We start from the raw sequence: 229,531 nt of genomic DNA, 5'->3' as shown, positions 1-229,531 counted from the left end.
ATGGACTCTGTGTGCAATTCTAGTGTTAATATGATTTTTGAATGACTACCTCATCTCTGTACTCCACACACATCTGTAAGGTCCCTTAGTTGAGCAGTGAATTTCAACCACAAAGACCAGGGAAGTTGACTGAGTGAAAAGAAGTCTGTACAGAATAAAAATATTCCAAAACATGCATCCTGTTTGCAACAAGGCACTAAATTAATACTGCAAAAGATGTGACAAAGTAATGAACTACTAGTCCTGAATACAAAGTGTTATGTTTGGGGAAAATCCAATACAACATTACTGAATACCACTCTCCATATTTTCAAGAATAGTGGTGGCTGCATCATGTTATGGGTATGCTTGTAATCATTAAGGACTGGGGAGTTTTTCAGGATAATAAAGAAACGAAATGGAGCTAAGCACAGGCAAAATCCTAGAGGAAAACCTGGTTCAGTCTGCTTTCCACTAGACACCGAGATTAATTCACCTTTCAGCAGGACAATAACCTAAAACACAGTTGCTTACAAAGACAGTACATGTTTCTGAGTGGCCGAGTCACAGTTTTGACTTAATTCTGCTTGAAAATCTATGGAAAGATTTGAAAATGGTTGTCTAGCATTGGTCAACAACCAATTTGACAGAGCTTGAAGAATTTAGAAAAAAATCATGGGCAAATATTGAACAATCCAGTTGTGCAAAACTTTTAGAGACTTACCCAGAAAGATTGTAATTGCTGCCTTAAAGGCTACCAAAGGTGATTGTAACATGTATTCATAGGGTGTGAATACTTCTGTAAATTAGATATTTATGTATTTTGTTTACAGTAAACGAGCAAAAAATTATAAAAACATGTTTTCACTAGATGGGTGAGAGAAAAACATATTTAATCTATTTGGAAATCAGGCTGTAACACAACAAAATGTTGAATAAGTCAAGCGGTATGAATACTTTCTGAAGGTACTGTGGATGTAATATAGCAGTACTAAAAATGCCTATTCAACTCACCCCCCCCAAAAAAATTGTTTGTGCCATGACAGTAAAAGGCATATAAACGGTTTATAATCTGTTTATAAGCCTTATGGCGAATCAAGTAAAGATTAACTGAAGTATCCATCCATTTATCCAAAGAGCCTGCAGCAAGAATAAAAAAACATATTTTATCCATTCTATGTAGATTTTATGAATATTCCCCTTACTCATTACTACTCGTCAATCAGGGAAGACCATGTGTAGTGTTTCTTAATTAGAGTAGCCAAGATTAGCAATTTGGTCAATTCATAGAATGTTATTTTGGCCAAGTGGATTTATCAGCAATATTGAGATGTGGCCTCTGCTGAGCAATAAATCCAAGCTGCAGACACTTTTTATTTTTCCTTTATTTAACTAGCAAGGCAGTTAAGAACAAATTCTTATTTACAATGACGGCCTAGGAACAGTGGGTTACTGCCTTGTTCAGGGGCAGAACGACAGATTTTTACCTTGTCAGCTCGGGGATTCGATCTAGCAAACTTTCGGTTACTGGCCCAACGCTCTAGGATACCTGGGGCCTAAGGTTGTGTAAATGGTATGGTGTGTGTTGCAAACATTGATGGAACTATTTTCTCTCTTTTCTTCAAATGACATTTCAAAAGACATTCAAATGGCATTGCTTTTTGTAATTTAAAAGGAAAGTGTCGTTTTTGGATGAGTAGTGTCAATTTCTCTTTGATTGGGTCGTCACTAGCTAGCTACCCCAGCCACAAAGTCATAAAACCCGCCTATTTCTACAATTGATCTTCTTAAAATGTAATTTGAAACATAACCTTAACCCTAACTTTAAACACACTGCTAACCGTATGCCTAAACCTAACCATTTGTATTCATGAATTTTGACTGTATAGCCAATTGTGACCTTGTAGCTGTGGTAACTAGTGGAAACCCTTTGATAGGGGTGTTCGTTCGTTGTCTAATCGGGTGGGGGTTCTTATAGATTTTTCTTTATTTTTATTCATAATACAAATCAACAACTTACATTTCTACAGCATACAAAACAGAACGCAGGTATTAACAATAAAATAATAAAACATACAAAAAATATCAGTGAAATAAAAAATAAAAAAACAATTCTAGTGCAATTGTAATCACTCTGAAAAAATATCATTATAATGATTCAGGAAAATGTTATTCTCGTTGTTGTTCACAAGGGATAATGTTTTAATAAGATAGTTCAATTCAATCATAGAAATATGTAATTTTGGTATAGAATTTTGGAATTTTTGTTTGTGTATGAAGTATTTGGCAACAAGAATAAAAAATGTACAATAATTTCAGTCGTCTTGTTATCATTGCAATGGTAACATATTATATCGTTCATGTCAAAAACATAGGCAGTGTTCATAATGGTAAATAAGTATTTTGCAAGGTTTTTCCAAAATTCTGACACAAATTTACATTCAAAGAACAAGTGAGACAGATTCTCACCTTCTTTTTCACAGAAAACGCAGATATCATCAATAGCCACAAATTTGGATATCATAGAATTACATGGATATATCTTATGTAAAATTTTGAAATGCACTTACTTAACTTTGTTTGGTATACAGTATTTGTACGGCCTTAACCATGCATTTTTCCAGACAACGTCAAGAATAAGCATGTGTTGGATTTTGTTGACATAAATTACACTTTCAAGATAAACTGGTTGAAAAGATGTTTGATCAATACTGATTCAATATGGTATTTCATTCCAAATAATGTTTTTAATAAGTTGGGAGGTCTTCAATTTTTACTGAAACGTAATTATATTCCTGAAAGATTACCTGCTAAATTGGCTAGGTTTCACCAACAAGCTTTAATGGCCTGGAAAATATGTTTCCTGCACAATTTTTCCCCACATAAAGCTCTTTTGGGGAATAATTCAGACATAACTATAAGGAATAAGTCATTGTTCTACCCCAGCTGGCATGAGAGGAATATTGACTTTGTTCTTGATATTTTCGACAACAAGGGTAATATTCTCACATATGAACAATTTATAACATTGAAAGAGTTTCCAATACCTTTCAGAGTTATTTCTGTGATCAAAGCCGTTCCCAGTGGTCTAACTACACTAATGAAAACTCAGCTTAGTTTTGGGAATGATCACAACGTTTATCCAGAACTCAGATTGGAAGGTGTGGGCTTACTTGAGAGATCTTGTTGTAATAAATATATAAGACAACTTCTTCATTCACGAAACCAACTTACACCGAGAGGAAAGTTTTTCTGGTTCTTATCATAGATATCCGTTCTGATTGTGACTCTGTGACGTCATTCGCTAATGTGTTTTTGTGTGCATGTTACTCACAGCTAACTTTACTGGCGATATATAGTTATCTTTTAGTTAGCTAGCCAATTTGCTATCTAGTAGGTAACGTTAAGCAACTAGGAAATAAACCCTGGCAAACGAGCGTATGCCTTGCCTAAAATAAAGTTACTTAACCGGCCAAAACATTTAGCTAGGTAAACTAAGGTTACCTAGTGTAATTGCGCATGGCTAAATAATTTGTCGTTAGTTAGCCTTCGCTTGCTATCTAACATGACAAAAACTGCCGACTTCTTTTAATTAAATATGTTTTGTGTTCACTTTTTTGGGGGGGGGGGTTAAGGAACGCAGTTAAGCAAACACTAATGTGAAAAGCAAACGTAGCTGGAGCAAGAAGGGCTGTGTTTGGAGAGCTTTCCAACTTTCCCAATGCCAGCAAAGCGGTGCCGTTCAAGGTGTGTTGTCTTACCCGGCGTTGTTTGGTCCATTGTCTGTCTGATTTCACTAGTTACTCTTTTGCACACTAGTATTTCTACTTGCACATCGATCACTCCAGTGTTAATTTGCTGAATTGTAATTACTTCGCTACTATGGCCTATTTATTGCCTTACCTCCTTACGCTATTTGCACACAGTATATAGACTTTATCTATTGTGGTGTTAATTGTACGTTTGTTTATTCCATGTGTAACTCTGTTGTTTTGTCACACTGCTTTGCTTTATCTTGGCCAGGTCGCAGTTGTAAATGAGAACTTGTTCTCAACTGGCCTACCTGGCTAAATAAAGGTAAAATAAAAAAAGGTTCTCAAACATGCTTCTCTATACTCTCTACAGAAGACTGTTCCTGCCAAGGCCTCAACCAAACAATCTATGAACCAACAAGACCAGCCAGCAGCTGTTCGGCCTAAACGTTCCCCAGTGCCTCAGCCTGAAGTGTCTGCTAATGTGTCCATGAAAGAGGCATTGTGCCAGGCGTTCTCAGTAGCTCTGCTTGCTGTAGAAAACATTGACGAAGGGGATTCAGACCTGCCACAACTGTGCTCTGAATATATAAAGGATATCTATGGATATCTGCAGCGCCTTGAGGTAACTTTTTTTTTTTTTTTCTCTCTCTCTAGGCTAACATGGTGATGACTCATTAAATATTTTGTACGGGTCTCTAAGACAATCTTGAAATGTCTTTTGCAACAGACCCAGCAGTCTGTCCAGCCCAAGTACATGAATGGCTATGAGATCAATGGACGCATGCGTGCTCTCCTGATTGACTGGCTGATTCAGGTGCACTCCAGGTTCCAGCTATTGCAGGAGACTCTCTATCTGACGGTGGCCGTCCTGGATCGCTTTCTTCAGGTAAGCCTTGTAAAAAATAAAATGGTGTATCCATGTTTATATATATTTTTTAACCCGCTCTACTATCTAGGTGCAAACTATTGGCCGCAAGAAGCTCCAGCTGGTTGGTGTGACTGCCATGTTGTTGGCTTCCAAGTATGAAGAGATGTATTCCCCGGAGATTTGCGATTTTGTTTACATCACAGACAATGCATTCACCAAGGCCCATATTCGGGAGATGGAGCAGCTGATTCTGCAAAGTCTGAACTTTGAGCTTGGATGGCCTCTACCCCTACACTTCCTCAGGAGAGCCTCCAAGGCTGGCAATGTAGGCTACTCAATGACATGTTTTCATACAATTTTCTTTATGGGTGTGGTTATTCAAATCACCCCATCAACATTAACTGCAATTATTTGTTAGAGGTGGAAAAGCCAACCACTGACAGGTTACCAGAAGGTTACAGTAATACCAGTCGTCTTTTCAGGCTGATGTTGAGAAGCACACCTTAGCCAAATACCTCATGGAACTGACCCTCCTTGACTATGACATGGTGCACTACCACCCTTCTGAGATTGCTGCTGCTGCCTTGTGCCTCTCCCAGCTGCTGATTGATGAGCTCAACTGGGTACGGTACTGTTTTGTGGCAATTATTGGCATGGTCCACTCAGTGTATCAGAAATGAATTACAAAATTCAACCTGGTGTCTAACTGATTTGGTGCTAGCAACAGATATGGTTGATGTTTTTACTATTGTTTCCACTCCCTGTGCAGACTCCAACACAGGAGCATTACTCTACCTATAATGAGAACCACCTCAAGCCAATCATGGAGCACATCGCCAGAAACATAGTTTCTGTCAATGAAGGGAGAACAAAGCTTCAGGTAAGTGGTCCTCTGATGGCTTGACCTTGTTGTAGTGATCTAATCTTGTGCAATTGGCTTTGGGTAAATTGATACATGTTAGCTCTTGGAAAAAACCATTGAGTAATTGTGTTCCAGGCTGTCAAGAACAAGTATGCAAGCAGCCGACTAATGAGGATCAGCCTCATCCCTCAGCTGACGTCTACCTTTGTAAATGACATGGCTGCTGCTCTGCTCCCAGAACCTAAACCCTAATGTCATGATGTGAATGTGTACTGCTGCACTTTTTATTTTTAAGAAAATCCGTTGTGAGATGGCCTTTTTGGACTGCTGCTTTTAAGTACATTTAACTTTGTACAAATAAACCTTGTTTTGAACCCTTTTAAATATAATCTAGGTGTTTTGGTTGTTATGCTTTTAAACATGGCTGTGTAGCAATTCAGTTTTAGTTGCTGTTGAAAATGTCATTAAAAGCCACGCAGCCTGGTGGTTTCAATTTTATTCTTACGGAGTATCGACGGGTAAACGCCACCTGTAGTCAAAGTACAATAACTTGTTCCAATAACCATATGGGCCTGCCATTTTTATTCATAAGACATTTAACTTTACATCAGCATAATCATGAAGTTCATTAGTCTGAACAGCTTGTTCCTACTGCAGGATTTATAGCCCAGTGTTCCTGAACACACAGCTACACCAGGATGTTGCATAGTCCCAGATCTGTTTGCATGTACAGTTTTGTCGACACGATAATTACTAGGGAAAGGAGTTTCCTAACCAGCTAGGGCAGAACAGGATAAAGAGGCTAGTTAAAGCATTTATGCAAAAAACACTAACATCTACTTTATAATGCAGATTTAGTACATGCTTGACTCTTGATATTGCACAACTCAAGCCTGAAAAAGCTGTTTTAGGGCTCTCTTCAATCCATAATGCTGAAGATGTGAATGGAAAATGCGTCATGTCGGCTCAATCGGGATTTACCTTTATTTCAACAGAGCGTCCAAGATGCTTTTATGGATTGAATCCAGACCTAAATTATTTGATGATGCATAAAAGCTGTGGAAACCAGAAAGAAAAGATCGTTCAGTGCCATAAGCGTGTGAAGTCAGTGGAATTTTTACTTTCACCTGAAAGAAACGCCATTCACCGTCTAATGACCCATACTGTGCACTTAAATCTACATGGAAATGAAAATATCAAAAGCAGAGAACTTTGAATAAAAATTAAATCCTGCAGTGAAACACTTAATTTAAATTGTAACAAAGTATTGACTTAATTCCTAAATGTCAAAAGATGCACATACAGGCATTTTAGATCTGTAAACAAATTATCCTCCAGTAACTAGGCCCATCGCTAGTTTGGCAATCTTTCAAAACATCCAAGGATTACTAGCTGTGGCAGGAGTTAAGTCTGTCCAAGTTAGTACCTGTAGCTACTGATAAAGTGCTTATAAACCAGACAATATACAGTGTGGCCCTACAGTTCTGGAAATAAGAGCGGGGAGATTCCTGAAGACATTTACCTTTGTCACACTGCATTTCCTTTTCCCGAAAGTGATTGCATCCGTTTAGTTGACTAATAAGAATTGGTTAACAAACACATTCGATCATTGTTTTTCTAGGGAAATGCATTGCCGAAGTTTATAAAATCACAGTGCAATGAACTATTAATGTCCATTTTATGCAGAAATTTGTCAACAGATTTCTATAGCCAATACCATCTGTAAATTCATCTTAGCAGCACAAATCCCCATTGAAAACTATATTGAACTAAAACAGACAGTGGCTTCTTGGAAACAACCCCGAATTCATGTTAAAACCCTTTCATTTCCAAAATGAGAAATGTAATTACAACCTGGTTCCACATATCATGCATCCAAAATATCACCATGAAACCATAGCGAAGTGAAAAAGGGAAGGGAGAATGTAGAAAGCTATATAAATACAATAAATAGTTTTGTTCAGTGCTCACAGGGATTGAGTAGCAATTTGCCCCTGGACAAAAAAGTATTGTCCTCAGATCCCCATAAAAATAGAACTTCATTGCAAGCCTGACGCTCCTCTTGTCTGTCCAGAATAACAGGAAGTTACATCCAGAAGAAGGCTACAATGCAGGAGTGGAGAAAATGTCAGTTTCTCTCTTCTCGGTCTCACAAAATCTCTGTTTTGTTTGGTAGCTCTATCTCCGGTCTGTACTTCTCTCCTGGTGATTGACAGTCAGCTGTTCTTCATGCAGCTCCTAGATCTTGCTGACATAGTTGTTGGGGAACAGGCCTTGCTTTGCCCGTAGCCTCCCCGTCCACCAGCCAGAAGCATCTGATCAAGAAAGAAGACTTAGTTTACAGTGGGACTAAAGTGTTACATTTAAAAAAAATGTGAAAGCGTTAAATTGCAAATGTTTTGTGCACCCCGCACCAAACAAAATCCAATAATTTTCCCTTTGTGCGATGACGGTATGATTTCTGCCTCCTGTATATTACCTTCCTTGATGATGTCGATGACGTCGTCTGCATTGAAGCTGAGCTCATCTGTGTCCTGAGCATCATAGGCATAAAGGGCTTTGCACTGGGGCACCTGGGGCTTGGGTTTGGGGGCAGGTTTGGGTCGCCCCCCACCTGGGGGTGGTCTACTGACCGACTGTCTTTGGACACTGAGGAATAAAGATAAAGACAACACGAGCGAGCCTTAGTTATCAAAGAAAAGAAAGTCTCCTATCCTTCATTAGTGTGACACTATTCTACTGGCTGACTAGAACACTACAGTCAGTCATTAGGAAAGCTTCTGGTTATTGTGTGGCTTTAGCAAAGGATGTGAAGTTATCGATATTGGGATGAAAGAACATACCATGTGAGTTTGTGTGTTAGTTATTATTGGATTGGTATGTGCTTACTCCATTGTTTCTTTCAAAGACACATAACTAAATAGAAGTTGATATGCACAGCTCTACCACAAGATGGCGAGCCATCCCATAGATTTGTCTCAGTACCAACACTATTGGTGCCTTTCCAATTAGGATTTACCCCAGTGTTTTACCCAGAAGGCTCAGACTTTTTTGTTTCCATCTACGCGGGCTGGCACCCATGTCTCACTGGGCCATGGCTCCGGCGGACCTGCTCTGCATTGGAGCTAAGGCAAGGCCCTGGGTACTTTTCAGCTGGTACTTACAGTACATAACAATGGCTAACAGTGAACTTTAACACCTTCTCACAAAGCAATAGTTTTGAAAGATGCAGAGGTGGTTGATTATGCACACCACAAGTCTTTAGTGTCATACTAAAGACTAGTTATTGTGGAAACACAATAACAGAGCTCACATTAGCATAACACACTGGTAACTCCATGGTGTGGGGCTAAGTCTCATTGGAAATCACCACATGGTATTATGGGGTGTAAAATACTGGAAAGTAGTTTGTAAATACAGTGAATTCACTTGAGAAGGCTAGAGATGAAAAATACACACACACACAACCCCTTCACGAAGTCAACCAATAAGCAAACTATCACACCAAATTAATCACCAATAAAAAGTTATATCTTGCTTCCCCAAGATTTGTATCCAGGATATCTCAAAACCATTGAGACGTACCCAATAAAGGTTTTCCATGTTAGCTGACACCAGACCCAATTTTGGGAGAAAAAAGTAAGCCCAGTAATTTTCAAGCAGTGGGATCTAGCGATATTATATGAGAATAGATTCCATATCAGGAATCCATATCATGCCTTTGAAGGTATAATTCTGGAGCAAAATGACTCTTCAACAACAGAATGATTGATAGCATGTTACTGGGCTCAGACTTTTTTCTGTAGTTTCGTCCAATCAGATGATAGGTTTTGCCTTCTTCTGATTCAACATCAGCTGTTAGAGAGATGTCTACAAGCAAGAAGGAGAGCATCTAGCTACAGGAGAGCCAGGGAGAGATACACATCATGCCAGTGAGCTGCGCCTGGCTTGGCTAAGGCCTGAACCATCATCCAACACACCGCAAACACTCAGACTCACATTCCTCCATTCGAAGCTGTCCGGGCGCCTCCGTTACTATAAAGGAATACATCATCCAAGTTACAGCAGGACACTGTGTGTGTGTGTGTGTGCGTGTGCGCTCACACACTGAAACAGCACTGCACCATACTCATCCTCAGTATTTACATGTTTATGTAAGAGCAAACGTATCTGTATATTAAGTTATTATAGTTATCAGTTCTTAGGGCTCTGTATTGGGAGGTAATCAGGGCTATTGCTACCAGTACTCACCCTGCCGCCCCCTGGTCAGGGACCTTCAGACAGTCCAGGTTTGGCTGGTTGGGCTTAGGATGGCTGCTGCCTCTCTCCTTCAGAATGACGTTGTTGGATAGAAAGGGGCGGGACCCATTGCCTGTTGACGGAGGCCTCTGATTGGAATGCTGTGAGGTGTTCCTCTGATTGGCTATGTGGTTGGTGTTTTTCGGACCACCATTCTGATAGGCAACTGTGACAGAGGAAGATGGTTGTCATCAAGTGGAAACAGCTAACTGTTGCTAACTGCTTTATTATGTTCAGGGGTGAGGGCCTACATCAGCTAATGATTATTCTACCTGGAGGCCCAGGGGCAGCCCGTGTGGGAGTGTTCTGATGGGTTCTGGACACGTTGGAGCGACTCTGAGTGAAGCTTTTCTTGGTGGGACCTACAAAGGGGACTAAGTCAGTAAACAGCATGTTTCAGACAACACTAAGAAAACACCATGTCGATTGAATCCTGATGTGGAGGGATGGTACACCCTACTCCTGTAATACTCACGTGTGTTCTTGGGCAGCCCGGCTCCAATGCTGACCTGCAGCGTCTTACTGGAGGGCTTTGTGACAGCCACGTCCCCCTGGCCCTGGACAAACATCACCTGTCTGGAGCCGCCTCCACTCAGGAAACCCCAGTTCTCCTTCTTCAGCTTCAGCTCCAGTCTGAGAGACAGAGCAGAGAGATCTCCCTTACAACCACTGACTCAAACCATCCACTGGAAACTGCCAGAGAAATGTCATCCGTTATCTCAGTACCAAATCAAAAGCAGTATTTCCAGAACTACCCCAGAGTATTGTAAATAATGTTGACCAAAGCTTTGTCTACATCCGCTCCACCGATATATAACACTGTCTGTTTAAATGCATGTTTGTGTTTTCAGCACGTACGTGGTGCCAAACTTGAGCGGCAGCTTCCTCTGGGTCCTCTCCTCGAACCTGCGGGCCAGCAGGCTGATGAACTCGGTCTTAAAGGTGCACTCCAGCAGGCTGTCATACTCCTGCTCATGCAGGATCAGCAGGTCGTCCTGCATCGTGCTGAGGGACAGGGACAGACCAATCATTTGGGACTGGGGGAGCAACTTTGTGACATGCACTGTAATGTGACAGATATTAATAAAGTTTGATTTGAACTGATAGAGAGTGATTGTGAATTCGACATTCGATTCTATCGTCAGGTAAATATAGTACATTTGCATGTAAACGGCCCAGATGAATTATTTTATTTTACCAGGCAGGTCAATTAAGAACACATTTTTATTTAAAATGACGGCCATTTGTTTTGTTGAAGTCACCGGTAAAGACAAATAATACTGACAGCATCAGCCCAGAGGTCAGCATAGCTAAATTATTACGACCCACATTACGTCATGACCCACTAAGCTTGACATTTGCATATAACCAGCGAGAGACAAAGCAGCAGGTAACTAAGGAGAGAGGGAAACCTGTTCCTGCAACTCACACAGCGATGCACTGTTTCCCCCCAATGAACTAAAGTCTTCTCCAATGAGCTTTTTACAATGCCTGCTTTCCCTCCCAGCACCACCTGGTTCATATTACCCACAACCCCCCAATCACTCACACAGACTCAAAAGCCTCTACAAAGTCTTCTATAATGTCCCCACCAAAAACAAAGCCCCATGCAAATCATGTGCAACATTCAACAAGCTAAATGATCATACAAGTTCCAAAGTTACACTCATAATCTAGTTGAGTGTTAAACACGGCTTTGACCAGTCAAGTTTTTTTTCTTTCTTTTTTTCTCGCTGGTTATATGCAAATGTCAAGCTTAGTGGGTCACAGAGTAATGTGGGTCGTAATAATTGACCTGACCTCTGGGCTGATGCTGTCAGTATTATTTGTCTTTACTGGTGACTTCAACAAAACAAATGGCCGTCATTGTAAATAAGTTCTTAATTGACCTGCCTGGTAAAATAAAGGCAGAATAAAATAATTACTCTGAAGCGTACTTTGTAGTTGTGTTCATATTCATATAGCCTTTACACACCCACAAGAGCAGATATATAAAAGAAGAGGTTTGAATCTTTTCCATGTTTGTAATACCCCATGTGTGACATTTAAAGGAACATGAAGACTTGAGTGATCGTACATCCAGACTTTGTAGCTTCTGCAGATAGCTGTAGCTTAACATGGTGGGTTTCTGTGAGCTGACAGAACAATCTCATGTGTACTGGGGGGCTGATTCCTGAGCTGTTTATCAACTTCCCTATTGAGACCCAGTGAGTAGTATCTTTTGTACTTGAACATACCGAAACCCAGATACCATGAATGTACAACCGTTTGGATGACATCACTGACAAGACCAATAGTCTTTATGTACAGTACATTGTGCAACTATCTGTTTGTGACTGCTGGTGAAAAGCGTTACACTTTAACTAGCTGACTTTGCGAGGCCTTGAGTCTGCTGGTCCTGTGTGTTCTTACTGCCTAAGGGGAATAAACACTAAACAGTCAGTATGGGACTAGGCAGACTCTGCCAGCCTCTCCTGGCGCCTAGAACCTGGGTCATAATATCTGGGGCTTACCTGAGAGACACAGCCAGGATCTTCTCCACATCAATCCGCCTCTTCAGCACCTCGTTCACCTGACCTTTCTCAGGGCCCTGCTTCACCTTTTCTCTCCCAATCAGGTACATACACTTCGGGGTCAGGATCAAGTCTCTCTTAATGCCCTGGAAACACATATGGACAGAGAGGAGACAAATTGTCATTGGACTAACAATATCAGAAACAAACAAACAGAGAATTCTGCTGTTCAAGACACCTACTTTGAAGCGACGGTCGTATTTTGTGACTTTGTCAGCGAAGTCAATCTTTTCCCTCTTGGCCAGGAACTGTCGTAGCTCAGGCCTGTCGTCCATACCGAGGTAGTCCCCCACAAAGTTCCTATTGAGGCTGTGTCTCCTCCTCTCCTTCCTGTTCACCAGCAGGTCAGAGGCTGGGAATGGACACACAGGGACAGGCAGTCAGACAAGAATGCATACATACAGTCTCAATTCAGTTCATTTTTAGAAGCATTAGACCAGAACCTTGACACTGTTTGACATCTAAGTTTGAATATTAATCATGATGATTAGACTATTTCGTTTTTTTCAAAACATGATTGTCACTCACCTTCCTCCCTCATCTGAACGTATTTCTTGCGGGCCACATACTTGCGCCAGGCTTTCTGGATGGCCCTGGCGTGGCTGTCAAACTTACGTTCCCTCGTCTCCTCCAACAGGAAGAGCTGTAGAAAGAGGCACAGATATGAAAACATTTATACCTGAACAACCTGTAACAGCAAAACATACTGTGCATACCTCAGTGTACAGACCCACCCAAATACAATGACAGGGATGACTGAACAGACATACTGTTAATGCTTGTAGAAATCTGAATAGACAAACACAATTGCAAGTTGTCAGGTTTTTTCAAATTCCTATGAGTATATAATAGCATAACACTATAATGTTCTCTCCAAAGCAAAAAGTGAACTGTTTTGATAACACTTTGACTAAATGGGTTATGGATAGATAAGCCATCCAGTGAAAGGAGCCTTGCCTAATACACTATTTTCTCCAATGTCCAGACCCATATACAGTAGTAACAGTGCTATGGGTGGGTGTGCTATCAAGTCCTAAGCCCACCCTGGCTCTGCTCCCTCCCTCTCATTTCCTGATGGCTCCCCAGACACCCAGCATCAAATCTCCCCCTGCCCTGTCCCAGACTAAACATCATGCCCACTCACACATGCCCAATGCAGCCCTGGCACTGCCACACCCCTGGTACAGGTCACACAGGCTCAGTCTTGTCCTATCACTTTACATCAAATTACCCTTTAGTTACTAAACACATTCAAACTAGATCCGAATGTCAAATCAAATCAAAGTTTATTGGTCACATGCACACGGTACAGTGAAATGCCTGCTTGTTAACGCTCCTCAACAATGCAGTAAAATAACAATAACAATCACAAATTTAAAAATGGTATAAAAAAAAGAGTAATAAAAACAAGTATGAGTAGTATGTTCATAATAGAATATAAAGTATGATTGATTTATAAAAATGAAGACTGCTTTATACATGTTAAAATAAAATGGGAAAAAACAATAGTGAGGATAAAAATTACTATGAAAGGAAGGAGATGACTGTTAAAGAGACTGTGGAGCCAGTGTTTAACCTGGGCTGGGAGTGTACTTAAGCCATCCAGACCTTTAACTCTGAGCAGCACCTGACATTGTGAAACCTCTGACAGTGTCTCACAGGGTTATCCATTAGCACCTTATGAGACAGTCTACTCTGAAGAGAGAGTGATTCTACTCTTGGCCTGGACTCAAACTATGTCATCTAATTGTATGAAGAGAAAAAATAATTATTTAGCCATGAACTAATGACTTTGTGTCAGCGTCTTATCAGAGGGAGGTTTGTTTTGAGAAGCCTGGCAGCTGGGTAATCGCAGGGTCCGCCCCTGTGTGATATTTGTGTTTCATAAGCACACCTCAGTCACATCGGCTAAGGAGGGCAATGAGGGGGGAGGGGGGATAGGGAACTTGGCAGTCTGCTGCTGAAATCACACAAGGCCTGATTCAGGACTATGTAATGTATCTTCACGCATGTGTGTACAGATGTCAATAAGTGATCTCACGGGCTAGCCACAAGCACAGCTTTCATTGGAGCAGTGGGAAAAAGTGCAGTTACGGTGGAAAAAACACCCTCCAATGTCCCACCACCTCCTTGACCACAGACTCGCACTTGTGTAGGAGTTCCAGTGTAGTGTTGACTCAACAGCTCTGACGTGGGCACCAGAGCTGTGTCTAACCCCCTCCTTCCTGCTCCCCAATCACAGATATACTGACATGTTCCTGCATACTACTTTACTACCTTTTATGGTGTTCAATCTAAAAACTCTTGAGTTCTCTCCCTGACAACAGAATTATTGCATACCAACGCACATGCCAACAACACCATGGCAGCCTGCAGCCTATGAGAGGTCTAATTCTACGCCTGTTCTAACCTATTAGAAGAAAGTTAGGTAGGTGGTATTTTCATTGGACGAAGGCAGGTTGGTGGTACAGTTTCATGGAATGGGTTACTTGAATGGGTATACTTACTGGAAGAGGCCAGTTTACAGTACATATTCACTGTACATATTCCCTGTATGTTGGCAGGTCAGAGAGGAGTGGTTTAACTGTATGTAGGCAGGTCAGAGAGAGGAGTAGTCTAACTGTATATAGGCAGGTCAGAGAGGGGCGGTCTAACTATGTAGGCAGGTCAGAGAGGGGCGGTCTAACTGTATATAGGCAGGTCAGAGAGGGGCGGTCTAACTGTATATAGGCAGATCAGAGAGAGGAATGGTCTAACTATATGTAGGCAGGTCAGAGAGGCGCGGTCTAACTGTATGTAGGCAGGTCAGAGAGGGGAATGGTCTAACTATATGTAGGCAGGTCAGAGAGCAGCGGTCTAACTGTATATGTAGGCAGGTCAGAGAGAAGAATGGTCTAACTATATGTAGGCAGGTCAGAGAGGGGTGAGTCTTACCGACTCAGGTGCTTTGATGAAGACCTTTGTGCATCCAAGCTGGAACTGGTCCTGGTCCATGTTGACTGCACGTAGGAGATGAAGAACACCCTGCTTCTCATCTCCACGCCATGTAGGCCACGACTCCTTAGTCAGGATGGCATACCTGAGGAACATAATGAGGGAGAGAGAGATAATTAGATGAAGAGAAAAATTGAGAGAAAAATCCACAACTAAACACTCATTTTGAACATTTGGACATGTTGTTGCAGCATTTGCGAGAGATTAAGCATATACTATTGCTATCCTTGTCCTATATGATGCAAGGGAGAAGAAAGAGGCCTGGGGCGCATTAAGAAAATACATTCACCACACCACAAGTCTAACAATACAGTAACCAAACTCTAAACTCAGCAGTGATTTTTCACGATGACTCTTATACAGTATGTGTATAAATCCAACAACAGAAGCCCTGACTTCTCCCTGTGTTCTATAGCAGTGGTTCTCATCAGCAGGCTCAGCACACCCCACAGCCTGTTCCTTCGAGCCTGCCAACACTAACATTAGCAAAGTGAGCACTTCCCGACTGCCTGCAAATGCCGACCCTGTGTCCTTTTCCTGAGAGAGATGAGAGAGAGACCGCCCTACCCTATGCTGCTGACTGGGATAGGGGCATACAAAACCAACCGCTATTCTTATTCTGGGAGGGCAGGGCAGGGCAGGGCAGATAGTGTCACACGAAAGAGACTCATACAGTTGAAGTCAGAAGTTTACATACACCTTAGCCAAATACATTTAAACTCAGTTTTTCACACTCCCTGACATTTAATCCTAGTAAAAAGTCCCTGTCATAGGTCAGTTAGGATCACCACTTTATTTTAAGAATGTGAAATGTCAGAATAATAGTAGAGAGAATGATTTATTTCAGCTTTTATTTCTTTCATCACATTCCCAGTGGATCAGACGATTCCTCCTGACAGAGCTGGTGTAACTGAATCAGGTTTGTAGGCCTCCTTGCTCACACACGCTTTTTCAGTTCTGCCCACACATTTTCTATAGGTTTGAGGTCAAGGCTTTGTGATGGCCACTCCAATACCTTGACTTTGTTGTCCTTAAGCCATTTTGCCACAAAGTATGCTTGGGGTCATTGTCCATTTGGAAGACCCATTTGCGACCAAGCTTTAACTTCCTGACTGATGTCTTGAGATGTTGCTTCAATATATTCACATAATTTTCCTTCCTCATGAGGCCATCTATTTTGTGAAGTGCACCAGTCCCTCCTGCAGCAAAGCACCCCCACAACATGGTGCTGCCACCCCCGTGCTTCACGGTTGGGATGGTGTTCTTCGGCTTGCAAGCCTCTCCATTTTTCATCCAAACATAACGATGGTTATTATGGCCAAACAGTTCTATTTTTGTTTCATCAGACCAGAGGAGATTCTCCAAAAAGTACGATCTTTGTCCCCATGTGCAGTTGCAAACCGTAGTCTGGCTTTTTTATGGCGGGTTTGGAGCAGTGGTTTCTTCCTTGCCGAGCGGCCTTTCAGGTTATGTTGATATAGGAATCGTTTTACTGTGGATATAGATACTTTTGTACCTGTTTCCTCCAGCATCTTCACAAGGTCCTTTGCTGTTGTTCTGGGATTGATTTGCACTTTTCGCACCAAAGTACGTTCATCTCTAGGAGACAGAACGCGTCTTCTTCCTGAGCGGTATGACGGCTGCGTGGTCCCATGGTGTTTATATTTGCGTACTATTGTTTGTACAGATGAACGTGGTACCTTCAGGCGTTTGGAAATTTCTCCCAAGGATGAACCAGACTTGTGGAGGGCTCCAATTTTTTTTCTGAGGTTTTGGCTGATTTCTTTTGATTTTCCCATGATGTCAAGCAAAGAGGCACTGAGTTTGAAGGTAGGCCTTAAAATACATCCACAGGTACACCTCCAAATGACTCAAATGATGTCAATTAGCCTATCAGAAGCTTCGAAAGCCATGACATTTTCTGGAATTTTCCAAGCTGTTTAAAGGCACAGTCAACTTAGTGTATGTAAACTTCTAATCCACTGGAATTGTGATACAGTGAATTATAAGTGAAATAATCTGTCTGTAAACAATTGTTGGGAAAATGACCTGTGTCATGCACAAAGTAGATGTCCTAACCGACTTGCCAAAACTATAGTTTGTTAACAAGAAATTTGTGGAGTGGTTGAAAAACGAGTTTTAAATGACTCCAACCTAAGTGTATGTAAACCTCCGACTTCAACTGTACATATAAACTCAGCAGAAAAAGAAACGTCCTCTCACTGTCAACTGCGTTTATTTGTATTTGTATAATATTTGTATGAACATAAGATTCAACAACTGAGACATAAACTGAACAAGTTCCACAGACATGTGACTAACAGAAATGGAATAATGTGTCCCTGAACAAAGGAGGGGTCAAAAATCAAAAGTTTCAGTCAGTATCTGGTGTTGCCACCAGCTGCATTAAGTATTGCAGTGCATCTCCTCCTCATGGACTGCACCAGATTTGCCAATTCTTGCTGTGAGATGTTACCCCACTCTTCCACCAAGGCACCTGCAAGTTCCCGAACATTTCTGTGGGGGGGGGGGGGGGGGGGATTGAGATCCGGGCTCTTCGCTGGCCATGGCAGGACACTGACATTCTTGTCTTGCAGAAAATCACGCACAGAACGAGCAGTGGCATTGTCAAGCTGGAGGGTCATGTCAGGATGAGTCTGCAGGAAGGGCACCACATGAGGGAGGAGGATGTCTTCCCTGTAACGCACAGCGTTGAGATTGCCTGCAATGACAACAAGCTCAGTCCGATGATGCTGTGACACACCGCCCCAGACCATGACGGACCCTCCACCTCCAAATCGATCCCGCTCCAGAGTATAGGCCTCGGTATAACGCTCATTCCTTCGACGATAAACGTGAATCCGACCATCACCCCTGGTGAGACAAAACTGCAACTCGTCAGTGAAGAGCACTTTTTGCCAGTCCTGTCTGGTCCAGCGACGGTGGGTTTGTGCCCATAGGCGACGTTGTTGCCAATGATTTCTGGTGAGGACCTGCCTTACAACAGGTCTACAAGCCCTCAGTCCAGCCTCTTTCAGCCTATTGCGGACAGCCTGAGCACTGATGGAGGGATTGTGCGTTCCTGGTGTAACTCGGGCAGTTGTTGTTGCCATCCTGTACCTGTCCCGCAGGTGTGATGTTCAGATGTACCGATCCTGTGCAGGTGTTGTTACATGTGGTCTGCCACTGCGAGAACAATCAGCTGTCCATCCTGTCTCCCTGTAGCGCTGTCTTAGGCGTCTCACAGTACATCTGCAGTCCTCATGCCTCCTTGCAGCATGCCTAAGGCACGTTCAAGCAGATGAGCAGGGACCCTGGGCATCTTTCTTTTGGTGTTTTTCAGAGTCAGTAGAAAGGCCTCTTTAGTGTCCTAAGTTTTCATTACTGTGACCTTAATTGCCTACCATCTGTAAGCTGTTAGTGTCTTAGCGACCGTTCCACAGGTGCATGTTCATTAATTGTTTATGGTTCATTGTACAAGCATGGGAAACAGTGTTTAAACCCTTTACAATGAAGATCTGTGAAGTTATTTGGATTTTTACAAATAATCTTTGAAAGACAGGGTCCTGAAAAATGGACGTTTCTTTTTTTGTTGAGTTTATATATTCTTAGTTCCATTCCTTTTCTTAGATTTGTGTGTATATGTTATGAAATTGTTAGATATTACTTGTCGAAACTAGAAGCACAAGCATTTCGCTACACCCGCAATAACATCTGCTAAACACGTGTATGTGACCAATAAAATTTGATTTACACTGAAAGTGTAGAATTCATTCATTCCTTTATGCCACTCTCCCCCAGAAGGAAGGGCCTTACCTGTTGAGGAACTTCCTGAAGACTCTGCGGTAGGCATAGCCAGCGCGCCTCACCCTGATGTTCTCCTTCAGGCCCAGGTACTCCACTTGGTGCTTTACCCTGAAGAAAGAAGAGAGAAAGGGGAATACAGGGTCAGTCTGGCTGGGATGTATGAAGAAGGTTGGTCAGATGCCTCAACCAACCCTTCACCACAAAGATATAGCAGTGAAGACGGTCATCTGTCAGCATCTACCTACCTCCATTTCTAAGATAAATCTAAATAAATCAATTATATTTTATAATGAACCTCATGGTGAGGCTATAACATAATTGATATGTTCCAACACTAAGGATACTGTAAGGAATTAAAGAATGCACCCAGGCTTCCTGTGAAAACAGCAGTCCTGGTGCTAATTAGGCAGCCGACCTGAGCCCAGCTCACAACAGGAAGACCATTAGGCCCCAACAACACAGCACCCTGCATCAGTACATCTCGTACCCAGCCAGGGAAGAAAGAGCGAGAAGGAAAAACAGAGGGAGTTAGAGTAAGAGTGTCTCAGAGACTTCCTCCATCACGCAGTCTTAAAGAGGCCAGAACAGGGAAATACAATACCAGTGAGTGATTCAACAAGCAGACCTAACAACATTGAGTTATGTGATATCCTGCTCAATATCAATTGACAATCTCTAGAACGGACTGTAAATTATGTAATAAAAACCGGTTTTGTTTGACACTTTCACACACATCTCAAAGACTATGTGTTTTGCAGTTCCCTGACATTTCAGTGTTCAGACACTCACCGGCTCTCCTCCCAGTCCTTAGGCTTCTTGGTCTCATTGGGTTTGATGCAGCGGATGTAGTGAGGGGTGCACTTCATCAGCGTCTGGACCAGGTCATTCGCTTGTTTCTGAACGGAGAAGTAGGAGGAAGAAGAGGAGGAGGGAGAGGATGAAGAATAGTTTGTGTTTAAAACATATAAACTGTATCTACATGTTGTTGCTGAATCACTGTTTGTACTCAAAGCTGTAGTGTTCAGGGACACAGCACCGATGCGACTGATTACAAGGCGGTATCTTTGTGCTTGAGAGATACTGATGGGTGTTAGAGAGAGAACATGGCACCACGTCCCTGATTAAAACTGTCATCACTGGAACACAGAGATGACACTAAAACAACACTGGAGTGAATTAGCTTTTCATCTGCAGGCTCTGGATTTGCACCTGACAGAGTGATAAGGTCAGGTAGGCGCGTGGCCCATAGATACACCCATGTCACTGATGTACGGCGTACAAGCACACGTCTCACAGCAGCTCAACACACCTTGATTTTACTTCCCGCTGTCGTTGGCCTGCCTTTCTTTTCGGCGTTGAGGTTATCTGGAAACAGGGCCCTGATGAAAGCTCTGTAGAGGAGAACCAGGGTGTAATAAGGACTGATAGACAGCATTGGCAATGTATATAGAAGACCAGGCTAAGACTGTTTTCCACTTGAGTTTTCTTAGAAGCAGCAAACTCAGGTCTGTGGAATCTCTGAGCTGGCTGCCAGTGGCTCAGCTCACATTGTTGTTTAGCTTCAGGGAACTGAGCTGAAGTTTGTATAACTGTGGTTTTTAGCTGCTCTCCTGCCAAACTGTGACTTTCACTTCCTCGAAATGTGCATTTTTATTGCACTGTGACTGGAAAGTTATACCAGCAAATATGGTATTTTCTTTATACTCTTTCCTTTTAATCATGCTACAATCAGAATGTCCTCACTCACAACATGGTCTCTTAACCCATGATGGATGTGTGCTGGTCAGAATGTAGCACATAGTTGCCGGGATTCCAGAACCTCTCAATAGTTCTGATCGTAACCTTTCTGTTTATCACTTGAAGTGCTCAAAGTGCTCATTTTGCAGTCCTCAAATAAACCTGCTGTAAATAACAACTAACAAGGTTCAAGTTCAAGAAATCTACTGCTTAAGGAATTATTTATTTGTTGTTGACAAACATATTAGTCAAGTAAAACAAATACAGGGACTGTCAGGACACAAAATGTGCAAACGTTTACACATGAGGGCTACCATCTTTCCCTGCATGAGTATTTGTCTGGTCTTAAACTTTTTAATCAAGGCCATGTGGACATAAGGGAGGATCAGTGGGGTTTGTGTGTGCAGATGGACCAGCAGCACGCTAACAATGTCCAGCTGACTATAATGATATTTTCTTTCTTCTCTGAGCAGACCTGCTGTGCTAAGGAATGAGGCTCCTTTCCCTCCACACATTTGTGTCTGTGTGTCTATAAGTGTGTGTGTGTGTGTGTGGGGAGTGGGGGGGGGGGGGGGGGTCTTGGCATGGCCCACCCTGCAGGCCCCCCTGCAGGCTACACACAAAAGGGCTTTAGAGGCTGTGGGGGCTGTTTGCACAGATGGCCACTGGCGGCTGAATGGAGGCCTAGGAACGCACAAGACGGTCAGGGGAGTCTACTCCTCAATGTAGCTCCCTAGGGAGACAGTAAGACACTCGCCAGACCTTAGAAGTCCTGAGCAAACCCCCAAGAGAGGGGAGAGCACCTCCAGCCCTGCACACTCCTATTGAACTGCCTTTCCAGCTGCACTAGTAATCTGCAAGTCTCCTTCAGATGCATCCATTCATATACATCATAATAGATGATCTCTCTTTGTGGACTTCTAAACAAAATGCTCACCCCGGTCTCAGAAAGAACAGTTAGCTGCATATGCTCTCTAATACTTGCATAAGTGACTTACATTTCGCTGCTTTGCATCAACTCGATGAGGTCACTGAAGAGGACGTCACGGTTCCTTTCACAGAAGCCCTCTGCGTCGTAGGACACCTGGAGGAGAGATGTTAGAGGGTTAGTGACGATCACAGCACACAGTTAACCCATTCAGATAGCAGTTAGTACCGTCAGCTCAGTCCAGGTGCCCTATCAAAATTAACAGAGAATGTTAAGAGCAGCAACAAAGAATTAATTGACAAAAGAGAATCGATTGATGACAGGTTCTCTGCAAGACCACCAATGTTACATTTTTAAGCTTGCTTCCCAACTACAGCTTCATATACAGAGTGTGTATAGATCATTGGTATAGCCACTATAGTCTGGGGTGGTACTGTAGGAATGTTCTAAGCCATGATGACTTAGGACCCCTCCAAGCCATTATGACATAGTTCATTAGGACTTGTGGCATGTGTACCAGACTGAGACCCAAACGCATCTGAAGCACACAGCACAGACCATGAGAATGAAAGTGAGAGAGAAATGGAGAAAGAGTGAGAAAAGGACTGGAAGAAGAGAGACGACATGAGAAGAAAGAGCACAACAGTATGAAAGACAGAATGAGAGAAAGATAGGGGGAGAGACGAGAGATGAGGAGAGCGGGATAAGGAGAGGAGAGGAGAAGAGGTATACTGTAGTGTTGCAGACCTTGCCAGCGTAGTGGTGGATGATGAAGCCTTGGTTCCAGCTGTTGAAGTGTTCATGGGAGTTGATGGCCACCCTCAGCTTCTGCAGCATGGTCTGGTCCGCCCCCTCGCCCACCGCGTGCATGGTGGCACACACGTCATCCAGGATACTCATGATGCCAGGGGGGTTCTGGAAGGAGAACCAAAGAGATGAGCACAGAGAATAACCTCAGCCATGACATCAGATCTAAAACATTAACATATCCCCCATGACCATCTTGATTATAACTGACAATGCCAACTTTCTCCACACACTAGTACACTCTTTCTGAATTCCACATAAATACATCAATGTCAGCGATAGACTAAAGTGATAAACATGGGTTACAGTATTCGTTGTGTACTCCACCAGCTCAAAGCATAACAGCAGAGCCAATTCACAATTAGCGACCGCATTGCATCTCAGAACATCACACACCCACACTGAATGATGTCATCACAACACACACAGCTGCTGCCCTATCTGGCTCCACACAGTGTCCATGGACACGGCAGCCAGTGGCCTTCACTGGTGACAGTCGTTGCAGTGTCTCTGGCTCTTTAGTTGTGGCAAAGTCACAAACAGAGAACACAGGTTTTTGTCACTAGTGGAAATGCAGCTCTGGTAAAGTTACCACAGTCACAGATTTAGCCAACTGGGCTTGGTCTAAAACAGAGGAGTCAGAGACTGGACACAGACTCCCTGCTTGGCTGCCTCAGATTTCAGCTTGTTTAAGGGTCGCCCTTGTTGTGGATTTCATGGATTAAGCCTCTCAGCGGGACGGATAAATCAAATTAAGAGGCAAGTCGGCACGTTTGAGGATGTTAAGACTGCCGGTCATGGGAAGAGTGGGGAGGCTTCAGTGGCCCTACTGTAACTCAATTGGCAGAGTGTTTGCTCTTATTTGGAGCATTTAGACGGCAGGCATAACAAACTACAGATCTATCTAAAGTAGTTTCACAACTGTTTCCTGTTATCCCATTTATATATGTGACTTCACGGTATGCATTCAATTAATAGTGGGCACTGGGGACTCTGCTTACCAGTTTGCTCTCAATGAGATCGCAGACAATCTTGTTGTTAAAGTATTCAATAGGAGTCCACCGGATGCCTTCTTGTACATACTCCTCCTAGAGAGAGAGGGGGGAGGAGAGTGATTGGTCTGACGATGATTCTCTACTTAAACATGAGACAACTAACTTCTGCTGGTGAAAAGGTGTGAGAACAATGAGTGAAATGCCCAAAACATTACCTGCTCAGCTTTAAGCGTGAGCTCAATGAAGATCTGTTGCAGTTTCTCATTCACAAAGTTGATGCAGAACTGCTCAAAGCCATTTTTCTACACAGAAAGAGATGATGCATTAGTGATAAACCAGAGAGTCTGTGAGAGTGAAGTCATCCGTACGGACACAGAGAGCTGGGGAACTCCTCTGGGCTTCCTGAATGGGCCCTGTTTATGAGGTGAGGATATCTACCAGTCAGCCTGGCGTGGCTGGAGGAAAACATCTCCACAATACTTTACACCACAATAGACCTGGGACCTGAGACTAATGTTTTATCTAAAGAAACCCAATATTTCCCTTCTCAGGCCCTCTGAGCACTGAGGTTTATTTTCTCTGTGCTTTGTTCGTAATAGGCTTGTGTATTAACATAAGGACTGTGGACGGACCCAACCACTGTTTAGATAACAGTTGTATGCTATCTAAACATACAGCTTAACATTAGCTCATGTTAGGTATCAGAGGACAGGTACATCATGGTTTGAGACTGTAGCCACGCTACGTTTCATTATTTAATCAAGGCCAGTCCTTTTCAGGGGGCATCAGTGAGACCCCCAATAATGCAACCTAAACAAACAGCTAATCAGATTAGAAAAGTCCATTAAAGAATGCTGTCCCAATCAAGAGATGGGACATAATCCGGACACTTTACAAAATCGGTCTGATCCGGTGTCTTTAAGCTGTTTAACTACCCAAACTTTACTATGATTACTGAGATGTAGTGACCATGTATCCCCTTATGCTATGATTTCCATATGTAAATCATAAAACATAAAAGGGAAAATCTACAGAAAACTTACTTGGAATATTTCAAATCCATAGATATCCAGCACGCCAATATTAAACTCTTGATGAACCTTCACGATGGCTTTGTTGATGGACTGAAACAGAAAACAAATGCTTTGTTACATTTGCCCATTTAAGAGGGGAGAGGACCGGGTATTATTCTAAAGGTCAACAGGTCATGGAGAAGGAGTGTCCATTCATACCTCTACTAGGAAGTCAAAAACACGTGAGTGCAGGGCCTTGGACAGGGCGTCCCGTGTGTAACACGCCTGCTCCACATTCAGTGTCACGTCGATGGACTCCATGGAACTGCCCCACTTGCTGTCCATCTTCCTGCTGGTCAACTTCTCCTTCAGCCGCTTCTGGTCAATCCCCAGCAAAAACGCAGGGAAGGCCAGGACTGCAGAGAGAGAGAGAGACAAGAGAGAATGAAGAAAGAAACATTCTACAGATGTGTGGCACACACCCTCCTCATGAAACAAAACACCAGTACATTCTGAATACGTTGGATACAATAAAACAAAGGGTTCAACAACAAAACGGAAAGCAATCACGTCTGGTGATGACTCATTGCTCCCTCCTCCCTGCCATAGCCACAACAACTGGGTTCTCCTAGCAGAGGCCTGAGCATGCGGAGGGCCATTAGGACTCTCCTGAGAGCCCCTCCCTGCCTCATTACACTGAGTCACTTCCCCCAGAAGGAAACTGCTCTCAGTCTCTGGGTCTGACAGTGTCTGAGAATGCATCAGACAGATCAAATAGCCACCGTTTGGGAAATGAGGGTGTGACCGACTGTACTCCATACCACAGCACAGGCCAAGTCTATCCTCAGGACCATGCTGCATCTCCTACTGTAGCCCTCTCCCTCAAAGAGGATATAGATAGTATCAATGACGAGCAGCCAGTTCATCTATACCCAAAATAATGATCCATACAAGTCAGATGGATGGTTAGAGGTTTATATGTACAGTACAAGGGAGTGTTTTTTCTAGTGGATCTGAGGCAGGGATTTGTTTGGCTGAGCGTGAGCAGATGTTTATGTCGACTTATGTTGGTGTGGTTTTATATGGGGAACCAGGGGTCTTGATATGTGAAACACATTGTAGTCAGACAGGAAGTGAGATAGGGGGGAGAGGAAACGCAGAGACTCTACACAACGCCGCTTTGTACCTGGCTAACCAGAGGTGCTACATTGCATAATTCAGCCTGGATGGGTGGCTGTGAGGTGGGCAAGGAAGTAGAGAAGAAGGGAGGGAGGGAGGAAGGGGAAGAGAGGGGCGGGGCGGGGGGAGAGTAGGAGTGGGGCAGGAAGAGGCTGCATTTCTCTGAGTAATTTTAGTCTGTGATGTAATGTGCTCAGACATTGAAAATGTTTTTTTATTTTCTCTGGTAATTCAGCGTGGCCTGGAGCTTGGCTGCAGCCCTGCATTAACACAATGAAGCTTTGGGGAGTGAAAACAGTCAGCACAGCGTCCTGAGGAATGTGCTTCCTAACCTAACCTGTCCCACAAAGAGCAGCCCAGGACACTGGAGAGGAACGCTAGGGGGACATGCCAGTCTGCAGGTTGGAGACACAGAGAGACAGTCTGACCCCTTTCTCCCTTCCCACACCCTGTTGACTCCCCTCAGATGTGAAAAGGACTGGATTGGTGCAAGCAACAAGCTCTACCTAGCCCTCTACATAAACAAAGTTACAAGGGTTGGTACGTACACTCCTCGCTCTCAACAGCGGCGTAGTTCCCTGCTTCCCTGAAGTTGATGTTCCCAAGGTGCAGGACTCCGGCTACGATCTGCAGCACCAGGCCACGGTCCTCCCCTGAGATGCCAATCACCTCCATGGCATGCTGGTAGAGGACAGGAGACAGAACAGGAGACATGAACCCAGGGTTGAAACGCAGGTTTACAGTGGCTTGCAAAAGTATTCACCCCCCTTGGCATTTCTCCTATTTTGTTACCTTACAACCTGGAATTAAAATAGATTTTTTTGAGGGGGGGGTTTGTATCATTTGATTTACACAACATGCCTACCACTTTGAAGATGCATAACTATTCACCCCCCCAAAGTCAATACTTTGTACTTCCACCTTTTGCAGCAATTACAGCTGCAAGTCTCTTGGGGTATGTCTCTATAAGCTTGGCACATCTAGCCACTGGGATTTTTGCCCATTCTTCAAGGCAAAACTGCTCCAGCTCCTTCAAGTTGGATGGGTTCCGCTGGTATACAGCAATCTTTAAGTCATACCACAGATTCTCAATTGGATTGAGGTCTGGGCTTTGACTAGGCCATTCTAAGACATTTAAATGTTTCCCCTTAAACCACTCGAGTGTTGCTTTAGCAGTTGCTGGAAGGTGAACCTCTGTCCCAGTCTCAAATCTCTGGAAGACTGAAACAGGTTTCCCTCAAGAATTTCCCTGTATTTAGCACCATCCATCATTCCTTCAATTCTGACCAGTTTCCAAGTCAGCTGCCGATGAAAAACATCGGCATGATGCTGCCACCACCATGCTTCACGGGGATGGTATTCTCTTGGTGATGAGAGGTGTTGGGTTTGCACCTGACATAGTGGTTTCCAATGATTGCCAAAAAGCTACATTTTAGTCTCATCTGACCAGAGTACCTTCTTCCATATGTTTGGGGAGTCTCCCACGTGCTTTTTAGCGAAAACGAAAGATGTTTGCTTATTCTTTTCTTTAAGCAATGGCTTTTTTCTTGCCACTCTTCCGTAAAGCCCAGCTCTGTGGAGTGTACGGCTTAAAGTGGTCCAATGGACAGATACTCCAATCTCCACTGTGGAGCTTTGCAGCTCCTTCAGGGTTATCTTTGTTGCCTCTCTGATTAATGCCCTCCTTGCCTGGTCCGTGAGTTTTGGTGGGCGGACCTCTCTTGGCAGGTTTGTTGTGGTTCCATATTCTTTCAATTTTTTAATAATGGATTTAAAATGGTGCTCTGTGGGATATTCAAAGTTTTGAATATTTTTTATAACCCAACCTTGATATGTACTTCTCCACAACTTTGTCCCTGACCTGTTTGGAGAGCTCCTTGGTCTTCATAGTGCCGCTTGCTTAGTGGTGCCCCTTGCTTAGTGGTGTTGCAGACTCTGGGGCCTTTCAGAACAGGTGTAAATATACTGAGATCACGTGACAGATCATGTGACACTTAAATAAAGTCAACCTGTGTGCAATCTAACTAATTATGTGACTTCTGAAGGTAATTTGTTGCACCAGATCATATTTAGGGGCTTCATAGCAAAGGGGGTGAATACATATGCACGCACAACTTTTCAGTTTTTTTTATTTAGAAACAAGTAATTTTTTTCATTTCACTTCACTAATTTGGACTATTTTGTGTATGTCCATTACATGAAATCCAAATAAAAATCTATTTAAATTACATGTTGTAATGCAACAGAATAGGAAAAAACGCCAAGGGGGTGAATACTTTTGCAAGACACTGTACTTACTGCTGTGGTACCTAAACTATGTCCTCTAATTACTCCTGTTGTGGTTTCACTGGTAAAACAAAAACAGGTGCAGTACAGGGTGGAGAATGGAAGAGAGGCCGAGAAGAAGAGAAAGAAAGGCAGAGAGAGAGAGAGAGAACAATAACAATGGAAATATACCAAGTAAATGTACCATAGTTTCCTGAAAATCACTTTTGTCGTTGATGTCATCCACTTTGTAGGATCCAGACTGATTGAGGTAATTGTAATAATCTAGGCTTGTGATTCCGAGGCTGCTCTTCTGTTCTCCAGTGGCTCCCTCTATCAACTGCACAAACAGAAGACAGTGTTAGATGATTACACTTCTGTCAAGTAAGAACCTGTATACAGTAATTCTAGACTCAAAGGTCTACAGGAGCTTTCAACCTGTGAACTCACATTGTCTTTCCTCACATTTCTACATGTCAGACGTCTTTTAGACAGGCAGCACCATATACACATGCTCATTAAGTGATCAGCACCACACGTTTTACACCCAATTTAGAGTTGAATGCTTTATTCTCCTTTCACGTGTCAAGAAAGTTGCATTATGGAAGTTTGACCGCGACCTCTCTTCCAGAGACCTCAAGTGGTACACAGTGAGAATAACTCGACCAGCTTTCAGGAACCAAATAGCACATCAAATCAAAGTTTATTTGTCACGTCCGCTGAATATAACAGGTGTAGAACTTAGTGAAATGCTTACTTACAGGCTCTAACCAATAATGCAAAAAAGGTATTAGGTGAACAATAGGTAGGTAAAGAAATAAAACAACAGTAAAAAGACAGGCTGTATACAGTAGCGAGGCTACATACAGACACCGGTTAGTCAGGCTGATTGAGGTAGTATGTACATGTAGATATGGTTAAAGTGACTATGCATATATGATGAACAGAGAGTAGCAGTAGCGTAAAAGAGGGATTTGCAGGTGGTGGGTGGGACACAATGCAGATAGCCCGGTTAGCCAATGTGCGGGAGCACTGGTTGGTCAGTCCAATTGAGGTAGTATGTACATGAATGTATAGTTAAAGTAACTATGCATATATGATAAACAGAGAGTAGCAGCAGCGTAAAAAGGGGGGGGGGGGGGGGGGGGGGGGGGGGGGGGCACACAATGCAAATAGTCCGGGTAGCCATTTGATTACCTGTTCAGGAGTCTTATGGCTTGGGGGTAAAAACTGTTGAGAAGCCTTTTTGTCCTAGACTTGGCACTCCGGTACCGCTTGCCATGCGGTAGTAGAGAGAACAGTCTATGACTGAGGTGGCTGGGGTCTTTGACAATTTTTAGGGCCTTCCTCTGACACCGTCTGGTGTAGAGGTCCTGGATGGCAGGCAGCTTAGCCCCAGTGATGTACTGGGCCGTACGCACTACCCTCTGTAGTGCCTTGCGGTCAGAGGCTGAGCAATTGCCGTACCAGGCAGTGATGCAACCAGTCAGGATGCTCTCGAGGTTGCAGCTGTAGAACCTTTTGAGGATCTCAGGACCCATGCCAAATCTTTTTAGTTTTCTGAGGTGGAATAGGCTTTGTCGTGCCCTCTTCACGACTGTCTTGGTGTGTTTGGACCATTCTAGTTTGTTGTTGATGTGGACACCAAGGAACTTGAAGCTCTCAACCTGCTCCACTGCAGCCCCGTCGATGAGAATGGGGGCGTGCTCGGTCCTCCTTTTCCTGTAGTCCACAATCATCTCCTTAGTCTTGGTCACGTTGAGGGATAGGTTGTTATTCTAGCACCACCCGGCCAGGTCTCTGACTTCCTCCCAATAGGCTGTGTCGTTGTTGTCGGTGATCAGGCTTACCACTGTTGTGTCGTCTGCAAACTTAATGATGGTGTTGGAGTCATGCCTGGCCATGCAGTCGTGGGTGAACAGGGAGTACAGGAGGGGACTGAGCACACACCCCTGGGGAGCTCCAGTGTTGAGGATCAGCGTGGCACATGTGTTGCTACCTACCCTCACCACCTGGGGGCGGCCCGTCAGGAAGTCGAGGATCCAGATGCAGAGGGAGTTGTTTATTCCCAGGATCCTTAGCTTAGTGATGAGCTTTGAGGGTACTATGGTGTTGAACGCTGAGCTGTAGTCAATGAATAGCATTCTCACATAAGTGTTCCTTTTGTCCAGGTGGGAAAAGGCAGTGTGGAGTGCAATAGAGATTGCATCATCTGTGGATCTATTTGGGCGGTATGCAAATTGGAGTGGGTCTAGGGTTTCTGGGATAATGGTGTTGATGTGAGCCATTACCAACCTTTCAATGCACTTCATGGCTATGGACGTGAGTGCTACAGGTCTGTAGTCATTTAGGCAGCAGGTTGCCTTTGTGTTCTTGGGCACAGGGACTATGGTGGTCTGCTTGAAACATGTTGGGATTACATACTCAATCAGGAACATGTTGAAAATGTCAGTGAAGACACCTGCCAGTTGGTCAGCACATGCCTGGAGCACACATCCTGGTAATCCGTCTGGCCCCGCAGCCTTGTGTATGTTGACCTGGTTAAAGGTCTTACTCACGTCGGCTATGGAGAGCGTGATCACACAGTCGTCCAGAACAGCTGATGCTCTCATGCATGCCTCAGTGTTGCTTGCTTCGAAGCCAACATAGAAGTGATTTAGCTCATCTGGTAGGCTCGTGTCACTGGGCAGCTCGCGGCTGTGCTTCCCTTTGTAGTCTGTAATAGTTTGCAAGCCCTGCCACATAAGACGAGCGTCGGAGCCAGTGTAGTATGATTTAATCTTAGCCCTGTATTGACGCTTTGCCTGTTTGATGGTTCGTCGCAGGGCATAGCAGGATTTCTTGTAAGCTTCCGGGTTAGAGTCCCGCACCTTGAAAGCGGCAGCTCTACCCTTTAGCTCAGTGCGAATGTTGCCTGTAATCCATGGCTTCTGGTTGGGGTATATACGTACAGTCACTGTGGAGACGACGTCCTCGATACAATTATTGATAAAGCTAGTGACTGATGTGGTGTGCTCCTCAATGCCATCGGAAGAATCCCGGAACATATTCCAGTCTGTGCTAGCAAAACAGTCCTATAGTTTAGCATCTGCTTCATCTAACCACTTTTTTAAAGACCGAGTCACTGGTGCTTCCTGCTTAATTTTTGCTTGTAAGCGGGAATCAGGAGGATAGAGTTGTGGTCGGATTTACCAAATGGAGGGTGAGGGAGAGCTTTGTACGCGTCTCTGTGTGTGGAGTACAGGTGATCTAGAATTTTTCCCCCTCTGGTTGCACATTTAACATGTTGATGGAAATTTGGTAGAACTGATTTAAGTTTCCCTGCATTAAAGTCTCCGGCCAGTAGGAGCGCTGCCTCTGGCTGAGTGGTTTCCTGTTAGCTTATTTCCTTATACAGCTGACTGAGTGCGGTCTTAATGCCAGCATCTGTCTGTGGTGGTAAATATACAGCCACGAAAAGTATAGCTGAAAACTCTCTAGGAAAGTAGTGTGGCCTGCAATTTATCACAATATACTTAACTTCAGGCGAGCAAAATCTAGAGACTTCCTTAGATTTCGTGCACCAGCTGTTGTTTACAAATATGCACAGAACGCCCCCCCCCCCTCGTCTTAACGGAGTGTACTTGTTACTGTCAGTGTCCTGAAAGCTGAATTTTACTCATGGACACTGCGAGACAATTCCTGTACACATTTCCCCAGTTCTAAAATGTGCATAAACACTTTTTTTAAAACAGGAAAATTATAAAAACACACCATGTTACCGGAGTCCCTCACCTGATAGAATATATGGAAGCTTCTCTCTCCAGGATTCCTCATGACGACGCGTGATTTCTCCAACAGGAAGTTGGAGATTTTCCCTCCATCTGGCTCGCCGCCGGAGCTGAACTGGATCTCAAAGTATTTCCCCTGAAGGAGGAGAGTGTGGCGCTTTAGTATCAGCGAAGGCCTTGCTAAAGCTAAAAACCCAGACCTCTCCGAGCAGGAAATAACAACCATCACATGAGTTGTACTTCGGGTGCACACCTGCAGCCCAGTGGTGTGTGTGTACTAAGGCTTGAATCCTTTCTCTCTCTCCCTTGCCCTTTCCTTCTTTCCTCCAGACAGGTCTGTCCTCTGTAATGTCTATCCCATTCCCAGCCAGTCTGAAGCCCCAGAGTGCACAGACACTATTCACACAGGGAGACTTCCTCAACCATTTCTCAGACCATGAGTCAAACCTCATTTACTTTCCCCAAACTAAACCAGGAAAACTAAGAACAGAGACAATACTGCCTTGTCTGTCAACCTGAATGCAATACTTACCACTAAGCTCTGTTGTGAATTCTGTAAGTGGATAAACTGGCTTTAGAGGGCACTAAAGTCTGCCTTTAAAACCTCTCTCCAAGCCAACGGTCTTTAAAAGTATAGTATGTGTTTTGTCTATGTGCATCTTTACTGGTAGTGGAGTGCCCACTCTTTCTGGACAGTGTGTCCCCACAGCCATGGTTCACCAGGCCACACGAGGCTAGCAGCCCCAGCCAAGAGGAGACAGGAGAAGGCAGTAACACAGCTTATAAAAAGAGGAGCACACTGTAATTCACCATCTCCTTTTTTCTCTTCTCTATTTGCAATGGACGTCCTTGTGTTTGCTTTGGTTCCAGAAACAACCGTGAAGCAGCTTCAAATCATTCCAGGGCAGAACACAGTGCCAACCATTTGATGTTAGGCGCCCCCATTCCGCTAATAAAAAAAAGAGAGATTTGGAAAGATGTGGAACCCTTACAAATCTGCTGGAGTTGTTGTTCCTCACTGTCTTGGCGTTCCCGAAGGCCTCCAGGAGGGGGTTGGACTGGAGGATGATGTCTTTGATGTGCTGTGAGGGAGCAGACAGACAGTAGGCTCGTTTTAGTGACTGACAGGTAGGGTATAGAGACAGTTGGTAGGGAGACACTACTACACTCTGCAGTGATCAACATCCCTGCTGGCAGATCAACATGCACCGTCTCTGGAACTTTCCAACGTCGCTCCGCTCTCATAGTGTCTGGAGCACATTATCTTTCCCATGATCCATCTGCATATCAGGAGCCCATGAATTTTAAAATCAGCACAGTTTCGTGGAGACCAAACTATTATCCTCTCTATTAATCAATGTGGAATGGTAGCATTTCTTTGAATCGTTTTGCGTCCCTGAACTATTGTCCTCTATGAAGAAAAACACTTTAGTGGCATGCGGTTCTAGTGTAACAGCTTTTTGTACTTACCCCAGTGCTCAGTTAAACCTTACATACAGTTGAAGTTGGAAGTTTACATAAACTAGTTTTAATGACCCCAACCAAAGTGTTTCACCACTCCACAAATGTCTTGTTAACTAACTATAGTTTTGGCAAGTCGGTAAGGACATCTACTTTGTGCATGACAAGTTTTTCCAAGAATTGTTTACAGACAGATTATTTCACTTATAATTCACTGTATCACAATTCCAGTGGGTTAGACGTTTACATACACTAAGTTGACTGTGCCTTTAAACAGCTTGGAAAATTCCAGAAAATTATGTCATGGCTTTAGAAGCTTCTGACAGGCTAATTGACATCATTTGAGTCAACTGGAGGTGTACCTGTGGATGCATTTTAAGGCCTACCTTCAAAATCAGTGCCTCTTTGCTTGACATCATGGGAAAATCAAATGAAATCAGCCAAGACCTCAGAAAAAAAATTGGAGACCTCCACAAGTCTGGTTCATCCTTGGGAGAAATTTCCAAACGCCTGAAGGTACCACGTTCATCTGTACAAACAATAGTACGCAAGTATAAACACCATGGGACCACACAGCCGTCATACCGCTCAGGAAGGAGACATGTTCGGTCTCCTAGAGATGAACATACTTTGGTGCGAAAAGTGCAAATCAATCCCAGAACAACAGCAAAGGACCTTGTGAAGATGCTGGAGGAAACCGGTACAAAAGGATCTATATCCACAGTAAAACAAGTCCTATATCGACATAACTTGAAAGGCCTCTCAGCAAGGAAGAAGCCACTGCTCCAAATCCGCCATAAAAAAGGCAGACTACGGTTTGCAACTGCACATGGGCACAAAGATTGTACTTTTTCTAGAAATGTCCTCTGGTCTGATGAAACAAAAATAGAACTGTTTGGCCATAATAACCATCGTTATGTTTGGAGGCAAAAGGGGGAGTCTTGCAAGCTGAAGAACACTGACTGGGAGACTAGTCAGGGTCGAAGGAAAGATTAACGGAGCAAAGTGCTGAGAGATCCTTGATGAAATCCTGCTCCAGAGCACTCAGGACCTCAGACTGAAGGCGAAGGTTCACCTTCCAACAGGACAACGACCCTAAGCACACAGCCAAGACAATGCAGGAGTGGCTTCGGGACAAGTCTCTGAATGTCCTTGAGTGGCTCAGCCAGAGCCCGATCGAACATCTCTGGAAAGACCTGAAAATAGCCATGTAGCGACGCTCCCCTTCCAACTTGACAGAGCTTTAGAGGATCTGCAGAGAAGAATGGGAGAAACTCCCAAGGGATAACAGGTGTACCAAGCTTGTAGTGTCATACTCGCTGTCAAAGGTGCTTCAACAAAGTACTGAGTAAAGGTTCTGAATACTTATGCAAATGTAATCCGTTTTTTTATTTGTAATACATTTGCAAAAAAATCAAGAAATCTGTTTTTGCTTTGTCATTACGGGGTATTGTATGTAGATTGATGAGGAAAAAACTAACAATTTAATCTATTTCAGAAAAAGGCTGTAACGTAACAAAATTTTGTCTGAATACATTTTCGGAATGGACTGTACATGGAAAATGTACAGTAAATAGTCATACACCCTTTTCCACATGACTCTGAGAGCGTGATAGCTAATATTAGCTTTGAACTTGAAACCTTGACTAAAGTACAATAATTCCAGGGTGGAAAAAGCACTATACTAATCAGACTGAAAAAATGACTACCATCACAATTGCGTCTGAGTGGAAGCATCTTGTGATCCAGCTTATATTCCTACAGACTGGAAATTCCAAGCCCTTTTCAGTGGGCCAATAATACCAGGGAGGCTGGTGGAGAGGGGTGGCTTGTGGACAGGACATCTGCTGAGTAGTGTGGGGGCCAGATGGCTGCTGGGGGGTTGGGAACGAGGGTATTTGGGGGTTGGATGGGCTGCTGATGGACTGATAATGATAATGGGAGATTGGAGGGAGGGATGGCAGGAGATGGTTTTGGTGGTGCGGAAAAGGGAGGTTTAGACAGGAAACAGCAACCGGTCATTAGGATGGACTGACCTCATAAGGTACATTGTAAATGACAGTGGATGTGTGTGTGAGATCGTCTGAAATGAATCACATTTTCACAACTGTAGTTGAGCTGTGTTTCACGGTGTAAAATGGAAGTAGCTTCTCTGGACTCACCTGCACTTTGGGTCCTCCTCCGGATACTCTGGAGATGTAGCCCATGATGTATTTGGCTGCTACAGTCTTCCCTGCACCACTCTCTCCACTGAAACACAAAGTAGAGAGGGTAGAACGGTCCATATAACATGGCAGTCCTCTGAAACACAAAGTACAATTCAAGGATGCCCACGTTGTTAGTTAAAGGCTGTCAGTAACCAGATGCTGTAATTACTCTGCTTGCCTTGCTATTCAAGAGGACGTCCCTCTTAGCACACTTGGCAACACAAAGTTCTGGAAATAACAAGTAAATGAGAGTATACACTTTCTCTGTGGAAATTCAACTGAACTCTGTAGCTGAAAAAGCAGTTGTAGATTTATGGTACCAGACAGTAGCATGCTAAATAACATCTCCTCTAAGCCTAGTTTTAAGAGGGTCAGTAGGGGTTTACCAAAATGCTCCTTTATTGTCTCTTCTTATCCCCAATTAGCATGAAGGTGGCCTACTATTGAAGGAGGGTATTTCTCTTTTCTCTTCTCTTCAATGTGCGGTGTAGGAACAGAAGTTGACTCAGTCAAAATGCTCTTCCTCTAATTCTCCCAGCTGAGCCAAACCCTTCACTTCAAAGCAACTTTTTTCACACATCCAGAATTACCAGGTGAAACGCCATCTCTTGACTTCCTGTCCACAGAGACTCCACTTCCTATGTTCACTCAGCTCTCCTTCTCTTTGGTTGATGCCAACCAAAATCAGACTCATCTCAGCAGTAAACCTCCCACTCTAGAAGGGGCTATCATATTTGCCCAGTTTCTTTTATTCCTTCTCTTTCCTCAACCTCTCCTATTTTTCCTCCTGTCCTTTCACTTCACCAGGGTCATACTTATTTAGACATATGTGGTTTGGCAGTGGATGACAGGAGTCTGTGTTTTTATTTCATTTTTGAAGGGGAGTCATGTCGGTAATGCCCTTCTGAGACGACCCAGCTGCAGACCGTTAGAGGACGCCATAAGAAGTCATCAAAGCAACTCTATATGCTTATTCATCTCACTAAGCCGATACTGGACTCTGCTCCTCTATAGTATTCAGTCTAGCTTGTTACACAGCTATTCAAAACAACTATAACAGTTCTAGATATAGTGGTCACTACAATGCACTCAAAAACAATCAGTACACTGACTAGTGACCAAAAGTGATTCAATGTTCCCTCTAATCTTTGTCAATAAGCATTTGTAGGACCTTGACCCTTAAGAGAACCCATCTGCACACGTGGACTTATGGGCATGTTCTTTTCAGCTGGAGCAGGCTAGGGGCCGGAGTTTGAATCACATCCTATTTTTACCCTCCTGAGGGGTGCGCCCATTGTTGTAATTACACAGCACGTAGATGCTTAACACATTGTTGACTTCCTCTCCCATTTATTGGCCAAACAAGGACAGAAGGAGAGTCATGTCGTTATAGACGGCTTACTGTAAAGTACTACATTCAGCGCTGAATCACTGGGCTCACTGATGTCACTCACAGCTCAGCTTGACAAAGAAAGCACCTGAAGTGATCATTACAGACATCAGCTATGAGTGAAACGGAATGCATGCTGAGTATGATGTGGAACGACGGATACCAGTTACGGCAGATTTGTATGATTAGGCACATTGTGTTCCCAAGCCACTACCGAATGACACACACACACAAACACACACACACACACACACACACACACACACACACACACACACACACGAGGTGTGACTGAAGTCTGGCTTCATTTCGACTTGTTGGATAGCATCATTTCCTGCAACTGAAGGGTCCTTCCATTAACAGTGACAAAAAACTTAGATGGATTCTCCATTTCCCATGTCATTGTTTCCATTACCAAGCCTTTCATATCAATGGGGGAGAAAAGAACCTTCCCTACATAACTAATAAGCAGAAGAAAACTGTTATATGAACAGAGGGTAGAATATAGTGTGTCATTACACACTACATTTCAGGCCACCCTTTGCGGGATAGAGCTGTAAACTCACCGGCCAGAGCCTTGGTAAAAAAGGACGGCAAAAACTGTGCAGAACACAAATGGTGCTATGTGATTTGAAATATTGCAACATCAGTGTTTGTAGAAGCGCAAGCACTTCTATATTTCATATGGCATCATTTGTGTTTTAACCACTCGGAGATAGTTACTACATTTTTTAAAACTATTTTATAATAATACTCTACATCTTTATTGCCCTTTGTAACTTAGCTTTCCTCTCCCAAAAATTTGAGTGCAGAAAAATCAGTGAAGTCAGACATTGACAGAAAGCCCAGTCAACACCACTTGACCACGTCAGATGACTCATGACATGTTGAATGACTTCTTTAATAAGTGGGAAAGAAAAATGTCCAACACAGTACAGTGCTGACCACACTGCCTGGACAGCAATTTCATGGAGGGCTTTGTTTGCTGATCTGGTGCATCACAAATCCACTTCCATTCCTTTTATGTGGGAATCTGTACTGGCAGCTGTCTAAACAACGGGAGGAAAGTGCTGAACCAGTGGCCATTCGCCATGAGGTAAGCACTACAGTAACCGTCCTGGCCCCGGGCCTCAGGTGACTGGCCCACAACATAAAGCCCCAACTATGAGACAACACTTTGTACAGTCATGTTACCCACTATAGGCTTCACAACACTAGGGAAGGATCTCTGGACTACCACTAGCTTCCAGGAATCCAGGGCTGTGACCAAACACATTTTAATGGCCAGTTAGGCCATTTTACATTTCCTTCTTGACCACTGCTTGGTAAGACCGACTTTGGTTTGGTTCAATCATATTGCTTTCAAATGTCAAGTATTTTCAGCTGAGTAGTCTAAAGAGGAAAGGAAGCTGTTTTTGGGGCATGGCCAAAGAGTCCATAACATTTTCTCTGTCTGTGATCATCTGTCTGTCTGAGGCGAATAATCCGTATCCGAGTGTAATATACAGCATACTCTCAAATGTGTTAATTGTCACTACTCATCCGCTCTCAATCCATAACAGCAGAGGAACAGTCCCTCCCCCTTCCTGTACCGTGAGAGAGGACTCATGCATGAGCAACAAAGTACTATGCATGTGCAATTCCTGTTTTATAAAAGCAGGAAGCTAATGCATAAATAGACGCTGTGTTTTGTTTTCATTCTACATCCTGAGAAATGCTTCTAAAATCAACCAGCTGCCACAAGAAAAGAGCCTTGAGGACATATATTTAGTCTTGAAGGTGTATTTTCCCAGTGTGCCTTTCCCAGCAGGCTGTGATATGAGGAGGGTGGATTAAGACTGGTTGAAGAACCCAGACTGAGCAGGGCACTGTCAGTCACCAGCACTCCTCCCAGTCAGGTGGTGGATCCTGTTGGGTCTGTTGGTTCCCTTCCCATCTATTATCATCACATTCAACAGTAGCACTCTTCCACCTGTGTCACCATGCAGTCTCCTCCTATCCCTCCCTGCCTCTTGACTTCTGCCTCTTGACTTCTGCCTCATTCACAGGTATTTCCCACATACCAGCTCTGTTGTTATGGTTGTCAGTTGTCACCCTTTCTCCCCATACACAAACACTGAAAGGGAGGGGAGGTGCCTGAGACATAATAACGAGAAAAGCAGGCAGGCTGACTCACCTGATGATGACACACTGGTTCTCCCTGTCGATCATCATGTTTCTGTACATGTTGTCTGCCAGGGCGTAGATGTGAGGAGGGTTCTCATACTGGGCCTGGGGGTTCAACAGAGATCATGATATAAGAATATCTCGTAAAAAAACTGGGTGGGTCCATTTTCTTGGTCCTAAGTGGAAAACTGACTGTAAAGGCAAGACTGTAAAGAAGTAAGAGTAATTAATGTAATGAAGTAATAAAGTCAGAGGGCTAACTGTTTTTATCAAGCATAGTTAACGTCCGATTTGGCAGCCAAGGCCACTTTCAGTACGCTGGCCAAGAACACTTTAAATAATACAGACTTGAACAGGCTGTACTGAAGGCATTGCCAGGCCTTTTCAATGGGTAAGGCAAGTTTCTAAATCTGCTTCAACTGAGGGGTGCTGCTGGAAAAGGTATTTGAAGCACACCTAACCCAGTTAATTTAAAACTTTGTTCTTTCTACTGATAACATCATCTTAAAAACATGACTTATCTTAACTTTTCCAAGTATGAGGTGACGTTGTGCAAACAATTAGGATACAAGTTGAATACATACAGAGTTTTATTTTTACCCCCCCCAAAAAACCTATTGGTACCCTGTCTCACTGTCTCATACTCCTGTCTAAAGAGAAAAGGCTGCTCACCGCGCCCTGATACATCTCCACTTCCTTGTCCCCAAAGTATGGCATCTGTTTGAACGGGTTAACAGAGATGAGCACAGGGCCAATGTAAGTCTGTAGAGGTTAAGGGTCATACTAACATATGTACCAGTAATATCAACTGTTCAGGTCCCTGTGACTCACATGGTCAAAGGAAAAAAACAACACTAAGAATTCCCAGAGCTCACTAGTCATCTGCACGAGCACCAATGACAACCCTCCACTCATTTTACTCTTTAAGACAATGCAGTTTCAGAACATATTTATAAATCTTGACGTAGTCCCTCTTGGAGAAAAATGACCTAACTGTGAGTAATTGGGCCCATGACATCATTGCAATGTGCATCTGTGTGGTAGCACTGGAGTGTGTGGTGATTGGACCCAAGCCTTGTAAAGACAGTGTTCACACATCAGAGCGAACAGCCCAGCAGTGTAGTGATGTGAGGTTTTGGCCCTGTAGCCCAAAGCAGCTCCAGGCACATAAAGCTGGTATTGAGGGCGCCCTGCAGTGACCCCAACCCCAGTACGTCACTGGCTGGAACACTCTGTGTTGATGCTATTTTCTGACCACAATCAGAGGATTGACTCAGAGTTTTCAATCTAAAATGGCCAACATCCACTCAACTCTATAATCCAAAAGACTGCCAGGACACAGATGAGGTTTTAATTAATGAGCTCCTTCAAGAACTTTCAACATCTTCCATCAAAAGGGTCATTCAGAGACCCAAACATTTCAACACTACTTGGATACATTATATGGGCACAAGAACAAAACTTTAAACCTCAATATATTCTTGAGGTCTGTAAGAGTGAAGCTGAATACTCTTCTTAGGGATTGTATAGGCCTACAGGCCTGGGGCATTTACAGATCTGGCCCTGAATGCTCTCAGCACAGCCAAACAAAACCATTACTGTTGTAGGAAAGTAGCTGCACTGCTTACATTCACTATGCATTTCTCAGCAACCCTTCCCCCCAACCTCTTTCCATATTGCTGCATGGTGAGATTAAACCAGAGTAAACCTGATTAAGATCCATTCCAGCCTGGAGGTGAAGGAAGCTGAAGTCAGGGGTCCAGATAGGGGCGCAAAGAGGCCCGTCTCCCCCTCTCCACTGGCGATACATGGTAGGAGTAGCCCAGTGTCTGGAGCCTCAAACACTAGATCATTAATCTGAGTTATTACAACACTGTGAATGGTCACTCAGCTATTCTGGGAACAGTGGGAGTGTGTCTACGGCAGGGCTTAGCCATTCTTCATCGAGGTGTGAACTGTGTGTGAATGTGAAGGATACAAAGATGTAGTCGTCCATGTATCTCTTCTTGAGGTTGTCCACAATGGCGTCCTCGTTGATCTTGGAGAGGAGCACCATGTCGTCCACTCCACTCTGCTTGACATTGTGGCTCTGCCAGTGGTACCGGTAGTGGCCCCGGCTCCCCTGGAACACACAGAACACAATACACATCTGTTAGTGCCTTCAGACTACTAGTGCCTTCAGACTGCTTGAAGCCGCATCAAACTATAAAAAGGACAGAATAATATCTAGGCTAGGAGTTTTTCCTGACTGCGTGACCTGACCAGGAAAAAAAATCATGGCCCTATAATCTCATAGAAACTTAATTAGCAGAAGCTTACCTTTACCTAGGACTGAAATCATCACATTTGGTGAGAGTACTGGAGTAGGCAGCCAAAACTTTTAGCAGAAAACTGTCCAACAACTGAAATGAACTTGGGCTTTCCCCTGAGTAACTCATTTTCACCCATGCAGAGTTTTGATATTTTTTTAAACTTCTAATAGGTGCAAGGTCAAGATTCCAAAAAGTGCTTTCAGTGTGTTTTTGGCTCTTTGATGTTGTGTTCTGACTACTGTCAGACCTTTCCCTTTACCTCCCTCTCCTACCTCCGTTCCAGTTGGATTTGTTTTGCTGAGAGCGGGTCTCCAGAAAGCTTATGGCATTCATCATGTGCTGTGAGTCAATGTCATCTGGCTACTGAGGAAAGGATTACAATGTGCTGTGTAGAGTGAGTCTTATTCTCCTGGATGGAGAACCAATCAAAGCCACAGACCAGATCCAGAACATTAGTCAACACTGGACACATCTCAATGCCATTTAACGCATTGTTTGCCTCCTGATTCCACTGAGAAAAAGCATTTTAAATCCCTCCTATTCTATTTTAGTTTACCTTTGAACTGGAGGGCAGCTTTACATACGGCTGAACGATTTGTATTTCTATGCCTGTTTTTTCTTCCTGGTTCTGGAATGCTTTGTTTAAACTTTTGAAGTGGTTCAGATTGGAAAGGGCTGGTGCATAGATTAGATGGCAGCAACACTTCCATATTTCAGATTCCATAGGCTACAACAGACTGAATGGTGCAATGTGACAATCACTTGTTAAATGGCAATTTGTGGTTTAAGACAAAAAGTACAGATGCACTAAGATGTACTTTTTCTACCAAAGCAACACAGAGCAAAACCATGGTGAAATTACAGTAAAATAAAGTAACGCACAGTAGATTTAATACACCAATGGAAAGCCATGGTAACTTTCAGTAATTGACTTCTACAAAGTCGAGCAGAGAGACTGCTCAAATGAACCCTTAACGTTCTCAGGGGTGGCTCAATTTTTTTACACCAACAAAATAAATACCACAACCTCTCTTTACAGACTCACTCTTAGCATGGAACATAGTGAGTAATGTTAATAGCTTCTCAGACTATTTCTATGTGCATTTTCACTCAGGAGCCAAGACATAAATTACTGCTCCATTAATTTTCCAGACGGTTCCCATTATCATGTTTTACTACTTTTTTTAAAACAGAAGAGGAAAAGGCTGCTTTCTCTTCTCATTGGCACGCTAAGCAGGGTGCATTACATGTGATTCCATACCCTGGGAGCTCATAAACACCTCGATGGAGATGATGTGTGAATGAAGAGAATATTGATGGGACACTGGGAAATTGGTGTCTCAGGAATTTGAAGATATACAGTGCATTCGGAAAGTATTCAGACCCCTTCTCCACATTTTGTTATGTTCCAGCCTTATTCTAAAACAGATTAAATCATTTTTTAATAATAGGTGAAATAGACATCTTACCCGCCAATGCCTAAATCTACCCGCATTTGGCACGTGGCAGGTGTTAATTTTAGGCCCTGCTTCCAAATCAAGGTAAACTTTTGGTTTTATTAATTTATTACCACGAGGCCGACCGATGTAACTGCTAAACTGCTTGCTGACTGTACTGCATGATTGTAGCAGGTTTATTAACATGTTAGTTCTAGTAGCTATGTTGACTATGACGTTAGCTAATATGGTGACAACGATGTAGGCTGTGTGTAGCGATTATGATATGAAGGTTTGGCTTAGAAATATTTTTCCAACTAGTCACAGACAGCTGTTTTGTTATACTGCATTTCCATGTTTGAGTACATCACAATCAAAGTATGTGAGTCTGTCTGAGTAAGGGTGAGTCAGACTCTTGATAAAGCATGAGCCAAGTCAGAGGATCACAGAGCCCTTTACACAAGATAAACAGTCCAGTCTTCCAGGCAGCGATCATAAACATTCAGAAAAAAAGGACTAGTTGATCAATAACATATAATAATGTCATATTATACTGAGCTTCTCTGTTATATTTCCATACTCATCTGAAATCCAACACATCAGCTTCATCTCATTGTTATGCTTTAACGCAGTAGCAATGACATTAACTGCATTGAGCTTGGAATCCACTACAGATGTCGCAGTTGAGCCCACTACAAATATGCATAAAACAGCCCAGATCTATAGCACAACCCCAGGCAAATCCTACACCATGTATGCTGTAGGACACAACCCTACATCCACAAATGAAAATGAAGTACCACCCTAGGCTATTTAGAGTGCTATATTTATCCTGTTGCTGCTTTGTTGGGAATGATAATGTTCTACTTGAAGAGGGAGAGGACGTAAGCCGGAAACACAGGAGCCAAAAGTTCAGAGTATTTTCCATGGGGATTAGAGGAGAACATTGGGTACTTTGAGATGTTTTCAATAATTTTCTAACACACCAATAAAATAGTTTATAAATATTGATAATAATGTATAATGGCTTATTGATAACAGTGGTTATAAAGCCAATCATTGACTGCTTGTTGGATGCTGTGCCATTAACAGCTAATGTATGGCTCTGGTTGTTTTGACTGAGATCTAGCCTAGAGCAGGATGCTGTTCTCTCTGGTAAGTGATTCCCCAGGTTAGTGGAAAAGTTGAGGTGAGTCAGTCAGTGCTGGAGGTCGGAGAGCATACAGTCCCTTAGGGGGACAGATGGGACTGGGAGCTACCAATAATATCTGACTTCACTTTGAGCACATCTTAACAACCACCTTCTACACACAGACCGCCCTTAGTAACAGCATACTACAGAGCATCAGTCATAACTAATGATCTTTGCTTCTGTACAGTTCCAGTCACATATTATGTGTTTCACAGATGTCAAAACAACCTTGATCCCAGGAAGTATGATTGGGACCTCTGTCCAAAGAGATCTAGGATTAACCTGATTCATTACTTGATCTCATTCGCTCTCTGAAATAACAATCAACTCCTTAAAGTCTCCCAGGTTTGGGACCAGACCTTTTCCTTAAAGTTATCCCGACAGCAGTTGAGGAATTTCTGCACCAGCCCCAGATTCATAATGTCAGGCTTTTTTTCATGCAAATACCATTACCATATATGGAGAGTGCTGAGCAGAGCTGAGTTGGAGAAATGGCTGGGTTTGATTCAGTACAACAGGCGGCACATCCCCCCCCATTCCCCACTTTTACTCTGTTCTCCTTTTCCAACCTTGGATTTGACACAGAGCCCACCATGTGTTAAGAAGACCACTTTCTGGGTGCTGCACTCTACTACAGAACTGGATCTCTTTCCAGTAACAATCTTGGTGGATATTGCTTGGGATGTGGCCAGAATCAGGCTACAAATGTATTTTGTTCATGCAAGGGTTTTACTCAGTGTTGGATAAGTGCATACATGTGCTACCATGTAGCAGTTCAGTTGACCTGATTTCTGAAAGCAGCTCCATTCTGAGTCAGGTTTCCCTTCCCAGAGAAGGATTAGGATTTTATAAAAGATGTTTGATTTAATTTAAACAGATTTGAGAAGCTTTGGACAGATGCACATATACTAAGTCTTACAGTATGAAATGCCATCATGCATTTTGTTGATTAAAAAATCCCAACCCCCCCACCACCCCAAACCTTGAAGAAAATACTCTGTGATCCTCCACACCACCCACACTATATCTAGCACTGGAAGGCATGATGTCAGTTAGTACTTCCTGTCTCCATGATCCCGGGTCACAGCCAGGTCACACAGCCATACATCAGCTATGACCTTTGCAGTTGTAACATCCATCTTTGGTGCGTACTAATTGATTCTTGAAGAATATAACTTATAAATGCCTCATGAGCTTAGTTCAACTGTCGTACCCCTTCAGAACCCAAAATATCAGCTTGTTTTACTTCAATGTTTGTAAACAAAGTAAATGTAAACAAACACTGTATAGCCTCAAAACATGGTTAAAACTAATGTTGATATCATGGATGTCAACATTATATTTGCGAGTGGTTTCTCCAGCCATCTCAAGTTTTTACCGAAAAAGGGGCGCATTGTTATTATTTCAACTGCGGATTGCCCCTTTAACAGACATAAACTCAATAGAACTAAATCAAGGCCAACACTAAGCAGTGCTTCCACCTGGACTCTATCACTGCTCTGGATTAACTGCTGAATCTGCAATTTTAAAAACCATTCATTTCAGAGCAGTGCCAGGAACAGAGTGCTGACAGAGAGTAAACCTTCCACAAGTCAAGAGGAGAAAACAAAGCAATCAAAGAGAGAGGTTGAAAAACCCTGGATGATGATTGAAAATACTGTGGTGATTCTAATATTAGAGACAGTAGTCTGAACAGTCAGAATCATCATCCGGGGTATTTCAAGATGGGAAAAGAGAACTAACAATAAGCAGCAGTGTGGGGCTGTTGCCATGCACAGCTACTCCATGGGATGGGATATTCATTAGGGTCACAGAGCACCCTAGACAGCAGCCTCTTCCTCAGCTGGATCTGGACCCAGACTGGACCATGGTCACCATGGCAGCAACACCCAGGATACAGCCAACTTCACCACTGCTCAGCACCATGCCAGTAGAGGAGACATCCATGCCAAGCCTAAGAACACTACCCAGACTTGGACTAATAGTTGTCTCGCGTCGATAAGTAAAAACATTTCTGACCCTGTCTGAGTCTCTTAGCCTGGCACCCATAACTCCCCATTAATAAAAATACCCAGAGCCCAATGCCAATGAAAACAGTCCCCGCTACCAAAGCTCATGGGCATGAAAATGACTTACACCGATTAGTCAATTCAGTGTTTGTCTGAGAGACATTAACACCTGTAAACATGCAGTTTGGTCTATATCTATTAGGTGTAGGTGGTAGACATGAGAATCCAGGCTGCAGTGCTTCTCTCATTCTGCTGTGCAGCTTACCCTTAAGTCATCTGCTTAGAAAAGATATACCAACATCAATAATGCAGAGAAAACCACCAATACTCCTTAACTGGCTAAGTTCTTATACTGTTTATCTGGGCCAGGGCTGACGTACACGTTGAATAAGCTTTTATGTAAGACAAGTGAAAAGAGGCCCTATTTTTCAAAGAGTTTGTTACACAATTGTACTAAATAAACTCTAGATAGTAGCTGAGGGTAGTGTGAACTGGAGAGAGCTGTAGCCTGCAGGGCAGGGCTAGGTAGGGCTGGGCTGGGAAGGGCTAGGTAGAGCTGGGCTGGGCAGGGCTAGGTAGGGCTGGGTAGCTGGGTGCCTGTGTCCTCCCCAGGGAGAACAAACAGAGAGGTAAGGAGAGGTGTAAGCTGAGACAGGAGGAATCTCTCTTTTGTAACCTCTCCTCCTATGTACTGAATCCATGGAAACTCATGTGAAATGTCATATTTCATGAGAATACATCTACGGTTTATAAGTCCCCCTTAAATACATGACAATGTTTATGATAAGATTCACTTCTAGCCACACAAAAACAATAATTAAATGTAATATCAAATGCTATGGTATAGGGTGGAACTTAGAAAGACTAAAAAAAGCTAGATGTCATTGTGGGTAGGCCTACTCTTTTAAGAACAGCCACACTATTTTTCTTGCAGCTTGAACGTAAACAAACCATTTGCAGCAGGCTCTCATTCGTACCAATGATTTTCTGTGCCACACAGTGGCTGCTATTTGTCCAGACCAGTCTCAGGTTTCAGTCACACAGCTTCCAGCTAGGAGCCCTCCTATAGGAAGGGAATTTTTGCAATTGTTCAGCGCCTATAATAGAAATTATATATTTTTGCAAAGACAATATCTCCCTGGTCTCAGTTTTTGTATGGCGGTTTGCGCTCTCTGTCAAAGAGAACCTTCCGTCCTTCTTTTTCAGCTTTCCATACATTACCGGGTAGATGCGTGCCACACATAGATTTCCCTGAACTAGATCTCCTAAGTGGGTCCCATGGCACTGCTTAACATTGCTGTGGCAACAACATTCACTCTCTCTAAAATCAGGTAGACTTCAATTATCTCCTGTAAACATGGCTGATAAGAAAATGCCATTGTGTGAGGTGTGACACTTGCAGGGATACCCTCCCATTCCCAACAAGTAATACCATACTGCAGAGTTCCCCAATAGGCCCCAAATTCGGCCCCTGGGTGATTTTATTTGTCCCCCCCCCCAAAAAAAACATTTGATGTTGGACATAAGACTGTAAAAAAATGTTAATAAAATAAATCACCAGGAAATCAGCTGGAAGTCATTTTAAATTTAGGATATCTGTTCCCAAGTTTTCCTACGCATAAATAGAGAGGCATATGTGATTTTATCCCAATGTAATCAAGGTTTGAAATCTTTTTGTTTTTGTCAAATACTATCTGTTTGGGATTCTTGCGGTGTTCCGGCCCCCCGTCCATCCACTCAAGGATAAATCGTCCCACAGCTGAATGTAATTGGGGACCCCTGCTATACGGTCATTCAATATCCCTTTACTGTGGAACACATCTGGGTGGTCTGACATTCATACTCATTCATAAGGGATATGGGTAGCACTCTCGAGGAGTCAATATTGGAATAAAACGTCAAGCTATAACACTGCCAGTTAGCAACATGTTTTTATAGTATAAATTACCACTAAATTATGTTTTCTCAAAGAAAACCCCTATGACTGAAGGATTATACCAAATACTGCTTCTCAGCTGTGAAATCACCTGCTAGTCAGGAGCCAACCACTTCTCATAAATGCAATACACCCTTCAATATCCACTGGGTATCTTGAAGATAGACCTTTAGAAATCTTTCATGACATGGTAAAGACTCCATCCTCAGGGTCTGAGACACCAAACTTCTTAGTGATGCAGGAGGTATCTCCTCTTGTGATAAGACTGTTGCCAGGAGGAGAGTCAATTGCCATAAACAGAAAAACCATCCTCTGAATTAGTGAGGCTTTAGCCCAGAAGCAGTCATGGGTTATGGTCTGGACTAATTGGCCCATTGAAACAGATATATGACAAAGGACCTCCCAGGCCTAGACAGGAGAACTCCTGAATGGGAGAAGGAGAAGAAGGAGGGCCACTCACTAGAAAACACATCAATGCAGCAGGAGTTGTTTTTACAATGTGTACCAAAACTGTCTGGGTCCTGGGCCCAGTACTGCTGTGGCATAACACGGCTGAAATGAGCCCAGAAGCCTCAAGTTACTGTGGGATAGGACTGTGAAGGTCAGACACTGTTAAATGGTGTGGCTGGAGCAAAGATAGGTTGATGTATATTCTCTAAGACACGTTGAGTGCTTTCAGCGTCTGGATTTTTATCACCGCAAAGGAGAGTGAGAGAGATATCTTCGACAGTGACAGAACAGGAGGGATACAGGCGGTGGTGGTGGTGGTGTGACACGTCAGAAAGAAATGTCAAAGAGAACCTCGTCATAAGGGGTGTGGCTGGCTGGGTGTGTAGAAAAGCATGCCTTGTGCTTGTTCATGGTATAAATAGAATAAGGGCCCAGTTTATACATTGGATGTATGGTTCATTTTCCTCCTTTGGCTCCACCAAGTTCATTCCTCCGCTCATGAACCAGTCCTTTCAGGGGGCAAATAGATGCCTGACAATAGAGGTCAACCGATTATGATTTTTCAACAGCGATACCGATTATTGGAGAACCAAAAAAAGCCGATACCGATAACAAATCGGCCGATTTAGATAGGATAGTAATAATGACAATTACAACAATACTGAATGAACAATTAACACTTTTATTTTAACTTAATATAAATACATAAATAAAATCTATTTAGTCTCAAATTAATAATGAAACATGCTCAATTTGGTTTAAATAATGCAAAAACATAGTGTTGGAGAAGAAAGTAAAAGTGCAATATGTGCCATGTAAAAAAGCTAACGTTTAAGTTCCTTGCTCAGAACATATGAAAGCTGGTGGTTCAATATTCCCAGTTAAGAAGTTTTAGGTTGTAGTTATTATAGGAATTATGACGCGTCGACTATTTCTCTCTATACCATTTGCATTTCATATACCTTTGACTATTTTATGTTCTAATAGACACTTTAGTATTGCCAGCCTAATCTCAGGAGTTGATAGGCTTGAAGTCATAAACAGCGCTGTGCTTCAAGCATTGCTAAGAGCTGCTGGCAAACGCAGTAAAGTTTGAATGAATGCTCCTGCCTACCACTGCTCAGTCAGACTGCTCTATCAAATCATAGACTTAATTATAATAAACACACAGAAATAAGATCCTTAGGTCATTAATATGGTCAAATTGTTGTTATGAAAACTTGAAATCGACAATGCAGATTAATTCGGTCGACCTCTACCTGACGTAGTGAGCAGTCCAACAGGGCAACAGCAGAGAACGCATTCATTTCACTAAGAGGACACAAAGACACATAAACCGCCTGTGTCAATAACATCAGCTGTGTGATAAGCTGTCAGACAGAGGTGAACTTACACAAAGCGACTTCTATACAAGTCAATATTTGTTTTTTGGGCCCCGCTGCTGCTGTGTACGTATACAGAGAGGAAGCCACACTAGGTGCCAAATGTATAGTAAGTCCACTACTAGAGTGGATAAATTATAGCCTGCCATAAAACTGCCCTGCCTAAACAAAGTTTGACAGATTCATACAGATGCACAACAGCTTTTAAGAGATATTAGCAGCCCACAAAAGGGAAGCATAACTGAGAAGTTAATCAAAGCCAGACATGTGGGAGCTTTATTAAATACTAGCAAGAACACAACCTCTCTTTCTGCCATCTATTTTTGGCCTGAATAAAAAAGAAATGTGATTATTCAACATAGTCAAACTCAAATTCAACTGGGTGCATGAAAAAAAAACAGGGATGTCCTGGTAACAGTAGAGCCAGATTGGGTGATCATTTATCCTAAATGCTAACATCTAGCATGGCTCCCAGGAAGGTAGCATCAGAGAGATGAAAGGCTGTGTGTACTCCTGATGGCATAGAAAACAGGCAGACTAACGATGCTGGCTAGAGCATCTTACTCCCAGCCACTCCGGGAAATGGGTGCTGGCTGACGACCAAGAGCAGCACAACTCCCATCTGAGCTGACGTTAAACACTCAGGAAGTCATCAACAACGGCCTCTCCCCAGAAAGCATTCCACCCTCCCCAAGTATGGCCTAATAACCTGGCTCACCCAACAGAACACTGGTAATAACCTGGCTCACCCAACAGAACACTGGTAATAACCTGGCTCACCCAACAGAACACTGGTAATAACCTGGCTCATCCAACAGAACACTGGTAATAACCTGGCTCACCCAACAGAACACTGGTAATAACCTGGCTCACCCAACAGAACACTGGTAATAACCTGGCTCACCCAACAGAACACCGGCACAGACCTTTACTTTACACACCCATCCATTTACAGTCTGTCTGGGACTGGGTATGAGGCTGCCGTCTATCACTGCGTTTCCACACCACATGCCCAGAGAGTACTAATATAAAATACTTATTTTTGGAATCCTTTGTTTAGTCACCGACTTACTTTGTGTCTGAACAGCCCAAGCAGCTGACCAGGTCTAAAAAATAAATGGAAGAGAGCTCAAACTCAGTCACTGCTACAGACACACACCGAAAAGTGATCCCAAATACAGCTTTATGACTTACTGTTCTGAATATACACAATGAATCCAATGACAAACATTTACATTCCACAAAGACAACCTTAATGAATCACAATCAGCTTCACTGTCACAAAATCACACACCAGATTTCACTGCAATCCTTTACACACATTTCTCATAAAATGTTCTTTCAAAGGGTTTTGGTGCAGTAAAAATGTGAAAAGAATAAAAATGATAGATGTTGCAGTAGGCTGTTTGTAGTCCTCTCCAGCTTTGAAGGGAACAATATAACACAGTTCTAATTATTTCCAGCTGACAATCTCTTGATTCTCTGATATTAATCTTATATTGTGTTGATCACTATAGAATTGCAGAGCTACATCACACCCTTTAGATATTTTCATTGAGGGTTACAGTTGATATTTGGTTCAGGGATATGGACAGTTAAGACATATATACATACATACATACATACATAACCAGTCAAAAGTTTGGACACACCTACTCATTCAAGGGTTTTTCTTTATTTGTACTATTTTCTACATTGTAGAATAATAGTGAAGACATTAAAAATATGATATGACACATATGGAATCATGTAGTAACCAAAAAAAGTGTTAAACAAATCAAAATATATTTTATATTCTTCAAAGTAGCCCCCCTTTGCCTTGATGACAGCTTTGCACACTCTTGGCATTCTCTCAACCAGCTTCATGAGGATTGCTTTTCCAACGGAGTTCTCAAATATGCTAAGCACTTGTTGGCTGCTTTTCCTTCACTCTGTGGTCCAACTCATCCCAAAGTATCTCAATTGTGTTGAGGTCAGGTGATTGTGGAGGCCAGGTCATCTGATGCAGCATTCCATCACTCTCCTTGGTCAAATAGCTCTTACACAGCCTGGAGGTGTATTTTGGGTCATTGTCCTGTTGAAAAACAAATGATAGTCCCACTACACGCAAACCAGATGGGATGGCGTATCGCTGCAGAATGCTGTGGTAGCCATGCTGGTTAAGTGTGCCTTGAATTCTAAATAAATCACAGACTATGTCACCAGCAAAGCACCCCCACACCATCACAACTCCTGCTCCATGGTTCACGGTGGGAACCACACATGCCGAGATCATCCGTTCATCTACTCTGTGTCTCACAAAGACACGGCGGATGGAACCAAAATGATCACATTTGGACTCATCAGACCAAAGGACAGATTTCCACTGGTCTAATGTCCATTGCTCGTGTTTCTTGGCCTAAGCAAGTCTCTTCTTATTATTGGTGTCCTTTAGTAGTGGTTTCTTTGCAGCAATTCAACCATGTCTCCACTGAACAGTGGATGTTGAGATGTGTCTTAACTCTGTGAAGCATTTATTTGGTCTACAATTTCTGAGGCTGGTAACACTAATGAACTCTGCAGCTGAGGTAACTCTGGGTCTTCCTTTCCTGTGGCGGTCCTCATGAGAGCCAGTTTCATCAAAGCACTTGATGGCTTTCAAAGTTCTTGAAATTTCCCGGATTGACTGACCTTCATGTCTGTCGTTTCTCTTTGATTATTTGAGCTGTTCTTGCCATAATATGGACTTGGTATTTTACCGAATATGGCTATCTTCTGTCACAACACAACTGATTGGCTCAAAACGCATTAAGGAAAGAAATTCCAAATTAACTTTTAACAAGGCACACCTGTTAATTTAAATGCATTCCAGGTGATTACCTCATGAAGCTGGTTGAGAGAATGCCAAGAGTGTGCAAAGCTGTCATCAAGGCCAAAAGGGTGGCTATTTTGAATAATCTCAAATATAAAATATTTGAATTGTTTAACACTTTTTTGGTTACTACATGATTCCTTGTGTTATTTCATAGTTTTTGATGTCTTCACTATTATTCTACAATGTAGAAAATAGCCAAAATAAAGAAAAACACTGGAATGAGTAGGTGTCCAAACTTTTGACTGGTACTGTAGCTAATGAGATTATGGGTATTACTGGCACAATACAGTGGGAAACTGTGTGGCACAATAGTATACAATTTATGATTATAGGAAAGCCATAATTAGACTTAATCTGAGAAGCGATGCAGGGTGAAAACAATGGTGACCTAGGGTACGGTGACAGACTGAGATGGGTTGATAAAGTCTCCATGGGGCAGTGCTGGAGCCCAAACACTGAATCAGAGGCCTATGATCTTTTGACATAATGCGACAGTGGGAAGGAAACAAGCTGAACAGATAAATGGAACTCAGCTCTGACAGAGCGTGACATTCTTTCATTTCCACAGCTGTCCTAACGGGTGAGAAAACACATGCAAATAGAAGTTTCAGATAGGACTTTTTAATTTTTTGTTAGGTCAGAGCTTGCTGAACAGAGTTCCACCTACTTAGTGTGGGAGACTGTAGACAGTGGATATCTGTTGAAAATTACAAAGTTAAAGCAACCAACCACAAAATAAGGAAAAACAGATCATGCAAATTAGGACATCTAGAGCATGTACTTGTCTCTCACTATGGTGCTACTTGTTTATTATTAAGCAATAAGGCCCGAGGGGGTGTGGTATATAGCCAATATACCATGGCTAAGGGCTGTTCTTACCCACTAATGAACTCAGAGTGCCTGGATACAGCCCTTAGCCATGGTTAGTTGGCCAAATACCACAAACCCCCGAGGTGCCTTACTGCTATTAGAAACTGGTTACCAATGCAGTAAATATTTGTTTTGTAATACCTGTAGTATACGGTCTAATATGCCACATCTGTCAGCCAATCAGCATTCAGGGCTCAAACCACCCATTTAATAATAAGAATTATTAGTTATGCCTAGTTATGCACCTGTAACACTAAAGTGACATTAACATGCGACTGATGATTAATATGTGTACCCAGGAAAGAGATGGATAGACCTGGGAGATGAGCTATCCTTTTACTGGAACGCAGGCATCCCCCATGGAATTCAGGGCATGTTTGTCTGTATGCTAGTGAGCAAACAGAACCCTGTCAATTCAGCTCAGATCCACAGACAAGACAGAAAAGATCCAGAGGCAGACAGAAGACTCCAACTGTGCTCAATGGGGCTGATATCATGGTAACTACTTTTGGAAAATATGAAAATTATAGTGACAAATGTTGTGAAATCTTTGTCTCACAGCATGAAATTGCCTAAAATATATGTCAAACCTACATACTTCAAGGAAAAACATGAGTTTCCATTTACTACACATGACACCTATAAAACATAGCAGCTGTTTAATTGTGGCCCAGACTAGAACAGGTGGGTATTGTCTGAGAGAGAGAAGATATCACATCAGCCTAGAAGTCTGATCAAAAGTGGCCTCCTCTGCATGGGACCAAAGAGCTGCCTGGTACAGTCCTCCCCATCCCTCACTGGGGTAATGGGAGACATTCGCTGTGAGAACAGACTGTGCTCTCCATTGGGCTGCAGCCCCAGTGAGGGTAGCCTGCTGGGCTCCCAGTCCTGTGGGTAGTGGTGCGAGAGCCAGGCTCACAAACGGTGTGCTGTACCAAGGGCTGGGCAGCAGGAAACCTGGGTAAGCCAAAAGAGAAGAGGGGAGCTGACAGTGAGCTGGCCGGGACACACAGACCCAGATCACTTTACAGAGGGGAAAATGCAGCTGGCTGTTCCTCACCTGACCACCACATTCACAGCTGGCCCAGGTTGCTGAGGGATGTGTTTCAAATTTCAAAGAATATTAAAGGCCTGCATTAGGGAAAGGGAAAGGGGGATACCTAGTCAGTTGTCCAACAATGTATTCAACTGTAATGAGTATTCCACATTTAACCTAACCCCTGTGAATCAGAGAAGTGCGGGGGGCTGCCTTAATCGACATCCACGTCGTCGGCACCCGGGAAACAGTGGGTTAACTGCCTTGCTCAGGGGCAGAACGACAGATTTTTACCTTGCCAGCTCGGGGATTCGATCCAGCAACCTTCCAGTTACTGGCCCACTGTGCCATCACTGAACCGACTGAGGAAAGCAGAAAATAAAATAATGATTTATGGAAACGTTCACTACACAAAGGTGAGGAAGAAAATGGGTATACAGCCTCCCGGGTGGCGCAGTGGTCTAGGGCACTGCATCGCAGCGCTAGCTGTGCCACCAGAGACTCTGGGTTCGCACCCAGGCTCTGTCGCAGCCGGCCGCGACCGGGAGGTCCGTGGGGCGACGCACAATTGGCCTAGCGTCGTCCGGGTTAGGGAGGGTTTGGCCGACAAGCATATCCTTGTCTCATCGTGCACCAGCGACTCCTGGGGCGGGCCGGGCGCAGTGCGCGCTAACCAAGGTAGCCAGGTGCACAGTGTTTCCTCAGACACATTGGTGCGGCTGGCTTCCGGGTTGGAGGCGCGCTGTGTTAAGAAGCAGTGCGGCTTGGTTGGGTTGTGTTTCGGAGGACGCATGGCTTTCGACCTTTGTCTCTCCCGAGCCCGTACGGGAGTTGTAGCGATGAGACAAGATAGTAATTACTAACAATTGGATACCACGAAATTGGGGAGAAAAGGGGGTAAAATTAAAAATTAAATAAAAGAAGAAAAAAAAAAAAAAAAAAATGGGTATACAATTGGATCTAAAAGGAGAATCCTCTATATTTTTGCTTGCTCCAAAACCAATAGATTGACAGGTAACCCTACATTATAAAAGGTGTCAATGTTAGCAGGTGGTATTTAGTTAGCAGGTGGTATTAGTTTGCACAAAGGGAACATTTACTTGTCAGTAAAGAACAATGGGATTTTGGTTTGGAGAACAAACTGCCACCATGATCAACTACTGAGGAATACTAAGTAAGTGCCAAACAGAGGAAGTTGCTGTGTTAATGGCATCATGAATGGACACCATGAAGTGGTATCCTCTAATGTGATGCACTTTAAAAGACATGGCAGGATGTGGCATCACATCAGACAGCATATCTGTTTGAAGACAGAAAGGTCAACATCAGCTCTTCATAAAACGAATGAAAATGTTAAACTTTCAATAAAAAGCTCAATTAAAGAAATGCTCATTTTAGCCAGTTTTATGTTTAATTCGTCCTTTTAACTTTTCATTTTGCACAAACAAACCACAAGGGGTTACAACCAATGAGTAAATATCATTCAGAGGAGCTTCAGTGAGAACATTGTCAGAATAGTAAGGCTAAGACAAGCGTTTAACATCCATTAATAAATCTGATTCTTGATCCAGTCTGATTCTGCCATCTGTTCTGGAAGTCAGTGAGTCGGAACTTAGAACCTGTGTGATGGCTTATGGAACGCCACGAACATGAAGATGGAGTTTTGTAACAAAGACCAATATGTGTGGGATTGATAAAGAGGAGAGTGTAGGTTTACTGGATCTCTGTGAACAAATTGAACAAGTTCCCCAGAAGGGGCGTTCGCCCTGTTCTAGAGAAGGGCTCGAATTCCTGCAAAAATCTTTTCAGCATTGCAGGGTGAAAAAAAAAAAAAAAATGGAGCACATGCTTTGAAATGGGGGGATATTACTGAGCATTCACCTCCCTGCAGGAAAAGCTGATAAAAACCATATGCTGTCATACTGACCTAGTATTCAGCATCTGGCAGAGTGGGGCCTGTGAGTGATGCTACCGCCTGGTGCTCCAGACAGTCAGAGTGACAGACTGCTTCTCTCCACACAAGCCAAATATTAGAGTTCCCTCAATGTGGCCCCAAAAAGCCTTTAAAAAAAAGGAAGAGTTTTGCACTGAGTAACTGCAGTGTGTTTCGCATTGGTGCATTACGTTCATTCTTTATCTCTGACATCAGACTAAAGAGAGGAGAATATCTGGGGAAGGTTTATTATTTGACAGAAAGTCTGTTTATGACGAGCCAGGTTCTGACACATCCAGATGACGTACTATGATCTTGCACACAAAACAGCTACCTACTTTTGGAGCAAACCTGGAAAAACAATTGCTCCTTTCATGTCCAATTATTCCAGTGCTGCAAAATGTTAAGACGCAAGACGTATTAGATGTATTCCACCTGGTTCATTGAAAGGATACATTCAGTTGTGTCCAACAGTTTCATATAGTTTTGAATTCAACCTTTCCATTCTCTGATTACTGAATATTATGCTGTATAAACCTGTCACTGATGAAGGGATCTGTATATACAGTACATATGTTCTACTGTCATTAATGCTACCTCACAAGAAGGAAACCAGTCCATTTCCTTCTGGTCATTCAGCATGAAATTCAGCACCCATGCCAGGGAACCGCCCACAAGCGCTAGTCTAAATAAGAATATCTCCAACTTCAGCAGATCTAGAGGACTTGGGTTCACCGCAGCATATTACCTCTGAAGTGAGTCAGATTGTGCCTCAAGGCTAAAAGTTGTCTAATGCTGGCTCATCTAGATGTGTGCACAGCATGCTAAATCTATCTATCTATCCTCATATTTGGGTTTATTCGTTGGAATCTACTACAGAAGGATGAAGATAATGTTTTTAAAACCATCATGAGCCTACAGAGAGGGGGTCGTCCAGTCATCAAACAATGTATATGCATGCATTTTATGGTACCCTCATACAGGAGGACAATGGGTAAACCATTTGAATTCAATCAATTTTGACAGCACCTCTTTTGATTTGAACTTAACCTTCCATACGTATTTGCCCATTGTAGAAATGGTCAGAAAGAGAAAGAGTGCTTCAAAAGATAAAGGTGCTCAAAGTTGACCTTTTTTGCATACCCCACCTTACTATTAGATATCCATGTCTTCATCACTGGAAATTATACAGTTGAAATTTATATCATTTAAAAGCTTGCAAACAGGGTTGTCAAACTGTTGAATAATTTCATTTTTTTGTGTTGTGCCCGCCCTCGATTGAGACACACAACATGCTCTTGAATACAGGCTAATAAACGTACTAAAATGGGAATACAATTTTAAAAATTTGACTTTCAAATGGTATCACAAAGATGGTTGGAGGTCCACAAATCAGACAACGTTGACTTAAAATGGTAATATCTGTTTTACATTGTACTGTCAATCCTCCATAGGAAACCTATTGAAATTTGAAATCATAGATAATAGAATAGAGATGACCATTTAAGTTGACATTGGATGGTGAGTGGGCCGGCGGTCCTCTTTGTGGTAGTAATTAGAAGTAAAAATGTAATTTCAAATTTCAACGGTGGACCAGTTAAATTGCATTTGTCTGAAGGGATAAGATTGATATTTCCATGATCGGGCACAACAAAAAATATCAGATGATGTAGGGTCTAAGAAATGATCAAATAGTTTGACAACCCCGTTCGTATGTTTTTAAATTATATCAAACTAAACCGTTTATCTTTTCCAGTGATGAAGACATGGATGTCACATGGTATGGTGGGGTATGCAAAATGGTCAAATCTGAGCACCTCTATCACCCGAATGTTTTGTCATTCAGGTCCAAAAAGTAACTTTCTGACCACTTCTTCCATGGGCAAACATGTATGGAAAGTTTTGTTTAAATCAAAAGGGATACTGTCAAAAAGTGATTGAAATCATATGGATTTACCCCAACGGAAGATCACGTAAAAGAGTTATATTGGAACTCCTGTAATTGTAACATTGTTCTAATACAGTGCATTCGGAAAGTATTCAGACCCCTTGACTTTTCCCACTTTGTTACATTACAGCCTTATTCTAAAATTGATTAAAAAAAAATGCTCAATCTACACACAATACCCCATAAAGACAAAGTGAAAACAGGTTTAGACATTTTTGCAAATTTATTAAAAAACAGAAATACCTAATTTACATAAGTATTCAGACCATTTGCTATGAGACTCGAAGTTGACCTCAGGTGCATCCTGTTTCCATTTATCATCCTTGAGATGTTTCTACAACTTGATTGGAGTCCACCTGTGGTAAATTCAATTGATTGGACATGATTTAGAAAGGCACACACCTGTCTATATAAAGGTCCAACAGTTGACAGTGCATGTCAGAGCAAACACCAAGCCATGAGGTCGAAGGAATTGTCCTTAGAGCTCCGAAATAGGATTGTGTTGAGGCACAGATCTGGGGAAGGGTACCAAAAAATGTCTGCAGCATTGAATGTCCCCAAGAACACAGTGGCCTATATCATTCTTAAATGGAAGATGTTTGGAACCACCAAGTATCTTCCTAGAGCTGCCAGCCCGGCCAAACTGAGCAATCGGGGGAGAAGGGCCTTGGTCAGGGAGGTGACCAAAAACTCGATGGTCAATCTGACAGAGCTCCAGAGTTCCTCTGTGGAGATGGGAGAACCTTCCAGAAGGACAACCATCTCTGCAGCACTCCACCAATCAGGCCTTTATGGTAGAGTGGCCAGACAGAAGCCACACCTCAGTAAAAGGCACATGACCACCCACTTGGAGTTTGCTAAAAGGCACCTAAAGGACTCAGAACGTGAGAAATAAGATTCTCTGGTCTGATGAAACCAAGATTGAACTCTTTGGCCTTAATGCCAAGCGGCACGTCTGGAGGAAACCTGGCAGGATCCCTACGGTGAAGCATGGTGGTGGCAGCATCATGCTGTGGGGATGTTTCTCAGCGACAGGGCCTGGGAGACTAGTCAGGATCGAGGGAAAGATGAACGGAGCAAAGTACAGAGAGATCCTTGATGAAAACCTGCTCCAGAGCGCTCAGGACCTCAGACTGGGGAGAAGGTTCATCTTCCATCAGGACAACAACCCTAGCACACAGCCAAAACAACACAGGAGTGGCTAAAGGTCTCAACGTCCTTGAGTGGCCCAGCCAGAGCTCGGACTTGAACATCTCTGGAGAGACCTGATAAAGGCTGTGCAGCGACACTCCCCATCCAACCTGACAGAGCTTGAGAGGCTCTGCAGAGAAGAATGTGAGGAACTCCCCAAATACAGGTGTGCCAAGCTTGTAGCGTTATACCCAAGAAGACTCGAGGATGTAATCACTGCCAAAGGTGCTTCAACAAAGTCCTGAGTAAAGGGTCTGAATACTTATGTAAATGTGATCCGTTTTTTATTTTATTTTGTATACATTTTCAAAATGTTCTAAAAACCAGTTTTTGCTTTGTCTTTATGGGGTATTGTGTGTAGATCGTTGAAGGAAAGAAAACAATTTAATAAATGTTAGAATAAGCCTGTAACGTAACAAAATGTGGAAAAAGTCAATGGGTCTTAATACTTTCCCGAATGCACTATATAACTTTACGTTTTCAGCTCGACTGTTAGCCAAGGTACATAGCTCAGTTACGTGGTACTGATGGTTTGTTCCTTGGATTCCCTTGTGGGAAACCAGATCTACAGGCTCCATACACTGAGCAATGGGAGCAGAGCAGACTGCATAACAGGGTTGACCTGTTCTAGAGAGACAACACGTGGGATATGGACCTTCCTAACACCTTCCTAATGTTTTGTACACTGTGTATATACTGTCATTACCAACCCTGCCCTATGTCCATATCCCACGTGTTGTCTCTCTAGAACAGGTCAACCCTGTTATGCAGTCTGTGCACTGGGAGCAGAGCAGTGTATGGAGCCTGTAGATCCAGTTTCCCACAAGAGAATCCAAGGAACAAACCCTCAGTACCACATAACTGAGCTCTGTACCCATCTCCCCCCCCCGTTTTTCCCTCAGAACAGCCTCAATTCACCGGGGCATGGACTTCACAAGGTGTCGAAAGCATTCCACAGGGATGCTGGCCCATATTGACTCAAATATTTCCCACAGTTGTGTCAAGTTGGCTGGATGTCCTTTTGGTGGTGGACCATTCTTGATACACACGGGAAACTGTTGATTGTGAAAAACCCAGCAGTGTTGCAGTTCTTGACACACTCAAACCGGTGCACCTGGTACCTACTACCATACCCTGTTCAAAGGCACTTAAATATTTTCTCTTTCCCATTCACTCTCTGAATGGCACACATACACAATCCATGCCTTAGTTGTCTCAAGGCTTAAAAATCCTTCTTTAACCTGTCTTCTCCCCTTCATATACACTGATTTAAGTTGATTTAACAAGTGACATCAATAAGGGATCATAGCTTTCACCTGGATTCGACTGGTCATTCTGTCATGGAAAGAGCAGGTGTTCCTAATGTTTTGTACACTCAGTGTACAGTACATGACATTACAAGTCAAGCAAAGTCATTCAGTGGATTTGGGCAATTCAAGCAGAACAAATGATTAAAAAAAAGATTTATCCTTAATTAAATCAAAATAATGCAGTTGACTTGTTGGATTCAATAAACAGTACTTTAGCTGATACCCACAGTGGGATATCTGCCACAATGGCAATGGCCTCATGAACTGTGGTCTAAACACAAAGGAAGAGGCCACGCAACAGGGACAACTTTATCCATAACTCTCTGGGATGACATTCAGTAAACAGGAGAAACCGGTCTCCATGTGGATAACACACAGGCTGTTCTCTGTCTCCTCTTCCATGACCAACCTGTTTTATTCAAAGTAGGGCCGTGCCAACACTGTACCTAGGACATGGGAGCTGCATGTGACTGTCTGTCAGTATAGGTGGTTGCTATAGGGACTGTATCTGCAGGCCACCTTTCTTTTACACCCCCCCGAGATGTATACTTTTATGGTAAGCTAGATGAAAGTTGTTGAGTAGACAACAATTACAAATTAGAAGTTTTTTTCCATTATGCAATATTGGCTTAGTTGTGAGCAGTGTGACCCACCTGTATCACAGAGAGTAAACAAACAAGTTTAACAACAAACAGGGCAGACTGTTTCCACTGGGCCCTCTTGATCTCAAGAGATCCAAGATCCAGTTTTCATCTTTAGCATGTCTCACTAAGGCTTTGGTATCAGAAAAAAAAAACATTTTATTGGTTTAATGTTTTACTATATCTCTGTCCACATACAAAATCCTGCTCAGTTAGTGAGGGAGGGCGAGAGAGAGTGTGAGGGAGAACTTTTATCATAAACATATGGTAGGTAGGTTACTCCTCAAATAGGAGGGAAAATAGTGGATTGGATTGTTGTTGCATTCTTATCAACATTCCATACAACCTGCTAGATCGGATTGAGACTAGAAGAGGCATTTAGTCCAAGTTGTTCTTTGAATTTAACTTTACACTGTAGCAAAACAAAATCTAATGATTTCAATTCCTGTCTACTTAAATATATAATTCCGTGAAATAGGCACTCATACATCTCGCTATGTTATTATTAAAAATAGGCAACTTCACATCAGCCTGTAAAAATGACTCTTGCAGCACCTTAGTAGGCTATGACTCATGACGACATTACCTTGTTGAATGACTAGCTAAACATTTCTTAAAATATTCTGGTGTCAATTTACAGGATGCAATTTCAACCTTATTTTACAATTTAGACAAATTATATGGTCATTAGACTAAAACCTAAGAATATATTTCATAAAAGTACATTGTCGCCTTGCATTGACCATTTAATCTGTGCAATAGGAATATGCTGATCTTGCGATTTATAAAAATGTTGACATGATATTTAACGTCATTGTGTCACGAATCCATCAGACCTCCATATATTTAAAAATCTATAAAGAACTTTCACGTCCCTTTCAAGAAGAGACATTATCGTGTTCCTTCATATCCATATGACATGTTATCCAGAAAAAAATGGTCTGTAAAAGCTAAGTTATCTTACCATTCTTTCTCCTTCCCCAAACAGTTACAATGTATCCTTGTATTCCGTATTGAATAGGGGCTGTCTCAGTAGTCGTCTATTACTAAAAAATGTAAAACGTTGTTGTTTTGCAGTTGGCCAGCTAAGAAAACAAACAAGACAAAGTCTAAATAAACAATAGGATCGCAGACGCCTTCCAAGCAAGAACACACAGATTCTCCTCAGGACCAGCTTCCTCTGTCCATTCTGTAGCTATAGTCTAAACATGAATCGACATAGGAACTGAACTCAGGCTCTCGAATGCTGCTGTTGTATGTTTGAGCGGTGAAGTTAAACTTCGAGGCTGGTATCTGACTGAACAGCCTGACCAAACAATCCATAAATGGAAAATTCGTCTTTAGCCCTCAGCCAATAGGAGAGAGGTCTGGAAGCGTCACTCCAGAGGGAATCACACCAGATGATTTTGGGTACGTTGGAGAACGCATTTGCTGTGGCTAAAAATTGTAGCGATATCAAATCAGACAAAGAAGAGTTTTGAATTTGATAAGAATTTATTCTGAAAGAGGACCATATTGTACAAGCATTATACACGGTATAATACTTTTAGATCACTCGTGGGATAGCTTTTACAAGTTTACAAGTTCTAAATTGAGCAGAAAAAGTTTCATGTTCCTTTGATATTGCCATTCCGTTTATTTTTAATCGTGAAAAACTCCCAATTCTTTAACGATTAAAAGCATACTCATAACATCATGCAGCCACCACTATGCTTGAAAATGTGGAGAGTTGTACTCAATAATGTGTTGTATTGAGGACAAAAAGTGAATTGCTTTGGCCAAATTTTTTGCAGTATTACTTTAGAGCCTTGTTGCAAGCAGGATGCATGTTTTGGAATATAACAAGCTTCCTTCTTTTCACTCTGTCTATTAGGTTAGTATTGTGAAGTAACTACAATGTTGTTGAGCCATCCTCAGTTTTCTCCTGTCACAGCCATTAAACTCTGAAACGGTTTTAAAGTCACCATTGGCCTCATGGTGAAATCCCTGAGCGGCTTCCTTTCTCTCCAGCAACTGAGTTAGGAAGGATGCTTGTATTTTTGTAGTGACTGGGAGTATTGATACACCATCCAAAGTGTAATTAATAATTTCACCATGCTCAAAGGGATATTCAATTACTTTTTTTGTACCCATCTACCCGTAGGTCCCCTTCTTTGCGAAGGAATTGAAAAACCTCCCTGGTCTTCGTGGTTGAATCTGTGTTTGAAATTCACTGCACAACTGAGGGACCTTACAGGTAAGAAATGAGGTAGTCATAAAAAATCATGTTAAACAATATTATTGCACACAGAGTGAGTCCATGCAACTTATTGTGTGACTTGTTAAGCACATTTCTACTCCTGAACTTCTTTAAGGCTTGCCATAACAAAGGGGTTGAATACTTATTGACTCAAGATTGTAATTAATTTGTTAAAAAAAAAAAAAAAAAACATAATTCCACTTTGACATTATGGGGTATTGAGTGTAGGTCAGTGACAAAAAAAAATCTAAATTGAATCCATTTTAAATCCAGGCTGTAACACAACAAAATGTGGAAAAAGTCAAGGGGTGTGAAAACTTTCTGAAGGCACTGTAAGTAACATAACCCAAATAATAATCATGTGAATGAACGTTAAAATGACATTTAATGAGTTCTCATGTGTCAGATAAAACAACTGTGTGAACACAAATAACTGTAGCAGTGGGATGAAGACAAAGCACTAATTTTTCACTGTGTCAAATATAGAAAGAGTTCCCAATTAATTTATTCCATTGTAAGTATTGAATATAAACCATTATATAGAGTGTGTTTACACAGGCATCTCAATTCTGATATTTTCCCACTAATTGTTCTTTTAACTTCTTTGGGACTGGGGGGCAGTATTGAGTAGCTTGGATAAAAAGGTGCCCAGAGTAAACTGCCTGCTACTCAGGCCTAAAAGCTAGAATATGCATGTAATTAGTAGATTTTGATAGAAAACACTCTGAAGTTTCTAAAACTGTTTGAATGATGTCTGTGAGTATAACAGAACTCACATGGCAGGCAAAAACCTGAGAAAAAATCCAACCAGGAAGTGGGAAATCTGAGGTTTGTAGTTTTTCAAGTCATTGTCTATCGAATATACAGTGTCTATGTGGTCATATTGCACTTCCTAAGGCTTCCACTAGATGTCAACAGTCTTTAGAACCTTGTTTGAGGCGTCTACTGTGAAGGAGGGGGGAATGAGAGCTGTTTGAGTCAGGGATCTGGCAGAGTGCCATGAGCTCAGTCTCGCGCGCTCCCGTGAGAGTTAGCTGCGTTCCATTGCATTTCTACAGACAAAGGAATTCTCCGGTTGAAACATTATTGAAGATTTATGTTAAAAACATCCTAAAGATTGATTCTAAACTTCGTTTGACATGTTTCTACGAACTGTAATATGACTTTTCGTCTGAACTTTCGCCTGGACTTGCCCGCGCCTCCTGAGTTTGGATTTGTATACTAAACGCGCGAACAAAAGGAGGTATTTGGACATAAATTACGGACTTTATCGAACAAATCAAACATTTATTGTCGAACTGGGATTCCTGTGAGTGCATTCTGATGAAGATCATCAAAGGTAAGTGAATATGGTAATGCTATTTCTGACTTCTGTTGACTCCACAACATGGCGGGTATCTGTATGGCTTGTTTTTTGTGTCTGAGAGCCGTACTCAGATTTTTGCATGGTGTGCTTTTTCCGTAAAGCTTTTTTGAAATCTGACAAAGTGGTTGCATTAAGGAGAAGTGGATCTAAAATGCCATGCATAACACTTGTATCTTTTAGCAATGTTTATTATGAGTATTTCTGTAAATTGATGTGGCTCTCTGCAAAATCACCGGATGTTTTGGAACTACTGAACATAACGCGCCAATGTAAACTGAGATTTTGGGATATAAATATGAACTTTATCGAACAAAACATACATGAATTGTGTAACATGAAGTCCTCTGAGTGTCATCTGATGAAGATCATCAAAGGTTAGTGATTAATTTTATCTCTATTTCTGTTTTTGTGACTCCTCTCTTTGACTTGAAAAATGGCTGTGTTTTTCTGTGACTAGGTGCTGACCTAACATAATCGTTTGGTGTGCTTTCGTCGTAAAGCCTTTTTGAAATCGCACACTGTGGCTGGATTTACAACAAGTTTATCTTTAAAATGGTGTAAAATACTTGTATGTTTGAGGAATTTTAATTATGGGATTTCTGTTGTTTTGAATTTGGCGCCCTGCAATTTCACTGGCTGTTGGGTAGGTAGGACGCTACCGTCCCGAATATCCCAGAGAGGTTAACCAATCACATCAGACCTTTTCATATCAGCGCCAGTTCAGAGCTAATCTAATTGGTCAAAATATCAGAATTGGGCTTCCTGGGTAAATGCAGTCTAACATGGTGGATCTGTTGAGTTGGTAAACACAGCCTTGTGCCCTGTCAGTGCCAGGTGTGGGAGATTAATTGTAATTAAGGGTATGGCCTTCAGTGTATAACCTGGCTGTTTTCTGTGGCAGATTCCCATTACCATGAGAAGGTTGGAGTGCATAGGGAAGATGGGATTGTCCAAATTCAGAAAGGGCGCTGCTCATTTCGACTCCCACCGTACCTTCTCCGCTATGCAATCTGGTTTCCGAGCTGGTCGTGGGTGCACCTCAGCCACGCTCAAGGTTCTAAACAACATCATAACCGCCATCAATAAAAGACAATACTGTGCAGCCGTATTCATCGACCTGGCCAAAGCTTTCGACTCTGCCAATAAGAATGCGGTGATTGACAGACTCAACAGCCTTGGTTTCTCAAATGACTGCCTCGCCTGGTTCACCAACTACTTCTCAGATAGACTTCAGTGTGTCAAATCGGGGGGCCTGTTGTCTGGACCTCTGGCAGTCTCTATGGGGGTGCCACAGGGTTCAAATCTCAGGCCGACTCTTTTCTCTGTATACATCAATGATGTCGCTCTTGCTGCTGGTGATTCTCTGATCCACCTCTATGCAGACGACACCATTTTGTATACATCTGGACTTTCTTTGGACACTGTGTTAACTAACCTCCAGACGAGCTTCAATGCCAAACAACACTCCTTCCGTGGCCTCCAACTGCTCTTAAATGCAAGTAAAACTAAATGCATGCTCTTCAACCGATCGCTGCCCGCACCTGCCCGCACGTCTAGCATCACTAGTCTGGACGGTTCTGACTTAGAATATGTGGACAACTACAAATATCTAGGTATCTGGTTAGACTGTAAACACTCCTTCCAGACTCACATCAAGCATCTCCAATCCAAAATTAAATCTAGAATCGGCGTCCTATTTCGCAACAAAGCATCCTTCACTCATGCTGCGAAACATACCCTCGTAAAACTGACTATCCTACCGATCCTTGATGTCATTTACAAAATAGCCTCCAACACTCTACTCAGCAAATTGGATGTAGTCTATCACTGTGCCATCCGTTTTGTCATCAAAGCCCCATATACTACCCACCACTGCGACCTGTATGCTCTCGTTGGCTGGCCCTCGCTACATATTCGTCGCCAAACCCACTGGCTCCAGGTCATCTATAAGTCTTTGCTAGGTAAAGCCCCACCTTATCTCAGCTCACTGGTCACCATAGCAGCACCCACCCGTAGCACGCGCTCCAGAGGTATATTTCACTGTTCACCCCCAAAGCCAATTCCTCCTTTGGCCGCCGTTCCTTCCAGTTCTCTGCTGCTAATGACTGGAACGAACTGCAAAAACACTGAAGCTGGAGACTCATATCTCCCTCACTAACGTTAAGCATCAGCTGTCAGAGCAGCTTACAGATCATTGCACCTGTACATAGCCCATCTGTAAATAGCCCACCCAACTACCTCATCCCCATATTGTTATTTATTTATTTATTGCTCCTTTGCACCCCAGTATCTCTACTTGCACATTCATCTTCTGCACATCTATCACTCCAGTGTTTAATTTCTCATTTCTAAATTCTAAATTCTAGGCCACTACGGCCTATTTATTGCCTTACCTCACTAATCTTACTTCATTTGCACACACTGTATATAGACTTTTCTATTGTGTTATTGACTGTACGTTTGTTTATTCCATGTGCAACTCTGTGTTGTTGTTTGTGTCGTACTGTTTTGCTTTATCTTGGCCAGGTCGCAGTTGTAAATGAGAACTTGTTCTCAACTAGCCTACCTGGTTAAATAAAGGTGAAATAAAATACATAAATATGTGTGGTTATGGCAAGGTTGCCTGCATGCTAGTTGGACCTGCTCTCCTTCTCCCTGGGCATGTCCCTCTGAGGTGTTGTGCAAAGTATTTTTTTTTAAATTTATTTTACCCTTATTTTACCAGGTAAGTTGACTGAGAAACACATTCTCATTTACAGCAACAACCTGGGGAACAGTTACGGGGAGAGGAGGGGGGATGAAGGAACCAATTGTAAACTGGGGATGACTAGGTGACCGGGATGGTATGAGGGCCAGATTGAGAATTTAGCCAGGACACTGGGGTTAACACCCCTACTCTTATGATAAGTGCCATGGGATTTTTAGTTACCACAGAATCAGGACACCTGTTTAACCTAACATCCCATCCGAAAGACGGCACCCTACACAGGGCATTGTCCCAAATCACTGCCCTGGGGCATTGGGATATTTATTAATAAAAACATTTAGACCAGAGGAAAGGGTGTTTCCTACTGGCCCTCCAACACCACTTCCAGCAGCATCTGGTCTCCCATTCAGGACCAACTCTGCTTAGCTTCAGAAGCAAGCCAGCAGTGGGATGCAGGATGGTATGCTGCTGGCATAATATTGATCAGATCTGTGGGTGTCATGGCCCAGGCCTTTATTGAATTGTGGATTTAAAATGTTGTCTTGTTTTTCTTGTCCCTGATCATATGACACAGTTTCTCACAGCCACATTTCTAATGTAATTTGGTTGATGGATATTTGTAAAGCTTTTGCAAGTCCACTCCGTGTCTGCTCATCTACAGTCAGCAATGTGGGAAGTGAGGTGGCAGGTAGCCTAGCAATTAAAAGCATCAGATTTGACTCCCTGAGCCAACTGTAAACAATCTGTTGATGTGCCCTTATTGGTCCTGTAAGTCGCTCTGGATAAGGGTGTCTGCTAAATTTCTAAAACGTAAATGAGGGTGCAGGGAGGGGTGTGGTCAGACTGCTCGCTCTGTAACCTGTCTGACAGGCTTAACAATGGAACGCAGGCTGCCCATGACATTAGCTGTTTTTGAGAGGATCAAAACTGCAATGTATCATGGGTAAATTGTAACTGACTGATATATAAATAAGTAGTTATTTATAATGCAAGGTGATTTATAGATCACCTTGCAGTAGTTTTGATTCTCTCAAACATGGCCAATCTGTAACAGGTCATGCTGCATTTCCAACATCCTTGTCAGACACGTGTGCGTGTCAAAAACCTGTAGAACCTCATTGGTGAAAGACAACAATCGCTGATGAAGAGCAAAGATTATGGATATACTAACAAGATACATGTCTCTTCGCCCCAACTATGGGAGTCAATGTCCACAAAGCAGCACGGGGAGCTGTTTAGCTCCCGCCTATCCTTTCTTTGGATTGGTGGATACATCTCATTATGTAATCTTTTTTTAAATATTCCATGAGTGTTGTTGACATCAACCACCTGTATTTCAATAGGGACACTACTAGCCTCATACCACTTCTGTGGGACATCAAAGATATTGTTGTTAAAAACAAGTCTGTTCTTTCCTAAGTGGTTTGAAAGAAATAGTATATTTGTGTTTGATTTATTTGATAAAGGAAATATACTCTCTTATAGAAAGTTCTTAAACATATAACTTCCCAATACATTATAAAGAATGTAATTCTATATGCAAAGCAATACCTTCAGGACTTACTCAATTAATGAAATCTAATTTGTGTTTTGGAGAACGTGTCAAGATAGAGGCACAATTTATGTTAGAAGGTTGCTCCCTGCTGGATAAGAAATGCAATAACACATTCATAAGATAACTTTTTCACTCAAAGAACAAGATCTCTCTTAGAGGGAAATTCTTCTGGATTGCATATATTACTGAAATTGAATGGAGGAAAGCTTTGTTGCTCAGTCACAAATTTTGTATATCAAATAAAGTAAAAGAAATTCACGTTAAAATCTTGCACAAAATATACCCTTGCAATAACTTGTCTAAATTCATGGATTTAGAGGTAATTTAGCTTTTCTGTGATAAAGGGGAATCTATAATACACGTTTTATGAGTGGGACTCTGAAGTTATTTTGGAGCGAGTTAATTTACATTTTTAATTTCATCAATAAGACCAATGTATTTACAATGAAAGATGTAATTTTATTATTTAAATGAAAACTTACTAAATGAGTCACTAATTTCCTCATATTCTGTTAAATTTTATATACACAAACAAATATTTGAAATCTGTCCCAAAATGCTAAATATTTTTACTTGAAATCCAATATTTAATAACATTTTATTTTAGGTACCTTAACTTTTGAAAGTCAATTCTTGTGATTTTATTTTTTTACTTTTAATGTTATTTTATGTTTATTCAGAGAAAATACATGTGTAGTGATGTCCTATGTTTGTATTATAATTTAAAATGTAATATTATATATAAATTATACAACAACAACAAAAATACTAGCCTCATACCGACAACTGATATTGTTTTTTCTCAAAGTTGCCGGGATGTCACCTCCTACTTACCAGTACACTCGTAACAACTTAAGCATTACGAAACTTCTATTCGATCAAATAAACCTCACGTAGCAAATAAGCCATACATTTTTTGTTGTCAATTCGACACATTGACCTCCACAAAAACTCATTGCTTGGTGGACGAAACAAAAAACGTCACCCGTTGGTGGGAGACTGATTTTCTGCGGAGTTGGGCCCTTCTGAAGAGCTGGGTGCATGGCAATGACAGGAAAAAAGGTAAGTAGCGCCATCTGCAGGGCAAAAGTTAAGCACAAACTTTGCCCAGAGAAATTTGATGCTGCAAAATGGTAGGGGAACGGGGGAATTTAGAAATGTTCTTATTGTTACATTTACTTTGAGAATATTTGGAATCACGACTCTGTCGTATCCAAAAACAAATGTTTTAGTCTTATCTACAGTACATTGTATGGAATAGTATATATTTACATAATGGGAATTGTCCTATGCTGATCATTAATGGACAAAATGTCGAGACTGTAACGGTTCTCCTCTTCGTCTGAGGAGGAGTAGGAAATATCGGACCAATGTGCAGCGTGGTAAGTGTCCATAATTAGATTTTTAATAAATCAAATGAACACAGAACAAAATCACAAACAAACAACCGAAACAGTCCTGTATGGTGAAACAGACACAGAAATAAACTACCCACAACCCATAGTGGGAAAACAGGCTACCTAAGTATGATTCTCAATCAGAGACAACGATCGACACCTGCCTCTGATTGAGAACCATACTAGGCCAAACACATAGAATATAACATACAGAACAAAACATAGAATAACAACATAGAATGCCCACCCCAACTCACGCCCTGACCAAACTAAAATAAAGACATAAAAAAGGAACTAAGGTCAGAACGTGACAGAGACTTACATGATTAACTCTTAAAATAAGATTATTTTTTTAAACGAAATGTATAGTACAACTAATCAGCGAAATAGTTTACTTCTTTTAACTATACCAGTCACATTACCTACTCACACCACACACGTCTGCTCATTCTGTCTTCCTGTCACAGGCAGCTCTATTTCCTCATTCTGTAAATCAAGAACAAGTTATTATTGTAAGTATCATCAAGCTGATGATTATGTTGGGGAAATGTCAAGATAGGCAATTATTTTCACAAGCTAGTCAAACTTCAATGATTGGGTTTGTGGGTACAATCAAGGAGCTTGATTCTACTGTAACGTTGGAAACCTTATTTTCTCAAAGGGAAAACGTAGCTAATTTATCAAGAAGACAAAGAAGTAGAGATACCACTGCAATGTGAAGAGGGTCTTGGAAAAATTTACCTGAGTCAAGACAACACAGTCGATTAACTGCACTTCTGATGTCAATGAGAAGGAATGTGATGGCTTTAAGGGCAAAACACCAAGTACCAAATCATATATCACATTTAAAAAAGTGCATTATTTTCATGTGTTCGCAATTTTACCTCAACATTTCTATTTCCTTTTCATTTGTGAAGAGATCCTTTATTGTGGCATTTTCTAAATCAATGAGTGAGTTCACATTTCCATTTCCACAAATTCACATTTCCTAAATGATCCAGTATGAGGAAACCAACTCATGTAAAATCTGATAAATATACACATGTATTCAATACAACTTATTTGATTGATATTATTTTCAGATCAATAGTTTAATCATTCTCTATTTCTGTTTAGGAAGATATGGTTAAAATGAAAATGTGTTCTTTCTCCATAGTAGTGAAAGACGTGCCTGATCTGGAAACTCAGGTCACCAAACAGGAACGAGAATCAATCAACCTTACATGCCATTTCACAGCTGCAAAAGATTATTCTGACAAGCCATTCTCCGTGTACTGGATCAAGACCATCAGCGAAGAAAGCACTTGTCTTTATTCATTTTCTGATGAAAGCCATGATGCACAAACCTATAACCATCACTGTCTCACTGATAAGGACTTGCTTAAAAGAGTGACACATACTTCATATCCCTCCCAAAATGGACGCAACTATCATCACCTTAAGATGAACAATGTCACACATTCGGACAGTGGACAGTATGTGTGTGCCTTAAAAGTACAAGTACAAGGTGAAAAATGGTACTGTGAGGTAATCACTAATATGACAGTCACTGTGAAAGAGAATGAAGAATTCAACAACCACACCTCCAAGAATGAAATATCTCCGTTAAATAGTGAGTTACAGTACATTGTTAACACTAAACAATCTTATGCTCATGAATGAATAATACCTAATTGATCTTCATTCTAAATGCTTTGTGTTTTAGATCCTTTCATACCACTGTATGTGGTGGGAGCCCTTTTCTTCTGCTTATTTGTTACTACCATTGTCATTGTCATGAGGAAAAAGACCAAGATTTCCCAAGGTGTATAAAAAACAACCTACTGTATGTACTATCATGAAGTATGTATTTTTTCAATCATAGTCATTGTTATTGGCCTTCTCTTTTTCTCTTTTTCCTCTCCAGCAGAATCTCACACTCTGAGGATGAAAAGGTATGTTTTAGTTTAAAAAAAAACATTTCCTATAAACCTGACACTCTAGAGTCTAGACCCAAACTGTTACAGACCTATATCCATCCTGCCCTGCTTTTCTAAAGTCTTCGAAAGCCAAGTTAACAAACATATCACCGACCATTTCGAATCCCACTGCACCTTCTCCACTATGCAATCTGGTTTCCGAGCTGGTCATGGGTGCACCTCAGCCACGCTCAAGGTCCTATACGACATCATAACCGCCATAGATAAAAGACAGCACTGTGCAGCCGTTTTCATCGACCAGGCCAAGGCTTTCGACTCTGTCAATCACCACATTCTTATCATCAGACTCAATAGTCTTGGTTTCTCAAATGACTGCCTCGCCTTGTTCACCAACTACTTCTCAGATAGAGTTCAGTATGTCAAATTGGAGGGCCTGTTGTCCGGACCTCTGCAGTCTCTATGGGGGTGCAACGGGGTTCAGTTCTCGGGCCGACTCTTTTCTCTGTATATATCAATGATGTCGCTCTTGCTGCTGGTGATTCTCTGATCCACCTCTACGCAGACGACACTATTCTGTATACATCTGGCCCGTCCTTGGACACTGTGTTAACAAACCTCCAAACGAGCTTCAATGCCAAACAACACTCCTTCCGTGGCCTCCAACTGCTCTTAAATGCAAGTAAAACTAAATGCATGCTCTTCAACCGATTGCTGCCTGCACCTGCCTGCCCGCCTAGCATCACTACTCTGGATGGTTCTGACTTAGAATATGTGGACAACTACAAATATCTAGGTATCTGGTTAGACTGTAAACACTCCTTCCAGACTCACATCAAGCATCTCCAATCCGAAATTAAATCTAGAATCGGCGTCCTATTTCACAACAAAGTCTCCTTCACTCATGCTGCCGAACATGCCCTCGTAAAACTGACTATCCTACCGATCCTTGACTTCGGCGATGTCATTTACAAAATAGCCTCCAACACTCTACTCAGCAAATTGGATGTAGTCTATCATGGTGCCATCTGTTTTGTCACCAAAGCCCCATATACTACCCACCACTGCGACCTGTATGCTCTCGTTGGCTGGGCCTCGCTACATATTCGTTGCCAAACCCACTGGCTCCAGGTCATCTACAATTGAAGTTGTAAGTTTACATACACCTTAGCCAAATATATTTAAACTCAGTTTTTCACAATTCCTGACATTTAATCCTAGTAAGAATTCCCTGTCTTAGGTCAGTTAGGATCACTACTTTATTTTAAGAATGTGAAATGTCAGAATAATAGTAGAGAGAATGATTTATTTCAGCTTTTATTTATTTCATCACATTCCCAGTGGGTCAGAAGTTACATACACTCAATTAGTATTTGGTAGCATTGCCTTTAAATTGTGGGTCAAACGTTTTGGATAGCCTTCCACAAGCTTCCCACAATAAGTTGGGTGAATTTTGGCCCATTCCTCTTGACAGAGCTGGTGTAACTGAGTCAGGTTTGTAGGCCTCCTTGCTCACACACGCTTTTTCAGTTCTGCCCAAAAATGTTCTATAGGATTGAGGTCAGGGCTTTGTGATGGCCACTCCAATACCTTGACTTTGTTGTCCTTAAGCCATTTTGTCACAACTTTGGAAGTATGCTTGGGGTCATTGTCCATTTGGAAGACTCATTTGCGACCAAGCTTTAACTCCCTGACTGATGTCTTGAGATGTTGCTTCAATAAATCCACATCATTTTCCTTCCTCATGATGCCATCTATTTTGTGACGTGCACCAGTCCCTCCTCCAGCAAAGCACCCCCACAACATGATGCTGCCACCCCAGTGCTTCACGGTTGGGATGGTGTTCTTCGGCTTGCAAGCCTCCCCCTTTTTCTTCCAAGCATAATGATGGTCATTATGGCCAAACAGTTCTATTTTTGTTTCATCAGACCAGAGGACATTTCTCCAAAAAGTAAGATCTTTGTCCCCATGTGCAGTTGCAAACCGTAGTCTGGCTTTTTTTATGGCGGTTTTGGGGCAGTGGTTTCTTCTTTGCTGAGCGGCCTTTCAGGTTATGTCGATATCGGACTCGTTTTACTGTGGATATAGATACTTTTGTACCTGTTTCCTCCAGCATCTTCACAAGGTCCTTTGCTGTTGTTCTGGGATTGATTTGCACTTTTAGCACCAAAGTATGTTCATCTCAAGGAGACAGAACACATCTCCTTCCTGAGTGGTATGACGGCTGTGTGGTCCCATGGTGTTTATATTTGCGTACTATTGTTTGTACAGATGAACGTGGTACCTTTAGGCATTTGGAAATTGCTCCCAAGGATGAACCAGACTTGTGGAGGTCTACAAATTTTTTTTTTCTGAGGTTTCTTTTGATTTTCCCATGATGTCAAGCAAAGAGGCACTGAGTTTGAAGGTAGGCCTTGAAATACATTCACAGGTACACCTCCAATTGACTCAAATTATGTCAATTAGCCTATCAGACGCTTCTAAAGCCATGACATAATTTTCTGGAATTTTCCAAGCTGTTTAACTTCTCTAGGATAGGGGGCAGAGTTTTCACTTTGGGAAAAATAGCGTGCCCAATTTCAACTTCGTTCTACTCATCCCTAGAATATAAGATATGCATATTATTAGTAGATTTGGATAGAAAACACTCTGAAGTTTCTAAAACTGTTTGAATCATATCTGTAAGTATAACAGAACTTATGTAGCAGGCAAAACCCCGAGGACTAACCATTATTATTATTATTATTTTTTTAAGTCACTGTCTGTTCAATGGGTTTTCATTGGGAAGCCATATTTCTAATCACTCTGTTCTCAGTTCCTACTGCTTCCACTGGATGTTACCAGTCTTGGGAAATAGGTTGAGGTTATTCATTTGTGCAATGAAGAAGAAGGCCATCAGGAAGTAGAGTAAAGGTACAGTCAATTTAGTGTATGTAACTGTCTGACCCACTGGAATTGTGATACAGTGAATTATAAGTGAAATAATCTGTTTGTAAACAATTGTTGGAAAAATTACTTGTGTCATGCACAAAGTAGATCCTAACCGACTTGCCAAAACCATAGTTTGTTAACAAGAAATTTGTTGAGTGGTTGAAAAACGAGTTTTAATGACTCCAACATAAGTGTATGTAAACTTCCCGACTTCAACTGTAGATGGAAACAGAAAAGTCTGAGAGTTCTGGGTAAAACACTGGGGTAAATCCTGTATGGAAATGCACCACTTCAGGGAGGTAGTCTGGAAATACTCCTGGTCATCCCCAAAGCCAATTCCTCCTTTGACCGCCTTTCCTTCCAGTTCTCTGCTGCCAATGACTGGAACGAATTGCAAATATCACTGAAGCTGGAGACTTATATCTCCCTCACTAACTTTCAGAATCAGCTGTCAGAGCAGCTTAACGATCACTGTACCTATACGTAGCCCATCTGTAAATAGCACACCCAACTACCTCATCCCCATAATATATTTTTTTGTTGTTGCTCTTTTGCACCCCAGTATCTCTACTTGCACATCATCATCTGCACATCTATCACTCCAGTGTTAATGCTAAATTGTAATTATTTTGCCGCTATGGCCTATTTATTGCCTTACCTCCCTAACCTTACTACATTTGCACACACTGTACATAGATTTTTCTATTGTGTTATTGACTGTACATTAGTTTATCCCATGTGTAACTCTGTGTTGTTGTTTTTGTCACACTGCTTTGCTTTATCTTGGCCAGGTCGCAGTTGTAAATGAGAACTTGTTCTCAACTGGCCTACCTGGTTAAATAAAGGTTATAAAAATTTAAAAAAAAACATGCTACTAATGATTTAATACAATACACATTTATTCTAGAATGATAATACTTATTATTGATCTATTACAGAGATCAAGATGGAGAGCAGACGCATGACTCAGACTGTGAGTGTGCATTGTGCATGTTTATTCCATAATAGGAATGTGTGAATTTGTTCATAGAAATACAGTGCTGCTGACTGCAGCTCAAACCCATCTAATTCCACTACTTCCTCTTTCTGGGTGTAGGCTCCCCATATGCTGTGAGCAGAAGAGAGGAGGAGGGGCCCTAATCACTTCTGAAGATGACTGAAGTGAGAGATCCTGTTACTGCACAGAACAGGGCCAAGGAACACTGCACAGAACAGGGCTGAGGAACATGCTGATGTTGCTGCCGAGCCCTATTCTGTGGTGATGCTCAATACTGAATATGAGGCCTTTGACCCCCAGGCCACACAGACGTCATGCACCTGACCACCTCAGGATTGGAACGAAAGTATGAATTACTAACAACCAATAGTTACTCATATCATGTAGATATTGTGTTTAGACCGGGGTTGGGGTGGGGCCACCAGGGGTTTGTTTGTTTAAAGAGCAGCAGTAAAATTACAATAGCGAGGCTATATACAGGGGGTACTGGTAAAGAGTCAATATGCGGGGGCACCGGTTAGTCTAAGTAATTGAGGTAATATGTACATTTAGGTAGAGTTATTAAAGTGACTATGCATAGATAATATGCTGCAATTGTTTATGTGTCGGGGGGCTAGGATCAGTCTTCTATATCTGGAGTATTTATCCTGTCTTATCCGGAGTCCTGTGTGAATTTAAGTATGCTCCCTTTAACTCTCTCTTTTTCTCTCTTCTCTCAGGGGATCTGAGCAGTAGGACCATGCCTCAAGACTACCTGGCCTGATGACTCCTTGCTGTCCCCAGTCCACCTGGTTGTGCTGCTGCTCCAGTTTCAACTGTTCTGCCTGTGGCTATGGAACCCTGACCTGTTCACCGGACGTGCTACCTTGTCCCGGACCTGCTGTTTTTGACTCTCTCTCTCTACCGCACCTGCTGTCTCTAACTCTGAAGGATCGGCTATGAAAACCAGCTGACATCTACTCCTGAGGTGCTGACCTGTTGCACCCTCTACAACCTCTGTGATTATTATTATTTGACCCTACTGGTTATATGTGAACGTTTGAACATCTTGGCCATGTACTGTTATAATCTCAACCCGGCCCAGCCAGAAGAGGACTGGCCACCCCTCAGAGCCTGGTTCCTCTCTAGGTTTCTTCCTAGGTTCCTGCCTTTCTAGGGAATTTTTCCTAGCCACCGTGCTTCTACATCTGCATTGCTTGCTGTTTGGGGTTATAGGCTGGGTTTCTGTATAGCACTTTGTGACATCGGCTGATGTAAAAAGGGCTTTATAAATACATTTCATTGAGGGGGGGGGGGGGGAAATGCAAATAGTCCGGGTAGCTATTTGATTAGATGTTCTGGAGTCTTATGGCTTGGGGGTAGAATCTGTTCAGAATCCTTTTGGACCTAGACTTGGCACTCCGGTACCGCTTGCCGTGCGGTAGCAGAGAGAACAGTCTATGACTAGGGTGGCTGGAGTCTTTGACAATTTTTAGGTCCTTCCTCTGACACCGCCTGGTATAGAGGTCCTGGATGTCAGGAAGCTTAGCCCCAGTGATGTACTGGGCCATACGCACTACCCTCTGTAGTGCCTTGTGGTCGGGTGCCGAGCAGTTGCCATACCAGGCAGTGATGCAACCAGTCAGGATGCTCTCGATGGTGCAGCTGTAGAACCATTTGAGGATCTGAGGACCCATGCCAAATATTTTCAGTCTCCTGAGGGGGAATAGGTTTTGTTGTGCCCTCTTTGTGCTCTCTTGTCTTGGTGTGCTTGGACCGTGTTAGTTTGTTGGTGATGTGGACACTAAGGAACTTGACGCTCTCAACCTGCTCCACTACAGCCCCGTCGATGAGAATGGGAGGCGTGATCGGTACTCTTTTTACTGTAGTCCTTTTCCGTCGTTGTCGGTGTTCAGGCCTACCACTGTTGTGTCATCGGCAAACTTAATGATGGTGTTGGATCCACTCATGCTGGATTGAACATTTTCATTAAATGGTGGTAGTGCTTAGTCCTACAGTTGTGCTTAATGTTTCTCTGATAGTGTGTGATACTGTATGTTTGATTGCCTAATTATTATGTAACATTGAATAAACATTGCATAAATAAAATTAATGGGATTTTTTATTTTGATATGCAATCTTTGCAATATCAATTTGATTATCAATTGGGGAAAGTGTATAATGAGCCCCAAGTCGACATATGAATGGATCAGATGATGCTTGAGGAATCAAGAGCGAGAGAAATCACTTTATGGGGCTCTCCCATGCCCTCAGTTGTAGGTCAAAAGGCCCCTACGTTTATATTTTCAAAATTGTATAGTCTGGAAAGCAGTCAGTTAAAACTGGTCCCAGGTCTGTACTTGGGGGTGCAACATAGCCCGCCCCGAAACTCCTCCCCTGTCTGTATCTGATTCCTCCCGAAGGTAAACATGGCCGCTGTGTCTATAAAGCGAAAGGATAGCAAAGCTTTGGATATAATGCTGCTAGCTAGCTAAATTCGAAAGTTATCACTGCTGTATGCCATCAGGGTTTACGTTGTGGAGTTCTTCTCCAGCAAGCTAATGAATGAACCAACGTTCTGCAGCAAGGCGTTCGCAAAGTTCTGCAAATGGAATGCTTGCTAGATAGCTAGCTCTACCAAGTTGTTTCACGAACTAAAACTTGCTTGCTAGCAGCGAACTGCAATGTTAGCTTACTAGCTCGCTAGGAGGATAACCATAGCTCGCCAGCACAGCACAACAGCTGTGTGTTGACACGAAAGGGGATAGCCAGCCCGCTATCTCAGCCTGATCCAAATGGAGAAATCTATCTCGAAAAATGGATTGTATTTGACTACTTGACATATTCAGCAGTTTATTTTTGAGCTGTTGTGCTATCCAGCTTAGACGTTAGCTAAATTTTGACATTATTTTCTCACTGAAGTCTTGGGAGTATCCATTAATCAACTTTAGTTGTTGGACTCAAGCTATTAATAATGTTTTCTGTGAAGCCCATGAAACCAACCTTTAAATCCTACCTTCCGCCTTTACAGGTGAGTAACCTTACTTTACTAGCTACGTTATTTGTCCTCAGTATACTGTAACTTGTACTACTGAGTAGTTAGCTAGGTAGGATTACTTGTTAATTCACTAGCTACTGTATATGCTGTGCATTTAGCTTGCTTATTATAGACTAACAAACGGTCTCTGTTTTACTTTTCATGCAGACTGAACTGAAACAAATTCCACAGCCACCTATCAAGAAGTTAGAGGCCAGGTTACTTCCAGGTGAGTTTACAGTTCCCTCTGCCACAGCTAACTTGTTGCCTCTGCCTGTCCTATTTAACCAACAACTATGTTATGAGTATGTAGAGGCTACATAAATTAAACCACCCATCAAAATATCTCACTCCTGAAAAATAACCTGTAAAGGCTGATCTCATCCAGTTATAGTCTTCTCATGTTAATGTAAAAGATGACTGATATTTAAATGACCAGCCAGTGAAAACTCCTGTATCTCTTCAGCTAAATGTAATTTCTTGTTTTGAATGTGTTCTCTGTCAGTGTACCTCACTTGTGGTTTTGCCTACAGGTCATTTGCATCCCTAATTGTCACATCATTAGGCTGTGGTAATCTAATCCAACTGAGTCTATTTTCTCTGGGCTGTCTCAAGTCAACATGGCAGTGCCTACCTGGCCTCCTTTTCATCACTGCAACTAATGGTGCATAATTTAGCCTTAGTTAACAATGGGCTGGTTCATATATTCCTTCCTGCCTTTGCAGTCACAAACCCAGCTCAGAGGATGCGAGTTGGTTAATGACTGTCTTAAGGAGAATACAATAAGATATTCACAAGGGTATTTCCTGTTCATAGGGCATCAGTGACTAAAAGCTATTTACCACAGTGTGTTTTTCTCCACCAATGAGTTTTTAATGTGTGGCAGGGCCTCAGGTTTGTTGACTTTTTTTTACATTAAGTTGGCAGTGTTTGTGTGAGCTAAACTGACACCCAACCTCTCCAAATTACATTTTGCTCCAGTATATTAAGATATACAAGGAGACATTAGAAAGAAAATTAAAATTCTGTATATGTATCTAACCATCACTCATCAAACTGTGTAAAGGGGGGGGGGGGCGGCATGACCCTCCCACTCAATTCATGTTGCCCCCCCCATAAACTATTGTTCCAAAAAAGCCAGGATGTGTAACAACATTCTTTGGCATTTCGGTTCATTCATGGCTGTTATGGAGGCAGAAGCTCACTGATATAATGGAGCAATATAGAGAAACACTTGACCATATAACCTTGAAGTATCATTAGGCCTATATCTGAGTCTAAGGAAAAGTAATGAACCAGAGGTTGTGCTGTGGGACTAATTTCCCTTTGAGGCGTTCACTCCTTATAATTAAGCAACAGAGGATAGACCTTCCCTCATTCTAGAAGCAATTAGCATATTTTTTTTTTTTACGCTGCTGAAATAAAACCAAAACGTTGTACTTTATTGCTATTTTCTCTGCTTTGCAGGGCTCTATGTTTGCATACACAAAGGAATTTAGGAGCGCAATGAAAAATATTTTATGTAATAATGCTAGAATCTTTCATTTTTAGGATCGCACAGTAAAATATTTGGGCGCATATGTGAGTAAAACAGGTGCACTGTATAGCCCTGCTTTGGTTGTATACTTCTACTCTTTTCTATTTCTCTGCTCTATTTCAGCTGATCCTTTTAAGATGCTGGTATGTTTTATAGAGGGATAGCCGCTGTTCTTTGACTGGAGGTTTAGCTAGTGTTATTGCTGGGTTCTGCCAGTGTCTTTAAATGAATGCTGGCAGTGAAAGTAAACATGACGCCCTCACGCAATGCCACCTGGCCTTGCTTTACAAAATAAGGTAGTCACCTCCTCTCCCTCAACTGGACTACAAACAGTTTAGCCTACATTGAATCTCAGGTTTGATTTTACACCATGGCCTATGTTCTGATCTTTAGTTCATGGCTCTGTGAAGGTGGCCCTGAATGGAGAGACTTTGGCTTTATTTGTGGGCTTCCCAGCTCCTCGGCAGTGTTGCTATGCGACTTGAATGTGACCCATTCAAAGGGGTCTCTGATTGAATGATCCATTCAAGTCCACACCACACTGACCAGACAGAGGACCACAGTGGGGCTAACTCAACAAATCATCTCAACTGTCCTCTCTCTTCTATCTTCCCTTCTCTCTGTTCATCGGTCCTACCCCTTTCATTTCTGTAGCTTTCTGTTTATCTCTCTGTCCTCCTCAGATTCTCTCTTCATCCCTGGCTGGTCCTTTGCTGGCTGCCCAGCTCTAATTAGTGAACTGTCTGGTTGTGATTCTCCCTCTTCTCTCTGAATATTTTTATTTTTCTCCTCCTCTAGGCGTAGTTCTCTCTCTCGTCCCCCACTCGCTTTCTCTCTCTCCTACTCTCTCTTTGTATGTGACGTGTGTTTCTGGAGTGTGTGTATGGGTGTGCAAATATAGACGACCAACATTGACTGTCTTGTTTAGGCTCCTCGCTGACACACTGTCACCTTCATGACACACATTCATCTGAACTGTAGGCATCTGTAATGATAGTTAGACAGGTACTTTAATAGATGTCCCACTGTTGTTTTCTCAGTAGGAGAATGTGAGCTGAGGCCTCTCCTGAGGCGGTGGAAAAATGTGCCTGGCAGTGGTGTTTGCATGAGGCAAAGCGCACTCTCTGTACTCCCAAACACATTCTCACCTCTCTGGCCTCGTACTAATGCTGTCCTCCGTCTCTCTTCACCACTTAGTTTGTCAGCACGAGAGTTCTGCTCCGTTAATCACACAACCTAGGCTAATGTGGGCAAAGTCATGAGTTTCTCAAAATGACATGTCTTATCGCTATCCATCAACAATGTCAAATCAAATTTATTTGTCACATACACATGGTTAGCAGGTGTTAATGCAAGTGTAGCGAAACGCTTGTGCTTCTAGTTCCGACCATGCAGTAATATCTAACAAGTAATATAACCTAACAATTTCACAACACCTACCTTATACACACAAGTGTAAAGGAATTAATACGAATATGTACATAAAAATATATAAATGAGTGATGGCCGAACGGCATAGGCAAGATGGTATAGAGTACAGTGTATATACATATGAGATGAGTAATGTAGAGTATGAGAACATTATTTAAAGTGGCTAGTGATACATTTATTTACATCAAGATGCAGTAGATGGTATGTGATGGTGTTACTGGCGCACTGTACTCTACTATTGTACAGGTGGAATGCTGACGCATATCTGTCCCTTTAACTGCCGTCTTTGTGTTGTAACTGAGGAATTTCTCCCTAGTTTCGTGTGACTCAGAGGGGATTGTGATAATCACTGTATACAGAGACCATGTTGTGTCTCTGAGCCTGTGTCCCTCGCCACCAGCTGTCCAAACTGTGATCTGGTCTGCTAGGTGCTGTACACAAACACAGGCGGCCTGCTTTGAAAGCTACAAAACCCCAGGAAGCAAAGCCAGGTTGTGGTTAGTTGGGTCAGTTGGCAGGTCTGATCACATTAATAGCCCTATTCGATTTAGGGGTTTGTGGACTTAGTCAAAAAGGAGATCCTCATCCAAGGAAGCGTTTGTTTCCTCCAGTATGGTTACATGATATACATGTTTTTGACATGCCAATCACACACAGGATAGGCCTTGTGATTCTTCTGGATCTGTGTTACCACTGGTCACATGATAGACCACGACCTTGGCCAACTGACATTTATCTGAATAGGCACTGAAACTAGCCAACTCTGTGATAAACAGAGAGTGCTATGATGTAAGCGGTTGATGACATGACCACAGTACTGTTTGTTAGATGTTGTGGTAACCCAGGTTACTTACTGGCAGAGTTGCTGTCCAGTGGGGGTTAAAGGCTGCAGTCCAGGCTGTGTGTGGCTGTACTGTATTCTTGTGTCAGACCCGTCAGCATTCTGCCTCCACAAAAGAGTTGTTAACTCAGCAAGCCTGCAGATTATTAGACCCAGCTTTGGAAGTGAACACGGTAGTGATGGATGGGGGTGATGGTGGGCGCTTGCTGACTTGTCCCACAATTACAAGAGCGGCAACCTATTTCTTCAGTCTCTCTCTCTGTTCCTTGTCTGATCTTAATCCATGCTGAGAAACATGACAGTAGATCTCCACCTTACTATCCCCACTCCCCGTCTTCAATAAGACTCACAGGCCATAACGTTTTATTGTTACATTCTTGTGCATACATTAAATAACTTGTAATGCAGTGACATGGGTCGTATAATGTAGCTTGTAAACAATGTTTTACATGGATTACAGGCAAGAACAAATACACCTAGCCTTGGGCAAAATGTGTAAGTAACATGTTCACATTTGTTTATTCGTCCTATACAAGGAGTAGCCTACACAGTGCAAGATTCACCTGGAAGTCAGCATTTCATTCCACTTTGTACTCCATCTTTATATCAATGTACGGTCAGGCTCTAATTTGGATGTACGGTCAGGCTCTAATTTGGATGTACGGTCAGGCTCTAATTTGGATGTACGGTCAGGCTCTAATTTGGATGCACGGTCAGGCTCTAATTTGGATGCACGGTCAGGCTCTAATTTGGATGTACGGTCAGGCTCTAATTTGGATGTACGGTCAGGCTCTAATTTGGATGCACGGTCAGGCTCTAATTTGGATGTCCGGTCAGGCTCTAATTTGCTCATAGACAATGCAGTGTATATAACGAATGCATCAAAAGAAACCAGCTAAATAGAAAGTGACAGATTATAGTTGTGCTGAAGGGGTTAAGCTCACGCTGACTGAGGAAAAGCTGTCATTTTGACATTTGAGGATCCTGTTTGCAGTGCTGGGCCTGGTTCTTTGGCTGTTCCCTGCCTGTCCTACGGTAACCCTCTGCAAAGCAGCTCCAGCTGTTATGGATGGGCTGGCCTATAGTCTAGCGACGCTGCAGTGTCACTCACAACCATACTGCCACGATATAAAATGAGAGGGAATCACAACTGCACTGCATTCATGTACTAGTCTATCATACAGTCTCTTCTACTTTAGGTCTTCACTTCATACATTGGTAAATTCATGCTTAATCTATCATGAAATGCCAGGAATTTTGCACTATGCAAAGGTAGCAGCTGCATTCATTGAACTGGTCATTGTTTAGATTTCAAATGTTTGAGAGAGACAACGGTTTGTCATAAACATTCATGTCCATCAAAGTTGCCTGCGATTTTGTGAGCTCATTACCGTCAGACCTCTTAGGTTCAGTGACACAGGAAACGGCAACATCAATAAAATCAACATTCATGGTTTAGTCTAGAAAGTTACGGCCTAGTTTAGGACTGGGTACACCGGTCTTTGATTAAGAGGGGTTTTGATCTGGATGTAAAACTTGACCTCGATCCATATGCTGGGTTCTCAGTTCTCCTAATGGCAGATCATTTTCCCAGGAGGAGGACAGCTAGGCCTACCTGATCCCCATTCTCTGGCTCATGGGGTTTCCCTGGCAAGCCTGTAGTGCATGGGCTGAGTCTGAACTCCCACTGAATGGCCAGAGAGCGAGAAGGATCCTGGAGTAGAAACAGTCAGCAGTGTATGTGACTCATCATGAGCTCTTTTTTATATTGAAAAATAAATACCTCTTGGAGCTGTGTGCATCTGGGCTATGGAGGTAATTAAAAACATCTGTTTGTGAGGAGGAGAGAAGTCCTGTAAATGGAGGTAATCCTCTTGAGTTCAGACACCAGGTTGTCAGGCTGTGGGTTTTTGTGTTGTGTCCTGAGATGCTACTGGAACCAAAGAGGGGTTAAAGAGTCGAGGTCACAACGGGCTACTAGGCCTATAAGTTAGGTAACAGAGAGTGTTGTGTTGACCTCCTCTGTCATGATGCGTTCTAGCTATTCTTTGACAGGTATTTCCATCACCCTGACCCAATGCCTCAGACTGGAATGTGGGATCATTAGAGCCAATTCGAGGGCCTGAGAGGAGAAATGCACAGATCACTCTCCAGCAGCGTAACAGGATGCCTCTGGCTGGATGGCAGAAGCCTGAATGAGACTAGGAGATAGACAGTTTAGTACGTGATCATTCCACTTCCATAGCACATTTTCCCAAGCTTCATTCATGTCATATTACTCAGCCATCTGTCCCTGTTTTGTTTCATTGCTATAAGACTTAAAATAACTGTGTGGTTAACACTCACCTTCTATTTATGTCCCTTTTAGGCCTATGTTTTCTACCTCTTTTCTTTGAAACCTAAATGTCATAGTTCATGTTACTTCCTGTTTGTCATCCTCAGGGGAGATTGTGGTGAACGAAGTGAGCTTTGTGAGGAAGTGCATCGGAGCAGATAGCAGCCATGGTGACCTGTGGGGGAAGCTGATATGCACCAACTTCAAGGTTTCCTTCATCACCCATGATGCCCTCCCCATGCAGGTATGTTTTCAATGTGAGTGCACTCCAGTGAAGGCTGCTGAGGGGAGGATGGCTCATAATAATAACTGGAACAGCGCGAATGGAATGGCATCACATGGAAACCGTGTGTTTGATGTATTTGGTACCATTCCACTGAATCCGCTCCAGCCATTACCACGAGCCCGTCCTCCCTAATTATGGTGCCACCAACCTCCTGTGGTGCACTCTGTGTGCCTCTCTCCCAAAAATGACCGTAGCTCTATGGGCTGGTTACCCAGACACGGATTAATCCGAGACCATTTCCATTCAAATGTATTTTTAGTCCACGACTAGTCTTAATCTGTGTCCTGGGAGACTGACCTTACATGATCACACCTGAGTTTATTGGAGAAAGTGTGGTCAAGCTTGTCACACGATAAGCAACATGTGGGATAGGCCTGTTGTCTGTTGTAAAATACCCATCAACAAAAAGGTTTCTAGGACACTGCCGTCTTTCTTCCAGTGTCAGATGTTTTATGTGACTTCCCACCCTGTGCTTTTAGAACACCTGTTTTATGTTAAGCTTATTTTGATGCCTTCACCTCTTAAACAACTTAAGTGAGTCATCCCAGATCTGTTTACTTGAGAAACAAAAGTTTATAGGAATCATGGAAGGATTGCACTACTCTTGGAAATTTAGCCTTGATTGTCATTGATTGCAAAGTTGTGGATTTGCCTTTCAGTGCAAATGGGGTAACTTTTAGATTCACAGATTTGCTCAAAAGTTGTCAATGATCTCCATTCATCAGCTGATTCCATGTTAATCATTACATTTCACTGAAATACAAAAACAACTGCATCATCATCATCAGTGTTCCTGGCAGAGCAATTCCAGATGGTTCAAATGTTCTCTCAGCTGTTGATAACATGTGGTGCAGTCCCACTCTGCTCCAGTTAAAACCTCTGGTCTCCCTGGAACTATTGTGTGCTTTTTTTCCCCAGGTACCTCCACTCCTCACCATGTTGATCTCTGTGTTGTTCTCTCAGAGGTTCCAGGTTGCCAACCGACTGCTTGGAGAGCACGATGTTCCCCTGGCGTGTGTTGAGCAGGTGGTGACAGGTAAGACCATGTGTTATTATGCTAACCTAGGTGACGCGATGGCAAACAAACTCAAACAGAAATCTCCACCAAAATATAACTCTCAGTGGAAAGTAGCCTACTCATATGACACTGGCAGTCCCTTTAGTCCAGAAATAAAGAGCAGTTTAGGTTCCTGACAGGTGATGTTTATTTGTATTTTTTATAGCCTGTGTAAAATAAATTACCTATGAAACACATTGCCCCCCACGCTTCTGTCTTTATGACCAATATAGTGGATTTTGTCAGACACCCCACACTTGGACGGCTACAGCTGTAATGCTTCATCTACACCCAGCTGTTAAATTATGAATGCACAATGGGCAGGTTGTGCTCTCCTTTGAAATCCCCTTGAATGTTTTTTCTGATGGCTGAGGGACCGGTCGGATCTCTCAGATCCAATCACGTCCCATCTGGCTGACCTCAGTCTGTGTTAAGGTTTTATTTGACTGTCCTCTACCGGGCTGATTTTAGACACACACCATTGTCTTAAACCAGTTTTGGTGACTGCCTGCCTGCTCCCTCTGGTCACCGATCTGTTTTTAGTATCTCCATAGATGAGGTCATAGCCCAGACAGAGGGCCCTGGCTGAAAAGCCTATTCCGGATTAATCTTGTTTGTGTAACTCATAGCCTCACTCTCTGCTGACATGGCTGGGAGCATGGGGCTCTTGTGCTGAGCTGATAGAGCATGAAGCAATGTTTTTTACTCGGTACGCCCTCAACAAAGGTCCTTTATGAGAGCCTTGGCTTGGCAAAAACACTGACCCAATGCTCCACCCACCACAAACGAGGCATAGGTCTTATCCTTGTCTTGTAAGGTTGTGAAAGTGTGTGCAGGTGGTGGTACACAGGCCAAGACTAGATTCCTGGTGTGCCATGGAAACATGCATATCATCCCCTTCTCGTTGTAAGATCATTAAATACTGAACAAAAATATAAACGCAACAGGCAACAATTACAGTTCATATAAGGAAATCAATGAATTTAAATAAATTCATTAGGCCCAATTGTCGTACTTGAGAAAAAAGTAAAGATACCTTAATAGAAAATTACTCAAGTAAGAGTCACCCAGTAAAATCCTACTTTAGTAAAAGTCTAAAAGTATTTGGTTTTCAATATACTTAAGTATCAAAAGTAAATGTAATTCCTTATATTAAGCAAACCAGACAGCACCACCTTCTTGTTTTTTTATTTATTTACGGATAGCCAGGAGCAAGCTCCAACCCTTAGACATCATTTACAAATAAAGCATGTGTTTAGTGAGTCCTCCAGATCAGGGGCAGTAGGGATGACCAGGGATGTTGTCTCGATAAGCGTGTGAATTAGACCATTTTCCTGTACTATTGTTTAGTAATGTAGTGAAGTAAAAGTTGTCAAAAATATAAGTAGTAAAGTACAGATACCCCAAAAAAATACTTAAGTAGTATTTTTACTTAAGTACTTTACACCACTGGATTTCACAATAAAAAAAAATAAAAAAAAAATAAATAAAATGTTTTACCCCCTTTTTCTCCCCAATTTCGTGGTATCCAATTGTTAGTCGTTACTGTCTTGTCTCATCGCTACAACTCCCGCACGGACTCGGGAGAGGCGAAGGTCGAGAGCCATGCGTCCTCCGAAACACAACCCAACCAAGCCGCACTGCTGCTTAACACAGCGCGCATCCAACCCGGAAGCCAGCCGCACCAATGTGTCGGAGGAAACATCGTACACCTAGCGACCTGGTCAGCGTGTACTGCGCCCGGCCCGCCACAGGAATCGCTAGTGCGCGATGAGACAAGAATATCCCTGCCGGCCAAACCCTCCCTAACCCGGACGACGCTAGGCCAATTGTGCGTCGCCCCATGGGCCTCCCGGTCGCGGCCGGCTGCGACAGAGCCTGGGCTCGAACCCAGAGTCTCTGGTGGCACCCGGGAGGCCAAAATATGTACATATTTGATCAATATACTCACATACCCAAGCTGTGTTCAAATACCCGTAATAATATACTGTATACTACATACTTGATTTTTATATACTTCATACTATATGCTATTAGTTCATTTTAGTACATTGTAAACAAACCGTAACCTTTCAGTTGAGCTTCGCATGTCTACCGGAAGTTGATGCTGTTGCTATGCAGCCTCTTGCTAGCTTGTTAGCATAGCAAATTACTAGTTTTGATATTTTACAACTTCAGGTGTTTGGATTCAGACTGTTCAGAGCGCACACTACCCGCTCTCGACTAGGAGCAGGGTTAATCTGAGCGTTCTGACCTCACAACCGTAGTCAAGCACCCAAGCTAACTGGCTAAAGTTGGCTAGCTTGTTAGCTACTTCCAGACACAAATAAGAGAACACCTCACTCTAACCATTTTACTCACCCTAGCAGAGCTGGTTATTCAAAGTGTTGGTGACTGTAACTGTGCTGCTGGCAACAATAGCCAGAATTAAATGTCCATTGAGAACGTACAACGACTATACCATTTAGCTAAGAATGACGTGAATAATCAAGTTAATAAACGTTGGATAGTTAGTTAGATTATAGTTAATATACTGCCTGACAAGTCCGATGTATACGTTGCCAATTAACGTTAGGTAACGTTAACTAGCTAACATACCGGTACATACTGCTGTAATGTTGTGCGGTTCATAAGGATAGCATAACTAACAAATTGTCAGCCAACATAATGTAACTTATTTGAAGTCATTACTTTATAACAAGTAATGCTCAACATTTTCTTAAAATTTGTCATTAATTAAATTAATGAATTTGTATCTTGAGACCAATAAGCATACTACATACTCAATTTAATACACATAGTGTGGTTATGCTGAGTAAATATACTAATCTTGATTAGTGAACCGCGGATGTATTGAGCTTGTGATTTCTTTCATGTCATTGTTAGCCAGTTTAGGGGTGGCAGGTAGCCTAGGGGTTAGTGTTGGGCCAGTAACCGAAAGATTGCTAGATCGAATCCTGACATGGTAAAAATCTGGCATTCTGCCCCTGAGCAAGGCAGTTAACCCACTAGCTAACATACCAGTACATACTGCTTTAATGCTAGGCTGTCATTATACATAAGAATTTGTTCTTAACTGACTTGCCCAGTTAAATAAATCAAATAAAATTGTGCCAGTTCACAATAGCATCTCTGAATTCTTTATTAGATTGGAATTTTGCTGTCAGCAGGGAAATGCTACCCAGTTATATCCATGATTTAGATTTTTTCCCCATATTCGAGCCGAATTGGTAGAATGCTCTTGCGCTTCTTTTAGTGCCTCTATTGCTTTGCTATAGTTGACCGTTTCTATGATTGTTATTTCTGCGCCTCTTTCAATGGTGTCAAGAGTTTAGATTTTCTCACTCACGGGTTTTAATATATGCCAAAACAAAATCCAAGATAGTGTTACCCACTTCCCAGGAGAGAAGTTATGGTATTTGTGCCTTTCAGTTGGTCACGGCACTTGATTCCTTTGTATTAGAACTAATACTGAAGCGTCTGCCAATGTTCTACTGGAGAATATGGAAGACCTAATGTCTTATACCAGTGTCACGCTTCAAATATAACTGCTGTTGACAACACATATTACCAAAATTAGGGTCCATCATATAAATCTCTCGTCAATACACACACTCAGGAAACATACACACAAAACAAACAGTATTTGGTTAGGAATGTCTTCCTTTGATATAATTTTAAAATTAGTTATTTCTTCTCCAAAATATGTTTTTATTACTATATGTAATTTTACATTTTGTAGCAACATGGTAGTTTCTCCTATGCAAATTTCAGTGTAAGGTTTAAAGTTATAGCTGGTATGACTTTAAAAAATATATATATATAAATAAATAAAATAATCTACCTCCGGTCCCTGTCCTGGAATGACATAGCTCATGCATTTATATCTTACGATTGTAACCCATGGCATATTTCTTCATGACTTTGTCCTGGTATCGCTATAGTACCTCAGGATCTTATTCTGGAATCGCTTTCATCAGGACTCGGTCCTGGCATCCAACACGTGACCTATTCAGAGAACAGGATTTTCTAAAAGTTCTTAGAACAGGTTTTTATAAGTTCCCAGAACTTTCCCCTATCGGAGGTTGCGTTTAAGAAAATCAGTCTCACCCTTAATTTATTTTGTCTGTTTGGAATGGCAAATCCACTCACGCTCCCTGCCGGTCCGAGAGGGTCCCTTTTCTGCTCCGCTTAGTCGGAGTGTGGTGCTCCCTGCCATGTCTAACGCAACCTCGGTCTCCTCAGGAGCAATCAGCAAGCGGAGTTAGCCATCCCATCCTTGTCGCCAAATTGTCAGATAAATTCTATAGGAAGAGAGACTGCAGATTCTTTCAAACAACAATTTTATTCTTAGATTTGCAAAAATTAAGCAATCAACCATCACTAAGAATAGTCAGAGTTGAAAGCTCTACAAACCGAGTTGGCTCTCAGCTTTTATAGGAAAGTCCAACCTCATTGTCTGTGGCAGTTAGCAGATGTGTGCAATCAGGGGTGAGGAACATGGTGTATAAAAGGCGTTTAGTTTGTCTCTGTAGATTAAGATAGCTGACGTTGCCACTATTGTCTGTTCCTTCCTGCATGTTTCCATACAGAGGAGTTCCTACAGATAGTACAAACGGGATGTCACATACTGCAGTCACACCCAGCTCTTATCTGCACGCCCAGACTTATAACTAAGTCCCACAAGACAACAAGCCTGCATCAGGGAAAAAACCCACTAGCATATAACAATGGACAATTATCTAAGTAAAAACAGCATAGTATGTCTAATTTAGTAATTTTCCACGACAACATTACTATAGTCAGTATGCCAATTGCACACACTGTCAACTTGAAACATCTGTGGTGTTGTGACAACTGCACATTTTAGTGTTCTTTTATTGTCCCCAGCACAAGTTGCACCTGTGTATTGATCATGCTGTTTAATCAGCTTCTTAATATGCCACACCTATAAAGTGGATGGATTATCTTGGCAAAGGAGAAATACTCACTAACAGAGATGTAAACAAAATTTGAGAAATACGTTTTTTGTGCGTATGAAAAATCTCTAGGCTCTTTTATTTAATCTCATGAAAAATGGGACCAACACTTTACATGTTGTGTTTTATAACTTTGTTCAGTATATTTTAGAGGGTGAAATAAACAGTTGAGTCTTGTGGAAGATGTTTTACCATATGTAATACTCGAGGAACCTCTGAAAAATATTATTCTGTATTCAGAATAACATAAGTATATTTAGAGTATTATCCCATAAAGGGTCATCCGAACATGAAGAATGAGGTTCCTCATTTGTTTTTAGACAGCTGAGGTCTGGTGGATCAATTTCAGTTCCAACTTGGTTGAATTTCTCTGAAGCTCTGTGGTGACATAGATAATCAGTTTTTCTGTGGAATCTTTGGTCACTCAGCTTCCCACTTCCCACATGTACATTACCCCACACCTATACTAGCGTTGTCCCAGATCTTTACTGTATGTGCTTTAGCCCAAGTCTTCTAAAAAAAACATTAGTCCTACAGACCTGGGACCAGGCTACTACACTTACATTTACATTTAAGTCATTTAGCAGACGCTCTTATCCAGAGCGACTTACAAGTACATACATTCATACTTTTTTTGTACTGGTCCCCCGTGTACTGTTACTATTTGACTATCCATTAGCCCTAATAAGCACTCTCGCCCCTGGTCTTTGTTTTATGTTTGTTCCTCTCAGTGAACGATGCTAAGGGGAAGCAGAAGGTTCTGTGTTCCAACCAAAAGCTGAAGTTTAATCCCACCGAGCTCATCCTTTACTGCAAGGATTTCCGAATCATCAGGTTCCGCTTTGACGAGGCTGGGCCCCAGAGCGCCAAGAAGGTTTGTGATATAAGCTTTCTGAACAAAATGGACACTGTTGATGTATGCACACTATATAAATTGACATGGTGTTGACTCTTGAATTGAACCTGAGGCTAGATACCAGCCATCTAGCATGGTAATCCTCCAACTCAACTCTGCCTCACCACTACAGTGGATTAGTTTCTAAGAGGATTTCACTGGTAATTCACTGTGGAATGGAATGCCTCTGCTGTCAGTATAGCTGTTCCTTAAAAAATATATATTTAAAAAAATAATCTCTTGTTAGTCTACATGATTATCAGAGTTCAATCCCATTATGTGAGTATGAGAGCAAACATGCTGGCAATGACACTAGATAATCCTTTATTTTGGATGAGTAAAAATGCCATGTAGCATGTCCTCTCCCAGAAAACCAAACAGCTGTATGTGTATGGTAACACCATTGACAAACACACTGAGGCGGCTTTTGGAGAGCGTCTCCTTGGAGCCGCTCTCTCTCTGTCTTTCCTCCCCACCCCTCTTCTCCCTTCTCTACCCCACTTCTCCTTTCTCCTCTCCACTTCTCTCCACCCTGTTGAGCTGCTCTCTGATGAGGGGATTAGAGTCTGTCTCCCTGGTCTGTGTTTCTTTCATCCTCCCTTCCATCTGGCTGGCTGAGAGCCTGAGATTGGCCAGAATTAGCTCAGCCTGACTCAGGAGTCAGGGTGGCATTGTCAGCATGTTGTTATTATCAGCATGTATTGCTTTACATTTGTATTGCCTTTTTATGGTACTTTTCTTTTTTTTCTTTTTTCCAAGTAAGAAAAGGAAGTCAATGAGATTATGCTTAGATGTGTACAGGATGACTTGATACACATGTCATGGAGTGCTGCACAACAGCTGTTGTTGCTAGGCAACCTATGTAATAACGAGTGTCAAATGAACATTCCACATTGACTCTGACTCATCTCTCTGAGCGAGTGGTGGATTATAGTCACAGATGTATCATGTCTTTAGAGTGGAACCAAAGCACTGCTCAAAGGGCCCCAGGACCCGCATGTGAAGCGTTGTTTGTTTTACTCACTGGTTTGTTTTACTCACTGCTTGTTTTTGTTTGGTGTGAAACAACGACTTCCCTAATTTCTGACAGCAAAGCCAACAAACTAACAGGCCTGGTAAGAGCATTCATCTGGAGTTACTGAGCCCTGTGGGCCTGTTGAGCTCATGCTAGACAATGTGAGGCTGTGTGCAGGGAGAAGGGAGCCGGGTAGGAGGGAGAAGGAGCCACCCTGTGTATAACCTGCAAGCCCCTTGGAACGTGAAGCCTGGATAGAGGCGTTTTTAAAGTCACCACAAAAAACAACCAGGGAACAAAACATCCTTTCAGCCCTCTAGTTTCTGATCACTCTGCAAACACAGATGCTGTTGCACTCCGGGTTCTGGTCCAAGGTCTCAGAAGCCAGGGGGCTGTAAGTTAATTCTAATGTGTTATGTGGAGGAAGGCCTCCAAGAGTTCTTAGCAGCAGCCCTGAGACCTCTGCATGGCCGTGGCAGGGAGACCGCAGACCTCATATCTTCCAGACAGCCTGCGTCTATGTACACACGTGACCTTAGATCTCCAGCCAGAGCGCATGGTGCATGCCACATGGGAGCAGTTTGTCAGAGAAGGGCAGAGCTAGCGCTTGAAGCGCCTCAACACACACCTGAAAGATATTGAACTAAGAAGTAACTATCAACATTACCTGGCTACTCTACCTTCCAGGGAGGGGAACCCATGACAATTTGATTTGTTGTGTCTTGGGCACTGTTATGACAGCTGTTTTAAAGTCCAATGCTAACTCCTGGTTGTTTCTGATTACACATGGTGTTTTTTATGAATGGGTGTTTCCGCTGTAAGTATTGGAATGGTACGGAGTGGGATTTACTGCACTCCCTGTGCCTATTTCTATATGGGGACACACAGTGTAATTACTGTGGGGAGCTAAACCAGGGCTCGGTCCTTGTTTTTCTTTGTGACATATGGAATGAAGCCATTCTATAATAGCTTATTATACCGAAGGAAATTACAGAGTTGGGAGCAGTCTCTCTCAAATACACACGGAGACGCTTGTGCGCGCACACACACATACATGAACACAAAAGTTCTTTGCGTCCTGTGTTTTGGTTGCAGCTCCTCCAATGAATGGACAGCATTATGTAATTCTATGCCGCTGCCTGATGGAAAGCTCCAAACGCCAGACTCAGCCCTCTATCCCAATAGTAATAGGCGTTCTGCTAAGGTTTGCGTTCCTAGGTTTCACTTAAATGAGATCCTGGCTGCCACGCTTAAGTCTGAATTCTTTGAGCAACTTAGCTACCCAGATAGTCCCAAGGCACACTTACAAATACATGATTATGGTTCAATGGTTGAAGTCTTTCAAATGTTTGCCCTTGCTTTTCAACGTTTGCCTTTCATTAGAAATAGTGAGACATACATTTTATGTCTTCGTCACTCACTTAAAATGAAATGCATCATGTGGTGAAATTACTTGTATATTTATGGTCAAATTCAAGGTTGACAATCTATTTTACTCTTCATAGTATTCCTGTGTGAGAGTACTATCTACCCTTCAAGGTGCAGAAAACATGACGTGGTGCCTCAGCTGTTGAGAATGTCTGGGCTAAATAATACCTTCAGCTGTTTAAATGGTAGAATCTTGTAGTAACGGTAGAGGCCCCTTGAAGCGAAGGCACAGCTTGAAGTGTTATTGAAAGTTTCCATGCAGGTTCCTGAGTCTTTAGCCAATAAAAGCATCTCCTCCAAATGAATAAAAACAACTCCTGTAAAAGGTGAACAGAAAAAACACTGGCCGTGGTCAGCAGACTCCGAGGCAGCCAGAACGTGCCTCAAAGTGCATTTCAAAGACACAACTCATTGAAAAGGGACAGCACATCCTATGGAGTCACTGACACCTGTCTCCATTCACAATACAGAATAATCTGGTGTCACATCTCAAAGATTATAGCAGACCATCTCCCTTAGATTGTGGTGTTGGGGCCAGGAGTTTTTTCCAGACTCCCTGACCTGACAAGTGGTGCATTTCCATAGTGGATTTACCCCAGTGTTTTACCCAGAAGCCTCAGACTTTTCTGTTTCCATCTACAGTTGAAGTTGAAAGTTTACATCAAATCAAATTTATTTAAAATCAAATGTATGTATATAGCCCTTCTTACATCAGCTGATATATCAAAGTGCTGTACAGAAATCCAGCCTAAAACCCCAAACAGCAAGCGATGCAGGTGTAGAAGCACGGTGGCTAGGAAAAACTCCCTAGAAAGGTTAAAACCTAGGAAGAAACCTAGAGAGGAACCAGGCTATGAGGGGTGGCCAGTACTCTTCTGGCTGTGCCGGTGGAGATTATAACAGAACATGGCCAAGATGTTCATAAATGACCAGCATGGTCAAATAATAGTAATCACAGTGAACAGGTCAGGGTTCCATAGCCGCAGGCAGAACAGTTGAAACTGGAGCAGCAGCACGGCCAGGTGGACTGGGGACAACAAGGAGTCATCATGCCAGGTAGTCCTGAGGCATGGTCCTAGGGCTCAGGTCCTCCGAGAGAGAGAAAGAAAGATACATACACTTAGGTTGGAGTCATTAAAACTCGTTTTTCAACCACTCCACAAATTTCTTGTTAACAAACTATAGTTTTGGCAAGTCGGTTAGGACATCTACTTTGTGCATGACACATGTACTTTTTCCAACAATTGTTTACAGACAGATTAATTCACTGTATCACAATTCCAGTGGGTCAGAAGTTTACATGCACTAAGTTGACTGTGCTTTTAAACAGCTTGGAAAATTCCAGAAAAGGATGTCATGGCTTTAGAAGCTTCTGATAGGCTAATTGACATTATTTGAGTCAATTGGAGGTGTACCTGTGGATGTATTTCAAGGCCTACCTTCAAACTCGGTGCCTCTTTGCTTGACATCATGGGAAAATCAAAAGAAATCAGCCAGGACCTCAGAAAAACATTGGAGACCACAAGTCTGGTTCATCCTTGGGAGCAATTTCCAAATGCCTGAAGGTACCACGTTCATCTGTACAAACAATAGTATGCAAGTATAAACACCATGGGACCATGCAGCCGTCATACCGCTCAGGAAGGAGACACGTTCTGTCTCCTAGAACAACCCAGAACAACAGCAAAGGACCTTGTGAAGATGCTGGAGGAAACGGGTACAAAAGTATCTATATCCACAGTAAAACGAGTCCTATATCAACATAACCTGAAAGGCCGCTCAGCAAGGAAGAAACCACTGCTCCAAAACCGCCATTAAAAAAAGCCAGACTACGGTTTGCAACTGCACATGGGGACAAAGACCGTACTTTTTGGAGAAATGTCAGGAAGTTAAAGCTTGGTTGCAAATGGGTCTTCCAAATGTACAATGACTCTAAGCCATTTTGCCACAACTTTGGAAGTATGCTTAAGGACAATGAAGTCAAGGTATTGGAGTGGCCATCACAAAGCCCTGACCTCAATTCTACAGAAAATTTGTGGCCAGAACCGGTAAAGCGCGTGCAAGCAAGGAGGCCGACAAACCTGACTCAGTTACACCAGCTCTGTCAGGAGGAATGGGCCAAAATTCACCCAACTTATTGTGGGAAGCTTGTGGAAGGCTATCCAAAATGTTTAACAATTTTAAAGGCGCTATTGCGCCTTCACCACACTGTCTGCGCGGGTAGACCATTTCAGTTTGTCTGTGATTTGTATGCAGAGAAACCTAAAACGTTCCACCTTCTCCACTGCTGTCACTTCGATGTGGATAGGGGGGTGTTCCCTCTGCTGTTTCCTGAAGTCCACGATCATCTCGTTTGTTTTGTTTACATTGAGTGAGAGGTTGTTTTCCTGACACCACACTCCGAGTGCCCTCACCACCTCCCTGTAGGTTGTCTCGTCGTTGTTGGTAATCAAGCCTACTTCTGTTGTCTGCAAACTTGATGATTGAGTTGGAGGTGTGCATCGCCACGCAGTCATGTGTGAACAGGGAGTACAGGAGGGGGTTGAGCATGTGCGGCCCCAGTGTTGAGGGTCAGCGAAGTGGAGATGTTTCCTACCTTCACCACCTGGGGGCGGCCCGTCAGGAAGTCCTGGACCCAATTGTACAGGGCGGGGTTGAGACCCAGGGCCTCCAGCTTGATGATGAGTTTGGAGGGTATTATGGTGTTGAATGCAGAGCTGTAGTCAATGAACAGCTTTCTTACATAGGTATTCCTTTTGTTCAGATGGGATAGGGCAGTGTGATGGCGATTGTGTCGTCTGTGGACCTGTTGGGGCGATCTGAAGTGGGTCTAGGGTGACAGGTAAGGTGGAGATGATATGATCCTTGACTAGTCTCTCAAAGCACTTCATGATGAGAGAGGTGAGTGCTACGTGGAGGTAGTCATTTAGTTCAGTCTTTGCCTTCTTGGGTACAGGAACAATGGTAGCCATCTTGAAGCATGTGGGGACAACAGACTGGGATAGGGAGTGATTGAATATGTCCGTAAACACACCAGCTAGCTGGTCTGCGCATGCTCTGAGGACACGGCTAGTGATGTCGTCTGGGCCAGCAGCCTTGCGAGGGTTACACGTTTAAATGTTTTACTCGCATCGTCCACAGAGAAGAGGGGGGGGGGGGCGCAGTCTTTGTTAGCAGGCCACGCCGGTGGCACTGTTATCCTCAAACCGGGCACAGAAGGTGTTTAGTTTGTCTGGGAGTGTGACCTTGGTGTGATTTCCTGTAGACTGCCACATTCATTGAATCAAATGGCTCATTCATCACAAAGCCCACTGATACTGCCAACTAATTTTATGACATTTTCATTGGCAAGATAAGCAAACTTAGGGATGACATGCCAGGAACAAACGCTGACACTACACATCCAAGTATATCAGACCAAATTATGAAAGACAAGAATTGTACTTTTTGAATTCTGTAAAGTCAGTGTGGAAGAGGTGAAAAAATTGTCTATCAACAATGACAAGCCACCGGGGTCTGACAATCTGGATGGACAATTACTGAGGATAATAGCAGAAAATATTGCCACTCCTATTTGCCACATCTTCAATTTAAGCTTACTAGAAAGTGTGTGCCCTCACGCCTGGAGGGAAGCTAAAGTCATTCCGCTACCCAAGAATAGTAAAGCCCCCTTTACTGGCTCAAATAGAAGACCAATCAGCCTGTTACCAACCCTTAGTCAACTTCTGCAAAAAATTGTGTTTGACCAGATACAATGCTATTTCACAGTAAACAAATTGACAATGGAATTTCAGCACGCTTATAGGGAAGGAGCACAGCACTTACACAAATGACTGATGACTGGCTGAGAGAAACTGATGACAAAATGATTGGGGGGGCTGTCTTGTTAGTGCAGCTTTTGACATTATTGATCATATTCTGCTGCTGGAGAAACGTATGTGTTATGGCTTTACACCCCCTGCTATAATGTGGATAAAGAGTTACTTGTCTAACAGAACACAGAGGGTGTTCTTTAATGGAAGCCTCTCAAACATAATCCAATTAGAATCAGGAATTCCCCTGCTGTTTATGCCCCTTGCTTTTTTCAATTTTTACTAATGACATGCCACTGACTTTGAGTAAAGCCAGAGTGTCTATGTATGCGGATGACTCAACACTATACACATCAGCTACTACAGCGCCTGAAATGACTGCAACACGCAACAAAGAGCTGCAGTTAGTTTGAGTGGGTGGAAAGGAATAAGTTAGCCTAAAAGCATTGTATTTGAAACAAAACACTCACTAAACCCTAAACCTCAACTAAATCTTGTAATAAATAATGTGGAAATTGAGCAAGTTGAGATGACTAAACTGCTTGGAGTAACCCTAGATTGTAAACTATCATGGTCAAAACATATTGATGCAGTAGTAGCTAAGATGGGGAGAAGTCTGTCCAAAATAAAGCGATGCTCTGCCTTCTTAACACTATCAACAAGGCCCTAGTTTTGTTGCACCTTGAGTCGTGTGGTCAGGTGCCTGAAAAAAGGACTGAGGAAAATTTAAAATTGGCTCAGAACAGGGCAGCACGGCTGGACCTTGGATGTACACAGAGTGACAGAGAGCTAATATGCATGTCAATCTCTCCTGGCTCAAAGTGGAGGAGAGATTGACTTCATCACTACTTTTATTTATGAGAGGTATTGACATGTTGAATGCACTGAGCTGTCTGTCTAAACTACTGGCACACAGCTCAGACACCCATGCATACCCCACAAGACATGCCACAAGAGGTCTCTTCACAGTCCAGAACAGACTATGGGAAGGCACACAGTACTACAGAGAGCCATGACAACATGGAGCTCTATTCCACATCAAGTAACTGATGCAAGCAGTAACATTTGATTTAAAAAAAACAGATTAAAAAAAAACATATGTAACAGCGGGGACTGTGAAGCAACACAAACATTGGCACAGACGCATGCATACACACACATGAAAACATACATTGATTTAGTACTGTAGATATGTGGTGGAGTAGGGGCCTGAGGGCACACAGTGTGTTGTGAATGTATTGTAATGTTTTTTTTAAATTGCATAAACTGCCTTAATTTTGCTGGACCCCAGGAAGAGTAGCTGCTGCCAAAGCAGAAGCTAATGGGGATCCATAATAAATACAAATACATAAGTCTTGTGTCTGAGCCGTTGAATTGTGATTCCACCTTGTCCCTATACTCGCATTTCGCTTGTTTGATTGTTTTGATTCTTCAGAGGTTGTTTATTCTGCTCTTCACAAGTCCTCACTGCCAGCCCTAGCTATGGAAACAAGTTTCCTCGTATAATATAAAGGTGTATACAATGGTGTTACAGTCAAAAAGCAGCAAAGCAGCAAAACTTCCAGGCTCGTATAACTAGGCCCTACAGTGCATTCGGAAAGTGTTCAGACCCCTTGACTTTTTCTACATTTTGTTACGTTACAGCCTTATTCTAAAATGGATTAAATAGTTTTTTTTCTCCTCATTAATCTACACACAATACCCCATAATGACAAAGCAAAAACAGGTTTTTAGAAATCTTTACAAATGTATTAAAAATAAATCTATTTCTTTTATTTTTTATAAATTTGCAAAGAAATCGAAACCTGTTTTCGCTTTGTCATTGAGGTTTGTGTGTAGATTGCTGAGGAAAAAATGAATGTTATCCATTTTAGAATAAGGCTGTAGCGTAAAAAAATGTGGAAAAAGTCAAGGGGTCTGAATACTTTCCGAAGACACTGTACTGTATATTTGCCTGGACCTGTTCAGTTCCTTCCTTTTGAAGTCATGTGTTTGCCCCACCCTGTGATTTTAAGGTTTGCCTGGCCATCGCTCACTACTCCCAGCCCGCTGATCCCCAGCTGCTGTTTGGCTTCGAGTACGTAGGGAAGCAATACTATGGATCCTTGGGTAGGTATACAGTACATTGCTTAATCATCTGGTTCTGAGTGAAAAGGCTTTGACACACCCTTATTCCCTGTGGCCTACCAAACTGTTCTAGCTATCAATAGCATCCCCACTGTACATGACATGTGAGGAACCTAAAGGAAAACATGCTGAATACACTGTTAACAGAACAATGTGATCAATTGAGTTTTGTTGGAACACCGGGGCATTGGTTGTATCAAATGTGGCTCTTCAATAAAGAACATATATTTACAGTTGTTGCAATGTTTGAGTTGAAGGAAACACAGCAAGCAGGTGTGTGTGTCTTTAATTAGCAAGCGCTCATTGCTACATGTTCAGGGGAGCGAGTTAATGGAGTAGATCCCGGAGGAGGACTGCAGATGCCCCTGTTTGACCGGCCTTCTGAATGGGACAGAGAGATCAAGAGAACGGGTGCAGCGGAGTGGAGGGTGTGCTCCATCAACGAGGGCTACGTCGTCTCACCCAGGTGGGGCCCACATAGTTTAGGGGAGTGAGGAGGGAGGGCTACTGCAGGCCTGAGCTCATTTTCTAAATGACAGCATGGATTATTACCAGATTTGGATTATGATTAACGTAGCTCATTAGTGTCCTAATCCTCATCAGGCAGAACTGTAGTACTTTATGTAACACACTTAGGTAATGGCTTACATTGACACTTTATGTAATAGAATCTTTGTTGAGATGGAAATGTAGTAATTGCTTCACTTGCTGCCACAGATTTTGAGTTATTTCTTTTCATATTGTGGTGAACCATTCAGAATCTGCTGTGGCTAATATGGCGCCTGACTCAGTGGCATCAAATGTTAACCTCTTGCTGTTTGGAGCATCTATGTAATGCATATTTCCCTCTTATCTTTCTCTCTCCAGTCTCCCAGAGTACTTTGTGGTCCCAGTGTCCCTGGCGGATCAAGACCTGAAGCAGTACTTGTGTTTTTTCACTGCTCACCGCATCCCTGTGAGTGGCCAGCCTCTCATCTCAAAAAACAACAGCTTTTGCTTAATAAAAGCCTTTCTCGCTGTTTTAGACAGAATTCCCTAGACAGACTGTTTCTGTCAAGCATTAATGACGCCGATTTGTTAAGTGCTTTGAGAGGAGTGATTGCATTTGAGTGTAAGTGAGAGAACGAGGGAGGCTGTTTGTGTGTGACTGCTGAACCATGACAAGGTGGTGTTTTCCCCTTAGTTGTGGTGCTGGAATCACCCCAACGGCAGTGCCCTGGTGCGCATGGCCAGCATCAGTGACCCACTGCAGCAGAGGAAGCTGGACCAGAGGTACATTAAGACTGAATAGAATATTAATGAAAACATTTTATTTGTTGTTTTCATATTGTTCACTACAACCATCTGTTTTCAATTTCCTTTCAAATTGTGTGATTATCATGTCAGCACTGTGATTTGCTATTTTGGCATAATTGACAAGTGAGATTGGCAAACTATTCTGTCCAGACTCGCAGTACCAAATAAATAAATTAACTGCTTGTCAAATAAGCAGTGCCGTTAAGACCATTTCCAACAGTCTTTTCCTGCTCTGTGCTGTGGTAGGATCTGTAGTGCCATAACAAAGAGCCACCCACAGCGCAGTGACGTCCTCAAGTCCGACCTGGACAAGAACCTGCCCAACATCCAGGACATCCAGGCTGCGTTTGTCAAAGTGCGGCAGATCTGTGTCATCGGTAAGGAATTGAAATCAATCAAATTAATGTTGTGATCTATTTGTTTTTTTATGAAGGCACTTTGTTGTTCTTAGGCTTTTATTGAAAGCATTCTGAAAGCGCCTGGGATATTTAACTGTTTGTTTGTGTGCAGAGCCCTTTGAGGAGTCTGAGGAGAAGTGGCTGTCGTCCATGGAAAGCTCTCGATGGCTGGAGTATGTCAGGTATGTACAAATACTGAGACACCACTGGCTCAGCAGGTTGGCTCACCTTGCTGTTTGCACTGGCATTGCCGCTGTCCTGTCCTGCATGAAGTTTCATTTAGAAAAGTACTAGCATTGACAAACGCTCCAGCTGGTTCTCTCTCTACCATCTGGTATATATATATATATATATATATATATATATATTAGTCCTTTTATTTCCACTTTTTAAAGGTGGTAATATTTACGGCGCAAGTACAGGATCATTTTGGTTGGACTCAATTTTTGGTCAGATTTAATGAATGTCGTACTTAAGATGTATGCGTAAATGTTACATATTTGTACCTAGAGTAAAGTCAACTGTATCCTTTCATATTCCTGGCTCTAGGGCCTTCCTGAAGCATTCAGCCGAGGTAGTCTACTTGCTGGAGGGAAAACATGTGTCTGTCATTCTGCAAGGTAAAGAAATACATGGTTTTGTCCTTTAGTTGTCTGTCTCTCTGTATGTTTCCTGTCTGTGTGTGTCTTGTCGGTCTTACTACCTGTATTTCTCTCTTCTTTTCTGTCTCTCTTCTCTCTCCAGAGGAAGAAGACAGGGACCTGAGCTGTGTGGTGTCCTCTCTGGTACAACTGATGCTGGACCCTCACTTCCGTAGCCTCACTGGCTTCCAGAGCCTGGTGCAGAAGGAGTGGGTGATGGCTGGCCATCGCTTCCTCGACCGGTGCAACCATTTGAAGAAGAATGACAAAGAGGAGGTAGGCTCTGTCTATTTGCATACTTGAAATGGAGCTTGACATGGAGTTGTACTTTGAAATGTTGTCATTGTTTTGTGCCCAGTGATTTTAATAATTTATCATTTTAGTCATTTAGCAAACACTCTTAACCTTAATTGCTCCTGTAAGTCGCACTGAATAAGTGCCTTGCTCAAGGGCACATCAACAGATTGTTCACCTAGTTGGCTCAGGGAGTCAAACCAGCAACCTTTCGATTACTGGCCAAACGCTTTTAATCGCTAGACTACCTGCCGCCCTTAATCACAATATTCTTTACCTTTCCCGCTCTTCCTCTCCTCCCATCCCCTCAGTCTCCTCTGTTCCAGCTGTTCCTGGACTGTGTGTGGCAGATTATAAATCAGTACCCAGCAGCCTTTGAGTTCACTGAGACCTACCTGACTGTGCTCAGTGACAGCATGTGGATCCCTGTCTTCAGCACCTTCCTCTTCAACTGTCCCCAGCAGCGCACTGAGAACAGCATGGTGAGGAGCTCACACACACACACACACACACACAAAAAGAGACAAAAACAGGAAGTTCCCCCTCAACCCTCACAACATAGTTGCGGTTGTATTGAACTCCGTCAACGCACCTCTGATATGATACAGCTCAGAACTGTGTGCAGCTGTGAGAAGTATTAGTAACCTTACCTGTCCTCCTCCACAGGACTTTGCTCAGAGTAAGTGCATCTCTGTGGGGGAGGAGAAGGCCCTGCGTTTCCCCCCTGTCTGGGACTGGTCACAGCAGTTCACCCCCAAAGACCAGGCCCTTTTCAACAACCCCATGTATGTTGGCAAAGGTGCCACCTGTGTTCAGAACGGAGCAGTGAAGTCCTTCAGACGCACTAAGGTCAGTTTGCTCTCTTTGTTTGAGAATGCAAATGAATACAATGAGAGTTCTCAACCACCCCTTAACAGGATAAGTACATTTCAATTCTAGATGGGTAAATTAGGGAGCTTTGCAAGAAAAGCTATGCAAGACTATCCAGGGACAGTCCCAGATGCCTGGAAATAACCTGAATTCATGAAGATCAAAATGTCATGTTCCTCAAAGTAAAATCAACACCATCTACATGCATGTACATTCTAAATTAAATAACTTGTAAATGAGTGTGTTCCTTTCTCTTCCAGAAAAACTACAGTTCTACACTCCGAGGGATGCCCTCTTCCCTGAGGAACATCCTGATGGACGGCCATGACAGCCTCACCCTGACCAGACGGAACTCCCTCGTGTCGCGGCTCAAACCAGACTTCTCCCAGATCAGAGAGGTGGTGGAGAGCCCAACAGAGCGCTTCTTCAGGGACTGGGTCTCCCGGCCCGCAGACCTACAGGGGATGCTCATCCCCCAGCTCCTGCCTTCACACCTGGCCCTGTGGAGGCTCTACTTCCTGCGCTGGGTCCCTGAAGCCAGCATCCCCAAGGGCGGCCCTGTAACCGCATACCACAAGCTCTCCCAGCTGGCTGATGAGGTAGAGAAGTTGCAGAGCCAGCTACGCCAGTACAAGGGGGCCACTCCGGCCAGCACCCCGACCTCCAACGCCCCCCCATCAGACCATAGCAGGATGTACTTTAAGGCCGGTTCCACCCACGAGCCCTCTTCAACTCCAGAGTACCTCAGCTCCTCCTTCCCCTTTTCTCCCGTGGGGAACATGTGCCGCCGCAGCATCCTGGGCACTCCTCTCAGCAAGTTCCTGAACGGGGCAAAGATATGGCTCTCCACTGAAACTCTGGCCAATGAGGCACTCTGAGGTCCCGTGGCTAAAGTTCTCACTCAAATCAATGCTTTTAGTCCAGAAGGGATGTCCTATCATGCTAGAGGCTGGAGGCTAGCTCAGTTTAATGTGATGTGACTGTTTGTTTTTGCACAAGATGATTCATCTTTGCTTAAATCGCACATTTCTTCAGGGTTTTGCCAGGGTTGCTCTCTGTAGGAAGTCAATTTTCATTTCCATTTTCAAGTTTTAGATTCAGTTGAGTATGTAGAAGAATGTTAGTGGAATATGATTTTGTAGTGACATGGATGAAGCGCTGATGACACTTTGCGACGGAAAAAAGGAGCTATGAGGAGGAGTTAAATCTGTGGTAGACACTTATCGCTTTATTTGTATCACTTAATATAGTTTAGTATTTCTAGAGACCTTCTGGTAAGGTACTGCATTAATTCTAGAATGAATATTAACCAAATCATGAATAGTGAAAGGAGAAGGACAGACGAGGCTATTTACTATTAGGCCTTCTTGCAGGAAATGATCATCAATCACGTAACACACCAATAAAATGCCAGGGAACTGGCACTGGAAAATGCCTTCACCGTTTGAGACAAGAAATTTGTGGACATTCATCAATCAACTTTTTCCTTGATGGCTTTGGCATTGAAATGCATCAGTATCTGGACATGTATGATTTGGAGCTGTGGGCAGTAAAGAACTGCTGGGCATGCTGGATACCTGTCTTATCATTACTGTACACCCGCATAGCCTGAACTGATGCTGCTAATGGCTGGACGCCTCCTGAACTGATGCTCAGACAATCAGCATGTCTATTCACCATAGTCAGGTGATGTGTTTCAGAGTGGGTTTGAAGTGGAGACATGTAAACAGTTGGAATCTGTTTTCTCTAATGAGCCCTCATTGCTCCTTCACCTGATATTAACAAGACAAATCCCAAATAAGAAGTGAAGCTGTATGAAATAACTACTGGTAATGGTAAATTGACAAATAATATACTGTTTTTATTGCTATTCTAATTATGGTACTTACTGTTTTTTAGCCCCTACTTCTAGTTTATATACCATGAATGCACAGCCCTTGTTTTAGTTTACCACTAATTCACACCATTGGTGCACTCAGCACTGGTATTGTATGACAATTGTGCTCTTCATTTGACACAATTTGATATTGATCAACAGTGCACATATTTATTCAGTTATGCAAATGTTCTAAAACAGGGATGTAGGAAATTCTCAGTGCCTTTTTAGATGGAAATGTGGGTTTACTTACTGTGTTCAATGTACCGGTTCACTTCTATCACTTATTCTACTATGCATGTTGTTACACCCAGAGTAATGACATTAGGAGAGACGGAGTACTTCAAAAGCTGCATCTGGAAGCCAAATTGAAGTGCTTGATCTGAAGTAACACCATGTTGGGATTAATGTTATGTTTTACCTTTGCTCTGTGGAGTGTCACTGTGTTAGATCAAGTTTGGAGATACACATTTATGGTATTGCAGAGCACTTGTTGGACAATTGAGTGGTCTGTAGTGCAATGTTGACCCTCTCCCCCCTTAAAAAGCACTGTCAACACTCTCTGACCACAGGGGATCACAGCTGTAAGGCAAAATGTCAATGTAAAGGAATTTAGAGCAAATAAAAATGTCAAATGTCTGAAGTTTTTTTTTTTGTTATTGGGGGGGTAGATATTTGTGAATATTCTTCTACTCGGTATTTCAGACACCCAATAAGGTGGCTGCAATGCTTGTGTCTGGATTGGAAAGCTGTCAAAAATGAGACGATTAGCAATGTCTGCAACACAGATTTATAAGGGAAACTGAAGATATTTCACATGATATTCAAATTAAAATATTAACCATGCTATATGCAGGTCTGATATTAGTCAAATCAGGTCATACTACAGTCAGTGTATGTATAATAAAATGCAAAGCTACTGTACACACTAACTCAAATCAATAAGGCCACCAGCACCCCCTGCTGTAATACTGGAGCATCAACCGGGAAAATTGCAAAAACAACACGTCACAATAACATGCCGGTACTGTAAATCTGAGAAAGTACTGCATTTGTAATTCAAGAACCTCCTAAAGTATCCCAATGAGAGACCCATAATGTGCTAAAATACTACTTGTTTTCATTGCCTAAGGATTGCCATTTAAAGAGGAACAAGGCAATGTGTGTTCCCGAAGGGAAATAGATAATTCCCTAATTTGTGCATACAGACATTCGGGGGAAAATGGCAATTCAAGTATTCCTAGCAGAAGGTAAACGTGTGTGTGTTTTTTATTGGCCATGAAGCTCAAATTTATGAAAATGATAGGATTTATATGCCTCAAAATCATCCAGGAAATTGAATTTACTATGTGTGACGTCATCTAGGAGCGCCACTGGGTTTTCGTCTGCTGGCCTCCGAAATGGGCTCGACTAATCAGCCCTGATTTCATCCACATTTCCTTATCATATTAACTGTTCCGAAAGCGTAAGGCAGTCGAGGCATATCCACAATGATATTTGGAGGTAAGTGCACGAGAAGACAGGAAGTTGTGGCGTTTGGAGATACTATATTTGACCGATAATAACATGATAAATGGCTATTCTGCTAACTAGCTAGCCATTACTAGTGTTCGCTGATGTCCAGCCATACATTCTGACGTTGCCTGGCCTTCTCACTTCACTATTATTTTCATCCCACGAAAGTTAACTTTTCTAACTATGCCAACAACAGTATGTAATTGTCATCTAATTATTTGATCATGTTTTGTAGCCAGTATTAGTATTCTCAATCTTGTTTGAATGACATGAGGAAACACCCAACTAGATTGCTATTTTTGACTCCCATCCCAACTCAAATTTCAGTTTTAGCCAGAGAACTAGCAAGAGAGCTTAATCAATTTGATATCAGATGTGGAAATGTTTCTAAGATATAGTGCAGTTTGTCCAATGTTCTACATTTAGAATAACAAAAACATGATCTATGCCTAGAGAGCATGGCTCCTATTCAAAGAAGATGAAAACAGCATCTTTCACCAAGTAGGCCTACTGTAGCGAATAACGCAAATTTCTTTATGGACATGCCAAAAATAGGCTATATTCGGGGGAAATGTTAGCACTATATTTATGAAAATATCAAGCACCCTGCTGTCTTCAGCTCCTCTGCACGTAGAAAGTGAGGCATGTGATGTGAATGTGGGTAATTTAAGACGTTTATATAAGGTTTTATAAAGAATGGGAGGATATGTGTGGGTGGAAGAGGGTTTGTTGTGTAGGTGTTTGTGCATGCCTGGGTGTTTTAACAGTCTCAAATCTGTCTTCACCCTTACCTTTCCCTCCCATGGCTTCCCACTAATAATCCAATTGATTGTGGAGAAAATACACAGCAGTGTCATGGGACGAGACAATATAATTAGGCAAGCTGAAAAAAAAGGGTTCTGAATAATCTGGAAGCATTTCTGGTTGCAGCAGCTGAGGTGTAGAGAAGTCTCTCCATTACTCTTTTACTCACTCTCCCTATCTCTCGTGTGCTGTGATTCACTATGCCATACAGTTCAGCAAGTAACAACTTGTTGCCATGGGGAGAAAGCAATATGGCACAGACCATAAAATGAGCTGAAGTGTGTGCCTAATCTTTATGGTGCTGTTGGTTTTCTCACCTCCTGTCATCACACGGCGGCCTAATTATTCAAGGAAATAATATCCAGAGTTAAAAGCTGCAATATGTAACTTTTTGGGCGACCTGACCAAATTCACATAGAAGTGTGATATAGATTTGTCATTCTCATTGAAAGCAAATCTAAGAAGCGGTAGATGTGTTCTATGTGCGCTATTTCTAGTCAAATCAAATTTTATTGGTCACACATACATGGTTAGCAGATGTTATTGCAAGTATAGAGAAATGCTTGTAGTGCTTATTCGTCCCTAAAGTTTTGTTTTTGCATCTTTTACTTTTGGTTATAGAAACTATACTTCAAAGCGGTTAGAAGATACAGTGATTCTCTAAACTATACTTGCTTGTTATGTCACCAAACTGAAATCAGGCGAACTATTAGAATTTTAGCAACCAGGAAGTGGCGGCGCAATTTCTGCATGGTGCATCTTTAACTGAAATTCAGTTTCTTTGGTTTGTTTGTGTCCATCATTTTGTGGATCTCCTGTGCCTAGGTCTGGAAACACAAGTTTCCTTTCGTCTACAATCTCTCTCAAACATCTTGGCACTCTAAGCCTGGCTTGTGACGTGGGTCCAGTATGTATCGATGTAGTATGTTAAGGTGAATCCTTGGGGTCGTCTGACGGCTGGTCACACAGTCTTTCTCTGTGTTTCAAGGTGAGGCGGTGGACGAGGTCAGCTTCAGGTTCTCAGAGCTGGTTCCTGTGGTGCTGATTGCCTGGCCAACAGGCTCCACTCCCCGTGCTGCACAATAAAGAGCCTTTCACGCCCAGACAAGACTACACGGCACCGCCATGAAGCCAGGTCACGAGCGCAATCAGGAGTGCCTGCCTCCCAAGAAGAGGGATCTCAACAACAGCACCAGTAGTAGTAGTGCGGGAGGAGGGGCAGGCAGTGGGGTGGGGGGAGGAGGTGGTGGGAGAGGGGGGGAGGAAGTGGCCTCCACTCAGAGCTCAGGGGTCGGTAGTGACACTCAGGGAGGAGGCACAGCAGAAGAGTGGCTGCGTGCACAGCATGGTCTACACTATGGAGTAGAGAGTGCTGAGAGCCTCCAAGGGCTGCCCGTTGACCAGTACAGCATGCTCTATAGGGTGGCTCTCCCCTCTGTCTCCTACTCCCAGACTAGTCTACACCCAGTGTTAAGCCATATCTCTCCAGCTTACACTGTCCCCTCATCTCTCCTACAGCATCATCCAGGGATCTCCTATCCCCCTCTAGGCTATGCCCAGATCCCCCACTCCTCTTTCCAGTTTGTCTCCCCATACGGTGCAGTCCCTTATGCAGTTCCCCCTGGCTTTGTCCCCAGCTCCCTGATCTCTCCCTCGGGCACCCTCTCCCAGCCCCACCTGGTCCCCTACCAGTCAGTCATCCAGGAGGGGGTGGTCTCCCCTCCTACCCAGGCCCATGTATCTGCCCATGCCTTTGCAAAAGTGGGGTCGTCTGGAGGTGTCCCGCTGATGCTGACCTCGGAGCAGGCTGCCCAGCACCAGCAGCACCTGGGCGCGCTGCCCGCCGCAGAGCTCAGTCCTCGGGAAGTGCCAGTCTTTTACCACTCTCAGGGCACCAGGGCTGCGCCTGCCCCCTGGGACCCCTACAGCGGGGAGCAGGAGACAGACAGGGATAGAGAGTTGAATGGAGGGGAGAGGGAGCAGGCAGCCAGGGAGATGCTCCAGGACTCAGTCTACATTGCCAGAAATGCACGGCTGCTGCAGGCAGCATCCGCCTCTGTAGCACTGGAGCACGCACAGGACAGAAGCCTGAAGAGCCGCAGGCTGGACGAGAGGGCTTCGCCTGGGCAGCGCAGCACCCCAGACACTGACCTGGAGGTAAGACTTGAAGTTTTGTTGTAATTACTTACACGCATGTATTTACTTATTTTAAGTTATTTCAAATCTACTCCATAAGGCAAATAAATGTTTTATTTTAAATTTTCGAATAAGGAGAGTTTTGATTTGATTATGAATTGTCCAAAATTCTGACTTTATTTAGTGCACTTGACTTTTTATAGTGTCTGCTGTGACACAATATCCATGTTCCCCTCCACTTCCTTCCTTTATTACTTTGTTGAGGGTGTGCTGATCATTGGGCAACCAGTCACATCCACACACTGCCTGCTGCTTCTAGGAAAGACAAAAAATTCTCTGGTTTGTGGTCTCGACTAGAGTTGATAGGAAACCACTGCTTTCTGAGGCTTAATAATGGTGGTTGAGAGGAGGTACAGGAGGACAAAACTTCAGTCTTTTTTTCCTTTTTCTCAGACACAACAATTTATTACATTTAAAGATAAAAAGGTTGATTGATTGAAATGTGTTAATAAGATTTATCTTTTGTCATCCTCAAGGTTCAGCAGGTCGTTGGTCGCCTAGCCTCTCCTGTCCAAGGTGTGAGTGGAGGCCGCAAAGAGGTGTCCTTTGGTCCCCTGAACCTATCCCAGGGCTCTCAGAGAGGCAGAGAGGCTCATGGGGAGGCAGGTGAGAGTGCTGGCCGGACAGCGTACGCGATCCACCCTGCGGTGTATGGAGACCCCCGAATGACGGCCCATCAACAGCAGGCAGGGCAGCCAGGCCACGCGGTCATCTTGGCCAATGGACAGACAGTCCTGGTCCCCTTAGACTATCACCACCTCCCCCACCAACATCAACAGCCACCCCAGCACTACCCCAGCCAGACCAATGATGACACCTCTGCTGTCACCATGGCCTCCCCCACCCCCACCCCCTACTCTAAAGCCTCTGAGTCTCCAGCCAGAGTGGGCCTCCCAGACAGGGCTGTGGTGGATCTGGCCGCCGTGGAGCAGCACCCCCAGCAGCCTTTTTCTGTCCCAGTCACGGCAGCCCTCACGCAGGCCCTGGTGCCCACCCCTGCCCCCTCCAATCCCTCCCATTTCATGAAGGGGGCCATCATCCAGCTAGCCACGGGGGAGCTGAAGCGCGTGGAGGACCTGCAGACTCAGGACTTTGTGCGGAGTGCTGAGGTGAGCGGGGGGCTGAAGATCGACTCCAGCATGGTGGTGGACATCAGGACCAGCCAGCAGAGACCCGGCCTGGTGGCGCTGCACTTCACAGTTGGCGAGCAGCAGAGCAAGGTGACCATCGACGTGCCCCCGGAGCACCCCTTCTTTGTGTTTGGCCAGGGCTGGTCCTCCTGCAGCCCAGAGCGCACGGCCCAGCTCTATGGCCTGGCCTGCCACCACCTGCAGGTAGGAGACGTGTGTGTGTCCATCACTCTGCAGCAGCCGCCCCAGCAACAGAAACAGCCCCTGCAGCAGCAACAACAGCAGCAGCAGCAGCAGACCCAAGCCAGGACTTCCACCAAAGCCAACTCCACATCAGGGGCCATCGGCCAGCCCATGGGGCCCCCTGCCCCCCAGCAGCCCAGGCCACAGCCTCACTTCAGGATGGAACGCATCCACAGAGAGAGGGAGAGGGGGGATAAAGAGGAGCCCATGCAACTAGGGGGTGTTGGGCAGAGTGAGATGCCTACCAGACCAAATAGGACTTCAGCAGAGCACACTAGGAGCCAGAGCAGTTACTATTTGCACACGGAGGGTTCTGCTCGTCCAGGGGCGGGGGTGGGAGTGGTGTCGACAGTGTCGAGCGCGTCTCAGAGGCGCTGGTCCGCCCCTGGCCTTCAGAGATGCATGAAGGTGGAGGAAGGGGCGCACCCTCAGCTGGGCTCCTCTCGACCCTCCTTCATCCCACAGGAGGTCAAACTGTCCATTGAGGGGCGCTCTAACGCTGGGAAGTAGCACCAACCACAGCACAGAAGAGACTGTCAGAGGAGTGAAAACATCAGAAAGGGGGAAAGGGGGAGTGGGAATGTAGCCTCAGAATGTTTGATATTTTGCACACCTAATAAGATTACAAGCTCTTTGTTTTCAGAGGAACTACCTGGTCTTGTGGCTGGTCAGGTCCGCTCTATTTGGCAGTCAGTCAGGACAGCTCCTGGTCCAGTGATCAGGAGATTGGGTCTCTGCTCTCCCAGGCTGACAGGGAGCGGATGCAGAAGCAGGGAGTGTATGTAGCTGGTGAATCACCTACCAAAGTCCTCAGACTGCATCTTCCTTCCTTCCTCCCTACCGCCCTACCAACCCCTCAGAACCATCCTTATCGCAGGTGAACCAACCCTCAGAACCATCCTTATCGCAGGTGAACCAACCCTCAGAACCATCCTTATCACAGGTGATCGCATTCACTGGACTTTCTCTCTTCTTTGACCAAACCATCTCTGGAAACCCAAGACTGGGGAGAATATATAGCCCATGTCTGGTAGACAGACACAGGGTCTGACAGTGACAAGAACATAGCTATCCTATTATGCTCTGTCTCTCCCCACATTTCTATTTTCGTCTGTTACCTTCAAAAGCGTTCTCCAAAAAGAAGAAAAGACTAAAGACACACTTGCGGTGCTGAATTGCTGGTATCGGCACATAGATGCTTTTCCCTCTAATGATGTTGGTTCTCTTGATGCAGACTCTTGACGTGTGTCATCGTCACTTAGTGTGCTTCTCTAGTAGGAGCAGAGGACTTCTACTAAGGCACAGACACTCTCCCTCATCTCCCTGCCTCTCCTCGTAGGGCCCAGTCTGAGAGGGTCTGAGAGGAGGGCAGGCAGCCTTAGAGGTCTTTCAATCAGCTCCTTCAATCAACCAATCAGAACCTAGGAAACCGCTCACTCCTTTCGTAAGGCACCAACCACGCTTCCCCGTTTTTCATTTTACACCCCAACCCCACTTTGTGCCACGGTTACATGTCAGTTTTCCTTTCGAAAGAAACCAAAAGAGATCATGCATTCCAGCATCATAGTGATTATCAGAGTGACCACAAGACAACACTTATCTTCCCGAATGCAGCCCTTCCTGCCTGCTATACCTCTCAGCATTCCTCTGGCTTGTGACTGTTTACTGTATTGTATTAGTAGGCACCACTACTGGAGGCACGGGCTGGTCTCCACCAATGTCACCTGTGGGAATGATGCCTGTATGGAGCAGTACTGGCTGCAGGCAACTGGCATGCTCAGGCTGCAGCCCGTCATGGACGGTGAGGGCCAGAGAGTGAAACCTCCCCATAGAGCCATGTTGGCCCTCTCAGTGCAGCAGCCCCTGGGCCTATGAGGGGGAACCCTGTGTGTGTTGGAGGGGATGAAGTTGGACCTGCTTCATACCTTTTTCACACTATTGTCCCAACACAAACTGGGGGGATCTTTTGGCTTGCTTTCCAGTGAATATAATTGGTTTAAGGTTAGCCTGCCATTTTCCAGCCTGGTTTAGGTTGTTCATAGCTAGCTAACTATGTGCCTCTGCTCGTTTAAAAGCAGGATGGCACTAGATATGATATCTGGCCAGGTCAGCTTACACGACGGTGTGAAATGGGTATATGAGACCAGTCAATCCTTGCTCAGTTACCAAAATCAAAGCAATAGTGGCGTTCCTGTTTATTTGGGGTTTTCTGTGTATTTTGTTATTGTTTTTATATAAATATACAGCTTGCGTATCAGACCTAATACTATCTTTAACCCTGACCTGAAACGTTCCTGCTTTTCAAAGGTGATGCACAATTTGTCTCTGAAATGTTTTGATCTTTGTATGGTTATTACAGATTCACAATCAAAGCATGCCTTTTGAAATAATTTTTATTTAAAAAACCAGGCATTTCTTCTGGAGAGAATAGTCTCCTTTTTGATGGACTGAAGGTTCGGGCTCTGATCATCACTGATAGTATTCATTATGGTTTTATATGGTTAACCTATATAGTTACTCTATATGGTTTTATTCAAGTGCATCTCCCAGAGAGGCTTGACTCCAAATCAATGGTGAGCATCTTAACTGTCCTCTGTTTTGTCCTCTCCATTGTCTTTTAATCTACTTGTGTACATGTAGAATTGTTTTATTCTGTCCATGGCAATATTATTTCCAGTTGACCTTAATATTGTCTTGTATTGCACATAGAAAACTTCACCTGTTGATTCACACTGACCTTGTAATGGGAATTACAAATAGTTTATTTTTTTTATGAAGGGATTTTTTTGTTTGTAGCTATTACATTTTTTGAAGTGTTCTTAAGGTAGTTTTGGCAATAGAGAAACTGACTTGCATGGTTGACACTGTTTACAAATTAGCCAAGAAAAAATGCTGCAGTTTCCTTTTTCGGACACAGATTTTAGTCACAAACTTCAAGTGGATAAAATCAAGATGAAGTGCAATTAGAGCAGATGTAAAAATCACCCAGACATTTAGTTTGATATGTCATTCCATAAAGCAGCCAGACATTCAGTTTGATATGTCATTCCATAAAGCAGCCAGACATTCAGTTTGATATGTCATTCCATAAAGCAGCCAGACATTCAGTTTGATATGTCATTCCATAAAGCAGCCAGACATTTAGTTTGATATGTCATTCCATAAAGCAGCCAGACATTCAGTTTGATATGTCATTCCATAAAGCAGCCAGACATTCAGTTTGATATGTCATTCCATAAAGCAGCCAGACATTTAGTTTGATATGTCATTCCATAAAGCAGCCAGACATTTAGTTTGATATGTCATTCCATAAAGCAGCCAGACATTTAGTTTGATATGTCATTCCATAAAGCAGCCAGACATTTAGTTTGATATGTCATTCCATAAAGCAGCCAGACATTCAGTTTGATATGTCATTCCATAAAGCAGCCAGACATTTAGTTTGATATGTCATTCCATAAAGCAGCCAGACATTCAGTTTGATATGTCATTCCATAAAGCAGCCAGACATTCCCATTAGCTTATGGTAATTCCAGTTTTCTTTTTTCTTCTAAAATGTCTTCACTGTTATGCCTCTTGTCAGAAAGACATTTCACCTCAGTTTTGTCTAGTTTTAATGTCTCTGGTCACTTCTGAACCGGTAGTCCTTGTCTGTAAATTATGTGTATTTGTTTTGATATCACCTGTGTCACAAGATGTGCTCCAACACAGATCCAAGCATTAATATCCCAGGCTCACTGATACTGTGAGAAGGTAACTGTGTGTTAGAGCATCTATCTACTGGCCTGTCTGTACCTGTATCCTGGGCTTTGAGCTCTGAGGTGAAGACTGGTGATTGTGTGTGGTGACATCCCAATGCCTTCTTACGGACTTGAGTCCCTCATCCACACTATTTATAGACGGCTGTATCAAATCTAGTTCATACACCCCTTCCAACCCCACCACCCTACTGCCTCCAGAACATTTCTGTTGAGTGGAGCCTCCAAGGACTCACGGTTCACTGAGGATAAAACCTCAGACAGTCTTTGACAACAAGCCATGAGAGAATGTTCCTGAAGGAGAGGGGCGGTCCGTTAGGCCTGATCAAGGCAGAGTCACATGCCATTTGATACCGTCATAACAAACAATCTGTAATTTTGTTGAAATATAAATGTTTTTAAATACGATAGTGATCAAATTCCATACAGAGATGAGCTGGAGGATTTTCCACAGTGGAGCAGTAGACATTTAGCCATAAACCGCTCAATACTTAATTAATTTTTTACAGTAATTTACGTTTATATATTTTTTTTAATGCTATAAGCAATACAGTTAAACAGAATACCTGAAAATATGTCATGTAGTATAAGGATGTGCTATGCAGTAAACTCTGAAGTATTCTGCTCTTCAGTGACCAAGTGTACCTACTACGGGGTAGGACAGGTTTGTAATGTATATAAGAAGGTGGCTGATGCAGTCATTGTACACTGATCTCTCTGAGTACTATTGCTTATCAGTGCCCACCCTTGGGTGTCTGAATATAGTGGATTTATTTTGTTTTTGTTTGGTAGTTTTTGTTCAGACCCTTAGTTGTCACTAACCTAAGTTCAGCACAGTGTTTTGTTCCAGTCAGCTCAGCCTATGACCACCACCTTCCGCTGCCAGGCAGTACGGGCCAAATCATGACCAGAGATGGGTATGCATGTGTAACTCCAGTTTTTATGTAAATCTGTCGTTGACGTCTATGGATTTGTGCTGAAATTCAAATGATGTGCATGGATATCCAGTTAGATTTTGGCCTTATGATCTCTCTTGGTCAAGTGTGTATGTGTTGTGAATGGGTTGCATCTCATGTCCCACCTCCCTGGGGGCTCTTCCAGAAAGCAGGATCAATGAGTTAGCCAGCTAACGGTCCCCCAAAAAACAGGAAGAACTGCATTTTTTTATAGAAATATGAACTTTGACATTTGTAATGGTATAATTGACTTGACAACCAACAATCCATATTCAGGTTGTTTTCTAAATAAAAATTGAGATTTATTTGGCTGCTTATCAAAGTTACCTGGCTAAGGTAATGATCCTGCTTGCTGGAACACCCCACTGCTCATCACTCTTTCCTCCAGATATTCTTACTGCAGTAAAATATCATTAACAGAACTCCTCACATGCACAAACAGCACTTCTGTGTCTTACCACCTCCTCTCCTCCCTTTGCCATGCCACACAACATGTGTATCAAACTCAGTATTGTGGTCTGGGACAACCATTCTAGGTGCAAGCAGTGCCTCCTGTTTCTTTACCTCTTCCTCTCTGTCTTGAACACGGTATGAGGCAGTGGCTGTATGACCACTCTGACTCTCAGCAGACAGTCAAGTGGACAGGCACATTAGCAGCACGCCCTCTGTTACACTCAGACTAGCATCGTTCTCAGACTTCTCCTCGGAGCGTGAAAGTGCTACTTCGGCAGTTTTCTACGTTCTTCTCTTGACTCTAACCATCGTAAGAAAGGGGAAACATTTGACCTGTACGTTTTTGACCTCACTCTTCTTATTACAATTTTAGTCAAAGAAAATTGCACTAATTTGCCATCCTTTATAGTATTATAAAATGAACGGTTAGTTAATTGAAGTTTTTAATTATTAGCGCTAAACACAAAACCCAATGAAACAATCACTTGACCGTTGTGCATGTTTGTAGAGATAATGTTTTGTATGGCTATTATCAAGCTTGTCAATAACGCCTTAAGATCTGCTTTGTACAATGTGTTAATGGAATGATGCTTATAAGTGACCCAGTTTCCCTCTTTTTCTGTAGCTGCAAAGGTGGATTAGTTCACTCTTGTTGTATTGACCCCCTCTTGGCACACTCCTGGTGTTTTTATTCATAAGCAGAAAGGAGATGGACTGTATCTCTGGATAGGGATAGGTTACAGTGAGGGATCATGTTAGGGTGAGTCCCTATTGCTGCTTGAAAGCTGGACCAGTAACTGACTCACTGTTGTTTTTTTACACACACATACACACCACCCTCTGTTGTTCATGTGAGTGGACGTTGGGAGTAGGTCCCTGAAGGTGAGGTAGTGCTCAATGTATTTTAGTTCTGGTCCTGTCTGATCTACATGGGAGAGAATGTGAGGCTTTTCAAACCAGTGACAACTTTCCTTTATTGGTAACTGTATGGTCTGTTTTTGTTTTGTGATTATGGAAAAAGGCTTTATGACCCTTGTATAAAGTAGCCCTGTTGGTCTGATCTTGTATGACTGAGGTAAATAGACTGGATGGGATGGTGTTGTCGCCAGGCACTAGAGATTCAGAATTAAATCAGGAAGATGAGAATGGTTAAAAGTTAATGGAGTGGTTGGGTATTTTCAGATTTTACATTTGTATTTTGGCACTAAAGTTACTGCTTTTTACGTGACATTTGACTAGTTTTAAAAGAAACAGCATCTTTTTTTAAAAGTATAAAATCTGCAAAATATATGCAATGATGTATGTAATATTCAATCCTCAAATATAATCCAGGTTGTATAAACTTTTGTATAGTGAGTTTTAATATTGTATGGCCGTACCAATATGTATTGATTCTTATCAAAAGCCTTAGTTGTCTACCCAAAGTGCTCCCTTAGAATACAGTACCCTACACCTACCTGAACTTTACAAAGCATTAATAACTATATTTTGTTGCGTTTTTTATTTTTATTTGTACCCTTTTTGAATAAAATAGATTTGTACTGTATATTTGTACCGCTGTGAACAACTTAAGGCTGTTTTGTTTTTGTTTTGCTGTTTTAATTCTATGTACTTAAGGACACAAAGATATTGTATTTTTATTGTTACAGCTAACTTCTTGGAGACATTGCATTTATCATGTTTGTTAAGTAAACACAATAATATATATATATATATATATACTTACTATTACCCTATGTCCAGAGTTGTGTTTTATTTGGTCTCTTCTTTGACTGGTCCACATGGAGAGATATGTGGGTCCTGGAGCTTGTTCCAGGGTCATAAACCATCTCATCTGCAGCTTTGGTTTATCAATGATTTAATTACCACAGAGGTCAAACTTGAGTTTCAGGATCATGTCTGAATTACCTATAGAGTTGTTTAACTACAGTACAATACACCAGTGATATTTTCATTCCTCTCATTCCATGTTCCTGCTCTGTTCACACTCCAGAGTTAGCATTGGACAGCACTACTCTGTCTAGGTGTTAGAGGTTTATGACCCTGTCTGTGTCTGCCATGAATAGAGAGGCCATTGTGGCCTGGAGAGAGCCAGTCCATTTGAGTGGCATGCTTTATTTGCTGACTAGAGCATAGGGTGAACTGAAAGAGAAGAGAGATTGACTTTACTACACAGCGCAGGTGTCAATGTTTATTTCCACATTTTATTCCTGCTTTTAATATGATCTGTACATCTGTTAATCCAGTAGCAGAACAGCTGCTGTAAAAGTACCATTCTGAGAATTGTGACAACAGAACTAGCATAGTGTTCTCCTTTTCACTTTTGTTTACCCTCATTGATTTTGGCCTTCTTAAAAGGATTTCCTTTGTAAACATGGACATCAAGAGAATATCCTGATAGACTAGTAAAAAGGCCAAAGTTCAAAGAACAGTCTTGATTAAATTGAACAAAAACAGGCAGGCATAGAATAACAGTAGAATACAAATGCAGTTTCACGACATGCAGTGCTAATCCAGACTGTCACGCTAGGCAGAGCTTTAAACAGTGCTGTTCAAAAGCACAAACAGATCCTGGGAAACTGTCAATACCATTTCCTTTGTAGTATTTTAATGTCGAAGAGCGTACTCCACATTTTCCATAACATTATTCCACTGTGTGAGGATGACACTGATGTCAGCTGCCAGTTCAAATCAGTCAGAATACCCAGTATTCATTATTGAAAAGGTGTCCATACGTTTAGTACTTGGCAGAAATTATACAGATTTTGTAGCAAAGTTACTGACCATGTGTGACGACACTGTCTGCAGCATGGCTCTGCTCTCTGTGTATCTAAAATTAGGATAGTGATATGACCCTGCTGAAAATAAGTTAATGGACCAGGGCGCTGAATCTATGGCCAAAGAGGCCTCACTGAGTTGCACAATTCTATACATTTGAGTCCATTTGTTTTTTCCTGCACTCTGCATAGTTTTAATAGTCAAATTTCCCTTGGAATAAACAGCACTGTTGCATAGAGGTTTGAACCGCTCCTACACTCTTAAGGACAATTAGAATATAATAGCTTTTCCCTGTTGAGCGGGATACTATTCTGTTGTGGGCTTCAGCCTGGTAGTGGCTCAAACTGAGAACCAGTCTTAGTTCCTGTCTTGAGGAATACTCCAGAAAACTAATAATGTAATGTTGTCAATGTGTCTGCAGAGCTCTGTTGAGAAACATTGCGTATCAGAGGTTACCTTTGAGGAAAGAAATTGAGAACAAATGACCAAAGAGAAGGAAAAAACAAATACATACAGTACAGAACCAAACATGGCAAAATGTGTAATTGCATCTTATATACACACCAAACAAAATATATATATTCACATCATGTTGCATAAATATCAATTGGAATGAGGTCAATGAAACAGATAAGACCAGAGATCTCTCCCAACTGGTCGAGAGTCAACAGGTTTAATAATGAGTAGAACATGCTCATTGGAGAGTGGAACTCTGCAAAGTGAGATCACTTAAAATGCAGAGATTAGTTATTTAAAATATAGCATTTACCCTGACATATGAGCATTTTTAAATACGTTGGCTGGGTGAGGAAGGAAATATGACAATTTGGGGCATTTAGAAAAATGCTAGTAAATTAGCAGTCCTAAATGTCCTAGAGGTAACTAACATATACAGAACACTAACAGCAGCAAAGATTGGGGTTTGATGAGCCGAAGATGCATAAAGTAAAAATGAAATTATTACCAATTACTTGGCAAAGGTTATGGAGTGTTGAAGGTACGAGGGAAAAACAGATTGAGGAGGGTCAATGTGACTAATAAAAGGCAAAGAGACCTACAGTAGTGGCAGTATACAGTTGAAGTCGGAAGTTTACAAACACCTTAGCCAAATACATTTAAACTCAGTTTCACAATTCCTGACATTTAGTCCTAGTAAAAATTCCCTGTCTTAGGTCAGTTAGGATCAACACTTTATTTTAAGAATGTGAAATGTCAGGATAATAGTAGAGTCATTTATTTCAGCTTTTATTTCTTTCATCACATTCCCAGTGGGTCAGAAGTTACATACACTCAATTAGTATTTGGTAGCATTGCCTTTAAATTGTGGGTCAAATGTTTTAGGTAGCCTTCCACAATAAGTTGGGTGAATTTTGGCCCATTCCTCCTGACAGAGCTGGTGTAACTGAGTCAGGTTTATAGGCCTACTTGCTCACACACGCTTTTTCAGTTCTGCCTGCAAATTTTCTGTAGGATTGAGGTCAGGGCTTTGATGGCCACTCCAATACCTTGACTTTGTTGTCCTTAAGCCATTTTGTCACAACTTTGGAAGTATGCCTAGGGTCATGACCCATTTGCGACCAAGCTTTAACTTCTTGACTGATGTCTTGAGATGTTGCTTCAATATATACACCATTTTCCTGCCTCATGATGCCATCTATTTTGTGAAGTGCACCAGTCCCTCCTGCAGCAAAGCACCCCCACAACATGATGCTGCCACCCCTGTGCTTCACGGTTGGGATGGTGTTCTTCGGCTTGCAAGCCTCCCCCTTTTTCCTCCAAACATAACAATGGTCATTATGGCCAAACAGTTCTATTTTTGTTTCATCAGACCAGAGGAGATTCTCCAAAAAGTACGATCTTTGTCCCCATGTGCAGTTGCAAACCGTAGTCTGGCTTTTTTATGGCGGGTTTGGAGCAGTGGTTTCTTCCTTGCCGAGCGGCCTTTCAGGTTATGTTGATATAGGAATCGTTTTACTGTGGATATAGATACTTTTGTACCTGTTTCCTCCAGCATCTTCACAAGGTCCTTTGCTGTTGTTCTGTGATTGGTGCGAAAAGTGCAAATCAAAGTATGTTCATCTCTAGGAGACAAAGTGTCTCCTTCCTGAGCGGTATGACGGCTGCGTGGTCCCATGGTGTTTAAACTTGCTTACTATTGTTTGTACAGATGAACATGGTACCTTCCGGCGTTTGGAAATTGCTCCCAAGGATGAACCAGACTTGTGGAGGTCTCCAATTTTTTTTTCTGAAGTCTTGGCTGATTTCTTTTGATTTTCCCATGATGTCAAGCAAAGAGGCACTGAGTTTGAAGGTAGGCCTTGAAACACATCCACAGGTACACCTCCAATTGATTCAAATTATGTCAATTAGCCTATCAGAAGCTTCTAAAGCCATGACAATTTTCTGGAATTTTCAAAGCTGTTTAAAGGCACAGTCAACTTAGTGCATGTAAACTTCTGACCCACTGGAATTGTGATAGTGAATTACAAGTGAAGTAATCTTTCTGTAAAAAAAAAATTGAAAAATTAATTGTGTCATGCACAAAGTAGATGTCCTAACAGACTTGCCAAAACTATAGGTTTGACTCCAACCTAAGTTTATGTAAACTTCCGACTTCAACTGTATATTGAGTTGAAGAGAACATGCTGGAATGAAGGAGAATGTTGCTCAAAACAGGGCTCATTAAATAGTACAGAATATTCTGAGCATAGCGGATAGAATTGTGATGTATAGAACAGGCCCGTTTTCTATCGTTCCCGTTTTATACCATACATTTCTGAATGTTCTGTCCTGTTGAATATTCCCCCAGTAAGCACATCCTAAAGATATAAACAAATCCTCAAACGAAGGAAACAACCCGCATTCTCTTCTGTAGTGTACGTGTAAAGAAGCTTGGAGTCAGAACGTAGACCAGAGGGCTCGTCCTCGGCCCTTACTGAGGTAGTTGATTGGGTGGATATGAGCTAGCCAGAGCAGAGACCCACGTTGGCAGCGTGAGACAGAGAGAGGTGTAGCTCCCGGTAAACTCCAGCGACTGGGCTAGCAGAAGGGACCAGAGGCGAGGGAAAGAGCTATGGGCTACGTGACTCACTCCCACCACTAAAGGTCCATGTGCAAAAGATGGAAGGGTGTAACTGCTCCTGACACAATGGGCTGCTAAGTCAAAGTCTGCTAGCCCCCTGAACAGATCAAATCTCTTGACAACATGCTTTATCAATATCATTAAGTGAAACATTCTTGACCCTGCTAGTCTGTAATAAATTAATGTTATTTGTTGACACAGGAGTTTGGGTATCAAGTCCTTGGACACAGAAGCTGCTGGAATTTCAACCAGCATGGAATGGTTCCATCTGTGACCATGGCAACCCATAGGCGTAGTGGAGTAAGTCATTGTAACTGTTAGTGGTCCAGTGTGCTGCCCCCAGTGATCTGGTCCTGCTAGGGCAGCTTCATGAAGAGGCTGTTGTCCAGAGAGGGGACAGGCATGGGGCAGGGGAACTGGAACAGGCTCATGTCTGCCGTCAGGGCGGCCATAGCAGCTGGGTCATGCTCTATCTGACCTCTCAGGGAGGGGTCAATCTTCTCCAGCCGCCGTTTCAGTCTCTTGGCCTCTCTCTCACGGATCAGCCTGGCCTGCCTCTTATCTGGCGTCTCGTTGGCCCTCTTCATCCGCATGGCCTCCCTGTCGCGGAGAAGCCTCCGTGTCCGTTGCTCCTCTGTCTCCTGCAGCCTCTGCATCCGCTTGGCTTCACGGTCCCGCAGCCGTCGCAGCTCCCGCTCCTCGGGCGACTCGTGCTCCCGCTTGGTCTTCTTGGCGGAGCGCTCGCGCTCTAGACGGTGCATGCGTGCCTCCACCGGCTCGTTCTTCCTGCGCATGGCCCACTTCCTCATAGGAGACTGGGCGTCCACCAGCTGCTGGTAGGCCACACAGCTGTTGCACACCAGCAGCACTCCGGCCGGGTGCACAGGCATGGGGCTCAGGATGTCTGGCAGCAGAGGTAGGCCTGGTGAGGGGCTGAGGGTGTCAGGGAAGGAGGGGGGCGAAGAGAGGAGGCTGTGGTGCAGCGAGGGGAGTGGGTGGCCTGGGAGGTGTCCGGGACCTTGGCCATGGTTGTGTCCCTGGTTGTGGCCGGGGTTGTATCCCGGGCCGTGGTTGTGTCCCGGGATGTGGCCTGTGCCAGGGTTGTGGTTTGGGCCGTGTCCTTGGTTGTGGCCGGGCCCGTGGCTGTGTCCCAGGCCATGACCGGGGTTGCCCATGGGGCTGCCGGAGAGAGACCGGGACATGGAACAGTTCTCATCTCCGCTGCTGCATTCCATACTGCTGCCTGTGTTCAGGATCTCTCTGAGCTTCTCCCTGTGTAGGGGGGCAGAGACGTGAGTAGTTACAGGACACAGCTGTTACAGGATAGCTCAGACAGACAGCCTAACTCTGTAGATAACCCATGTCATTGTGTGTGTGAAAGGCTGAAGCACTAAACTAGGGTATAGGGCTGAAATGAGGTAGTAGTGGTGGAGGAGGCACAGACCTGTTGAAGTTGTTGGTGTCGGTGAAGCGTGTCCCACACACAGCACAGTTGGAGAGGCGGTCCTCAGAGTGGATGAGAAGGTGGCGCCCCAGGGAGCCTGGCGAGCTGAGCGCGCGCCCACACACTGGGCACACGTAGTTCTTACTGCTGCCCATCAACGATGTGTGCTGCTCCACAGAGAGAGACAGGGGGACAGAGAAAGAGGGAGCAAAAGGGAGAGAGATGGAGATTTATAGTCATTTAATTAGGTAGACCACAATCGTTTTCTTTGTCAGTGTCTTTTATAAGCGACATAAAAAAGTGAGGGCAAACCCCAACAGTGCATATCTAAAAATACACATATCTACAATTGTGGCATAAACATATGTGGTTAACACTCCACCATCATGTGAGAAAGTACACAAATGGAAGGAGGAGGAAGTGGTTGTTGGTAAACGTTTAATTCTGGCTCAGTTACAAGACACTGGCATAACAACTTAAAACTGGATGAAACATCCAAAACTTAGGTTGACACATAACCCAGAGACTGATCACATGACTGGATCATAAGTATCCTTGCCTCTTTAGTGTAGTGATGACAGTAGCTCCTAGGAGGTTTAAAGGTGATAATCTAACCCTAGCCCATTATCCCGCCAATCCAACCGCTGAGGCTAAGGAGGCTTTGGCCCCGTCTGAATACTTGGTGCCATGGTGGGCTGTCTGGTACTGTACTGTCCTCACCTGGTAGACGTGTGTGATGAGCTGCTCGGGGCTGCTGAACTCCAGGGTGCACAGAGGACACACACAGCTGTTCATCAGGTCGGCCCCCTCCTCGCTCTCCTGAGAAACACAGAGGCATCAGTACTACTGTACACTCAGATACTGTGGATGCTATGTGGAGCTACCATACATATCTGCTTCATCAGTAATATGTATGCTAATGATTGTGTAATAATACAGTAGGTTATGTAATGGTGGTTCTGCCTACACTGAGAATATAGGGCAAATATTAGAAGAGGATTTAATGTGTACATCTAAAGGGTGGATATGCTCATCCTCTCTACAGTACCTCTATGGCTGGTCCTGGGAGCAGGAATCCTGAATGGTAGGTCATAAGGTTGTGTGTGTGTGTGTGGTTGTGGTGTTGGGTGGGTTGAGGGTGAGAGAGAATTACCCTCAGGCCCCCAGTGACTAATTGACTGTCACTATGACACACTGTATGACTCTGCCATGGGTGTGAATCACACCACACAACCTGAGATGCTTTCGGTTTCTGGGGTCTGAAAGTGTGAGGATATTCTGTGAATCGCCAGTTTACAATTTACAAACGCAATGTATTCAGACGTATTCTTGTGCTGCATCTCTTTCTGTAGGATTATTGAATAACATAATTCTGGAAAATGGACAGTGCGGGGTGGGGCAATAACCTTTCCACATAAGTCTAGAGGGCCAGATGACCCTAAGATCTGTAGAACACAAATCAGGAAGGAAATGCATGTGTGAATCAGCAACCAGGCAGGCCCGCACTCAGTGACTACACAGTGCTAGGAGGAGAGAACACCCCTCCATGGGTAACCCTGACAGTGACACTCACTTCTTTAACTCCCCTGTGGTGTGTTCTCTTGGTGGAGGTCATGTGGTCGTCAGCTGAGGTGTTGGAGGATGAGTCGTGGTTGTCCAGGTCGCTATCACTGTCTTCTATGGAGGCAAACACAGTCCTATCAATATAGACAGACAACAGAACTAGTCATATTCTCTCACGACACCCCCTACAGAGAGTATGTCACATTAGGGTCAGGGAAATGCCCTAAATGCCTACCTGAAACGCTGTCCTGTTGGGAATTGTTGCTGTGGCATTCGGTGTCCTCAATGAAATCGTCCCTGCCATCCATGTTAATAGTGTGGAGGGGGCCTGCAAAGCCGGTGCTGTGGAAGGGCCCTGTGAACAGAGGAGTCACAGGGAGATGTTAAGACCATCCGAGGGAGGGGTGGCCCAATTTAACTCTAGGCAAATCCACCTGATTTTAAACACTTAAAACACGGAAGCCAAATGCAGAAACTACGGATACACTTCCTTATCATAATTCATATGCTCGCCACTAGAAATCCCTGCATTAGCATGTTTCTTTTCGCCGATAAATCCTGAAAAATACACCATATTACTGGCCTGCTAATGTGCCTGGACCTTGTAGGCTAACAGCTGAGAAAAAACCCAGAACTGATCCAAATGGTTGCCCAATCAGGCAGGCTACATGCAGTAATTTCTAAATGAACATTTAAAAACGCTAGGCTTTTGAGCGTTATTCAAATGACATAGGCTATTCACTGTAGTTTACACCCTAGACTAGAGTTTTGTACTCAATTGAAAACAATAACATTCTTCATTACATTGTGTATGTGTTGTAGCCTCGGTAGGATACATTTCTTGTCCCTAAAAAACTGAAAGAATAGGGTAGGTTTTCCAGCTGGTACCAGGGGACTGGGAGGGAGAGCACTCAGCACAGCCTCAGGAGAACACAGTGTAGGCTACCTATGATTTCCTGATCAGATAAACTTGTTTTTCCTTTCGTAAATTGACTGGATATATTCATGGCAGTATTAAGCCTAACATTGAGTTTATGAATTATGAGCTAATATGAATATGTTTCTAATTTAGGAGATCTACATCCCAAGCCTGGCTGTTGTGCAATTACGCACCTGGGATCTCTTCGTATTCAATCTCGTGGAGTCCCAGAAAAAGCCAGACTACAAAAGCTTGCTGGACACTTATTTTCTTTAACCTACTAAATTAGCCTATTAGAGGAGAGATACCTGCTTGCTCTTACCTGCTGAATGTAAAATAGGCTACAGCATTAAGAACAGGCAGGGAGTTGGAAAGGAGAAGCCCATATTTTCCTATAGTAGGCCTAGCTTAACACTGGGCTACATCCTGACAAAACACATGAGTGGCCTGCTTATGTACCTTTCTGGACCTTCTAAACTGTTCAGAATAGTCCCAAACTAATCGAAATGGTTGCAAAATCAGGCCTAGGCTGTAGTAATATGCTGTTTTTTTTTTTACAAAATAGGACATGAGAGGTTATTCAAATTAGCCTACATAACATGGACAATAATTGTGTACTCAATTGATAACAGTAAAACTTTTCTTGCACTTTGACTGATAAATATTGAGCTTCTTACTTCGGCTACACATTACTAGCCTCTTTCAGCTGTTCTCATTCACAACAGGCTATAGCAGGGGTAGACAACACTGGTTTATTATTTAATCGACCTGGAGGATCAGGTGTGTTGAATTTAGGCAATCATTAAACTGATCAATTAGCTCAGTTGGTCAGGTGGGGTGCCTAGTTTGAACAAAATCCTGCAGTACCTGTGGATTGTTGAGGAGAGAAAGTGCATTGGTGTGATCACTTTTGGCCGGTTATTATGATAACACTGTTGCACTGATGCATTGCAAATAGTTGCACAGGACAGAGAGATGAGCACAGTGAAAAATAAGACCCAAAGAAATTGACAACCATTAGAAAAATGGAAACCACTTGAGCAATGAGGCAATGACATGCTGTAATAGATGTGCAGGCAATATGGTGTTTGTTGTTGAATTGCAACATTTAAATACAGTAGGAGTTACTATATTGCTTTACATTAGGCCTACATTGATGTATTATTTGCAGTTGTCACTGTGACAATGAACAGACCCTGAAAGTACCGAATGGTCTGAACCAGTATCTGTGCGTTAGAGAATGCATAGTCACCTTATTAATAGGCAGGTAGGATGCGTTGATCAGTTGATTGACAGGTGTAGGACTTCAGAACAATAAGAACTTTCCTCTAGTGTGGATGCTCACCAACATGTTATAGTTATGTAGCCTATAGTTTATCATTATAGTTATTGGCTTTGTGCCTGGCCCTTAACTCTGACAACACAACTAACGTTATTATCACAACAGAACTAGCCTAGTAGGTCTAGCTAACAGAGAACTTGAGCTTATATACTCGTTTACTTGACTTTTAAACTGTATACTATAAAATGACTCCAAATAATTGACTCTGGCTAATTTGCCAACGGCGAGCTGCAGTAGAGAAGTAAAGCGAAAGTCGAATCCATCACTTCCGTTGTTTGGCTGTGCCCATAGTAACGTTTCAAAAATAAGAGTGGTTACGATGGGAAAGTGTGACAACTACATGTCGACTTTCTTCCTTTTTTTAATGTTCTTAAAACGCGACAGACGCAAATTAACATCTTAAAAGGCATCGGGTAGAAGTAAATTAATACACAAATAAGAATATAATTGTATATCTTAAATGACAGCGTTTGGGAATTTGGTTATACTGTATAACCTTGAAAGCCCATTCAAAAACCGGAAGATCGAGGAACCAAGGCAAAATGGGCGGTCACTTTCCATCGTATTCTTGATTGAGGCTATCCTCAATGATATAGAAAAATATTTTTATTGATTTGATATCGAGTCAGCTGTGTATAATATATTGTATATGATATATTACAAGACAATGCAGGAAAATACAGCTAGTAGACAAAGCCTTGAGGTAAAACGTGCTAGGCATAGGAATGACAGCCCTGGAACAGAAGATTGACAGGTCAGTAGTGCAAGGCGGAGCGTGATCATGAAGTCAGGGGAAGACATTTCTAGAGCACAGACCTGTAATATTTAACATGGAGGGCATAACAAACACCAGAGAGCCTGGTGTGTAGTCTGTACTTCAGTTACCTGGTGTAGGTGCTGACTAGCCACAAAAATCCAAGCAATCTATCACACATAGCCTACTGAAGAAAGTGCTTCAGATTAGAATAGCAAGCCTATCCAGCATTAAAGGAGCCGTAGCTACACACATAAACCCAGCATAGCTGCTATAATACACTAGTACAAGACAGTTGTAGAAACACAACAGAATACATGAAAGACCTAAACCTTTAAACACAATCATTCACCTAGCCTATATGCAGTTGACAAGGATGCTTTAAAATTCACTGACATGCCAATATAATGCTGCATCAACACAACGCAGAAGTGCACGTTGACACATGCACATTCACACAACCAGACCCCCAATTTTCACAGAAGCAGAACGAACACACACACGCTTATCCAGGCATGCTGCAGTCCCAGGGGGAAGCAGCCTGCACTCCTTTCCAGTAGCAGCCTGCAAGGCAGTGTTTCTCCCGCTCTCAGTACCACCCACATACTGCACAGCCTGGCTCACCCTCTGTCCTCCCTGCTCATATGCAGCTCTGACTGTTCTATATCCATACCAGCAGCTCTGAGGGGGAGGCCAATACATCACCAACGGAGCCCATATGTGTCTGCTTAAACCCCTCACATGGCGCTTAGCATTTTACAGCATCTCTGCTCATTGCATTCGTATCCCATTTCCCCTCCGATCTACACCCAAGCTTGACACGGTTGTGATGGGAGCACAGGACCTCTCCAGTTGTTAGTGACAGTACACTCATTCCTGAGGACCTCTCCTGTCATCAGTATCAAAACAGGATCAGTATACATTAAATGGGAGATTATTTTGATCATTTTTATTTATCTCGAAGGTAAAAATATATATTTAAACTGCAACAGTTTAGGTTCCATAGCCCTCCAGTTATCACCCTCTGCTTCTGAATGCAATGAATTCCCCCTCCCCTTCCTGTCCAGTCTTTCCATTCACAGTGATGGAAGGAACATCTCTCATCCAGTTACCTGAGGCTGGCAGAGGTAATTACAGCCTCTGTTCTAATCCTGGAGTAACATACCACTGAGGAGCATGGTCTGTGTGCGAGAGGGTTGAGGAATAATCTTCAAGTATCATTTTTTTTAAACTCCCCTCTAATCTTCACAGGGCTGTCATTCCTGCATTAACTTTTTAGCAGAGTATAGAATGTGAAAATAGTTTGGGAACATTTGCCATAGTGATCCAGGCACTCATTAGCATTGGTAGAGTGGGTCTGATTGTTGAACTATGAACTGCTACAGACTGGCTCCACAGCACACAGCCAATGATTGATGTGTGAGAGCTACCCCACCCCCACTGCTAGGGTCTGTCTGTACATCTGTCTCTTCTCCCTCCCGCCCTCCCTCCCCATGTCTCTGCCACTCTGATGTTATCTCTGAGTCTGCGTGTCTGTAGGCAGGAGGTGACGCAGTGTCTGACTGAATCCAGACAAAGACAAACTCATCAGCCAACAGACACAGAGGGAGAGAGGAGGAGGAAGGGGGGACAAAACAAAACAGACAAAAGAGAGAATGCCAAAACTCTACTCAAACACTAAGCAATGGGGCTCCTGTTGAATTCAAGCTCCCCTCTTTTTTACCCACCCTCTGCTCCAACACACACAGTCACACAATACTGTCTGAGTCTCCAGGAAGTGCTGGGGCCCCTGCCTTCCATCTGTGTACAGGCACTGTGGTGTTCAGGACCATGGGAATGGTGAAACACAGACATCAGCTAATCCCAGACTCCCAGATCATTTCTCACTTCGCCTAATTGACAGCCTGGTATTTAATTAAGGTGATCCCTTTTTCTCCAGAATCCCTCCCACTCTGTGGAGCCCTACTCCCCAGTGAAGTGTCTGAAATGATCCCAACTCCACTCAGACAAATCAACAGAAAATGACCCATCTGTATGGCTTCCTCAAGTATGTGTGTTGTGAAGATGATACATTATAGATCCACAATGAAGACTATTCTGATACAACCTGAACGCATGCTATCAAAACAGACCTGTTTATAATCACCAACCCTTTCAGGGCTAATGAGACTTCTAACAGAGCTGCGGTTTCCCCTGCTATGCTTTCCCTCTACCCCAGCCATGATTGGCTCAGACAGGCTAGCTGATTAGTTTTCCCATGCTGGTAATGTCTGTGCTCTACATCGAGGGACATTTCACATCAGTTCACCACACACACACACCACTTTTAAGGATTATAATAATGTTTAATTCGATGGTGGGTTAAGAAAATGGCCGATTATCATTTTATAAACTATGTGGTGTGTGTGTGTGTGTGAATTTGTCTTGGACCAACTGTATGTGGTCATAGGAAAGTGCGAAGGTCTGGTTCATTCTGAGGGTAATAAAAAAGACAGTTGTTATTTCATAACTATCAGTCAGAAGTAGTACGTGAAGCTTGTAGACATCACTGTAGAAGCCCCCCCAAAAACACCTTAGGATTGATAATGGGTGTTTTACTATACTGTGTTTGAACAACAGACTTCTATGGACCAATAAGTCTAGAAACACAATGCATCCTTACTGTGTTACTGTTTCCCATGCCAGATGATGTTATTAGCACATAAGAATTATTGAGGCCATTAGAGCAATACGTATTTCAACACCATATTTAAAACAAACTAGACTCGCCTACCTACCTACAGCACCCGATGTCACAGGAAGGCCAAAAAGATCATCAAGGAAAACAACCACCTGAGCCACTGCCGGTTCACCCTGCTATCATCCAGAAGGCAAGGTCACGTATTAGTACAGGTGCATCAAAGCTGGGACCGATAGAAAATGTTTTTGAGTCTATCTCAAGACCATCAGACTGTTAAACAGCCACCACTAACAGAGGCTGCTGCCAACATACAGACTCAAATCTCTGGCCACTTTAATAAATGGATCACTGGTCACTTTAAATAACACAACTTGAATAATGTTATCCTACATTACTCATATGTATATACTTTATTCTATACCATCTACTGTATCTTGCCTATGCCGCGCAGCCATCGCTCATCCATATATTTATATTTACATATTCGTATGCATCCCTTTACATTTGTGCGTATAAGGTAGTTGTGAATTTGTTTGATTACTTGTTAGATATTACTGCATTGTCGGAACTAGAAGCACAAGCATTTCGCTACACTCGCATTAACATCTGCTAACCATGTATGTAACCAATAACATTTTATTTTGAAAAGGACCATAAAGGCTACATGGTCATCTCACTGTATCGTTGAGTTCGAGCCCCTTGTGTGGACTTATGCGTCCTCAGGCATCCAGTAGCCTACACTATGAAGGATCAGCAGGCCAATACATCATGCTCTCAGTTTGACCTTCTAGCATGCATAGGAAAAGGACATCATCATTACCATCAGTAGAAATTTTTGTCAGGCAACTACACAGCTACCAAACCTGTGGTACCTAGCCTATACCAGCTCTGGAATAGTCTCCCATTGGAATTGGAAGAATGTTGCTTGCAGATAGCCAAAGTAGCTAAAGTAGTCAGGGACACTAAAAAACACCCTCCCCTAAGCTGGTGACTATGACAGAGACAACAGCACTCATGGAACAGAAACTTTAAAATAGAGAAATAAAACGTGTTTTAGTGGCCACAGGCATTGACAGTGCCAGTAGTATGACCGACATTGCTATTCTCCACTGGCTGTACTGGTTCTGTATCTGAATCTGAGATGTGGAGAGCTTATCCAGAGAAACAAAGTACACTCAGAGCAAAACCATGTTGTACCTAGTTTAAACTGACACTATACGAGGGACAACATCTTAAATGGATTCTGAGACCAATAAGGGTGAAATCTGTCCTACTCTCAAGACTAACATTATTTGCATTGACATTGGTAGGCTATATCATACTCTCAAAACAAGAGTTGAGAACAGGGACCAGCATGCCACAGCAGGTTTTCATGCTGTCTCAAACAAAGAATCTTCTTAAAAACCACCAACATAAGCGCCGGTAAACACATGGAAATAACTATCTGAATAGTTTCCCTCAGAGAAAACGACCTGCGCATGCAATTGTGAGGTTGTCATCTCCATACAAATATCATAGTATTAGTAGCCTAATAATGGTTCATGCTCATTTGTTTGATTCAAAGATACAGACAGTCGTCAGTGTCACGCTCGTTGATTCAATGTATCATCAAAATTATTAAAATATTGCCGTCGCGCCACATAGGTTGAACAAAAACATTGTATCAGGCGCTTGTATCAACGATGGTGATTGACACATTGTCTTGCAGTTCACAATTGCAACGGTGGCGAAAACAATCGTCTAGTTAGAGGGATGGAAATGATCCTCCTCACTACTTTTCAACAAGTAAAAATGTCATTTACAATATCTGAGATACCTACAATTAACTTTGAAGGGGTTGTTCTGTTTTCGCCTGGACATATTATCCCCCACTCCCGGTTGGAAAAAAATCGAATCTCCTCCTAGCCCAGACAGATTTGAAGATTCCCCTAAGCAATCCAGCTGTATTCCGTAAAGGGACTCCCTTCTGAGAGTACAACAATAACACTTAAATTATTTAAAATAAATACCAAATACCAGATGATCAAAATGGTCTACCCAGGCAGAGATGAACACAGCTTACACCATTGGTGAGAGTCGGGGTCATTTAAATGAATACAAAACAAATAGCCTAAACAAATAAAAATAAATAAAAGCACAAATGGCCTGGTTACAATCTGATTCACTTAAATTTAAAGCAGTCGATCTATATATATTTTTCATATTATAGAAACTGCGAGAGTCCTATCCAACCCGGACTGAGATATTATTTGCTCAGCACCCCCGAGCAGCTACAATCCTGCGTTGCTGTCGCTTTGCCAATGCACTGCAGCGATACATAGGCACAGCTTCTTCTTCTTCGGTTATAATGAAGTTCGCACATTTTGTTTGCGCATGCCGCCATCTACTGTGCGGTAGTGTGTGGTCGATCATGTACATTTTTGTGATACAAAAAAAGGGGGGGAAATGAATAAAAATTAACCACCAACTAACCCTACACCCATTTCATTTTTATTTTATTTTAAATCACCACCCCATTCCACTACTTTGACCCTAACTGATGCTACACCAGGCCAACGGCCTGGGAGGACCGGACTCTCGTTCAACACACCTTGTATCTCTTCCACAGTAAAACATTATACACCCAAGTACTGCCACCACAACATCTACTTTCTGTGATTTACATTCCATTTATGCAGTACAATTTATAACCATGGCAATGAATGCTAAGAAGTCAACCTTACTGAAGCACAAATTCAAATCAGTCTGTCTATCCGTTCACCACGCTCATGCCGCAGTACTGCTTGCAGAACACGCACTGATGGCCTTTTTCCAATACCCATCTTCTGTTCCTTAGCCCAATTTAGTAGTCTGGCTATCTCCGGCCTCTCCATGCTCCCAAAATGTGCCACAATCGTCATCCATCTTAGCAAACAATCTCGGACTGCCTCCCTAACCTTGGTATGGTCTTGATTTTCATCCCACAGGCACAGCTGATATCTATGTTCACAAAATGCGCACCGCATTGTGGGATGTTCAAAACATTTGAGGGTAGATAACCTGTGATGACATAGGAGCAGTGAACTACTGTCAACTGCCAACAATGGATACAATAATACATTGAGCCTACTTCTTTCTCTCCTCATTTCGTATATCATAATATTTGAATATTACATTTTTAAAGGATTTTAGGCTGCATGTTAGGTGATTTTAAAACATACTGACAATTTTAATATTGTGAATTTTAAATAGGCCTATATTCACAAAGCCCCCCAAAAGTAACACAATTTACACCAACTGATTCAATGACAGGGTTGCAAAATTCAGTCTGCGCTATCTCCAACATTACGTGGCACGTCGTGCACTTCAGCCTCTACCAAGAGGTGTAGACCTTTATGGTACAGGTGGTACTGCACTCGATTCACCCCATAATCACAGCATTGCTGGTTCAAAACCTGCTCCAGCTGTTTGCTCCGATTTTGGAGAAGGGAAGTCCCAACTGGCCGGGCTTGCAGCTGGGTGGTTTGCGACTGTCAAACACCTTAGCTGTTACACTAAGAGATCAGAATCTTAAGGTCGCTACACCCTACAACCTTCCTTCGAATAGTCTGGCTTGCACTTCTCTAGTTCCCCGTGCCTGCACCCTTGGGGCACAGGCGCAATCGGGGACATCCCATTTCTGACACCAGTGTAGCGAAGTCGGAGTGGTACCTGGGACCTTGCCATTAGGCCAAGAGATCCTAAACTCTTTTGATGAGGTTGCTAGGTGTTGGGTTAGGGCACCTACACTACGGGTACCAGCAGTGGGAAACCCATGGTTTTTATGGCCTTTGATGGAAGTTTTCCCCTGTTCACATTATGGTTTGTGCATGGGATACTTTTCTGGAGAATATAGTGCCTCCAAGTATGGGAGTGTACGATTGCTTCTGCCAAGAGGTCTGGACCTCTATGGTACATGTAGTAGTGTGCTTGTTAGTCCGAAACCTGGTGACTCTGGTTCAAACACCCTTCCAGTTGTTCCTATTCAATCTATGTACAGTATATTTTCAGATGGCAGAAAGAAATGTATACTTCATTAAAAAAAGAAGGAAAAAAAGAAAAGAAGCTACGATGAACCCATGTCCTGATTGAACTTAGTGCGGAATTGTCTGTAAAGTACACTAGATGGAGCCCACAAACCTCACAAAATTACAAATGTCATAACATTACATGTTGACGTCATCACTGACTGCCACGAGGTGAGGCGTGCAGACCGCAGCACGACGTTGATAGACAATATTACTCATCCGCACATTTCGGACACATCTAAATACAACAACATAAGATACAACAAATAGCTACCTAGCTAGGTAGAACACCAGCCAATCAACATAATCAGACTGTGGCGTGCTATAATACCAATACTCGAAGCGTGCATTAATATCTCTAAACGTCTCACAAGTGCAGCTAGAAAGGCAGGCATATGCTAGTTAATGGTTTATTTAGCTAGCTACTAGTAGCTATAGCATTATTGCAGTGGTAAAATAAACATGTTCGTATAACCAAAATGCTTACATACATACCAGCAACCCACGTTACTCACTCAAATATCACATAGCAGTGTCGAAGCTGGTGGATTTGCTAGCTAATTGAGAGTTATGCAAATAATTTGCGCGCTCGTCTGTTTGAGGTCTTCGTTCCTTTCTCATTCCATTCCATTGAAGTTTTGTTTTTTTCGGTGTAACCCTCCGCCTGCGGTAGAAGTGCTGAGGCTAGGAGAGCCACCATTTTGAATGTCTGGTCTGTTCCTCCCTCCGTCGCAAATAGAGAAGATTCCAGCTATTTTCTGGTATCAATACGGCTAGTGAGTATAACTTTATACAAATATGTCAGTTAAACAGAGTTGTTTATTTTGATAATTGCTGAAATATCAGCACGACTGTCTTAAACCGCGGTGACAATAATCCATGTTGGCGCTACATAATCGGAAGTGAGGCTGCGCTAACCAGCCAGTGTACCGGGGTTTTCTGTCAGAGAAGCGTTAGCCTGGTGTCGGCTAGCTGGTATGCTTACCTGATATGTACTTGTGCGATCTTTAACCTAAGGAATCTGTTTTTATACTGAACTTTTACTTGCTCACACGCCTTCAATGTATGTCAACATTGCATTTGGTTATTTGCTGTGTTACTGAAACGAGATGTACCGGTAGGTATGTAGGGCAAGGTAGCTAACGTTATCTAGTTGTTAGTTAGCAAGTTAGCTAGCTAGTAGGATTAGCTAACTAAGTCAATGTGATGAAGGCCTCTTCGTGATTGCGTAGCTAGCTATCTAGCTATGCTCTGTATGTCCACTTGCTAAAAGGGTTTACTTTAGGTCTGAGAAATTAGAAAGCTGTAATTGTGCCATGCTCGCCCTGAAATGGCCTCTGACGTTAGATTGCTAGCTTGTTAGTGCCAATGCTAACTAGTGGTAACGTGACAATGAATAATATATTTAACAGGTGTGGTTAAATGTTCGTATAGTATTGTGTTCAAGAGATGACTAGCAATTTAACTCCCTTTCCGTGGGCATGTGATCTACCGTAGCAAGCTAGCCACCATACCCTGCTAACGCGTTACTAGTTAGCCAGCTACTTGGTATGCGGAATGTAGCTATATACCGACCATTGGTACCGACGTGTAAGTTACCTAGTTAACTACTTTAGCTAGCCAATTATGTTAGCTAAGTAGCTAGCTAACTTAGCTAGCGCAATACCAAGTTGAACTGTAACGTATACCCACGCTTCAAAGAATATGTGTGTGTTATAACGTTACTTAGCTTGGGTGTAAGTTAACTATTGTAACGTTAGCTTATGCTGTTTCTACGTGGTTGCAATGAAGTCAAGGTTACTAACGTTACTTAAGCTAGCTAGCTACTATGGTATTGTTGCCACTTAACGTTAACTAGCTAACGTTAGCTACAATACTCACATACTGGTTGTGTGGGGAAGTTACATTGAATGTTAATATGCTATTATGTCAGATGTTTACACACCTCGACAATTGTCAATTCTTAGGTTCTTGTAGCTAACCGCTTTAATTTTTTCAGTTGTGCCATACCCCAGATTTAATTGACTTGTATAAAAAAAGGGTTATTATGCCACCTGCTTCACTTGTGATTATTAGGCTATGTATGTGCCATTACAGCCATTGGGTTGTTTATTTGAGCTTGCTGCAAGTTCTTAAAATATTTTTCTCCTTTTGAATTGTGATTTCCTATTTCCCTTTTTTCAACATCAGTGTCATATACTCAAATCGGCTTGCTTTTTTTCATTGCATGTTCTTTGTATTTGCATTAAACCAGCTGACAAGTGCCCATGTTTCTACCTGCATTTTCAGCCTATTCAATGAAAGCTTTCTGTCTACAGTACACACATATATTGGTAGGCCAATACTTGGCTAAACCATGTAGGTCCAATGTTTTGTATAAATGTTCTGTCATACTACTTGCAGAATTGTTTTTATGTTGGAATGGAGGTAGCAGCCTGCTGTATCTCGATCTTTTCATTCAAAGACTCAATCATGGACACTCTTACTGACAGTTGTGGCTACTTTTTGTGATGTATTGTTGTCTCCAGCTTCTTGCACTTTGTGCTGTTTGTGGCCAATAATGTTTGTACCATGTTTTGTGCTGTTATGTTGTGTTGCTGCCTTGCTATGTTGTTGTTTGTAGCAGGTCTCTCTTTATGTAGTGTTGTGACGTGTGTTTTGTCCTTATATTGTATTTATTTTTAATCCAAGGCCCCTGTCCCCCGCAGGAGACCTTTTGGTAGGCCGTCATTGTAAATAAGAATTTGTTCTTAACTGACTTGCCTAGTAAAATAAAAACACTACCAATTAAATATCTCAGTGAGAGCTTGGCTGAGCAGTGACAGCAAAATGAGTGGCAAAGAGAACAATATGCTGGGATATTGTGTTGAAAGGAGCGGTCCCTCTACAATGGTGGCTTCAGAATTGTTTCTGTAGCTTAATGAACTTCATTTGCACAACTTTGGTTAAGGAGGAAGTAAATTGTGGCACATACTCCAGTTGCTGTATTATTGAATAGTGTCGGGTTCTCAATTGGAAAGAGCCTCATTGATGGTGTGTGTTGTCTCTAGATTCTGGACATTGGAAATTTAGTAGCCTATGTCCCCAGTGGACTCTTCCGTGTGTTGAGGTTGTTTTCTCTTACCACTGGTTGCTAGGCTCAGCAGGCTTGTGTATCTTCCAGAGTCTCAGGAGAGGAATGGGCAGTTCCATTCACTCAGGAAATCTGCCACAGTTGGTGTCAGATATGATCCCTTCTGTGGCTATATGAGGGTGTTGATAACATTCAATATATCATTATTATTTCTTCCTATATGCCCATTTTGTTCCCAAAGCAGTCTTAAATAACATAATCAAATGCATCAGTATGCATGTGGAGGACAATAGCCTAATTCAACTGGGACAGGAATAAGTTCAGGAGTTTGAGATCCATCCCCCTCTAATTGATCAGGATAATGCCTCACGTCAGTCATTCCATTTGACAGCAATGTTTTTGGCTTGACCAAATTACACCGTGTTAGCTTTTCAAGCTCCTGTGAAATATAGCGGGGCTAAAATCTGTAGCGTGGACACACAGCCAAACAGTACTGTTTTTGTCCTGGGAGAGTAAGGCTGAGCAAAACTGATGTTTGTGAATGTGTCTTTGGTGGTTGCTGCCCAACAGTTCAGCAAGTGCAAACTTTATCCACCTATGGTTTTCCTAATCCACCTATTGTGCTCAACCTGTCCTCTGTCGAGACCAAACGCATCTTTTGTGCCCGCTTTTGGGGACATAATAAAGAAAATGTCATGTCTTACATGTTGTAATTAATAAAATAATGTGTACCTATAAAAGTTATTGCAACATTGTAGTAGAACAGACATTTCATAAACCTTTGTTAGTCTAGCAGAGACTGGATTTTCCATATTTGTTGTGTGTGTGCACACTTAGGAGCACATAGGCTGATTGGGGCCTTTGGTTACTTGTCAGATGTTAGTCACAGGAAATATAAGCCTTTGTTTTGCTCGAGTCATTAAGCCTAGGTGACAGGCCTTTTTATGACAGACCTGAATGTGTGTTATGATTCATGCATTCAACCGGATTGCTGGACTATAGGGTGTGAATTACTTGTTGCAGTTAATTGTACTTTCTTGTGCTATCTGGGAGTGACGGAAGTTGCTAATACGTTGTGCCTAAGAAGAACACCTCTTAGCCATGACGATTTACCATAGGTTCTCATCTATGCTGCCCAGTTTCCGTTTGAATGGTAATGGAAGGGAGGGAGTCCGAGTCCCCCTGCTCTTCTGGAATGTGCACTGACCTTCCATTGCACTTTGATCACAGTGAATACTGACATTATCAACATACTGGCTCATGCAACTATGCTCCTTTCTCTGCATCTTCCTTGATCCATTTAATTTCATCCAGACTCCACGGTAGGGCTGTGCGATATGGCCTAAAAATCAAATGTGTGTATATATATTTTTTTTTTTAAATCTAACATATGGAGATTCACAATGTGTACATTATATGACAAAGTATGTGGACACCTGCTCGTCAAACATCTCATTTCAAAATAATGGGCATTAATATGGAGTTGGCCCCCCTTTTGCTGCTGTAAAATCCTCCACTCTTCTGGGAAGGCTTTCCACTAGATGTTGGAACATTTCTGTGGGGACTTGCTTCCATTCAGCCACGAGAATTAGTGAGGTCGGGCACTGATGTTGGGCAATTAGGCCTGTCTCGCAGTCAGCGTTCCAATTCATTCCAAAGGTGTTCAATGGGGTTGAGGTTAGGGCTCTTTGCAGGACAGTCAAGTTCTTCCACATTGATCTCGATAAACCTTTGCTGTATGGACCTCGCTTTGTGCACGGGGGCATTGTCATGCTGAAACAGGAAACGGCCTTCCCCAAACTGTTGCCACAAAATTTGAAGCACAGAATCGTCTAGAACAGTGGTTCTTAACCTTGTTGGAGGTATTGAACCCCACCAGTTTCATATGCGCATTCACCGAACCCTTCTTAATTGGAAAAATAAATTATGATTTTTTCAAATTCAAAACATAGGTATATATTTTACTGGTGCACAAAATGAACCGTGCATCAACATCAACACCGTGTGTTCAAAGAACAAAATCATCAAAACATGATTTTCACACAAAAACATAATAATGAATATTTACTGCAAATCAGTGTGACTTCTGCTGTTGCCTTTCAGAGACCAGTTCAGAAATGCGCGGCTTCACCTTGGCAAGTGCCACTCATGTCATTTTCGCAACAAAGTCTGTTCCTTTTCTTCGTTTTTATGTCCAGCATCCTCAAAGGATTGCTCACAAAGATATGTTGTAACAAACGGTATGAAAATCTCCAGAGCTTTCTTAGCAATAACAGGGTACGTTACCATTTGTTGACACCAAAACGTTGAAAGCGTTGTTGTTCTGAAGAGTTGCTGTTGAACCTGGCTCTGGATTTCATCGAGGTATTCATCATTGACATCTGTTGTCTCAACACTAAACGTGAACGGCTGTCTCACCCATGCTGGATATGACTCTCTTGTAGGGAAGTATCCGTCGAGAGACTTTGCAAGCTCATCTAAGTGCGTGGCAATTGCTTGCTTCAGTTCCGCGGGTACAGAAATGTCTCCGATTCCAGATACATCTTCGATCTTACTTACACAGTCGTCCAGCAGGGGAAAGTTTGCGAAGTTATCGTTCTCTGTTCGTCGTTTCCATAACGGTAGCTTTTTTTGAAAAGCCTTCAGGTTTTCCTCCGCTTCGATGATGTTGACTCCACCGCCCTGCATCTTTTGATTGAGATGATTGAGAGCTGCAAAGATATCAGCCATGTACGCTAAAATGAGAATGAACTCAGAATTTTTGAAGCAATCTGCATGACAATGTTGGTGCTCTTGCAAAAACAGGGCTAATTCGACACGCACGGCAAAAACATGATTCAGCACCTGTCCCCGGGATAACCACCGAACGTTAGAATGGTACAGAAGTACCTCGAATTCAGAGCCCATTTCTTTACACAGCTCACTGAAGATGCGGTGCCTCAGAGCACTAGTTCGCACATAGTTCACGCATTCCACTACAATTTTTAATACTTCTGCCAGTTTTGGAGGCAAGGTTTTTGTTGCCAACGCATGCCTGTGCAGAATACAATGCGTAACAATGATGTGTGGTGCATCGGCTTTCACTAGCGCACCAAAACCAGACTTTCTTCCCAGCATGACTGGAGCTCCGTCCGAACAAACTGCAGAAACCATATCCCACGAAAGATTGTTGTCTTTGAAGAAGTCATCCACAAGTTTCTTCACATCGGCTGCCTTAGTTGTTGTTGTAAGAGGCTTACAAAATAAAAAATCTTCCTTTATCACGTCGTCTTTCACATAGCGCACGAATACAGCAAGCTGGCTTAGATTGGAAACGTCTGTGGTCTCGTCGAGTTGAAGGCTGAATTTTGCCTCTTTTCCCAGGATGATATTCGCCATCTTCAACACAGCTGGTTTTATGAGTGTTTCACCAATGGTGTGTGGTTTGCCCTGCTTTGCGATCAGGTAAGTAACTTCGTACGATGCTGTGAGGATCGGTTTGTTGATGGGTACAAAGCCGAGAACAGGCAGAGTAGCCTTTTCATCGAATCTGGCTCTCTTCACCTTGAATTCAGCGAGCGTTGTGTTCTTGTATTTTCCATCTCCATGCAGCTTAAGGAAGTGTTCTCTTAGTTTTGCCGGTGCTAGACTAGAATTGCTCAACTTGGCATTGCAAATCATGCAGTTAGGACGCTGACTCCCATCACGTTCCGTTATACATGTGAATCCATATTGTACATATTCGTCCGACCACTTTCTTTTTTTGCTCGACATAGTAAGTATGAAGGGATTAAAATATTAAGAAAGAAATCACAAGACGTACCATCACGACAGTCACAAGTCGACTACTGAGCGCACCAAATTCCCTGCAGCACAGATAGGCCAAGCGATGTAGCGTGATCACCTGCAGCCAATGATGGCCAAGCGGGGCGTGTCATCACGAATCATATGAGTCGGATGTGTGTCTTGACCTCCGCCGAACCCCTGAGACTGACTCACCGAACCCCTGGGGTTCGATCGAACCCAGGTTAAGAATGTATGCTAGTATGCTGTAGCATTAAGATTTCCCTTCACTGGAACTAAGGGGCCTAGCCCAAACCATGAAAAACAGCCCGAATTTATACACCTGTCCGCAACGGGTGTGGCTGAAATAGCCGAATCCTCTAATTTGAACAACCATTTATTTTATTTTATTCTAAATACGCTTTTGTTGTACAATTTAAAGGTCAAACAGTCAGCAATAATCTAATGAATTGAGGGCTTGTGAAGTTCTACCTAGGCTAAATTTAAGCCTTCCACAACCATAAGACCCACTTTTATAACAACAATAGTTTAACCTGCTTTTTTGCAATCACTAAACTGGCTTTCAGGTCTACGAAAATGCCCTTTTTTTTATTTATTTATTTATTTATTTATTACAAATTGAACGTGAATCATGTATAATGTACAATTGAAGTCAGAAGTTTACATACACTTTTAGGTTGGAGTCATTAACTCAACAAATTTCTTGTTAACAAACTATAGTTTCGGCAAGTCGGTTAGGGCATCTACTTTGTGCATGACAAGTAATTGTTCCAACAATTGTTTACAGACAGATTTCACTTATAATTCACTATCACAATTCCAGTGGGTCAGAAGTTTACATACACTAATTTGACTGTGCCGTTAAACAGCTTGGAAAATTCCAGAAAATTATGGCATGGCTTTAGAAGCTTCTGATAGGCTAATTGACAAAATTTGAGTCAATTGGAGGTGTACCTGTGGATGTATTTCAAGGCCTACCTTCAAACTCAGTCCATATTTGCTTGACATCATGGGAAAATCAAAAGAAATCAGCCAAGACCTCAGAAAAAACATTGGAGACCTTCACAAGTCTGGTTCATCCTCGGGACCAATTTCCAAACACCTGTAGGTACCATGTTCATCTGTACAAACAATAGTATGCAAGTATAAACACCATGGGACCACGCAGCCGTCATACCAATCAGGAAGGAGACGCGCTCTGTCTCCTAGAGATGAACGTACTTTGGTGCGAAAAGTGCAAATCAATCCCAGAACAACAGCAAAGGACCTTGTGAAGATGCTGGAGGAAACAGGTACAAAAGTATCTATATCCACAGTAAAACAAGTCCTATATCGACATAACCTGAAAGGCCGCTCAGCAAGGAAGAAGCCACTGCTCCAAAACCGCCATTAAAAAAGCCAGACTACGGTTTGCAACTGCACATTGGGACAAAGATCGTACTTTTTGGAGAAATATCCTGTGGTCTAGAGGTCGACCGATTTAATCGGAATGGCCGATTTTAATTAGGGCCGAATTCAAGTTTTCGTAACAATCGGTAATCGGCATTTTTGGACACCGATTATGGCCGATTGCACTCCACGAGGAGACTGCGTGGCAGGCTGACTACCTGTTATGCGAGTGCCAAGCAAGGAGCCACGGTAAGGTGCTAGCTAGCATTAAACATATTTTATAAAAAACAATCAATCTTAACATAATCACTAGTTAACTACACATGGTTGATGATATTACTAGTTTATCTAGCTTGTCCTGCGTTGCATATAATCGATGCAGTGCCTGTTAATATATCATTGGATCATAGCCTACTTAGCCAAATGGGTGATTTAACAAGCGCATTCGCGAAAAAAACACGGTCGTTGCACCAATGTGTACCTAACCATTATCAACCCCTTTCTTAAAATCAATACACAAGTATATATTTTTAAACCTGCATATTTAGTTAATATTGCCTGCTAACATGAATTTCTTTTAACTAGGGAAATTATGTCACTTCTCTTGCGTTAGGTGCAACAGAGTCATGTATATGCAGCAGTTTGGGCCGCCTGGCTCGTTGCGAACTGTGAAGACTATTTCTTCCAAACAATGACAGCCAACTTCGCCAAACGGGGGATGATTTAATAAAAGGGTATTTGTGAAAAAAACATAATCGTTGCACGAATGTACCTAACCATAAACATCCATGCCTTTATTAAAATCAATACACAGTATATATTTTCAAACCTGCATATTTAGTTAAAATAAATTCATGTTAGCAGGCAATATTAAACTAGGGAAATTGTGTCTTCTCTTATGTTCATTGCACGCAGAGTCAGGGTATATGCAACAGTTTGGGCCGCCTGGCTCGTTGTGAACTAATTTGCCAGAATTTTACATAATTATGACAGAACATTTTAAGGTTGTGCAATGTAACAGGAATATTTAGACTTATGGATGCCACCCGTTAGATAAAATACGGAACGGTTCCATATTTCACTGAAAGAATAAATGTTTTATTTTTTAAATGATAGTTTCCGGATTTGACCATATTAATCACCTAAGGCTCGTATTTCTGTGTGTTATTATGTTATAATTAAGTCTATGATTTGATAGAGCAGTCTGACTGAGCGGTGGTAGGCAGCAGCAGGCTCGAAAGCATTCATTCAAACAGCACTTTCGTGCGTTTGCCAGCAGCTCTTCGCATTGCTTCAAGCATTGCGCTGTGTATGACTTCAAGCCTATCAATTCCCAAGATTAGGCTGTTCTAACCGATGTGAAATGGCTAGCTAGTTAGCGGGGTGTGCGCTAATAGCGTTTCAAACGTCACTCGCTCTGAGACTTGGAGTAGTTGTTCTCCTTGCTCTGCAAGGGCCGCTGCTTTTGTGGAGCGATGGGTAATGATGCTTCGAGGGTGGCTGTTGTCGATGTGTTCCTGGTTCGAGCCCAGGTAGGGGCGAGGACATATTGCACTTTTACTTTCTTCTCCAACACTTGTTTTTGCATTATTTAAACCAAATTGAACATGTTTCATTATTTATTTGAGGCTAAATAGATTTTTTTGATGTATTATATTAAGTTAAAATAAGTGTTCATTCAGTATTGTTGTAATTGTCATTATTACAAAAATTTTTTTCATCGGCTGATTAATCGGTATTGGCTATTTTTTGGTCCTCCAATAATCGGTATCGGCGTTGAAAAATCATAATCGGTCGACCTCTGGTCTGATGAAGCAAAAATAGAACTGTTTGGCCTTAATGACCATCGTTATGTTTGGAGGAAAAAGGGGGAGGCTTGCAAGCCGAAGAACACCATCCCAACCGTGAAGCACAGGGGTGGCAGCATCATGTTGTGGGGGTGCTTTGCTGCAGGAGGGACTGGTGCACTTCACAAAATAGATGGCATCATGAGGCAGGAAAATGGTGTATATATTGAAGCAACATCTCAAGACATCAGTCAGGGAGTTAAAGCTTGGTCGCAAATGGGTCTTCCAAGTGGACAATGACCCCAAGCATACTTCCAAAGTTGTGGCAAAATGGCTTAAGGACAACAAAGTCAAGGTATTGGAGTGGCCATCACAAAGCCCTGACCTCAATCCTATAGAAAATTTGCAGGCAGAACTGAAAAAGCGTGTGTGATCAAGTAGGCCTACAAACCTGACTCAGTTACACCAGCTCTGTCAGGAGGAATGGGCCAAAATTCACCCAACTTATTGTGGGAAGCTTGTGGAAGGCTACCCAAAACGTTTGACCCAAGTTAAACAATTTAAAGGCAATGCTACCAAATACTGTATGCAAACTTCTGAACCACTGGGAATGTGATGAAACAAATAAAAGCTGAAAAATCATTCTCTACTATTATCCTGACATTTCACATTGTTAAAATAAAGTGGTGATCCTGACTGACCTAAGACAGGGAATCTTTACTTGGATTAAATGTCAGGAATTGTGAAAAACTGAGTTTAAATATATTTGGCTAAGGTGTATGTAAACGTCCAACCTCAACTGTACATGCAAATTAATTTGATCGCCCAGCCTTAAGCCACGGTGCGGCTAACTCGACCTGACATTTGTCTCGGGGGCTGCATGGGTGCGTTCATCTATACACACACACAACTATACACTCACCTGCCAGTTTTTATTAGGTACACCACCCTGTTCCCAAAACTGGATCGATCCTACAGACAGTGAGTCACGTGGCCATGGCTTCCTATATAAAGGAGGCATTCAGTTATTGTTCGATTGAATGTTAGAATAGGCAAAACAAGTGACTTAAGCAACATTTAGCATTGTGTGATCGTCGGTGCCAGGCGGGCCCGATCCAGTATCCAGAAACGGTTGCCCTCCTGGGCTTTTTACACACGGCAGTGTCTCGTTGTGACAAACAAAAAAACATCCAGTCAGCGGCAGTCCTGTGGGGGAAAACCTCTTGTTGATATAAGAATTCGAAGGAGAATGACAAGAATCATGCAAGCTAACAGGTGGGCCACAAATGGACAAATAGCAGCGCAGTACAACAGTGGTGTTCAGAACGGCATCTCGGAAAGCACAACTGGTTGATCGTTGTCACGGATGGGCTATTGCAGCAGACGACCACACCGTTCCACTCCTATACGCTAAAACAAGAAGAAGCGGCTCCAGTGGGCACACAATCATCAACTTTAACAATTGATGAGTGGAAAAAACCTTGCCTGGAACATGATGGCAATTTCAGTTTACTTGAGTGTCCTGCACAGACCTCAACCCAATAGAGCATCTTTGGGAAGATATAGAACTGGCTGTTCGCAGCATGACTATCGCCGTCCAATCTGCAGCATCTGCGTGATGCCATCACATCAGCATGGACCAACATCCCTGTGGAACGTTTGACACCTTGTAGAATACCCCAAATAATTCAGGCTGTTCTGGAATAAACTGGCCAGTGAGTCTAAATTAATTATCTAAGATGTGCCAAATTTAGGGTATATCCAGCTCAGGGCTCCAGCTATGCATTTGGTGTTCTAAGTGGCTAGATGTCAAGATCAAGCTTCTTGGTTACAGCAGGGACAAACAATCCCCTCCTGGATTAAGATCCATGTTGCCTAAATTATTTTTTATTTTTTTCTAGAAATAGCACCACTTGTGTGAACTTCCAGTAATACTGTATACCGTGGTATTGGAAAAAGTCTTTGATGTGATAACAACATAACTGGTGTTATTATTGGATTGTCTGTTCTCTGTTGGACCTTTTTGTGTGTACAACATCAGCCTTTATATTTTCCCCAGTTCTAAGAGGGTCTCTGCTCTGTCCATTTAGCAAGTGCGTTATTTTTTCAGCATCAGCTCTGAGGTGGCTTGATGCAGAAAATGGCTTTGTTCAGCAACTAATTACTGTCGTCCCTCTTGCTGTAACGGCTCAATTATGCTATCCATGCTAACAGATAAGAGCCATGCTTCTTTTGAGATGGGGAGTCATAAAGCACCTCTTCTCCGCACGCAGGAGCCAGCGATAATAACTTACTCTCTTTGTTCCTGGCATAGTGTGCGTGATGGATCCCCTGTTGTGGCGGTGGTGCATTAACACACACCCCTCTCACCAGGCCCTTCGCTGCAATAAACAAGGCCTCCAGACCCACTGCGGGTGCCAGGACCTTGACCTTGTTCTGCCCACTCCAGCCTGCCCAGGGTTTCTCTTACGTCCTCTGTCACTCTGCTGTGTCTGGCTGTAGTACTGTAAGTGTACACTTCCTGAATGCACTACAATAGAGGGTAGGCTGAAGTGTTCATTGCTTTAACTCAGGTGTTGAAAGTCAAACGTGTCATTGCTATAGGGGTTTCTAAAAGCAGGAAGTAGAGTTTGTTTAGCACACCCAATGACATTGTGCCTTTGGAATGCTGAGATCTGTTGGTCTCTTGTCGTACGAGTCACTTCCTATGACTTGGCGTCAGTGTTTCATGTGCAGTTATTACACATTCATAGTTTCCCCTTCCACGGGAGACCGCATATCCATGTCTCTCATTGTGACAGTTTGTATTACTACTTTCTCTTTACTGAATTTTTAAGGCTAAAAGCCTATTGAGCAATTTTGTCTCGCTCTCTTAACTGCCAAGAGAGCAATCCTTTCTCTGTGTTTCCGGATTGCTCTCACACCACCGCTGGGCTCATCCTCACTAGCAGACAGTTCATGAAAGATTGTGATGCAGCTCAGTGCTCATGCACCATTTACCCAACTAATTCCTGCAGGGTTTAAACGCAGAGTTTCTAAACCCAGAGGCGCAACATCGTGAGACTTCGGGAAGGCTTGCAAAACGGACCAAACAGACGAGGCTGTGGTTTGAAAATTCAATGAGAGAAGTGAAATTCTTCATTGGTTGTTAATTTTCTCGAAGTCTAAAGGCAACCTAGATTCTAGTAAATGTCTTAAGTAGTTGAACATGTTATTACTCCAACCTCGTGAAAGTGACCAACTGACACCTTTTCATTTTCGTCAAACTACTTTTATATCGAAGGGGTGACTTTGATTTGACGGCCTTCAGATGCGCAGTTCGGCGCGAGATGACCGTTAGACCCGACAACGTGTTTCTGCTCATGAGCTTAGCTAGCCAAATTTTTCATGACATCGCCTACAAGTGTGATCTGGGATTTCTATAGGCTAAAACTGCTTCTCCAATCTTCATACTGTACTCTTGACTTACAGTCAAGGTGTCATTTACTTGTTTGTATATTTGATCCTCTGAAATGGGCATGAGACCAATTTAGTCAACTAGTGCACAGATCCAACATGCGAGCTGCTTCTTCTTGACCAGAGGCCACTGGATTGTGGTAGTGTGCACATACAGACTAGGTGGTCAAAGCGCAGGACAAGCAACCTGCTGTACCTTGCAGGCCTCTGAGACCACAGGCTTTGGGACGACCAATGTGAACTCAATTGATGGTGAATGTTATACCACACAGGAAGTCTACTTCTCAAATAGGAAGTAGTGCAGTGTATTTGTAATTATAGTCTTGCTGCCAACCCATAAAAGCAAATCAAATCCTTCTATCTCTGAGTCAGACACATATCATTAATGGGGTGAGAGATTATATGCTTGTGTCTAATCATTTAATTCTGATTGCATCCTCTCATGGAGCAGCGTTCTTGTTAGAATGGTACATTAGTAACATCATAGAGGCACGGTACTGTGAGTTCTCTTGTGTTTGCCAGGTCTGTACCTGGCTGATGTTTTAGAAATGGGGCACTGTGCTCCTATTGTTATTCCTCTGTGTGACTGCATGTAAATACTGGAGAATGTAATCTCACCGCCAAGCATGTGCCCCTTCAATATTTAATCACCCTCCACTGGTTTGAAACCTTAGTGTTCTCTTCACAAGCTTCTGAGCAAGGAATTCTCCATTTCCTTGTCACATTTGAGGCTGTACTCACAGAACAATGCTAATTTGCTATTCAAATATTTATAATCACATAGGCTGCCAAAAATACCATTACAAGAGTATGCATTTATCTTATAGAATGAGTGAGCACCCATGGCTTCCTAATGATAACTATAATGAGCTAGACAGAAGTGGTGGTCAGGTGATTTACTAGCCCGCCAGCTACGTGCACTTAACTCAGAAATGCATACAGACAGACACTCTGTGGACCCACATCGGCCCAGGCATTCATGTTAATAGATTTGTCCTCTTTATTTACATTTTACGTCTGTAGTAACGCCATAAGCAATACAAATGTTTGAGAAACAAAAAAGTTACTGATCTTATTGTCATTTTTTCCATACTTTCATAATGACATAGGTCTACTTTCATCTACCGGTTGCCAGATTTGCAGTATGGCCCTTGTTTAAAAAAAGTGCAGCAGTTTGCTCTCGCCCAGCCAGTGCCTTCCCTTCACCACGGCCACCTGTGCCAACATGTTTAGTTTCTCCGTGTTTTCCAGAGGATGCCAGCGCCGATCAGACTGCGGGAGCTGATCCGGACCATCCGGACGGCTCGGACCCAGGCAGAGGAGCGCGAGATGATCCAGAAAGAGTGTGCTGCCATACGCTCGTCCTTCAGAGAGGAAGACAACACTTACCGTTGTAGAAATGTGGCTAAGCTACTCTACATGCACATGCTGGGCTACCCAGCGCACTTTGGGCAGGTATGTTTAAAAAGAACACTATGTTCTTCATTTATTAACCAACATCTGTGAGTGTCTTGTTGTTCCTGGCAGTGAATGTGTCTCTTGCTGAAGAGAGCAGTTTTGTGAACGGATTACTACAGCTCAGCGTTCAACACCATAGTGCCCTCAAAGCTCATCCCTAAGCTAAGCACTCGGGGACTAAACACCTCCCTCTGCAACTGGATCCTGGACTTCCTGACGGGCCGCCCCCCAGGTGGCAATGGTAGGGAACAAAACATCCGCCACGCTGATCTTCAACACGCTGATCTTCAACACGGGGGCCCTTCAGGGGTACGTGCTCAGTCCCCTCCTGTGCTCCCTGTTCACTCATGACTGCATGGCCAGGCACGACTCCAACACCATCATCAAGTTTGCCGATGACACAACAGTGGTAGGCCTGATCACCGACAACGATGAGACGGCCTATAGGGAGGAGGTCCGAGACCTGGTCGTGTGCTGCCGGGACAACAACCTCTCCCTTAACGTGATCAAGACAAATTGTGGATTACAGGAAAAGGAGGACCGAGCACGCCCCCATTCTCATCGACAGGGCTGTAGTGGAACAGCTTGAGAGCTTGAAGTTCCTTGTTGTCCACATCATCAACAAACTATCATGGTCCAAACACACCAAGGCAGTTGTGAAGAGGGCACAACAAAGCCTATTCCCCCTCAGGAGACTGAAAAGATTTGGCATGGGTCCTCAGATCCTCAAATGGTTCTACAGCTGCACCATCGAGAGCATCCAGACATGTTGCATCACTGCCTGGTATGGCAACTGCTCGGCCTCTGACCGCAAGGCACTACAGAGGGTAGTGTGTACGGGCCAGTACATCACTGGGGCCAAGCTTCCTGCCATCCAGGACCTCTATACCAGGCGGTGTCAGAGGAAGGCCCTAAAAATTGTCAAAGACTCCAGCCACCCTAGTCATAGACTGTTCTCTCTGCTACTGCACGGCAAGCGGTACCGGAGCGCCAAGTCTAGGTCCAAAAGGCTTCTTAACCTGTACTGCTCTGGCGTTGTGCCAGCGGAACTCCTCCCACATTCCACTGAAAAGGCAGAGCACGAAATTCAAAATATATTTTTTAGAAATATTTAACTTTCACACATTAACAAGTCCAATACAGCAAATGAAAGGTACACATCTTGTGAATCCAGCCAACATGTCCGATTTTTAAAATGTTTTACAGCGAAAACAGCACGTATATTTGTTAGCTCACCACCAAATACAAAAAAGGACAGACATTTTTCACAGCACAGGTAGCATGCACAAAGCCAACCTAACTAACCAAGAACCAACCAAACTAACCAACAAACAACTTCATCACATGACAGTCTTATAACATGTTATTCAATAAATCTGTTTTGTTGGAAAAATGTGCATATTTCAGGTATAAATCATAGTTTACATTGCAGCTACAATCAGAAATTGCACCGAAAGCAGACAGAATAATTACAGACACCAACGCCAAATACCGAAATACTCATCATAAAACATTTCTGAAAAATACATAGTGTACAGCAAATGAAAGACAGGCATCTTGTGATTCCAGCCAATATTTCCGATTTATTAAGTGTTTTACAGCAAACACAATATAGCGTTATATTAGCTTACCACAATAGCCAGAAACACAAGCCATTTCCCAGCAGCAAAAGTTAGCGATCGTAACAAACCAGTAAAAGATGTATAATTTTTGACTAACCTTGATAAGGTTCTTCAGATGACAGTCCTATAACATCAGGTTATACATACACTTATGTTTTGTTCGAAAATGTGCATATTTAGAGCTGAAATCAGTGGTTATACATTGTGCTAACGTAGTTACTTTTTCCCACAACGTCCGGATTTTTTTCTGACACACATATTCTGACCAAATAGCTATTCATAAACATAACTAAAAAATACATGTTGTATAGGAAATGATAGATCCACTAGTTCTTAATGCAATCGGCGTGCTAGAATTCTAAAAATAACTTCATTACGACGTACAGCTTCGGTATAGCTAGAGTACCCAAAAGCTGGGCGCCAACGACTAGTTCACATGTACGACAGATATATGAAATAGCATCATAAAATGGGTCCTACTTTTGCTGATCTTCCATCAGAATGTTGTACAAGGTGTCCTTTGTCCAGAACAATCGTTGTTTGGATTTAGAACGTCCTTTTTCCCTCTTGAATTAGCAAGCGCACTAGCCAAGTGGCGCGAAGCTCTCCTTTCTGAACAAAGGCACACAACGCAACACGCCTAACGTCCCGAATAAATTTCAAAAATCTAATAAAACTGTATTGAAAAAACATACTTTACGATGATATTGTCACATGTATCAAATAAAATCAAAGCCGGAGATAGTAGTCGCCTATAACGAAAGCTTTTCAGAAGGCAATTCCAGGTCCAACCTCGCACCTTCCTGAACAGGAAATGGGTGACACGTCATTCCAAGACGATTTATTCCAACTCAGACCAAGATAAACACTCAATTTCTTCTCTCACAGCCTCTTGACATCCAGGGGAAGGTGTATGACGTGCATGTATACTAATACGTATCATGCCTATTTATAGGCAGGACCTAGAAGAGAGCATCGATTTCAGATTTTCCACTTCCTGGTCAGGAAGTTTGTGCCAAATGAGTTCTGTTTTACTCACAGATATAATTCAAACGGTTTTAGAAACTAGAGAGTGTTTTCTATCCAATAGTAATAATAATATGCATATTGTACGAGCAAGAATTGACGAGGCTGTTTTAAATTGGGCACGTTTTTCCCCCAAAGTGAAAACAGCGCCCTCTGTCCTCAACAGGTTACAGCTTCTACCTCCAAGCCTCTTGAGACTCCTGAACAGCTAATCAAAGGGCTACCCAGACCGCTCTTTTACGCTGCTGCTACTGTCTGTTTATAATCTATGCATAGTCACTTTAACTCTACCTATATGTACATATTACCTCAACTAACCGGTGCCCCCAAACATTGACTCTGTACCGGTACCCCCTGTATATAGGCTCGCTTGTTATTTTACTGGTGCCGTTTAATAATTTGTTACTTTTATTTTCAATTTTCTACTTAAGTTTCTTCCTTTTTTTTCTAAAAGCATTGTTGGTTAAGGGCTTGTAAGTAAGCATTTCACTGTTGTATTTGGCGTTTGTGACAAATACAATTTGATGAGTTTTGTTTTCCAGCTTGAGTGCCTGAAGTTGATTGCGTCCCAGAAGTTCACTGACAAGCGGATAGGGTACCTGGGAGCCATGCTACTGTTGGACGAGAGGCAGGACGTCCATCTACTAATGACAAACTGCATCAAGAAGTAAGGCAGGCCAGAACCGCATCGGCTCAAACAAACTATCCTGACAGCAACAGCTGCTTACTTGTAGTGTAGGAGTAGAGATAAGAGCTGTGCTGCAGGAGGTGGTGATGTGCACCAACGGCAGTATTCTGTTACTGCCAGAATTGTTACTCATGAGTGGTGCTCTCGCCAGCAGCGTGTGCTTCTGATGTTGTATATGGAAACAGCCCCATAACCTGCCGGATCAGCTGTTGCGCCTTTTTCTCAATCTCTTGCTCTCATGCACATTTTTCTTCTTTCCTGTCTCCCCTGCTCTATCCTTCGTCGTCCCTTTTACCCACCTCTCCCTGTCTATCTTATATTTTGTTCTCTCCGTCTTTCCTCTTTCTCTTCTACATCTCAGCACCATCCTAGATCTGTTATCTCCCTATGAACGGGGACACAGCCACATTCCAAAGTCTAGGTTGAAAACGAAAGGAGGCCGGGCATTTGCCGTAAAGACCCTTAGACTTTGGAATGGTCCGCCAGAGATCAGGCTTGCAGATTCAGTGCCTGTTTTTAAATCTCTGTTTAAGACACACTTTTATAAAGATGCTTTTAATGTATGATTTTTAATTAGTTATCTTTTTTCATTCTCCTTCCTCCTGTCTTTATTTATTTGCTCGTACTTTTATTTTATGATGTGAAGCACTTACTTTATACACTATATAAAGTTATTATTATCTACTATCCACTCATTCTTCCCCCTGTCCTTCCTCAGTGATCTGAATCACAGTACACAGTATGTCCAGGGCCTGGCCTTGTGCACCCTGGGCTGCATGGGCTCCTCAGAGATGTGTCGAGACCTGGCTGGAGAGGTGGAGAAGCTGCTCAAAACATCCAACTCCTACCTGAGGAAAAAGGTACCTCATTCTCACCTAGCCCACATTCACTCTTTACAAAGAAGTGTTAGTCAGGTGATCAGTTTGAAATGTGTCAGCAGACCTGCCAACCTGCACTCATTTTGCGTACCATGCACACAATTTGAGGTCACAGTATGCTGGTACGAAAAACGACCCTAAAATACGCTTCTATTGGTACAACCGTCTGAAGTTGGAGCTGAGCCAATCAGGACTTTGGTGAGGATAAAATATCTCTAGCTCTCCACTCCGGCACACCCCCTGTAGTCGTAGTAGTCTACTAATTTCCTCCCTCGAGCTGAATGGCAGCTCTCCACTTTGTCCGCTGATGTGTGACTAAAAAGGGTAGGGAAAATGGATAATGAACTATTTGGCGAATATACATTTTCCAAAATTGTATGTGTTAATCAAGCACATGACCACTATTTCGTAGTTAGCTCCTTCGTCATTAAGACAAATGTAGTTAGCTAGTGTTTAGTCAACAGACATGGCAGTGAGAGCTGTTCTGCTAATACCGTCCTTCACAGAAAGTTATATTAGGCTGTCTTAAGATTAGTAGGCCTATGTTGATTTAATCAGTTGTTGATCTGTCATCTTGATGCAGCTGTATGTCAACATAAGGTAATGTTGTGATAATAATCAGTTCACCAATGACAAGGTATGTTGGTTGATTGGTAGCCTAGTAGTCAGACCTTGATGGATGAGGTCAGGGATGGAGATCTGAAACAAACTAATATAGGCCTAGTTCAGTTGTTTCATATTCCAAATAGCCTACAGCAAGCTAGACCACTACATTACATCCTGTAATTGAATTATTCTAAATGTTCTCCCCAAACAAAATGAAGGATCCAGTTTACGTTTTTACTAGACTATCCACATACAGACACCTATTAATTTGAATAATCAATAAACTCAAAATGTAACCTAGAAAAATTTTAGTGTCATTGAGACCACCAATTTCATTAATTTCTCTCGCTCAAAAGTTTTAGAACACCTACTCATTCATATTTTTACTATTTTCTACATTGTAGAATAATAGTGAAGACATAAACTATGAAATAACAGATATGGAATCATGTAGTAATCAAAAAAGTGTTAAACAAATCAAAATATATTTGATATTCTTCAAATAGCCTTCCTTTGCCTTGATGACAGCTTTGCACACTCCTGGCATTCTCTCAACCAGCTCAACCAGGTAGTCACCTGGAATGCATTTCAATTAGAGGTGTGCCTTAAGTTAATTTGTGGAATTCCTTTCTTTCCTTGATGCGTTTTGAGCCAATCAGTTGTGTTGTGATAAGGTAGGGGTGGTATACAGAAGATAGCCCTATTTGGTAAAGTGCATTTGCCTATGATTTGAGCAGGGTGGGTGTTGCGCGCGCACCGTCATGGGAGCCGGGGGTGCCCCCGCGCTAAAGCCGTAGTCATAAAAATTATTTACGGTTGGCAGGTCTGTGTTAGCATGTCATAGTTGAGGACTTTGAAAACATTCAAATTTTCTCCCCAGGCGGCGTTGTGTGCGGTCCACGTCATCAGGAAGGTCCCAGAGCTGATGGAGATGTTCCTCCCAGCCACAAAAAACCTGCTGAGCGAGAAGAACCACGGTGAGACAACAGGGGGCTGGGGCCAACTGTGTCCTGCACAGAGAGCATTGGGTTTGGTCACTCACAGATAAAATGGGGATGCCGTGTCCTTCAAAGGGATAATTGGGCTGGTGCCCTCTACGCAGTTGAAATGTCCTTCAGTGAAGAGAGTTGGAGCTGTGGGGCTGCTGCATCTTTCAAAGCATACGGGTGTCATAGTACAATGGCTAATGTTCTGACAGCTTTATAAAGCGGCGCTCTTGTCAGAACCAATGTTATCACTTCGATTATGTTTCTAAACGAGTTTGATAGATGAAGTTGCCCCTAGAAATTGTAAGGTCAGTTTTGTGTTTTCTCCTCAATGGTCAAGGTAAGGATTTGGGAAGTTGATGCTAGATATACACTGCTCAAAAAAATAAAGGGAACACTTAAACAACACAATGTAACTCCAAGTCAATCACACTTCTGTGAAATCAAACTGTCCACTTAGGAAGATACACTGATTGACAATAAATTTCACATGCTGTTGTGCAAATGGAATAGACAAAAGGTGGAAATTATAGGCAATTAGCAAGACACCCCCAATAAAGGAGTGATTCTGCAGGTGGTGACCACAGACCACTTCTCATTTCCTATGCTTCCTGGCTGATGTTTTGGTCACTTTTGAATGCTGGCGGTGCTCTCACTCTAGTGGTAGCATGAGACGGAGTCTACAACCCACACAAGTGGCTCAGGTAGTGCAGCTCATCCAGGATGGCACATCAATGCGAGCTGTGGCAAGAAGGTTTGCTGTGTCTGTCAGCGTAGTGTCCAGAGCATGGAGGCGCTACCAGGAGACAGGCCAGTACATCAGGAGACGTGGAGGAGGCCGTAGGAGGGCAACAACCCAGCAGCAGGACCGCTACCTCCGCCTTTGAGCAGGAGGAGCACTGCCAGAGCCCTGCAAAATGACCTCCAGCAGGCCACAAATGTGCATGTGTCTGCTCAAACAGTCATAAACAGACTCCATGAGGGTGGTATGAGGGCCCGACGTCCACAGGTGGGGGTTGTGCTTACAGCCCAACACCGTGCAGGACGTTTGGCATTTACCAGAGAACACCAAGATTGGCAAATTCGCCACTGGCGCCCTGTGCTCTTCACAGATGAAAGCAGGTTCACACTGAGCACATGTGACAGACGTGACAGAGTCTGGAGACACCGTGGAGAACGTTCTGCTGCCTGCAACATCCTCCAGCATGACCGGTTTGGCGGTGGGTCAGTCATGGTGTGGGGTGGCATTTCTTTGTGGGGCCGCACAGCCCTCCATGTGCTCGCCAGAGGTAGCCTGACTGCCATTAGGTACCGAGATGAGATCCTCAGACCCCTTGTGAGACCATATGCTGACACATGCACATTTGTGGCCTGCTGGAGGTCATTTTGCAGGGCTCTGGCAGTGCTCCTCCTGCTCAAAGGCGGAGGTAGCGGTCCTGCTGCTGGGTTGTTGCCCTCCTACTGCCTCCTCCACGTCTCCTGATGTACTGGCCTGTCTCCTGGTAGCGCCTCCATGCTCTGGACACTACGCTGACAGACACAGCAAACCTTCTTGCCACAGCTCGCATTGATGTGCCATCCTGGATGAGCTGCACTACCTGAGCCACTTGTGTGGGTTGTAGACTCCGTCTCGTGCTACCACTAGAGTGAGAGCACCGCCAGCATTCAAAAGTGACCAAAACATCAGCCAGGAAGCATAGGAACTGAGAAGTGGTCTGTGGTCACCACCTGCAGAATCACTCCTTTATTGGGGGTGTCTGGCTAATTGCCTATAATTTCCACCTTTTGTTTATTCCATTTGCACAACAGCATGTGAAATTTATTGTCAATCAGTGTTGCTTCCTAAGTGGACAGTTTGATTTCACAGAAGTGTGATTGACTTGGAGTTACATTGTGTTGTTTAAGTGTTCCCTTTATTTTTTTGAGCAGTGTATATACCTGTAGTCGTTTTTGTAGTGCTAAAATAGGGCTTAATGACATTAAACTGGAACTTACTAAGAGTGAGAATCCAGACTATAAACCACCGCAACGGAACCAGCAAACAGCTTCCCCCATAGACTATGTTCTTTATTTTAGTAACAATACTGTGACATTGTTAAAACGTTGACTCGCAGGGAATTGGCAAGGAAATTTGTGAACTACTACGGTTCACCAGGGATGCTGTTTGTAGACCTTTTTTCAAACTAGTTTCTCTTTGTCTCCTTAAGGTGTTCTCCACACTTCTGTTGTCCTCCTCACTGAAATGTGTGAAAGAAGTCCTGACATGCTCTTACACTTCAGAAAGGTATGGATAGCCACCATCTAATTAGTGAAATTACTACTATCAAGAGTTTTTGGGTAACAGCGTTACAGCGCAAGTCTTCAGGGAGTTAATTAAGCATTTGTCCTAAGCTCACTCTACATTTCATTCTCCCTTAGTACTCATTTTCCTTTCACTATGACTGTTTTGGATATACTTCAAACATATCTTGCATTTTGAATCCTTGGATTACATTTTCCCTTAAGGTTTGCTCTACATTCATAGTAGGCCTATGTCTCAGTCGTATCTCCTTGCCTCGCTTATTTCCTCGCTGTATCTCTAGTGGCTCTGTACCTCTTTCCCTTAGCCATAACAACCTTGAGCCAGTCTCCCACCCCTCATGTTCCAGATCAGAACATGACTTTGAGCTCTCTAAAAGTGAATCTTCCCTAACATCTACCTCATATTTTTTTCTGTCATTTGTCTTTGTTACAATTCCTGCATTGTGTTAGAATGAGAAGGTAAGAGTACATTCTGGTTTCATAGCTGGTGCATGCTGTTACTAGTAATCACACGGTCACTGTAGATGTAATCAAATCTGTGTTCCGTAAAGTTCCTTTTTGTCTTTTTGATTTAGACTTTTACAGCGGTCATATGTTGGTGTTCTCTTTTTGATATCATGGCAGGATTTTTTTATGTTTCTTAGACATCTCTCACTATTGTCAATGTGTCATCATCAACCTAATGTGTAACTCGTTTGATCACCGTATGTTGAAAACAACATGGGTCTGTTTTCAATTGATCACCTCAGGTGTTTTCACTAGACACTGATGGTTTTATGTCTGTTAAAAGGGAGGTATGTGTCTGTATGCGTACAAATATATATTTCAGAAAATTTGCACCAATGCGAATATGTTTGTCTATGAATACTCTTGCCTAGCATTCCTGGTAATAATTATGATGAGGGTTCTATTTCATCCAGATGTGATTGAATGTGACATCACAGTTCGATTAGCTTTTCAAAACTCAACATCCTAACCGAATGTTTTCATACAATCAATGTTGTCTTGATTACCATAACCCAGAAAGTTACATTGATTAAATCAAGAGAATGTAAAGAATAACTGCACATTCTACAAAATACTTTGTCATGTTATTTCAGTAACAAGGTAGGACACCGATTCCTCAGAAATAAAGACCTTGACCCTTGATGGCACCTCTCCTCTCCTGTTGTTGGTCTTTTGTAGTTGGTTCCACAGCTGGTGAGAATCCTGAAGAACCTGATCATGTCTGGATACTCTCCTGAGCATGACGTGTCTGGCATCAGTGACCCCTTCCTGCAGGTGAGACCTTTGACCTTGTGTTTCGTGCCAATCATTTGATCTTCTGTAACAAACTTGGCTAGGCCAGTCAGTGATGCCCCTTGACTTCATTGCAGGTGCGGATATTGAGACTATTGCGAATTCTGGGCAGGAGTGATGACGACTCAAGTGAAGCAATGAATGACATTCTTGCACAGGTGAGAAGAGAGGTTAATCAATAGTACTCGAGGCTTACTGCCCTAGAGATATGGCCTTAAAATCAGACTAATGGTTTCTTCACCCTTGTAGGTGGCAACCAACACTGAGACCAGTAAAAATGTAGGCAATGCAATCCTCTACGAGACAGTACTGACCATAATGGACATCAAATCAGAAAGTGGATTGAGGGTGTTGGCCATCAACATACTGGGACGCTTCCTTCTCAACAATGACAAAAATATTAGGTAACACACTTGGGGAACTAATTCATTGAATGATCTGAACATAGGTCATCAAAGTCCCAGGTAATATAACACTTAATGTGACTTTATGGTGTCTTTCTGTCCACCCTCAAGATATGTGGCACTGACGTCCCTACTGAAGACTGTACAGACGGACCACAATGCAGTGCAGAGGCATCGGAGCACCATTGTGGACTGTCTAAAAGACCTGGATGTGTCCATCAAGAGGTGAGACCTACACCTAAATGAGGAGAACATGAGTGACATACAGTATAGACATTAGTACATAAAACACTGCTAGTCACTGTACATACATTTCTGACCCTTACTTGCAGAAGATGTAGAGATTTCCTTGTCTTATCGTCCTCCCATTCTCCTCGCTAGGCGTGCGATGGAGCTGAGCTTCGCCCTGGTGAATGGGAACAACATCCGAGGCATGATGAAGGAGCTGCTCTACTTCCTGGACTCCTGTGACCCAGAATTCAAAGCGGACTGTGCGTCCGGAGTCTTCCTGGCTGCAGAGAAGTAAGGCTCATGGATGTGGTCCTGTTAGGAAGATCTGTAGAGATCAGGCTTTGCCAATCTCAAGGCTCTTGCTAGTTCCATAGCAACATTAAGGAGTTGCACCATGTGAAACCGTTCTCAACATTATCCCGTGGCTTGTAGGTCTTTACCACCTCATTTTGTTTGTATTGGCCGTTGCTCAGCAGTTGTGGTTAGAGTGATAATAGAAGGGTTAGTAGTGATTGCATGAGAGGCCATGGCAGCAGTAGTTTTTGCATGTGGGCTGCTGACACAGATCCTGACTGAATGCCTCAGTTTACTTGCATTAGGAATGTAGGCTTAGAGAATTAGATTACAGCCAGTGGCCTCAAGCACCTCCAATGATTAACTATTGTTTCCGCAACCTCCGGTTAATGTGTGTGGCTTACTTACTAAAATGCTGTATGATGATAAAATGAGTGATCCATCGTCAGAACATGACATTGTTGATACCATATATTTTCTGACAGCATAAACCTCAGTCCAACTTTTTTCAGTTCATGGTTATATGATCCTCCACTCAGTGTAATGCAGAGGTGACTGATGCGTGTTCTGTTTCACAGGTATGCGCCTTCAAAAAGATGGCACATTGACACCATCATGAGAGTCCTGACAACGGTATATGTATAATTTCATCAAATACTTTTCTCTGCACAGACGATGGTGAAATAAATAATTATGCTTGACTGTTGAGTGACGAATCCTTGAGTGATCCATCGACTGAAAACTACAAATGATGATCTCATCATATCTGACAACCGCTGCTTTTTTTTTTACCATGGTGACCAATACACTTCTTGTCTTGAAAGTGTTTTTGTCGCTGACCTTACACAAAATGATCATCTGCCTCATTGTCCATTTTGAGACGGGTTTCTTTTAACACCTGTTTGTGTCCAGGCGGGGAGCTATGTCCGAGACGACTCTGTCCCCAACCTCATCCAGCTCATCACCAACAGTGTGGAGATGCATGCCTACACGGTGCAGAGACTCTACAAAGCCCTGCTGGATGACATCTCACAGGTCCGAGACATCTCTGGTCACACACACGTCTTGATTGATAAGAGGAAAACACACATTGAAACAGCCCAGTAACCAGACAAATAAGAGGAACCTGACAATGAATATGTTGATTGAAACGTTATTGGATCACTAAAGATCACATTTGGAAGTAGCAAACAGTGTGCGGATGTTTCCCTTCCTCTCTGAGGACTGGTTACAGTGAATCTGATCTATAAGTGTTTGTCTCCCATAGCAACCACTGGTCCAGGTGTCATCCTGGTGTATAGGGGAGTATGGAGACCTGCTGGTATCTGGACAGTGTGAGGAGGAGGAGCCCATCCAGGTAGACCTCCTGAAGCACTCAATCACCTCAACTATTTCATCTAGAACATTACACACAACATGTCTATGTGCACTGCCGACCTCAAGAAGCTGAAATGTATATATTTTCTCCCCCTTTGTTTGCAACAGGTGACAGAGGATGAAGTCCTGGATGTTTTGGAAGGTCTTCTTGTGTCCAACTTGTCCGCCCCTGTAACCCGGGGTTACTCCCTCACTGCCATCATGAAGCTGTCTACTCGCTTCAGCAGTGTCAAGTAAGTCCATCTGTGTTGAGCAGAGAGAATATCCAACAGGTTATGATGATTTTTATCCCTTAGCTTTGAAATGAATGGATGGCAGGACGCACACTCAAGGTTAACATTTGTGTCTTAAAATCTCCAGCCGAATCAAGAAGGTGGTGTCAATATACGGCAGCAGCATCGACGTGGAGCTGCAACAGAGAGCTGTGGAGTACAATGCACTTTTCAAGAAATATGATCACATGAGGTGAGTATGCCTCAAAATGTATTCCCATTCATTACAATGAATGTATTCCCATTCACCCCCCCCCCCATCTCTTCCTCTCTGAAGGCCTGCCTTACTAGAGCGAATGCCCATCATGGAGAAAACAGCCTCCAATGGCCCTACAGAGATCGTGCAGACTAATGGGGAGACAGAGCCCTCGGTGCCTGACACAAAACACCTGCCCCTAGTCACCCAGCCAGCCAACCAGGTGAGGGCAAGGTCACATGACAAATCTGTATTTACCATTGATGGGAGGTTTTCTGTCACAGACGATGTGTTGCTGAATCAGTGGATCAACATTTGATTCAGTTCAGCGTTAGACGCAATAGAAATGTAAAAGTAATTTACGATTGAGCTGACAAATGCAGCAGCTTTTACCGTGAATGCAGTCTTTGCTGATGCGTGAATTTAAAAAATATATATATATATATTGAGCTGTAGCGCAGATCTTCAGCGATACGGATTGAATCGAGCTCTTAAGCTCTTTAAAACGCACAAATGCACGTACTCACACACATTCTTTAAGTTTTGATTTCTATTCATGTGGTGAAAGTCCACAAATCAGTGAGTCTGCTAATGCTTTTACACACTGTTCAAACAAGGACCCCTGCTGGTAGGAAAATTAAACTGTGCTGGGCATATCAATCTACAGATTAATATGAAGCAGTCTACATTTTCCTTTGTAGAGTTCTGAGTTGAGTTACAAAATATTTTAACATCTGTCATGTTTTAAAACAAAGTGTAAATGAGATGTTATTCAGAGCACTGTTTTGTCCAAATCCTCCCTGTATTACAGGTTCAATCTACAAATCCTCCCTGTATTACAGGTTCAATCTACAAATCCTCCCTGTATTACAGGTTCAATCTACAAATCCTCCCTGTATTACAGGTTCAATCTACATGTGCTTTATTATTTGGTTTCTCTTCTGTTCCAGGCTAATGACTTGTTAGACCTGCTGGGAGGTAATGATGTGGTGCCTGTGATCCAAACCACCCTGCCCACCAAGCCTGCCTCGGCTGGAGGAGAGCTGCTCGACCTACTGGGGGACCTCTCACTGTCTGGTAGGACTACGCTCTCTCACTCGCTCTCTCACTCGCTCTCTCACTCGCTCTCTCACTCGCTCTCTCACTCGCTCTCTCACTCGCTCTCTCACTCGCTCTCTCACTCGCTCTCTCACTCGCTCTCTCACTCACATTCTCTCTCACATTCTCTCTCACTCACATTCTCTCTCACATTCTCTCTCTCTAGCCCAAAGCACAGGTGGACCAACCTTGGTCAGGGCAACTTGATTGGTTTCTTCTTTTCTCTTTCATTGCAGTGTCTCCCTGTTCACCACCTATTCTCTCTGTCACCCTCCCTGCACCTTCCTTCATAAAGAAACCACATTAGTCAAGCCACATCCTGCTTGACTTGGTCAGGAATCAACTTGTCTTGTGAACTATCACCAGTGGTATCACTTATGTCTGTGTGGTACCCTGTTGGAACCCCCTGTGTTGTTGTCCCCCTCCCTAGGTGGTCCAGCTCCTGCCCCCTCTGTGCCCGTCTCCAAGCCCCCCTTCCTCCTGGATGGCCTCTCCTCACAGCCCCTGTTTAATGATATTTCAGCAGGTGAGAGCTAGCGCTCATCAGTGAAGCTTTCAAATTTCTAATTTGAACCAAAGCCAACAGCTCTCCCATGTTGTTTAGCAAGTAGAGTAATCTGTGTCATTATGTATCCCTTTTAAAACAATGTGACAGTATACAAGTTCCTACAATGTTTTTTGGGGTTATCATGTTTGGTACTACTTTTTCACTCTGAATTGTATTGACTTGTGCCGTTCTTGTCTTTAGCTATTCCCCCCATGACAGCTTATAGCAAGAATGGCCTGAAAATAGAGTTCACCTTTGAGAGGGCCAATCCGAACCCGAACATAGCAGTCATCACTATCCACGCCACCAACACCACCGAGGCTGACATGACAGAGTTTGTTTTCCAGGCTGCAGTACCAAAGGTGAGCCATGACTTGACAGTCACATTTTGTATAACTATGTAATATTAAGAAAAAGATGTGTGGTTCTATGATTGACCTCTGTAGCAATGTACAGCTTAGTCAAAGTTGGGAATATGCAGGCGTATGTCCTACGAAGCAGACTTGGCAGGAGCAGTCTTTTACGCTCTGTGTCCCTCTCCTTCAGACATTCCAGCTGCAGCTCTTGTCCCCTAGCAGTAATATTGTCCCAGCACTCAACCAGGGAAGCGTCACACAGGTCATCAGAGTTCTCAACCCACAGAAGGTAAGAAATGTTCCTGTCTGTCCTCATCTTCCTCACATTCTTATTCAGTTTCCTGATCTATTGGTGCTATCAGAGGAATTTAGTGCAGAGGGCTCCTATAGAGTTCAGCTCTACATTGAGTAGTTCATATTGCTTTAATAAACATGTCTTTCCCATGATTTACAGCAACAACTCCGCATGAGGGTCAAGCTGACATACACCCACAAAGGCTCACCTGTCCAAGACCTGGCCGAGGTCAACAACTTCCCTCCTCAGTCCTGGCAATGATGACCGTGTCCTCTCGCGCTTAAAGACCCCGCCAAGGGAACTATGGGAAAGATTCTCCACCCCCTGTTCCCAGACTGATCCCCTGTGACATCACTGCAGACTGCTGCCATGGGGTTGCATGGGGAGCAGCGGAATGTCAAGCACACAAAAAAAAGATGGTATGAAGACCATGATGACGACAACCACAACAACGACGGCAATGACGATAGACATCACCAGAAATATGTGAAAACATATTAATTTACTAACCCTTTTCCTTGATTGGTTTCACCTCAATCTATCTGCTTTGCAGTTGCCACTATTTCCATCTCCTCGCCCTCTCAATGCACGTACGCCCACATTGCACTCTCTGTGGTACGCCCACCCCTCTAAGCCGCCATAGAAAAGAGCTGTTGACTATGAGCACTTGTTTAAGCAGTCTGTTTTTTCTTTTGTTTCATGTTTTTAATCTTACAGGAATTTAACATGGGTATATGTATTTTTTTGTACCTATTTTCAAGTCTGAATGAGATGCAACTTAATTAACTTTATGAAATTTGCACACTGTCCATTCACCACTTTCCCGAATTGGGTTTGGAAACTTGGAGTACTTTGGCTCTCAGTATTTTATCTAGTTTGGTCTCCAAAGTGACTATAACACATTCTATTATAAAGATCTCCAGCTCTATGCTTCAAATGCAAGGTCTTCGGTTGCAATACAAAGGTTAATCTCTCGTGGACAGATTCTGGGTGTAAACTGAAGAATCTGTCGGGATGGAATGCGTAGGATCAGTTTGTCACTGATTATCTGGATTGGCCGAAGGCGATGCTTAAACTTCGACTGCTTCGCTTGTGTGGGGAAATTGGTGGAAGTGGGGTGTTTTGGCTAAGTTTCTTTTTGCGAGGGTAGAGACTTCGCAAACCGGAACTCCCAATTTCTAATACGTATGGACTCACAAATACATCACGCAGCTGACCAAATTACGCCAGATTTTAGTCCTGCGTTAACTGAGATTATACAAACATTCACATGATGACTTTTCCCAGTTGTACCGGGTCTGCTCTTTTACATCCATTAACTTTGGCAGCAGAAAGGTTTTAAAGACCCAGAGCACTCATTCATTTAGGGGTTAACTTAATTTGACCCTCTATCTCATGAGTGATTTAAAAGGCAAAAGATGTGTGGAGTCATTTTTAATTCCATCAGTTTTCTCTGTTGAAGTCAGTTTGAGAGTTGTTTGAATCCCATTCACCTTGGTTGGCCAGAGAGGCCTTTCAGCAGGGCTGAGATACTGTAAATGGATAAAGTGCATATTTCGAAGGCTGGAGTGTATTTGTTTGTCATGGGCTGGCAATGGTTCCATTTTCTTTAGTTTGGTCAGCAGTTTGGTAGCCATAGTACGGCGCTATCTTGTAAAAGTTTGTTTTCTGAGGTGGAATCTAGAGGATGGACATTTCTACTTTGTTTGACTGCCCTGTATAGCACCGTTTCCCCCACCTAGATGGGCATTATTTACAGTTTATTCCATCCATCTTGTTAAATTCAACGGTTAATTGCTTAGATCAAGCTGAGGTTATTGAAGCAATATGGATATTGTATATCAGTGTGGGTCTGAGACACATCTTAGTTAAAGGCAAATCCTTAAACATAGTTTCATTGAATACATTAACTTTGGAAGTACTGAATCTTCCATGCATCTGAACAAACAGCCTGAAATGTAAGATTTACAGCTTTAGGACGTCACAACGTCTCTTTTAAGACTATTAACCTGGCTGGACATAGCCAGCCTAGAGACGACATGTACATTACGTCTATTTTGAATGTAGTTATATGCACTGAATGCTTTTTCTTTGCAGTCTTTTTCTGTGGCTGTCCTCCTCTTTGGCCATTTTGTTGGCACTATTTTTGTGGTAATATGATTTTTTTTATTTTTTAGGTTTGCATTGATTTGACTTAAACATTATTGCCTGATATCAAAATGATGTGCCTTTTGACATAACTAGATGGGAAGTCCCTAAACTTGTCTGATCTGATCTGTGTGAAGAGGGTTTGTGTGTCAGGGAGTGCTTATTGTGGGTTATATCCTGACTAGAGAGCAGGCAAGACAGACAGGCTGGATGGAAGGTAGGAGTCGAAGAAGAATGTGCCCTTTTTATTTTAGAGACATCTCACACTCTGAGTTTCTAGCGTTTAGAGTGGAAATTATGTAGTCGGATATCAGTTTAGCTTGCCGTGTGGTGACTGGTGTGATTCCTTGGCTGTCATACTTCTCCAAATCAGAATCCCGACCAAGCTGTCGGAAACATTAACCTGAATACCTCACGATGTTTTCTCTTCCTGTTTAACTATCAACAGTACAGTACCTGGATAGCTGTATTTAGTCTTCTGTATGATCTGCAATCAAGTGGGCACCTGTAGGACATCTCATTACTAACACGCTTAGCTGCCCCATGATGCTGTATGTGTTCAGACCTTCAGATGTTCAATCGCACTATATGCTTATTGATATTCACTATGCTACACTATCAAACTTTTGTGACCAAATCGGAAATGCTATTAGCGTTGGAAATAAGCTTTGGAAATATTTTTGAGCAATGATGTGTATATATGGAAAAAATGATTTCATTCTATTACTTTTTTTCTGTTTTTGACTAAATGCTATATTGGCTTTTTCTGTATATATTGAGGGCTTTTAAGGTTAGTCAAATATCCTTTTTTCATCCCTTTTTATTTTTAGATACCAACCATTTTCTAAGACTTCCAATTACTCACGGTGTATATTGTCTGAATAGATCTTAGTCTACAATATGGCCTAAAGGAAAGACTTCCCTATTTCATCAGTCATCGCAAAAGATATATAATCGGCTGCCTGTACATTGTATATTATTGTAAAACGAAACAACAAAAGATGATCAAATGAAATAAAACCCCATTTGAAGACTTATACAGATTAGCTAAGGACTATAATTGTATACATATATGTAAAAAAGAATCGACTTGAAACGATGCAAATGAGCTGCATTCTCTTCATAAGTTAGGATGCATCTTTTTTTTTTCTGCAGATTTTAGTGGGTGAGTAGGCTGCTATTGTTTTTTTTTATAGATGTCCTCTTAAGGTTTGGTTGGGCAGTACTGGTGTTGTCTGTGAGTGATGTACTGTACTACTGAGAGGTCTGTGAGCTGAGCACAGTGCTGCACAGTGACCGAGGTGGCACCTTGTCGGTATTCGTGGTCCTCAGAAAGGCCTAATCTGTTTTCATATGCTCCTTAAGAGTAGGCCTCTTGCTAAGACGCTGTAACGCCTCCTTTGGTATGTAATGTGCTTTATCGTTTTTTTCTCTCCCCAGCAAAAGTAATTGGAGAAAATGAATGTTGTCAGACATGCAAGCTAATTAATGGACGGATGACCTACCTACAGTGCACATGGTCCTTCTTAAGAGAGCGATTCTCGTTGTTGGCCCCCTTTAAGTCTGATTCTCTGTTTTTCCCCATTCATCTGGCATCTCACCTCACCACATTAATTGTATTGGATTTCAGAGACGTGAGAATGGGCCCAGAGTTTCTCTGAAGTGTTGAGTGAGGTCATTTTTTTTTTACCCTTGTGATGATGTTGCACATACCTTTTATTGTAAGGTGGGGATTGAATATCCTGAGTATTTTCAGGCTGAGAAGTTTAATCTGTGTGGTGGATATGGTTCATTAAGTAGTAAGGCCTTGTCCTCATGTGGTTGACAGATACAATGTGCTCTTGGCTGCCTGTCATCATCCACTCTTACTGGGTCTGTTCATCGCTCCTGATGACTGCATTAAGGAACCCGTCTTATGGACTTGTTTGTATGGCTCAAAGAGAGCAGAGAATAGGCCTGGTTCTGTTACAGGGACCGGGCCAGCGGGGCAGTTGAAGTTCAGGCTCTCTAAGAGGAAATATGATCCTTTCTATTTATTGAAATCCAATTTGAAAATCAGGACAGAAGTGTGATGCAGATCTCTCTGCTGTGTGTATGGCCTTTTTGTGTCTACATTCTTTTCAGGGGACCTGTGATCTTAAGGCAGTGCTGCTTAACCTGTACTTGTGATATGACACAACTATAACACTGAGCTAAAGCTGCATGTTAGCTGTGCTGTGAGCTCATTTCCACAAGGGGAGCTGGTCAAGATAGAAGGCTGTAGGGAAGGGAAAGACATCTCATACTTGTACCTTTTCTTGAATGTTTTGTTTTTATCGGTTTGATTCCATCAATCATGTTTGACCAGTTAACGCTTTTAAGGATACAGTGCCCCCCATATAGTTTTAAATGAGAAATCCCATTGGTTTGGACACTGCATCTTAAAAAGGAAATTTGTAAAGGAAAGAACCCTTCAGAGGTCTGAGCAGCTTTTGAAGCATTTTGTTTGTCTAATCAGCCAGTGTGTGTGTAAATATCTCTGAGTGTGTTGGCATGTCTTGCTACAGTCACCTGGTAGGACATGAAAGTGGCTGCAAGGATTTCAATTCACAACTTCTGAGCTGCATGTGAGAACCAATGTAAATAGTGTCATTTCTACTCTACGTAATCCTTTTTTTGAAATGCACATTTTTCAACAAATCCAACACACCACCTTATTTGGTTGTACATTTGAAAATGTAGCTTTTTTTTTTTTTTTTTGGTGGTAGGGGTTAATAGTGCACACCACTCATTCGGATGTAATTGTTTTTTACTTCTATATTTCGCCAGGTGAATTCTCTGTGTAAAGGGGTTTGAAGGCGCATCTGACATTAGCCACTATTATCCCTTTCCCTGTGAAATCATAAAGCGTCCATTGTACCTTTTTGAAAGAGAATCTGTATATGTAACCCTCAGATTTATCCCGACTATACGACAACATATCTGATTTGAGATGGGGAGGAAAAAAACATTTTTTGAAATTCACTTTTCCAGACAGGTTTAACATTTTGAACTGAATCAGTCCCATGTCTTCAAGGTGGGTGTGAATGGACTGAAAATATGAATAATGATGTTGATGATTTAAAACTGAAAACTACATGGGACATTTTAGACTTATGCTGTGTATTATTGTCTTTGGGTTGGAGGAAATGATGATCAAGAGTATAAATAAAAAGTCAAACAAAATTTTGACCGGACTCATTCATTTATCAACTCTTATATGCTGAACAAAAATATAAACGCAACATGTAAAGTGTTGGTTTCATGAGATGAAATCTCATGTTTTGAGGGAGCGCAATTGGCATGCTGACTGCAGGAATGCCCACCAGAGCTGTTACCAGAGATTTGAATGTTAATTTCTATACCATAAGCCAACGCTGTTTTAGAGAATTTGGCAGTATGTCCAACCGGCCTCAACCGCAGACCACGTGTATGGCGTTGTGTGGTTTGCTGATTTCAACGTTGTGAACAGAATGCCCAATGGTGGCGGTGGGGTTATGGTATGGGCAGGCATAAGCTGCACACAATGAACACAATTGCCTTTTATCGTGGCAATTTGAATGGATAGATACTGTGACACAATCCTGAGGCCCATTGTCGTACCATTAATCCACCGCCATCACCTCATGTTTCAGCATGATAATGCACAGCCCCATGTCACAAGGATCTGTAAACAATTCCTGGGAGCTGAAAATATCCCAGATATTCCATGGCCTGCATACTCACCAGACATGTCGCCCATTGAGCATGTTTGGGATGCTCTGGATCAACGTGTGCTGCACTGCATTGAGCATGTTTGGGATGCTCTGGATCAAAATGTGCCGCACTGCATGAGGCAAATGGTGGTCACACGAAATACTAACTGGTTTTCTGATCCACGCCCCTACTTTTTTTCCCCCAAAGGTATCTGTGACCAACAGATACATATCTGTATTCCCAGTCATGTGAAATCCATAGATTAGGGCCTAATTAATTTTTCAATTGACATTCCTTTTATGAACTGTAACTCTGTAAAATCTTTGAAATTGTTGCATTTATATTTTTGTTCAGTATAGTTACAAATGGGGTTCACCTACATAACTGATCTAGAATAGGCCTACACAGATATTTTCAGCTTAACATAGCCTGACATGTTTCAGTATACATAGGCTACTTGTCCTACTAAACTAGATTGAGTCAGTGAGGTTGGAGCAGCGTACAAACGAGGAGAATGCTGATCAAAGTTTAACTGTTCCAGTATCTGTTTCCACGGGAGTAGTTTCTTAGGTCAGTGATTCTTGATTAGCTTTTGAGGAACATCATCAAGTCCAAGCTGTTAAAAGTGCCTCCAGTGTGGGCTGGTAGTTGAGTTAATTTTCTGTGAGCCAAACAAACTACAGTAGTGGAAGAAGCCAAGTCATGGCAGTCAATTAACAGTGATCCAGGTGGAATAGAAGTGACAGGATTTTCTCATGCACCACTTTAACACACCTGTTTGCTTTTACAGTTGTGGTATATTGATGTCTGCTGATAAACCCATTGGCTGGACATTGCTATAAGTTCAGTACTCAAGAGGACGACTTATGAAGGAACAGGCAAGTGGGAATGGTGCTTTCTTGAAAGATACAGTTGAAGTCGGAAGTTTACATAGACTTCGGTTGGAGTCTCGTTTTTCAACCACTCCACAAATTTCTTGTTAATAACAAACTATAGTTTTGGCAAGTCGGTTAGGACATCTACTTTGTGCATGACAAGTAATTGTTCCAACAATTGTTTACAGACAGATTATTTCACTCATAATTCACTGTATCACAATTCCAGTGGGTCAGAAGTTTACATACATTAAGTTGAATGTGCCTTTAAACAGCTTGGAAAATATCAGAAAATCATGGCTTTAGAAGCTTCTGGTAGGCTAATTGACATAATTTGAGTCATTTGGAGGTGTACCAGTGGATGTATTTCAAGGCCTACCTTCAAACGCAGTGCCTCTGCTTGACATCATGGGAAAATCAAAAGAAATCAGCCAAGGCCTCAGAAAAACATTGGAGACCTCCACAAGTCTGGTTCATCCTTGGGAGCAATTTCCAAATGCCTGAAGGTACCACGTTCATCTGTACAAACAATAATACGCAAGTATAAACACCATGGGACCACGCAGCCGTCATACCGCTCAGGAAGGAGAAGCGTTCTGTCTCCTAGAGATGAATGTACTTTGATGTGAAATGTGCAAATCAATCCCAGAACAGCAAAGAACCTTGTGAAGATGCTGGAGGAAACAAGTACAAAAGTATCTATATCCACAGTAAAACAAGTCCTATATCGACATAACCCGAAAGGCTGCTCAGCAAGGAAGAAGCCACTGCTCCAAAACTGCCATAAAAAAGCCAGACTACGGTTTGCAACTGCACATGGGGACAAAGGTTGTACTTTTTGGAGAAATGTCCTCTGGTCTGATGAAGCAAAAATAGAACTGTTTGGCCTTAATGACCATCGTTATGTTTGGAGGAAAAAGGGGGAGGCTTGCAAGCCGAAGAACACCATCCCAACCGTGAAGCACAGGGGTGGCAGCATCATGTTGTGGGGGTGCTTTGCTGCAGGAGGGACTGGTGCACTTCACAAAATAGATGGCATCATGAGGCAGGAAAATGGTGTATATATTGAAGCAACATCTCAAGACATCAGTCAAGAAGTTAAAGCTTGGTCGCAAATGGGTCTTCCAAATGGACAATGACCCCAAGCATACTTCCAAAGTTGTGGCAAAATGGCTTAAGGACAACAAAGTCAAGGTATTGGAGTGGCCATCACAAAGCCCTGACCTCAATCCCATAGAAAATTTGTGGGCAGAACTATAAAAGTGTGTGCGAGCAAAGAGGCCTACAAACCTGACTCAGTTACACCAGCTCTGTCAGGAGGAATGGGCCAAAAATCACCCAACTTATTGTGGGAAGCTTGTGGAAGGCTACCCAAAACATTTGACCCAAGTTAAACAATTTAAAGGCAATGCTACCAAATACTAATTGAGTGTATGTAAACTTCTGACCCACTGGGAATGTGATGAATGAAATAAAAGCTGAAATAAATAATTCTCTCTTATTCTGACATTTCACATTGTTAAAATAAAGTGGTATTCCTAACTGACCTAAAACAGGGAATTTTCCCTTGGATTAAATGTCAGAAATTGTGAAAAACTGAGTTTAAATGTATTTGGCTCAGGTGTATGTAATCTTCCGACTTCAACTGTGCCTGGTTGAATCTGCTCTGTTTCAGACCCACCCCCTATACTGCTTTTCCATGACCCCGAAGAGACATGAGTGCCTTGGTTACCTCTCATTCGCTCCACTTTTTTTAAATGATTTTATTTATTTAACCTTTAACCTAATTTAACCACATACCCCTAGCCCAGGCCTGCCTTATTGAGAGATCCTGACATGCCTTTTTAACAGGGTATTTTGTCATTAACATACTTGTTCCAATTCAGACCATAATGAAATGGGATATTGGCTACTCTGATTCCCTATGAGGAATAATTTGATGAGGAGTGCTTATGTGTGTGTATATATAACATTTTTCAAAATGTAAGTATCATAAGACTCTAGGGCAGCAATAAGAAGCAGCCTACATTGAGTGAAATTAAAATGTCATGCATTAAATCAAAATCGCAAGACAGTTAATGCGGTAAAGCACACGTGTAATGGGTGTATAGGAAACCTAATGAATAATTCAGTACGCCTCTACTCAGAAATGGGCAGTGCCTTATGAATAATATGTTACCCTGCCTCTCTAATGTTTATTGATAGACCCAATCTGACAGCGGTGAGGTTCAGAGTCGTTATGGCGTCGCACCGAACGAGAATGGGATTTTTCAGCTGCCGCATGTATTGCAATTTACCAGTCATGTTACACGTTCTTTTGTAGTTAAATATACACATGCAAATGAAAGAAGAAGATAATATACCGGGAACGGTCAATGGCACTGTTATGGAGCGAAAAAAAGGTGGTGTCGAAGATAGCAGGGGTTGTACGGACACACAGGTCTACGAAGCGGGATCTAATCAAGCTGCAGGTCGTGGCGACCGCAATGGTACAGGAAACCGTGTCGGAACGGGGATACGCGTTCTAAAGGTAACTATCAAGCAAGTCATATTTGAAGGTTTATCAAAATACTGCAATCGCACAGTTCCCGGTTCTAACAGGGCCGAAGTGCGTGTGAAATTATACTCACGCGTCATCCAGTTTGAGCATCATTGATGTTCTCTTCTATAGTGATAATTATGTTGGTTTTGAAAGTATAATGTTGAGTGCAACAATGTGTCGAACCACATCGCCAGCATCCTTTCACTGTAGTTCTTTCTAGATTGTAACAGAAACATTTGAATGAACTGTTAACGTTACAGTAGGCAATCGTTCGAGATGTTGCTACATATTGTCGTGCTCAACTGTTAGTCTATCCTATAGATCAGAACATGTAAAATCACATGTTTTAACTTGCTGTTTATTGCTGAAAATGAATAGCATAAACTATTATGGATAGTGTAACATTTGTAAACTTTTCAATGTGTTTCGCTATTTAGGCTACATGTTTATGTCATTGGATCAAATCCACTTTGAAATTCCTAAATAGACTATGCAAAACCGAGTAAATAGGCTTGGACTGAGATTGTTCTGTAGCTTCGAGCCCTCAGTTAGCACGCACGATTGACAAGACATGTGATTAACTGTTTCCTTACTCGTTCGTGTGCTGTTCTTCCGCCATTATGTCACTGATTAACCCATTAGGCGCCATTTACATAAAACATAATGGCTTGTGCCAATTATCCCCATGCATAATCATTTAGAAAATACATTTTATAGGCTGACATGAACCTCAGCCATGCTTCTATGGAGAGACTGCTTATCTCACCAATCTCTCATGCGATATTGTCATGGAGAATGACACATTCCAGTTACAATTGCACTAATAATAAATATCCAAAAGATAACTTCAGTGGAAGGACCATTACATTTTATGTTCATTGAATCATGAATGGCTGCTGCTGCAACTAACGGTAGCCTTGTATTCAACCAACCAAGATTTAAACCTATGAGTGGTGAGTTTATACACATATCAGTGGCGGTTGGTGCCATTTTAAGATGATGATCATTTTTTTAATGAGCTTGGCCTTATTTCTATTACAGCATATTGGATGACTGTCATTGATATTCTATTCACCCAGCTCAATGTAACATCAATAGGTTTAGGCTACTCCATGATACTCAAATTTTCCCTGTACCTACCCATCATGAGGTTGTTTAAACTAGCCTATGAATGAAAGTTTACAAGGCAGGTGCACATGTCAAGATACTTTTTAGTAATCAAGGTGACAGTAACACATTCGAAATCGCCTTACAGAATCTTGCCAGCATTTAGCTGATCTAGGGTGTAATCATTTGTCCAACAGTTGCAAATGAGAGTTTCTATTGGACAAATTCAGGTACAGTGCATTCTGAAATTATTCAGACCCTTTCACTTTTTTCCACATTTTGTTGCATTAGAGCCTTATTCTAAAATGGATTAAATAGTTTATTTTCACTCAATCTACACACAATACCCCATAATAACAAAGCAAGAACTGTTTTGTTTTGTTTTTTTGCAAGTGTTTCAAAAATAAAAACGGGGTTATTACGTTTTACAAAAGTATTCAGACCCTTTACTCTGGTTTTAGTCTGGGCTCTGGCTGGGCCACTCCAGGACATCCAATCTGATGTCCTGATCGCTCTGGAGCAGATATTCATCAACGATCTCTTTGTACTTTGCTCTGTTCATCTTTTCCTCGACCATGACTCGTCTCTCAGTCCCTGCCGCTGAAAAACATCCCCACAACATGATGCTGCCACCCATGCTTCACCGTAAGGATGGTATTGGCCAGGTGATGAGCGGTGCCTGGTTTCCTCCAAACTTGATGCTTGGCATTCAGGCCAAAGAGTTCAATCTTGGTTTCATCAGACCAAATAATCTTGCTTCTCATAGTCTGAGAGTCCTTTAGGTGCCTTTTTGGTTAACTCCGAGTGGGATGTCATTTGCCTTTACTGAGGCGTAGCTTCTGTCTGGCCACTCTACTGTGGACTGATTGGTGGAGTGCTGCAGAGATGGTTGGCCTTCTGGAAGGTTCTTCCATCTCCACAGAGGCGCTCTGTCAGTGACCATTGGGTTCTTGGTCACCTCCCTGACCAAGGCTCTTCTCCCCCGATTGCTCAGTTTGGCCGGGCAGCCAGCTCTAGGAACAGTCTACTCTAGGGGGTTCCAAACTTCTCCCATTTAAGAATGATGGAGGCCACTGTGTCCTTGGGGACCTTCAATGCAGCAGAATTGTTTTTGTACCTTTCTCCAGATCTGTGCCTTGACACAATCCTGTCTCGGATCTCTATGGACAATTCCTTGGACCACATGGCTTGGTTTTTGCTCTGACATGCATTGTCAACTGTGGGACCTTATATAGACAGGTGTGTGCCTTTCCAAATCATGTCCAAACAATTGAATTTACCACAAGTGGACTCCAATCAAGATGTAGAAACATCAAGGATGATCAATGGAAACAGGATGGACCTGAGCTCAATTTCAAGTCTCATAGCAAAGGGTCTGAATGTTATGTAAATATGTTTTTAAAAATGTTTAATACATTTACGAAAATTATTTAAACCTGTTGTGATTTATGGGTGTGTGTGTGTAAATTAAGGCTGTATTTTAGAATAAGGCTGTAACATAACAAAATGTGGAAAGTCAAGGGGTCTGAATACTTAATGAATGCGCTGTATGTTTATCCCTGTTTAACATCTCAGAACATTGTTTGTTAATTGATCTTCTGATCACTCTGAGTTGTTTGAGCTTCATTTGACAGATTTGATCTCAGATTTGATCTCGCTGGCCTTGGACAGTTGTAGTGGTCATGGAGTGAAATGACGGCAATGACTGTCTGGGCAATAGTCAATGCTCAGGCTCTCTGAATGAGTTTGCCCGTCTTGTTGCCTCACACATAGAGACCTATGGTGTGTGCCTTTGTTGGCTGTCACCATTGACATGTGTGTGTTGTCATTGCACATAGTGAGGTTCTCTATTTTTGGGAGAGAGTGTGTGCATATGTTGCCTGTCACCCATTGAGGTGTGTGTGTTGTCATTGCACATTGAGGCCTGTTGTGTGCGTCTTTGGCGCTGTTGTGCTGAATAGATGTGACTCGGGGCCCTGCTGTCTCCTCTGTTGCCTGTGTGTGTGCTGCGGTGCAGTGTGGATACCAGCAGCTGCCTCCCTGTGCCGGGCGGCCATGGGGATGCACGGCATCGTGGGACGATAACTTCATCAGTGTCTAACTAATGACCTGATGCCTGGCCACCAGTCTCAAAAATCAGGGTCCAGTTCACACAGCACCGTCCTGGCCGTTCTTGCCCTGTGTAAATATTTGTTCCGAGCTTCTCCAGATTTGAAAACAAGGCCAGTGATTCTGACACAGACCGCACACGTCATTCTGGGTTTGGCTCTCAGTTTTAGCAAGGATCCTGTTTTAAGGTCACCAACGCCCATGAGCTGTTTGCAGGTAATCTAATCTGAACTTTCAGTTTCGCCAACCTGACAAATTGATTCGATTGAATTTGTCCTCTGGTTGTGTTGGAACATGATGCAGCTTGAGATATCCTTGATTCAGAGCAAGGCTGCTGCAAGACAAGTTATCATTAACTACCGTAGAAGACCATGTAAAGTTCTCTTCTCTTACACGCCCAATACATTTACAGTGGATCTGTGGTGGCGGTCTTTTCATCTAATGTTTCTGTTTCTCCAGCGGAACATGAAGAGGAATGGGAGCAGAGGATGTGTTACCAGGAAGACCCGCTTTGGATCGCGGGAGCGGGACTGGCTGAAGGGGGATGCCCAGCGGGGCTGTGTGTGTCTGTACGGGAGAACAGTTGACCCCCAGCCCCCAGCCTCGGGCCCACAGACCTCCTCCACCCTCCAGGCAGACCTGCGGCTGGTGTTATGCTCCACCACTACCACGGTGGAGGAGCTGTGTGCCCAGAGAGAAGTAGAGGGACTATACCTGCAGCTCCATGGAGACCTGCTCAGGTAATACTCACCTTTACAACTCTCCTCTCCCACTGACACTCACGTCTAGTACCACAGTGCTATGTTCACAACTCATGAATATGTTAGAAAGATGGCATTCTCATAGTGTCAATGGTTCTATTTATTGCTAGACAGTGTGTTAAATTCCAAATCTAAGTAATCCCATTCATGTTCAATATCACATCTTTGTGCTTTATTCACCTAGTCTCAAAGCCTGATCAGTCTCAAACCTTTTCATACTGTTGTAGCTTTGTTACCGCATTCTGGCACTGCCGATTCCTCCATTCTATTTTTACACATTGTGCCAGGTTTGTACTCTGTTTTCTTGAGTGCTCATGAGAACTCTGCTGCCGGTCTAGAACAGGAGCAGGCTCATACATCTAGACTTTGACTGACCTACACTACCATTCAAAAGTTTGGGGTCACTTCGAAATGTCCTTTTTTGAAAGAAAAGCAATTTTTTTTGGTCCATTTAAAATAACATCAAATTGATCAGAAATACAGTGTAGACATTGTTAATGTTGTAAATTGCTATTGTAGCTGGAAACGGCTGATTAAAAAAAAAATAATAATAATAATTATAATTTTTATGGAATATCTACAGGCGTACAGAGGCCCATTATCAGCAACCATCACTCCTGTGTTCCAATGGTACGTTGTGTTAGCTAATCCAAGTTTATCATTTTAAAAGGCTAATTGATCATTAGAAAACCCTTCTGCAATTATGTTTGTATTTTATTATTTTTGATCAATTATGTTTATTGTATTTCTGATCAATTTGATGTTATTTTAATGGACAAAAAATTTGCTATTCTTTCAAAAACAATGACATTTCAAAGCCCATTCTCTTCTTCTATAGTGCGCAGCGAATTCTACTAGAGGACAAAATGAGAATGACATCCTGGCATTTTAAAGCATACAACATTTTAAAAAATGCACGTACTATAAAACTTAATTTTTCCGCATACCCAAAACGCCTAATATTTAGAACACAAGTACGGGTATTCAGACAGACAGTGACTTGACAGCTGTTTATGACAGCACTTTTCCAGAATAACTCGTCATGACGATGCCTCTGAGACAGGCTATAATCTGTTTACACCCACTTGCTCTCCTCTTGGCTTTTTTGGTCAGGCAAGGGAATGCTTTTTACTCCCCGTAAGACTATTTTTGGTTGAACGCTGAGCACTGCAGGACGCACTAAATGGGTCACGTGGTTCAGTGTTGTGCAGAAGAAAAATAACGTATAACATGACTGAGATTTGTAATGAATTACACACCTTGTTGCAGGATGTGCTTTACCACCCCCTATGATATTGATTTTTACCAGCTGGAGTCCTCTACCACCTGAATTACATTTCTACATTCTATTAATACAGCTGGATATGCACTGGCAGTTTAGCACTATGCAGGTAAAGTGCTTTTCTGAAAAGACTGGATCAGCACGGGCATGTCTCTTTCTTTTTTGAGCCTGAAACTCTCAGGTCTGGTTCTGTAACCACCTAGGCTTCTCCTCTCTCTCCTTAAGGGAACTCTGATCAAAGTCATTTCACATACAGGTGATACAATGTCAGATTTATCTCGGTAGTGCCATGTTGTCTCCTCCCACACCCTGAAGACTGTTGGATAACTGTGCTGCCTGGTGGAAATGTCAACACTGGGTAATTTCATGTACCCTCAGATTTTATTAGTGTTTGTTGTATTCTTGTTATTACAATTTCAAGGCCCATAGTTAGAGATTTTCCTGTGCTTTTGTATACTTTTTAGCCAGTAGTTCTGAAAGTAGCGCTCGGAAGCCAAAAATGGTCCCAGAAAATGTGTAGATATGTGCATCACGTTATTGCTCTCACTCTGCTTTGTGTGCATCTTGCTAGCTGTCACTCAAATGGCGAGGGACTTCAGCTCATTGGCTGGAACTCTAATTGTTAGGGGGCTGGCCATACGTGGGGGGAAATGTAATGGGTCTGCATAGCTTCCAGTAAAACCCCTTTCAAACTAGGGATTTTTATAGCTAATTGATATATAACAGTAATTCTACTCATAGATTATGCATGTATGAACTACACATTGACACATCTATCACAAAGCGCTAGGTTTAAAATATATATTTATACTTCGCCAAAGTTCTGGAGAATGTCTTAAGAGACATATACACAACAAATTAAGGGAATGTATCTAGCCACCCAAATGAAGGAAAGGAGCGTTTTGGTGTCTTTTGACAGAGATTAAGTGACTGTATATTTAGGAGCCTCCTGTACTCATGGCCACGAGGGGAGTGGATTTGTGAATAAATGTACATGCTCTCAGAGCATGTGTGAATGGTCTACAGGCAGTCCTGTACAGACAGTCATCCCTCCGAGCCTGCCAGGGATCTTTCTAAATCCTGTGTGAGGTGCTGGGGCCACGACTGTGTGTGATCAGCAAACATGATCCTGATTGTTAGACCCCGCTGGGCTGGCAGAGGGAGTGTGGGCAGGGAAGTGCCACAGCAGCCACCAGACGCTGTGTCACCTCACCATCGCGCTGGTGTGACAAGGGCTGTGGCTGGAAACCAGTCACTTCTGGCTTAGCATCATGGTAATCCTAAACTACAGTACATAGAGGACCTGCGCTGGGAGTTTGCTATCACAGGCGTACTGACTAGGGTGGGTCTCTCAGAATGTATGGAGCGAGGTGGGGAGGAGAGAGCCAATGATGACTTCTTCTAGAGTGGTAATGCGTTAGAATAAGCAACACAATCACACACTGTATGCCGCAAAGAGTTGTAAAATCTGAGGCTTATTGATTTACAGCATATTATGAATTTTATTGGGCAAAGCTGGGGCTCCCATAGACAGTGGGTCATTGTGAAAAATACCCTCACAGATTTTGAGTGCATGGAGTCTTCAGTGGTTCTGTAGCAGATATCCTTGGTGTGTTCACGTGCGGATCAGCGGTGTTGTGTTGAAGGCGTGCCATTGCCAGTGACAGGCTGGGGGTCACAGATTGCAGGCTCAGCAGACCTCATGTTTGATAGCAGCATGAGAGGCCCTTAACAGGATTAGCCATGGAATGAGCTGATGATTTCATTAGGGAAATAAGGCAGAGGACTCACACAGGACATTAAAAGAAAGGGGTTCCATCACCATACCATTCAGACGCATTATTCAGATGAGCTATTGTTATTAATCAAATTTATTTATATAGCCCTTCTTACATCAGCTGATATCTCAAAGTGCTGTACAGAAACCCAGCCTAAAACCCCAAACAGCAAGCAATGCAGGTGTAGAAGCACGGTGCATTAGAGTGCATGTTGGTCATTAGCGGGTGCTTCATATGATTAAGGATGCTCTTCCTCCATATCTGACTATGAACTTTGGACCTGATACCTGTGCGGAGATAGTTTCTCTCTCTGCTTGATTGACATCCGGCACGGAGTCGGACTCTGTAAATGTTTTGATAGAGGAGCCTCATCAATTCCCCGGTCTGAAACTGAAACACCTGTGTCCAGCTCTGCTGATTGGCGTGACAGCTTTCCTCTGGACCTTACCTGTCATAACACAGGGAAGTATGGATTGGAATGTCTCTGCTTGCATGTGAGTGTGTGTGTGTGTGCTTGCGTGCATGCAAATGTGTGCCAGAAATGGTTGATGAACTATGCCCCTTTGGTTGGATTCCAAGCGTGGAGGCAACGATGCACAAATTAATTATGTGTAGAGGAGAATCTGTGTGCCTGTTAAGGGTATTGATTGTGATTGGCGTATATCCTGACGGTTTCTATTTCTGTCACTGTAGGAGGCTGGACCCCTCTGAGCGCCCTCTCCAGATGGTGTATGACTACCTGGCTGCTATAGGCTACCAGGACCCTCTGCGGGTTCAGAGAGAGGCGGCCAACTCGGACCTCAGCTGCATGATCCGCTTCTACAGTGGTGAGTAGTGACCCAGGGGGCCTGTCTACGGCCATCTGCAGGCCATGATAGGCTCTCCTTCACTGGGCTCTGGCTGGGCTCAGCCCGCTCTGCTGGAACTAGGCCTGGAGCCCTGTTAATGGACCTGGCTCTACAGCTGATGGAGCAGTCTAAACTGTCAGCTTCTGGGATGGGTCCTGTCGTTCTGATCTATAGTGTGTGTGTGTCGGAGTGTTTGTGACGGTGTGTGTTTTTCCACTACTCTCCCGGCTGAAGGGCTGTTAGCACTACCCTGACTTAATGAAGTAGGCTTCACTCACCTGGATTGGGGTTCATTTTTGCATAACCTTTTTATGCATATAACAGTTTTTGTAACTTTCGGGGGAAATGGTACTCTTTCTAGTATTATCATGCTTTGATAGGTAAGAAAACGATGCATATCTGTCAATATTGTATCTCTGTGTCTGGGTCTGCATACTGTCTGTCTGTTTGCAGGAGCCAAGCAGCCTAGGCTTGTTGTACTTTAGCTTTCATACTGGCAGCAAGAAACACCAGCAAGACACACGCAGATCTGTCTGTCAGAGATTTTGGAGCAACATTTTGTACTTAGAAGAATTCATGTTTTCCACTTAAAAGAATATGCTTTCTCCGTCTGCGCCTCTACACTTGAGTGAAGACACTGTCCTAGCTTCAGTACTCAGCTAGTCTCAATCATTCTAGCACATTAAGAGGAATCAAACTGGTTTATCAGGGCCAGAGGGGTAAACTACAAAGCAAGCTAGATCTAAAGGTAGCCAGCTTCAGTTAGCTTTCCATTCCAGTTCAGGCTTCATCCGTACTATAACGGTGAATATTGCTCGTCCACCTGCCGTTAACTCTAGCACTTATCTAGTTGAAAACTGAACTCTTCATTGAGACAATGCTGAAACATCAATCCATGGGCAAGTCAGTGCCGCTTTTATTTTTGTCTTTATATATTTTTGGTACTTTTTACTCTTTTTTTTCTCCCCAATTTCATGATATACAATTGTTAGTTAGTCTTGTCCCAGCGCTGCAACTCCCGGACGAGAGAGATGCGAAGGTCGAGAGCCATGCGTCCTCCGAAACCCAGCCAAGCCGCACTGCTTCTTGACACACTGCTCGCTTAACCCGGAAGCCAGCCGCGCCAATGTGTCGGAGGGAACACCATACAGCTGGCAACCGAAGTCAGCGTGCATGCACCCTGCCCGCCACAAGGACTCGCTAGAGTGCAATGGGACAAGGACATCTGGCCGGCCAAGCCCTCCCCTAACCTGGATGCTGGGCGCTGCCTCATGGGTCTCCCGGGATCGAACCCGGGGCTGTAGTGACGCCTCTAGCTCTGCGACACAGTGCCTTACACGGAACCCAAACCGGCTGCGAGCGTGCGCCATCGTGCATACATTTATTTTGTCTCCCTATACCAAACGCGATCACGACACGCAGGTTAAAATATCAAAACTAACTCTGAACCAATGACAATAATTTGGTGACAGGTCGAAAAGCATTAAACATTTATGCAATTTGGCTAGTTGGCTTGCACTTGCTAGCTAATTTGTCCTATTTAGGTAGCTTGCTGTTGCTAGCTAATTTGTCCTGGGATATATACATTAGGTTGTTATTTTACCTGAAATGCACAAGGTCCTCTACTCCAACAATTAATCCACACATAAAACAGTCAACCGAATCGTTTCTAGTCATCTCTCTTCCTTCCAGGCTTTTTCATCTTTGAACTTATATGGTGATTGGCATCTAAACGTTCATAGTATTACCACGACAACCGGCAACACAGTTCGTCTTTCAATCACCCACGTGGGTATAACCAATGAGGAGATGGCACGTGGGTACCTGCTTCTATAAACCAATGAGGAGATGGGAGAGGCAGGACTTGCAGCGCGATCTGTGTCAGAAATAGAAAGGACCTGGCTCTACAGGTCCTCCAATTATAAAATAGTTGTATTGGGTCATACAAAAGTTTAGCTGTGTGTGAAATTTCCAATGCATTTGTCATTACTAAATGTGTAATGTGATAGGTATTTTAACATTACAATTTTGAACACACAACACATTTGATTTAATAAAATATTTAATCAGTTTGTCTTCCTCAAATTAACTGGATGATGATACAATCTTTGCGAGAGGGCGGGAATCTGCTGTCATTGGTCCTCAACTCGCGGCTCAGACACTCAGGATCAATGTAGTTAACCCGTAGTTAGCCTGCCCGGTGCAGGTTAGATCTGAAGGATTTGTTGCCATAGAAATTCACCTGGCTAAAAGGTGAGCCATGTTTGTGTACTGGTTATTACAAGTTACTCGAGTTGACCAAAGTTACCTTGCTAAGTCCTCAAACTACATTTGTAGTTTTGGTGCTGAGGTGATGTCTGTTTAATAATGTTTCCGTTGTTTGAACCAGGTTGTATTGTGGTTTGGGTTGCTACTACAACAGTTCAATCCCACATCCTCAAAATGAGGGCCCATGAGTGGCCGCCTTCTCCTCTGGGAAGGGGTTAAGTGACCGCTGCTGGTTCAGGCCTGTGAGGGATGTGTGTCAGACTCAACCCTGGGCGTGGGTAACCTTCATTACTCTGAGGCCAGGACGCAGCCCAAACAGCCATACATCAGGGCTGCGTGGTCCCTGACTGACCATCCTTCTTCCCTGGGCCTGGCGCAGGTTAGCGTTTTTGTAATGAATCTTGTTCTTTAGGCAACTCTGCAGTGGTCACTAGCTGGCACAGCCACAAAGTCATAAAATCTGATTTTAAACCAAACTGTAACCACACTGCTAACCTTAATGCCTAAACCAAACCATGAGCACATTTTTGTTTCCTGAATTTTTACAATATAGCCAATTTTGACTTAGGCCAGCTGCAAAGGGGAAATCGCTCAGTTTGAACTCAGGACAAGACTCATGACATTAAACGTCAACCTGCGGGCCAGGCTGGCAGTGTGTCCGCTCTGTCACAGCCCCACCAGTAACTAACTACCCGTGAGTCACTGTGATGTATGGCACCAGATACAGGATGGATGTGGCTTGCTGGTTCATTTTAACACACTGGTCCCCTTAGGGGGACGGGGAGATGTATTTACAATGGTGTGATGTGTCCATATCATTCAGTCAGTCTCTCTCTCTCACACACCTCGAGTCTCACACTCCTCCCTCTTTGTGATCCTGTGTGGTAGTGGCAGGTCTAATGATCCTCTTATCAGTCCTGATAGGCTTTGCTGGAAGAGGAAGAGGAGCGGGGACCTGATGTTCTGTAATGCCTCTCCTATTAATAACCAGGCTGAGACTGGCTGGGCCTAGCACTGTGCAGCGCTGAGTCAGTGTCACTGTCTGACTGGCTGGGGGTGTGGCTGCGCCCATGCTGTGGTGAGAGACAGTGAAAATGACGGAGCGGTGCCACCATCGCTGGCCGGCATAGCCTTCTCTCACTGTCACACACGGTGAAGGAGCCCCTCTTCCCATCCACTGACTGCACATGCTCAGGCATTTTTTGTTTGTTTTTTATTTAACCTTTATTTAACTAGGCAAGTCAGTTAAGAACACATTATTATTTACAATGACGGCCTACTAGGGAACAGTGGGTGAACTGCTTTGTTCAGGGGCAGAACGACAGATTTGTACCGTGTCAGCTCGGGGATTCATTATAGCAACTGTTGGGCCAATAACCAAACTCTCGAACCACTAGGCTACCTGCCGTCCCATTCACAATACCTCCCAGAGAAATCCTTCTGAACATACTCAGGCTGTTTCAGTGCATGTACTGTCACTACATAGTATAATACACTAAAACTATAGTTAAAGTGTATGTGCCTTTTTGTATTGAGAATAAAGCATGCCCCTCTTGTCTGTCTGGTTGGTTCTCAGTGCTGTAGCTGTTTGTCTTGCTGTCGGCTCTCCAGCACATTGCAGACCTCATTCTCAGTCACGGTGTGTAGGCTACAGTGGGAACAGAACAGCGCTGGTCTCTCCCCTGCTCGGCCCAGTCCTGTGAGAGCTGGCTGTGCTGTGCCGTGGTGTTATGGAGCAGAGCAGACCTGTGGCCCAGAGGTTGGCCAAGCCCTGGGAGAGAGATCCCTCACCTTTTTATTAGCTGCTTGTGGGAAAACACAGGAAACACTGGCATCCTAACTAGGCTTGCAGGGTGGCTGGATTGGATCAGATGAGGACTCATACAGAACTACGGTAAAATGTCTCCACTCTCCACCCATACAGTCATGGGGTAACAAGTCTCTCCACCCACACATCTAAGGGGTTGTTAAAGAGCTCTCCACCCACACAGTGGTGATGAAATAGATGGGCTGTGTTAGTTGGAGAACTCCGTAACAGCCCTGTGCTGTACATATGTCTTTCTCATGTGCCTGGCAGCCGTTGTCAGGGGTAACCTAACCTCCTGATTGAGCTGATGAGGGGATCTCTGCCGCAGCTGTAAACAGTACAGCTGTCATAGGAAGGGTTTGGCAATATGTTCACGCTTAATGAAGTCTTTTTAAACCCTTTCTAAGGCCTGCATAAAGGCTTCACAAATCAGTTATAAGCATATGTCATTCTATATAAAGGGTGGAATAAGGGTGATCAGTTGACACATGACAAAGCACCTCTTATCACCCTTAAATAGTTCAGCTTTATATGTAATAAAGTGTGTTGCTATTAAAGTGTGACCATGAATCCTGCATTCACTGGGCTTCGCTGTGCACACCTTTCTAAAATGTGTTGGTATTCACACTGCAGGGGTGTTGAAGGTTTTTTGCTAAGCACAGGTTTATGACTTCCTTCTCTCTTTCCATGTCAGAGAGGTGTTGATAAGGGAACATTGTGTGAGTTATTAAAATACACACGGCTCTATTTGTACAGGAAACTAATCTCCGAACCCCCCCGAACCACAGCCCTGTTTCCCACTCACAACAGCCTGCTGTGGCGCTCCAATGAGATGAAAACAAACATGGAGGGGGGAGTAAACATGAATAAATGCTGACTTAATAAAGCACTCTCTATGAAAACAGAGCTCCAGAGACCTGGGGGGGCGTACAGCTGCACCTCTGAGGGGGCATGTGAGTCCTGGCGCTGGTCCACTGGGTCTGGCTTCACCTCGGCCGGTCCGGACCTGGTTCTGCTGCGGAGCTCTGGAGCTCACATCCAGCCTGGGAGCCTTAGTGTCTCAGCAGAGGGGAGTTAATCATATGAGGGCTGACCAAGTTTGTCAACTAATGAGTTATTGATCTGCCAGGATCTTATAAAAATACCAATGAAAACTAAGTAAACAGCATTGAAGCACTAAGCTGCGCTGACAGGGGCCAGAGCAAACCGTAGGGGGTCCAGCAGCCAGGCCATAGAGGTCACTGGGCTGCTGCTCACACAGGGGTCTTCTGGGCCCCTATTACAGACTCACCCATCTGTAATGGTCAGTGCCTGGAGGAGCAGAAGGAGCGCGATTACAGTACACTACTTCCTGGTCTCGCTAACTGATGAACTGAATAACAGAGGGAGGGAGAGGAGGAGGGGGTAAGAGAGGGATGGCACGACCAGGAGGAGAGGAAGAGTGCTCCTACTCATGAGAGACATTACACACCACTGAGCAGCATCTCTGCATCTCTCTACCTTCTCTCCTCAATATTATATGCAGATACTAGATGTGAGTCAGCAATCAACTGCTAGAGATTTTCCAGTGTCAGACACTGGCACCTCAGCCTTGAGTCACGCAATATCTGGCTTAAAGAGCTGGGTGTCTCGGAGTTGGAGGGGATCCTGCCAGTTTAGATTGGTCTATTTCATTGCAATCTTTATTGGGGAATCACCCCTCATCCTATTGCTGAACCATAGAGGGATGGGGAAGATGTGCATATTGGAAAGATGCTAGCTGGACTTTCCACCTTCCCATTTGTTCAGTATCCAGTAAGCACTGCCACTGTCCCATAGTTCTGTACTGTCTGACTTGTCTGCATTATTCTGCTGAAGCGGTTTGACATTTTATTTGATTTCCCTAGTATGGAAGCAAGCTTAAGGACTTTATGAATTGCATTTCTCACAGTAAGAATAGGTCACGGAGGGGGCCTGCACGGCTCTGATTTGATGTTATTGCCAAAAATGGCCTGCTGTTCTGATCCTGGGCTGCAGTAAGCCTGTGTTTCTGCCTCCACTGGCCCCCCACTGCAAGCTAACCTAATCTATGCAATATTCTTCTAGTTCTCCCTGTTGGAGACAGAACATCAAGGCAGTTGTTCAGTCTGGATGGACGGACGGGGCTGTCTGGAGTCATGTCTGGCTGACAGTTGAAACATGGTCTGGTTTGGGGGATTCTCAGGTTCTGGTACTCCATAGGGAAAGTTGATGTACAAGTGTTGGGTCTATAGAATGCATTTGGCCCATTGCCACCTCTTTTGACTCTCTCGCTCACTCTGTGTCTCTGTATGGTAGTTTCAATGCCATAGGGGACACAGTTTGACCTGCCTCACTCCCCTGCCCATCTGGTGACTGTTGAAGTAAGACTTGACCACTGTCGCCAAGACTACCGTCAACAGGAGACAGGGACATTACAGCTGAGGGACAGAGGGCAGGGGTGTGAGGGGGGTTCACCCAGGACATACACTGCGATCTGTCACTTGTAACTCTGTCCCTGTGGCTTGGCAGTGTCTGAACAGTGGAAGTGGGACTAGGTTTAGTGATTAGGCATAGTGATTAGGCATGTCCTCTCTCTACCCCTGCTGCCGAGGACTCCCACCCTGCTGCTATTGGAACTGCTGCTGGAGTCTAGCCTCAGAGAGAGAACAGAGTTAAACAACATCTGCCGCTCTTCCAGACCTGTACACATTTTATGACCAATGAGATTGGTCCATATCATAAATCACTGCTGTGGGATTGGCTGACTCCTGCTCAGGGGTGAAGGATAATTAAACCCTCCCCTACATATTTATTTGGACAATGAAACTAAAACTTTTAATTTGGCTCTATACTGAATCTAAACTTTTAATTTGGCTCTATACTGAAGCTAAACTTTTAATTTGGTTCATACCCCTCAAAAATGCTAACCTCCCCTGTTAATGGTAATGATGAGAGTTTAGCATGTCTTGGGGGTATGATCTTTGTGCCATAACTTTCTCACTCATCATTATTCACAATTCATTCATGATTATCCGTAATCATGGTAGCATCCACATTAATGTAGAAACGTTTTTAAAAACACATTTTATTCTTAATTTTATTCTTATTTACAATAAAAGAGACTCCAAAATGACACAACATTATTTACCATTCATTTCTATTGGGAACAACGTAATCTGAAACGCAATCAAAACAAACTGAAAATGCATTAAACAAGATTGTAGCGTATCTAGCGTGATGTAGTCATTGCGTGCTAGGAATATGGGACCAAATACTAAGCTTTTGACTACTTTAATACACACAAGTACATTTTTCTAAATACTTATGACACCTTCAAATGAGGGGACTAGACACATGATTGCTTTCTAAACAGTAAAACAGATCTGTATGAAAATACCCTCAAATAAAAGGTAACATTCTGTACTGTTGCCTCATATGAAAAATGTGATCTCAAATCCAAAATGCTGGAGTATAGAGCCAAACTAAAAGTTATAGCTTCACAATCCAAATAAATATGCAGGGGAGTGTAGATGGGGCAGATGTACTAGGCTGGAGCAGACTTTGATTCCAAGTTACTCATCGTTTCCCTGGCAACTCTGACATGGTGGGAAAGCATGCGTGTTTGTTTTGGGTGCAACAGTTTGCCGTGAATGGCTGAGACTTGTTTTCATTGTGATTGAATGAGAGAGTGATTGTCAGAAAGTGTTATCGTTGTGTTAGGAGAGGAAGTTGAAGTGTCAGTGTTCTCGCGATCCGGGGCACACTGCAAACATTAGTGGGGTTGTCTTTCGTTAAAGAATGAATAAAGAATCTGCAATGATCATTTGTATGTTTTGTGAACGTTTCAGGTCTGTTTGCTGGGTGTTTGAGCTGTGCTGACTGCTGTAAATTGTTTTACATTAAAGCCTAATGCAACATGAAAAAAAGTTGTGCCTTTCTCAGATGTGTGGCAATTGCGTACCATTGGTGATGAGGCCACATCTGAGATACTGCAATTATAAACTGGGTAGTTCGAGCCTTGAATTCTGATTGGCTGACAGCCGTGGTATATCAGACCGTATGACAAAACATGTGTTTTTACTGCTCTAATTACATTGGTAACCAGTGTATAATAGCAATAAGGCACCTCAGGGGTTTGTGGTATATGGCCAATATACTGTACCACGGCTAAGGGCTGTATCCAGGCAATCTGTGTTGCGTGACGCTTAAAAACAGCCGTTAGCTGTGGTATATTGGCCATATGCCCCCCCCAGGCCTTATTGCTTTAGTATGATCTTTTATTCCCCATCATTCTGATAGAATGAGATGATAATGAAAGTACGTACTTGCCAATACCCTGTAGCAATGCAATAGTATAGGCTGTAGGTATTTACACACAACCATGTTACAGTTAATGGGGGTGACATTTTTCCATGGCCTGAGCAGGGAGAGCAGAGCACAGCTCAGTGTCTCTGTGTGTTCAATTATTTCAGCGTGATGCTGCTCTGTGCAGAGGCCCGCTCCTCAGATCTGGAGTCGAGTCCAGGGGGATGTCCAATTTAGAAATGCTTGTTGACATCCTTTGTGATAGTCAGAAGATCTTGAAGTAGAATTGATTTGAAGGGCTTTTTAGGGCTATGCTTCGTTTAAAATAGCACTGTATTGTCCTTGAGCTACATTCTGCTGCCGTCTCTCAAAATGCAATCAAACCCCCAAATATTGAGTGACTTTCACTTTCCTCTTATTGCTGTAGAAAACGCTAACTCTAGTTAGAAGCGGTGTTTTCAGTCTGGCCCTCTGGCTCCATTGTTGAGAGAGGGCTTATCACTGTAGTGTTTCTGGGGATTGTTCCAGCCTGGATCATTGCTGTGCGCTAGCTACAAACACAATATCTACCATTCCCTCTCTCTCACAACCCACTGCACCAGAATCAACACTATTTATAATAATGAGGCACTGTTTTTCCTGTGTTTGTGTGATGGTGGAGGTGAGAATGCTCAGTGGGACTCTGAGCCAGTAGTCTGAGATTGTATTGACGTGCCTTATTGGCGTGCTGTGTTCTTGGATCATTTCACAGTGAGGTGGAAAGAACAGGGAGGTGATTATTAGGTGTTTAATTCAGTTGGATGGTGAGATGTGAGGAAGAGATTTGGGGGGGGGGGGGGGGGGGCTGGTAAGCAGCAGTTCATTGGGGATAGAATGGGATGAGTGTGTGGATGAGGGAGGAATGTGGCTGTTTGTAGTGGATTTGCTGTGGGGCCAGTGGGAGAGAGCGTCCTGTCTGCCCGTGTCTTCCTGGCTGTATGTGGATCCCCTACAGGGCTTCAAGTCTGTCTTTGACAGGTCAGCCTCCTTCACCCTCACTGACACAGACACATAGAGGGCAATGATGCAGCTCTCCCCCTCTTTCCCTCTCGATTGCTCTTCCCCTCCTTCTAAGGCTGGCTGCCCTTGGCCCCTAGGGCCTTTGTGCTGGAGCTGAGGTACTCTGGTCCGCTTCTCTCTGACAGAGGGGAAGCCCGGGGATCAGAAACCACTATTGATCCCCAGCGGCCCAGTTTGCTGTCAGAGGCCATTGTCTTGTTCATTATGGGTTTTCCAGACAGCACAAAGTCAAGCAGCCTGACTTCATTTTGATCCCTGGCCGCCACTGACGTGAAAGAGAAGAAAGAAAAGGGCAGAGAGAGCGAGGACATGTCTGCCTGCCTCTGGAAGGTGGTATTAAGGAAAACGCAGATCTTGTTATTTCAAGGGAAATTGAGAAAAAAAAGCTGTGTGCTTATTTGACCAGCCTTTAACCTGAGTGTACTTGAGGCCTGGCGGAGCAGAGGGAGGGAGGCCTGCTGTTTGTGTCCTTCAGAAGCAGCATACTCAGGCTGCAACACTAGCCTCACCTCCCTGCTACATAATTTGATTGAACGAGGGTTTAATGTGACAAAAGCCTGACTCATTCATCAACCTGACTGATGCATCTGAGTTAGAGCATCTCTGAGAACAATCGCAAAGTGTGTGTGTGTTAATGAAAAGGGGAGACTGATCAAACGCTAGGGACACCTTGAGTTGAGCCAATGAATGCTCACCTGTATCACCTGGTGTGATCAACCTTGTCAGCAGCCTAGACATGCAGAGCCCAGTGATCTCTAATCAGAAGTTAGAGGGAGTGACACTCACACCTTTAATCTCTACCATGGATGAAGCAATAGATTATAAAGCCTTCAAACTATCTTTAGATTCCATCCAGTGAATAAATGTGTTTTGATACGTTATTACAGTGTGTCATAGCAGATGTTAAGCATGCTCTAGAGATATCAGCTCTCTATGTGGAGGATAATGAGACTATAGGCTGGGCTGATCTGCTGACATAAGAACACTTCCAGGAAGAGATGTCCTATTCATTGACTAATGCATAGGTGACATCATCGTGACCTGTTGATATCAGTGTGACTTCATGTTCTGGCAGCGTCTAGCCCTCTCCTTGTCTTTGTCTCTTGATAACACTACCCCTTTTGAGACATATGGTATTAATTAACATATTGTTTGTACAGGGAGTGGATGGGATGTATGTGCTCTGTGTACGTATAGTATGTGTGTGTGGTAGTGTATTCGGAAAGTATTCAGACCCCTTGACTTTTTCCACATTTTGTTACGTTACAGCCTTATTCTAAAATTGATTGAATTGTTTCCCCCCCCCCCCCCTCATCAATCTACACACAATGCCCCATAATGACAAAGCAAGAACAGGTTTTTAGACATTTTTGCAAATGTATTAAAATAAAAAACTGAAATACCACATTTACATAAGTATTCAGACCCTTGACTCAGTACTTTGTTGAAGCACCTTTGGCAGTGATTACAGCCTTGAGTCTTCTTGGGTATGACGCTACAAGCTTGGCACACCTGTATTTGGGGAGATTCTCCCATTCTTCTCTGGAGATCCTCTCAAGCTCTGTCAGGTTGAATGGGGAGCGTCAGCTGTTCGATCGGGTTCAAGTCCGGGTTCTGGCTGGGCCACTCACGGACATTCAGAGACTTGTCCAGAAGCCACTCCTGACGTTTTCCTGTTGGAAGGTGAACCTTCGCCCCCCCCCCCCCCCAGTCTGAGGTCCTGAACGCTCTGGTGCAGGTTTTCATCAAGGATCTCTCTCTGTTCTTTGCTCTGTTCATCTTTTCCTCAACCTTGACTACTCTCCCAGTCCCTGCTGTTGAAAAACATCCCCACAGCATGATGCTGCCACCACCATGCTTCACCGTAGGGATGGTGCCAGGTTTCCTTCAGACATGATGCTTGGCATTCAGGCCAAAGAGTTCAATATTGGTTTCATCAGACAAGATACTTTTGTTTCTCATGGTCTGAGAGTCCTTTAGGTGCTTTTTGGCAAACTCCAAGTGGGCTGTCATGTGCCTTTGGCCAGACAGAAGCCACTCCTCAGTAAATCTACCATAAAGGCCTGATTGGTGGAGTGCTGCAGAGATGGTTGTCCTTCTGGACGGTTCTCCCATCTCCACAGAGAAACTCTGGAGCTCTGTCAGAGAGACCATCAAGTTCTTGGTCACCTCCCTGACCAAGGCCCTTCCCTTATGTAAATAAGGTATTTGTTTTCTTTTGAATAAACTTGAAGAAATGTCTAAACCTGTTTTTGCTTTGTCATTATGGGGGTGTTGTGTGTAGATTGATGAGGAAGACAATTCATTTAATCCATTTTAGAACAAAATGTGGGAAAAGTCAAGGGGTCTGAATACTTTCTGAATGCAGTGTATGTGACCATGTTCTTTAACTAACCCCTCTCCTCCCCAGAGTGTCCAATGAACGCAGACCAGCAGGAGCGAACCCTGCTGACGGGCGTGTTCAGCGTCAGGAAGGGGAAGACCCAGCTGCACAAGTGGGCAGAGCGCCAGGTCCTCCTGTGTGGAACCTGTCTGATTGTGGCCTCCGTCAAAGACAGCCTGACGGGGAAGATGCACATCCTGCCCCTGGTTGGGGGAAAGGTGAAGGGTTAGAGGTCAGGGGTTGGAGAGATGTTTTCCAAGCCCACACATTCCCCAGGGGTCAAAGAGAGACAGAGACAACAGCAGATCACAGATACAACAACACAGCTGGGACGAACAGACGGACAGAGGGGATGCACTGTACAGCACAATGAGAAGGGAGCAAATAAATACACGCTGTGTTTACACAGGCAGCTCAATTCTGATCTTTTCCCCAATTATTAGCCAAAGAGCTGATCTGATTGGTCAAACAACCAATTAGTTAAAAAAATATCAGAATTGGGCTGCCTGTGTAAATGCAGCCATAGACATGCACATTCAGGCACACTTAAGTGTCTCTGCCTTATATGGATGGAGCCAGTAGGCACCATAATGCCTTATAGTAGTTTCTTGGGAACATCAGTGGAAGTGTCTGTCCTCCTCAACATCTCTGTTCTGTATGTTCAGGTGGAGGAGGTGAAGAGGAGACAGCACTGTCTGATGTTCAGCTCAGCCGGACCTCAGGCCCAGACATACTTTGTTAACTTCGACACACTGGCAGACTATCAGAGGTGGCATCGGCAGGCTTCAAAAGTAAGTGTGTTTACATGTCAGAGTTGTTATGTAGGACAATCTGTGTGCCAAAGCTTTGTGTATGTTTTCTCTGATCAATTATGCAAGGTCTCTGTCAGGAAACACAGTGAAGGGTGGTCCTGGTTGGTTCCTCTGGGCTGGGAATCAGAGTGTGCAGTGTGCTGAGAGGGCAGAGTTACAGAGTGCCCACTACCTGGTCTGTCATCCAATCAGAGTCCTGCTGTGGACCACATGTGACCTCTGTGATTGGCTCTACTGCGACGACAGAGGACCAGCAGTGTCTGGCTTTGATTAAACAACTGGCTAGGAGGGTGCATGGGTCATTGATTGTGTCTGTGTGCTTGCACATGGGACTCAGTACAACTATATGGGGTGGCAGGTAGCCTAGTGGTTAGAGCATTGGACTAGTAACCGAAAGGTTGCTAGATCGAATCCCTGAGCTGAATAGGTAAAGATCTGTCGTTCTGCCCCTGAACAAGGCAGTTAACCCACTGTTCCTAGACCGCCATTGAAAATAAGAATTTGTTCTTAACTGACTTGCCTAGTTTAATAAAGGTAATTAAAAAAAAATGAAGTTAGTGTCCTCAGCCACTCTCTCTGTCCCTCACTGACTGCTCTGCTCCTCTCGCTGTGCCTCTAATTTCTGAATTAATGGTCATTGTGTCCCAGCCCCTTACTGGGCCCTAACGAGCTCTGTGAATGCCTCCATCCAGGCAGAGCAGGCACACAATGAGCCGTGGAGAAAAAAGGCAACTGAAAAATGAAAATCCAATTAGTAGTAGATCCATGCTAAGTCAAGGAGCTCTCTCTCCCTCTCTCTCCAGCTCTCTCTCCTCACTACCTACCTACCTGTCACTGTGGTGCGGATCACTGAGCTGGAGTGGCCCTGTTACTACGGGAGCAGTTTAAGAGAGTTAGACATCAGAGGTTCCTATGGCGACATGATTGGCTGGAGATGAAGACAGAGAGAGAGAGGGGAGGGAGGGAAAGCTGAAGAAGAGAGAGGGAGAAATAGAGAGAGATGTAGGGGGAGTGAGAGAGAAGAAGAGAGGGAGAGAGAGATGTAGGGGGGGAGAGAGAGAAGAAAGAGAGAGATGTAGGGGGAGTGAGAGGGAAGAAGAGAGAGGGAGAAAGAGAGAGATGTAGGGGGAGAGGGAGAAGAAGAGAGAGAGAGAGAGATGTAGGGGGAGTGAGAGGGAAGAAGAGAGAGGGAGAAAAGAGAGATTTAGGGGGACTGAGAGAGAAGAGGCTTTGAGATGAAGGCAGAGAGGTATGGAGGAGTAGAGAGAGGTGGGGCTGAGATTTTTTTACATTTAATTTATTTTACCTTTATTTAACTAGGCAAGTCAGTTAAGAACAAAATCTTATTTTCAATGACGGCCTAGGAACAGTGGGCTAACTGCCTTGTTCAGGGTCAGAACGACAGATTTGTTTTACCTTGTCAGCTCGTGGATTCGATCTTACAACCTTTCGGTTACTAGTCCACTAGTCTACCTGCTGCCCCAGATGAAGATGGAGGGGAGGATTGAGATAGAGAAAGGACTGGAGGGGCAGAGAGAGATGAGGGGAGAAGAATTAGAGGAAGGGTGGATGAGATGGTGGATTTGGGGCAATACTCATGCCAGGCCAGACACAATCAAGCCCTTGTTTCAGTGTGCATGTGTGTGTGTTTCTGAATCAGTGAGGGGGGGGGGGGGGGGGGGGGGGGTTGTTGTGATGGGGGCTGTGCTGGCTGGCTAATGGCTCCTTGCTCTGACAGTGGCCTGTATGTGAGTAGCTGGGCCTGGTGAGTGGCCTTGTGGCGTGCCCAGTTCCTCCCAGACAGAAAGGCTTTTGGAGGCTGTCTGAATGCACACAGGGAGGAGGGGGTCATCTTCCACAGCCACACACACTGGGCATCAAGAGCTCCCACTGCTGCCTAGCTGGCATCTACCCCACAGGCTGCTCTCCTCTCTCAGGGCAGTCAACATGCAGGTCACTTCCCCCAGCCTTTCTCTCTGTCTATTTCAATTTCTATTCTCTCTCATTTCTCCAAATCTCTCTCCCTCCTTCTCTCTCAACTCTCTTCATCTGTCTCTCTCTGACCGGCGCTCGATGGCCTTTTAACAGCTAGCTGATGAGTACTCTAAGATTTTGTCTTTGTTTATCCTTAAAAGCAATGATGTGACGACATGCTCTGCTGAGCAACCAATCTATTTTCTGGGGTGTTGAACAGTATGCAGTCCTGTGGTGGATTGAAGCGAGCATGTTTTCAGACTGAGAAATGTATTAAACTACAACCCCCAGACAGACAGTGTCCTCCCTGTGCTGACAACTATACAGTCGATCTTTTCAGAGCTGAAGGAAATGCTGTTCAGCTGCATTCTGCACATGTAGATAAGTGAGCAATGACTGTATGAGCATAGCCAATGAAACGCGGTGGCAGGACAGGGAGTGTTGAACAATGCAAAACATCTAGACTAAAATCAGATATAATCAGGGGTGAAAGTAAGCCAGAGTGGTCCAGTACGGAGTCCTGGCAAAATAAATAGTAAGGGTACACCGTACCAGTAAAACATGAGCCTGTCGTAATAATTCAAACAGATTCCAAGAAAACTGTAGGCTATTACACTATTTATCATTAGTCATGTGAAAGATTTGCGTATTGACTTGAAGAGGTGTGGAATAGCCTACGCTCAGTGCCGTTTGGTTCGACGATAGCATCTGCCAAAGCAGAGATGAGTGGCCAAGACTGAGACGCGCACGGACAGAGTGTACACATCAATTCAGGTTACAAGACTTGTAGGCCTAATGAAGGACAATCACAGAATGCCATTCATAAGACTTTTGGTGTTTTGTAACTGATGTTTCTTTGCATTTATCAAGTGGCGGGTGCACAGTGCACTTGTATGGATGCCAGAATGATAGTTGGAATAGTGTGTGTATATTTTAACTAGGCAAGTCAGTTAACAACAAATTCTTATTTACAATGACGGCCTAGGAACAGTGGGTTAACTGCTTTGTTCAGGGGCACAACAACAGGTTTTTACCTTGTCAGCTCGGGATTCGATCTTGCTACCTTTCAGTTATTGGCCCAACGCTCTAACGACTAGGCAGGTGCTCTAACGACTAGGCTACCTGCCGACCCAAAACGGAAGTAACCGAAACGGAAGTCTGGACGGGAGTCTGGACACTGAATGTAGGCTTCATATGTAGCGTATTATAATGTTAACTCCTGCAGAATTGTGTTCCTTGCAGTAAAATGATAGACCAAATGTACATATTTGTCTCGGGAACAGGAGTGTCAAAATATGATTGAAATGTGCGTTTAGGGACCGTGCTGTGTAGCCTAAATGTGCAATTTCTTTCAGCGACATAGAAGTTCAAAGTATTCCATTTTCAACCACATGAAATATCCATCAAAGACTAATTGAAATACTCTCAGAACTCCTATTAAATGAATAGGGATTCTATGTAATTCTATGATTAGGACTATAAACAATTTTAAAAGCACTTGCACACACAGGAGGTCCCGTTCCGGGAAGAAATGAAATCTACTTTCACCCCTGGATATACACAGCACCCCTGGATATACACCTCTGTGGAGTTCATGCTGCCAACTCTACTAGACCACAACACTAGAGCTGTGTGAACATCCTGTTTTGTTATGGACTCACAACATGACCTTATCAGTATTCCTTTATTTATAATGCTCCATAAATCATTCTGTAATGCTGAAGACAGCGTATGATTCCAACTTCCCTTCTGTGATCGAATCATTATTGAACCAACTCAACCTTTTTTAATTAAAGTTGTCCGTTACTCTGTGTGTGTTTGTGTGCAAACCTCATTTGCTCCATGCAGGTGGTTTCTGGTCAAAACCTTGTTCTATTATCACTAAGCTTCATTAAAAAAACTATTTGGGAGCAGTAAACAGTAAAGGGACATGTCCTGTGTTTGCAGGTGGTTTCTCAGACCATCAGCCTGGTGGATCTGTCATGCTACAGTCTGGAGGAGGTGCCAGAGTACCTGTTCTACAGCCAGGACCTCACCCACCTCAACCTCCGACACAACTTCATGTCCCTGCAGGGCCCCGGAGGACTGCTCAACCTCCCCAGGTAAATACACTCTCTCACCAGGCAGGGCAGCACCCAACCACTGACACACTTTACTCAGGAAAACCCTACCTAATACGAAGTCCAAACATGCCAAGCAAAACCTGTAGCCCAATACCAATCCTGCCAAATCTCCCAACTAAACCTGCCCAGTAACACACTTACCTCAATACTAAATCTTCATCTGTTCACAGATATACTTGTCCTCCCTGTTACAATGCAATGTGTGGTCGTGTTACAACACAGTCTGACTGTTTTACCCAAATGCATTATGTAAGCATGTCATATGATTTTCTGCAAGTACGTACGTTGTTTATCACAGATCTTGTTTTATGGTCTAGTCGGTGCTGATACGTTTTCCTGACTGTATATCTCTTGTTTGTGGTCGATGCTCAGAGACAGTGGTTCAGCCTGCATATCATCTTGTGGGAGGGTGGAAGGGCACGAAGCTCAGTGTCCACTTCTATGGTCCAACTGAAGCATATTTGAACAAGCTGGCATTCTCAAAAGAGATAATGCTATTAAATGTTAATGATCTACTACCCTCTGTAGTACTTCCTGTTGTATGGCAAGCATTACAGGAAGGGCCGAGATGGAATAAATGGTGTACGTGTGTGAAGGGCTGTGGAAAGAACACATTCTAGAGGATCTACTGTGCCGGGTAGCTGAGAGGAATAAAATATACACATCACTGCATCTCTCTCTCGCTCTCTCTCTCCTTTTCTCTCTCTGCCTCTCTCTCTCCTTTTCTCTCTCTCGCTCTCTCTCTCCTTTTCTCTCTCTGCCTCTCTCTCCTTTTCTCTCTCTGCCTCTCTCTCTCCTTTTCTCTCTCTGCCTCTCTCTCTCCTTTTCTCTCTCTCTCTGTGTGTGTCTGTCACTCCCTCTATCTGTATATTTAGACTCCGAGCAGGGCTAGGAGAGTGAGGGAGGCTGATGGAGCCTGAGGGAGGGGGGGTGGAGGAGGGAGGGGATGTGGTCTGTGCTCTAACATGTGGTGTAACTCACAGCGGCCACCTCCATCCCCCATCCGTTCTGCATCACTTCATTCACTAAAATGCTTGTATTGCTACTTTGTGTGTGTGAGATGGGGTTTTGGTTTTGATATGGATATGATACCCACCGGTCCGTGAAGAGGACTCGATGCGAAAATGTAAAATGTCAACAGCCCGTAGTAACGAGGACACAAATTCCAATGGAGCGATTTAAGATGAACGAGACTACCGGAGCCAACGCAATGAGCCCACAAAATACATCTATTTTTATAATCAGACTTGTCGCAACAAGCAAAGCGTTGCGTTTGGTCATTCATTGAACATGTCAGAAAAGCCAGCTCCAGTTTTTCAAACCCTCTCTTTCTCTTCAGGTTTTCCCAGCTGAAGAGCCTGAACCTTTCACATAACCGCCTGGGAGTGTTTCCAGAGTCTGTCTGTGAGATCCTCACCCTGACAGAGCTCAACCTCTCCTGTAACGGCATGAACACTGTCCCCGCACAGATAGGCAACCTCCAGAGGTAAGACAGTCACACACACCCTATATCAGTCCGCCAAAAATATATCTTCTTTTCAGTTTGGCATAGAGTACATTCTAACATTCCCACTCTAGCTGTGTTAGGTAGGGTGTAATTCCATGATGGTCAATATGAGTATCAGTTCCTCTATGTACTGGATGTTGGGTTGGACATTTTGTGCTGCTGGGTGCAGTACACTCCACTCGCCCCACTGCTCGCCTCTCCACATTAGCCCCTTTCTGGCCACATGAGCCCACATCCTCCTCTTAGCAATGAATCATTATCAAGCTTGTTATCGCTGTGTGTGTGTGTGTGTGTGTGTGTTTGTGTTTTAATTGAACCAATGCATTAAGTTCAGCTGTTTGTTGTTATGCAATCAGATTAAATCAAGCTTTAGAATCAGGCCAGTTTTCATGCTCTCAGCTCACTTACTGCAGCATGATGCTTAATGTAGAATGATTTCAAATATACAAACACCGACGTTTTCACCTCTCATTATGGAATGCCAAACAGTTGTGTATCCTCAGAAAACAGAGATGAAAGAAATGTAAATGTAGGTCTCTGTCCCCCAGTCTGCAGACCCTGTCTCTGGATGGGAATCAGTTGAGCTTCCTTCCTGAAGAGCTTGGCGGCCTAGCTCAGCTCAGCAGCCTGGGGCTTTCCTTCAACAACTTCCCCCACATCCCTGGTGTGCTGGATAGGCTGAGTGGTATGGACAGGTTAGCCATGGCTGGGAACAGGGTGGAGACCCTGGAGCTGGGGATCCTTGCCAGGATGAGCCACCTCAAGAACATCGACCTGCGGTGAGGAACTAGACCAGTCTGTACTCTCTGCCCTCGTACGGGCCCCCCCTGTCTGTCTCTCTTTCTATTCCTATTTCTCGCTCACTCTCCCTCTCTCATCCCTCAGTGTGTACACTCTACTCATCAGTCACAGCATGCATAATGCAGGGTCAATACACAATGGTAATAAGATCTCCCCTGTCAGTAAATCTCACAGAGTTGGCAGCAGCGGTTCAATGTATCCCCCCCAAATTTCCCCCACCCCGATGCCTGACCCTGCCTCACCCAGCCATTTTCATATAAAATGCCTTTCTCATCTCTCTATCCAGCTCTGATGCAGCCATTGATAGTGAGGTTGATCCCCCAAAAACCTGCAGTATCACCCCCTTGATTCCCTGTCACTGTTTTAAAGTTTAGTCGTTATTCATCTCTCTCCTCCCATCTTTCTCTCTCTCCCTCTATCTATCTCTCTCTCGCTCCCTCTCTCTCGCTCCCTCTCTCTCGCTCCCTCTCTCTTTCTCTGCCTCACCTTGAGAATGAGTTATTGGGTGGAGGGATGGGCTGGATTTATGGGGGCTGGGTGCCTGCAGGATTAGGAGGCCAGTTGGGCTCATAAAAGGGAGAGGTACTGCAGAGTGAGATCAGATCAAGGAGACACACAGGGCCAGTCTGGAACTCATCAGCCAGGCAAAGAGGATGGATGGACTAATGCTCTTCTCCGCTCCTCATCTGAACTGGCCTCTAGTTTGGAGGAGGAGCACCAATACTTTTTTTCTAGTTGCTGACTATATTCTGTCTTGTGTATGTCTGCTGTCAGCATTCTAACCCAGTGTTCTGTTTGTCTGAAGCCAGTGCTTTAACATCATGTTGATGTAAATATCTTAATTCTATGTGTATGAGGCCTGTGTGTTAATTCAGCAATAAGGCCCGAGGGGGTGTGGTATATGGCCAATATACCACGGCTAAGGGCTGTTCTTAGGCATGACTCGTTGGATACAGCCCTTAGCCGTGGTATATTGGTCATATACCACAAAGCCCGAGGGGCCTTATTGCTATTATAAACTGGTTACCAACGTTATTAGAGCAGTAAAAATACACGTTTTGTTATACCCGTGGTATACCACCGCTGTGGTAATAGTAATTAATAATTAATAATAATAACCATTCAGGGCTCGAACCACCCAGTTTATAATGCTGTTTATACCATGGCGTTGTTGAATACTCATTTCTGATTGGCTTGAAGGGCCTTCTAGAGTGTGCATTATTTCCCTATAACGCATGGTATATCAGCAGGGTAGAATTCAATGGCTATAGTTCATACATGTTCTATGTTTGAGCTGCTTTTGAAAGCAAAGTCAAATTGAAAACATTATTGGCATTGTTAAATGAACACATTTCTAGCGGTAAATGTGTTAAATTCTAGTATTATTATGGTATAAAAGGGATAATCAACTTGGGGCTGTATGTGTTCTCTGGAAAATGCAACTCCGTGGAAGGTCAGTTCCACTCCTCTAGCGCGTCGTGTTGGAACACACCTTTCACGTTGTGAACGCATAGCCCCTTGTTCATTTTCCCTTACATACTGTATGAGGCCTGGGTGTTAATGCTGTATACTGAATGAGGCCTGGGTGTTAATGCTGTATACTGTATGAGGCCTGGGTGTTAATGCTGTGTACTGAATGAGGCCTGGGTGTTAATGCTGTATACTGAATGAGGCCTGGGTGTTAATGCTGTATACTGAATGAGGCCTGGGTGTTAATGCTGTATACTGTATGAGGCCTGGGTGTTAATGCTGTATACTGTATGAGGCCTGGGTGTTAATGCTATATACTGTATGAGGCCTGGGTGTTAATGCTATATACTGTATGAGGCCTGGGTGTTAATGCTGTATACTGTATGAGGCCTGGGTGTTAATGCTATATACTGAATGAGGCCTGGGTGTTAATGCTGTATACTGAATGAGGCCTGGGTGTTAATGCTGTGTACTGTATGAGGCCTGGGTGTTAATGCTATGTACTGTATGAGGCCTGGGTGTTAATGCTGTGTACTGTATGAGGCCTGGGTGTTAATGCTATGTACTGAATGAGGCCTGGGTGTTAATGCTGTATACTGTATGAGGCCTGGGTGTTAATGCTGTATACTGAATGAGGCCTGGGTGTTAATGCTGTGTACTGTATGAGGCCTGGGTGTTAATGCTATGTACTGAATGAGGCCTGGGTGTTAATGCTGTATACTGTATGAGGCCTGGGTGTTAATGCTGTGTACTGAATGAGGCCTGGGTGTTAATGCTGTATACTGAATGAGGCCTGGGTGTTAATGCTGTGTACTGAATGAGGCCTGGGTGTTAATGCTGTATACTGAATGAGGCCTGGGTGTTAATGCTATGTACTGAATGAGGCCTGGGTGTTAATGCTGTATACTGAATGAGGCCTGGGTGTTAATGCTGTATACTGAATGAGGCCTGGGTGTTAATGCTGTGTACTGAATGAGGCCTGGGTGTTAATGCTGTATACTGTATGAGGCCTGGGTGTTAATGCTGTGTACTGTATGAGGCCTGGGTGTTAATGCTGTGTACTGAATGAGGCCTGGGTGTTAATGCTGTGTACTGAATGAGGCCTGGGTGTTAATGCTGTATACTGTATGAGGCCTGGGTGTTAATGCTGTGTACTGTATGCAGGCTGAACGGTCTGCGCTGGGTGAAGAGTGAGGCCCTGGAGGCAGTGAAGCAGGTGACCCAGCTAGACCTGAGGGACAACCACTTGGCCACCCTGGACCTGAGCTCCATCTGCAGCCTGGAAACCCTGCACTGTCAGAGAAACCAGCTGAGGGCGCTAACACTGAGTGGCTTCACCCTGCGCACACTCCACGCCAGCAGCAACCGTGAGTGGAGCAGCTCCCTCCCTGGCCATGTCTCTCCAGCCCTCTACCACTGTTACTGTTACATAATGCATATAGCCATCACTAGCTTGGCTGCTGATCACTGCTTTTCCTCTACCCACAGGCCTGACCACAGTCAACATCTACCCAGTACCCAACCAGCTGACACAGATGGACCTATCACGGTGAGTGCTGTGTGGCCAGGGCCTCAGTTTCTCAATCAGTAAGGAAGAGGTGTTAATAATGTTATTAATCCATCAACGTTCTTCTTCTCATCATGAACTTGGTATGTTGGTACCTTTTTTCATATACGGTGCATTCGGAAAGTATCCAGACCCCTTCACTTTTCCACACTTGGTTACGTTACAACCTTATTCTAAAATTGATTAAATAAAAATGTTCCTCGTCAATCTACACACAATACCCCATATTGACCAAGCGAAAACAGGTTTTTAGGAATGTTAGCAAATGTATTAAAAATAAAAAACAGATACCTTATTTACATCAGTATTCAAACCATTTGCTATGTGACTCGAAATTGAGCTCAGGTGCGTCCTGTTTTCATTGATCATCCTTGAGATGTTTCTACAACTTGATTGGAGTCCACCTGTGGTAAAGTCAAATTATTGGACATGATTTGGAAAGGCACACAGCTGTCTATTTCAGGTCCCACAGTTGACAGTGAACGTCAGAGCAAAAACCAAGCCATGAGATCGAAAGAATTGTAGATAGAGCTCCGAGACAGGATTGTGTCGACGGGGAAGGGTACCAAAACATTTCTACTGCATTGAAGGTCTCCAAGAACACAGTGGCCTCCATCATTCTTAAAAGGAAGAAGTTTGGAACCACCAAGACTCTTCCTAGAGCTGTCCGCCCGGCCAAACTGAGCAATCGGGGGAGAAGGGCCTTGGTCAGGGAGGTGACCAAGAACCCGATGGTCACTCTGATAGAGCTCCAGAGTTCCTCTGTGGAGATGGGAGAACCTTCCAGAAAGACAACCATCTCTGCAGCACTCCACCCATCAGTCCTTTATGGTAGAGTGGCCAGATGGAAGCCACTCCTCAGTAAAAGGCACATGACAGCCCGCTTGGAGTTTGCCAAAAGGCACCTAAAGGACTCTCAGCCCATGAGATACAAGATTCTCTGGACTGATGACACCAAGATTGAACTCTTTGGCCTGAATGCCAAGCGTCATGTCTGGAGGAAACCTGTTACCATCCCTACAGTGAACCATGGTGATGGCAGCATCATGCTGTGAGGGTGTTTTTCAGCGGCAGGGACTGGGAGACTAGTCAGGATGATGAACGATCCAAAGTACAGAGAGATCCTTGATGAAAACCTGCTTCAGAGCAATCTGGATCTCAGACTGGGGCGAAGGTTCACCTTCCAACAGGACAACGACTTTAAGCACACAGCCAAGAAAAGGCAGGAGTGGCTTCGGGATAAGTCTCTGAATGTCCTTGAGTGGCCCAGCCAGAGCCCATATTTGAACCCGATCGAACATCTCTGGAGAGACCTGAAAATAGCTGTGCAGCAACGCTCCCCATCCAACCTGACGGAGCTTGAGAGGATCTGCAGAGAAGAATGGGAGAAACTCCCCAAATACAGGTGTGCCAAACTTGTAGCGTCAAACCTAAGAAGACTTGAGGGTGTAATTGCTGCCAAAAGTGCTTCAGCAAAGTACTGAGTAAAAGGTCTGAATACTTGTAAATGTGATATTACAGTTTTTTGCTTTGTCATTATGAGGTATTGTGTGCAGATTGATGAGGGGGAAAAAAACTATTTAATCTATTTTAGAATAAGGCTGTAACGTAACAATGTGGAAAAATTTAAGGGGTCTGAATATGTCCGAATGCACTGTATATGTACAGTTGGAGGTAAAAAGGTCGTATATCCCCTTTGACCACTATGTTGACTGTGACCTCTGTGAAAAGGAACCTGCTGGAGTACCTACCTGACTGGGTGTGTGACAGTAGAAAGGTGGAGGTGCTGGACGTTACACACAACTTTCTGTCTGAACTACCAGCCAGGTTAGTCTCCCTACGAGGACTAGTTCATCCTTCTCAAACTCCTCACTTCCAACTCTAGTTATTAATCTAAAGATGTTCTAAACATGCATATTTGTTAAGGTAGATTAAAGGCTGTTACTTACATTGTCCATCATGTTGCGCTATATGTTTAATATGTCCATCTCGTATTATCCGGATTTGGCTTTTAAACATTCTGCAATGATTATTAGAATGAGCACCATATTAATCTGATTAACATTTGGCATCATTTAGCCAATGTCCGGCCAGAAATAACTGTGCCTAAAACATCAGCAGATGTGTTGACAGTCAGCTGATGAGAGGATTTCATTGGCTGTGTGAAGCCAACGCACAGCTTGTCGTCTTTCTGTCAGCAGACTGTGATCTCAGTATGACAGTGCTGGAGCACTCTGCTCAAAGCACCCATCATTTAACGTTACCCTTTAACACAACTATATTTGCATTTGAATAGACCAAAGCCTTCACAAACAAGATAATATTCGGCTCGACGGCTTAGCTGCAGATGAGACCTCTGTTATTCTTTCTGGAGTAAATTGTGCTGTGTTGGTAACTGTAGGCTGCCAAGTTGAAAAATACGTTGATGGATTTGTTGGGTGTGGAGTTACCTTACCTCAAGATTTCCCCCAGTTTCACAAGTGATCAAATTCACAGCAGGAGATGTTCTCTCTCTTCTCTCTCTTTCTTTTTATCTCTGTCACCACTAGACTGCTCAGCAGCCTGAGTCTGAGGAAGCTGCTGGCTGGGAACAATAGGCTCCAGAGACTGCCTGACCTACTTGACCACGTCCCCCTGGAAGTACTCGACCTCCAGCACAACAAGCTAGGCGAGCTCCCAGAGAGCCTCTTCTACAAGGCCTTAAAGTGGGTCAATCCCCCTTCCACTCTCTCTTCTCTCTCTCTTTGCACCCACCCTCTCTCCTACCCTTCTCTTTGGTGCTTGTCCTCTCTCTCCCTCTCTCTGCCTCTCCCTCCATTTCTGACAGGTGTTTTGGAGGCTGCAGCTGATGCTCTGTCTCCCCCAGGGCCTGTGACGCTACTGCTGCTGCTTTAAACCCCGGAGCAGCAGTGGCCCTGTGCCTCTATTCAACCACAACAACCAATTAAAGGACAAAACAGGATCGGGCATATTGAAAGGAAACACTGCCCTGCAGTACATCCTCCTTACATCATGCAGTAGAAATACAGTATAAATATTTGATGGGGTTGATGTATCTAGCTTAAAGTGGTTGGCAGTCTGTAAGAGATGTCTTACTTCACATAGACATGTGGTGGCCCTGTTTAGCTGCTCCAGTAGAGGTGGACTGACTGGGTCCACTGGGCTGTGTCTGTAAGGCTCTGGAGGGTGTGGCTCTGTGGACTAGTCAGAGAGTTGGACTGTAACGTGAGCTCCCCCCCAACAGCCTGACTCTACTGTTTCCTGTCTGATAAATCACTGGGCTTCCATTAAGCCTGGCCTACTCTACTCTGTCTCCCATGCTGGGACATCGAGCGCCAGTGTGACGGCTGTAAAGTGCCTCATTGGTCAACAACGTTTGTTTCTCAGTGTTTTAAAAGAGCCACCACTAGAAGGTGTATTCTTATTGATTTTCTCCCTGTCATCCTTTATCTGAATCTGTTTTGTTAAAGGAAATTTATGGCCAGAGTGTTGGTAACAAGAGCATTTAACTCTCCTGTCATAACAGTTTTAAGAGGAAGTCCTACATTTGACACTATGTCTAAATCATCTAATGCTGACTTGATATTACACATTTACATCACTTACAGTTGAAGTCGGAAGTTTACATACACTTAGGTTGGAGTCATTAAAACTTGTTTTTCAACCACTCCACAAATTTCTTGTTAACAAACTATAGTTTTGCAAGTCGGTTAGGACATCTACTTTGTGCATGACACATGTCATTTTTCCAACAATTGTTTACAGTCAGATAATTCACTGTATCACAGTTCCAGTGGGTCAGAAGTTTACATACACTAAGTTGACTGTGCCTTTAAACAGCTTGGAAAAAATTCCAGAAAATTCCGTCATGGCTTTAGAAGCTTCTGATAGGCTAATTGACAAAATTTGAGTCAATTGGAGGTGTACCTGTGGATGTATTTCAAGGCCTACCTTCAGACTCAGTGCCTCTTTGCTTGACATCATGGGAAAATCAAAAGAAATCAGCCAAGACCTCAGAAAAAACATTGGAGACCTTCACAAGTCTGGTTCATCCTCGGGACCAATTTCCAAACACCTGTAGGTACCATGTTCATCTGTACAAACAATAGTATGCAAGTATAAACACCATGGGACCACGCAGCCGTCATACCAATCAGGAAGGAGACGCGCTCTGTCTCCTAGAGATGAACGTACTTTGGTGCGAAAAGTGCAAATCAATCCCAGAACAACAGCAAAGGACCTTGTGAAGATGCTGGAGGAAACAAGTACAAAAGTATCTATATCCACAGTAAAACGAGTCCTATATCGACATAACCTGAAAGGCCGCTCAGCAAGGAAGAAGCCACTGCTCCAAAACCGCCATAAAAAAGCCAGACTACGGTTTGCAACTGCACATGGGGACAAAGATCGTACTTTTTGGAGAAATGTCCTCTGGTCTGATGAAACAAAAATTGAACTGTTTGGCCATAATGACCATCATTATGTTTGGAGGAAAAATGGTGAGGCTTGCAAGCCGAAGAACACCATCCCAACCGTGAAGCACGGGGGTGGCAGCATCCTGTTGTGGGGGTGCTTTGCTGCAGGAGGGACTGGTGCACTTCACAAAATAGATGGCATCATGAGGTAGGAAAATTATGTGGATATATTGAAGCAACATCTCAAGACATCAGTCAGGAAGTTAGTGCTTGGTTGCAAAAGTCAAGGTATTGGAGTGGCCATCACAAAGCCTTGACCTCAATCCTTTCGAAAATGTGTGGGCAGAACTGAAAAAGCGTGTGTGAGCAAGGCCAACAAACCTGACTCAGTTACACCAGCTTTGTCAGGAGGAATGGGCCAAAACTTCACCCAACTTATTGTGGGAAGCTTGTGGAAGGCTACCCGAAATGTTTGACCCAAGTTGACCCAAGGCAATGCTACCAAATACTAATTGAGTGTATGTAAACTTCTTACCCAGTGGAAATGTGATGAAAGAAATAAAAGCTGAAATAAATCATTCTCCCTACTATTATCCTGACATTTCACATTCTTATAATAAAGTGGTGATTCTAACTGACCTAAGACAGGGAATTTGTACTATTATTAAATGTCAGGGATTGTGAAAAACTGAGTTTAAATGTATTTGGCTAAGGTGTATGTAAACTTCCGACTTCAACTGTATATCACTGGCAATTAATCCTGTGTTCTTTCCTATTCACATACATCGCTCTCTGCTCCTCCTACTAGCCTAAAGTACCTGAACGTGTCAGCTAATGCCCTGGAGACAATTCCCCCCAGCAGCCAATCAGAGGAGAGCCTCAGCACTCTCCAGGAACTGTACCTGACGGGGAACAAACTGAATGAGAACTGCGCTGCTCTGCTGGTCGGACACCAGAACCTCAGAGTCCTGCACATGGCCTACAACCAGTTGCTCTCTTTCCCTGCCAGGTAACCAACTCCACACCCATTTATACTGCCTTCCTACTGTACCTATGAAGAATGGAAATGCCTTCAATCAGCGGAAGTATTCTACACTACTTTAGAGATTGTGTCTCTAGACATAAAATGTTTTCTATTGCTCCTAATATACTGTAGCTATTCTCTAGATCTGATATGAGCCATTGTTCTGGAGACGTCTCTATAATGCTCTGTGTGTGCAGTAAACTGAGTAAACTGGAGCTGCTGGAGGAGCTGAATCTGAGTGGCAACAAACTGAAGACCATCCCCTCCACCGTGTCCAGCTGTAAGAGGCTACACACCCTCATAGCACACTCCAACCACATCAGTGTGTTCCCCGAGATCCTCAACCTGCCAGAGATCAAGGTCAGTTTCACTCATATCTGGTTATATTAGGGCTGTCCCCGACTAAAAAAAAATCTTGGTTGAACGAGAGTCGTCCTGTTCTTTCAACCAATCGATTGGTTGAAATATTGAAACTTATTTTTCCATATATAGACAGACACACCCTAATAAAATCAACCATATGCACTGAGCTTGTCTGATGCTTTAAGCCACTGTTTGATTAAATAATTAAGATGACTCAAGAAAGAGCTCGATGGTCACACTGTGTTAAAAAAAAAGTATAGCGTGTGACTGGTGCACGTTGTCTCTCTCTCCTCCCTGCTGCAGCGAACAGGCACCACAGCATAGCAAGTGTTTATTGCGCTGTCTGTGCTTAAGCAGCAACGTCATTTCAGCCATTACCTGTTTCTGACTGAAGTTATGTTACTGAAATCAGTAATTTGTTTAAGAAAACATTGCCTATTCTCTCAACCTTTGCTCTCTTTACTTGAAACATGTATTCATCACATGCACGTGACCAATAGGGCCTGACCTATAACCTATCATAATCACATCAATAAATTGGTTAGAACAAATTTCGAATACAGTAACACATGACAGCAAAATGCATGTGGAAGTTGTGAAAAATAAACTCAAAACAGGCGAATGTTTACTGGTTTTGTGCCAAACAGTTGCTGTTAGATGATAATATTATAATTTTTTCTGACCATTTTGAAATAGTGTAAAAAACACTAAATATGTGTACCAGAGTCTGTTCTAACAAAAATAAATAAATATATAAAGCCTTTATTACAGCAGACTAAAATCAGTTGCATGCATTTGTGAATTGCAGTTTATTTATCGTTTAGGCTAATTATTCACAGCTCCCTTTGTTATTTCATTTTAAAACAAAAATGCTTGATTGCATTTCAGAGCATGAATGTCTCGTGTGCTGTGTGATGGCATGAACGAATGGATGATTGACTGATACGGTAGCATATATATTGAAATATAGGCTTAAGTAAGTTACGGTATTAAGACTAAACAGGACGCGCTCTTTTGCCTCCAGCTCGATGGTGGTTATACAAGGCTACTATACCAAGACCACTAATGATAACGCCATTACTTATTATTATAATGATGATTATGATAATAATTGTAATAATAACAGTAAGGAGATCAAGAAAAAGGAGGGTATAGGAGCGAGAGCTGCGTGCATATTATGTGTGACAAACAGGTGCTGTTATATTACAATATTATTTTTCTGCCTGTTTGGAACAGTGTAAACAACACTAAATACATTATAAGTAATACCAGTCTGTACTAACCCTCCCAAAAATGTAAAGCTTAAATTACAGCATAGCAAAGATTAAAAACAGACGAATCTGTGAAATTGCTTTATCTGACATTTTGCTGTTGCATGAGGCTTGGTGCTCAGGGAATCATTAGTCTATTAAATAATCACTCAAACAGGCAACAGAAGCAGGATCTGTGGTTTTTCTGTAGATATATATGGATGATTTTTTTATAAAGCCAGGCACATTTGACAGTTAAGTTGGGGTTTCCTCTCTCCTCAATTGTTTTTAGACAATTAGGCGAAGGCAAGATCTGTTTCTGCTGCTCCACCGCATTGTTTTCAATCCCAATATGCAGGTTAACTTTGCTATTATGCAACATAGGGAAAGGCGTCAATTCTATGGCGCACTGAAGGTTATGTTTCAGAACCGCGGACAGCGACCGTATCCAATGCGGGAGAACGTGCATTTGTTATAAAATAATATTAGACTTATTAGTGTTGCATCATTTTTTTACATAATATAACCATATACCATTTCAGTATCACATGTCTTAGAGGGATGGACTGTGCCATCGCCGTGGCCTCCTCAATGGATTAGTCCACTGAGACAGGCACAAATCAGACAGGTGTCTTGTGCACTGCTCGACTAAAGAAATCTCGGTCAACCAACAGGCTATCGACCAAACAATCAACCAGTCGACTAAATGGGGTCAGCCCTAGTTTGTGTTTTGTTTATGCATATGTCTATAAGATGTGTATATGTCTTTATTACAATGTTATAATGTATAACAGTGTGTGTGTGTGTGTTATCTTCTACCTCCACCCTGTGTGTGTGTGTAGCTGGTGGACTTGAGCTGTAATGAGCTGACTGAGATCCTACTGCCAGACTCTCTAACGGCCACCCTGCACGAACTGGACCTGACTGGCAACAGCAGTCTCATGCTGGAGCACAAAACACTCAACCTGTTCAGGTGACACACAGAGACCACAGTGTCACGCCGCACAATGAAGTATCAGAGGCCGCTGGTGTACTTGGATAAGCTATGAGATAAATCATATTCTTGTGCTACGCCGTGAATTATGGTTTGGCCCAGTGCATGGTGAGGTAATGCCCCCATCTCTTTGTGTCTCTCTCCTCAGTCACATCACCACCCTGAAGCTGGACCAGAAGCCAGCCATGACCACCGGGGACTCCCTGGGCTCCTCCACCCTGTGGAACCACGGCTACTCTGAGATGAGCGGACAGAGGAACAAGTGAGCAGGAGGGAGGGAGGGAGGAGGGCTGAGGGAGAGAGAGAGTTACTTTGAGACAGTGAGTGAGAGCATCAAAGTGTGAGAGAGCATCAAAGTGTATTTTTCCTGAGTGAAGCCCTAATTTATGACAATCTTCTGATGAGAGGGTATAAATCGTATTATGAGATCACGTGTGGTTTTAGAGAGCGCCTTTAAGGAACATTTCTCCTCTTTCATGGAATCGCTGTGAGCAGCACTACATTAAATGGTCTGAGAAGAGGATGTGCTTCTTATAGTCCATATCAGCCCGTTTCTTTTCTGCTCTGCCTCTTGACTGGCATCCTATTTTAAACCTTACCCGGGGCTGTCATATGCATCTATGGAGGAGTTACTTAGTTATCTAACTGTACAGCCCCAGCACAGCTTCCACTGCCTGGGTGAATGTCTGTTGGGGCTGGCATCTAGGCCCCTGGGCAGCGGATATTTTTTAATAGTAGGGAAGGCCGGGAAGCCTAATACTTCCTGTGGATACAACGGGTATAAAGCAGTTTCCCCTGCATCATTGATGGGGGCCCAGTTTGCCTGGCTCGTGTCCTAACAGGGCCTCACAGGGTCATGACCACCACAGTGTCACAGGGGGCCGTGTCTGGTGTCACACCCAGCCCCTGCTGCCTCCGTAGGAATAGGGCTCTGTCTCACTGTGTTCAAGTATAGATGAGTTAGTCCTATTTGGCTTGAATTTGAGGAAGATTCTATGCTTATGAGCAAGATTGTATAATGGGATTTACACACAAAAAATGTAACCACATTTTGTTTCCACTTTTTGTGTTAATCTTATATCTATACTAACGATATTTTCTCTTCCTTGGGGACAGGTTGTGTGTGTCTGTGCTGGCAGTGGACCGCTTTGGGGATAGTGTTGAGGCGGCCTATGGCGTCTTCGACGGAGACCGCAATGAGGAAGTTCCTCGTCTGCTGCAGTGCACCATGGGAGATGTGCTGTCGGAGGAGCTGCTGCATTCCAGTGTGGACAGTGTGTACATGAGTAACACCTTCCTCACCTCACACAGGTATGAGCATCATGCATACACAGACACACACCCATTCTGCTTGTATTGCTGTAATACAAGCAAAATGTAGGCACATTTCAGTATCCTATGAATCAGGGGCGTAACTTTGGTTTTAGAAGTGGGGTGGACATCATCATTATTATAATTTATTTTTTATCCAGTCAAATAAACACTCCAAACAACCTACCCCACCGATCGGAGATGTCCGCATGGTCCTAAAGCACACCGTTGCCTTGTTTTGTATCACATTCCAATGCTAAAACTGGGGGGTACAAAAATGCAACTTCAGAATGTGGGTGGGACATGTTCCCCCCCGCCTCCCCCGCCCCCACCGAAAGTTGCGCCCCTGCTATTAATTACTGTTGCCCCTTAAGGAAGACAAACCTACAATTGTACTATTCTGTGTTCATTTACATTTGATTGACTTAATTCACAACTGTATTAGCTAGGAACTAACATATGCAAATAACAACATAATGAATATTCATAATGGTCTACTTTTAATGTTTATTTAACAAAGAAGCTAGCTATTTGCAGGACATATGCTGATAGTTGCATTCTGTGATGTATGTTGTATGATGCAGGAAACTGGGCATGGCTGGTCAGAAGCTGGGTGCATCTGCCCTGCTCTGCTACATCCACCACGAGCCGTCGGAGCTGGGCAGCTACTTCAGCCTGACGGTGGCCAACGTGGGCAGCTGCCAGGCGGTGCTGTGTCGAGACGGCCAGCCCCTGCCCCTCTCCAAGGTCTTCAGCCTGGAGCAGAGCATTGAAGAGATGGACAGGGTCAAACTCAGCAAGGCGATCATCACTGAGGTACTGTGGGGAGTCAGGCGAGTGCGAATGCACGTCTCTGTGAGGGCCTTTGTGTTCATTAAGATCTACTTGTTAGTTAACGTTTGATGTGATGCCTTATGCTCCGAGGTATTCATTTGTATTCGAAGTGCAGAGCTGAGTCCCCTCCTGTGTTATTGTGTTGCAGGATAACAAGGTGAGTGGAGTGACATGCTGCTCTCGCCTGCTGGGATGCTCTTATCTGTCTCCCTGGGTGCTGCCCAAGCCCTGGGTGCGCACCGAGCCCCTGTGTTCCCAAGATGAGTTCTTGATCCTGGGGAACCGGGCGCTGTTTGAGAGGGTGTCCTACCAGGAGGCCGTGTGCACTGTGCAGGCCGTGAGGGACACCCGCGCTGCTGCCAAGAAGCTCTGCACGCTGGCCCAGAGCTACGGCTGTCGGGACAATGTGGGGGCGGTGGTGGTGTCCCTGCACATCGGGGAGGACAGCTGTACCTGTGAGCCCCCTCACGCCAGTACTGGTACTGAACCCCGTGGACCCCCTCCAACACCCCTCCCCGTCACTGCTCCCCCAGGGGACCCGGCCACGCCCTCCTCCAGCAGTGGCATCGCCTCAGAGTTCAACAGCGAGACTTCGGCCTCGGAGGTGGGGAGTGAGGCGGGCTCCACGGCCTCTGACGAGCACCCCTCCACTGGCCCCATGGCCCGACCTGAGAGGCGCTGTAGCCTCCACCCTGCAGCCACGCTCTGTGCCCCCGCGGGACCCGGCTCAGCTGGGGTAGGGGGGCCCCACCCAGTCCTGTTCCAGCGCCAGCCCTCCTGTGCCACCTTCTCCAGTAACCAGTCTGACAACGGGCTGGACAGTGATGACGAGGCTCCACTAGAGGGAGTCATCTCCAACGGGAGCAAGCTGGAGGTGGAGGTGGACATCCACTGCTGTGCTTTCCAGATCCGCTCTGGGCCCCCCGCGAGCCACAAGGCCCACAACCTGGACAAGACGCGCTCGGACTACCCCAACGGAAAGATGCGTCGTCAGAACAGCGTGGTGGTGTCAGCCACTAACGGCTGCCTGCTGGCTGTGTGTGGCAGGGAGATCTCCGACCTAAAGAAGTCCCCCTCCACCTGCAGCCTCTTTGGGAAGAAGCTCTCCAACGGCTCCGTGGTGGCCCCGGAAGATAGCCACAACCTCATCGAGGTAGCCGTGGAGGCCCCTAAGAAGAAGTCGGGTTACTTCACTGCCCCTGCCCAGCAGGACCCCGAGGACCAGCTGGTAGTGCCTCCCAGTCTAGAGCAGGATGTTAGGGAACAGCTGAGGGGCCAGAGCCCTATGGTCCCAGGACCTCCACCTCCTTTCACACCCCCCTCCATCAGAGACCCTGTGTGGGACCACCCCCACCCCCCTGCTCCCATGCTGCCCCAGCGGGACCTCGCCCCCAACCCTATCCCTGCCCTACAGCAGGAAGTCTATGATACTGCCCTCTAGAGGGGGCCAGAGCACAGCGCCACCCTGTGGTTGTCCTGTGACAGTGCCATACCAGGGGGACAGAGGAGGTCTCTCTGGCACAGGTGGGATATTCCAGTTCAAGTTTCCATTCAGCTCTGTCATGAAGACATGTGGGGCCTTGACTGTTCACAAATGAATGCGTTACGTCACGTTAGACGTAGAGAGGTACTTAGCTAACTGTCTGATGAACCTGGTGGAACTGTCTGAGTATCAGAGCTGAACAGGCACTAAAGTCATTAACCATGAAAATAGGTTGTGAAAAGAAGGGGGCCACCAGAGGCCAAAATACCCCAGCCTGAACTAGAATACCTCATGCTTTTTAGACTGCAAAACTTGTTTGCAACATTTCCCTTTACTTGGAAGGAAGGTCAAATAGTGAAATGGTAGAATAATCCATTTGAGTGTGTTATCATTCCATTGCTGGGGGCTCCAGGGGTTCCTAGATCCCAGGGACAAGTCCTGTGACCAAAAGGTGAAAAAGTGCCTACTGTAGATGACTCAGCCCCAGATGTCCCTGCCTCCCTGCCTGTGTGTGTATGGAGGGGGGAGGGGACACGCATCAGTATTAACCCTGGAATAGGACATCACTGTGTGACAGCGTCCTCCAGGGGCCACCAATGGTACAGCCACTTCTCGCGCTCGCTCGCTCTCTCTCTGTCTGTCTGTATATATATCGTACTTTATCTCCCTCTCTAACCTGTTGACTGCACAATGGCAGCCGACATGGCTGGCAGGACTGGAAACTGGGATGACTGGCCCTTACTCTGTGGTACAAGGATTCAGACTGTGTATGCTAGAGGCAGGTAGGAACATAACAGCAGGTGATTAAAAAAAACTAATTTAATTTTTATTTACTAAAAAAACTAAGATGTGACCCTTTCTATCTACACCATAATCCTCTATATGGGAAATACAGTTAGTATCTATATACACATTTAGTCTGAGCAGTATAGTGCAGAACCACATAGTGGTGTAATCACATGGCCTGCTTGGCCTAGTCCTAGCATCAGGATGTGTATCCATTTGGAAACCATTGAAGCCTTGCTGGGAGGAATAATACAGAAAATAATGTTCAAAAATAGCATCAAGCTCTCAAGAAAAGGCAAACGCAAAATAACATAACAGTGCATTGCTCACCTGTACAGAATCAATATGGCATACTGCTTCAAAACCATTATTGTAACACTGTATCTGTGACAGTGCATGGTCAGCAAATTTTAACAGAAAAAGTTGTTATATTAATTATGTTTTATGGGCAACATGAGTGGTGACAATGAAGACGAAACAATTGTTCACGGTGTTCATATCTCAAAGACACTACAATGCACACTAGATACTGTACAGTAATCATTACAAATGATGGGTGAAAAAACATGTTCTTCAACATGAGTTCTTCACATTATTAGAGTGCCATCATTTAAGGAGTCCAGATACTGTGAGGTGTGTAGCCCCTTTTTCTTTCGTTTTTCTAGTTGTACGCTTGTTGTACCCAGGAAATTGTGCAAAATCTCTCCAGTGACCAACGTATCGAAAGTGTTTTAAGGTTTGAGAATCATTCTGTTCCCATCATTCCATTAGCTTCACAGTCAACTAAACAAAATATCCATGAGTAGTGTACTAAATGAGGATGTAACATGGTATATTATTTTACATGTAAAGTATGCATGTTGTGAAAGTCTATTTTAGCCATGCAGTTTGCATAATTCCTTTGGAGCCTATAGATAGAGCTGGTTGATGTTCTTCATTTTAAGTCAGTGACCGGCAAGAGAAAGAGTAGAAATAATTAGATATTTCATTCTCATAGATCTACTGACAGATTCAATAGGGGTTTGTGGGACATCTGGTGGTGATAACTATGAATTGCCTCAGATGTTAGTTATATATCAGTGAATATCACCAGTGTACTGTACGACCACTACCACCTACTGTATAACAGATTCAGAATAAGCACAGTGTGTTTTTGTTGGCAGGACAGAAAAGCTCATTGTTGTCTTGGTGACAATAAGGGCTGGTTTGAGTAAGAGGGGTGGTGTGAAGCTCACATGAGTGGCAACACCAAACCATTTCAACAGGTGGGTGGATGACTGGATGGGGTATTGTGAAGGAACAACGTTTCAAGAGGTATGTAGGACACCTGACCTAATGCTGAGGAGGATGTTATCTTACTCTTCTTTCACAGTGTGGAGACAAGCCTTTGTCTGTTCCATATGTTTCTAAGCTGTCAAGGGACCCTTGGTTAATACCATCCAACCAATGAGGGAAACGGGTTTATCAGATTACGTTTATGTGGAATTTTAGCAAAAATATACAATACTCTTATCTACAAATCAACTCACCAGAGCTAATGATCTCATCCATCTCAAATGTGTGTCCTGGGATAATGACATGATGCAGATGTGGGTTAAAGTATGGACTGTATTTGACACACAAAACAAAAAACACAGGTATTCTTATGTATAGGGCCAATGAGACATTAACTTATACATTACATATGCAGCTCACTGGATAATGAAGTGATGACATCACAATGAGCAAAGTACTTTTGTGTCCCGAGAAGAGTGAAAAAACTAAAGTATTGAGTGTAAGCCATTTGTTTTGCATCAGAATTTGAGTTCAGACTTTATTTGGGGCATTTGCTAATGGTTTTAGTGTTGCTGAGGTATGGAGTGGTCCACAGTATGGCCCTGGCTTTTATCTAGCACAGACATTGTGAAATATGTCCGTCATGGACATTGCTTTGAATAAAGGCATCTGCATAATATGGGTCAGTTGACTGTGAATATGACATTTCTATAAAGTTGCACTTGTGCTCCAGCAATGTTAAAGGATAGTATACCACTAATTGACTCATCATTGATATAACAAAGCTGCAGACCAAAATCTACCCCCCTTCCCCTTTGTGCCAAACTGCCTAACTCTAACCCATTTTAGAGAGAACAACTTTCTGACTTAGTAAGAGAGGGCTTGTGGTCTGACAAGAGAATGACTGGGATGTGTTCCTAGATGCCACTGTGAAAAGGCTAGTGGCATGGTTGTAATACTTACCATAGCTGCTTAGCTAGCTACAACCCTCTCTATGCTTGTTCATAGCCTTAATGCAGCGCTGCCAGTCCTAATGATGATGGGGACTGTCTTTTTCTGTTGGTTTTATTTCCTTTAGCGGAGCTGGTTTTGCCCTTTGACCTTACGTGGCAAGGTCAGGAGCATATAACACGCCAATATTTTGCATTCTTTTCTCCAAATTGCAGAGGGAGCAAGGCAACGTTTCAAGCCAGTAGAACAAGGATTGGGACCAGAGGGGTGGATTCTAAAGGTTTCGTAGAACTGGCAGTATTTTAGATGCTCAAAAACCTCACAGCGGCTTCGAAATGGCTATTTACTTCATTCTTAACGATCTAAACTGGAATGATTGGTGAATTTGCCTTTCTTAAGCTTGCTTGCTTATAATATGAGATGTATTACATACAATTGAAGTCGGAAGTTTACATACACCTTAGCCAAATACATTTAAACTCAGTTTTTCACAATTCCTGACATTTAATCCTAGTAGAAATTCCCTGTCTTAGGTCAGGTAGGATCACCACTTTATTATAAGAATGTGAAATGTCAGAATAATAATAGAGAGAATGATTTATTTCAGCTTTTATTTCTTTCATCACATTCCCAGTGGTTCAGCAGTTGGCATACACTCAATTAGTATTTGGTAACATTGCCTTTAAATTGTTTAACTGACAGAGCTGGTGTAACAGAGTCAGGTTTGTAGGCCTCCATGCTCCCACACGCTTTTTCAGTTCTGCCCACAAATGTTCTATGGGATTGAGGTCAGGGCTTTGTGATGGCCACTCCAATACCTTGATTTTGTTGTCCTTAAGCCATTTTGCCACAATTTTGGAAGTATGCTTGGAGTCATTGTCCATTTGGAAGACCCATTTGCGACCAAGCATTAACTTCTTGACTGATGTCTTGAGATGTTGCTTCAATATATCCACATAATTTTCCTTCCTCATGAGGCCATCTATTTTGTGACGTGCACCAGTCCCTCCTGCAGCAAAGCACCCCCACAACATGATGCTGCCACCCCCGTGTTTCACGGTTGGGATGGTGTTCTCCGGCTTGCAAGCCTCCCCATTTTTCCTCCTAACATAACAATGGTCATGATGGCCAAACAGTTCTATTTTTGTTTCATCAGACCAGAGGACATTTCTCCAAAAAGGACGATCTTTGTCCCCATTTGCATTTGCAAACCGTAGTCTGGCTTTTTTATGGCAGTTTTGGAGCAGTGGCTTCTTTCTTGCTGAGCGGCCTTTCCGGTTATGTCGATATAGACATAACCTGTCTATAAAATTGTAAATTGTAAGGAGCGGTAGAGATACTCTTAATGATCGGCTATGAAAAGCCAACTGACATTTACTTCTGACTTGCTGCACCCTCGACAACTACTGTTATTATTTGACCATGCTGGTCATTTATGAACATTTGAACATCTTGGCCATGTTCTGTTATAATCTCCACCTGGCACAGCCAGAAGAGGACTGGCCACCCCTCATAGCCTGGTTCCTCTCTAGGTTTCTTCCTAGGTTTTGGCCTTTCTAGGGAGTTTTTCTTAGCCACCGTGCTTTTACACCTGCATTGCTTGCTGTTTGGGGTTTTAGGCTGGGTTTCTGTACAGCACTTTGAGATATCAGCTGATGTAAGAAGGGCTATATAAATAAATTTGATTTGAAATTTGATTTGATATAGGACTCGTTTAACTGTGGATATAGATACTTTTGTACCAGTTTCCTCCAGCATCTTCACAAGGTCCTTTGCTGTTGTTCTGGGATTGATTTGTACTTTTCGCACCAAAGTATGTTCATCTCAAGGAGATAGAACGCGTCTCCTCCCTGAGCGGTATGACGGCTGCGTGGTCCCATGGTGTTTATACTTGCGTATTATTGTTCGTACAGATGAACGTGGTACCTTCAGGCATTTGGAAATTGGTCCCAAGGATGAACCAGACTTGTGGAGGTCTACAGTTTTATTGATGAGGTCTTGGCTGATTTCTTTTGATTTTCCCATGATGTCAAGCAAAGAGGCAATGAGTTTGAAAGTAGGCCTTGAAATACATCCACAGGTACACCTCTAATTGACTCAAATGATGTCAATTAGCCTATCAGGAGCTTCTAAAGCCATGACATCATTTTCTGGAATTTTCCAAGCTGTTTAAAGGCACAGTCAACTTAGTGTATGTAAACTTCTGACCCACTGGAACTGTGATACAGTGAAATAATCTGTCTGTAAACAATTGTTGGAAAAATGACTTGTGTCACGCACAAAGTAGATGTCCTAACCGACTTTCCAAAACTATAGTTTGTTAACAAGTAATTTGTGGAGTGGTTGAAAAACTAGTTGTAATGACTTCAACCTAAGTGTATGTAAACTTCTGACTTCAACTGTAAGTTTTATTCACTTATTTTGTTCAGACTTCGGACAAAATCTGCTCTTCAAAGGATCAAACACTGTTTAAAGCACTTTGTACATAGGGAAATGAATATATTCAAAGATTGATATTTGAGTATTATGTGAGAAATTTATCAAAACTGCACATTAACTCATAGGGCTTGAGTTGTCGTTGTTGTGGCTTCTGTCAGCCAAACATATCACGTCTTCTCTAAGAGAAAGTATCCAATAGAAGTGCTAATAATTTGAAGTAAAGTGTGAGAGAATTACAAAACTGCTTTTCGGTTGGATGCAAGTTTGTCTTTTAGCACAAAGATAGGCATTGTTCTTCCTTGTTCAAGTCTTAAGGCTTTTTTTCTGTTGAGTCATTCTGCTTCCATGAGAGGAACAGCAGCTAGTGTTGTGGGGTGAAAGATCCTGGCTCATTCTAGGGATGATAAGTGGCAGAAAGCAGGCATTTTGAATATTGCTTTGTTTGCTAACGGAAGCCACCTGCTGTGCCTCAGGCGGTAACACAGGTACATGTACGCACCACAGGTGTGGGTTTGCCCTCCACCCTGGGCACAGAAAGAGCATTTTAGGACAGACTAAAGAAACAGATTTGAGCTTGCACACATCTGACATTTTCATATGGCATTTAAGTTGAGAACATAAGAACAGTATGAAGAGGTGATTGTCTTTGATGTGGTTGGTGGAACAAGAGAATTCAAAGTTCTCATAATCCTCTTAATGAACAGGAAGTTGGACTTCAAATACACTACACAATGTAGATGATTATGAACATGAATTCCCTCACATCAAATATGCAACGTGTCACCTGTATATATTACTAACAGGTTACACACCTGACCGGAAAATAGGAGGATCCTTTTTTCATAACTATGGAAATGAGTAGTAATTGATCATTATTGTCTGTGTGTGCGTATGCATGTGTGTGAGAATCGTGAAGTGCAGTGTTCTGCCATCGTGTGCGTTTTGACCTTTTGTCAACTCTTTCTGCGCAGTGATCCATGTAGAAAAGTTGATCAAGAGGCTCCATAATTGGCCCCTAGTTTGCCAAGTGGGGACCAGCAACACAATACTAAGCTCTGTGCGTTCCAAATGCACCCATGCTACGTGCTCTAGCAGCCAAAAATGCATTCCGTATGTCAGAACATGCATCTGCAGATCCTTAGCCAATTATTATTTGCTATTTTGTTTACAGTCAACTCTCCCTTGTTTTTGTAAAGAACCAAAAAGTTGACTCCTACTAACAAGAGCTGGAAACAATATTGATTGAAAAGGTCATTAACCTCGATAGAGGAATAAATGTGCCTGTACATATGCATACCGTACGTATGGCTACAGTAAGATGGGGCACAGTAACAGATCAAGGTGACATCACAATGATGGCAAAGTATTCCCTTTAATTATTTAGTAGAGGAGATCAACTACTGTTCATGATCTGAGTGCACAATAATCCTATGTAAATACAGGTGTGTGTGTGTGTGTGTGTGTATGCATATTTAAGTAGGTTACGGTGTCAATGCTTTTCTGATTCCGTTTGATCCACTCTCTGTAAACACATTATAGGTTTTAGTTCTCTTCTCAGAGGGAGAACATGCTGCCTGTTTGTCATTGCGGTCTGAGTGAGAAAGTATGCATGTGTTGCTGTTATATTTAACAGAATGAATCTCCATTCTGTTAAATGATTATGGTGAACTCTGGAAAGAATCTGATATTGAGGATGTTTCAATTGTTTAACATGTGACCAAAGTAAACATTGTTTGATCTCACCTTTCTTTCTGTATATTATTTTCTAGAGATGCTTGAATATTTTCTCTCAATGCCAAGAAGCTGAGGTTTATTTTTGTACATTGTTTCATGCAAATGTATAGGTCCTTCTCCACTACAGAATCTAGAATAAAGGGATTCTATTGTATATCGTCGCAGATTATGGTATTTTTATTTAAGATTCTAATTCATGTATTTAATGTCTGAAGCATGCCATATATAAATATAAAATGTATACAGTGCATATATGTGATTACTTTCTACAAAATGTTAACATTATGTTTGTAAGCCAAGGCATTGTTTTGAATATCTGGAGCATATCTAATATTTTTGTTTATATTTTAGCATGCAGAAAACTGCTACAAATATTTTTATTCTGTTAAATATTTGATGTAATTAGTTTGAGGATACCTTGTTTTATCATTTAGGAAAGGACTAACCATGAGCACTTTTGCTGTTTGTCAGCCAGAATTGTACTCCTTAAAATTTTCAGTGGGCGATGGTTTATTTCATTTGAGACGCTGCTATGACTAGTTTTGAGCAGAAAATATGTATTTTTAATTAACTTTCAGCCAAGTAGCAATAAAATTTATACTGTGAAAAACCTCGGCCTTGGTGCGTTTCTCTCTAATTTCCCGACCTTCTGTTCCCCTCGATTGTCTTTCTGATGATAGCATTGGCCAGACTCTATCTAGACGCAAATCCATGGTGTTTCTGAGCTGCATTACAGAAACCGTTTCAGAACCAAATGGAAGCAAACATAGCAAAACAACAGTTTTATTGGATCAATTCAGGTAGATCCCTCCCAGGTCGCTTTAGAAGCGTTTTGCAACAGAATCGGCGGAATGAATACACCCCTGATCGCTATGCTCTGCTCAGATTTATGTTTTCAGTCCCACAGAGACCACAAACAATAACTATTCTTCTACAAGGTAAGATGGAGATATTCTAGGCAAGAGGGTTCATGAGGAAGAGAAATACATCTGTTTAAGATTTTTATTAGTAAAGAACAATGTTTGACAGTGTAGATGTCTCACATCTGTAACATTTAGTAAAACAAGTGTGCGGTTTTTGAAGTCACAAATGTACAAAATTGCTCTTTGTACAGTTACGTTTTTTAATCAATCACAGTTCATATAAAATACACTAGCATTTATAGCTGTTTGACCGAATTTCATCTCAACCCTACATTTTCATCCACTCTATTCACAGTGGGAGGTGAGCAAACCTCATAAGTTACCATCTTCCATCGCTCTCAGTCTCTTCATCTCCCTCACTGCCCTGAAAGCACGGATGGCCAAGACCATTCCGAAGATGAAAACAATGACTCCAAGCACCCCGAAGAGGCCTCCAGCGATGTCTGCTCCATTGAGTGCACACGCAAAGCCCTGATGCCCTTTGCTCTTGTAGAGCGCTTCCCTCTCCGTACAGATGGGGTTGTCGTAGGTCTCCTGCAGCTTGATGAAGTAGAAGGCCAGGGCAGGGATGTAGCCCAGGCCGATCAGGAGGTTCACCAGGGCCTCACCCAGCAGCACAGGGGGCCAGCGGTAAGGGACTCTCAGAACCCCGAAAGCCAGAATGATGCAGGCATAAACCATCAGAGCCCCTCCACAGGCCATGCTGAAGATGTATGGAGGCAGCTTGAGCTGGTGGAACAGTTTGTCCAGCTCCTTGACCCTGTCTGCGTCGGCTCCAGTGAAAGCCTGTGCTCCTCCATAGTAGTACTGGTAGAGACCCCCGAGGCTGGCCAGGTCCCGGTAACCCCCGGAGTTACTGTAGGACACTCCTGAGCAGATGACTATGAGCAGGTTTACAAAGACCTCCATTATCTGGCATAGACCTGAACAGAACAGATCAAGAAAGAGCTAAATACATGACTTATCATACAGTAAGAGTCTCTGGGAGAAAGCGAGCTGAGTTGAAGGTCAAGTTATACGTTTCACAAGAGAGGGAGAATTATGCAACAATGCAGCTAAATAGAGGTTGATCCGAGTTCAACCAACATGGTTGATGGTTAATTTCAGTGGGAATTCCACCTCAGAGGGAGATAGAACATACAGTATGCCATAGTGTGAATTAAACATATATCATGGATGAACAACCAATTTGGAGAAAGAAACGAAATCCAAAAACTCCTAAATGTTGAGTAATACAGATATTATAACTCCAATCCCCTCAAAGACCCTGTACCATCGGAGAGGGTGGTCATGTGGTTGGTTAGGTCATTCGTAACCTACCCAACTACATTCCTACTACAGGGGTGTAATCATTAGTTCAAAACGTTTTGCAACGGAAACCGTTTATGCCCAACGAAATCGAGTTTCTATTGGACAAATTCAGGTAGGTCCCTCCCCATTTGGTTCTGTTTGGTTCCGAGTGAATAAATCCCAGGACCAATTAAACAGAACACCGCCTACTACACCGTACCAACGAGATTCACCCACAAAAACATTTCAGGTGTAAGTTATTGCTGTTTGTTCTTTAATTTAAACATGACTTGCCTCTGGCTGTTAAGGCATATCTGAGGTTGTACAGAGCCTGTCTGTGTTGTGGCTCATAGTATTCCCCCACAGAGGGACATGTGGAGGCTTCTGTATACCTGCAAAGACAAAATCAGAAGTTGACGTCTGCCAAATCTTACATTGAAACTACACCACATAAACCCACCACACCACGGCAGAGAACAGGTTTTGTATTCCAGGGGTGTATATTTACTTTGGGCACCCCAAGAGTCTGTGCCATTCAAACACTAGCAGACAGACATTACAAGGAGTCAATCCCAAACCAGTGAAACCGGAGACTTCTCACGCTGTACAGTATATGTGGGCAATAATACGGTAACAGAATGATGCAGACTCAGATTTTCACTTTAAAATGTATGCCAAACAAAAACCAATGATTGGAAAGTTAAATAAACCATACAACTATATGCCCAAGGATGACTTTCCTGTGTTTTATATACATAGTGTACTAAACATTAGGAACACCTGCTCTTTCCATGACAGACTGACCAGGTGAAAGCTATGATTCCTTATTGATGTCATCTGTTAAATCTACTTCAGTCAGTGTAGATGAAGGGGAGAAGACCGGTTAAAGATGGATTTTTAAGTCTTGAGACAATTGAGATATGGATTGTGCATGTATACCATTCATAGAGAATGGGCAAGACGAAAGATTTAAGTGACTTTGTGAATGGGGTATGGTAGTATGTGCCAGGCGCACCTACTACCATACCCCCCGGGTTGAGTGTGTCAAGAACTGCAACACTGCAGGGTTTCTCATGCTCAAAAGTTTCCCGTGTGTATCAAGAATAATCCACCACCCAAAGGACATCCAGCCAACTTGACCCAACTGTGGGAAGCATTGCAGTCAACATAGGCCAGCCTCCCGTTGGAATGCTTTAGACACCACCTAGAATCCATGCCCTGACGAATTGAGGCTGTTTTAAGGGCAAAAGGGGGTGAAACTCAATAATAGGAAGGTGTTCCTATTATTTTGTACACTGTGAATATTTCCACACTGAGGTTGGAATAATAATGTGAAATTGTGAAAATTATGATAATGCCCTTTTAATGTTTTGGTGGGATGGAGTTTTGGCCTGCCTGGTGACATCACCAGACAGTAAATTAGTTAATAGACCAATAAGAAAGAGTTCCAAACCTCTCTGCCCATAGAGGGGTTAGTTGTTTAGCAACAAAACCAACAATGCCCAGGATGGTAACTGTGGAAGCCACTCTGTGACAGTCAGATGGTCTCTTACGCTCTCTGTTGTCCTTGTTGACTACTGCCTCTGTGGTCAGGTGGTGCGTCCTTGTGAGAGTGGGGTGTCATATCCCGCTGTCTGTCAGAGTAGTCCTTCTCTCTGACCCTCCTGTCATCTCCAGAGCCCTTCTCATCCCTGTATCTCTCATCCATTTTGTCTCTCTTCCGCCGGTCTCTCTCTCTTTTCCTTTCCCGGTCTCTCTCTTCATGTGAGGAGCTTCCTCGGTCATGAGTGCGGTCCCTCTCCCTGCTCTTGTCATACTCATCCCTCTCCTGGTATCTGCTTCTCTCTGGCATTGTCTGGTCTCCTGGCCACTTCTCTGAAAATGTATTCGAATGAACATTGCCGTGATCAATTGAGTATTAGTGTAAAGGTGTCATAACGATATCTAAGGGAGATCAAATGACAATATATTATTTGTGCATGTAGCCCTACTAAACATTGGTGGCAATGCTTGTTGGCACTAGTGACAGTTACCACGTGGCATTCCTCCGATTCAGAAATGACTACTTAGTGAAGATGGGGGCAATCTAACAGCAGGAGAAACCTGCCAAAAACCCACCCCTTCTTTCAATTGGCTCCTGGATGCTTCTCTTTTTATTGTCTCGTGACTATTACCTCATTCTACGGGCCATAGTACCGCCCGGCGACACTGTGATACAGCTGCCCAGTGGGAAGCATTTACCCACTGCGACCCATAGAATGATGAAGCAGCCTGGAGCCAATAGAAAGAGACGCATCCAGCAGCCACATGAAAGCAGGGCAGGTTTTGGGCGTGTTTTCCCTGGGTGGTTCTAACCTGGTCAGTTAAGAACCGTCCAGGATGGGAGTCACAGTCAGACCCAACTTGAATGATATCGTAATGATTCTGCACACAACTGAATACACATTGAAAAACTTTGACAATGGTTTCAAACGTTAAACAAAATGCTGACACTGACTCGCAACCTGGTCTCCGAGTATTTCGTATTATTCTGTAAGTAAATCTGAGGTGTGCCATAAAGTATGAAGCTTGGTATGGTTACATAAGAGAGATGGTTGCTTAAGGCAAAACCGAAAGTAAAAAGGCGAGAGTCTAGCAACCCAAATGTCACAACATATCATACGAAATGGGTGATGGACACCCACAAATGAATACATACCATACGACACGTAACATATCATACTAAATGGTGTGTCGGATTTACGTACAGAATAATACGAAATGCTCTGAGACCAGGTTGTGATTTGAGGGTAGTAGGCACTAGGGAATAACGTTTGTTAGTATATTTGATGAAGATAAAAACATACATGCACTTCCATGTTAACGTTACCTGTGACGAATGATAAGGCTCACAGGTATGCTGTTTGTTGAAGCGAACCAAACATTGAGATGATAACGAATTGATGAATTAAGAAAGAACAATTAACAATACCTCTTAATTCTGGTTCTTACCTGGATTAATTTGTGCGAATGATTGGATTCTTTACGTCTTTTACTTTTCCTGTATCTTGGCACGTTTTTCGTCTCCAAGCTCCTCCCTCTCACCTGTTCGCTCTATAGAACTCCACCCCCTACCACAAAGACAGCATTCCGAGGGCATGGGACAAAGGTGTGTAGTGTCGGTGGAAAAAGTGGTGTTTCAATTGTGACGTTTTTGGGTGTCAGATTTTAGTGCAGAAGAACTACAGGGGGTTTTAAGAGAAGGGATTCCAGACTCCCAGGCAGGACAACTGGTGCCAAAGTAGTGGGAAGGGGTGTTGGGGATAGATGTATATTAGTTAGATTGTGGTGCAATTTC

At 43.2% G+C, this 229,531-nt stretch overlaps 7 protein-coding genes across 11 annotated transcripts; 4 read left to right on the top strand and 3 right to left on the bottom strand.

Moving 5' to 3' along the window:
* Positions 1–6,031: 6,031 nt before the first annotated feature.
* On the bottom strand, positions 6,032–62,832 carry LOC120025015 (unconventional myosin-Ie-like). 3 transcript variants are annotated; one of them, XM_038969443.1, is made up of 29 exons: positions 62,520–62,832; positions 41,034–41,177; positions 39,728–39,817; positions 39,066–39,160; positions 35,455–35,542; positions 32,824–32,913; positions 31,836–31,967; positions 28,267–28,401; positions 26,345–26,477; positions 24,837–25,033; positions 24,648–24,728; positions 23,820–23,906; positions 23,611–23,697; positions 22,550–22,717; positions 21,873–21,958; positions 20,447–20,528; positions 19,927–20,033; positions 19,147–19,245; positions 15,271–15,415; positions 12,865–12,979; positions 12,519–12,688; positions 12,277–12,422; positions 10,622–10,768; positions 10,239–10,396; positions 10,036–10,137; positions 9,716–9,929; positions 9,464–9,499; positions 7,944–8,113; positions 6,032–7,779 (listed from the first exon to the last, which is right to left on the bottom strand). In XM_038969443.1, exons 1-29 carry the CDS (start codon positions 62,520–62,522, stop codon positions 7,703–7,705), a joined length of 3,384 nt encoding a protein of 1,127 aa, XP_038825371.1. In that variant the 5' UTR covers positions 62,523–62,832; the 3' UTR covers positions 6,032–7,702. The 3 variants fall into 3 exon arrangements, with proteins under 3 accessions (XP_038825371.1, XP_038825372.1, XP_038825373.1); XM_038969444.1 differs by having other exon boundaries at positions 10,036–10,125; XM_038969445.1 differs by lacking the exon at positions 9,464–9,499.
* A 16,238-nt stretch (positions 62,833–79,070) lies between these two features.
* Positions 79,071–107,436, top strand: LOC120025038 (myotubularin-related protein 10-like). Of its 2 annotated transcripts, none has more exons than XM_038969475.1 (16): positions 79,071–79,673; positions 79,848–79,908; positions 85,931–86,067; positions 87,073–87,145; positions 92,877–93,019; positions 101,311–101,404; positions 101,741–101,888; positions 102,290–102,377; positions 102,606–102,694; positions 102,965–103,095; positions 103,229–103,298; positions 103,666–103,736; positions 103,861–104,033; positions 104,363–104,533; positions 104,718–104,900; positions 105,182–107,436. In XM_038969475.1, exons 1-16 carry the CDS (start codon positions 79,617–79,619, stop codon positions 105,797–105,799), a joined length of 2,307 nt encoding a protein of 768 aa, XP_038825403.1. In that variant the 5' UTR covers positions 79,071–79,616; the 3' UTR covers positions 105,800–107,436. The 2 variants fall into 2 exon arrangements, with proteins under 2 accessions (XP_038825403.1, XP_038825402.1); XM_038969474.1 differs by having other exon boundaries at positions 87,028–87,145.
* Positions 107,437–110,417: 2,981 nt separating this feature from the next.
* Positions 110,418–119,583, top strand: LOC120025123 (ataxin-1-like). Its single transcript, XM_038969559.1, has 2 exons — positions 110,418–111,273; positions 111,789–119,583. Exons 1-2 carry the CDS (start codon positions 110,527–110,529, stop codon positions 113,193–113,195), a joined length of 2,154 nt encoding a protein of 717 aa, XP_038825487.1. The 5' UTR covers positions 110,418–110,526; the 3' UTR covers positions 113,196–119,583.
* A 3,604-nt stretch (positions 119,584–123,187) lies between these two features.
* LOC120025268 (zinc finger protein 821) lies at positions 123,188–137,352 on the bottom strand. Its single transcript, XM_038969763.1, has 6 exons — positions 136,956–137,352; positions 126,955–127,074; positions 126,730–126,833; positions 125,877–125,975; positions 125,157–125,323; positions 123,188–124,984 (listed from the first exon to the last, which is right to left on the bottom strand). Exons 2-6 carry the CDS (start codon positions 127,025–127,027, stop codon positions 124,069–124,071), a joined length of 1,359 nt encoding a protein of 452 aa, XP_038825691.1. The 5' UTR covers positions 127,028–127,074; positions 136,956–137,352; the 3' UTR covers positions 123,188–124,068.
* Positions 137,120–171,234, top strand: LOC120025266 (AP-1 complex subunit gamma-1). The gene is made up of 22 exons (XM_038969762.1): positions 137,120–137,236; positions 151,200–151,403; positions 154,597–154,721; positions 155,461–155,602; positions 157,107–157,203; positions 159,420–159,496; positions 160,699–160,794; positions 160,890–160,970; positions 161,062–161,216; positions 161,328–161,441; positions 161,598–161,738; positions 162,320–162,374; positions 162,654–162,776; positions 163,009–163,098; positions 163,227–163,351; positions 163,479–163,583; positions 163,668–163,809; positions 164,537–164,663; positions 165,115–165,210; positions 165,433–165,593; positions 165,778–165,876; positions 166,042–171,234. Exons 2-22 carry the CDS (start codon positions 151,203–151,205, stop codon positions 166,141–166,143), a joined length of 2,454 nt encoding a protein of 817 aa, XP_038825690.1. The 5' UTR covers positions 137,120–137,236; positions 151,200–151,202; the 3' UTR covers positions 166,144–171,234.
* Positions 171,235–175,137: 3,903 nt separating this feature from the next.
* On the top strand, positions 175,138–220,282 carry LOC120024713 (PH domain leucine-rich repeat-containing protein phosphatase 2-like). 2 transcript variants are annotated; one of them, XM_038968976.1, is made up of 20 exons: positions 175,138–175,149; positions 178,837–179,117; positions 182,892–183,025; positions 194,896–195,086; positions 195,534–195,659; positions 199,602–199,756; positions 201,117–201,263; positions 201,833–202,063; positions 204,720–204,922; positions 205,044–205,104; positions 206,854–206,949; positions 207,672–207,827; positions 210,346–210,546; positions 210,759–210,921; positions 213,017–213,147; positions 213,317–213,430; positions 214,285–214,479; positions 215,064–215,295; positions 215,462–216,020; positions 216,069–220,282. In XM_038968976.1, exons 2-20 carry the CDS (start codon positions 178,843–178,845, stop codon positions 216,752–216,754), a joined length of 4,056 nt encoding a protein of 1,351 aa, XP_038824904.1. In that variant the 5' UTR covers positions 175,138–175,149; positions 178,837–178,842; the 3' UTR covers positions 216,755–220,282. The 2 variants fall into 2 exon arrangements, with proteins under 2 accessions (XP_038824904.1, XP_038824903.1); XM_038968975.1 differs by lacking the exons at positions 175,138–175,149; positions 210,346–210,546 and having other exon boundaries at positions 178,843–179,117.
* A 4,741-nt stretch (positions 220,283–225,023) lies between these two features.
* LOC120025315 (MARVEL domain-containing protein 3-like) lies at positions 225,024–228,057 on the bottom strand. The gene is made up of 3 exons (XM_038969813.1): positions 227,748–228,057; positions 226,489–226,586; positions 225,024–225,827 (listed from the first exon to the last, which is right to left on the bottom strand). Exons 1-3 carry the CDS (start codon positions 228,044–228,046, stop codon positions 225,217–225,219), a joined length of 1,008 nt encoding a protein of 335 aa, XP_038825741.1. The 5' UTR covers positions 228,047–228,057; the 3' UTR covers positions 225,024–225,216.
* Between the last annotated feature and the right edge of the window lie 1,474 nt (positions 228,058–229,531).

The sequence above is a fragment of the Salvelinus namaycush genome, chromosome 30 (assembly GCF_016432855.1).
Source record: "Salvelinus namaycush isolate Seneca chromosome 30, SaNama_1.0, whole genome shotgun sequence".
Classification (NCBI taxonomy): domain Eukaryota; kingdom Metazoa; phylum Chordata; class Actinopteri; order Salmoniformes; family Salmonidae; genus Salvelinus; species Salvelinus namaycush.
This window is presented reverse-complemented; position numbering and strand designations above follow the sequence as displayed.

What these genes read in the sequence shown, in the direction of transcription:
- LOC120024713 (XM_038968976.1), top strand. Translation starts at nt 178,843, where the DNA reads ATGAAGAGGAATGGGAGCAGAGGATGTGTTACCAGGAAGACCCGCTTT. An exon ending in ATGAGCGGACAGAGGAACAA is followed by an intron (nt 213,431 to 214,284) that starts GTGAGCAGGAGG and finishes CCTTGGGGACAG; the next exon opens with GTTGTGTGTGTCTGTGCTGG. An exon ending in CCACCCTGCAGCCACGCTCT is followed by an intron (nt 216,021 to 216,068) that starts GTGCCCCCGCGG and finishes GGCCCCACCCAG; the next exon opens with TCCTGTTCCAGCGCCAGCCC.
- LOC120025015 (XM_038969443.1), bottom strand. An exon ending in TCCACCACTACGCTGGCAAG is followed by an intron (nt 21,959 to 22,549) that starts GTCTGCAACACT and finishes TCTCTCCTCCAG; the next exon opens with GTGTCCTACGACGCAGAGGG. An exon ending in AATACGACCGTCGCTTCAAA is followed by an intron (nt 12,423 to 12,518) that starts GTAGGTGTCTTG and finishes ATGTGTTTCCAG; the next exon opens with GGCATTAAGAGAGACTTGAT.
- LOC120025266 (XM_038969762.1), top strand. Translation starts at nt 151,203, where the DNA reads ATGCCAGCGCCGATCAGACTGCGGGAGCTGATCCGGACCATCCGGACG. An exon ending in TGCTCTTACACTTCAGAAAG is followed by an intron (nt 159,497 to 160,698) that starts GTATGGATAGCC and finishes GGTCTTTTGTAG; the next exon opens with TTGGTTCCACAGCTGGTGAG. An exon ending in TCAGTGACCCCTTCCTGCAG is followed by an intron (nt 160,795 to 160,889) that starts GTGAGACCTTTG and finishes ACTTCATTGCAG; the next exon opens with GTGCGGATATTGAGACTATT.
- LOC120025038 (XM_038969474.1), top strand. Translation starts at nt 79,617, where the DNA reads ATGTTTTCTGTGAAGCCCATGAAACCAACCTTTAAATCCTACCTTCCG. An exon ending in CAGAGGAAGCTGGACCAGAG is followed by an intron (nt 102,695 to 102,964) that starts GTACATTAAGAC and finishes GTGCTGTGGTAG; the next exon opens with GATCTGTAGTGCCATAACAA. An exon ending in AGTCCTTCAGACGCACTAAG is followed by an intron (nt 104,901 to 105,181) that starts GTCAGTTTGCTC and finishes TTTCTCTTCCAG; the next exon opens with AAAAACTACAGTTCTACACT.
- LOC120025268 (XM_038969763.1), bottom strand. Translation starts at nt 127,027, where the DNA reads ATGGATGGCAGGGACGATTTCATTGAGGACACCGAATGCCACAGCAAC. An exon ending in CCAACAGGACAGCGTTTCAG is followed by an intron (nt 126,834 to 126,954) that starts GTAGGCATTTAG and finishes TTGCCTCCATAG; the next exon opens with AAGACAGTGATAGCGACCTG. An exon ending in GACACCAACAACTTCAACAG is followed by an intron (nt 124,985 to 125,156) that starts GTCTGTGCCTCC and finishes CCCCCTACACAG; the next exon opens with GGAGAAGCTCAGAGAGATCC.
- LOC120025315 (XM_038969813.1), bottom strand. Translation starts at nt 228,046, where the DNA reads ATGCCAGAGAGAAGCAGATACCAGGAGAGGGATGAGTATGACAAGAGC. An exon ending in CAACAAGGACAACAGAGAGC is followed by an intron (nt 226,587 to 227,747) that starts GTAAGAGACCAT and finishes TTGTCTTTGCAG; the next exon opens with GTATACAGAAGCCTCCACAT. An exon ending in ATATGCCTTAACAGCCAGAG is followed by an intron (nt 225,828 to 226,488) that starts GCAAGTCATGTT and finishes TGTTCTGTTCAG; the next exon opens with GTCTATGCCAGATAATGGAG.
- LOC120025123 (XM_038969559.1), top strand. Translation starts at nt 110,527, where the DNA reads ATGCTCTATAGGGTGGCTCTCCCCTCTGTCTCCTACTCCCAGACTAGT. An exon ending in CCCCAGACACTGACCTGGAG is followed by an intron (nt 111,274 to 111,788) that starts GTAAGACTTGAA and finishes GTCATCCTCAAG; the next exon opens with GTTCAGCAGGTCGTTGGTCG.